Here is a 205,479-nt window from a genome sequence, read left to right as displayed (position 1 = left end):
AGCTAGAAAGGACATGTGGCTCCTTCAACTTGTAACCTTCACTGTCTTATGTAACACATCCGGTACATTAATTTAATCACATATGATTTACTGTCAATGTATAATGTATGCATGTAATATAACGCGCTCTGACAGCCTGCAATGGATTGCGTAGCACTAAAAATGATATAAAACAAAATAGTCACATTTAAATTGTTATTTGTGTAAATATTGGCACAGACCAACACATCTGAAATTTTTACAGAGCATGCATATCTCTTATATACAGGGACTAACAAAGTAAAAAGCATGCCTCTCTTAAGTACCTGTGATAGGACACGATGTGTGCCTTTGTTTCTCCTCCATTGCATTTAGGTGTGAGGGTCACCATAATTCCGAGCCAGAATACTCCAGCAAAAGGAGGCCTGATAGCCCCTTAACTTCGGCCTTTGTTATGGGTGCAGTTGGAATCTTATCAGCTCCTTCCCCGCCTGCAAGTTGCTGCTCGAAATGAAAGCAGACCGGGACAAGATTACCGTATTTCTGTGGGGCCATCCTCTTGGCAGGGTAGATGGAGTGAAAAGAGTGGATAGGCGCCGTCTACACACATGTAACCTCGACTTGTGCCCTGGTCATAAGCAGCCATCGGTGAGACACCATAAAAAATCCCCTGATGACTGACAGACTCAAGACATCACAAAAAATAAACATACGAGTAAACAGCACAACGAGACATAGCTATAGCAGCGAATGTCTCAGAGGGGTACTTCTCTTGGTATTTTTCTTTCTCTGTCGCAGCATATGTTGCTCTACCACCAGATTCATACGTGCTTTTTTACTCCAGTCTGGGAGTTTAGGGGCATAGCTTCTATTGGTGCAGCAGGTGCAGTGGGGGCAGGGCACTGAGGGTCTCACTGAACACTGATTTTTACTGTATTTCACAGTTCAAAAAGCAGCAAAGAGGGCCATTTCCATTTTTAAACCAGTGTTGGAGCAAAACTTTACCCCAAAAATTTGGACACCCCAAAATGTACCTAATCCGGTTCTCCCACAATTTACTGGATCGGAGACAGTGTTAAATCTCAATGTCATGAGGTAACAAATCTCCGTGTCAAGTCATCTCCCCAAACATCAATTAGCAGGATAAACAGTTTGTTAAGTAATGGAGTGCACTCAATATTTGAGTGCTAGATCAGTGAAAAGTGAAAGAGTTTTATTACAAAAATTAAAAATAAGTGGTACATTGCCAATACCATGAAGGATATCAGATGCAAATTTATACAGTGTATGTAAAAATCATAAAATATTCTAAGTCCCAAATGAGCCACAAACTCAGAAAGAAATTGGGGAAGCATCCCTAGTAGAATAGGAAAGCCTTTTGGCTCACCCCAAAAATCCAGGACTCTTTTACACACTTCTTGCATTGTAAATTGGAAAAACTGCAAAATCCTTGTGTTGTGAACAAAAATGTTAGTTCTTTAACAAATCAGAACACAAGAATAATATACATCATTACCATAACACATAAGCACCATCCTGAAGCTAAGAAACTAATTCAACATCCCCTATGCCAATGAAATCCGGAGATATTTGAACAAATATGATACATTTAGACAATAATACTTTCTCCCGGTGAATGAACCCAGTGGAGCTGAGTGAGCTAGATACTTAGTGCAATCTTACATACGGACCATAGCAAGTTCCACACTAGCAAAGCAACTACTGCAGTGGAAATAAACCATTATGTCATCAGCTTAACTGTGTGCTCTGTGAAGATGTGTGTGTGGGGGGAGAAGAGGGTGGGGGAGCAGGTGTGAGTGATGGAGTTAGCATCCATCTTGTTAAAAATTGAGATTTATACAGACATGTGACCTAACTAAAACACATTAATAAGTTCACTTCTATACATCATAGGAAAATTGTTACAATTGCAATTATATTAATTAAGCCTATATATGTAGCATCATGAGTAAAAGTACATATTATTCATCGATATTAGTGCACAGAAATATAAACTTACAAAACAGTTCCACACTTGGACCCATGAAACACTGGCTACATCACTGTATGTCTGGTATGGATATGTGATGTTACAACGCGTGGTGTTACCACGTGGTAGGTAACAACGCGGTCGTTACATCGTCCGCGTTGTTACCACGCATGGCATTACATCACAAGTCGTTTTAATGACTTGTGCTAGATGGCGCGCTGGACTTAGGAATAGTACAAATTACTATTGCTCCGCCAGTTAGCGCAACAGCAGGGAAGGTGTTGGATTTAAAATCCAACACATTCCCTAGTGTTGCACGGCACCTAGTGCAAGTCGTTGAAACACCTTGCGATGTAATGCCATGCGTGGTAACAACGCGGACGGTGTAACGGCCGCATTGTTATCAACCCGCGTGGTATTACCAGCATTGTAAACGCAGTCTCCCGTCTGGTATCTGTTCGCCCACAATGACCCTCGGTCTGAAGAACTGAGGCAACAGGAAGTTAAGGGGTACTTCCAGGTATCCTACCCATTCAAAGGATTGACTGGTTCTAATTTTGGTCCCCTTCGTGTCGCCTGCTTACAAACTTCATATATATCCCTCCTGCTCTACAGCAGCAGGCATGAATCCAAGCCACCTTGTTTCTATGATAGGAGCAGGGAAATGACCACCTGCGGCTCAGAGAAGCCTCATCCCCTAACCTGTCCAGCTTTTTGGGTAACCAGTCTAGCTTCTTGGTACTGTCCCTAAGCTGGGGGCCTCTGGGTTGACGTTAAATCTCCTAGCTCCTTAAAGCGCTTACACGCATCGTCAGGAATAGTAAACGCTACATAAATACAAATAAAATACTGTCCCCAAATATTAACTTAACATCCAATGAGACAAACGTTAAACTCTCTGTCATTCAGCTAACCTGTCTTGGAAGGGATGACATTTACAGCAAGCCACATCAGGGTACACATTGCACCTGTCTTTCCTATGGATTAGCTAAGCATAGAACCACCCATTTTGAGTGCAGCCAGATCCATAGCCCTAAAGGCGCTCTCCTCCACCATTTGGCCTCAGATTCATATATTTATTTATTTTAGGCTTCATCTGTAAGCCTAATACATATAATACATATATTTCCCACACATTAAAATAAAAGTTAACACAAGTTAGAGTAATCTGTATGAAATGCATTGCTCTGGTGGGAAGGTTTAGTTGGTTAATGCGATCACTTTTGATGTCTGGGTCAAACTGGAGGTCACTGATCTGAATCCTGGGGCATAGTGACATGTTTATGTACAGTGCTTTGGAGTCCCTGCCAGTGACAGAAAGCAAAGCAAATATGAAAGTCAATAGTTTGAAAAAATAATTACACACAGTATAAAATAAGTTGCTGAAGTTTAAAAAAAAATGAATGACACAGTATAGCATAGGCTGTACATAGCATACAATAGGATGGCACAAAAAGATATGGGGACAGATTTTCTAAGATTTGACGCAACAGCAGTTTTGGTTGCCTTGCGCCACACACACCCATGTGCTATGGCGCAAGGGTGTTTGTGTGATCTGATGTCTAGTATAGGTCTTGTACTGGAAGGATATCCTTACTTGGTCATAGTTAAATGCTTTCTAACTTAGTATGTGGGCTGTACGTTACAGCGCACTGCACACCTAGAAACGTTTTGTGAAAAAAAAACTTTTCTCACACATTCAGCCTGCCTCAAGGAGGTGCAATTCTTTGGCGCAAATCTCTGTCTACCTTTTTAGTAGATATGGACTTGCTTCAGTAACCACTGCTAGTTCCAGGGAACACCTGTGTTCCACTCATGGCATGCCCCCTTGATGCAAAGTAGCACATAGCTCTACTTTGCATTACGCTAGGGCTACTTTCCATTGCAAAACAAGTTTTGTGCTGGAAAGTAAACACTTGGCACCGGTTTGAGTCACTTTTGTGACTCAAACCAAGTTGAAAGTGTTAGTGAATCTGTGCCTGACTGTTTAAGTGCTTACATTGCTTTCAAAAGCTATAATTTTAGGAATAGAAATCAGATTTTACATAGTGCAAATCTTTTCGTTTTTATACATTTCCATTTAAAGTGCACATTTCAGAACGGGTAACACCCTTACAATACTTCTCAAAAAGGATACCTATTTGTCACTATGGCACTTCAAATGCTCCATCAATAAAGGCCTATAGTGGCTTCTAAACAGCTTTTGGATTTGTTGATTAACCAACTGCACACATTTACATTTTTTCATGGAGCTGAGCAGTCTTAGAAGGCTTGTTTCTTCTTTATCTGTCTTCCCCTTCTCTTGCTTCACAGTACAGGAAAAGCCTCTTTTCCTTTCAGCCTGAAGCAACTCAATGTCGGCATTAACCCTTAATGAACAGTTGTTTTTTAATGATCTATAGGATACATTTTGTTAAAACTTGGAAAACCGCTACCTAAATACTTAATACCAGCTCCACTGTGTCCCCGGTCATGCATCATAGGACCTGGAAGGCATAGGTTCTCTCTGAAGCCCTTTCTACAGCCCCCCAAACATGCTTCAACCAACATTGGTGGTGTTCCTACCCAGTTTGAGGCCATTGCAAAAAGCAGATATTCACATTAGAACTCCCTCGTGGGCATTATGGGGCACTATAGTCGGGTGAGTATGAAATGAATGCCTCCCTCTGCTCTTTGTCTTATTTAGCGGCCTTGAGTTTGTGTTTTCCTTTCGTTTTCTTTATGTCCGGGGTGTCCTGGTCTCAACCAGGCCACTCACAAGAGTCAGGGTTCATTGGGAGCCAGCAGGGGGAGCCTCAAGGCCCCTGCGGCCTCACCTGCTCCCCACACAGTCTCTGCTCCAGTGAGCGGGAGCCGGCATCTTGTCTTCTGCCCCACCGCAGCCGGAGTAACTACCTCTTGTGCTTCTGTAGCAGGAACAGCTCAGTCTACTGGTGCTGCGGTGGGGGAGGGGCAGTTAGGTGCTGGGCACGCCCGTCCTACTAGACACAGGCATGGGGGGTTGCAACATGCCCAGCAAATTGGTCTCTGGCTCTGGTGATGGGGTCCCAGGGAATGAATGAATATTTGTGCTGGCCCTCAAGGAGATGAGGACCTTCAGGGTCCTTATAAATAATACATTGTGTATATTCAGCATCAGTAAAAGTAGAAAACATAATCCAAAGTACTGAATTCAATCGGCAGCAGACCCACACATCAGTTAGAAGCACATGCAGTCCACATTAAAGTACGCGAGCAATGGCCGGGCAGAGTTATTTTCCCAAAACTTTCCAGCGCGGGTTCACCTTCCTGCAAACATAAAGAGAAACAGGACTCCTAAAACGTTCCAAGCTTGATTAATTGTATCCACATCGTATAAGTTAAAAATGAGCTCCAGGCAAAATGTCCTTACATAGCACATTTCTTTGCATAAAGCATTACGTGCGTCAGTTTCCGCGTGACATTGCCAACAAATACAAGCCAGGTTGGGCCAGACGATTTTCAGGCCTCATCCATCACAGGAGGCTGAGCTAGGAGGATATTCAAATGTATTTGCTAGTGACGCAACCTACTTATTGCCTCTTCTACTACGCTTAATAACATGGACAGCGATTTTGTCTTAGAGTAAATATGCATCGAACCTTTCCGACAACACCCTAGAAGGCTTTGAGGAAGTGAGTTGCACCTCCCCACGTTGTGTTCTATTGTGCTGCATCCAGGGCCAAACTGGGAACAACAACCAGCCTTGGCAGGATGCTGCTCGACTGGCCCGGGAGCGAAGGGGGGGATGCTATTAAGAAGCACGATCCCACTTTTGTTACAGGGGGGCGATATTGCAGCACTGCTGCAAAACTGCCCCCAAAGTGACATAACCGCCCCCCACGATCACAAAATCAGCCCTCGCCTCTTCAACCCACTAGGGAAATGCCAGATGCCCGCAATGGCCAGTCCGGCCTTGACTGCATCATTTCCACAGAGCTTTGCTACCTTTTATTGATGGTCCCAAAGTTTCTGCATTCTGTGGGTCAGTGGCTAGGATTCTGAGGTGCATAGGTGAGGGAATGGTGTTGTTAGTGGTGTCAACTGCTACTGTTGAGTATTGTGTTGTGTGTGATGCCCAGAGAGTGTGCTGCAAACTTGACACAGTGACATGTGGGCCCTGTTTACAAGTGTGGTGGAAAGCAAAGAAGTGTGAGAATAGGTTCGCAAGCAGCATATGGAAACAGTTGGATTGTGGCCTCAGAGGCACCTACGTCTTCGCTTTCAGAACGGCAATGCAATGCAAAGCAGAGGGCACATCCTAGATAGATTGTAGCTGTGGTTTTGAGCTGTTTTAACAACATATAGTACTTGCAGGTAAAAGACCTCTCTGGATCAAAAATCACTCCCAAGATGCCTGGACGGGGTGAAGAGAGGACCGCTTTTGCGGAGGCTATTCCAAGGCGAGTACCATAGATGATGTGAGGCCAAACTCTATGACTTCCATCCAAGAGGATGCGTGACTCCAGTCCTGCAATCACTCCACTGGCTACCTGTAGCTAGACGAGCATTGTTTATGGTACACTACATGGCCCACAAAGCCCCCCAAGGGAAAGGACCAATATACCTACAAGTTGAATTCAAGCAGTAGAAAGAAAATAGGAAACTGCGCTCCTCGCTTGCACCATGGATCATCATACCACTTTCCAAAAAGACGTCCACAGGAGGCACTGCTTTCTCAGCACAAGCCTCCAAGCTCTGAAATTCACTGCAACCCTAGATTCATAGCATTCAGTTGTATCAGACTGCTTGGCCCTTTTATACTCACTTAAGACAAGTAATTTCCATCATCCAATAATGTACTAGTCCACAGCAATAAAACACCCATCACCAACTGAACAGACATAGAATAACTGAAGAAATCTGCCACATACCTCTGGCCAAAATAGGCCTCTAATTTAGTCTATCACTGGCATCTCACAATGTGATAAAAGAATTCAAGTATATTCCAGCAGATACTCTCTCTCTCCAACCTATGCCTGCTCAACACCATAAACTTTAAACGAAAAATCTCTGAATGGAGCACCTAGTGTGGTAATCAACTTAGCGTGGACAATGATCATAAGAATACTATAAAGGAGCCTGCAGAGCTGTTCCAAAGCTGCCATTTCCATAAACTGGGTACCTCTCTCTCTCACTTCTTCAACCATCACTCTGCTAAGCTCTGCGCCTCAAAACACTATAACTGCAGCTCTGTGCATTTCATCCAAAACGGAAACACTTACCAAATACGATCAAAACAAAGACAACACTTTTTAAACCACACAACCTACAAAATGTGGTATGTACATGGTACCACGTAAGGGTAGTAAGTACTATATAAATGTTACAACACAATACATAATTAAGGCAAAGATAATTTTTTGGCATCTTGTTTTTAACTTCTGTCAGGATCGGACAATCATCAGCATACATCAGGGAGTGCAGATCACGGGCACCCAAACTGCCTTCCAAAGGAACAATGTAAATGTTAAATAGGAGATTGTTTAAAGTGTATTGACTTTCGTGCACTTTGTGTTGGTTGTCTGTTTCCAAATATTTTATTCACTAGAAAGATCTGCCTCTCAGCCACAGAGCATACTTCAGGCAGGTAAGAAGGAGACCACGGCCCACATGTCAAATGAAGCCGAGAGGTCTATGGGGATCGAAGCGACCGATTGACCTTTCTCCCACAGATTCAGCAGTTGTTTTGGGTACACAATGCACCCTCCAACATTCCCCTTTGGGATCTGATGCGTGACTGGTAATCCAAGAAAAAAACATTAGTTTCTAGGTCTGTGTAAAATTCTAACTGATTCAATTATTTGGAAATAAATGGCACGTTGATATTGGCCGATAGTTGTGAGGCAGCTGAGAGTCCAGGTCCACCTTTTAGCTCTCGCCTAAGGAGACCTTTTAGCTGGTTGTTGTTGAAAACTTTTCGTTGGTAATATCAATATTTATGGCGGTCTTTGGTTTAACCCATTGCTTACCATTGGTTGGCTTTCTTGTCAGCCTTAATTGCTTGCTTATTCTTTGATTGCTTTCCTTCCTCTTCTTGTATTTGGCCTTCCCTTGAGCATAGCTTCGTAACCATCCTTTTGGATGGATGGAGAGCATCCTTCCACCACTTACACTCACGGAACTACTTTTTTTTTTTTTATTCCAGCACTCCATGGGAATAGATGCGTTTTTGCTCTCTCCTTCGTGTGCTGCTTCCCCAATTAAATCCCTAAATCCACCCCTGCACTGCATTCTGGGTTGCTCCCTCTCGCTCCCCCAACTTGTTCATATGCATTCCCAATATTCCCCATCATGATTTTTTAAATTTCTTTTTCAGCACCCCGCCAGCTCCTTCATTACTCCCCCACTCCCATCCCACTGACAATTGCTGTACACTCTGGAGTTGACTGGTCCATCCTTCCCACTCCTCTGCTGTGTCCCTATCCCTCGTATTCTTTAAAAACAAAAAATATATATTGCCACATATGTGCTCCTTTTTCTGTAGTGTGCTTTTGCTCTTATTTTTTAAATATATCGCTCCACGATTGGTATCTGCTATCTTTGAAAGATAAATGTATTTTTTTTTAATTGCTGTTGCATACATGCCCATGCGTGGTGATGCATGCACACACGTCATCACACTGGGGCGGCTAGTTTTCGTTTTTGGCTGTTTTTTAAAAAAAAATAGTCTTGGCTGGCAGGATATCTTCCCTATATATCCAACCATGAGCAATACAATGGCCGCTTCTGTTGTTGATTATAAATAGGTCTCCCTGTTTTCCGTTTTTACTGATTTTTACAGATAAATGCAGACAGAAAACATTTATTTTTGTGTCTGTATGTATTTTTAAATGTGGATAAAAATGGAAATTGTTTTTTTTTTAGTAATTCTATATTCGGTCCGCCATGACTGCCAAGCCAATATCTGCGTGGGTTGATAGGAAAGGGAGCTAAAAAAGTACTGGATTTTAGTAAAGAGGCTTTAACAGCAGTAGATATACACAAGTTGATACTGAAATTTGCATGTTTTCATATAAGTGCATTTATTTAACTTCAGCGGGTGTTCACAGCACTGAAGCCTGGCAGGCATTCAAGCATATTTATCGGTTAAATAAATGTGGAAATATACTAATTTCAGCTTCAGTTTTTTCACAACAAAGACCAAAATAAATATGGATAATTACAGATAAAATTAGCGAAAAATAAATATGGATAAATACTGACGGAAATGTAAAAAAAAAAAATACCATAAAACTGGAAGCCCTAATTATAAAGTGCTACTTGCAACCAAGTTGCTGCCTCCTGAGTTAAAACCTTTAAAATTGTGTGAAAACCCCATGGATTGTACTGTTATAGAATTAACGCACTGGGACATCAATTTGCATTGCTACGCCAATCTTTGTTGCAGCTACTGCTCTGAGTGACTGCTTCCCATGCTGGCCAGAGAAACTGTCAAGTATGCAACATTACATTTCAAACAATACATTGAATCTCATCCTGGTGAGATTCCAGCGCAATAGCATCACGCAACCTGCAGATCAACACAACACGACTTCAAATGCAAATGACAGTATTAACAATAATAATAAACAACAGCATTGAAAGGTGAATGGGGTAAAAACTCATGAGAATAAGATACTGACAACAAGGAAGAAATAGGAACAATAAAAGAAACATAGTTTCAATTAAAATAAGAGTTTACCCCAAACATATGTCAGTCTAAGACATACTTAAAAAGTCAAATAAAATAGTAAATGATTAAGATAAAATCTAACATTAATACACATAATCCGTAAGACATTCTGGTGGTCTGCCTTCTCTCACACTCCTTTGCTCTCTGGTGGCAGCAATATTAGCAGGTCTAGCACTGAAAAGTGACTAGTACTAACCTCTGAACAGCCCTCAATACGAGACCGAGAACTAGGTGTGATTCTTAGTCCCCCAAAATCCACATCTCCCATTATCATTCAACTGCAACACCCTTCATTCTCTCTCCAGGGGCATTCCCCTCCTGTTTGATACACCGCCAGACTGCGACGGTTCCAATGCTGCCCATTCTCCAACAACACATGAAATATATATACACGCTTGACTTTGTAAGGTCCAAGGAATTTTGACAACCCTTTCGTGAACCTCCCCGCTTTGATCTTCACCCAGTCACCCGGTTTCAATGTCCCATTTGAACCTTCAGTACTTTTCCCCCATTTCTCCACTTTTCTGTCCACCTTGAACTACCCACTCTTTCATCCAAGCAGGAACCAATTTTGTACTCTGCACTCGGCCCCTCATATCTTCAAAAGGGGATTTTGAAGTTGATTCTTGGACAGTGGACATCTCCAAAACCAACCTTTCCACATCCTTTTCACTCTCAAGCGCAATCTGAATTACTCCCTTCACCAAATGATATGCTCTTTCTGCCATGACATTTCCCTGGGGGTTATAAAGAGAAGTGCGGTAGTGATTGATCCCACAATCAGTTAGGAATCTCCTCATCTCATTAGAAACAAGTTGGGTACTATTATCGGTAATGATAACATATGGAAAACCTTCCTCAAAAAATATTCTGCTGAGGTTGCAAATGGCAGCTCCTGCTGTGATCGCCCTCAGAATCTTTACACATAATCACTTGGAGAACAAATCTACAAGCACTCATTTTGCAACTCATTCATGGGACCAATGAAATCCACATAAACGCTGTGCCAAGGCCTTTAGATTGCACTCCCAACTTCAGATTTGTTTCTCCTTATTTGCCTACAGAGCACTTCCAATCCATGAAGTAACCTGGTCATCAAGACCCGGCCACCAAAATTGAGCTTTAAGTCTGCGTTGCATCAACTTTTGACCTAATTGCCCCTCATGGACTAACACTACAAGTTTAGACCTTAAGCCAAAAAGCAGTACAACTCTATCACCTCTCATGAGCAAGCCATCTCCACCCATGGTTCACTCTTCTATAACCTTGATAAAAGGTTGCACTGGCACAGGCGTACAACTCTTTCTTCTACTACCCCTAATCAACATAGGAATTACCTCCTTTAACACATCAACCACCTCCGTCTCCTGATGCAATTCATCCACAAAAAATTCACCCCACCACTCTCAAAGGCATCCAGGATTGAGGCAACAGCACCCTCACTATCACAGGATTAGGCACTATGATCATCATCAGTGCCACCCTCCAAAGACATTCTAGAAAAACAATCCGCTTGTATAGTTCTCCAAGCAGGGATATTCTCAATTTGGTATGTATACTCTTGAAGTCTGGTTGCTAATCTCGCCCACCTTGCTGACCCTTTATTAGCTCCACTAGGAAGGAGTATTTTAACCAGGGGCCTGTGGTCTGACTTTAGGATACATTGTGTCCCCCACACACATGTACGATAGTACTCAACACCCCAAGCAGCTGCCAGCGCTTCTCTTTCAATCACAAAGTAATTTCTCTCTGAAGTTGAGAGTCCTAGAAGCAAATGCCACAGTCTTCTCGATATTACCTTGCCTTTGAGACAGGATGGCTCCTAAGCATGTGGCACTAGCATCAACAGTTACAATGAACTCAAGGTTAATGTCAAAGGGTGTCAGCACTCCAGCTTCACAAATTTCCTTCTTGATCTTTACAAAACACTCTTCCTGCACACACTCCCAACTAAAATTCCAACCTTTTCTAAGTAAGGAGCTTAAACTTTCACTCTTACCTGCAAACCCTTTCAAAAACTTAGAAAAGTACTGTATAAGACCCATAAAGGACTGAGGTTTTGCCTTGTCGACAGGCGAAAGAGCTAGCTTGATAGCTTTTAACAGATTCTCTTTGGGTGTGACACCTTTTGCCAAGATGGTATTGCCGAGATACTCAACCTGTTGCTCAAGAAATTAGCATTTCTCCCTCTTAAGTGTTAGGCCCACTTCTGCAATACTCTACAAGGCCATCTTGAGAACAACATTGTGCTGCTTAATGGTTTCTCCACAAATCGGGATATCATCTTGAAAATACAAGAGGTTCTTTAGCCCTTCAAGCACCTTACTAATCAAGCACTGATATACACTCACACCCAATGACAACCCAAAAGTCATGCAACTAAACTGGAAAGTCCCCTCCATTGTAATGAATGCAGTGAGTGGTTTGGAATCTTCATAGAGTTTGATCTGGTGGTACGCACTCTTTAAGGCGAGCTTAGAGAAATACCTCCCACCTTTCAGCATTAGTACCATTTTACTGATGTTGGGGAGAGGAAATGCGTCTGCTATGATGCTCTAATTAAGAGACCTAAGGCCGACATAGAACCTTAGGCGTCCATCGGCTTTCCTCGTGATCACAACTGGTGATATCCACCTAGACGCCTCCACAGACTCTATGACTCCCTCCTCCAACATCTCTTGAATCTGCTTTTGTAGCTTCTCACATACCATAGTTGGTACCCTCCTAACCTTTTGTTGAATGGGTAACGCTCCTTTCTTCGACAAGATATTATGAACGTATCCCTTGAGCTGTCCTAGTTTGTTTCCAAAAATGTGCTTCATACTATCCAAAATGTCTAACAGGGATTCATCCTCCAGCACCATGACATGGGAAGGTGCCTTTGGATCGATAATAACGTGCAGAATGTATTAGTGAAACCACCCCATGGTTGGTGGTTCAAGATCCGCCTCATAAACTTTACCACAAATATTTCTACTCTCAAACCCTATGCTTGCCTCGATATAAACCAAAATATCAAAGGATTCCCCGTGACACCCCCTGAGGAAATGTATTTAGGCTGCAGTACCACTCCACTTCATTAATGCTCAAAAATGCTCCTGGGAATTATTGTATACATAGACCCTGTATCAACCATGAGCTGTATACGATGATCATTTACCTCTTCAAACATTGCCTTAGGTCGATTATTCCTTTTGTCCTCCAAGCTAATGTCTCCTTCACTCTCCACACATAAAATTCTGTCAAGCTTTTGATTTCCCACGAGAAGCGTCTGAGATTACAGCAACTTTGATACGACTAGTAGACTTGCACATTCTGGCAAAATGGCTTACTCGGCCACATTTTCTACATTCTTTGTTGTTGCCAAAACAGAATGTTGAGTCTACCATGTGATTCATGCTCCCACACAAGCTGTTGCACTTGGTGGGTTGCCATGGGGAAACAGCGTTTACAACGCTGCCATTACATCGCGGTACTATTACAACACGGTTGTTACAATGACCGCGCTGTTAGTACTCAATGCATTTACACCGCAAGTCATTACAACGACTTGCACTAGGGGGCGCTGAGGTATTGGAAATTAATTCCAACATCTTCCCTGCTGTTGCACAAACTGGAGTAGGAATAGTAAATAATACTATTCCTAAGTCCGGCGCACCCCCTAGTGCAAGTCGTTGTAATGACTTTGAATGTAAATTCATCGTGTACTAACAATGCATCGTGTTGTAATGTACCATAACCGTTGCCTAGACTGCACTCTTCCCTTCAAATAATTCTTCTGGGATTTGACAGCAGTGACGACCATCACGACTGTATTCGCGACTGCTCCTACTTCCGAAATTTCATGACCTACAGTATTATTTGTTTTCCATCTCCTTCATACAATAATCAGATTGTTCACCAACCTTGGCAATAGCTACTGCATCCTTCAATGTGGGATGCTTACCGCCTACAATCTTTCCTGGGCCTTTTTACTTTTATATTGCGCAATTAACAGATCCCAAATGAGTTCATCGGTCATGGGACCAAACATACACTTGGTAGACAACTCCCTTAGTCTAGCCACAAATTCGTCGATGGACTTCTCCGTAGTTTGATGTTTCATTATAAAACTGAACCTTGCCATGAGCAAGTACACCTCTTTCGTAAATCCGACCTGGGGCATACATTTAGCTTCTTTGAACACATCTTGAATTGGTTGGCTGTTGCTTCTAGAGCCTGAGGTAAGTATCTATTAACACGCTGACCCTCTTTACCCTGGGTACTCAAAAGTAAAGCCTTCTTGCATGTAGGAGAAATCTCTAAGCCATTAAGTGCTACCAGGTAATTGTTGAACATAAGTATCCAATCTTTCGAAGGAATTGAAGGTGTGCCAGCCTGCAGTAAGAAGCTTGGTGGTGTAAAAATAGAAAGATGTGAAGACGCCAAAGTGGCACCTGAATACTGACAGATAAAACACCACCAATCTGCCTTGAAGCTATATGCAATAATTTAAGAGACAAATGAGTGACAGGCTAAGAGTAGAGAAACATAAAATAAAAGCAAGCTGAGTATCCCAAAATATAATTAAGGTGTGCACTTCACCGCTCTGAAATGCACTACCAATTATCACCTTAAGTTCGCTTGGTGTGAGCGCCACCACAAAGAAATGCACTCTCCACAAATCCTGAGCCGCACACTAAACAAGTGCTGAAGTGTTCCCCAGGTGTGCGCGTCACCACCCCAGAAGTGCACTAATTAATTCCTTAAGGAAACGTTATGCGCAGCATGACATTCACTGGTGTGTGCATCACCGCATGAGGATACCAAATCATAAATACGATGTGCATATTAGCAGGTGTGCACATCACCGCTTGTGCTCGTGGCAATATGGCCGTTGTGCGTAGTGCGTAAGTGTCAAAGGTTTGCGTGCTGACTGCTGTACAACTCTTAAGCTTCACCTAATACGTTCGCCGTGCGTAATACGTTGTACATCAAGTGTCACTTAATTGTGAGCTGGGTGCGCCGAAAGCCTGACCAAGCCTTCAAAGGTTGCGCGTGAACACTACGCAGACTCAATGTGAGGCCCCCACAATGCCGGCCAAACGATAAAACTTAAATAAATGTATGTCCATCACAAGCGGCTACTTGCCCACAGCACTCCGAGACTTCCAGCTGTCATGTAGGCTGACAACAGCTCCCCACACACCACAGGTTCGACCCGGTCACTCTTCAGTTGCAACTCGCATGTGGCATCATCTGATGAAGTTAGGGCCTCTTACTTCCAATGCACCTCTGTCCAGCTCGTCGCCAAATTGTTGTAGAATAAAGACACTGGCACATCAATGTGTCTTGTTACGCTAATCTGTATTGCAGCTACAGCTCTGAGTGACCGATCTCCCATGCTGGCCAGAGAAAATGTCAAGCGTGGAACATTACATTTCAAACAGTACATTGAAGCTCACTGTAGTGAGATTCCAGTGCAACAGCATCATGCGACCTGCAGATCAACATAACACGACTTGCACCAATATAACATGTACTCAAACTCTTTCCATTTTAAGGGAGCGAACATGCGTGTGAATGTCAGTGTTAGTGACTATACAAAGAACCTTAAAGATAAGCGTCAGTTTATATAGTGTACTCTAAACTAGAGACCTCGGGGGCATATTATCAAGGGCAGTATCGCCGCTTTAGCAGCACTTTTTGCTGCTAAATCGGCAATATTTTTATCACCCTATTAGCAAGCTGTCGCTAACAGCTGTTAGCGACAGTTTACTGGCAATAGCGCACGTTTTTTTGCCGCTTTGCATGTCAGCGATATTTATCGCTAATGACATGCAAAGTTGGCGTTCCCCACTTAAAGTAATAGGAAACAGTCGCAAAGACAAGTTCTCCCTATTATCAATGCCTGCGTTGCGATATAAAAAGTTGTGCTAACCGCGATTATCGCCGTAAGCTAACGTCTGCAAAAATCCAGACTTAGCTATACATATAATGGGAGGTGGATTCTATGGCTGAATCCACGTCTCCCTATCAACAAGGTTTTCCCTATCGCTGCAGGAATATTGCTGGATTTTCAGCGATATTCCTGCATTTCGCCTCTATTGCTGGAATATTTATCGCCTTGGAGAAACGCGTTGTTAATAACGCGCTATCCGGGCAATATATTCCAGCGATAAATGTATTAGCACTAAGCTCGCTTTGCGATGTTTATCGCTGTTTGTAGTTGATATGCCCCCGGAGGTCTACTTCTGCATTGTGCGCCCCTCTCCTAAGTGTAGCTCATAGGAAGGGTCTAACATTACTCCTGCATATTAAACTTGCCATCACGAAATCAGTGCTGGGCTGGCCATACTGTTCACCTGAGAAATCCCAGAGGCTAATTTTACTACTGAATTTTTTTCTTCCAGAGAGCAGAAATCTATCCGCACCCACCCCTCAAATCTTCCTAGAGCAGCTAATGTAGGGCTGGAATGAAACCTTTTTTCTAAGCCATTTAGCACAAAGTCCCCCCAAGGTGATCCTTCAATTTATCAATACCGGTGCTTTAAATGGGCAGGTACCGTCCGGTACTGAGTACCTGCACTTCTTTAATTTCAAAGGGAGAGTACCTGCTCTTCTCAGCATTATTTCAATACACTTAATAGGAGAGAACCATCACTTCTCAGGAGGGAACACCTGCTCTAAATAGTGAGTACCTGCACTTCTATATTTCCATTTAAAGCACTTGCTAGCACAGTGTACCTTTCCAAGACCAGGTCCAACACAGACCATACCGCCTCACCTCCAGTCATGAAACCACATGACCCCCTGCGGGTGGCTGGTGGAGGGGGAGGGGCGGGCGGGTCATCAAAATGAAGGCCACACAGCTGCTTCTTCCAAGCACTGCCGAGAGTTGCATTTATGAGAACATAAACTACAAGAAATCCTCATAAAACCCGCCCCCTGTGAAAGGAGGACAGTCACCGTCGTCCAAACAAGGGTACGATGCCCAGAAGAGGCCAAAAAAGGCGCCGGCCCGCGAGGACCAGTCAGGGCCCGTACAAGGCCTCGGCCCGGAGCTCTGGGAGGGTCTGTATCATTTCATGTCGCAGTTCCACCCCGAGAGGATGGAACAGAGGAACAATGCCGCGGCCTCGTGCGCGCGCGTCAGGGGGCAGGAAGCATCTGTGGGGATTGGTGTCAGCAGGGCATCCCCAGGATCAGGGCGGCCGCGAGAGAAAATGCATGCGAAGTGTGCGCGCGTGAGAGAGGTAGAGTCTAAGATCGCGGTTAGGGAGAGTGCGAACAGCAACTGTTGAGTGAGAAAAGAGCAATATATATGAGAAGTGCGCTGGTGAGAGACTGAGGGGCAAGGGCAGAGTGAGAAAGGAGTGTGTGTGACTTTGAGAGAGAGACCGAGGTGAAAGAGTGTATGAGGAGCGATGGTTGTGTGGGAGAAGAGTAGCGTCTGTGTGACAGCGGCGTTATGGGAGTGTGAGAGAAGAGCAGTGTGTGTATGTGTGTGCTCGAGAGAGAGGCGCTGGAGAGACTGCTGGGGGGCAGTGCCAGGGTGAGAAAATGGTGGCTTGGGGGCATGCAAGTTTGGACGCTGGCGCAATTCAGAGTCAGACGTTGGTGACATTTGTTTTAAAGGTAAGAAGATGCTGGGGTTAAAGGGCTTAAGAAGGGAATGGCAAGGTGATAGGGTCATTTTCTTGGGTAAATGACATCACATCAGCTACTGAGGCGAGCAGGGCTAGTTTTTGTCTATTCTGGTAGTTTATAGGTCAGGCCTACTACACAGTGCAACTGCTGTCTGTTGGGAGGGATATGGCTTGGAGCCTTCCTATTGCTTACCATTGGTTGGCATTCCTTGTCAATCTCATTGGTCTTCTTCTTATTGGTATCCCTGCGTGTTTAACCGTCCCTTGCATAGAGGATTGCCTCTTTACAATCTCTTTGATTGCCAAGCATCTCTGCTGCCACTATTTTCTTTTCAAGCAATACTTTTCAGGTGGCACCTATAGAGGGTGCATGTGTCGGCTGTTGCGAGGCATATTTTGGCCTACTAAAAATATGAAGTTAGCCTGGAGCCCGGACATTGCTTACAATTGGTTGGCTTTCCTCCTCACTCTCGTTTGCCTGCTTTTTATTTGTGTCTCAGCTTGTCAATTTTGTGTTTGTTCTTCGGATGATCCATTACCTCTTTACAAATCCCTTTGATTTGCTGGCATCGCTGCTTCAACTGATTGCTTTTCAAGCACTATTTTATTCTTTTGTGTGAATCACTCCATTAAAATGCATGTGTTTTTGAGGCATCTTCCTCATTTACGCCTCTCCTCCTGCACTCCGTGCTACTTCCTGTTGCCGGACTGCTTTTCCATGCACACTTCCCACTTGCACTCACCTATGTGCTTTTCACAATTGCTTCACCCGCCCAAGGCCTTCGTGTGGCTTTACCCCAACCCTGCGTTGCTTTCGCTCCCGCCCTGCCTTCCTGTTGCTTTTGTGTCTGCTACAACTCTCCCCTGTTTATTTTGCATCCCCTCCTACACATCACTCCCCATACTTTTTTGACGTGCGACCCCGAACCTCCCTAATGTTAGAACCTAGACTCTCCTGAGGCGAAAAGCCGGGAGATAGACACCTTGTTTTAATTGTATGCACGTGGGATATTGTGAGTCACTTTGAGCATTTCTGTGATTTTAAATACCTTCCCTACCTGGCTGCACAGGACTCGATCCTGCTCAATCCACCGCTCAGCTGCCCAGCGCTGAAAGCGGCTCTCGAACAACAAACTCCGCGCCATTGCCGGCGTGCGGCTAAGCCACGCCCCCTTGGAAGCCACGCCCCTCGTCTGATAAAAGTATGTGTCATTTCCGTACGCGCAGCGGACGGGCGCAGCGGGCGCGCCGGCAGCGCGGCAAAGGCGCGCCAAAGGCAAGCCCGTCTGGGCCCGTCCGGGCCCAGCCGGCCCCGGGCCCTACCACCATGCCCATTTTTGCCAAGAACAACCTGACATACCCACGGAACAAGCTTTTAGCCTTAAGACCCCAGAAACACCCTGCTTGCACGCGCACTCTGACGGCCGACAACCCATTCCTCAGATGCAACCTCTGCAACCCTGCCGGCGCGGATCCGGCTCCCAGTGTACTTCGACTAGGCCTACTCAATTGTAGGTCGCTCGTGAAGCACGTGCTCGAAATTAACCTCCTTATCGCAACCCACGCCACAGACATACTATTTCTGACTGAAACCTGGCTCACGTCCAGTAACGGCCCTGACACGGTCCTCGCACTCCCTCCCGGGTACCTCATGTACTCCCTGAACAGACCAGAGGGGAGAGGAGGTGGACTAGCCATAATTTACAAGGACGTCTTTACATGCAGATCCTTAGACGGCAACATCAAGGGATGCGAAAGCTGTCATTTCACCATACAAATTTCCCCAGTTACCTCGCTAACAGGAACGCTGGTCTACCGCCCCCCGGGCCACCTGGCGGAATTTCCAAGCAAAATTATCGATCAGATCTCCATCGGGAGTACGACCTCCTCAAACTATCTACTTCTGGGGGACCTCAATGTTCACTTCCTGGACCCGGTCGACAAGCAGGCGTTAGAACTGCTACAGGACATCACCTCCACCGGCCTTGACCTAAAAAATCCGCAGGCCACCCACGAAAGAGGGCAACTGCTCGACCCCATATTTACAAACATCCCAGATCTGAAAGCGCAAGATCACGTCCCCCTCCCTTGGACCGACCACTTCCTGGTCCCCTTTGTATGGCCTATCAATATTCCGCCCCCTCAACCCCCCAAAATCAGAACCCTGACTAGACGATGGAATAAATTGAACCCAGAAGATTGGGACGCCAAACTAAGGGAAAACGTCTCCCCCCCTCTCAAGACCCCATAGCCGCGGACAACGAATTTAACGCCTGGGTCACTCAATCTCTTGACGCCATCCTGCCAAAAACGAGCTCTCTGAAACGCACCAAGAGAGTCAACCCATCCCCTTGGTACACCCCCGAACTTAACCTTCTACGGAAGGCCTGCAAGCGGAACGAACGCCTCTGGAGGAAGGATAAAACAGAAGAGAACAAAGTCACCTTCCGTACCTCCGTAAATGCTTACAAAAAGGAGCTACGTAACACCAAAATCGCATTTTACGAGAGCAGAATCAAAAGTGCTGCAAGTTCGGCACACGAAACCTTTGCTGTTCTTAAAAAACTCCTTCATCCCCCTGATCCCCCCCCCTCAAACCACTCGACCCCAAAGAAGCGGAAAGCAAATGCACTAATCTTGCTACCTTCTTTGACGAGAAAATACAAAAAATTCTCGTGGCCATCCCCCCCTCCGAACCGGGTCAACCGGGTCACATGGACGGGGATCCTACTAGCCCCTCACCTTCCCTGGACTCCTTCGGCCCAGTGACCACGGAAGAGGTTGCGGCAACATTGGCCTCAATTAAAAGTGGGTCCCCCCTCGACCCTGCACCCCTCAGCTTCCTGAAAAAAGTGATCAGCACCATCATTCCCCCCCTCACGGCGCTGATCAACTCTTCCCTCTCGCAGGGTATAGTCCCCTCCAGATGGAAAGCTGCAGCGGTCAAAGGCCTACTAAAAAAACCCTCCTTGGACCCACAGGACCTCTCCAATTACAGACCCATCTCTCTTCTCCCAGGAAATAGTAAGATCACGGAAAAATTAGTGAACAAACAACTGTCGCTATTCCTGGAGAGCAACAACCTTCTTGGGGTCTCTCAGACAGGGTTCCGACCAGGTCAGGGCACTGACATCGCCCTCCTGGCAGCCGTGGAGAAGGCCAGAAGCATCCTGGACACGGGAGGATCAGTGGCAGTGATCCTCCTGGACCTCAGTGCGGCCTTCGACACTGTGGACCATCCTACCTTAATCCAACGTTTGGGAGAAATTGGAGTAAGGGGTACGGCCCGGAAATGGCTAAAATCCTTTCTAGCAGACCGTTCCTTCCAAGTCTGGGAGAACGACAGCCACTCACCCGTTATCCCCCTCCGCTGTGGAGTACCGCAGGGCTCATCCCTAAGCCCTACGTTATTCAACATATACTTGGCCCCACTGGAGAAACTGGTCAGTCCGTTCGGCGTGTCAATCATAAACTACGCCGACGACACCCAGCTGGTGGTTACCCTCTCACACCCCCACCACTCCCCTCCGACCTTCACAGTTGCCTCACCGAAGTCCATCGCTGGATGAACCTCTCATCACTAAAACTAAACGGGTCAAAGACCGAGATATTAATGCTTGGCCACAAAGGGCCCTCCCTGCCGACTCACCTCTGGCCCAACTGCCTGGGTGACCCCCCCGTTCCTAAGGAATAAGTAAAAAGCCTAGGCGTCTGGATTGAAACAGACCTGAGCTTCAGAACTCAGGCAAAAAAGACGGCAGGAACATGCTTTGGACTCCTCAGAGCCTGTAGAAAGGTCTTCCCCCTGCTCCCTGCGAACGCCAAGAAACTCCTAATTCAGGGCCTCATACTGGCGAGATTGGACTACTGCAACGCAATCTACCTGGGAGCTCCCGAAGCCACCCTCAACACCTTGCAGAAAGTCCAAAATGCCGCAGCCCGCCTGCTCACTGGCACACCTGCAAGATCCTCGGCTAAGCCAGCCCTCAAGTTACTTCACTGGCTCCCAGTGAGAGAAAGGGTTGCCTTCAAGGCTCTCTGTCTTGCCCATAAAACCCTTAACAACAACGGCCCCCCTCTCCTCAAGGAATTCATTATCCCTTACAAAGCGAATAGGGCCCTCCGATCCAGTGATGAAAATCTCATCACAGTCCCCAGAGTTAAAAAAGCCAGGGCCGGTGGCCGCCGCTTCTCGGTCCACACGGCCAAACACTGGAACAACCTCCCACGAAGACTGAGGATAGAACCCAATCTCTTCCAGTTCAGGAAAACTCTAAAGACCCTCCTTTTTCCTCAATCATAACCCCCTCCCCGGCTGAAACCAATGGAGTCTCGGGTTTAGCGCTGGGATGCTCTAGGGTTACTATGCGCTCTACAAAACCTTTAAATAAATAAATAAATAAATAATGTTGCTTTGCCATTCCATGCACCCTCCATGTATTGCTTCAAATCCCTCTGCCCACCTGCTATAAAAACAAACTACAAAAAATGCTTTTGCATGTTATATTTTCTTCCTAATTACTGATCCAACGTGGATTGGTAACTAAATAGAAAAAAAAATGCCTGCGTCATTTTGTAGGTATGCACATGTGTGGTGTGTATGCCTATAAAATGATGCAGATAGTAGCATCGATGTCTTTTTTTGTGCAGCGTGGCTGAAAACAATTGGCAAAGGCAAGAACTGCTGGCTTTGCCAATGCTTGTTTGAGGAGTTGTTGGTGGGCTCAGGGGAAGGTTAAGAAGTGAAATGACTAGTGAATGGGTTAGTGCGGTTGTAGAGGCATTAGCCAACATATGAGGCTCCGAGTCTTCTGTTTCATTCCTGCGCCCAGGTCACTATTTGCAGCTGCAGTTGACTTCAAGCGTATAGACCACCCTTGATTACACGGATGAGGGCAAATTACAAACCCTCTCAAGGCACAAAGTGGCCAAATACTAGTCTAATGGTGACTCAGGTAATTCTCCGGCTTAGAAGAGGGCTTGAATCTCCGCTAAAATCAGATTCAAATGAATCAAGACCACGCACAGTACATGCCGCATACCTCTTCTATTAGTAACTCCACAGGCCGAACGACTGCTCCACCAAAGGCAGAAAATACACAGCCTGCGGAAAGTACAATCTCTTTGCCAAAGTCTGCAGGTCATCAAAACTTAAACCCTTGAAGGAAAACATTTAAGCTGTCACCAAAAATTGAGTGGGCCAGACAACATGGATGATGAAGTTGCTGAGTACAGGCTCTGTGTAGTGGGGCCTGCTCACTCCACATGCTGCCCGCTCCCACAGTGCCAGATACAAGGAGGGCACCACACCATCACTGCGACGATCGCCACAGGAGCTTCAATAGATCTCATGTCCACAGACACCTAACAAGTGCTCATGAAACCCCCAACACTTGAAAAAGCCAGGGTGAGAGTTTTGCATTTGGCCAATCCCAGCCACTGTTCATGCTGGGGAGTTTCAATTCATCTGTGTCCCACGCAGAAGCGAGTGTGAATACCACCATCTACGTGGCAGATGGAGGTCATGGCATGGTGGTCAGTGGTCACATCGCGGAAAGCTTGGACCCGATCTCTTTTGCATTTGGTGTGCAAGCAGAGGAGCTGTCTAACATTCTGGTGGAATTTGAAGAAGTGTTCCAAGAGATTGGCTGTTTGAAAAGCAAAGTTGTGCCTCAAGATATACAGACGACTCAGTTTTGGGATATCGAGCGCCGCTGAGGTATTCCAAAACACCATCCAGGAAATGTTCACCGCTATGCCAGGCGCAGTCAATGTCAGCAATGACATCCTGATCTTTGCCAGATCCATGAGGGGGCACTACAAATGCCTGTGAGGGGTCCTCCAGAGAATCTGTGATTCAGAATTCACCCTCCACCCGGAGAAGCACGAGTTCCTAAAATAACAGATTGACCTCTTTGTCTACTCTTTCTTGGCAGGAGGAGTGGTGCCAGATCCAGAGCAGGTGCGTGACGTGCAAGAGGCTCCTGCCCCACCAGCATGTCTGAAGGGAGACACTGTCTGGGTATGGTGAACTACTGCTGACAGTTCATACCAGACCTCACAGGTCTCACCCAGCCCCTCCGCAAACCCACAAAGACCACAACTCCGTGAACGTGGGTGAGGCACAAGAAGAAGTCTTCCAACTAGGGTGACCAACCGTCCGTAAATTTCACGGACGGTCCGTTATTTCGATGTCTAGTCCGTTGTTCGCTATAAACATTTTTACGTATGCCTTTTGTCCGTAATTCTGGGGTTTGCAGGAATCTGCGCTGATGCCTTTGAGAAGCTTGGCTGTGATGCCCCCTTTGAGAAGCCTCAGGGGTTTCACAGCAGTCACTGTTGGGGGCCAGCTCACATTTGCTTCAAGTGACAGGCTTCCACAGCTCCTCCTGGACTTGTCAATTAGCCCCATTGTCATTTTGTCTGAGCCGATTCTATCATACAGAATGACAATGGGCCATGCTGCAGTTACAGCATGTGGTGTCTGTGCTTGCATTGCAGAGTCTGTTGCCATAAATGCTGGGGATGTTCCTGACTGCCAAACAACAAACAATATTTTGCTTTCACTCTGAAGGACAGTGATGGCTGCACAGCCTCTAGTTTGAGAGTTGTTTTTTGTGGAGTGTCTGTCAAGCGCATTCCAGGAACCCAACTGTGCCCATCAATTCTTAACATCCCTGCGGGATGGCTACTTTTGTCACCTGCTCTCCCCACCTCTTTTTGGGGACACCACCACCCACCTAATTGCCAGGATGTTTGAATTTGTGTATGTCACCCTGCCATGTATAGGTTCCTGATGGTTAGTTGAGCTGACATTTTATTTTTCTTCTTCTTTGTTTTTTTTTTTTTTTTTTTTTTTGCAAATCTGTTTTTATTAGTTTGTAGTTTTGGTAAAAGAATACATGTTACGGCAGCATACTTTACACACAGAGATTCTTAAGCATATACAAATTGGTAAGCCGTGCCTGCAGTCAAGAGAATATAACCTGCTGTTGGGTTATGCGCCAACCACCACCCGCTTAGGAGCCGGCTACATTGTCCTTCTCAGTTCTGGTGTCGTCACTTGAGAAGGGGCCATCGCCACCGCATACCAGCCACTGAGCCGTACATGGAAACTTATATCGCCCACACAACTTAGGCGTCAAAAAAACAGAAAAGTTAGGTATAATGCAAAAGAAGAACCCATAACAGAGGCAGCGTGAACAGTGATACACATAGTTTGCTCCTTCCCCCTTCCTACCCCGACTCCCCCCCCTTTTTTCTTCTTCTTTGTTGTTGTTGACTCCTATAACCTTCATTTCGGTAGACTGGCTTAATCTATGCTTAGGGCACCAGGCAGGAATGGCTAAGCTTTAGGAAACACACAGACCGTGAACTTTAAAAACAAGTGAATACAATATAACTAGCCCGTATATCAAATTAATAAAAAAAATGATTTTAAAAAGTACACTTTTAACCTACTTTGTAGTTTAAGAGAAAGGAACTATTTAAGCAACTATGAACAGTGGCTGTGACTTTGTGCCATTGCTCACACTGAAGGGTGCAATGATAAAGTGGGTTGACCTATAGGCCCTTGTTGTAAGCTGTGGTGGGCTGAAGTAAAGTGTAAATTGAACAATTTATAATATAACAGGCCAATGGATGATGCTGGCTCACCAAATGCCCCTTTATACTACTGTGCAACTTCCTCTGATGTGTCTGTAAAATGTACATTTTTTCCCCCACAATGTTTTGTCCTGAAATTTTGTCCTGAATTTTGGCCCTTTGTTCAGAATTTTTACACTCACTGTTCTGAATTTTTACACTCACTGTCCTGAGTTTGCATCCATACCAGTTGGTCACCCTACTTCCAACAAACAAAAAAGGCCCTCAGCAGACACCATGCTGTCATACTTCAGTTCACTGAACCTAACGACCATTGCAGTCCACTCGAGCCCAAGAGGATTAGGGGCTGACCTCACCCAACAGCAACACCAAGGGGCCTGTACCCCCGTGGCCTATGCCAGCAGGTCACTCACTGTGACAGAACACGATACTCGCAGACTGAAAGGAAGGCCATCGCCATACACTGGGCCTGCAGGCACTTTTACTTATACATCTAAGGAGACCCCTATGTGGGCACCACTGACCACAGACCCTCATACCTTTGTTCCAAGCCTCAGCATGCATACCGCCACCTCGAATTGAAAAGTGGATGCTTCAATCACAAGAGTACGATTGCCACGTGGAGTATCGACCAGGTGCCAACAATCCAGCTGATTACCCCTCCCGGCACTCCGCACTGTTACTCCGAAAGAAGCAGAAGACGATGAAGAAACAGAAGAGTATGTCAGCCATTAAATTGAGAAATGAAGGCCACTTCCGCTTTCCATCTATGCTCTATGGCTTGCTCCACAAGCTGACGAGTGCCTGCAGCTGGCCACTGTAGCACTCCACTCAGGGAAGTGGCATGTGCTGAAGGAACACCTATCTCAGAGAACATCAGAAGCAAAAAAAGGTTTTGGAATCTGTTCAACTTATGGCTGACGCCAGTGGGTGTTTGCTAAGGGGACCCGCCTGATAATACCTTCCAGCCTAACGGACCGAGCAGTGAAGCTTGCCCACCACAGCCACCATTGCATAGTGAAGACAAAGAACAGATTTAGGATGAAAGTCTGGTTTCTGGGCATGGATGAGACAGGAGAAGCAGCTGTGAGGTCCTGTCAGTGCGGCCAAGTGTCTGCCCCTCGTAGCACCAGCTTCTCTACTCACTGAGCCTGGCCCCCAGCAGCCCTGGGAGTGCGCCAGCCTGTATTTTGGTTGTCTCCCTGATGGGCGATACACTCTGGTCTTAAAAGACTACACCAAGTACCCGGAAATAGAGCTTGTAAGGTTTCAAGCAGCGACAGAAGTCACCCCAAAGATGGAAAAGATGATAGCCACCCACGGTTGTATGAAAGAGCTTAAAAGAGATCACCCCTCTGTCTTAGCGCCAGATTCACAACACTACAATCCCTCTGCCACTACCTCAACCTTTGCCATAAAGTTTTGAAGCAGGCCTGACTTCAAAACATTTTACTTAGGGGGGGCTCAGTGAAAAAAAGTTTGAAGGTCCCCCCTCTAGGAGGTGGGTCCCTGAATGAGACCACGAGGAACAATGAACCCCAGAGCAAGTGGCCTTCAGCCATTTCTAAACATGTAGCTAGCCACCTAATTATTCTACTCACACAGCAATTTTGGAAAGTTAACGTCTCCGTTAAATACAAACCAGACTCCCTCTGAGGTGAGGGTTTCTTTAGTAAATGCGGCTAGGCTTTAGTATAATAGTTTAACAAGAGCCATGAGTGTGAGACATGGAGAATACATTTGATTCGTACCTGCCAAGCAGACATTCGACGTGGACGTAAGATAGAATGATTTAAGCAATAAAAGCTTTCATGCCACTGTTGATTCGAGAATTAAAAGAGAAAATAATGTCTCTGAGCTGTGTGATACCAGCCATGATATAGTACCCTAGGAATGCTTTTGTCTGACGGATGATTGGAAAATGGTGAGCGCGTGCCAAAGTCGAATAGATTTGCCGGCCCTCCCTGCTGAGTAGGACGTTTTTTCAGTGGTTTGGAAGTTTAAAAAAACATGTGACCAGTAGGGCAGCTCTTTAGTCTTCTTTCAGTGTACAGAAAAAAACACAGTGTTGACTACGGTTAAACTACCTGACTCTGACCTTAATTTTAAATTGAGCCTTGAATTAGGAGTTTGGTTATTTCATATTTATTTATTTATTTATTTATTAGATTTTTTAGCGTTTTCTAACAAAAAACAGATGTGGCTTATCAAAGAGGTGTTTAATGAAAGCGACCGAATTCAATATCTGCTCTTTACTGAGTCTTTCACGCTGTTCCTGCGGATCCTCCAACAGTGGCATTGGTAGCCGTAGATGAAGCAACAGCGACACCTGCTGGAACATAGGCTAAACTGGCGAGGACATTATCGAAAATGTCAGTTCTATTCCGGGCCACTGGAATTCTGCGGCAATGAGGACCAAATTATTCCGCAATGTTGTATGAATTATGTGGCTAGAAAGGGAAAACTATATGGCATAATGCGCCTCATTTTGTGATAGCATCACATCATTATTTTGTCATTTTTACTCATATTAACGCTGTCTGGGCAAAGGCTTCACCCCAATACCAGTTCAACAGTCAAATACACAATAAGTAACTGTAGGTCACCACCACCAGGGTCACTGTGGGGCGCATTTATGATCTGCACGTGGTGCAAGAGCGACGCAAACTTAAAGGCAGATTTATGAAGCCACGCATGGCCGCTGTGAGTGGCCCTGAGTGGCTCCATAAATCTGGAGTAAGGCAATGCAGCCAGGGGCGTAGCTTCAGGGGAGGTGTTAGGGGTGTTACACCCCCCCCAATAAATGTATGTTCTGATAGATAGTTAGGTACAGGTTCTTTCAGTGGGGTATGGAGAGCTGTCTGTCGGATTTCACCAGGAAGTTATAAATTCACACAGACAAAAACACACAATACGCTCTCTCCCTGCTTTGAAAGACCTCGAGAATGTTGGTTATTTTACAAAATATTGTGCTTTCTCTCACTTAGTACTCCTACCAATCCACATTCCTCTCCACTGTCCCTTAGGCCCCTCTCATGCACCCTAATAGTCCTGTAATTATTATAACATTACATGCCAGTTTGATTGTTGGGAACATCTGAAGCTCACACCTCCCCCAAACTTATTGGCCAAGCTACGCCCCTGAACGCAGCGCATGTCACTGCGCTGCCTTACACTACCCTGGGAAGCCGTTCCGAGGGTGTAGCCTGGGTGTTCCCACACAACTTCCATGGTGTTTGACGCATTCCCAGATTTGCCAGAGCTAGTACATCTGGGATCATGCCAAAAAGAAATGCCTTCCCAGGAGAGGCGTAATGAGGAGAAATAGCTTTATTTCTCCTTGTTACTTCCTCTTTCTAAAAATGCCTCTCTGGGTTGTTTTTGTTCAGGAAAGGTGTTCCTTCCTGCACAAAAACAATCCAGCATGCAAAGCAGGCACCCATTGCAGAGGAATATGCTGTATTGCCTTAAGAACGGTGCATTTCTGCCCTTTCCCTGTCACGCAGTGTAGCGCAGCGAGGTGACTTGCTGCACTGTGCTGTGTGACTTTTTCATAAATAGGCTCCAGTGTTTTTAGTAACTTTTCAATCATTTGAGTTAAGAACACAATTTTTTGTTAGAATCTGAAAATTATGCAGCTGATGATAGATTTTATATTAAATGTGGCAAATACATAATTATGCAGAAAATGCCTCTGTGCAGAATCACAGATTTCCAGTGGCCCTCTCTCTATCTTTATAGTCAGAGGATTAGTAAATAAACGACATAAGTGACAGGTATGGTAATTAACTGGGGCGCCTTGCTAATACATTCAGGAGACAGAGCTGAGGCTACCAGTAAATACCAGAGAACAAGGACATAAACAACAAAACAAATCTGAGGCTTGTGATTTTTGGTTGCACTGGTTTAGATATTTTCTTCTGCTTTCTTCACCTTCTGACACCCCTGTGTATGATATTCACGATTGTCACTACAACAAAATTAATAAAGTGATCAAAAAAGACAATACCTTTATTTGTCAGTTCACTAATGATCTTATTGAGACATTCAGAATCAGTCTCACTTCTTACGGTTTGAAGAATCTACAATTTGTTACTAGTGAAGGAGCAGATAAGTACATAATAACCGTGTTTTCACAAATAAGAAACGGCGGTAAATGTAGCGATAACGCCACATATCACACAAAAAAAAACAGAAGGGAGAGAAGGATAGGAATAAAATAACTGTTTCACCATTATGAAAAAAGTTCATAAAGTGCTAAATAAATAGGGCACCAAATGTACTATTATTTGGACCTTTTGTTTTTCTGTCTTTTATTTCATGTGTCGGGTACATTCTACGGGCCCATCTCAGTTTGGGATGAGTCTGGCCTGCCTCATGCAACCCTGTAACAAAAGAAGCTACACACTGCTCTGGATTTACCTGCAACAGCGAAGAACAAGAAAGGAACATTACGTGATTTTTTGTATGTGATTCACTTCAGGGCCTATACGTACAGAACTATAGCAGATATATTTTAATGTATGGGCCTATTTATTCTGTGTGAATGAAGCCATGGGATATTATTTTGCAAACCTCTTGCAGTAAGGATCACACATTGTTTGTTTCTGCTGGTTTAAGAATGTATTTTATGAATTTGATGAATTTGTTGAATTTGATGTGTGCTTTTACTTTTATTGCAGCAGCACTTTAGTTCTCTACTACTGGTTGTTACTTCGGCAAGAGCTTAGGAAGCTGGCTGACATTTTTCGCCCCTTGGTATATGGGAGGTCGCCATCTTGGGTTTTAGCTCTCTAGTCATTCTGCAGTCATAGGGATGCATTTGATTGCTCCCATCAAAAGAGACAGAGGTGCGGATGCGCCAGAAGCAAGCATGCCTGTGCCTATCTATGCCTGTGTCGCAGCCAGCACCAGCCATAGTGCCCAGTCTAACACAGGCAGTTCACAGTGGTAAACATGAGGCGGCCCACACACTTGATTTAGTGGCAACACACAATTCATCATTCGGAATCCATCAGCCTCTCCAGTTGGTATGGACCTACCACTTTCCAATATTTTCTCGGTGGACGGACTATAGGCCCCTCTGGGCAAAGGGTAAAGGGCAGCCTTCTTCCTGCTTGATTTGTTGCCTGATTTCAACATGGCATCTCATCTCTTACTTCTTCAGCGGCTGTCTAACATAGTAATTTGTCTTTTGGTCTTTTGTCTTCTCTGTTGGTGGGACAGCAATCGGTTAGTTTAGTCATTTTCTCATCAGACAATAATCAACTCAACTGCGGTGTCCCTCAGGGTTCGACACTAAGTCCGACCCTGTCCAATGTGTACATGTTTCCTCTTGCGGCACTGATTGAATCTCTTGATGTTTAGGGACTTTCATGCGCTGATGACACAAAGCTGATTTTCTTGATGGACCGCTCTTCTGACACCTCCGACGCTTTTTTTAAAGCGTGTTTAACAAAACTTGTTAAATGGATACATAACAGCCTGCTTAAAATGCAACTCAGACAAAACAGAAATCCTACTCTTTGGTCGAAGAGAAAATGTCTTTAACTTGTCTGTCTTTGACTGATGGCCTGAAAACCTGCCTGTTCCACCTGCTCCATCACCCACTGCCAGTAACTTGGGCTTTAAGTTTGACAGTGAGTTGTCTTTTTTGCCCCCAGTTGCTGGCAGTCACTAGCTCATGTTTTTCTATTCTGAAAGCTAAAAAAAAAATGTCGGAACATTCTCCCTTTGCAGGCACGTAAATCAGTGGGTCACATTGTAATCACCTCCAGGCCAACAGCTTGTTTTTAGGTCTCCCTAAGGTTTTGTTAAATCAACTCCAGATGTCTCAAAATGCAGCAGCGCGACTGGTTCTTGGATTACCAAGGCGCTGCCTGAAATTGCATCGTCTCAGACAGCTGCACTGGCTGCCTATAGCTAAAAGGATTCAGTTCAAGGATCTTGTGCTGGCTCAAGGAGCCTACTATGACACTGGTCCCACTGAACTTCAGTAAAGGCTTTCCCTGTATTCTCCTAGCAGACTGTTGAGCACCAATAGCTTGTTACTACTCAAAATCCAAAGGTTCAAATGGCAAAGAAGGGGAAGAAGGTCCTTTTCCAACTTAGTGGCCAAAGCTTGGAATAAGCTCCCTCTTGCCATTTGCTCCATCAAGATGGAGAATTGTTTTAGGAAACTCCTGAAAACTTAGCTGTTCACGGCATATAGTTGTCCGCTCTTGCAGTGCCGAGTTACTTGGCTAGTGCCAGGACGCCCATGTTGGCAGCTGTTTCTGCTTTATAAATCAGTAATTTTTTTCATACCAGGGGGAGTCTGAACGCTTACGAAATAAAAAAACAAGCATCGGCATAGCCAATAGGTCTGGGCAAAGCAAGAGCTGTTGTTTTTGTTTATGCTTTTTAGACGTCTGCGAAAGTAAGATGGGTGGCATCGCCTGCAGCAGATAGGGAAGTGGTGGCATAGCAGAGGAAGACGGAACTGGGAGCATGAATCACAGATGTCGAGGTGGGAGGTGAAATGACGTGGGTGTGGACAGCGAGCATATAAATCAAGATTAAGTAACAAACTGAGCCTATATATATATATGAAGCACACATTAAGAGTGTAACTGACAGAAGTTCTCTCAAACTAACTTGTATGGCATGTCCTGTAATGTGGCAAGTCCATCTTAGTGCAAGTGTAACGCAAGACGCCAAATACGGCCTGTGCATACATTCGGGGACAGATAAACAATAGACTGCTGTCAATAAGAGCTTCGACAGTTTAAGTGCTCATAAAAGCAAAAAGTGAGCAGCTGCAAAAAGCACGAGCTCTGTCTACAGAGCTGTTAAACCAGAAAAAAAAATAGTCCTGAAAACATTCCCTAAAGTGGCTGCTGCATATGAATAGTAGTACTTGGCCCCTGCTCTCGTGCAGGGCTAAGGGCGGGAACAGGCATGACGCATGCATGCCATGGACAAATGGGAAGAAGGAATAATGGGGCAATGAGGGAGCCAGCAAACGGCAAGCCTTTGGGCTGGATGAAGCCCACAAAGTTCAAGCTTTGGGCTGGCTGAAGCCCACAAAGTTCAAGCTTTTGCCTGGATGAAGCCCACAAAGTTCAAGCTTTGGGCTGGCTGAAGCCCACAAAGTTCAAGCTTTGGGCTGGATGAAGCCCACAAAGTTCAAGCTTTGGGCTGGCTGAAGCCCACAAAGTTCAAGCATTGGGCTGGCTGAAGCCCACAAAGTTCAAGCTTTGGGCTGGGTGAAGCCCACAAAGTTCAAGCTTTGGGCTGGATGAAGCCCACAAAGTTCAAGCTTTGGGCTGGCTGAAGCCCACAAAGTTCAAGCATTGGGCTGGCTGAAGCCCACAAAGTTCAAGCTTTGGGCTGGCTGAAGCCCACAAAGTTCAAGCTTTGGGCTGGCTGAAGCTCACAAGGTTCACACAACAGGTCTCTTTTCAAGACAGCACATGCATGCCGTCTACAGCCAAGACCTAAAAAGTGCAGGGCCCTACTTTTTTCTTAGGGATACTGAATGCCAGGGTTGCCGAATACCAAAGCTGCCTAGTTTTTATGCTTCTTTCTTTCGATAACAAACACTTCCAGTCTCAATTTCTCCTTCTTGCAGGTGCTTTATTTCTCTCTCTTGCAGGTTCTTTTCATCCCTTCTTTCTCCCTTTTTCCTTGTTTTCCATCCTTCTCTTCTTCCTTCATCTCCCCTTTCTTTCTTTCTCTCTCTTTTGCTCTGAGTAAAAGTCTGATGATGATAAATAGGTCGTGGTCCCCAATCAAGGAGTGCTGGTTGCAACCACCTTCACAAATTAAGCACTGGTGCCTCAATCTTATGAGACCTCAGGAGGGCCTCGAGAGCAGGGCATCTGTATCACAAAATACTTAGCCATCTGAGGCTCAAGAGTGAAAGCTTGCCATAGAAGACAGTGGACGGGTCAGGACAGAAGTAGATAGCCCACTGAGGCACATGGGGTAGAGCCCCACAGATCTAGGCATCCAAAAACGCATTACAGTATGCCTTCTTAATTACTACCCCATACATATATAATTCACTTGCGTAAATGGACGACACACTGTTCAACCATCTACATACACCGTGTGGTTGTAAAGTGCTGGGAAAAAACTGGCATAGAACTTGTATAGATATTAAGGAAGCCCATTCTCCCAAAATAGTGTTGAAAAAAAGTCTTGGTTTTGATGGAATCTAAAAGAGTATTTTTTTAAAAGAGTCCGTGAGTCACAGAATAAAGGAGGTATTAGATCACCGACAGCTGTGGTGGACTCAAGCTCCCCGAGGCATATCGGCATATGCATATGTGCCCTACTACGGAAGCTTCTAGAATCGGTCATTTGCCTACAAAGTTTCACTTCTATAAAAGCAGGTGCAGGGTCGAGCTTATGAAAGTGGCTACAAAGGATCTTTAAAAAGTATCAATATTAGTTCACAGATTTCGGTGGACAAGCAAAAACTTAAAATACTAGCCTCGGGCGCCATTGTTGCTTCATGTCTTGACACAAAGACAGGCTCTTCATGTTAGCAAAGTTAATATGAACAAGAAACCATGGCTGGAACAAGTTAGGATTGTTGAATATGTAAATATTCATTAGCTAGAGTAACAGTAACTTGCTCCAGCCATATTTTCTTGCTCACGCTAACTTTGCTCACAGGAAATGCCCGGTTCTGATGCCGAACCGTTCCCGCCACTTGGCTCCTGAGGTGAGAAAATGCCGCCTTGCTCGCTCAGCTGAAATGCTTGCATGTTATTGCTGCTATCTGAAAGCCATTTCATTTGTTCTCATGCGATCAGACTGGACGCCTGCTTGAATGTTTTAAAGAAATAATCCCATGACCTTACAAAACCTGTGAGCGTCAGTGCATGTATTTGTACTTTGTCATTGCTCAAGGAGCTTGCTCCATTCACCTATGCTTGGAGAAACTCGAGCTGGTTGACTCTGTGACTCACAGACCATTAATGTTATATGTTAAAAAAACTGTTTCAGACTTTGGCATGTGAGAAGATTTTCATTTACACAACAATCAAGAAGATCAATAGACTAATTTGTTCAATTTGACAACTGTCAGAGCGATTGTGAGGCGCCCGCTTCCGACCCCCTTGTCTGAGCCTGACTGACAGACTGTCTGTGAGAGGGGGGAGGAGACACCGCGTCTGCACAGAACTGATGGTATCATTAGCCTCCCTGGTTACTGCTACCATCCTTCTGCAGTCCCAACCGAAGCCAGGGCTGGCTTTAGGGCGGTCCAAGTAATGCAGCCGCACCTGGCGCTCATCGTGGGGGAGCTGTGTTTAAAAATAACGTATGGTTTTAAAAGCACGGGCTGCAGAGTTCCTTGTGTGTCCAGCACTTTTCAGCAACAATAAATTGTCAAGATTACTCTGGTGATGAATGTTACTGTTGTGGGGCTTTGTCTAGTGGCAGTTTTGACTCAATATAACATAGTGCAGAGGGTTAATGGGCCTGCTGCAAAGAACATGTACCATGCAGAACACAGAACTGAGTGCAAGTGTCTCGCCTTTGGGACCTTATGCTTTTAGCCAGAGCTTTTGGCTATGTTGTAGAGCATTGTGGCTGCTGTGCATCATGCTGAAAAGTTATAATAAAAAGTGTTAAGCATTTTTGTTACCTTTATACAAACCAAGACGACATTATATACAACTGGACAACCTGATTAAAAAAAGATTTTAACATAAAAAATGTCTTCTAGTTTTTTTGTACTTGCACTGCTGGCAACTTCTTCCTGCCTGTTCTCATGCTAGTTTGGTATACATTTTTTTGTTACGGGCGAGTGGAGGTTGAAAAACAGTAATTTAATTAGAACACGAGCAGCGTACGGACACTAGGGGAGAATCAACAGATGCCAGATTCCGAGGGCAGACTAACGTGATGCTTAGGTGATGCGCTGATGCAAAATGGTGGTGGTGAATGATGTTTGATGTTCAGGTGGTGCCACTATATGGTGTGGATTAGAGGTATGTTGTGGATTGTGGAGTTGAAATATGTTGTTTGGTGTGTAATTATGTGATGTGTATTGGAAATGTGTGGAGTTAAATTGTGTGGCCTGGAGCTGTGGTGTTGAGTGAAATTATGCTTAGTGAAATTGTGTTATGGTGTGGAGTGCATTTATGTTGATTGGTGGTACGTGGCATAGAGTGCATTTATGTGGAGTGTATTTATGTTGCATTGAGTAGAGTCCAATTATGTGGCGTGTAATTATGTGGCACTGAGTGGTATTATGTGGAGTGTATTTATGTTGCATTGAGTAGAGTGTAATTATGTGGTGTTTAATTATGTGGTAGTGAGTGGTATTATTTGGAGTGTTTTTGTGTTGCATTGAGTACAGAGTAATTATGTGATGTGTAATTATGTGGTACTGAGTGGTATTATGTTGAGTGTATTTATGTTGCACTGAGTATTGGCATAGCCAATAGATCTCGCCTTTGGGACCTTATAAGTCACTTTGTTTAATAAGTGTTACACGTAAGCAGTGAACGGTGTTACACATGACCACTGAGGCCACGGGCGGGTGATCAGTTAATATTCCTAACTCTGCTGGTGCTCGAGGTTGGAGCCTCGCCACACGAGTTGTGTCCAGAAACCCTCACGTGCTGTGGTTTTCACGATTATTACTTTACCACATAAATCATACATACTGTAAGCTGTGCAGGTTCATGGCTGCCAATCAATGTGTATTCCGGCGTTCGGTTTGGTTGTAAAGTGAAAAGGTGCACAAGAGGTTTCTCTGCAGTAACTTAGAACAGAAACTTAAAATTAACTGACTTGGAAACCACGAAATTCTCCTACTGATCAATTCAACAAACGAAAAGGTGAAGCAAATGTTGAGTTTACACAGCTGAGTAAGGCACATAAGCGGCTACTGAGCACTCTCAGATTGAGCAGATACCGGCCGTAAATAAACAGGGTCACACGGGTTGGCAGCAGGTGAGCCGGGAAGTGGCCCCAGTTTCAACACTGAGAACACAGCAGCGCAGCACGAATTAAAAACTGCACAGCCCTATTTACAAAAGTCACCGGAGTCACCACATAAAAGACCTGTGCACCCCGGAGTGGGCTGACCATATACTGATGCTGCAAGTGACAACTTACAAATATATGTATTTTAAAAATATATGTATTTTAAAAATATATGTATTTACACACACAGCCCGTTGTTGCCTCCACGTCCTGCAGCCACTTAGACCCCATCCCAATTTTCTTTTTCTTTTTTTGTTGTTTTAAACAAAACATACCTGAACCCTGCTTGGCCATTAATTTGAATATATTTGTGATTATGGAAACAGAATTAAACATCCTCATTTATAAGCGGGGAACAAATGTGTAGAGCCCCGATATCCGCAGCGTGGAACAGGCAGAGCCCTGTCCACGCCGAGAGAAAGCTGAAACAAATGCATGTTTTCTATTATCCGAAGTGCAACATTTAACATGTGCTAAAACCTTAATGGGCGGCTGAGCGCTGCCTCCCCAGCCACCGACAGGGCAATAAAGGGTCTTAAATAACAGCTATCAGCAACCTCTGGAACTTCTCCCCCAAAAAGCAAAAACAATAAAAATGTAAGAAAAAGGAAACCAAGCGCGGCTGGGAGAAGAAACAGCCCGCAGCAAGAGCTTACTCAAAACAAGCGCGACTGCGCTAATTTGTAACATGATACATAACAGATGGCTCCATGTAAGGAATGCAGCTGCGACAATGCTCACTCCCGAGACCCATAGGCCATGGGAGGGAACATTTCAACAAAAGGTGGGACAAACACACGCCTGCGGTAATTTGCGTGCTTTCTGTGTTTTTGAAAGACACACGCTATGGCCAATGAAATCTGTGGGAGTTAACTAAATCCCATGAAGTTTGAAGTGCTTGCAAGAAGCCTCCCCGTAGCACAGCGCATGCGCTGCGCTAGGCTCGACCTAAAAATGGAGGGTTACTGCGTATGAACAATTGAAATGATGTGAGTTTCATAATATAGCCTTATAGCCCGCCGTAGCGGGCTATACCGGCTATTAAAGGCCCGCTGCAGCGTTAAAGGCCCGAGCCGAAGGCGAGGGACTTTAACAAAAGCAGCGGGACTTTAATAGCGGTATAGCCCTGCTACGAAGGGCTATAAGGCTATTAGAACATTCTGCCACTAGAGGGCAGAATGTTCTAATAAATTAAACAAAGGCTTCTCGAAGCTCGAGGGGATTTAAATCCCCTCGAACTTCGAGAGGCTTTTGTAAAACATTGGAATGTTGCTCTGCGGGCCTTTACCGGCCCGTAGAAGCATGGAGCACTCCATTGTCTACAATGGAGTGCTCCACATTCTAATGTGCTAATGCTTGTTAATAAAATATGGCTTGGGGCATGGTGGACATACGTGCCTGGGTTTTGGGGAGAAGGCCTCAGCAATGCCAAGTCATGTAACCACGTACACAAATGCATGGAAATCTGCATTGCCAGTGCCACAATCAACATGCTTTAGAAACTCAAAAGAAATTTACGTCTCTGATTAAAAATGGAGGGACAAAAATAGCACAATCAAAATATAGAAGAAAAAAATAAACCTCGGTGGATTAATACATGCCCAGAGACTTCTATGCTGTGCTATTTGGGGTTTATAGGTACGCCTCTCAGTTTTCTGTTTTTACTGATTGTCACAGATAAATATAGACACGATTCACAGAACTAACTTAAGACAAAATCCTAAACTTCCTACCATTTTGGTATTCACAGAAGGCACTTACTCATTTTGGTATTCACAGAAGACACTTACTCATTGATGAGTAAGTGCCTTCTGTGAATACCAAAATGAGTAAGTGCACTTACTCATTTTGGTATTCACAGAAGGCATTTACTCATCAAAATCAAAAATGAGTAAATGGTAGTAAGTTTAGGATTTTGTCTTAAGTTAGTTCTGTGACTCAGGCCCAACATTTATATCTGTCTGTATTTTTTAAATATGATAAAAAACGGAAAATAGGTCAGCTTTTCAGTGACTTTCCATGCTGTCATTTCTGACTGACAGACAAATGGCAGGGAAGTATTAAAAAAGGGTCACATTTTACTAATGAAACCTTAAACATTTTCACACTTTTTTTTACTAAGATGTGAATGTTTTCATATAAGTGTACTGCGTGAGTGTTGCATTGAGTAGTGCTTCTAATATAATCCAGGCATCCTAACCTTTAGTGGTTAAAAAAATGTGGAAACATTACTGTTTGCATCTTCATTTTTTCCCACAAAACACAAAATATATATGGATGGGTACAGATAAAATGAACCAATGAAAATAAATATAGAGAGTAATTTTGTTTTTTAAATATACCATAAAACCTGGAGGTCCATCTATAAATCCCAATGCAAGCAATGCGCCAATTCAGAATTTGATTAGTCAGAGGACGAAAACACAAGTTATATAAAAAGGCGTAACAAACAAACACTGTTAACACCATGGAGCTGCAAAAAGCTGTCGTTAAGCAAACATTTGATTTTTAACATTTTACAAAACTGATACCTTCTGTACTACAATAACACTTGCTCTCACAAAAAAGAAATGTATGCCAGACAGGGAATATGGAGAGATGAGGGGCACTGCTGGAGGGTGGTAGTGAGGGTATCCGTGACGGAGGTCCTTGGGGGGAAAAGATGTCAAGCAGCTGGGCTCCTCACAAAGTGGCAATGCCCTTCACCAACAAGGCCCTCCTTCTAGGGGTGGACACTTGGGTGCAGGGGATAAGACTGACGATGAAAGGCAGAGAACAGAGAGGGACGTCATGGGGACCAGTGTCTTGAATGTATTTTTTTCTTTTGTCCTCTCTCAGGCGGTGGTCCAGCACACTGCAGCAAGCGCACAAACACAGCGTAAATAAACATTTAAAAAAAAAATCTTCACTAGAGATAGTCGTGCTGTCACTTTGTCTTACTATCAGGTTAAACAGCTCTACCCTGGCAGAATGTGAAAAGCCGGGAGGTACTGCCAATTTGCAATGGAAAGCGGCACTCATTGCCCTGTGTGAGATGAAGCCGCCATCCTAAGCCCAGTTGGATCTAACTAGTCCTTCTCCTTTCCACCAGGGTCTGTTAATCTTGACAGCCTGGCAACAAGTCTTTCACTAGTCAAAAATGTCTTACACTTATAACACAATCACACACAAGCCGAACTCTGAGATCCAAGTCTCGCACTGATAAACAAGTCTCACATTCATAGCAGTCTCTCGCGCCTGTAACATATTCTCCTGAATTGAGTCTTGCACCGAAAACAGATTCTCTCGCTGGTGACTAAGGGCCTGATTATAAGTTTGGTGGTCCAAACTCGCGGTGGCGTGCCAGGACTGTGCAGCATTACGAATGTGGTGGTCTAACCTCCACAGGACCGCCACAACCACCGGGGATCCATGATCCCTCAGCTGTGGCGCGACTGTCTGGCCCAGCAATATGCTGGTGGTGCCGCTGCAGCACACCAAGTATTTTATGAGTTTACTAACAGTCACAGTTTTCATGACGGTGAGGCTGCCATGAAAACTGTGGTAAATGACTGATTCTGAATTACAATTCGTATGCGATCTCTGTTCCCAGGGTGTGTGTAACCCTCGATCTAAGTTTTTCGTGTGTTCAGTAAACTCACACACCACGCATGATCCACAGGGAAAGTGGCCCATGACCGGGGGATTGTTCCACAGTGTCATTTGGGTCTCACCCTTTGGTTTGTATGTGTCTGTGTGTACTAACGTGTCCTTTAAGCTTTTGTTTTTTCTGAATGAGAACATGGGTTTGTCATATGTTAATTTATTGGATGTAAGGATGGACCATTTCTTGTTAATGATTTTTTTCACTTCATTGGAGGATGAATTGAATGTAGTGACACAAATCATCTGTTCTGTTTGTGTTCGTTTCTGAGTCTCAAGAAGGGCCTCTCGTGGGGTGTTACGTGCTCTCTTCTTGGCTTTTTTGATAATTTTTGAAGGGTAATCCTTTTGTTTCAGTTTCTCTGTTAAGATGTGTGCTTGTTTCTTGTAATCTTGGAGATCTGAACAGTTCCTCCGGATTCGTAAGAACTGTCCCACTGGAAGGTTTTCTCTGAGGGTGTGTGGATGAGCACTGTCGAATCTTAACAGGCTGTTCCTGTCGGTGGGTTTGGTGTATAGAGAACTTCTTAGTGTTCCGTCCCTGGCAATTATGTTGATGTCTAAAAAGTTGATTACTTTTCTGTTCATGTTGAAACGTAGATGTGGGTTTAACCCATTAATCCAGTCTGTAAATTTTCGTAGGGTCTGGTCATCGCCCTTCCAAATTAGCAGGATATCGTCGATGTATTGATACCATTTACAGATGTTATTGGTATATGGATTCACCGTCCATATGTGTTGGTCCTCAAAGTGGCTCATATACAGGCATGCGATGCTAGGAGCGAAGGTGCTCCCCATAGAAGTACCATGGATTTGTAAGTACATTTGGTTCTCAAACTTAAAGAAGTCCTCTGCAAGTGCCAGGTGTGTTAAGGTGATTATCCATTCGACCGGAGCAGTCCAAAGCCAGTTCTCATTTCTGAGAAGGGCTTCTATGACTTCAATGCTCTCTGTCTGGGGTATGCTAGTATACAATGCCTCCACATCGAGGCATACTAAGATGTTTTCCTGTGGGTCGTATTCAATGTTGGTCAATAGGTTGAGGAGGTGTTTGGTATCTTGTACGTAAGATGTTATACGTGTGATCAATGGGCGTAAGAACCAGTTTGTATACTTAGACAGTGGTTCTAGAACGGATCCTATTCCTGAGACGATAGGTCTACCCGGAGGAGGTATTTTTCCTTTATGAATTTTAGGAATTGTGTAGAACAAGGGTGTTCGTGGATTCTTCTGATTAAGGAAATCATGTTCTTTCTTGGAGATCCATCCTTTTTCCAGCGCATCTATAGTTAGTGTCGAGATGGTCTTCCTGAGTCTTTGTGTGGGGTCTCGGTTGATCATTCTGTAGAATTTCTTGTCAGCAAGGAGGGTGAGACATGCAGTTCTATAGGCATTTGTGCTTTGGATTACTGAAGCTCCACTTTTGTCAGCCGGCTTTATGGTTATCTCTGATCTGTTTTTCAATTTTTCAAGAGCGGTTCGTTCTTTGTTGCTCAGGTTGTTAAATACGTTCTTCTTAGGTTGCAGTTCTTCTACTTCTTTAACTACTGCCTCTTCATTGAACTTCCCCTGAGGTGTCTAGACGACATAATTTTTGAGAGGTATTTACTTATTTAAGCTGCGACGCGCACTCTTGCGTATAACCTTTTGTTCTTCAGTCAGAAGGGGTAACCTCTCTAGGGGTAACTTGGAGGAGTCTATACACTCGCAAGGGAGCTGGGACAGTGCGTTTACCTCGTTTGTGGAACTCCTGTGTTTCCTGCGTGTCAGCATTTCGGTGACACGCACACCTCTGATTACCTACACAACTCTTAAGCAGTCGCTCCTCAGAACTATGTTACGTAGACTTTTCATCTTTGAGGGGAACTTTGGAATTCGGCAAATTTTACTTCTTGCGGCATGCCAGTGATCGGTGGCACGCACACCTCTAGCTGTGATACTCTACCTTATCTATAGCCATCTGTTAAGTGTAGCTCACAGTTTTGGTGTTTCCGTTATATAGTGAGACTACAGCAAGCTTCATAAATTCAGCCATTTTTATGCTAAGTGTTACCTTTCTTGCTCTATTGGGATTATATTGTGTGCCATTTTGCCTAACATACATATGCCGTTCCTGCTTAGTAATTTGTTGGGGTGGCTTTTAGGCATTTGTCATTAAGTGTCTTTAGATTTCCATATATTTCTAGTCTTGTTCTGCCGTGTCCACTTAAACAAGGTACTGTATATCCTGCCTTACTACATCATTCAGGTGCACACCTTAATCTTGACACAGTGTCTTGTTTCTCTCACGATGGCAGCCGCAAGCATGCTACAACTGACACCATTTTTGAATGAGATGGGGGAACCAACTATTCCATGGGAAGATTGGCAGAAAGTGTTTGAATCCTACCTAGTGGCAATAGGAGGGGAAAAATTCAGCGCTTTCAGGAAACAGCATATTTTACTACATAATTTGGGTTCAAATGGTAGGAAATTTTTTGAATCACTACCGGAGCCTGAGGGAGAGGAAGAAGATGACGATGCCTATGACACAACGTTATCTAAATTGCGGAATCATTTTGGGGACAAAATAAATGTCGTCTTGGAGAGACACAAATTCTTCAGTCGTACACAGGGCAAGCAGGAAAATGTTTCCACGTACGTTGCGGTTCTCAGAGGTTTGAGCAGATTGTGTGCTTTCAATGATCTCAATGATTCGCTGATCAGAGATCAATTGGTACGCTGTACTAACAGCAAAGAAATACAAAGGAAGCTGTTGGAGAAGCAACCGGATCTCATAGTAGCTATTAAAATTGCTAAGTCGATCGAGCATACAGCAATCTGTATGAAAGAAAGAAATTCGACGGAGTCCAGTGAGCAGATTTCAGAGATAATTAATACGGAGGAAGAAGCTGATGTGTACAAAATCAGTCATGATTCGGCAAAGAAGAATGAAAGTTGGCGTGGCCAGACGGCAAGCTCTGAGAATGGAAAATTCAAATGCTACCGTTGTGGAAGCAACAACCATTTGGCAAATGATCTCAACTGCCAGGCCAGGCATGCTTGGTGTAGGAAGTGCAACAAGAAAGGGCATCTTGCGAGAGTGTGTGGGTCCTTCCCGAAGACATCGGGGGGAAGCCAAGTCACCACGACACTGACACAAGTAAAGAAAATAATACTACAAGTGAATGAGAATGCGGTTCAAGAGCACCAGAGCTACCCGGTATGCGAGGTGTGTCTCGATGGGAAAAGCGTGAAGATGTTCGCTGATTCATGCTCGCCTTTCACACTAGTGAACTTTGCAGATTTTGAAGCTATCCTACAGAAAGGACAGGGTAAGCTGGATAAAGCCGATATAGCTCCTAGCGGCTATAATAGAGATCCCATACCCATGAAGGGGATGTTTAAGTCGCTCATTTCCTTCAAAGGCAGACGAACGGTAGGAAAGGTTTACGTTGTAAAGAACGGGTCGAACCTACTGGGGTGGCAGCATCAAAGAGAGCTAGGGATCAAATTGGACCCGAATAACCCAGAACAGGAAATGGTAATAGATCTCTCAGGTCAGAGCGGGAACATTGCTAGTGAGTTTCCAAAGGTGTTTTCTGAGGACTTAGGATTGCTTAGAAACTTCCAGCACAAAATTCAGCTGAAAAAGAATGCCAAACCAGTGATCCACAAAACAAGGCCCATTCCACATCTTATGTGGGAACCGTTGAGGAAAGAACTAGATAGGTTGGAAAAACTTAACATCATTCAGCCGGTGGATTGCTCTGAATGGGTTGCCCCGATTGTGATCGCGAAAAAGGGTCGTAGTCAGGACATTCGGTGTGCATTGATCTTCGAGATCTAAACAATAGCATATTAGTGGAAAAACATCCTTTACCCCGCATCCACGAGATGTTAAGCACCATGGGGAAGGCAAGTTACTTCAGTGTCCTGGATCTCTCCATGGCATACCACCAAGTGGAGCTACATCCAGACTCCAAAAAGCTCACTGCATTCACCACACCCATGGGCACCTTCATGTTCTGTCGCATGCCGTTTGGATTGGCCTCCGCGGCAGGGGTCTTTCAAAGAATTATGCAGCATATTTTGAAAGGGGTACCGAAAACGCTTTGTTTCCAAGATGATGTCCTGATATATGGTGCGAGTGTGGAAGAACATGACAATGTGTTAAGACAAGTTCTGTCTGGATTCAGAAATGCAGGGCTTACACTAAAAAGAGAAAAATGTCAGTTTGGGGTGGAATCGGTGGAGTACTTAGGACATTGCATTTCAAAGGAAGGTTTCAAACCCAAACACTGCCTAGTGGAAGCTGTAAGAGACGCACCTGCACCTACAAACAAAGACGAGCTAAGGTCATTCTTAGGGTTGGCCGAGTATATGGCAAAGTATATAGACCACTTCTCGGATCTAACGGCCAACCTGAGGGACCTCACAAAAAATAACACGCAATTTAGGTGGGCAGAGGAACATGAAACATCATTTTCAAGAGTGAAAGAAGGCATTCGGTCTGCTCCATTTTTGTGTAACTTTGAGCACAACTGCAAGACTTTCCTCACAACGGATGCTAGTGGGAAAGGGTTAGGTACAACGCTTTCACAAATTATTGAGGGCAAGGAGAGAATTGTCGCGTTTGCGTCAAGGTCACTTACCAAAGCGGAAAAGAACTATTCTGTGGTGGAGAGAGAAGCGTTGGCTTGTTTTTGGGGTGTGAAACATTTCAGATTCTTTTTGTGGGGCATCCAATTTTGCTTGCGTACTGATCATAAACCCTTGATTTTCATGTTTAATCCTAAGAATAATTCATGTAACACCCCCGCATAGCAAAGTGGTTGCTAGGCTTGGAAGGTTTCTGCTTCACACTCAAATATGTACCGGGGGTTCAAAATGTGGCAGCTGACTTCTTGTCTAGAAGTCCCATTGACAAAGAGGAACAATTTGAAACTCCTGAATACCCAGTTTTCCAGCTCAATTTAGACACCATCACCACGCAAGAGTGGCTAGAATGCATGAACTCTGATACCAACATGACACAGATCATTAATTACACAATACAGGGTTGGCCCGAGTCTTCAGATCAGATTAGTGCAGAGTTAAAAGCATTCTGGGAGATACGGTTGGAGCTTAGTGTGGATCAAGGCATACTGTTCAGAAATGACAAGATAGTTCCACCAGAACCCATGGGGCGTAAGATAATCGATCTTGTACATGAGGGCCACTTGGACAGAAGCTTGACGAAGGCAAGGTTACGAGAGAGGTATTGGTTCCCCAGGATGGACTCCTTAGTAGAGGCAAAGGTGAGGAGTTGTATCACATGCTCCAACAGTGACAAATCTAGGGTAACCAGGAAGCCACCTTTGTCACCCATAGCTGTACCGGATAAACCGTGGGAGAAAGTCACGTTAGACATCATTGGTCCTCTCAACTCCAAGGGGGGCGGGAAACAGTTTGCGCTGGTTCTAATTGACTTTCACTCCCACTGGACTGTGGTCAGAATGGTCCACCAGATAACGACAGCGTCAGTAATTCAATTTTTAAAAGACACATTTGCACAAGAGGGCATACCATCCTCCATGGTGACTGATAATGGGGTTCAGTTTACGTCCCATGCCATGACGGAGTTCTTAAGTAATCTTAACATAGCGCACTTGAGAACAGCACTTTACTGTCCTAGGGCGAATGGATTAGTGGAGAGGATGAACCGCGTGGTTAAGGGGTGCATTCAGTTGGCGGTGGTGAATAGAATGCCAGTTGAGCAAGCAATACAGGAAATGTTGTGGGCGTATCATACCACTCCTAATTCGGTCACGGGGGTTTCACCTTTTTCAGCTCTCAGAGGCAGGAAACCGGGTACCAAATTCTTCCCATATTGGTTAGGAGGGGGATCCCACATCACAGTAGACAAACATGCTTTCAGGGACAAAGTTGATGCACATCAAAGCAAGTACAAAGCTCAGTATGACACAAAACATGGAACCAAATTTCCGCAATGGAGAGTGGGGGACTGGGTATGCATAAGGGTACCAGAGAGGCGCGAAGGTGAAGCCAAGTTTTCAAGACCTATGCGCATCAAAGTGGTGAGGAACAACACAGCCATATTAGACAATGACCAAGTGTGGAGCATGGACAGGTTAGTGAAACTACAAGGCTCACACAGCCGGTCCGACGATCAAGTTGCAATGCCACAAAACCCGGACACCATTGGGTTACCTGTCACTCGCAGAACACGCAGAGCTCCTGGGTGGCATGAAGACTTTATTAAGTACAAGTAGAGATTGTAACTAGTCATGTTATTTTACTTTGTTGATTTTCCTTTAGGGGGAAGATGTGTTACGATGTGTTTTACATAAGTCGTGCCATGTATTGACCTATATGTTGCGAATGGTATGTCCCTAAACCACCCCTACTATAATTGGTTTGTCCCAGGTCCCTGGAGGCGACATTAGAATGTTGGTGAGGGATACTCACTGGTGGAGAGAGGAGTCAGGAATAAAGGACAGCACTTTTACCTTCTTGGAGTTGTCATCTTCATTATATCACATTCCTTCTTAAATTGAGGATCATCTAGGAATATTCTGGGTGCATTTGTGACCAACAAACGTCTATAAACACTTACTTAGATTCAAGACACGGCTAAACGCCTTTCTGATGCCATATTAATTAAAATAAAAACCAGTGAAGACCACCTGCTAACAGAGATCAAGTTGACTCTTTACAAGAAAAAACTCAAAAAGGTTAATAAAGAAATAACTGAACACAAGGATTTCCTCATGCAAAATAAAATCACTAAACTACAAAAAGATCTGAAAAAATTTAGCCATGAGAAGGTATACCCTTACATAAAAGATGACTACAAGGGCCAAGATTATTCAGACACTGGATCACCGCGGAGTGGACAGACAGGGTAATCGGACTCAGAACAAGAAGATTGGTCCAGCGATGGATCAAATAGGAGCTGGCAAAACAAACCAAGAAGACCACCTAGAGGGGGCTATAATCAGAGATATGGACACCCACAGATGTATACCTGGCCAGGTCCATTTGGCCCAGTCCGATACCATGGCCCACCACAGTATCCCACGGGACCCTATTTCCAACCTGATTTCAACCAGCATTTTTTAGGACAGGGCGGAAGGAGAGGCAAACGAGGACGACGTGGCAACAGACGAATACAGTGGGAGGAAGACAGACCCGGAATGAATAAAAGAAGCAACAACAACAGCCACAGCCGGGGACAAGCACGATGAGGGACTAGTTGTGAACCTCACTGATATTGCCTTAACCACAGACGAGATCGCTGTCTTGGAGAAAGGTCTTGGATTTGTTCCAACCACCTACTTGGATAAGTTCCAATTGAGATGTGAATTGGGAGAATTATTTAGTAGAATCAGGCTGAAGACCTTTTTTCTCAACAAAGAAGAACCCCAGAATTATAACAACTACACTAACCTCAGACTCAAATCAACCTTCTTTCCTCCATCGGCGATGATGCCACCGGAGGTACTTGCTTTTGAAGAGGCAGTAGTTAAAGAAGTAGAAGAACTGCAACCTAAGAAGAACGTATTTAACAACCTGAGCAACAAAGAACGAACCGCTCTTGAAAAATTGAAAAACAGATCGGAGATAATCATAAAGCCGGCTGACAAAAGTGGAGCTACAGTAATCCAAAGCACAAATGCCTATAGAACTGCATGTCTCACCCTCCTTGCTGACAAGAAATTCTACAGAATGATAAACCGAGACCCCACACAAAGACTCAGGAAGACCATCTCGACACTAACTATAGATGCACTGGAAAAAGGATTGGATCTCCAAGAAAGAACATGATTTCCTTAATCAGGAGAATCCACGAACACCCCTGTTCTACACGATTCCTAAAATTCATAAAGGAAAAATACCTCCTCCGGGTAGACCTATCGTCTCAGGAATAGGATCCGTTCTAGAACCACTGTCTAAGTATACAGACTGGTTCTTACGCCCATTGCTCACACGTATAACATCTTACGTACAAGATACCAAACACCTCCTCAACCTATTGGCCAACATTGAATATGACCCACAGGAAAACATCTTAGTGTGCCTCGATGTGGAGGCATTGTATACTAGCATACCCCAGACAGAGAGCATTGAAGTCATAGAAGACCTTCTCAGAAATGAGAACTGGCTTAGGACTGCTCCGGTCAAATGGATAATCACCTTAACACACCTGGCACTTGCAGAGAACTTCTTTAAGTTTGAGAACCAAATGTACTTACAGATCCATGGTACTTCTATGGGGAGCACCTTTGCTCCTAGGATGGCATGCCTGTCTATGAGCCACTTTGAGGACCAACACATATGGACGGTGAATCCATATACCAATAACATCTGTAAATGGCATCGATACATCAATGTTATCCTGCTAATTTGGAAGAGCGATGACCAGACCCTACGAAAATTTACAGACTGGATTAATGGGTTAAACCCACATCTATGTTTCACCATGAACATGAACAGAAAAGTAATCAACTTTTTAGACATCAACATAATTGCCAGGGACGGAACACTAACAAGTTCTCTATACACCAAACCCACCGACAGGAACAGCCTATTAAGATTCGACAGTGCTCATCCACGCACCTTCCAGTGGGACAGTTCTTACGAATCCGGAGGAACTGTTCAGATCTCCAAGATTACAAGAAAGAAGCACACATCTTAACAGAGAAACTGAAACAAAAGGATTACCCTGCGAAAATTTTCGAAAAAGCCAAGAAGAGAGCACATAACACACCATGAGAGGCCCTTCTTGAGACTCAGAAACAAACACAAACAAAACAGATGATTTGTGCCACTACATTCAATTCATCCTCCAATGAAGTGAAAAAAATCATTAACAAGAAGTGGTCCATCCTTGCATCCAATAAATTAACATATGTCAAACCCATGTTCTCATTCAGAAAAAACAAAAGCTTAAAGGACACGTTAGTACACACAGACACATACAAACCAAAGGGTGAGACCCAAATGACACTGTGGAAGAATCCCCCGGTCATGGGCCACTTTCCCTGTGGATCATGCGTGGTGTGTGAGTTTACTGAACACATGAAAAACTTAGATCTAGGGTTACACACACCCTGGGAACAGAGATCGATACGAATTGTAATTCAGAATCAGTCATTTACCTTATTAAATGTCCATGTATTCTGATTTATGTGGGTATCAATAGTCGCAAGGAGAAGGTCCGTATTAGCGAACACAGGAGCACAATCAAACGTGGTATTACAGCAACAAGACTCACAGCACACTTTAAGGAGCGTCAACATAAAGACACTGACATATGGTGGACAGTGATTGAAAAGGTTATGGGTAGCGGCAACCTACAAAAGAAACTCCTGGATAGAGAACAACGCTGGGTGTACCGCTAAAAAACCCATGAGAGCGGCCTTAACGACTGCATTCCTTGGAGCCAGATTAATAAATAAGTGACAGTATATTTATTAGGGAATGGTTTTCTCCACAGAAATTTACTTTGGAAATCTGATCTGAGCCTACATGTATATTGACTAACCACCCAGAATGTCAAAACCTCTCAGGAATCTGTGGCATCGTCCCTAGTATCAACGATAATGTGTTCAACATGTAGAACGTAAAGAACTGTGAAGAGATCTTCAATCTCCGTTCTAACTAAGTTATGCCTGTAATACAGTGAACAATACTTTCTATTTCACCTTGATCAATAGCAGTCTGCTATGACAACGGTTCCTCCAGGCGACTGTCAACGCCACGTATACATCTCTGGATCATACCGTTAATAGAGACAAAAACAGGTATATATAAAAAAAACTTTTATATATTCCAATTACTAGAAATAGGTTCTGCAGAATGAGGAATTTAATTAATTTTCTCATACATCGCTCAGCGTGCTATACCCAGTTGCACACTGGTTGCATTACCACAATTACCCATATAATTCACGCTCCGACTCATACCAGAACTGCAAAGGCATTTTATCGAGTGCGTTACACACACCTACTTTTTTGAATTTCTCGAAGTGCTTTATTGAGACGTACTTTTTGCACAGTATCTTAACGCTGATTCCTACTTCACTCGAACTTGAAAGCGTTACTTGAACTACAACTCCCTATTTTTCGGAGTCCACGTATCGGCACGTAACGTCAATTTGACGTCATTTCCGATCACCTTAGCCGGGGCGGATCTTTAATTCCCCACGTCCCGCGCTTCATACAAGTATAAAATACCCGTTTTCCAAGTACTCCTCTGCACAAGCCGAGGACCGGTACCCAAGTATGTGTAAGGAGCGGGGCGAGATCTTGAATCTAAGTAAGTGTTTATAGACGCTGATATTATGCAGAGTAACGCACTCGTGTGATACAGAACCGCTTCTTTATAAGCGTCGCTTCTCTCAGTCTCTTCCTTACTATCTCTCATCTCACCCGTCCTACTGACAACCATTTCAGGACCGCCCACGTTTTCCTACCGGTCCTGTGTGATACTCGTACCCTCCAACAGCAGGGTAAGACTTAGAATGAATGTGGGTGGTTGTATAGATTAGCTGAATATATGAAGTATGCATGCATGCACGTTACAGCTCCGATTAATTTCGAGTAAACAAGCACTATTCTGAGAAAAATACGCTGAGTTACTTTTAATAAGAGACTGGCACATGGTGCACACGTTGATATATACAAAGACTAACACGCAGTTAGTGTTAGCATGCGATTAAAATCGCCACTTCACAAATACCGGTCACATAGAATCAGTGTGTTACAGATTCAAAGATGAGTGGCACAAGAGGGGTTGAGACTGTTGACACTAGCATGCACATGATTACGGCATGCCCATTTGTCCGGTCTCCACTATGCACCAAATTGGTACTAAGCACAACAATATCCTTATATTTAATGTGACTTGTATTGTTATATATTGTCTGTCGTATCTTTTTGCTTTCATTTTCACAGATGGATGTTAACAGCTAACGGATGCATTCACTGTTACACATACACGAGGAGTAGCTACTCTGCCCTCGCATTACAGATAGGATAGGAACCCCCCATCCTATCCAATCATTCAGAGGGGCCAACCCTTTGACCTGAAGAAAGTCCAGGACCTATATGGCCACCCAGGACTGAAACATGTTGGCACTAGGGTCCTAGGACCATAACTCTCCTACAGACCTGTTTTTTTAAACAATTTTAATTACCCAGACAGACCCAAGAATAAAGGGACACCATGGGTCTGCCTGAGGTTTCTTAATCTTTAAGCCCCCCTGACCTTCATTTATCAAAAGAACACCCAATACTGTGGTCGAGCCCACCCCGACGTGTGACCCGATGATGAAGCATGACACCACTCGGGTGTGTGAGGGTAACTAAAATAAATGTTAAGATTCCCCTCCCCACACTTATGGTTGAGTTAGGTACAACCTTTCACTAGAGAGGCACTTGTTATTCTCTTCCTTCCCCTATTTTTGCCTGATTCTTGATTTTTTCCCATGTGTAGTTAGTCAACTTAACACCACTGACCACTAGTTGGTCCAATGGAGTACCTTTTGTGACAAAAATTCTACCCAGGGAGGACGTACTCCTTTTGAAATGACCTCTCTAACCCTCCTGGCACGGGGAGATTCCCCAAAGCCTTTGTGCAGACACTGCTGTGGGACCGCCAAAGCACCGCCCGCCAGACCACAAATTAACTCGTAATCTGGCTGATGGTGTACGGACAAGTTTGGCAGTGTGGGAGCGGGGCGGGGCAGTGTGGTGGCGAGCCGCTCCCACACCACCAAAGTTATAATCAGGGCCTAAGTCTCAACCCAAGTCTCACCAGGTGGTACCATGTTTGTGCAGTGTTTCATTCTATGTTAAAGCCTCAGGCTCGTGTCTTTAGTTTGCATCCACATCTTAGGAAACATGCAACAACGTGAGCTGCCTGCTATAGCCAACCACATTACATGGCCTTCCTTGTACTCGAATCCAGGTCATCCGTTCTGCAAGCACTGCCTTGTCTTATACCATGGAGTCTAAAATGGCAGCTGACATCTCATAAGACCTCAAAGCTCAACCTTGCTCTCAAGCACAATGGAGCGAGACAGAAGAAAACAGATTCGAGCAACCTGAAAGAAAAAACAGGTTAGGTGATTTAACCGAGAAGGTGTACCCCACAGTAATGGGGGATAGTCACCTTACCGCCCCACAAATGAGAACAAAGCCCTCTCCAGGGACCAAGTAAAATCTGCATTTAGAGTATACATCAGCACTTGACACCAACTAACTTATGTTGTAGTTTAACTCCGTGCAATGCAATTGGCTGTCTTATACGTTCACCTGGGCACGTGACAAATAAGGTGGAGATGATGGGAACATAATAGCAGTAACTCAGAAAATGTATTGCCTTAGAGTTTAGATGCAAAATGGGGGCATTCACTAGAAAATAACAAAATAGCATTCAAGGAGAGCATTCCTGTGCTTTTCAGTAAACGAAAAGATTATATTTGAGAAGAACTGATACAACTGTTATTTGGTCTAGTTTTTGGTGTCCTCATGGATTGTAAGAAAACAAACAGCTAATGTTGGTAAACAAATACATTTATTTATCACAATAAAGCTGACATTCGGGGACGGAGGGTGTATTCTCAGAAAACGAAAGCTGATATTTGAGAACAAGTGAGTTTACTTAGTAAACATAGACAGCTGTTTTTTTGGCGTCAACATATATGTATTTTAAGAAAATGACAAGCTGATGTTTGTGCACAAATACATATATTTGCCGAAACGAAAGCTGACATTCTGGCACGATGAGTGTGTTCTGAGAAAATGACAAGCTGATGTTTGGCTGGGGTCAAAAGGAGTTTTTACTGAGTGGTAAAAATGACAGCAGTAAACTAGGGGGGTTAGGATGCAGGAGGGTGAGTTATAGTCCCTGTCTTAAGCTCTTCCATCATGGACCCTGATTTGCAATGAGTTCACTGAAAGGCGAGTCTAAATAGTTCTGTTTTCAAAAGGTTCCCGAACTACATGGAGTTAGGTCTGGAACTCTGCCCAGGCTGAGGTCTGTGTCCCTGAGTGGCCAATGATCTTCCTTCGTGTTCCGTCCGCCTGAGTAAGTGTTGGTTGGTCCAAGTGGGCATACCCTGAATGGGCACTATGGTTCAGGTGCACTGATGTGCCAGATTCGGCAGGTAAATAAGGATGTTGCCCAATCATGACTGGTGGGCAGAGTACAAGACCTGGCACCTGATCTTGGCATCAACTGGGAGCCAGTGGAGTGCTTTAAGGGTGGTCTGATGTGGTCTCACAGGCAAAGTTTAAGGCACAGTGTGATTGTCTCCTTCCGAAGTCGTTGGAGGCTGAGTATTAGGGTTTTTGGGAAGGACGGAGAAGATGGTATTGTGGTAGCCAAGTTCCACCTACACAATGGCTTGCATTCATCAAACTCTGTGTATATAAAGACATTTTGGGGGATTCTACACACAGGCACCACCAATCCCAAGTCAGCGCGGGGCAGGGGGCAACCCAAGACCCGTTTGAAGTAGGTGAGGGTCCCAGTCACGCAGGAGGGTGAAGCTCTAGTGCTCTGAAGTTTCCAGCCTCCATAGCAGAGTAGCTCATCCCCTGCAGGCTTGACTTTGAGTTCTGCGACTTGTAATCCTGCTCTAAAATAATGGGATAAAGAGACTACAATCCTACATTTAAAGAAAATCCTAGGCTGGATGTCCAGGGAATGTAAGGTTTCTGTAAGCTCCCGCCAATAAGGGCCCTTTGTGGGCTGGATACTCGTTTAATCTTCCAGCTCACACAAACAGATCCTGGCCTGGATTAAAACACAGACCACCCACTTGCCCAACAAACACTACTCCTGTGGGGAGGCATCTGCTCTTTGTTTTACTTTCTCAGATATTCAAGCGCTTGCAAGGTCCGAAAAATATATGAGACTCTTGGAAAATCTGCTCTCTTCCTCTCCCGCCTCTGCCCAACCGGTCCCTCCTTCACAAAGACTCATCACAGACCATTTCTGCACTTTGCCCTAGTGTCTCTGCACCAAATCATTTTATCCTTGATTTTGAAGCCTGTAATGTGATCACAACAGTAATTACATGATTGCCTCGTTAGAACTATGTGTACGAATTTGATGGTTTGCTTCGCTTTGCTTTTTATGTGGTAAAAATGCTACAGTGACATTTTATTGCAATGGTTTTAATTAACTGTGCTGATTTAATAAAAGCTAAAAAAATAAATAAATAAAAACGACTTCTGTGCATTCAGCTCTTGCTCCAAACTGGCCTTGGCTTGCAAGAAAGTGGGGAGGTGTACATGTACAATAACGAGCATATGCTGGCCTTGTCTCACGACTATTATGCAACAGTGTTTGACTACAGGGCTACCCTAATGTAACGTGAGGTCCCACGTGGAGTATAACCTCTCCCACACCGGAGTAAGGAATGAAAGTTAATTATTCTGGATGTATGAGTTTTACAGTGAATTATAGCAGTGGTTACGACAATGAATGAGTGACACGGATGTCTCACAAGTGATTTACACGCACAAGTATGTGGATATTGACAGGATGCGACAAATTGTCGCCACTTCACTGCTTTGACCACATAGTGGAGTGTGTTTAAGCTAGAGAAATTTGTGTCATACGCACCGCATAGGCATGTTTGATGTTGTAGTTATCACCTTCTGACCACTGTGACACAGGGGGCAGCAGCACAAATCACAATGTGTAACTCCAAATTGCTAAAAGAATGCTACACTATGTTTGGCTTCGCTGTTTTTGTCTTTCCACAGATGGAGTGATCAGTAATAAAAATTTCTGATATTAGAAAAAGGAGCAGCTACCTGCCCTTATCACAAATAGTGTAGGGAAATTCCCGTACTTCATTGTTTCGAGGGGGTACTACGCCATCGCCCTGAAGAAAGTCCAGCACCCTTATGGGCATAAGCGGACTGAAACAGGTTGGCATTAGGGTCTTAAGACCATAATATCCCATGCGACTCTATATTCTTTCTTTTTAATATCCCTGACAGATCCAAGAATAAAGGGAAACTGGGATCTGTTTGCGGATTTTTAATCTTTATCCCCTCTGGCCAAATACCTCTATAAGAGCTCCCTGAAATATGGTTGAGCCCATCCTGACTTCTAAGCGTCAGGGTGTCCCGATGATGAAGCATGACACCACTAGGGTGTGTGAGGGAATATAAAACAAAAGGACGTGCCTCCTTTCCCACTTCCTAGTGGCGCTTTATCCTTAGCTTCACATAGGGACTTCCCACCTCTATTTGACCAGGATCCATCTATAGCATTAATTGTGTAATACGGTTAAGACATCAGGGGAGTACTTTTTGTGATTTAGAGGTGGACAATCTACAGGCTGTGATCCCCCAGAATTGTGTTGGGGTTCCACAAAACCTACGGCAAAGCTTTTTAACGCTAGCCTAACCTGTGGTCAATATGACCGCAACCCCGGCAGACATTTCTGCATCAGTCTGAAGAACATCAATAAAATACCTTCATCATACCGGACAGAGGGTCAAGTATGTCAGTCTTTTTACCACACTAATTAAAATAACCCAACGCGATCATGTTAGCAGTAACAGGATGAAAGTCTGAGTCGACTCCACTGGTAGTCAAATCTGTAATCTACATGTTACGCAAATCACATCATTAACATTCTATTATGTCCTTGTTTTGAATTATAAAGAATTTGGTGCAGGGATAACCGGGGAGGGAGCTAGAATCTACAATCCTGCCTACTATCCCCTCCCCAATTTATCTGCGGATTCTCAAAGTTTTGCCCCTGGAATGGGAAATAATAACCTGGACCCAGAAGTACTGAATCCTCTGGGACCAATTTCCAAACTGGCCCTTTAAGCCAGTCATCAAATTCCTAAGGTATCACTGCATTACCAATTAAATTTACAGATAATGGTAACTTCAGTTTTAAAGGAACGCGGATACATTACATATTTAACTGACTGAATTTGAGTCATATTATCAGAACTGACCCCTGTAAGTTCAAATACTGAGTCGACTTAAAAATTCAAATAACTTCCATGTCTTCTGCGGTCTTCTTCAAGTTCAGGCATCGCACCACAAAATCATCCCTTCATTTTGCTTAGGGTGTGACAGGGTAGCCCAGACACATTTTATGTTCTTCCAGGCATTTCCTCTAGGTGTGATGTACCTTGACAATAGAGAGCAGTCACAACATAAACACAGTTAAAGCCATATAAACTGATAAATGGGACACGCTTGATAGCCACAAAAAGTTGAGCAGACAAATTCAAGAGAACAAAGGTTTCGTTTATGGATTATTTGAACGAATAATGTTTGTATGGCTATATTGTCTTGGGCTATTATAATGTGATTTGGGGCAGCTTTACAGTAATATATGAATATGAACTTCATTCCTATTACAGTGTATCCGGGAGCCATCACTTAACTAAAATCCTTCCATTTAACATTACTTTTTGCGCACTTGTCACTCACTTAAGCACTGCGCCGCGTCACCCTGCGCGTATGTACACTTTTTGTGTACATTATTTACCTTTAGTGACCATGTTACGTCTTTTTTTATATTCTTTCTGAAATTGAATACAAATTTAATATTGGCACCATGCCCTTTTACATTGTGTCCAGAATGCTTGCTTCTTCATTTTCAAATCACATTGTGTAATTAATGTACAAGATGAGAAATTGGGAACTGGTTAAATTGCTTCCCTCATATATCCATAAACACAGATGAGCGTGTGAAAATTAGCATGAAAGCTGTTTTGGTGCAAAACGCCTACACTTGTTGGCATCACTGGAACAGCAGTACAAGCTATACTGGATTGATTCTCAGAGAATGGTATGTCAGTTGAATCTTGCACTGTTGTGCTACACATGAAAAGAATTCCAACCTTAGCCTGTGGTAAACGCTCATTTTGAGTGAAAACATATAATTTCAAAATGGCTGAACAAAATAGCAACAAAAAAAAAAAGATGGACATCCAAACTGATCCTATTGCCCTAACTAATTTCTTGACACAGGTTGTGCTAACTGCTGATATCTTGTATTTTGGGATTTTATCCGACCCCATAGCTCTGAGCTGTGTAGAAACCAAAGCAACATATTCCGTCTCCTTGGCGACTAGCGCCCAGAATCACCTACTCTCCAATAAGTACAAAACCCCTGTGTGCAAGAAGCATTCAAATTAATGTTCACTGCAGTAAGTCACGTATCTGAGGTGCTTTGAATCTGCTAACAGGTCCACCCCATCAATGTCTTTGCAGGCTTTCGACTGCTGCAAAAGATGTTGAAGGCCTCAAATGAGGAAGATATGCAAGCTATGGCTGGATCAGATGTGCGCCTGCGTGAACATGTGAACACGTGACTGCCCTTGACGATGCACATATATGCTCAAGAGTTTGCAAGGCATACAGTGGCCATAATCTGATTAACATGCAATATTAGGACCAATTTACAATTGGTGTCCAGGCGTTTCTCTCTCTTAGTTACAGAAATCTCCTCTTGGGACCCTTATTATCTGTTAAAAACGTGACCCCGCTTGTTGTGGCGTCTTTGGGAAAACATTCTCGTGTCAGCAGGGTGGTCAGCCTGTTTTTAAAAGAGTTGTTAACAATGTTCTTGAGGCGCCTCGCCGTAGTTTCTTCACCACCATCCACTTTCCTATTCTGCACTTCATCTTGCCCCACATCGTCCTCTGTTGGTGCGGCAAGCGCGGACTCTCTCTCAGCGGTGCTGGTTCCTATTATGGAGGGTGGGAAACCTTGATGGTCCATTGTGTGGCTGTTCCAATTGGTAGGTTTGACCCAATTCTGATACTTGGTGTGTTGTGTGGGATTTGGCTGTTCCCGTGGGGCCTGTGACACTTCTAAGGTGTCAGGGTTGTCATAGAAATGGTCTGAGACCGGTGGAATCCATTCCTGGTCAGGAGAACCTGGTTGTAGGGCCTCTGGTTTTGGCACTGGAAAAGCTGATGACCGGGTAAGCCAGAGGATGCTCTGGTTCTCATAAAGTGGATCTGAAGCCTGTGGTTTCCCCTCAGGGTTGGAAGAATCTGGCTCCTGGGTCATCTCTTGGCCTGAAACTGAGCTCTTGACCTTACTGACCACAGCATAAAGAGGGTCCTCATGTCCCACATCAGGTTTGGCTGCAGGGCCAGGTGCAAAAGTGTCTGTTAGGAGACCAGAGGCCCCAGAAATGTCCAGCACATGGTAGGCCTCTTCCATTTCTCCAGAGAAGCTCAGATCCACAAGCTTCTCCTCTAGGGCCTGCCTTCTCAGCCCAGTGTCTCCCTGAGGCATCCCCCAGGAGCCCGAGCAGTAGTAGTCAATGGGAGCGATGGTCTCGACGATGGGACTTGGAGGGAAGGTGGCATCCTGAGTGATGTCTTGCTGGCACTTGATCTTAGAGGTAACAAGGTTATGGATCTCGCAACCCTGACTGCTTCGAAACATGAAGAGACCCTCTCCGGATGGGCAGCGGCGGCCAGACTCAAAGTAGAAGGCAGCCTATGACAGAAGAGACAGTGAGTGGTTAGAGACAGCAACGTCTATGACTGTGAGACTCCACCAGCGAAGCACTCATTAACATTACAAACAAAACTGACCTGTTTGCTGGAGGATTTTGGTGTCATAGCAGCTTTACAAATTAATTGCTACAAGCCAACCCCAGACCTTTGGGGTCCTTGGTTTATTCAGATGAATTCTGGCATTTAACCACAGGTGCGTCAAAAGAACTTAAATTAAGTACTGTGTAGAATAGTGTTCTGCCAGAAAGAGCATTACCCACATCGAGAAATCTGCTTGCGTAAAGGATCTTACTGTCATAGTTGTTAAGCCAGGTGCAGTGTGTAGTGCAGTGCACCGCCCTGCCCCCTCCAATCACTATCTTTTTTCTCATAGAGGACAGTGCCTATCCCATTAGACACTCTGTTGTTTACTAGGATAGGGAATAAGGCATCAATTTCCTCCATTGGCTTGTGGCATCCTTATGCGTGGTCTCGGATTTGTTGAGGCCTACAGGGAAGCTGACCTCTGGGAGTGTGTTAGAGCCAGACATGTGTGACATCCCATGCTTGATGTCTGTCTGTAGATCAACAACCATTAGTACATTTTGTAGCCCACAAAAAGCGCCTTGCAGGTACCTCATCTCCTCCAATTCTGCGCAGAAGGTGATATGGCCAGGCATAGAGCACTTCCCTTGACTTGTCCTCCTTGAGTTGGAGGGCAGTCGGGGTGAGCTCCAGCCAGTACCGTCCATGGAGCTGACATCTTTCAGAGGCTTCAGTACTCTGGACCTTCACCTGGAATTCACATACTGTGAAGGAAACAAGAAAACAACAGGTTACAGGTGTGCAGCAACCAACCAAGCCCCTATCAGTCCAGCAGTGGATGTGGATCTTAGTCCGGAGGTTGTTCTTAGAATTGTAGCCCATACCACGACCTCGCTCAGCTCTAACTGTCCCCTGCTCATTGAAGCACTGAGGAACATATGGTCTGCGGTCCTGGATACATTTGAGTATCACTCCCTAGGACAGTGGGAGGACTCCAGCGAGATACAGTAACATATTTGATAACATTACTATCTGTGATTAAAGTGATATGATAAGGTGGGGGAGGTCTATAAGTGATGTGACAGGAAACATATCTAAGAAACCTTCACATCTTGTGTGGCCTGTGTAAGTAAAGGTCCTGCATATCTTCATATTTATATATTTTCCTTCCACTGCTTAGAATAAAAAGATAACAGTTAACTAATCTCCCCAAACTTCATCAAATCACCACTCTCTGACTCATCCTATTGCTTATCCAAAATATCCCCTACCTCCTCTCTCTGACTCATCCCAAACCGCTTTTACTACTATGAACTCTCAAACAGCTCTTTCCAAACTCTTCCCAGAGGGCGTAGCCATCCACAGCAAGCTAGCGGATGAAATTTAGAATGGCTCTGTCTGGGAGACCCACGATCCGGCATCATCCAATGCCATCCCCGCTGACTCTGTATCGACTGCAGAGTATCATGAAGTGTGGGACATGTGACATGCATTGAGCCATCTTTGGTGGCTGAAACCAGGCCAGAAATTGGCAAAACACCCTGCGCTCTTGTTAGATTTGTATACTGCCTTCTCTTATGTCATATGTCTGTGAGATAGTATGATTCTTTACTAGAATGTAGGAATGCTAGGAATCATTCCTTTCCAGGCGGTTGGTCCTGTCGGAGGGTACTGTGCTGCAAGGAATAAAGTTATAGTTCAAGACTCATCAATTCGTCTTATTATTGAATTAAACAAGTGGCGACGAGTTGGAGCATCATCTGCTACCCTATTACATATGCAGCACAGGAGCGGTGTTGTCTTCTGACGAACCTGGAATATTGCACACCAGGAATTACCTAATCGGCTGTTTTACAAGGCTTCAATAATCTATGTTGCATCGCGCAGTTTCTAGAGTACTGAACATGTCTGGTATTGTACTTGAAATGTATTTATCCAAGAGAGCGCTGTCTCTAGCACCTTGTTTTCTTCTCGTTCGATACAAGCCTGTGCACACATCTATATGAAGTTGTCGAGTGTTACTCTATGTCATACGTTCACACACAAGAGAATTCAATATACAAAACATGTATTGAAAATCACAATAAACATTGAGAGGTTATTCTTTTTTTATGTTTCTTCTTTAATCCTGAACGGTTGCCCAGCCAACACATCCGGTCCCAGACGCTGCGACTGCGCTTGACACTCCAGCGCACCCGCTGTTCTTAGTGAAGCCCCCACTCCTGGCTCCACCCGCCGGTATCACCCTGCTGGACCATTCTTGGGTCCACATACTTTCCTCTTCTCTGGAACCGGGACGGAAGTATAACTGGTTAAGAGTGAAGCCTCTATATTTGTTGTCCTTATTCCGGACCAGTCCAATATGCCAAGAAACACTCACCTCCAATAGCCAGCCGGGATGGAAGTACAACCGGCAGAGAGATCCACTATCTCATTTTCATTGTCAAAAGCCCTGAAGAAGTATTGGGGTACTTCCCGAGACAAAACACGTGTTGGCTGGGCAACAGTTCAGGATTAAAGAAGAAACATAAAAGAAGAATAACCTCTCAATGTTTATTGTGATTTTCAATACATGTTTTGTACATTGAATTCTCTTGTGTGTGAACGTATGACACAGAGTAACACTTGACAACTTCATATAGACGTGTGCACAGGCCTGTAGCAATTTGTAAGACCTCTGGTCTTGAAACCAGGGGGTTCAAGGTTAACCCCTCCTGTTGGCACCGCCTCACGACAACAAGAACCCAACTCACGTACACCTGTAGCAGGCGCCATTTTCTACCACACATTTCCAAAACCCTGCCTCTTTGTCTTCTTCTCGTTTGACTTGCTTGGCTTTATTTGGACAAGGAAATGTATCTGGTAATACATTGTTGCCACCAAAACGTAGTACGTATAAGCCTTTTCATGGATGACATACCTGGGTGTCCTTCATGAGCGTAGATTTCTGTGGGTGAATGGGACTATATATAGTGGATAGTGCCTACCTGTGCTGTAAATGAGTTTCAGTCACTGGGTCCAGATGTGTCTCCTGCGCAGTGGAGCTCTCTGGAGCAACAAGCTGCTGTCCTTGTCTCGTCAGTTTCCAAAAAAGTGCAGTTTTCTTTCGGTGTTGTTTCTTTTAGTTGCCTTCCCGTACTCTCGGCTGGAATGGTCAGGCGCCTCGGGTGCTGCATCCACTGGCTGCATGCTCTTCGCAGCAGCCGGGATCCTGTCAGTGTTTCCAGCCACTCTGCTTATTCTTATACCTCGATGGCTGGTTTCCTGGAGCTGTTTTTGTAACCCTCTGTTGCATGATGCTTTGGATTCCGTTCAGCTACATCCTGGAGGTGCCTTACTGCTCTCTGTGGCTATGGATATGAGTTTTAATTTCTTCCGTCGCTCAGCTCTCGGTTTCCACAATTGCAGGGTTACCTGTTTGGAGCGGTTTCTGCTGGCGCTACCAAGAGAAGAACAATCAACCTCATATGGGTTGTCTGATCAACAGTGCGTAAAAACAAGCTGCAGGGAGCCAGCAAGCGAGCGAGCAGGATGTGTGATCACGCCGTGCGTCGCACACGTTCAAATGTATTTTAAAAAGTATCCCAGGACGCGTGCACATCTCCTGTCCTCCGAGTTCTGCTGACAACGCCATACGCGTGCACAACTGCTGTCCTTTCTACGCGTGCACATATCCTGTCCCCCTTCAGCAACGAAGTCGACAACAATAGATCTCGCCAAGGCGAGCAGCTCATGCGGTGCGTCGCTAGGCGAGACCTAAAAATATCATCCTGCATTCCTTTAGGAGGAATACATTTACCGCTCTTGAAAACAAGATCATTGTCCATAACCAATTCCTCAGCTATTCTATAATATGGAACAAGTTCTTCCTGCACCTTTCTGGCCATCCCACTTCCATGTATCTTTTAATTTGACAGAAAACGTTATCCTCCATATCTCTCATCCATTTGTCCTTCTGTATACCCTTGAACTCATCAGAAACATAATCAGATACTGCAAGCACAATGTCTTCTTCTATACTGTCAAATTAATTTGTTGTTTCAGTCATGGGAAGACGTGACAGACAGTCAGCCATTATATTACTGAGACCTCGTACATATTCTACCCCAAAACAATACTCTTGAAGTTTAGCCTAGCCTAGCAATCTGAGCACCACCAGGAGAAAGAATCACTACAAGAGGTTTATGATCCGTTTTGAGAATAAACCGCGTGCCCCAGATGAAATTGCGAAAATGTTCAATGGCCCAAACACATGCCAAAAGCTCTTTCTCGAGGACTGCATACCTTCTTTCAGCATCAGACAATGTGCGCGACGCAGAAGTGATATTCTACTGTTCTTTTGGACACCTTTGTGACAATACTCCACCAATGCCATACATACTGGCGTCCACAATCACAATGCATTGTGCACCCATTCTAAAGGGTTTTAAAGTAGGTGCATGGGCAATTTCATTATTAATTTTCTCAAAAGCAGATTTTTGTCTGTCAGTCCATAAATATTTCACAATCTTTCTTGTGAGTTCCCTGAGTGGTTCCATTTTAGTAGCTACATTTTTAATGACCTTACTATAATATTCCTGCAAAAGATTAAAACAAAATCCCTATTATCAGGAGCAGAAGCTTTAAGAATGGTATCTACCAGAGAGATTTTTAGGGATGACATCATCTTTGGAGACAGTCGACCGAGATACTCAACAGATTTGCAAAACAAATTACATTTCTTCCCTTTTAATGTTATACCACTCTTCTTCAAAACATCACACACTTCTCTAAGATGTTTCTCATGTTCCACTTCATCTTTAGAAAATATCAAGATATCATCTTGAAAACATTTAACACATTTTTCCATGTCCTTAAACAAATGGAACATAGTCATCTGGAAACAGACGCCGTAGAGGCTAATCCAAAAGGCATTCGTCTAAATTGAAATAGCCCCTGTGGTTTAATAAACGCTGTTAAATGACAAGAATCCTCAGCCAACTCAATTTGATGGTAGGCTGACCTCAAATCCAAAGTTGAAAACACTATGGCCCCTTCAGGCATGCAAAACACCTCACTGATGTTGGGCATAGGATGACAGTTCACAATAATGTTGCCATTCACAGCTCTCAGGTCCACACAGAGTCTCAGAGAATTATCTGCTTTGCGTGCCAAATCTATCGGAGATATCCAGTCTGAAGACTTTATCTTCAATCACTCCCTCATTCACCATTTCCAGTAACATTTATTTTAATTCAGCTCTTACATTGACAGGCACATTGCGTACATTTTGTATAACTGGTTTGGCATTTAATTTAAGTTTGATTTTGTGGGAATATCCTTCTAGTTTTCCCAACTTTTCTGTGAACACTTCAGGAAACGTTTCCACAATTCCACTATCCATCTCCTTTTCTTCTATTACCAAAACTGGTTTGTGATTCCTGGGATTGAGAATGATACCTAATTGCCATTGATCTTTCCATCCAAGAACATTTACTTCCTAAGGTGTCACATTAACGTTTATAAATGCTTCTCTCCCTTTAAACAGAATATCAGTATCAACTTATGCTACAATATCAATGACACTTCCATTAAAACTCTCAGCAATGATATCTGAAGGATTTAGATTTTCTATACTCCATACATGTCCAAACTTAAGAAGGAAATACTCTGTAGTAACAATTGTCCATGGCGATCCAGAATCTGCCATAATCTGTAAATCAATTCCATTGATACAAAACACTTAGGAGAACTTTTAACCTCTTCTTCCACATTCTCCTCTATCCCTTCCGAGACACACACAACCACTCCTCTGACTCTCTCAGAATCTTTTACTGAGCCACAAACGCTTCCTTCATCACACACAGTTCCACTAACAAGATATGATACCCTAAGCTTGTTGCCCACAATACCACTCCTCCTCAAATCACGACATACCCTTGGGAAATGCCCCATTCTGCCACACTTCACATATGTTTTCCCAATAGCAGGACAACGAGGTGAAGACGCAATGTGAGATGCACTACCACAGCGATAACATACATATTTGTCCTCCTTGACATATCTCTCTGCTTCAAATTTGTTGCCTCTGTCAGCTGCACTCTTATTAAATTCTTCATACCTTTTTTAACAACTCCCCGAGTTTTAGAAACACCATCTCAACCAATCGCACCAACAACATCAACATCATCCTTGTTGATTTTCTTTGACGCATGTTCAGATTTCATCCATTTTTCAGATTGTTCCAACACTTTACCTGTGGAGATCACATCTTGCAACTTTTGATCCCCATGACCCACAATTATTCTTGCACTTTCCTACTTTTCACATGTAATACAATTTGATCCCTGATCATCTCCTCAGTTATTGCTCCAAAATTGCAATGTAACGATAATCCCCTCAAAGCAGTTAGGAACTCATCAAAACTTTCCTCACTTCTAGATTGTCACAGTGATTCAATAGAGTCCTTAAGGAGTGTATTAATTGGGTACGTGGTTTTGGTGGTTTGTGGAAGGATAAATCGAGAGAGAAACTCTGGTGGTATCACATTACTCCTTAGACTCCCACTGAAGTCAGTCCCTTTAGATTGCTGAGAGGTAGGTCACCCATATCCAAATTGTGTCCCTGGTGGTTTAGGAGGGAACAAACTAAGTTTAAGACTGAAGTAAATGTTCAAGATATCAAGAACAGAGTCCAGAGGAAGCAAGATAAAGTCAAGAAGTTGTATGATGAGAAATGGAAAACCAGAGTTCATTCTTTTACTGTGGGTGATTGGGTGAGAGTGAAGAAACCCGGTATGTTCACGAAGAGTATGCAGAAATTTGGTAGGGCAATGAGGATCATCAAGGTTTATGGCAAGTGTGGTGATTCAAGATGGGAACGTCTGGAATATGAGACGTTTGGCTAAAAGTAACCCAGATTTCTATGGAAAATTTAGTGATGGGATTTTTCCTAAGAATGAATTTGGGGGAATACATCAACTCTGTGCTCTAGTGTAAAATTTAAACTGGTTCAAAGCTACACTAACTGACGGTTTGAATCTGTTCTCCAATCTTAATAACGCTTCATGAAAAACATAAAAATTAATCGGCGTCACCCCCTCGTCCCAAAAGAGTCTGTGGCAAAGTACGAAAAGTCAACTGCCCTTTATATCCTAAACAAAGTAGAAGAATATTTTTCTTGCGTTCATTTGACATTCCACCATCATCAATAGCTTTCAAATATGTCAGAAATTCTTCCTTCCAGTGCATCCATGGAATAGGTGGATCCCCTTTATTTTGTAGAAATTTATTGGGAGGTTCAAATTGCATTGTTAAAGATAAATAATAGCAAACAAGTAGTGTAGAAATCTGCAACAATAAAGTGTGCAAATCACTGTAACAATCTGTATAGATGTGACTAGACAAGTGTGCAAATCACTGTAACCATCTGCACTCAGCAAGTGTGCAAATCAGTGTGACATTTTGTATTGATCTGCACCGGACACGTGTGCAAATCACTGTGACAATCTGCCTTGATTTGCATTGGATGAGTGTGCAAATCACTGTGATAATACGGTTTGATCTGCACCAGATAAGTGTACAAATCACTGTAGCAATTTGTATTGATGTGACTGTGAGAGTGTGCAAATCACTGTAACAATTTGCTTTGATTCGCACTGGACAGGTGTGCAAATCACAGTGATGGTATGCACATCAAATTGTGCCACAATGGAAATACTAATGCCATACAAAAATCTGCACAGGATTGGTGTGAAAATCCCCAAAAAGATATGCACATCCAATTGTGCTACAATAGTAATGCCATTCAAAGATCTGCAATGGATTGGTGTGCAAATCACTGTGAAAATAGGCACACCCAATTGTGCCACAATACTGATGCTCTGCGAGGTTCTCCCCTTTCAAAAAAAAAATATCACAGCTGTATCATAAATGTATGCCGCACACTCTCCATTTTAAATCGGAGTGTGAATGCGATCGGGAAACAGCACGTGCTCTAGCATTAGCACATAGCGTAGCCAGAGCGTCTGTTTTATACGAACCACGAGGAAATGGACAGGTTGAAAGATTCAATAGAGTCCTTAAGGAGTGTATTAATTGGGCACGTGGTTTTGGTGGTTTGTGGAAGGATAAATCGAGAGTGAAACTCTGGTGGTATCACATTACTCCTCAGACTCCCACTGAGGTCAGTCCCTTTAGATTGTTGAGAGGTAGGTCACCCATATCCAAATTGTGTCCCTGGTGGTTTAGGAGGGAACAAACTAAGTTTAAGACTGAAGTAAATGTTCAAGATATTAAGAACAGAGTCCAGATGAAGCAAGATAAAGTCAAGAAGTTGTATGATGAGAAATGGTAAACCAGAGTTCATTCTTTTACTGTGGGTGATTGGGTGAGAGTGAAGAAACCCGGTATGTTCACGAAGAGTATGCAGAAATTTGGTAGGGCAATGAGGATCATCAAGGTTTATGGCAAGTGTGGTGATTCAAGATGGGAGCGTCTGGAATGTGAGATGTTTGGCTAAAAGTAACCCAGATTTCTATGGAAAATTTAGTGATGGATTTTTCCTTAGAATGAATTTGGGGGAATACATCAACTCTGATTTGCAAGGGGGTGTTCAAGCTCAGAATGACTGCTCTTTGGACCTGGACGTGTCTGAAGAGGGAAGCTCCAGTGAATGTCTTGCTGAAGAATCCGTGGCGTCTAGAGTTTAGATGGGAACACGTGTAAAGCGTTTTCCAACCAAACTAGCTGATTTTGTGTAACCCATTACTTTTCTTTTATTTTTTATTATCATTTTTACGTATTAAGATTCTCTTTGTATATAGTTCTATTGTCTTGTTTTTATTACATTTTTGTAGGGGAAAGGTGTGTTAGATTTACATACTGCCTTCGCTTATGTCACATGTCTATGTGAGGCATTATGATTCTTTAATAGAATGTAGGAATGCTAGGAATCATTCCTTTCCAGGCGGTTGGTCCTGTCGGAGGGTACTGTGCTGCAAGGAATAAAGTTATTGTTCAAGACTCATCAATTCATCTTATTCTTGAATTTAACTGTCGCCTGAAGCCACGAGGCGGCGGTCCCGCTAGTGGGTGGAAAGAGCAGACCCTGGAGGGCCGCGACGCTTGTAGCGGTGGTCCACTCTGACATTCTACTGCGACTCCTTTTCCTGAGGACACTTATTCATGGGGGCCTCCCCCTTCCCCGCCACCCCCCAGGAGGTGATCTGATTTGCGGCCTACTCTGGCCCTCTGCAATGGCTGAGAGGCGGAAGGAACCACCGGGGACAGTTGGAGGTGGCACGTGGAGGATATGGTGAGACTGCAGGGGGAGAATACCATATCTGCTGGTGTGCTTCGCAGCATGGAAGATGGCAGATGAAGGACTTCTGATGTGCACACTTCCCCAAGGTACTGTGCCTCTCGCTAGCAGTGGGGCATGGTGAGGACATTCTTCTGGGTGGTGAAGAAGCCCAAGGAGAGCGGCCTTGGGCAAAGGACATCAGAATCTGATAGTGGGTCTGCCGGATATGCGAGGGAGCGGCCAGATGGGCCGCCCTGGCCTGTGCCCTCTCTACCTTTGCCCACCTATGGCAAGACCTTGTTAATGGGGGCCCTTAGTGTGAGGGAGCCTACCCTTTTTCACTAAGGGTTGCTTCCTTGAGGAAGAGATGCTACCGGACTGTTCATGTCCCCCTCATGGACGCCTAAGCCACGCAGAGGGGAGAGGCAGGTCTCTGAGGAATGGGCATAATGGGGTACTAGAGCCGGCCCGGAGCTGATTGAGGATCATAGAAGGTGAAGGTTACACGTCCCGCCTGTACTACATTGCCCCTTGTGAAGACGTCAGTGTGCATTGGATGCCAAACTGACGGATGCAGTTGGCTGCTCCATACCGGACCCAAGATTATGGATGCAAAGATACTGCTGGTGTCCCCTCATGGTACATGTGTAGTCATCTTCGCGGGACCAGGGGTGAGAATGGTATAACCCCAGAATAGCCACGACCGATCTACTTGACAGGGATTTTCTAGTCTGCACAGGTCCCATTGGGGGACCACAGGCAGAAGGGCTTCCATTAGCCTGGACTGCATGGGCTGCCCTGGTGACCAACCCCAGAGTTTAGTCCAGAGGACAGGCAGGTCTATAGAAGGCAGAGACCAGTGGCACCATTGTGATTCGCCCCTTTGTCTGCCTGTCTTACACCCTTACAGATCAAGGGGAGCTAATGAACTGAGGACAATGCATACGGGTTCCGCATGGGACAACGGAGGGTAGGTGGCTCTCACCCAGTGGGGTGCCCAGATTCTGGAGCCCACAATTCAGGCGGCAGGGCATCGTCACAAATTGGGCAAAATCCCAGTCGCCATTGCCGAGATCAGACAAGATTTGAGGGGCAGAGTTGACGCTGTGGCGGTGGAACTATGCCTGCTACGAGACAACAAGAGGAAGCTCACTGCTCGAGTAACGCAGACCAAAAGCTTACTAGATACTCTCTGACCCACAGTGCCAGATCGAGAGGCTCGTGGCTAAAGTCCACAAACTCAAAAGCAGGGCAGAAGATTCTGAGGGTTGGTCGTGCCGCAACAATATCCTTACCATTCGCTTTCCTGAGGGTGCTGAGAGCTCGGACTGGTGGTTTTCTTTGAAACATGGCTGGCACAAACAGTATCACCCATGGAGCTCTCATCTCATTACCTGGTGCAACGGCCACACCGAGTACTGACAAGGAGGGCACTGCCGGTGGCACCCCCCTAGACTGGTCGTGGCCAGATTGATGAACTGCTGAGATAAAGAAACGATACTACGAGCAGCATGCGCCACAGGCCCTATGCAGATCTCTATTCCCGGATTACACCCTGGCCGCACAATGCCGCAATGCCTCGTTCGTGGGAGTGAGGAAAATACTACAGTCAGATGGCCTGACTTACTCATTGCTATTGTCAGCCAAGTTGAAGGTAATGGTGAACAGATTCAGCTATTTCTTCACTGAGACTGCAGATGCATGGGATTCGGTGAAACAATGGTGGTACAAATCTTCAGTGCCAAATACGCCGAAAGACACGGCTGTAGCCAAACATGACACAATGGGGTCAGAGACACAGGAATCATGGAGGTGGGGACACAGTAGTCATGGGGGCCCCCACCCCAGACCTGAGAAGGACAGATGCAGGCCCTATCAACTGTTTCCAACTTATGGGCAGAGAGACGCTCCCTTTCAGACCAGACTCTCAATGAAACGCTCTCAGAGGTAGACGCCAGCACCTCAATGGGGAGTGCTGCTTTGTTGAGCCTGCAGAAAGTCATGCCACAGACTGAGGATAATATGGGTTGAACTCCCTGGATGTGGGGAGATCACCTACCAAGCCCACTGGAACATGAATATACGCGCCTGTCTGCCCCCAGAAGATGGAAAACATACCTGACAGCCCGTCCCTCCATGCCCGACTGTCACCTGGGTATGATGTGACTGAACAATAGGCCCGGTGGAACTATTCTAGGTAACTCTTAGTCCCGATTCCATGATTAATAAGGAATGGGTCAATCCCCCCCCCCCTTAACCTTAGTTAGTGCCTGATGTTTTCTGACTATATACAAGTTAGCAATAGCAGATCGGCCAACCCCGGTTACTCTCATCAAGGGCAGTTGTGTACACTGATACATGACACGGAGATCCCCAACAATGGGAAAGTGTGTTGCTTGTTTGGGCAGTTAGATGTTGCTCGGCTACACTGGGTTTGGGAGTAGGGAGTTCTGCTTTCTTTGTTTACACAGCCATGCGGCAGGATCTCAGCCAGTCCTGATTGTTGCCTGCCGTTGCACCATCAAACCTGGGTAGTGCGCCTTTGAACCCCCCCCTCCGACGAGCAGACACTATGGTTAGATTGCGCTTCATAACATGAAGTGTTTGGGGCATTGGGACAGCACGCAAAAGACATGCAGGACAGCAATACCTTAAGAGAAGAGATGCCCAAAAAGCGTTTATCCAGGAAACCCACATATCTAAAGGGGGGTATGCACGCCTACAAAAGTGCTGGTTCGGTCAATGAAATAGCACCACATACTCGGGCCCTCATATGGGTAAGGCTCTCAGTGCCCTTTTGATGCATGGCGACGGAGATAGAGCCCAAAGGACATTATGTGCTGGTGGCGGAGCAGCTAGATAGTAGACCCTCTTATTGGGGTGCATATATGCACCAAACGCAGCACACCAGTCTTTCCTAGTATGCGTCTCCACTATCCTGACAAGATGGGCACATAAATCTTGGATCATTTAATTGCGTATTGCTCCCACAATTAGACTACTCACATCCTCCCTTGCTGACCTCCTCTGTGAAGATGATCTTAAACCCAGAGGCCAGGAAGTATTCTTATTACTCGCCGCCATACGATCTGCACAGGCACCTTGACCACACTCTTTGTCATCATGCCACCTGGTTGTAGGTCATGAGCCCTGAATATCTGGGGAAGACCCTGTTGGATTATAACCACTCCAACTTCATCTGACAGGGGGGGCACCGCATCCTCCGGTCCCCTCATGGTGATTACAACCTGCTGTGTTGGAGGACCCGGTATTCCCGATCACCTGAGCACCAATCTATCCAATTAGCTGACAGAGAACTGGGGTTCTATTACCTCAAGACTGATGGAATGGGAGGCCATGACGGTGGTACTGTGGGGCCATTGCATACACAAGGTGGTAGGCGCGCGGACAGACCTACACCGGAACCTGGCCAGGTGGAAGCTTCCCTAGGGGATCTACTGGTGAGCCACCACAAGTGGCAGCAGCAGAGCACCATGCTTCCGTTACTGAAACAATCAGATGCCTGCATTATAGAGCATACCAAGCAAAGATGCATGCTAAAGGTGACAAATCCAGCCGGCTGTTGGCATGGCTGCTGAGAAGTGCTGTACCAACCACCCCATCACTATGATAAGAGTATCCCTAACATGGATAGTTACCAATCAATCGGATATACACGCAGTATTCACTGCCCATTATCATGCACTTTATGACCCCTCGCGAGGACTGTTTAATCGAAAATCCGTGAGTTCTTCAGCAAGGTCACATTACCTGTTATTGAGCCACCAGACAGGGAGGAACTCAGCACCCCCATTACAGAGCATGAGATTTGGGGAGCTATGCGGGGTGCAGCCACAAGTAAGACCCTGAGTTTGGATTGGTTACCTGTTGAATTTTATGAAGCGCATGAAGGTCTACTGACCCCCAAGTTGTTTGAGTTATACACAGGTGCTCTTGAAGGAGGGTCTCACATCCAAAACCAGGTAGGAACCCCATGGAGATGGCATCATACCAACCCCTGTCCATGCTCGGAACAGACTACAAAATACTAAGCAAGATGATTGCAGTGAGGCTGCCCGAGCATCTCCCTTGCCTGGTGCATCCGGACCAGAACAGTTTTATACCGGGCAGGACCACCACACTTAACATACGAAGGCCCCACTGAGTGCTAGAGATGGTGCCCACTCAATGACCTTATGTGGCATGCATAGTGTTGGATCTAGAGGAAGCGTTTGACACTGTCAACTAGGGATATATGTTCTTAACCTTAACTGCTATTGGCATAGATGGCAGGCTGCAGAGAGTCATAAGGCTCTTCTATTCGGAGCCCATGGCACAGGTGAAGATAGGGCAGTGGGTTTCAGCTCCATTTCCATTGAGCAGGGTTACGCGCCAAGGATATCCCCTCTTCCCACTCCTATTTATTCTAGCGATGGAGCCGCTAGTGCATAGGCACAGACAGCAGGGCCAGGTGTGGGGCATACCAGTAGAGGGGGTATCGCAAGGCGCCTCCTTATATGCAGACGATTTTCTAATATACGTACAGGACATACAAGACAATATTACTCAGATAACGGAAATATTGTCAGAGTTCCAGGTTGCCTCAGGGCTGAACTGGTCAAAGTCTGGCCTCTTCCCGATACACCTGGAGTGCCCGCCACAACAACTTGTAGTGGGCGTACATCCCCTTCGCTGGGAGCCACACACTTTCTGATACATAGGCGTCAATATTTACCATACCTCCTGTGACCTTATCGATGGCAACCTTGTGAAAGCCATTGCCTCCCTCCATCCCAAATTGGCATTCTGGAGCACGCTCCCACTCTCAGTGCAAGGTACAGTGTCACTGTCAAAAATGGTGATACTACTTCCATAATCTCCTAGTGAGCATACCTCGGAGTCCCTTTCGCACTTAGCATGCCATGTTGGGGGTAAACCTTTGGAATAGGGGCAGTGGAAAGGGGAGGCCCTGGGCCCCAAATTTCTAACATTATCTAGTGGCACAGTTGCAGTGGCCCACTCGTTGGCTGGTGGGGCGGGATGTGGATGAACTTGGTATGCCTCCTGGGGTCAGTGCAAAGCAGGTAGTGCAGGAGGCCTTTTTACCATGGGGGCAATCCCTCAGGGGGCTTACGGCTTACTGCGGGTGGCCTATGGCAGCTTCCTTAGGAGTCTGCACCTTATGCTGAAGATGCCCCAATATGCGCCTGAGATTTGACTTGGATCAATCCGACAGTTTAGGGAATTGATAGGGAGAGAAGGGATGATGACATGGGAGACAGATGGCATGGGGAATTTGGGTGATTTGTTCCAGGATGGTGTACTAATCCCCTTTGAGCAATTGAGGGACAACAAGGATCTCCCAGCTGTACATTTTGTAGCTCACAGCCAGTTGTTGGCCAAACTGGGCTGGCTGTGTCAAATCGTTGGAACAGAACATGATCAGCACCCACTCGTACACACCTTGCACACCATAGGCGAGGGCCTCCACCAAGTAACGTGGCTAACACAAGCCCTCTTGCACACTTTACAGGACCCCTTATTAGCAGTCCACATCAATTGGAAGAGGGACATAGACTGGGAATTGACACAGAAGGAATGGGATAGGGTGCTCCTACACCCACGCAAAGTTTCTTGTAACGCTAAATTTCAATATATATAACACAACATTCTACACAGGACTTATCTCTCCCCAATGAAACTCCACAGAATATTTGGAAATGCTTTGACTTGTCCATGGTGTACAGAGCCTGACGCTGACATGGCACTGTCTGATGGTCAAGGACCTGTGGCCTAAAGTCACAAACACACTAGGTGACATAAAAGCCCAAAATGACCTCAACAACATGGCGAGTGGCATACTGGGGCTATTTAGACACTGGAAAGCAGGGAGCGCTACAAACCATTTTATAGACCTGATGATGCTGATGGTCTGTAGGTTGAATGCTGTGCACTGGAAGGCTAACACATTGACGCGCTGTAACACTTAAGTGGCACGGTGGCAAGAAGAGGCGCAAGGACTGGGCAAGACACCCATAGCAGCAGACTAAGAAAGCCTGGGGGTGGATCTGCAGGGTGGATGTGCTATGGGCTTAGAGGGACTATTTCATCACCTTGAGTTCCTCTAGAATAATACTGCTGCTTACATGGCTTATTTTTTTTGTATGGTCCAGTTTTATAACTCGATGGACCAGTAGCTCCTGATAGAGCCAGTGTACAGTGATTATAGTGGGATCATAATACCTTGACATGTGTAACCGGCCAGTGTGACTGATTTGTAAACTGTATTCGAAATGCAATAAAACCTAATAAAGAAGGTTAAAAAACTATTTCCAAACTCTTCCCTCCTCAATCCATCCTTTATCCTATTCATCCAACTAACAGGCTTTCTGACTCTTCCGAAACCTCTTATACCACTACAAACCCCAAATAATCCTTCTTAAACTCGTCCCCCCTCAACCCATTCTTTAGCCCATTCATCCAACTAACAGACTCACAGATCTTCCGCTCCCACCACTCTCAATAACAATTTATATTTCCCCTCTACTAATCCAAAATTTGATTCTATAGTAGGTTGTCACTCGCCACAAAGCGCTACAATGCTTAATCAGGGGTAGTAAGCACTATATAATTAAATTTAGAATTACAAAATGACATTTCAAATAAAATCCTATGCTAGACAAATGAATGCACATAATAGTACTAATAAAAAATAACTGGAATCAGCAGGCAATGGGATATTTAAGAGTTTATGAAGTACCATTTTCCTGCGCCATAAACAATGAAACACTTGAAAAGGTAAATTTAAGAGGTGAGAACTTGATTAATCAATTTTAATCGAATAGTATATTTTGGCCTGGCGCACCATTGGTAAACAACAGTATCCACCATGTTGTTTTAACCCTGAATCACAAAGGGTACTTCTGGTGACGTTGCATTGAAGCTCGGCATTGGACAGGCCGGCAGTTAGATTTATTTTTTCTTCCTCTGAGAAGGACATAAATAAAGGCCCCTTGATGCCCTATTTCGATGTCCATATTTGCAGACTCGCTATAACAGCATCTAATCAATAGTATGATATATATGCTTAGGCCCAATTATAAGTGCCTCTGAAAATTTCATTATGTGAAGTTACTGCACATATCAGATTTACAAGTTTCATGATAAACACTGCACCACCGCATTTTTCCCCAGGTACATTTTGACAATTATCGGGGTAAAATGCCCAGTTTACCGTAGAGCAGGCAGATTTTGGTCCCAAAACAACAGAATCTGTATGCTATGTCCCATTTTTTAGAGCAACTCTCACAAGTGATTCTATTTATTGCACCTGATAAACTCAGAACTCTGCAGTGTCTTATTTTATCAGATGCAATTAATATTGCACCCACCACTAGAAGCATTAGAGTGGGTATTTAGTCTACTCCTTTCCCATGATTAGGTAGGTTGCTTGCTTGTCGAAATCAGTTCCCTGCTCCTGATTTGATGGCTCTCCACCCTATTCCTCTATTTGCCTCATGATTGGCTGAGTTACAACCTTCCACTGCTGATGTCAGGGAATGATTTTTGCTTCAGCTTCTTTCTATGGCATTTTACTTTTCCACTCAATAGGACTGCAGGGCGATTCCTGTTTTCCCTGCAGCCTAAATTTAGTATTCATGTGTCTAGCTTTCCATCACACATTCTCTCTCCAGCTCTTTGCTACCCCTCCTTCCTTCTGCTTTATGAGTGCCCACTGTTGCCCTCATGCCCCTCCCTCTTTTGCCCATATACAAGCCCCTATGTAAAGCGTGGACATACAAACATGACTGCAAGCTGCCAGAACTGGCTTAATAAAGCCAATTGCTGTTTATAATTGGGTGCTCCACTTGGAATTCTATTTGTGCATTGTTTAATATAGTTACACTGTTCTAGGTTGGCCACCACGTGGGGCCACTTTGCATGTAGGTGCACCATGGCCATCTGGCAACAGTAAATCTATAATAAAGGAAAAAATAAAATTGCAAGATGGCTGCCATGTGAAGTGTAGACTCAAAATGACCGCCATTTAGTAATCCTACTTTTTCTTCTGTTCTTTATGACAGGATTTCAAGATGGCAGCCTGATAGTATCAGCGTTCCCAGTGTTTGTACAGCACAAGCATTGACAAAGACAAAACTGATGTTTCCCAAGTGAGACCGATTGGAAGTGCCAGTGGTTGGGTTGCTTTGCCAAGCATCAATCCTGCAGGGCCTAGGCTGCTTAGAGAACCAATAACTAGCTGAGCTCATGGAATTCGCTCCTAGGAGGGTAAAGAAAGACATAGTGAAGGACCTCTACCCCCTCACGCGGGAGCATGGGTGGTATCAACAGCACTGGGTGTCTCAGTCTTCCTGCATGTGGTGTTGCAGTCTAATGCTCTACACCCACGTGACCTGCGGTGTGCCTCACAGGATCGTGAGAGGCGGTGCAGAACGTGGGGCAGAGCATAATGTAGGGACGCTTGCTCCCCCTCAGAGAATAAAGAGACGTATAGATAATCTTGTGTGCGGTGTCATCTCTCCTCCGGGACACCTGGTATCTTCACCACAGACTGGCGAGGAGCTGCTGAGGACTCCGCCGACACGGTTGAGCCCTGCGCTGCACCCTTCACAGCCCACGGCAGCGCTACCGTGGCATTAAGGTACGCACACGGCGCGAGTGAGGCCCCGCGCTACCAGTAGCCTGCCGCCATCCACAGACCCGCTCTGCCACAGCGATGTAATTCTTGGAGTGACAAACCTGCACTCACCAGGCCCGCGCACAGCACATGTGCTCCAGCAACGCTTTACCGCCACAGCGTGCATCAGGCCTTTCACTGCTGCAGTGCCTCTGATCAAAGGCACCTCTACTGCCTTCCAGCCACCTGCCCTCACTATGTGCAAAGCAAACTGCTCCACAGTGCCACACCCTCTGCAATCAGGCCAAGCAGCTTCCTCTCGCCCATCTTGCATTCAGTGTGCACATCAACCGGCTCCACAGTGCCACGCTCACCACCAGTGGGCCAAGCAGCTTACTCTCACTCATTTGCTTATTGAAGAGGACGCAGCCCAGGCGCCCCCAACGCTGCCAGCGCGCCCGTGACTTTCACAGAGCCACCCAGGAATGCCCGTGTGAGTCCCACCAGGTGCACCTGCAGGTCCCCCCACCTCAGCCACCACCATCAGCCGTGCACCCCACCGACAACCCTCCCAAGCGGATGCACTTCAGTCCAGCAAGATGTGCCCCCAGACCTTCTCATTGACCAACCCCGTGCCGTTCCTCCCTAAGCGTCACGATCGTCAAAAAGGCTGAACTCTCCAAAAGATGCGTGGCGACTTCAAAAAGCAGAGGACACGAAACCGACGGTGTGCAAGATAAGCGACAAAGACACATCCAGGGACAAACCAGGCCATCCTCAGGACACAAGGTTGGCCGATGCCCCACGAAGACCTCAGCCCTCCCCCAAAACAAAAAGCTCCTGGTACAGGTGCGGCAGCCAGACGCACACGGCCAAGACAAACGATGCCCTGCCTTCCACGTCAAGTGCTCCTTTTGCGGCGTGACAGGACACTTCGGCAAAGTCTGCATGCGGAGACCCCGCAGAAACGCAGTTAAGTGTGTCATGTACGACTCGGAACCCGACGCGAAAAAAGGAGAAGAAGACAAAGATTGCATCTTGTGCATAGAGGACCAGGTGTTAGGCGTCAACTGCACCTCCAAGAGGAAACCTTCCTGTCTCATGTCCATAGGAGGGATCCAGATATCCATGGTGGCAGACTTAGGGTCCCCATTCACAATCATAAAAAGGGACATATAGGACAAAGATTTTGTCAGTACACTAGGGCGTCACCTACACCCTACGGATGTACATCCGGTCACCTTCACAGGTGAAAAGATTCCCATGGTAGGATTCCGATGGCTACACTTCGAGTTCAAGGGTCGGGAGACCACAGGCAAGCTGTACGTAGCAGAAACAGGACCTTCGGTCCTAGGGTGGATCCACCAAGGAGCGCTGGGCATCCAGCTCAACCCCGGAGGAAAAACGCAAGTACTGATGACAAGCGAAAGCCCCAGCTCCAACGTGGACAAACTTCGCAAAGAGTTCCCCAACGTCTTCGGCGGGACCATTGAACAATTGTCTAAGTTCACTCATAAAATCCAGCTTAAAGTCGGGCGGTCCTCGTCAGTCACAAGGTGTGGAACATCCCCTTCAACTGCAGGGAAGCCGTGTAACTTGAATTACAATGTCTGGAGGACAACGGAGTCATTGAACCCATCGAAAGCGCCGAGTGGCTGGCGCCCTTGGTAGTGGCACGCAAACCAAATGGAAAAGTGCATCTGTGCATTGACCTTCGAGAACTCAACAAAAACATACTAGTCGACAAGTTCCCGCTGCCATGCATCAACGACATGCTAGCTCAAACGAGCGGAATCAAGTGGTTTTCGACCATAGATCTTACCGCCGCATACCACCAGCTTTTACTCCACCCATCGTCTAGAAAGCTGACCTCATTCATCACCCCATTCGGCTGCTACCGATTCTGGCTCCTGCCCTACGGACTGGCGTCCGCAGCATCAGTATTCCAAAAACTAATGTATAAGCTGCTCAAAGACTGCCACGATGTCCTATACTTCCAGGATGACATCCTAGTGATGGGGAGAACCAAGCCCGAACACGATGAGACACTTAGAACAGTTCTACACACCCTTTCCACCAATGGCCTCACCACTGAACTGGAAAAGTGCAGATTCGGCCTGCGCAAGGTCACATACCTGGGGCAAGAAATCGGCGAAAATGGTATATCAGGAGACCAACATAGGGGCGCAAGATTGGAAGACGGCCTACGAATGGGACCTGGATCTCTCCAAAGTGAAGACCTTCGTCACTCAGGGCAGGTCTGAGAAAAAACACTTGAAGGGCGATCTCAGGAAGTACTGGGAGGTGCGCGAGGAGTTATCCCTCAGCGACGATGCTGCGTTCCTCCTCAGAGGTGACAAAGTCATTCCCCCGAAGGATGTGCTGGACCGCCTCCTCACCATACTGCATGGAGGCCATCTAGGCATCATCAAATCCAAACTAAGAGTGAAACAGTCGTACTGGTGGCGGCAGTGGACAACTCTGCGGAAAGATTTGTGCGAGCCTGCCAACACTGCGTTAACGCAGACAAAGCACACACAATGGTGAGACCCCCGATGGTAGAATTCAACACGCTCACAAACCCATGGAAAGAATTATCAGTGGACATCCTGGGCCCCATTCTGGACTCGTGGGGAGTACCCAAATACGTGATCGTCCTCATCGACACATACTCCAAGTAGGCGGAAGTGGAGATCCACGAAAAAGTGGACACCGATGCGGTCATCACCTTCTTGACAAACACATTCTTGAGGGAAGGTATACCAAGAGTCCTCACCAGCGATAATGGCCCCCAGTTCACTTTGGAAAAGTGGACAGCATTCCTCCAGAGAATTGGCATCCGGAACAAACACACGCCAGTGTATCATCCTGCTGGGAATGGCCAAGCAGAATGGTTCAACCGAGTCCTCATGGGCTCAGTCCAGGCAGCCATCGGCGCCGGCAAGAATTGAGAGACGGAAATCAGAAACACCGTGTGGGCCTATCGCATCACTCCTACCCTCACTGGGTACAGCCCATTCTGGATCCTGCGTGGCAGGGAGCCGTTCACAAGGGACAACCTGGCGCGGATGGACTTGAAACTTCAAAGCCGCTGGTCACCTGCAGTGGTGAGAAGCAACATACAGAAAGCCCAAAAGATATATAAGGACAATTACGACAAGACTCACGGAGTACAAGCGGTCTCCTTAGCCCGAGGGGACTGGGTAAGAGTGAAACTGGGCCACTTTGGCAAGAAAGGTGACAGCAAATTCAGCCCGCCCCTTCAAGTCCAAGAACTGTACTGCCACTCAGCACTACTAAGCGACGGCAAAGTATGGTCACACAGCAGAATGGCAAAGTGCAACAAGGTCCTACAGTGCCAAGCCAATGACACGCCCTCAAGGGATGACGATGGATCTGGACGACGACGTTGCTACCAACTGTCCTGAGTCTGGCGGCCTGGAAGGGGGGACAGGGGGCAGCACGGAATCCGCTGGAGAAAGAAACAACGCCGCCCCAGCAAAACACACACCTCCCCAAACGCCCGATCACGCGGACACACCAGAGATAATCAAGGGGCATCCACCTCACACGACAACTGCCAGGAAAGAGAATCACAAGAGGAGCAGGCCTCCTACACACACACCCGCACAGGTAGAAGAGTGGTGCGACCAAGAAGATACAATGACTACCACATAGAGCTCCAAGGGGCCTATACCATCTTCACCCTGAGCCGACAACGCAGATACCCAGGACTCCTCCGGTGAGGGGTCACCACGCAGAGACTGTACGCAAAAAGTGCTCACGCACAACCCACTGTCAAGCCATTCATGTAGTTGGGACAACTGTTCTTATGCCTGTTGCATTGTTATTAAAGGGGGGAGATACGTGGTTTTGCAGTCTAGTGCTCTACACCTACGTGACTTGCACTGTGCCTCAAGGGATCGTTAGAGGCGGTGCAGAATGTGGGGCAGAGCATAAAGTAGGGACGCCTGCTCTCCCTCAGAGAATAAAGAGACGTATAGATAATCTTGTGTGCAGTGTCATCTCTCCTCCGGGACACCTGGTATCTTCACCACACTGCACTGTGCAATAAGAGTCATGGACAATAAATTAATCTTGTTTTTTTAGAATAAAGTCTAGGAGGAAGGCAATGTACGGAGGAACCTCAGTTCCCACAGCTGTCCACAGGAGAACAAAGCCTGATTTTACACTCTTCAGTATGTAGGTCTGATCACTTGCTCTATTGATTGACTGTTCAAATGCCTGTGCACTAGTCTTCCCACTGGGAGAGAGAAGGCAGGGGGTAGCTGATAACTGGGTGTTATGATGTGGGGGTGGTCTATGCACCTTGATAGGCAATGTCCAAGCTGTGAAAAAAGAGGGTTGTAATTTGAATCAACAAATTGATACTACTGCCTCACTACTACATCCAGTATCAGGGTCTGCCCTGGCCAAGCACACTTAAATTCCCCCACACCAGCAAATTAACACATAAAGGCTAGTGGCACCCAAGCTGCTCAAAGACAAGCTTCTCTCAATTGTCATGGCATCACCTTTGCAGAAGCAAGACTTATGAACAATTTAGTTACATGTTTGTTTAGCAAGGTCAAACCACAAATGAAGAGGTTTATGTGAAGTCTTATAAACAAAACCAAATCGGGAGAAAGGCACAGTAGCAGGTGTTGTGCTCTGGCAGATAATGGACACCAGGACATATCTTTTATCACGTGACTTTGACTCAGAGCAAGATAAGGAAGGGTACAAAATGAGAGAAAGCAGGAGGAATAGGAATATATTAAAATAGTGACAAAAGTTGAAAGAAAGGAAGATAACCTACAACAATATAAAAGTACAAAATGAAATCTGAATTACTATGGTTACCTTTTACCACTTTTCTATCATCACACTCATCATTCTCCTACTACTCATTACTATCTTCATGTATCCTATCTTCTCTTTCTCTTTCCTTTCTTAACCTTCATTCCCTCTCTCTTCTATTTCCCCTTTTATATAAAATTAACGTAATATATATATTTATTATCGATGTATTTTATTGTTTTGTTTTTTCTCTTCTTAGTACTAGAGTTGTATGGTACTTTGTCTTATTTTTTAAGAGATTTCTTGTTTAAATGAATTTGTTAACTTTGTAATCTGCTTAACTTCTTACATCTCTTTTAGCCATTGTATTGTTTATTATCTCTACATCCTCAATAAAAAATATAACAAAAAAGCTATAACAATGAGATAAAAAGACAGGAAGTGTCAGCATTCAGCAGTGCCAGTAGCAAGCTCCTACGGAAAACTTTGTTTATTATTATTTTTTGTTACAAATTAAGCACTGCTCAATAACATCAGTAAATGACGTACGCAAGTTGCCAATTGTGGTCCAGAGATTCACACCTTTCTGAAGTTTCTACATGAGAATATTTTATCATTCCTCTTCATTTAATAGCTCCCAAATCACAAATTCAACACATACCCTCATTCCAGGACGAGTAGATGGAATTGTCCTTGATGATGACCTCTTCCCTACTGATGTCAGCCATAGTTCCATTATTGTCCACCTTCACACTTTCTTGGGAATGTTTTGATTCTCTTGGATTCTGGAAATTTAAACAAAAGCAGAAAAGTCAACCCAAGAAGGAGCAGCCAACATGTCCTTTGAATGGTGTCTTTGTGCAGATGTGATCGACTTCTTCCATCTTCTAGACATCCCAAAATGTACGCAAGCTTTGCACGCTGTGACCTCTTCTACTAATGGACATTGGCTGACTTGTCACGTCTTTAAAGGCTTTCCCCACCGGTAATAACACATCCAGCACCATGCGGGCAAGACTCCTGAGATGCTGACATTTGCTCACCTTTAAGTATTTACGAGTATAGCTTTTTAAAATTAGATAGCATGAATTGGCTCAAATCTTGCAGTGCTTTTCGCACTTGAAAATCAGGAGGCAACTTGGATCAGCTTCAAGCTATGGTCACTTTCTTCCTACTCATTTGTGACTGAATCCTCTATTTGCCATCTCCCAGCTTTTTTCTCTGTTTATATTTTCTTTTCTGTTGTAAGTACCAACAGTATGGAACTCAAAATAGGAATGTCGGGGATTGGACAGTACTTCATTGCCCTATTTTCAAGTTTACTATATAGCGTACCTTTAGCTTTTTACCTCTTTTTCACTGTTCCGATTTTGCTGCAGATTTTAAAGCCCTGTGGACTTAATTACATAGTGAAGAACTTTCCCTCTGATGATGACTTTATCAATCGAGCAGAGAAAGGAAGGCAAAACAGATGTATGTGCATCTGGGTACTATGGGGCCCATTAGGATGTTGGGCGGACTTCAGTCCGCCGCCCATCCTCACGGTGCTGGGACCGGCCCGCCAGACGTGCGCGGTCTCGCACCGCTGATTAGGATGCGACTGCCACCCTGGCAGTCGCATTCCGCATATTTGACATGTTGTGCATTCCCATGCACAACGTGGCAAGCACCGTGCGGTGCCTGCCACCTTGTGCAGGGGAATGCAGGGGGGTACCATGGGTACCCCCCAAGTGCACCCCCCACTCCCCCTGGGAGCCCGCAACGGTCCCCCAAAGCACATCCCCGCCAGCATTTCCATGGCGGCATCGCCGCCATGGAAAGGCCTTTGTAACCAGGCATCATATTATGGATGGCGGTGCCTTCTTAGGCACCGCCACCATATTGTGCCCCAGCTCCGCCCGGCCGCGATACTCCCCATCATATTATTATGACGGGGGTAAATCAAGTTGGGATGGCGGGCAGATCGCCACCACCAAGCCGGCGGTCCACCCGCTATGGTAATGTCCCCCTATCTGTACATGTTCAGAGAGAGACTGTTCTTCCTAAGGAGAGCAGTTCTGTGACACTGGCTGTACATGTGTCCCTTTGTATTCAAGGAAGCCACCAATCCTTACTTCGAGATTGGAGGTGAAATGAATGCACATCCTAAGATATCAGCACATTTCGAAAACATTTAATGTCTTAAATTAGGTTTTCTCGCTAAACTTTATATCACCTTTAAGTTTGTGCAAGGTATGGCTTTTAAATTCCAGAAGGAGGCCCCCAGAATGTATCATCCTACAAGGGCTCCCTGAACAAGTAAGAACATGCTAATCATGCCAATGCCATCCAAACTTTGGATACTGAGAGGGTGGCACTTGGGAGTTCTTGCATGCCAAATTATACAACCTATTGACCTCTTTGGCATTACCAGCTGGAATAGCACCAAGCAAAAACTCAAAAGTCATCTCTTCCAGTCTGTCTTTCTATCTAACCATACATAATTCAGTAGGTTGGGATGCAGTTTAGAAACTACAATATTGTAATCTTCTAATGATATATTATGAAGAAATCTTATTTAGTGTTCCAAATCCCCTAACCAGCATTGCACAGTATCATCCTTTACCATTACTTTTGTCCTCTCCTCCCTTCTTTCTTTTTGATAGGTGACCCCTTTTCATCAATCCAAGGGACTACGCCTCCCATACCGCCCTGCTGACTAGCGCTCCAGGAGGCGCCGTCACTCCCTCGTGCCCGGAGGCGCTTAAAGGCCAGTGCAGCTCCCGCTTCGCGGGAACCGCTTTTCATCGATCCAAGGGACTACGCCTCCCACACCGCCCTGCTGACTAGCGCGCCAGGGGGCGCCGTCACTCCCTCGCACCCGGAGGCGCCTAAAGGCTGGTGCGGCTCCCGCTTCGTGGGAACCGCTTTTCATCGATCCAAGGGACTACGTCTCCAATACCGCCCTGCTGACTAGCATGCCAAGAGGCGCCGTCACTCCCTCATGCCCGGAGGCGCTTAAAGGCCGGTGCGGCTCCCGCTTCACGGGATGCGTGCGGGCGCGTGCCGGGCGAAGCCCGTGCCAAGGGCGGGCCCGTCTTAGCCCGTCAGAGGTTGAAGGAGGCTGGGCTTGGCCACGTAATTTGGCCCTGGCGGTAGCTAACAACGCTGTTTTGTCCTTTCTTCTTGGGATATCTAGAGTAAAGGTACTGTGAAGCAGCTCACTGCCTATTGCCTTTTGCTATTGTTTGGTGGGCCCACGATTGTGTAATTGGGTTACTACATTACTATATGAGAGAAAATGAGTAAACTAAAAGGTGTAGCCGGGACCCTGGACGCATTTATTGTAAGGGCTGAATCGCTTCTAACACATGAAATCCATCTGACTGAGAGACGGTTGTCTTTGGACCCTGCCACGCTACAATCTCGTTTGTCGCTGGGTGGTTCTGCTAATACTAATACAACTTGTCCGAATATACCAAACATATCACCAGCGAGGCCTGACTTTGGTTAACCTAATCCACTTTCTCTATTTGTGGACTCCCCTAATGTGTCTGTCTTAGACGTGCCCTGTATTAACACCAGGGGTAATGCTGCCAAGGCACAAAGGAATATCAAATCAAGTGCCCAATCTACTAAAAAAAAAAAGTATGTTGCCATTACCAAACCTAATTCTAAAAATGCCAAAGGCTGTCAACCTGTTGGCAGCTCAAAAATTGACGTGGCTGCCATTACAATCTCAGTAGCGACCCAGACAGACACTACCTTTGAATTTACGTGTAATGAGGCCAACACAGGTGTTGTGGGGGGAGCCACACAAACAGGGTCTGCAACGGAAGCACTTGAGACTATGTTGGCTATCCTCAAGGATGTGAGTGATAACATTTTCTGTTGTAGGGGAAATTTAAGCAGCTGGATCGTACTGTGGACAACTTAAGCGGTGGGAGGTTGAACAAAGTTTCTGATGAAGTGGGACGAGGGAATCCTATAACATCTGTGGTCAACAAACATGGGCCTGTTATGCAATCGATGGGTGCTGCTCTCCCTCCCCAGGTTACACCCTTCGTCAATTCTAGTGTATCCCGTTGTAACCAAAACTATTTGTCTGTGTCAAATTCTATTCTTGCGCAGAGGGAAAGTTTGGGCATACCCGAAATATGCAATTCAAATGGACCCAACGTGGCACTAGGTAGCGTGAACTGTAATCTGCCTCAGCAGGGAACTATTGTGGTTGACCCAAACAATGTTGCTGCAGACCACCTTAGGGATACACACTTAAGTCCTAACACAGATGTCTTGAGCCTACCACCAGCCTCTAGTCCTTATGTGTTAGTATTGGCTGGTGTTCCCAACCTTGGCGAGGGACAGAGGGAGTCTTGGCTAGACCTCCGCAATAAATCTGCAGATTGGTTACGTAAACATAAATGTTTCCACCCCTCTTCAATGAATGAAATTATTATGGCCAGGAGAGTAGGGTGGGATGGCCAATCGGATAAGGACATTAACGGTGATTGTATTGTTCTTAATTTTCGCAGACCATACACGGTTCGCCATCTACTTAGCATTCAAGAGCAATCCTTTTTACAACGTACCGATATCTGTGCACTCCCTTTAAGTTATTTTTATAAACCACCAGTTATATTGTTTAGGGATGCCCACGTAATACCACTGGCAGCTAATAGGCTCCATGCACTTTCCAATTTGGACGCTCAGGATTGACAACCACTGCTGTTGATTAATTCACAGGCTCATGTGGAGGATCATTTAGATATCGTACTCCCACCCTCTAATGATAACCCAGCCCCACTTATGGTAAATATGGGAGCCAATCTGAGCGTTCTAAGCTGGAACGTGGCGGGACTCCAATCCAGGCTGGGTGAACAAGATTGGTTGCGTATAGTAAAGGAACAAGACATAGTCATGTTCCAGGAGACCTGGGCCACCGACGATCTACACATCGAAGGGTTCCACTGTTTCAGTGTAGTAGCCCCAAGCCCTAAATTGGGTAGACCATCAAGGGGGTTATTCATTGGGATTAACGTGGCTGCTGGAGGCAGTTTTAAGGTTCTTTCAACTAATAGTAGAAACTATCAAGTTGTCTTTTTTAAAAGGAGGGTTTGTTTATAATTGGTAAATTTTTATAATAATGAATTTCATTCCGTCCCTAATAGGAACTTCATTGGGCTTTTTGATTTTATTTCTAACTTAGATAGTCAGCGAAATATGGCGGGACCTACCAGGATCCTCTTGGGGGGAGATTTTAACGCTACAATCAACGGCTTGGTGCAGGATGAAGGAACAAGCGATCTTGGGCCCTCGTCCCGTAGGGGGGCAGAGTTAACATTGTTTTTAAAATCATATAATCTGACTAATGTTATGGATTTGGTGAGCAGCCCTAATACCACCAATAAAAAATTACCAACATTTAGGGGAAGGGGTTGCTCGTCAACCATTGATTTTATTTGTATTTCCCCCTGCCTTGAAGATCAACTAATGGCCGCTGAAGTAATTGCAACGGATTATGGGGATCATAACCCCATCAAAATAGTACTAAGCTCTGCATCTCGGCCTGTGTTTTCCTCCGAATGCGGGGCAAAAATTCTCACACCCTCAACTGATAATTTGAGACTAATTTGGAAGGGCATTGATAGTGGCCAACTTTTTAAAACATTAGTTAGAGGCAATATGCACCTTATTAATTCTTGTTTGTCATCACAGATTGCACAAACTGAGGTAGTTCGGGATTTTTCCAAATTGTGCCTAGCCATTAAAACTCTCCTGTCGAAACCTGCCCCTTTGGCAGGAAACAATCCTAGATGGTTCGACCTTGAGTGCACATTGGCTAAAAGGAATCTTCGCATGGCACTGTTATCCAACCCGAGGTGTGCCATAGACGTACAATCGGCAAGGTGGGAATATAACATAGTAATTCTGAAAAGGAAGGGAGCCCTTCTAAACGAACGCTGGGAAACTTTATCCCAGGCGGCAAGTACAAAAAAGGGTAACATTTTTTGGTCCGCAGTAAGGGAGCTTCGATCGATGGGTCAACTACTAACTCCCACCCGCTGCAATATTTCAAGCGAGTTCTGGGAAAATCATTTCTCAAAAAGTTACGCTACCCCCCAACCAGAGCTTGACCAATATGATTATGGCCCATTCACCACCGTTGAGCTAACCATTTTTGAGGTAGAAGAGGCCATCCAACAGAGTATTGGGAATAAAGCACCTGGCCCAGATGGGTTACCAATTGATTTAATAAAATGGAAACCAGACTTCTGGGCCGCGTTACTTTTGAATGTTTTTAATAGTTTAACCCACGCCACGCTACCAGACACATGGGCTAAGCGTATCATAGTCCCAATTTTCAAAAAAGGAGATCGGTCCCAGCCTAATAATTATAGGCCGATCTCACTAATTGATAATACCTTAAAAATATTGGGGAGAGTCTTGTATAATAACATTTTAACCTGGACGGAGGAAAATAGTATCTTAGAGAACTGTCAGCTAGGCTTCCGTAGAAAGGTGGTTACCAACGAGCAATGTCTCAATCTTAATTTGGTTATCGGGAAATACACCATTGCACGGAAGTCTCCGGTCTATTTGGCCTTTATGGATTTGTCCTCAGCGTTCGACCTTGTTAATAGGTCGAAGCTCTGGACAATTATTTTGGCATATGGCTTGGACGAGCCTCTGGTACATTTCCGAGCGCACCTCCATAAAGACCTTCAGGTGCAGGTGCGGATCGGCATGGGCGGCGAGGTTTCGGGAGTCATTAAGGTAGGAAGGGGGATCAGACTGGGATGTGTCTTGGCCCCCCTCCTTTTTATCATTTATATTAATGGGCTGAACAATCTGCTTAAAACCTCGACCCATGACGTTCCTATGATTAATGGTAAAACTCTCCCCGTGCTATTATACGCAGATGATGCGGTCCTTATAGGCCGCACTCCGAACTCTCTGCGTAATTTAGTACAGACTTTTGTTGGGTACATGGATAGCTTGGACCTATGTGTCAATTTTAACAAGTCATTTTTAATGTCAGTCAGTCAGTCAGTCATAAGCTTTTATTCGATATGCAAGATATCTTGTAAGCACATAGAAAATACAGTAGACACATAAAAATCACAGTTACAAGAAGCCAGTATCAAAGTCATAAGAATATAAAAAGGGCATAAATTTCCCATAATAAATTATCTAAAAAAAGAATTAAACAGCTACTGACAATCTCTTGCAGCGAATAAGCCAGGACCACTTTAAAAATTTCGCAATTCCACACACTAAAAGGGGGGAAGTGTCCGTAGTTAAAATACGCAGGGCTTCAAGGTGACTACGTGTGCCCATATTGCGACAGAGGGGTTTCAACCAGACACTCCTGGGCCTTGCATAGTCCGGGCAAACAAATAAGACATGTACAATAGACTCGGCCTTGCTAGGGCAACACGCACAGTTGGGAGAAATGCGGGGCACAGGTGACCAACTCGATACCAATGCACCTAGGGGGAGACATCCAACTCTAAATTTGAAATAAAGGGCTCGGTCATAAGGGAGAGTTATCAGGTCCAGGTAGGGTTCAAAAGCCACAGTGTCTTTAATTTGCAAAAAGGCGACAGTCGACTTGCAGTGGTTAGAGGTTGTGTTTAACCGCTCCGCACACCAGTTCCAATAATGCGCCTTGACAACTTCTTTTGTAGGGGCTGAACGTGATGACCAGCAGCCTCCTAGACCGACATTCTCCAAAAGCTTTTTAGTATCTCTGAGCCACTTTATTTTAGCCCAGCCCCCCAAACTCATAATTTCTCCCAAGGCATCAGCATAAGATTTCAATACTTCACCCCTCCAGATTCTTGTCCATAACAAAAGCGGGCGAAGCTGGGCCTGGTCTTTAATATTTTTGCAGCCCATGTCCAACCTGACAGGTACGGATGGAGTACTCAGGGGGACGGAGATAAGGGATTTCAGTAACTTACTCTCCGCTGTTTCTAGGTCTTTCAAACAACAGTGGCCCCACAATTCTGCACCATACAAGGCTGATGACACTACTTTAGCCTTGTAAATATCAACTACTGGGGTGAGTGATCTTCTTGGAGAGGCCCTGAACTCCCTCATAAGGGCACCTCCCACTCTCCTGTGACTGAGGACCATTTTATCAATATGACTAACCCAGGACATCCTATCCGTAATCCGGATGCCAAGGTAGTCGAATTCGGCTACTTTCTCTAGGGGGGTCGAATTTAGAGTCGGTGGGCGGCCCAGTTTCTTAGGAGGATTTAGGACTAGATATTTTGTTTTATCCACATTTATTGTTAATCCTCTTACATCACAAAACTCCTGAAATCGTGTTAATAATTTCTGGAGACCTTGAGGGGTCTTCGAAATCAGGAGCGTGTCGTCCGCAAATAGCAGGGTGGGGATCCGGACTCCTCCGAGACAGGGGGCGTCGGCTGGTTCTTGCTGGAGATGTTTTACCACCCCATTCACATAAAGTGAAAATAGGGTTGGTGCCAGGACACAGCCCTGCCTTACGCCCCTAGAGACTGGAATCTTCTCAGTAAGTTCACCGTTTTTACCCCAACGGACCTGGGCAAAGGTATGGGCGTGAAGGCTGATAAGAAGTGACAAGATGTAAGGGGGTAAGCCCAGCTCGAGAAGTACCCTCCAGAGATCTTCTCGGGGGACTAGGTCAAAGGCAGTCTTCAGGTCTATAAAGGCCAGATAAAGTCTGCCCTTGCCCAGTTCCACCACCTTCCACCACAATAATACCAGCCTAAACACCTGCTCAATTGTCCCCATTCCAACCCGAAAACCTGCCTGAAAGTCTGAAAGAATTTTATTCTCCTCCACCCAATGGAGAATCCTTCCAAGGATAGCTTTACCTGCTATCTTTTGGGTGGAGTCGATCAGACTTATGGGTCGGTAATTACCTGGAGCTTCCCTGCACCCTTTTTTATAAATTGGGACCACCACCGCCCCTTTCCAGGATTCAGGTACTGCCCCACCCATCATGATATCATTAAGTAGCGCTGCTATGACCCGTGCCCATTCCACTGGGTATGCCCTCATAAGGTCTCCCGGGAGGCCATCGGGACCCGCAGCCTTGCGTGGGGCTACCCACCCTATAACCCCCTCAAGTTCTAGCGGAGTAAAGAGATCGTAGGCATGAGGTTCGATTATATGCGTAAGAACCATCCCCGCATTACCATCCTCATCTGGAGGGAGGTATAAAGACCCAAAGTGCTTTACCCAGCTTTGTGGCGAGATGTTACAGGGTCTCATAAGTGCATCGGGGCTTTTCCGTGCACTTATAAGTTTCCAAAATGCCCTTGGGTCTCTACTTTTGCTGGCCTGGAGCAGGTCATCCCAATGTTTATCTTCCCACTCCCTCCTGGCTAGTTTAAGAGAGTTATTGTAGGCCTTCCTTGCTTCCTGTATCTCAAGACGGGACTTAGCTTTGATCGCCTCAACTAACTTAGCCTTAAGAACCCTACATGGTTGGGAATACCAACCATCGAGGGGTTTTTTGGAGAGTTTATTACCCAATTTATTGTGGTGAAGAGTAAAGACATTAGTCAAGGCATCTATCAGGGAGACGAAGAGCCCACTCGCTCTGCCCACACCTTCCGAGGATGTTCCAAGGTTTAATACCGTATGGTTTAGGAGAGATTTTATTTCTTCTACCTTCCCCTCTGATAAAACCAGTTTGGCCCATTTAATTCGCCTACCACAAGGGGAGACTTCAGATACCTCAGGTGGTGCTGCTACCTGGTTTATAGAAACCTTACTTGCGTGACGCCACCACTGAGCCATACTTAGAGAAAGCAGGTTGTGGTCGCTTTCAACCGAGGGGACCACCTGCATATCCTTTACATAGGGCCATAGACACACGTCTACTAAAAGATAATCTAACCTAGATGTATGTCCGGGCCTATTATACGTGTGTGCGCCCAGCCTATCCGAGGGTGTCCTCCCATTAGCAGCCCTTAGATTGAATTCAAGGCTCAGGGAGTATAACTGAAGCGCCACTTCTGACCACCTCTTGATCGGTGGGATTTCCAGAGCCGGAATCCCCCACCTAGTGTCCTCCTCCTCTTGGTCGAGGGAAACGTCCGAACCCAAAGGCTCGAACGTACAGTTCATATCACCTGCAACCAATGTACGAGACTTATATGGGGTGTTGTTTAACAAAGTCTCGAGTAAGGATATTACAGGAGACTTTCTCCCGCCCACGGTTCCCCGGGCATAAACATTATAAACGTTTAAAACAACTCTCCCCCTTTGGTCTATTATGGTTATGTTTTGAATGTCAGGAGAACCTGTGGGGAAATCCATAATTCTGCAATCAAGAGATGCCGCAACCCAGATAAGGAGGCCACCGGCTGGGCGCCCCCTCCCTAAAGATGAGACATGCGCAGGGGAGAAGTAGGAGGAAAAACCCACCCTGTGGACCGGCACACAACTCCATGTCTCTTGAAAGAGGCACAGAGAGTGCTCGTCAACCTGCCTAATAAAGTCAGGGAGGGGCAACTTTCCTGCAATCCCCGCGACATTCCAGCTGAAAACCTTAAGGGCAAGGTCCGTCACAGCCGGAGTGCTGCAGGGCGCCGGAATGTCCCCGCCTGTAGAGCTCCTCGGGAAAACGTGAGGACAGCAAGGGTCATGCAAGGTGGGTATAAGATCACCTATCCCACTTGTAGGATTACTTTTGCTAAGTGATAAAATTTCCACTGAATCTACTCTCTGCCCAACTTCCAGTCAGATGGGTCCCGCTGGCCACAAATTTTTCTCCCTGGTGTCCCCTGAAACCCCATTCCTATTCTGGACAAGAACAGGGGGACTTAAGCTTCCACCGCTAAAATCAATGATTTGCCTGGGATAAAAGAAGGAAAGGTCTACCACTTTGACCCCCGGGACCCCCATATTAGGAACAGGGGTACAAATCGATGGTACCACTCTTGGGTCTTGGAAATTTACAATTATACAGTCCCCCTCCTGTGTTTTTTCCCCGTGTCCAACCCAGTCCACTCGACGGACACTCAGTATAATGCCATCCACACCTAGCGGGATTGGCTTATTTGCCTTTAGCCAGTGGATACACTTATTCTTAAGTGATTGATGGTTTTCCAACTGGCCGTCCTTTAAAGGAGGCACATTAACCATGACTGCCGCAAAGGGTTGACAGTCTGGTGGAAGGTTTACTGGGGGAATTTGTCGTACTTGTTTACTAGAGGCAAGTGAAAGGGTTGATCTAGTGGTAGGATGGGGGACGGACCTAGGGGATTTCTCTAAGGCTAACCTGCTCGAGTTGGTACATGCCCCTTGTTTTTTAGGAATTTCCATTATGCCACTCACTACCTGTGGCTGCTTCTGTCGGGGAGACTTAGGCTTATTTTTATCGGGCTCTAACTGGGTTTGAGAACCCTTTTGCTGAAGTCCTGCTTTGGGACTAGGAATAGATGTGGAAGCTAGGGTAGATGGACTATTAGAAGCTCCCTTCTCACAACATAGTGGATGCTTAGAGGCTCGCTGAGATGAAGGCGCGTTTCCGCTTGCAACCAGGTTCTTAGCTTCGGTCACTCTACTTGTTTGTTTAACTGCTACTTTAAGTGAGTGAAAGCCGTCAAGGGTTGATTGCTCGAGTTTGTCAATCCTATCCCCAAGGCCTTTAACTTGAGTTAGCAACGGATTCAAGAGTCTATAGACCTTCTTAAGAATATTTTCTACCGTTGCTAAGTCCGTAAACTTTAAAAGTTTCGCACTATTTGGGCCAGAGTGTGACTCCTCAGGAGAGTTTACAACATCCCCAGGTATGGCCAGTTTATTCACTGTAGCTTTGACCCTTGTAGTTCTCATACCCACTCCAAAAGGCTTTCTTGAATTTTGATAAAGCGCGGCCTGTCTAACTGGGCAGCCCCTTTTACGTTTACGAACCTTTTTGCTTAAGGGCCTATTCTCCTGTCTAATGATGGTTGTTTGGGAATTATTGGGGGACCTAACTATCTCCCCTTCTGGTAATCCCAAGTGCGAGGTGGACGATAATAAAGGTTCCACAACACTAATGGCTTCACTTGGGGTGTTGATGGACGATGATGCAATCAGTTTACCAAGACCATCAGGCTCCATGGTGACTATTGGAAAAAGAGCAGCCAAACTTTCTAGCCTGCCTATATTTTGTTCAATGTCATCCAACTGGGGTGGGTTTGAGGAAGTACCAAAAACACTAGGCGAAGTATCGCCCTGGAACTGGGTACTGGCAGTTATAAGTGATGATTGAGCATCGCCCCCCAGGGATGAACGTCTCGAAGGGAGGTAGACCTCAGATAAACGCCGCTCAGACATTGCAATCTCCTTATCAATCACCGCCGCCACCCTGGTAATGAAGCGGTCCATAGATCCAATAATGGGGCTTGCTGCTTTTGGCCCCCTTACACCTTCATTTCTTAACAGTTTACCCGAACGGGTAGACATAGTTTAGTGGGTACGAAACCTGAATATGTACTCACAGGTCTAGCAGAAACAAAGGACGTGGCCCAGCCCAGCCTCCTTCTGCCTCTGACGGCCTCAGACGGTCCGCCCTTTGTCCGGGCTTCGTCCGGCGCGTCCCGCTCGCGTCCCGCGTAGCGGATAGCGCCTCCTCCTTTATGAGGGATGGTAGGGCTGGGGCGGGTGGGCGTGGAGCGAGCACAGGTGGCAGAGAGCACGGAATCCTGGGACACAGAGTCCCGCGTCGTGCTACAGCCCTCCTCGACTCCCCGCAGGCAAGACGGCAACAAGCAGCCCCCTCCTCGATGACAACAAGGCAGAGCACCCCTCAGTGTCTGACAGCACTCCAGGCGAAGCGGGACCCGCGCCAGCGGGTTCCGCGAGGATTTAAGAACTGTCCGGGGCGGGTGGGCGTGGAGCGAGCACAGGTGGCAGAGAGCACGGAATCCTGGGACACAGAGTCCCGCGTCGTGCTACAGCCCTCCTCGACTCCCCGCAGGCAAGACGGCAACAAGCAGCCCCCTCCTCGATGACAACAAGGCAGAGCACCCCTCAGCGTCTGACAGCACTCCTGTGGTCCTGGGAAGCGACAGTTAAGCTCTATTGTAGTGGGTAGCCAGAAATTGACAAGCACCCGTACAGTTCCCTATCTTGGGTTGGTCTTTGCTGCGAACGGCTCCTGGACTGAGCATCTTGCTCACTCCAGGAGCAAGTTCTCAAAGGCCACCAATTCAATCCTTAGCCTTCCACGTCCAAAGACCACTGGTGCCATATCAGTCATTTTGAAAATATTTAAATTACAGTGTGTCCCTGTGGCCACTTATGGGGCTGAGATTTGGGGTATCGCAAATTGTTCCTGTATCCAGCAGGAAGAAAATAGGTTTTGCAGGAAACTTTTGGGTATCCCAATCTCTACCCCACAATATATTTTCCACAGAGAACTCAACCTTAATTTTATATTGGATTTTATACGCGCCCGTCCTGCCCTTTTTTGGCTATCGGTATGGAAGAACCAGGCTGCCTCCCTCACTAGAGAGATTATTAATGACTGCCTTATGTGTGAGAAAGGGATGGAAATTCCTTGGTTGAGTGGAGTACACCAAAGCCTGTGCAGTGTCCATAAAGAAAGTATTTTCTTAAACCCAAATATAGCTGACACCGTGCCAAAAAAGGAGCTTAGAGATGTTCTCTACTCTTTATATAATACAGCAAGGATTGGTCTGGAATCCAAGAAATCTTCTGTTCTTAGTTATATGTCTATTGAACAGCATCACCATCCACTACCTATATACCTCACCCTACGCATGAGCCATTGGGAAAGGAGCCTATTATTCCATCTTAGAGCAGGAACTGTCAGATTTGCACTGTGCTTTCCTCTTGGCTACCACCATTATCTTGATCACGTACCATGCCCTTGTGATGGGGTGAGTGGCCAATCAATTTTACATTTTTTATTTTTTTGTAAGTATTATATAAAATATACACAGTGGCTTTTAAATCCATTTTTTAAAAAGAGAAGACCCATTAGTCTGAACAACGCTTACTCATGCTTAGTCTCCCTGGCCGATGAAGAGCTGATTCTCCGCATAAGCACCTTTTTGAGAATTGCCACAAGAGCACGTAAAACTATGCCCAATCCCTGAGTTCTTATTTTTGATTGACTCTCTCTGTGTAATTGTTAGTTGACATAATGTTTTATTAATAGTAAATCATTTATTTATTACCAATGAAGTTCTTTTTTAACTTGTCACTAAATTTATCAAATGCTATAGTTATATCACTACAAATGTCTTATCACCATGTACTGTCAACCCTCCATCTGTTATTTACTTTTTTATGATGTTGTGCTTTTATGGGTACCAAGTTACCCGAATAAAGTTTATGAACTGAACTGAACTGATAGGTGATCGTCCTTTCAAAAATATTTTTTTTCTACATGACTTCTGAAGATGTTTTCTTTCAGGTCCTTAAACCCCTTTCTGCTGTGACCTAGTACTTAAGGTAATCATAACCTTTTGCCAATTGATGATTGGAATTACTAAAGAACAAAGTTCTGGTAATATCTTTGTTGGTTTGTCTTCTTTTTAAGTTTGGAGTAACCCCAGTTTCACCCACAATGAAGTGCAGCAGAGATTAATAAGCAGAAGTGAAACATCTAATGTTGTTCTGACTACTCTAGGTCTATACATTTAACAGTTTCCATTACCAGCTGTAAAGTACATCTGACTTTAGCGCTCCAGCATATTCTTCCACAAGCATTTTTCACACTACTCCAGGTAGTGAGGGAAGACAGACTGAACCAAACTCATACATTTGGTTATAATGATCACTATGTAATATATTGCCTAGACAAAAAGCTGCAATATATGATCATAAAAGGCCGCAAACAAATATTGGGGCATATGCATCAACATTAGCATTTGCGATTCCTTATTAGCGAAAAATAAGGATTCGCTAATAAGGAATAGCAAAAGGCTATGCATGTAGGAATCGCTATTCAAATAGCGATTCCTTAACTTTCCTTAATTGCTACTAGCAAATAGCGAGTAGCAATTAAGGAATGCCGTCCCAATCATTCCTATGGGCCTCCAGGCCCATAGGAATGATTCGGAGATTGCATGAGCAAATAGCGAGTACCAGTAGGTTCTCGCTAATTGCTCATGCAATTTCAAGGGTGCAAGGGTGTCAAAATGACACCCTATAGCACCCCTGAAAATGATATGTGCACATATGTTGCACACACACATGCTCTAAGGGCATGTGTGTGCGCAACATGAAACTTTGAAAAATGCACAAAAGTGCATTTTTCAAAGTTTTTGCAAATTACCATGCAGTTCATCTTCATGGTAATTTGCTCCCCCTATTAGCGAAATCGCTAATTTTTTAACTTTGATGCATTGCATTTAAGGAATCTCACTTTGGGATTCCTTAAATGCAATCGCTATTTAAGGAATCGGTATTTAAGGAATCCCTATTTAAGGAATCGGTATTTAAGGAATCCCTATTTAAAGAATCGCTATTTAAGGATTCCTTAAATAGCGATTTCTGCTTTTGGGTTGATGCATTGGGATTGGGTATTTTTAACTTAATACCGGGAGCTATTAGCGAATCGGTATTTTACCGACTGGATTTTGGGTTGATGCATGAGGCTGTACGTCAATTAATGAGGGAGACTCTGAGCTGGCCTATCACATTCAAGGTGAAAATAATCAGTAAAATTGGTTGCCACAAGCACATTAATAATAATTAGCATCCCTCTTATCTTACAGTGTAGTCTCTAAGTTGTCCCGGTCAATTCACCTTGATGACTTCATTTTAGTAATATGCACCACATCATATTTGAAATGCATTTTGACATATAAAGACCAGACATGAACATAGTATTGCCAGAAACACCCTCGGCTGTTCTGGATACCACTCTCTTAACCTGATTTTTCTTATGCATCATATTACCCTGTGGGTGCAGATAAAGGTTACCCCAAAAAATCTTGTCACCCAAATGACCTGCAAAGTAGTAATAAACAGCCTGAAGGATCTGTGAATAAAAAGCAAATGGTTTATCTAACAAATACTTCTCATAAATATAGCTAGACAACCCTGTGTGCGACCACTCCTTGCTGTGCATCCTACGAGGTAAAATTCACAAGTACATAAAAATAAATTGCCTTGCAGGCCAACGTTTCTTGGAGAAAATTCACATTGTACCTATTCAAATACAACAAGAATTTGATTTGCAATTCCTTATATTTAGACTTCCAGCCTGCAATATTCCAGGACAGGATTTTAAAGCTGTGTGTTCACCACATGTTCCTCCGCCTCCTCTCTTACTTTCAGTGTGTAGTCAACTCAACTAAATTCTAAGTTAAGCCTTGGAGGAAATCTTGCCTTAGAGCCCGATCATTTATTTGATTCACTAAAGATTTAAACCAAACATGATTCAGGCAAATGTTTTTTTTTTTTTAATTATCAGATCATATTCAAGTTTACTATCAGGTTTCCTAAGAACACATATACCATATTAATTTCCAATTCCCTTTCCATGCTTTGTCATAAAATCATGAAGTTACATTGTTGCAGGAACATCTTAATCTAAGAGAAACTGCAAAAATAGCCCACTCTTTAGCAGTCCAGCAAAAAATAAATAACTCTTTTTGGGCAAAAATTCATTAATGTTTTTAATTAGATTTTTTTCAAAAATGGAATGCAATTATCTAAGTACTAACACAATAAAGAATTTATTTCCAAAACATTGTTATAATTGAACACATTACAAACTTTGGGCATTATTTAGATCTCGGCGGATGGATTATTCCGTCACAACAGTGGCAGATATCCTGTCCTTCGAAATATAAATACCATTATATCCTATGGGATTTATATTTCGACAGGCGGGTTATCCGGCACTGTTGTGTCAGAGTAACCCATCCGTCGAGATCTAAATCCGGTCCTTTGTCTGAAGAATTAAGAAAATAAGTATGCAAAGACACTAACAGTCATATCCAAGGGCTGTCCAACGCCTTAAACAGGAAGAGTGCTCTTCTCTCCAGTAAATTACAATTCGATCAAGTTCAGTGAGCACCCACTGCTGATGTTATGTACTCTGGGTGCTCTTTGCAAATCTCCTAAATAGGTTTGATGACAACTCGGCTCTGTTAAGAACCTGGTCTGCCATTCTCAGTCTTCGGCTGATGGATAACATTGGCTGCGCATGTGTAGTTTGCTGTCAACTAATACCCAGACGTTCTTCTCCGAATCTCAATCACTGTCTTTTATGTCTATTTCAGATTGCTGTTCTAAGGCGCTTGCCTTGACTGAACAGAGATAGATATAGTTTATACCCCAGCATCTTCGTCTCTAAGTAACCCTTTGTTGAAGTTATTTTATGGCATCTGTAGGGTTTACGTCTCTAAAATATGTCATCAGAGCATTATACACAAATTGTTAGATTTGGGCTTTGGATCATTTAAATATTGTAAAAATTATTCTAAGTCATGATCCGTGGGAAACTTCCTGTACTCTGTATGAGGTACCCCCACCTGTAACCTCTTAGTCCGAAGTGGATCTGTTGGTGAAACCATCAGTAGGGTAGCAAAGATGTCATGGGCCCCTGTGCAAGCAAATAAAATGGCTTCTTTGACTGCTGTTGGGGAAGTAAAATACAGCAATTAATAGGGCTCCCTTGGTGCTTGGTCCCTGTTACCACTGCACCTGCTACACCAATAGTAGCCACACCCCTGCTAACAATGTGAGGGTGGTACAGGCTGCCTGTGTATGGTGTGATCGTTCGAAACTCTTTAAAGGTTTCTTTCTAAATTAATGACAATGCCAATAGGTCCTACAGCATCTTGAGCATCCTCACCTGGAATGCCAGCTGGCAGATTTGGGCTACCCACTCCTCGTGGTCCTCTGCCGCCAGCACGTGAGTCTTATCAGTGGTGGTGAAGTAAAAGGGGTGAGTGCCCTTGGGGCAGTTGTCGCCCCCTGCATCCACGATGCTCACACAGTCCGCTAGCCTCAGCACCCTGCGCTCAGACTTCTTAATGCTGGTTCTCTCCTTGGCACTCCCATCCTTCACCTCGTAGGTCTCGATCCGGGCCACGCCCGATGGGCTGGCCCTGAAGAGTTGCGCCCGCGTCTTCTTCCAGCACTTCTGAGGACACAAGATGGTGAAACAATATGAAAGAGCCTAGGTGTTTATGTAGAAATTAGGAGTGAAAGTAGTGAGAGCACCAAAGTGTGAAGAGAAGAAAGGGCCACCCTAGGGGGCGACAGCAAAAAAGAACTGGTTGGAAATGCTTGAATTAATCTGAACCACTGGTAATTAGCTTACTCGTACCTCTACTCTTTAAGGTTTCAGTGCCATTACAAAATGGGGCCACCTACATGCAAATCTTCATTGGTCATGCTCCAATCAGAACAATACAGCCAGATCTGCCCGTTCACGCCCCCTCTGAATGGAAGTAAGAGAGAATCTGAGGTTAATAGGACAGTGAGGAAAAGAAGAAGAGATAATGTAGCAGGATGGGGAGGAGATGATGGTGAAGAAGAGGATAATGGGGAAGAAATGGTGGAGGAGGAAATGTCGCCGACTCTGGCAATGGGGAATCAGGTTCAAGTCCTTGCGTTGACTCGACCTCCTGTGATTCTGGCAGATCACTAAATATCTTTGTGCTTAAAAAAAACTGGCCTTGAGTAATGTAATCTGGTGCTCATGTTATGCACTCCAATGCCCTTTGGCCAAAATTACGCTATATAAAAATTGCAAAAAATAAAAATATTAAGTCAATTATAAATTGAGGAGAAGGTGATGATGATAGAAAGGAGGAGTGCAGGAGAAAAGAGAGGTGGAAGAAGATAGGGGAGCAAAGGAAGAGATATGAGGATGTGGTAGAATGAAAGAAGGAAAAGGAGGAGAACTATGGAGAATAAATGAGTGAGCGGGATATAGAGGGTGCTAAGACTAAGCTGTTGAGTAAAATGAAAGGGATCTGCAAATACAGGAAAGTGTGGGCAGTGAAAGACAGTGATGGAAATAAAGAAATATTTGGAACAATAGGAAAAGGCAAAGGAGTAAGAGGTGAAACCCAAAAAAGAAAGGATGTGGGGATTAGGAGGGCCAAGTAGACAATGAATGAGTGACTAAGAGGTTTGTTAAGGCTAATTAGATATAGAAAGAGAGCTATGAGAAAGGAAGATTAGAGAGAAAAGGAGGTTGGAATTTCAAAAGGAAATGGGTAAAAAAAATAGAAGAAGAGAACAAAGGAGAGTGATTAGATAAGAGAGAAAATTAAAGGGGAGTTAGAGAGTCTGAGGATTAAGCATTGGAACTTGATAAAAGTAATAAGGGAGCAGAGGAGTAAAGAGTGAAGTAATGGCAGAAACAACCTAGTGAGTGACACATCCTTCCACGGAGACATATAGAAGCAGATTGAGAGTTTGTTTATTTTTGCGATTTCTTTATAGCTTAAGTAAGACCCGAAGATAAGGGGAAAGGAGCTAAACACATCATAGTAGAGAGGTTGGAAAACCAAACTGCTTGCAAACAAAGCGAAAAGTGAAAACATTTATAGTAAACGAAATGAAAATGATAAGTGTGATGACGCTTCATAATCAAGGCACAAAGAGTGAATATTCGATGCATAAAATGAGATCTGAGAAAGCATTGATAATGTGAAAGCAGCAGAGAGGAGTAAAGTATCTCACAACAGGGTTATTGAGTGGACAGCCAAGGGCAACTTCACCGGAAGTGAAAACTGAACACATCCTCTGTCTGACTGGGCAAGCTTCCATTCTCATACAGTGCAGTTGTGGGGATGAAGAAGCCACTCAGAACTTGTGGATTTATTTGTTTGGAGGGATCCAACTAGATTAAAGTGTATCTGACCTAAAGTTCACTTTTGTCTGTTTAATAACGAACATACGATACTCGTCTGAGAGGTTGTAATTTCACGCTGATGCCAAGCTCCCGATAACACCATCAAGGTTTGTGGATTTCACTTAGACGACACTTCAGTCAATGAGATCCTCGATTGCTTGACTTTGGTCCTCCTTCTGCTCTAGAGCAGTCACCCTATAGTTGTGTTCAGGTGTAAGGAGTGGCCATGTTGTTGGCAACAGTCTTTGTCAAACAGAAGGTTCTTTTTAGGCCAGAGGTGGACCTGACTGAAGTGGGCCGATACAGCGAGGTGGGCACCATGGATCCTTCCCTGTTCCACTGAACATTTGTTGGTCTAAACCAGACACAGAGCAGCCTGGCTCGTGTAGCCTGTTCAGTGAGGGTGAAGGGGACTGAACAGCACAGGGGATGGGTGTACCTGCAGGGGAGACAGCTATCTTCAAGCCTAATCAGTTTAACATAGAAAGTCACCTTCTTGAAGCTATTCGTCCACTGGCGAACCCCTTACCTGGGGGTACTTCACCCCTCATGCACACCAAAACATGCTTCAAGCATACATCTCAGAGTCTTGAAGAGGTGAGAAGTTCTACTCATCACAGACTACATAGATTCACTGGGGGGATAATAGGTAACCTTCTCAGCTTGGTGTGTGTCGTGTTCCCCTGCGGCCCCCCACAATAATCACGGACACCGTACTCTCTTGTGGGCAACTCTTTATTCTGACCTCTTCCTTCGGTATCCCTACACTGACTGCCTTTCCTTTCCTGGCGCCTCCTCTTCCCGTTCCTCCTCCCTTGCTCCGCCCTGCCCGCTGCTAGACCGCACAACAGTACATCTCCCCCTTTGTTAACAGAACAAAACTCACAGAATATTTACATCTCCTCAATTAGCCGTCGGGGCTGGCGAATTGTTCGTCGTGGTCTGAGAGGCCGACCTTCTGCTACCACAGTGGGGTTGCCTCCACTTTCCCCCTCCGGGTCAGTGGCAGGTTCACGTCGCTGCACAGTCTGTTCAGTTCTTGGTGACTCTAGCCGCGACTCCAGCGCTTCCTGCAGAGCCGAGCTACATTTTTGGAAGTGAGACACATTTCGAGTAATGCGCCTACTGTCTGATTCTGCCGTCAACATTGTTCCCTTCTGTCGAGTGACTGTCAGGGGCTCTGCTCGAAACCTACTATCCGTTTTCTTACATTGTTCCTGCTTAACCACTACACAGTCTCCTTCTCGGAAAGAGAGCGACCGAGCTCGCCTCCGGCCGTCAGCATACGTTTTCATGCCTTCTTTGCGGGCCCTATCGGTAGCCACTATTTCTCGATGGATGCGATCTGGAGACACTGGTTGTAAGGCTCCTTCCCAGGTGGGTATCCGTGTCCGAACGGGGCGCCCCAGCATGAGTGTCGCTGGACATTTGCCTGTGGTGGCATGAGGCGTCGTTCGGTATGAGCGGAGCACGTCATTGAGGGCTGTTTGCATGTCTCGTCTGTCAAGCACTGCCTGCTGGAAAGTTTTCTTGAGAGTGGCCATGAATCTCTCAACAGTACCGTTGGCCTGTGGCCATAATGGTGTTATCCGCCGGTGTCGGACATCCATCAGTTTCATGAATTCACTGAACTCCTGCCCGTTGAACGGAGGACCATTGTCCGTTTTCAGCACTTTCGGTACTCCCCAGGCTGCGAACACTTCATCCAGGACAGCGAGTGTGGTAGCTGCTCCAGTGGAAGGGACAAATCTGGCAATGGGGAATCTCGAATATTCATCAACTATCACCAGCACGTACTTGCCCGATTGCATGGGGCCGTAAAAATCCATGGCTAGATCCTGCCACACTCCCGATGGTAGTGGTGTCATTTGAAGCGGGGCTGGGGGGTCACTGTGCCCTACTAATTGGCACTGCGGACAGTCCTTATGGGTAAGTTCCACCATTTTGTCTAGAAACGGGAACCAGACACGCTCGCGAAGGGCTCTCTTGGTCGCAACCACACCGCGGTGGCTCTCATGCGCCAGATTGATGACTCCCTGGCGCAGTTGTTGTGGGATGACAATCCGGTGGTCTCTCAGGAGCAGGCCCTCCGCCGTGATGGATAGTTCCTCGCTCACGTGTCTGAACGCCTGCAGCTCTTGACGCTTCAGCGGGTCACTCTCTTCAGGTGTGTCGTCCTGTCGCCACCGATGTGCTTGTACCCTCTGGATCACTCTTTGTAGCAGTTCATCCTGCGAGGTGGCTTGTTGGATGACTTCTAAAGGAACAGCCGGCGGCCGTGCCTGATCCACTACGAAGTGGATGTACTCCTCGGCTACAGATGGAGCAGGACGTTGGGAGGCTTCGGGGTGTCTTGACATGTAATCAGCTGGGTTGGCTGACTTCCCCGGTTTGTGGACAATGGTGAATGTGTATTCTTGCAGACGTAGTCCCCAGCGTTCGATGCGAGGTGGCATTTTGGAACGCGGGTTCCCAAAGATGGTGACGAGTGCTTGATGGTCCGTCACCATGGTGAAGTGTTTCCCATATATGAACACGTGAAAGTGCTCACAGGCCCACACTACCGCGAGACTCTCCTTTTCGGGTTGCGAGTAGGCCTTCTCTGTATCGGAAAGGCTTCGGCTGGCATGGGCCACTATGTGACGCTGGTCAGTGTCCTTATCGTATTGTGCCAGGATGGCACCTAGACCAACGGGGCTTGCGTCCACTGTGATTTCGGTCTTGCGCTCAGGGCTAAAATATGCCAAACTGTCAGCTTTTCCTACGGCCTGTTTGATGTCCTGAAAGGCTCGCTCGCACTCTGGAGTCCACTCAAATGTCTGGCCTTGTTTGGTCAGCCTCCGGAGGGGGTGACTGAGGGTGGCGTAATCTTCAATGTACCGTGAGCAATAGCTCGCCATTCCCAGGAAGGACCGCACGTCGCTGACATCCCGTGGGCTCTTGGTGTCGTTCAACGAGCTCACTTTGTCCGGGTCAGGCTTCATCCCCGCCCCGGAGAAAATATGCCCAAAGAATTTCAGATTTGCTTGATGGAATTTGCATTTCTCTTTGTTGAGTGTTAGATTTGCCTCCAAAAGGGCGTGGCAGACTCGGTCTAAGGCTGTGTCATGAGCCTGAATGTTTGCCCCATACACCAGGATGTCGTCACTGTAGTTCAGTGTGTTGGGGATATGATGGATAGTTTGCCGGATGGCTTCTTGGAATATCTCGGCGGCTGATGATAGGCCAAAGTTTAACCTTTTATATCTGAATAACCCCAGGTGCGTTGCAAACGTTGTAATGTATCGAGAGTCTTCGTGGAGTTCCAGTTGATGATACCCTTTGTTAAGGTCCAATTTAGAAAACACTCGCGCGCCATTTAGGGCGGCTATCATGTCACTCAAGTGGGGTCCTGGGTGGCGCTCTCTCTCGATAGCTGTGTTGGGCATGCGCATGTCCACACATAGCCGGACTTTCCCCGGGGTTCCTTTCTTTGGGACAATCACCACTGGTGACACCCACGGCGTGGGGCCCTCTGTACGCTCGATGATGTCAGCTGTCAGGAGGTCCTGTAGTTCGTCTTCCACGGCCTGCTGAAGGTGGAAGGGAACCTTCCGAGGATGTTGGGCCACGGGTCAGGCCTGGTCATCGATATGAAGGCGGATCTGGCCTCTGTTCATTTTCCCAAGTCCTGTGAACAATTTCGGGAATTTGTGGACGATGTCGCTGTCATTGGTGACGCGGTAAAGGATTTCTACCAGTCTTAGTCGTTCGGCAGTTGGCAGGCTGAGGAGACAGTCCGCCTCCGGCCCCTCTATGGCATGTATCACCGCTGGGACTGATGTCGTTTGGTGCCTCAGTATGGTTGGAAATTTCCCCAGGCACGGAAGTGGCTTCCTGGACATCCAGGTGTAGACACGGACGTGTGCAGGGCTCAGTCGGGGGCGAGGGTTCATCTTCCTGTATTCGGTCACTGGGATGTAATTCAGAGATGCTCCACTGTCCATTACAAACTTCGTGTTATGGTCACCTACACTGATGTCCAGTCGGGGATATTTTTTAAGTTGGTCCGGGTCAGCAATCATGTTCGCGTACTCCACCGAGTATTCTCGTTCGTCTGAGGCTGACCCAGAGTCTCGAGATGGAGATCTCCTTGACCACCTTGATGACCGCGACTCCCTGCTGGAATGGGAGGACCTTGATGATGACTTGTGGCGATCATGCACGGCTCGCACATGGTGCCGGCGGGTGCCACTTCGTGAAGACTCAGGTGCATTCTTATCTTTCTCACGGCGATACTCCCCGCACATGGCTTCAAAATGATGGCTTCGGCCACACTTGCGGCACTGTTGGCCCATGGCAGGACACGCTCCGCTGTGTGGAAAGTCATACCCACATCTGTAACATCGTCGCGCAGGCGCCTTCTTCACGTGATCATTCCGCCTGCTCCTCCTCCCGGAGTCCGGCCGCCGATGTCCTGGGTGGCGGCGGTGCGACGATGGCCGGGTGGGCCGGTCGCGCTCTTTCGACCCTCGGCGGGGACGACTGGTGCGTACTTGGCATACAAGTTCCTTGCGTTCCGTACACCCTGATTCCATGGACTTGGCCTGTTCCTCGGCCTGGTCATGCACCCTCGTTAGTTCTTCGATTTCGTCCAGGGTGTGGCTCTTCTTTAATAGTTTCCTTCGGAGGGTCTCCGACTGACAGCCGTCGATAACGCGCAAGCGTATGGCGTCGTCCGTCGAGAACGATTCAAAGTTGCAGTGACGCGCCAACCGCCGTAGTTGTGTTATATAGGCGCCCATTATTTCATCTTTCTCCTGACGCGCTCGCTGGAACACATACCTCTCATAGTCCACATTCTTCTTGTGTATGAATTTCTTATCCAGAGCTTCTCGTACCTTGGCGTACGTTCTTGCATCTGCAGCGGGGATTTCTTTGATCATTTTGCTGACATCTTTTCCCACGAGATTGCGGAGCGCAATTAGCTGATCCTCATCCCCGAGCACCTTGGAGCCTTTGATATAGTCCTCGAAATCCTCGATCCATTCTTCCCATCGAGGGCCCATGCTGCTACCGACTACAAGCGTCAGGGGCTCAGGAGGGCGCAGGTGTGATAGTCCCATGACGATGGGTTTTGCCTCCTGTCGTGTCGGTGATCCTTGATTCAACATTGTGGATCCCGTGCGCTCGGGTCAGTTCACTTCTGTCAGCTTGCGTGCTCGCACCTGAGTTTGTTACACACTTGTCTCGGGTTTGCTCGTGCTTGTTTGTTTCTTTGTCTTGACTTTGCTCGTGCTTGTTTGTTCCTTTATCGTGGCTTTGCTCGTGCTTGTTTGTTGTACACTTGCCTTTGCCTGTGCTTGTTGAGAACTTGTCCTGGGTATGCTTATGCTTGTTTGTTCTCCCTCGGTGACTCCTAGGCGCCTGACTTCAAGATGGCCGCCAACTCACTTTAATGGGGGGGGTGTCCCAGGAGGATTGCCTGAGTTCAAGATGGCCGCCGGAGTAACGCTCGCTCAGGGCTTCACACGAGGCTCAAGCTGCTGCTTTCTGTTTACTGCAGCGCTACTAACAGAGCTTCACTCACCAGCTCCGGGGGTCACAGCAGGTACCGGGCAGGTAGGCTTCACCGCTGCTGTTGCCGCTTAGACTCGCACGCGCGCCTTCCTCGTTGTGCGCGGGGGGGTGGGGCTCTCACGTGGGAGGTCACTCTCTTGTGGGGCACTCGTCTTGCGGGGAGAGAAGAACTCGAGCAGAGTTTAGGCTTCTCCCCCGTCCTCACGTTCTCCTGACTTCTGCCCCACAGGCTCCGGTTCAGGTTCTGGGTGCACCGCGCGCGTATCAGCGCTCCGGTCGTCTTCTTTCGCCGCCTACACTCGGGTGAGCTCGATTACTCGTTGGGGTTCGGGAGAGCCTGCCGCTCATCCCACCCTCGTCGCCAGCTGTCGTGTTCCCCTGCGGCCCCCCACAATAATCACGGACACCGTACTCTCTTGTGGGCAACTCTTTATTCTGACCTCTTCCTTCGGTATCCCTACACTGACTGCCTTTCCTTTCCTGGCGCCTCCTCTTCCCGTTCCTCCTCCCTTGCTCCGCCCTGCCCGCTGCTAGACCGCACAACAGTACAGTGTGCAGGTAAATAGGCGTGTACCACATAACTATTAATCAGTTGCCACCAACAGTTAAACATATCACGGCCCAGACATGAGGATGGTACTCAACTAAGTTCAAGGGAGCTCCACTTGAGGGTTTATTCAATCTCTAGCAAAGTTGAGAGACTTTTAAGGAAATAATGTAGAGCGCCCATCAGGAGCTTAAGGATGTGAGTGTCCTTTTCAGAAACCTAGTGGGTCCATCGCAAATATCGGAATCAGGTGCAGGAAAGACACTGTGACTACACCAGTGACTTTCAACCATACAGACTTGAATCAAGATTTCTAAAAAAAACAAATTACATTGTTTCATTGTGGGGCTCACCAGAGTAATTTTGCACAGAGACGTAATCCCTGCTTGTGCATGGTTCATAAAGGGGGTGCTTTGTGTCTGGTTGACAGGCAAAAAGTTCTAATTTAGGACAATTTGATTTTTGGAAAATCATCTCTACCGTAAGGTGTGGGGACCACTCTTGAAACAGACCATTTAGTCTTCTAGAACCTTCGCCTTATGGTTTTTTTTATAGCCTAATAGGTGAATTTAAAAAAGGAAGACATCTTGCCCCAGTGCAAAGATTTACTTTACTTTCTAAGTAATGTATGTACAAGAAAGGGCAAATAATAAGACAAAGAAAAAAAAGTAGAGGAGGTGACACACTTGTGTGGGCGCGGGCAGTTTTCAAACATGTTGACTTTGCCATATATAACTCTTTAAGCAATCTTTTCCACTTCTGCTTCTTTTTGTGTGATGAGGTAATATGTCACACATTAAGAATACATTCCTACAAGGATGCTGTAATCTAGAACTACACCAAACCATCCCCCGCAGCTTGTTCATTAGTGGTACTTTGGTTTCTGCTACACTCCATTAATGTCTCTTGTCCCCTATTTATTGGTGAGGGCCAAAGGTTTCCATTTGTACACATAAAAACAGACATAAAATTGTTTGCTTGACTGTATTTATTTAAAAACAGTAAAAGTAAGAATGTAGATTGTCCTTTCTGTGTCTTTCCATACTGTCAATCACAGATGCAAATCCATTATCTGTGCAGTATGACTGGATCGGAGGCTAAACAGCGTTGAGATTTACTTACATTACTGCAAATGTGCATGTGTGTTTGCAGTACGACGATAATATTATCATATGAACCCCTCACTGTCTTTTGTCTCCCTGCTAAAAGTGCTGAAGACAAAAGGGATCCAAGCACACAATGTAAATATAGAAGTAAACACATTGTAGCTTCATTTCTTCAAGGAATACAGAATAAACAGTGCTAAATACTAATAAGATGAGCTAAAATAATTTTAGAGAAAGGCAGAAATGATTTTTTTTAAATACCATTAAGCGAGGAGTCCTTTTTATTGGGCACTTAAGCCCATCCCTTATGTGTTATGGATTCAACCTAAACTATTATAAAAGTTTAATTATTCCAATATTAAGGCTTTACCCCCATATCATTTTAAATCACTATTTCCCCCATTAGTCTGGAATAACTATTTTTTGTAATAATTGTTTCATTGCAGGAACAGCTGCCATTCCTCCACTTTAGGAGGGACACAATAGTGTCACTGACACAGAGCTACTTCTGAATAGTTTTTCTTCATGTGACCAGAGGTTGTAAACCTGTGGGGTACCTGTCATGGCTTATAAGGTAATTTAAGAACCGTTATTAGGAGCACCATCTAACTTTTACAGTAGGCTTCAGGTCTTGAGTACCATGGCTGGATTTCTTGTTAAACTCAATTGCTTGCTTCTTACTCAGTGGATTTTCATCCTCTTTTCGTGTCTAACCTCCACTGCAGCACAGTGTCTTTACCTTTATTTTCATAGACGACTGTTGGAAATGTGCCCTTTCTCTGGGGTCCCCCCAGATAAGGTGTCTTCTTTGTACTATAGAACTCAGTGCACTTATCCCTGCTAACCAGTGGTAAAGTGGTCTGCTCCTCCTTTCAACATGGCCAAATTGACATACACTGATTGGTATATTTAACTTACCTATAAGATCCTATTATATGGTTTTAAAGTGTATCCGGGACCTGTAAGTTAAATGTTACCAGTGGGCTGCAGCACTCAATGTTCCACCCGCTGCGGTTACAATGCAAACATGGCTGTGCAGGTTTCAACTGGAAATTTGCCCTGTCAGAATAACCCCTTTTTGACAGGGCTAAAAAACCTTCTTATAAATATTTGTTTATACTATATTTATACATTTATAATAAATGATGCCTTACTGTCCATTAAGCCAGTGTGCATCAAGAGTTTAAAGGTCGGACATATAAAGGTTAATATTAACCCCAGCATGCCCAAAAGTGGGTCCCTGGCTCACTGTGCCATTGGAACCAAGCTACACCCTACTGAAGAGCCCCAGTCAGGGTGAAACCGGTCCTGGGTTGCTTGTGTTCTTGCTCAGAGAGAGCCTGGCTTTGCAGTTCAGTGTGGACTGTTCCCATTGGAGCACGGCCAAGACTGATTTGTACATGGATGGGTTTAATCTGAGGTGGCCTGATCGGCAAAAAGAAGGATGGCTTAGAATGCTACCCCGAGTGATCACCAGTGGGTAGACTTCTTGCAAGCATCTGACCATCACCTTTTGTGTACTTGATATAACACCCTAGGTATAACACTGTAGGTGGCCAAGGGTATCCCCAGACATGGATCCCTTGCTGACTATGCCACTGGAACCAAGCTACACCAAACAAAAGAGACTCCATCAGGGCAAAACAGCTCTTGAGTTGCTTGCGTTACAGATCAGAAAGGAACTGGCTTGCCGATTTGGCCTGGACTGTTCCCTTTGGAGTAGGACCTAAACAGATATGCATATGGCTGGGTCTAATCTGAGGTGCATGGTGGGAAAAGAACTATGAGTTTGAATGCTACCCAACAGAATTACCACTGGTTAGGCTTGTTGCAAGCATTCTCCCATCACCTTTTGTGAGTTTAATATTAAGTATGCCCTTACAGTAAGGAGCACCTCAATAGAAATGTGTACAGTAGCAGGGTTAACTGCTCCATTGGAAAGCATTGGAATGCAATATTACGTTTAATAAATGTTATTTCCACATAGGAAACACCTAAAAGTATTTTGGGGGACTTTTTGAAATAGTTATTACACACCCAATTCACTGGTGAAGTCGCACTTGTAATAAATATTTTGGAAACATGACTTAAAAAGTCACCTTTGCCCTGCTTGGTGTCCATAATGTCCCTGGAATCTAAATCTGAATTTCGCTTGCTCCCTTCAGCCAGTAATTAGCATTTCAATGGGTGTGCATGAGGTGTGACCTTGATCCCAGGACAGATTCCAAAGACCTTAGGTTTGGGGAGGTGTTCTTGTACCCTGACAGGATGGTCTGTGGGCTGGGACCACGGACTTGATTAACTTCAAAGAGGACTACCCTGTCACAAGCAGATATAGCTAATATATATGTATGCACCCTTGTATTGACTCCCAGAGTCCAATCCTGTTGAAGTGCCAAGACCCGCTTGACAGGTCTGCAGGGGTATTTCATATGACATTTGGGGCACACTTCAAAAGAGGAAAACAGAATATCAAAACAATGTGTGTATGCACTGTCTGACAACTGAAAGCTAATTTTTGTCCTACTTCTCTCTAAGGTTGTTGTCGGTACAGGGACTGCCTAAAACTTGATTTTGGTGTTAGATATGGGAGGGCATGGGATTACCATAGTACACGCTCCACACACACCCCCAGCCTTCAGAGCCCACATTTAGAGTGGCCAAAGACTTTAGCCATCTTGGAAATGCCCAAAGTGGGTAGCATTAGTTCAGAGAACCTTGCCTCTTTAGCTATGGTGTCCCCAGGTGTCATTTCCACCTGCAAGCTTGTGCCAGTCATAAATGTGGCATATACAGACACCTACTTCAGATCACCCCTTATCTGTGAAAGATCAGAAGAGGACTGGATCTGCTGTCTGAGACCTGAGAAGAGCCTAGAAGATTAGACCTGCTCTCTCTCTTGTACACAGGACAAAGAAATGGACTGCAGCAGTCATAAGGATGGCCTCCTGTTCAAGTTACAGAGATACAAATAAGCAACAAGAGGCCTTTCCTGCAACTGCCCAGCTGATCAGTGGCAACTGGACCTGGACTGGACTCTGCCTGCCACCCTGTGAATCTCCAAGTACGATTGAGCTCCTGGGGGTATTAGAAGTGTACTCCTATGGTGGATTGGGACTTAATGGACTAAAGTCAGAAGCTAAAACCTTTCACCAAGACGAACTTGGTTAGTGCATCTAACCAACGCTCCATCACGGTCAGCATCAAATTGCCCCTAGGTCCTGATCTACAGTGACTGACTATCATTGGCACTTTGCGCTTCTTTGCGATATCTCAACTTGAAATTGAAAAAATAATTTATCTGGTTCCCCTTATTGGATTTTTGTCATTTTTGTGTCGTTTTATTTATTAAATGATACTCTATTTTTAATTTTGGGGGGGATTTTTATTATTTTGCATTTTGACTTTAGAATTGTTTTAGTACTGCATAAATACTTTACATATTACCTATAAGTTTAGCCTGCCTGCTCTGTGTCATAGATAGCAGGTGGTTGAGCTCACGTTTATTTAGTGAATTAGTGCATTACCCTTGCAAGGACTGTGATTAGTTCTTGTGGTGGGTACTCACCCTGCAACTAATAACCCTGCGTCTTATAATGACTTGCATCCCTGCACTGCTTACAATCACGGAATTACCCTTTTCCCTTTATTTCAGCACCCAATTGGAGTGCATGTGTCTTCTTGCTCTCGCCTCTGTGCATCACTTCCACCCCCGATGTCCCTGCCCCCACAGTTTCTATGTTGTCCTATTCCCCCACCCAAATCATCCGTTGCGCCTCCCACACCTCCAGCTCTTTTTATTGATTTTTAAGCCCTCCCACGCTCACCTGTTTCTCCCACTGATGCATTGCGTTCCCCTCCGACCCACTCCTCCAGTGCTCCCCCACAACGCAAAATGGTAATCCTTTAGAAAAAAAAGTTTTTTTTTTTTTTTTGGAAAGCCCAACAGCTCCAAATTGCTAACCATATGGTCACTTTCTTAATGTATTGTGTTTTCATGCATATATTTAATTTACTGTTCCAAGATTGGTGTCCTCTATCTTGGAACAGTAAATTTAAAAGACAAAAAAGCAAGAACGTTTACAGCATTATGAGGCAAATGTGCACATGTTTGGCAACACATGCGCACATATATATGTAATAACAGTGCAGTAGTTTTCCTTGTCTTTACAATGTAGTTCCAAATTGGCAAACAACCATTTTTTTTGCTCATGCGGAACATCACTGACGCAAAACAGTGTAAAAGAAAATAAAAGTCTGGGTAACATCTTAGAAAGGCAAGACCTATTGTCCTTGCCAGAATTTGTTTAATCAAATTCTGGAGTGTAAATCTGTTTAGTATGATGGTCCCTTGGCTAGTCCAAGAAGAGAGACAAATGAAGCCGAGTTCTCTCTTCTCGAGAGCCAATACTGGCAGGGCCCAATGGAGTACTGAAGGATATAGAAAGAAAGCAGATCCCAAAATGTTAGCAATGGAAGGATACAAGTCATTCTAATCACATTGATAGTAAAGATGGAAACAACAAACAAGAGAAGAGGGATGAAAGCCATTGAATGAAAAGTAAGTTAACTATAGTGACAAGAAAGCCAACCAATTGTAAGCAATGGACTTGCACAAAGCCGATTGAAGGTTTTCGGTATGGTTCACAAGAGGCCTTTTGACAGCAAGTAGCTGAAAGCTGTCTGTAGGCAAGACCTAAACAGAAGGTTTCGTGAAAGAGAGATCTAATTCTTTCTCCAGAGCTTGATATCAAATCCATTCCTATTAGATGTAAGGTTTACTTGATCTTAAGGGAAATTCAGACATTGACTATGAGCTCTTGCTGTCAGGCAAACAAAACTAAATACGAGTGCAATGAACCACAAAGGTGAAAGTGCGGCTGCAAATGGAAAGAAGAAGGAAGAGAAATTGAGAAGTGATACCAGGGGAACAGCAGGTGTGAGCTCTATGGCGCTCAAGTTACTGAAAGACGTTTAGTACAGAGGCTCCTCTTATAGGATGTGAACACTTTTTTCCTACTTGAGTGGCACTCACCTATGTGGTGGTCTAAGTTAGTTGTACCCGTACAGGAGTTGGCACACCTAAGAAAATGACATGGTACAGTCTAAATTCATGTGCCCCTCTTCTGTTGTACGGGCACAGAAAACCTTCAATTATCCCCCCCACAATGAAACATACAACATGTCTGTATGTCATACTCAAACGTTTTAACATCACTGCCTATGATGCTGTGGGGCAAAACTTAAGGAAACACAACTGGACTTTCTATAAAGCCAGGTATATGCATTCCTATGCGATTCATACTCTCTGAATTTTTTGTGATAAAATGGTGGTAGTTAAGAGTTGGATGGAGTCACTAGAGAAGATGTAAGCAAACTGGCAACTGAGGTTGAATTGGATAAACCTAAACTCAAGACGAGCAGAGCAATTCTCCCCTCCCAAACACTGGTAAACCAATAGACGTTTGAGTCCATGCAGGAGTGCATAACAAGACCACCTACCAGCTAGGAAACAAATGTCTTTGGGCCATATGCATGAACACATTTTCCCATAGACACAGAATGGTCAAAGCCCTTTGATACGTCTGGCCCTTTATTAATCCATTTACCCATAGACTCACAATGGGTAAAACCCTTTCGATACATCATGCCCAGAGTCTTTAATTTGCTGCAGAAGACAGCATTAGAGGTATGCAAACTGGAGGGCATTAGAAGGACAAGAGAGCTAATTAGAAATGTATTAACAAAATTGGACTTGTATCGGTGTAAAAATGGATTTCTCTAATGGATGGTGGCCATACAGTCAGCGTGGAAAAACAAGCACAGTCCATTCCAAACGCGAGGACAGATGTGTGCACTATTCAAGTTTGTACGCAGCAACACAAACAAGTAGTCATTACACTTTTTAATAATACAGCATGCAAGAACAATAGTTCGGCGGCAGCATTTTTCCACATGAATATTTTCTGCACTTGCCACATTGTTTGTGTGGCACTCTTTACTGACATTTTCCATGTCCTTGAAAGAATCACAACGATAAGTAATACAGTGTGAACTCAACTCATGCATCTTACAAAGCAGCTGAATCACCCACAGTGAAATAAGACAAAAAGCTGTCTATCTGTTTGCAATCTAGGAGGTAACATGCAATGAAAAGGCTATGAGGACCATATGGGCGACATAAATAAGTGCCACGGGTGACTACCAACAATCCAAGGCACGAGTCTCCAACCGATTTACTAATGAGAGCTACTTATGTTAGATGAAAATCATCCCGAGCTACTAACATTAATATTGGTGTAATAGTGACCAAGTTATTCAAGATTACATTTCTGGCCACCACCTACAGGATTAACAGCTGTGATCCTCTCTGTGCAACAGACAAGGTTACCAGCAGTACTGTAGACAAGGCTTTGTCAATTTTGAGAGCCTCTACGTGAGTAAAACATAATAGCTATGGCCGCAACGCCCCCGCCACCAAGGTAATAAATTAGATATAAGCCACCCCAATGCCACAAGATTTATCACTGAAATATCAGTTTATAATATATTTTGGAAATTTACCCGTTTTTCTCCAAACATTGCATATGAATTCTGCAATTACACAAATTCTCATCTTGAATACACTCAATTTTTGTATACTTATATTAATTCAACCATGTAAAAGCCTCTAATTTAGTAGGGTGGACTGCACACAGGAGACCTACTTACAGGTAGCTGGAGAGCTACCAACAGCTCATGAGCTACTCGGAATTAACCGTCATCAGAACAGTTGTCTTTTGATAAAAAGTAGGAGGGCTGTTTTTCTCAAATTAAACAAGTATGGGGCACATCGTGCCCCTCAGATCCTACCCACTTCGACCACTGGGTAAACCCAAACCCTATAATATGACAAACTTGTCAAAGCTGCATGATCACAGGGATGAGACTAAAAGAGTGGTCATTGTTTGCATGGCACAGGGGTTGAGCATCACAGCACGACAAGTGACCAACTTCCAGGAGCAGACCTAAAGCAGCTACCACTCTAGGCCGCCACAAACTCAGATTTCTACTATGATTTTTCTGTCCTCCATTTTGGCGCTGTACTTACTCTTCCACCCTAAGCGACTGTCAAGTTTGCTTGTATGGAAAGACCAGCTCTGTTGGTTCAACCGAAGCGCTACTGCCCGTTTTTGGATAGTGGCCTAGCTAAGAAATCGTCCCATTTGCCTGCTGTGGGGTGGGCGACTGGTTCATATGGACCTGTATGTAACCCATAACGGCAGAGCCTTATGATGGGATTAGAAATTGGGTTTTATGCTTCTGGGAATCAGAGGGCACACAACTGGCCGTCTCAAAGCATAGGAGCATCTGCTAGGGAGTACCTACCAATGATAATCACTCAAAAGATGTTTTGCATGCCTTTTAAATTAAGGGCTTGTGTATATATATCCTTTACTGTATCTTGCAAAGCAGGAAGGTACTTCGAAGGGGTTCCAGTTGCAAAGAAACACGAATACTACATCGCAGTGTGGAAGCAAGACTAAGACTGTCATAGAAAAAAGACAACGATATCAACAACGACGGGAGGGGATGCAAACAACAAGGACTGGAAGGGAGGGGGAGGAGAGCAAACAACAACAATAGGATACGGCTGGTGCGATGAACAATGGTCAAGCAATGACGACAAGGAAGCAAGTACAATGGAGGAAGCAAGAAATAAAAAGTACCTGAATCAGAGCGCAAGTGGTGAAAGGACACTAATCATGCAATGAGTACTTGGTCCATACTCTAATGACCAGACAAACATAGAAAATAACAAAGTGAAACTGACACGCGCTGACCAATGACAAGGAAGGAAATGAGAGTAACAATGAAGCAAACCAATGATATGTAATGGGGGGTTCTAATCCCATTTTAACTTTTTCTCAAGAAACAAAAGATCTCGCAGGTCGGCAGCACATGCGCTCTCTAAGATGAGATCTAATGAGGCAGAGAGATGGGGGAGCAGAGAGGTACAAAGAGAAGTGTCAGAAAGGTAGATAGTGGTGAGGTTGTCATATTGAGAAAGATTGATCAAAAAAGTAGGCAAACATAGAGATGAGATTTAGAGAGAGAGAGGTGAAATATATGGAAGAGAGAAAGAGAGAGCTGAATTGAAAACAGAGGATCAGAGATAGGGAAGGGTAGAGAGCAGAGTAAGAGACATAGAGAGGTAGGCACAGAGAGTGGTATCGAGAACGGTGAGATTATGAGAGAGAGAGTTAGAATAATTTGGATAGTAAGAGGTGCATTTGAGAGAGAGGCGAAAAAGACACCAGTGAGGTATAGAGGATGAAATATACGTGAGGTAAATGAGGAGTGAGGAAGTAAGGAGAAACACATGGGACAGAAAGATAGTTGAGGCAGCGAAAGAGAGGGGGTGGTATAGAGAAGTGAAATAAAGGTAGCCAGAGAGGGGTAGATAGACAAATGAGGCAGCAGGGTCATGGATTTACTGATTGGCGAAGTAGATAGTGGTGTTAAAATAAGATAGGGAGGCAGAGAGATGAAGTAGAGAAACGTGAGGTAAAAAAAATAAGTGAGACGGAAAGGCAAGGTAGATAGGGGAAGCTGAGGTGAAGAATAAGAGGGAGGCAGAGTAATGAGGTAATGGCATTCTCCCTGTGATAGGTGAGGAGAAAGAAGGATATATAGAGAGGTAGAGAGTTTTGAGTCAGGAATTGGTAGAGCAATTGTGTCAGAGATCAAGATATATAGAGGTTGGAGAGACACTGAGGTAAAGAGATAGAGGTGAAAAGGGAGCGAAAAATCATTTTGCCAACTACTTAAAAGTTGAGACCCTTGGATATTGCAGACTTTGAAAAGGAGGTAAGAAGAAGTAAGTCGAGAGAGAAGAGGAGGCATAGTTTGGATAAAACAGGAGAAGGGGAAGAGGAGGAGGGTATTAATGGATAAGTAGAGAAAACTTGCAGCATCGTTACATGTTCCAGTGTAGATTGTCCCATTGTCCACGTGCAAAGAACTGATAATAGAGCTGGCTCAGCCACCCCTCATTTGTCAGGTCCTCTGGTGGGAAACCTCAGTGGATTAAGCAACAGTGCATCACTGCATGCTACTGCTGACTATGAGGAACATGTTCCGTGAGGGCGGGAAGTGTGTGTTGCTGCTGCGACGCTGCTCCATTTCTGTGAGGGAAAGAAACTTTTATAGCTGCTGTCATGCTACACCGGATCTGGAGGGAGTGGGGCTTGCATTGTTGCCACGCCTGTTCTGGATCTGAGGGAAGCTAGCACTTTTTGCTGCTTCAGTGGGGTGTAAACTGTTATTTTATTGGATTATAAACACACACACACAGTTGCTGTTATTTTGTGGAGGATTAAGCTTGCACCGCTGCTGCTATTTTGTGAGGGGAGAAATCAGCACAGCCGCTGTAATTTTGTGGCAAGCTAAGCACAAACTGCTGCTATTATATTGTGGGAGGATAAGCGCGCACTTCTGCTGTTATTTTGTGAAAGGATGCATTAGCACTGCTGCTGTAATTTTGTGGCAAGCTAAGCACACACTGCTGCTATTATTTTATAGGAGGATACATTAGCACTGCTGCTGTAATTTTGTGGCAAGCTAAGCACACACTGCTGCTATTATTTTATAGGAGGATACATTAGCACTGCTGCTGTAATTTTGTGGCAAGCTAAGCACACACTGCTGCTATTATTTTGTGGGTGGATAAGTGCGCACTTCTGCTGTTATTTTGTGAGAGGATAAATTAGCACTGGTGCTGTAATTTTATGGCAAGCTAAGCACACACTGCTGCTATTATTTTGTGGGAGGATAAGCGAGCACTTCTGCTATTATTTTGTGGGAGGATACATTAGCACTGTGTAGTATCTTCATGTTGTGTTATAATGTTGTCTGTTATCTTGTTCCTAACTGCTCAGCCAGTGTGAGTGTTCTGTGTGGAATGTTGGTGCGTGGGCTATTAGTGGAATGCTTGGGTGACTTGTGTGAGTGGTGACAGTTGGTGGATGGGCAGAGTAGCTAGCAGGCTGCTCCTGGTGGGGCTGCTGCACTGGATCACATCTACATTATGATCTACTTCAATAAACCTACTCATCAACATCTTAACAACGTGGACTACGTTACTACATTATTTTTGGCGATGAGTTGGAGACTTCCTCACGCACAAAAGTTGGTCTGAAGGAAGCTTAAGATGACAACTATAAAATGTCAACATGTTGAGAAGAAGTTTCAAGAGCAACAAGTGCTGACAACACACAAGAAGATTCGCAACAAGTTTGAGTCACAAGAGATCTTGAAACCTAAGAAGCCACAATGGAAACTAAGAAAACAAGAACAGCACGCCTTGCAGCCCCACCAGTGTCCATTACATCGGACAGCCCAAGCCAAAGCGTGCTGTATTTTGTTCACGTGACACATATCTACAAGAACTGCGCCTTCAAGGGAAGTAAGCATCATTATTTTTGACATTCTACATGCCATCGCTAATATGAATGCTGCGCACAATGAGATCATCTAGGACATTTGAGTGTTATGCTGCACAAATTTGTGGTACATTCACAGCAAGCATGTCTATATCACAGCAAAACTGACAACCTACTTTGTCATCTGGATGTGTGCGTTAGATGGGAGATACCTGCACAATGTATTTTCAAGCTCCTGGCCATGTTGGTTAGCTGGCCTTCGCTCTGGAGGAACAAGAGTGCTACCGTTATGGCCAGTAGACTTGTATGGAGTATACAGGTGCAGTTACTTTTTTGTTTAGTTTTTTTTTGTCCTCATTCTGCCAACATTCTTGCTAGGGTGTACTCTAATCCCTCTAGGTCTTACAAGGGGGGGACCAGACCGTTGACCCAAGAGCGAAAGAAAGAGTAACGACCCACAAGTAAACTGCTGCTTCCACTTCCATCTCCGTTACATACTGAGACCACCGGAAAAGAAAGGGGAGATACCATGGCCGGATTGGCTTAATCATAGGACTCACATTGTCTTCTCTCTCCACCTTACCAACGGAGCCCAGATTTCTTCCTTGCTACTTGGATCACATGCCATGTCCGACTCACTGGTATATATGATATTTCTAAGGCACTCAGTAAAACAGGGAGGACTTTCCGATTTCCGTAGTCTACAGATCTCACGCCTTGCTAACAAGATTACATAGAACAGAAGCTTTGAGCTAACCACTGAGAGCTGTACTTCTTCCTCCGAATTTAGCCCAAAGAAAACTAGGCGAGGGCTTACTTTATTCTGTGTCCCGATGATTTCTCCTACAAAGTCACAGACTAAGTTCCAATATGATGATATTTTTGGACATAGCATAAATAAATGCACATCATCTGCTGCTACCAGCATACATCTTGGGCAGTTATATATACTATTAGAAACCTTGGACAGCTTGGCAAAAGACCAATAAACTCTATAGGTGGTAAATAGATGGTTACGTTTAAGTGATGCTGGTTTTACTACTTTTCGTAAGATACCATATGAATCACACCACATTTGCATCAGATCTCTCTCACCAAACTCTTTACCCCACAATTTTTAGATTTCAGCTTCAATCTCCATATCTGTTTCCAGGAAAGCCCAATACCAAAAAGAAATTTCCTTTTTCCACTGGTCAGTTCTCTTCACCTGATTGAATTTTGACTCCTCTTCCTTAGCCCAGTCTTGTGTCACCCACCAAGAGCTCAACTGGTAGGATTTAAACCTTGTTAGCTGCCCCTTTGTCAGATTATTCAAAGATTCCTAGCTCATTATGTTGGAGCCTTCCTTAAGGTCTGTCCAATAACAGATACCCCCGGATTTCAAGGGCTGACTAAGTTGATCCCTCAGACATTCCGGGGGTCCAGGGAAATCCCAAATCGGTGCCCAAGATGAAAAAAAGGAACACTCAGTGTTTTCCTCAAATACGTCCACGTGTTTAATGCGGACTTCAAGATCTTTAGCTGCACTTTTTAAAACTTAGGGTCTCCATATTTAAAAAGGAAATGCAGTCGACTTTACGGAATATCCACTAACATAGCTTCAAAAAGTAAGCCAATCGATGACTTATCTATCTTATTGGCAAGCATGCACACACTTTTAAAATGGAAGGCATAGCAATAGGCAAGTAAATCTGGAAGTGCCAATCCCCAAACCTCTAGCCTTCTCCTCAATTTCTTCCAGGCTATCCTGGGACCTTTAGACGCCCAAATAAAACTTCCTATTTTCCCCTGGGGTCTAGCTATATCTTCCTTCTGAAAAACTTGTGGAATAGTGTTCAAGAGAAAAGTGGTTTTTGGAAGGATAATCATTTTTACTAGGTTTACCTGACCATAGATATTTAAAGGTAAGTTCGCCCATTTTAACAACCACCCCGCTACTTCCTGGCTAACTTTCTTCCAGTTCGTTTTTGTAATATCCTCCATCTTCTGTGTAATTAAAACCACAAGATACCGTATTTGTGCTTTTACCCCATGACTCGGCAGATCCTGGTTCCATTTCATTATCTCAGTTTTTCCTATATTCACTTTATACCCAGAGACCTGACCAAATGACTCCGCCTTCCTCATCAGATTGGGGATAGCGTCTTGCAGGTTACTTGTAAACAGCATCAAATCATCTGTATATAATGCTAATTTGACTTCAAAATCATATGATTTAAAAGGAAGGATGGTGGAGTCTGCTCTTATCAAGTTGGCTAATGGCTCTATATCAAATTAAAAAGAAGTGGGGACAGGGAACAATCTTGTTTTGTCCCCCTAAAAATATTGAACCAATCTGACAACTCCCCCTTAGCGCCATAATACAAATTTTGCACCGCCCTAACCATATTCTGCGGAAAGCCAAGGCTAAGTAAGGACCTCCAGAGATAAGCCCAATGCACCTGGTCAAAAGCTTTGGCTGCATCCACAGCTACTATGGTTAGGGGTAAATTCCGAGGCTCCGCCGTGTCTACCACCCCCATCCACTGAAATGTTAATTCGTTAAGCTGCCTCCCAGGTATAAAAACCTCTTTGATTGGGGTGAATAACCTCTTTTATGACCTTGGCTACTCAGGATGCTATAACTCCGGAAAAGATCTTGTAATCCGTATTCAATAGGGATATGGGTCTGTACGAATCCACTCTCTGCGGATCCTTATTTGGTTTTAAAATCAAAGTTACTGTGGCCTCATCCATGTATATCAGATTAAATAGATCTTTTAGAACTGGAATTATTATATCTATAATACAAAGAAAAACCTCAGCAGGGAGACCATCTGGCCCGGCTGCCTTTCCCTTTACCATTTTCTTACACTGGGGTCTTACCTCTCCATCCGTGATCTCTCCCTCTAGGACTTTCTGTTGTTCATTAGTTAACTGTGGGCGTGTCGTCAATCCTAGCTACTCTTTTATACCCTCGCGGCCCAATTGGATATCTTCGCTATATAAGTCACTCATAAAACTACAGGCCTCTCCGCATATATCTGCATTAGCATGCAGTACTTTCCCTGATCTCCTACTGATTAGCTTCCGAATTGTATTCCTGGCTCTATCTGCCTTGGTCTTCCAGGCTAATAGGGAACTACATTTTTCTCCGTAAGCAAAATGTAAAACTTATAAGCTTTCCATTTATCAAGTATTTTCTTATCTATCTGTGCCTGGAATGCTACTTGTAACCTCTCTAACTCTTTACTCAAAACTTGCACACTATCTGCATCCTCCATTGAAACCTTCTGTAGTTCTCCTTCTTTTTCCTTAATCTCTTTAATTCTGTACTCATCTTCTTGCTTCACCACCCTTCTTTTCCCCACCATTATAGATCTTAAAACCCCTCTTAAATATGCATTATAGGCATCCCAGACTATTTTGATTTTCTGCCAATCCTTTTTTTAGCGTGAAAGTAAATCTCAAGTTTTTCCCTTAAATTACGAACCACATCCTCATCTAATAGTCCATCTTCTCTGCCCCTCTTTTTGATGTATCCTTAAAGCCATAGCTACTGCGGAGTGATCTGACAATATTGCAGGAGTATGAGCTACCTCAACTACCTCTCCACATAGTTCATGATCTAATAAAAAGTAATCTATACTGGAGTGATGCCTATACTTTTTACTATAAAAGGTGAACTCTCTAATCTCCCCCATCTTGGTACGCCAAATGACAATTAGATTAAATTCCTTCATCATAATTTTTAATTTGGAGATCATTCTTGGTGGGTTAGTATACTTAACTTTTCAGGTCCTATCTAATCCTTTATTCAGAACTAGATTAAAATCTCCTCCTAATACAATAGTGGCTGTTGGCTCTAATAAACAGGATTCCATCTTAATCAGGGCTTCTGGATTATCATTATTCGGCCCATAATATACAGCACAGACCAATGGCCTACCTTGAATTAGAAGAGTTGCCACTGATCACCTGCCTGAACAGTCAGATTCATATTTAACTAATCTTATTCCGTTATTGCTTTTAATAATGATGGCCACTCCCCTAGTGCTCCATTTCTGGTCTGAGCATTCTACCTCTTGGACCCATCTAAGTTTATCAAAACAGTGCCTGAAATCATTTCTTTCTAGATGAGTCTCTTGTAGTAATATGATTTGGGCCACACTGTTCTTTAAAATTTCTATAACCCATGACACCTTCCTTCTAGATCTCAATCCATTTACATTCCATGTTAGAAAATTGGCTACTTTTGATTTGTCAACTCTAATTTTATAACACCAATTCTTACACAATAGATCTTGATTCCAACTCATAATCTTTTTAGACCTAGAATTTTTCTCTAACCTTTCAAGAGATAGTCTAATGAGGACAAATCTTTTTTTTTATTTTTCTCTCACTGCTCCCCACACCCAGTGCCCCCAGTCCCCCCTCCCCCCTGCCCATACCTTGGGCAATACAATCCGCCCTTTGCGATCCTCCTGTCCCGCACCGAGAAGAGAACATAGAGTAAATTGAAAAAGAAAATAAATCAACCTATCTGTAACATCTATCTATGAACATGCTACCATCTGTTATAGATATCTTCAGAGAACTTATACCCTATAAACATAAACTAACAACTCATCACTCCATCTGTGATATAAGAGTATCCACTTCCTCTGGACTACTAATATTATACATTTTGTTTCGCTACATTATCTTTAGCATTGCTGGGAATTTCAACTGGACCTGAGCTCTCGTACTTTGTAACTCATTCATTCTGGTGCCCAGTTCCCACTGCCTCTGTGCCATCCTCTTACCAAGGTCTGATCTTATTTGACAAGTATACCCCTCATGGCTTAAGGAACCCTCCTTCAGAGCCCGTCCCAGCACTAACTCTTTCACGGCGAATGTCAAAAAGTTTCTCAAAATCTTTCTAGGAGTCTTCCTATCTGAGTTCAACTTAAAGGGGTCTCTATGTGCTCTCTGTATCTCCTTCTCCCAATCAATTTCTGGTCTATCCTTCAGAACTTCCTCTCTCAGGAGGCCACATATAAAGGTCTTAACATCTCCTTTCTTGCCCCCTCCAGAATTTTGAGGAATCTTAAATTGCTACGTCGGGATTGTGTTTCCAACCTTTCTAAGTCAACTTGCAACAATCTATTCTGTCTTTTTAATGACTCAATATCCTTAGAATTTCCCGAAACTGCAACTGATAATGATTTGACCTCCCCTTCCAAAATTCTGGTACGCTGCGCAAGGTCATTTAGTTTCTCCTCTAGTACCTCACATTTGTCTCGAATCGCTTTTTGACTTGTCTCGGATATCTCGAATTTCGTGAAGATATCCCACCTCAGGTTCAAAAACATCATTTCCATTGAATTTTCAGCTTCATTGCCACATGAACTGCGGTCACTCTGCTTGGAGTTCTCCACCTCCCCCACTTTACTACTACCTTGAGATGGTTCCATATTGAGGCTTGGGGCATGGCTAGAACGAAGACTAGGACTAGAGCTGGGGTTTATTTCCGAACTTGAATTTTCGACCCTTTCCTCGTCCCCCTGTTCCTCTTCCCCCTGTATTGTTCCTGCCAGTGGAGTGAATCGGTTCTCCAAGGGAAGTGGAGCTACTTGTGACTGTCTTGTTGCCTTATTCCCCTTTGCTTGTGAGATTTCGACCTTTTCCTTAATTTTGAAATATGATCTTAGTGATGGTGAAGGCTTAACAGGCACACGCACTTCCTTTGGGCCACAGCGTCTTAATCTCCCTCCCGACTTCGAAACCTTCTTTTTAGAGGAAATCGCTACAGCCTCTTTAACAGCCTGCTCCCTAATACCTCCTCCCTTACCTCCTTTACCCTCCGGGAGCGACCACAGCTGGTAACAGCTCCTCACTCGTATTTCATTGTTTGTAGGTACAATTTTGACAGTACTTTCTCCTTGCTCCATAGAGACTAACTTGGTTATGGAGTTAATTAGGGGAAGATTTACCCCTAGACCCAGACTCTCAATGACCCTATCACCACTCCCCTCTCCTGTTTCTGAAACTGAGTGTAGCACCTTCGATGGAGGCTCCTTTTCCATCAGTCTCAGTACCTCCCGTGTGCGCCCCTGTACATGTAATCCACCGGTCTTCTCATTTCTCCTACCTCCAGACGTATCCCACACTTGCTCCTGTACTTTTGTGTTTCGGCGCATGGACTGCACCACTTAGCCCTCACAGCTCTCCACGCTCTCCACTCTGATCCCAAAAACTCTTGCTTCCAGTAACCAGCGTTCAGTGCTTCCTCTGCCTCTATCGACCCGGAAGCCCGCTGCCGCTAATGCCGCGCGAGTCTTTCGCAGGAGACGCGCTGCGTGCTGCCAAATCAAGCTCTGTGACTCCGGGTCCAAACCCATAAGCGCCGTCCACTCGGGTAAGTCCGTTTTAAATGACACTTTCCTCTATTTTTAAAGCATGTAAATATCTTCTTGCCTCACCTAATCAAACCGCATGCATATAACTGTTAGCTCAGGTTGTTTTGTCAGTAAAGCTCCATTTCTCTCCTCTCTCGGACCGGGAGCTCGCGTGGCCGGCGTCAGCCCACCACCATGTTCCCCTCTTCCAGGGCGCAGTTACTTTTGGAGACACTTTCTGGTTGTTATTTTGCAGCGCACTTGTGTTTGCCACTACGGGACTTTGAATCAATGGAAATGAGTAGCTGCACAGAGCTGTAACGTTTGTCTGGTTCGTTCCCAGAGGCAAGCGGTGCTACTGAGCATGTTTTGTATCTCTTTAACGTGCTCCTTGATATTTTCATTGTTGAGGAGACGCATGGAGGTTTCAAGCAAGTAAGATGCGCACTTTCTTGGTGAGTCACATTTGGTCAGTTGTTCATTTTAAACTGTGAGCGGTTGGGAGCATGGGCCTTTTCAAGCATGTGAAGTATTTTCAAAAGGGGCCAAGAGACAATCCAACCAAGCGCGTCTCACCTTCTGTCTTGTGTCGCGTGGAGCCTCTTCTCCTCTGTTATGGTTGCCATGCAGCTCCCAGCTGCTGAGAGACGCTTTCATGCAGTAACATTTCTGTTCTCTATTGTGATTCCTGTTCGATTGCAGCTTAACGCATTTTTAAACATCATTGGCCAGTCGCTATGACCAAAATTCTTCTGCAAGTGTTGGGGAGCATATTGAGGAACTGTTGACGCGTGATTTTTCAGCCTGTCAACATTCCTGCTTGCTGGTTCCTGTTTCTTCATTAAGTTTTGTCTCCACAGTCTTTGGGCTTGTCTACCAGTCAATTCTCCAGAGAATATCTAGACTGGAGGTTGTAAGTACTGTGGTTCGGTATGTTTCTCTTAAGGTCATGGTGGGCCACCTTCACATTGACTGGCAACATCGTGGCACAGTGCTATTCAGTTAGTGACATTCTATTTTACTTATGTGGTTGTCAAACAATTGTGGCGTGCACTGCACCAGTGTGTGCCCACAGTAACACATCTCTGTTGAGAGGTCACTCACCTGCGTGTGTAATAGGTTTTAGGTGATGGCTGTGTTTATGTTATTATAACATTCTAAAATTGGTTCTGGCCATTTGTTGTTTGTTGGCATGTTTCTGTCCTACTTGGGATTTATGATGGAAATTGTTTGTCAATTTTTTACAGTTTGTGTTCGTACTCTTTCAAGTGGGTGGTCGTGGGTTGTAGTCCCATGTCCTCGTTGTAAGCCACTGTACCCTTACATGAGTGTTGGCCGAAGGGGTTTGTTCCCCTTCACGCTAGGTATGGGTTTTAGTCCCATGTCCACACTGTAAGCCACTGTACCCTTACATGAGGGTTGGCTTAAGGGGTTTGTTCCCTTTCACGCTAGGTATGGCTTTTTGCCCATGTCCACACTGTAAGCCACTGCACCCTTACATGAGGGTTGGCTTAAGGGGTTTGTTCCCTTTCACGCTAGGTATGGCTTTTTGCCCATGTCCACACTGTAAGCCGTGGTACCCTTACATGGGGTTCGCTTAAGGGTTTTGTTTCCCTTTTCACACAAAGAATGGATTTTTAGTTCCACTTGTTGCAAGGTTAAGGATAAGTGTCCACTTCTGCTGTTATTTTGTGAGAGAATACTTTAGCACTGCTGTTGTAATTTTGTGGCAAGCTAAGCACACACTGCAGCTATTATTTTATAGGAGGATACATTAGCACTGCTGCTGCAATTTTGTGGCAAGCTAAGCACACACTGCTGCTAATATTTTGCGGTAGGATAAGCGTCCAAGTCTGCTGTTATTTTGTGAGAAGATACATTAGCACTGCTGCTGTAATTTTGTGGCAAGCTAAGCACACACTGCTGCTATTATTTTGTGGGAGGATAAGCGTCCACATCTGCTGTTATTTTGTGAGAGGATACATCAGCACTGCTGCTGTAATTTTGTGGCAGGCTAAGCACACACTGCTGCTATTATTGTGTGGGAGGATAAGCGCGCACTTCTGCTGTTATTTTGTGAGAGGATAAATGTGCACTGCTGCTGTAATTTTGTGGCAGGCTAAGTGCACACTGCTGCTATTATTTTGTGGGAGGATAGACGTGCACTACTGCTGTTCTTTTGTGAGATGATAAGGTTGCGCTGCTGCTGTTATTTTGTGAGCAGATAAGACCCCACTGCTGCTGTCAGTTTGCAAGAAGATACGCTTACACTGCTGCTTGTATTTTGTGAGAGGATAAGCTCACACTGCTGCTATTTTGTGAGGGGATAAGCTTGCAGTGCTGCTGGTATTTTATGAGGGGATAAGCGCGCATTGCTGCTGTTTTGTGAGGGGATACATTTGAACTGCTGCTGTTATTTTACGAGATGATAAGCTCCCACTGCTGTTGCTATTTTGCAAGAGTATTAGCTCACACTGCTTCTTTTTTTGTGAGGGCTTTAAGCTTGCACAGCTCATGTGTGTTGTACCATTTCTGTGAGGGAGGAACGTTTATGCTGTTACTGCACTCACTGCGTCTGCTCTTTGTGAGAGTGCAACGTGCACTGCAGCTGCCAATGTCACTGCTGTTCTGTGTATGTGAGGGAATCCACCACTGAGGCAGCAAATACTAATCTATTCTGCGGGTCTGAGGAAACATGCACTGTTGTTACCTGTGCTGTAACTGTTTTGTGCACATGAGGGGCGCGTGTACTGCTGCCAACCGGGGCTGGGTTAGCCATTTAGTCTATCGAGCATTTCCCCGCAGCGCTTGAACCCTTGGAGACCAGTTTTTAAATGTCCATCACCTCCTCACACAGGCGTAACGAAAGTTGAGGGGACCCTTCTTAAGGTACATAAAGGGGCCCCCACTCTGTATTTCCTATGGAGCTCTCAGGACTGAGTACGGTGCGGAGGGGGCACCCTGTGGCTCGGGACCCTCCGCACTGCGTGGGCTGCGGGGGCCTATGTTACGCCCCTGCCTCCTCATAACTTTTTCACCCTAATTAATTACCGAGGACTTGATTTAGATCTCAGCAGACGGGTTACTCCATCACAACGGTGACGGATATGCTGTTCGCTGAATTATAAATCCGATAGAATGTAATGGGATTTATATTTTGGCGGACGGGATATCCGTAAAAGTAGAGCAGCTCCTCCCCCCCCTTGAGACCTCCTGTTTTAGTTGAGACAAGCCCCCACCTAATACAGTTGGCCGGCCTGGTCATAACAGGGCGGGTGGAGGGGTTAGTTAATTTAGGTGAAAAACGTACTTGGAGTGATGCAATTTCCAGTAAGTAATCATAACCTCTGCCTTCAGCTCCCCAGGCTTTGTGGCTGTAGTCATAGTAGGCAAAAAAAGAGACAGGAAGAGAAAGAAAAGTACACAGAGTGGAAAGAAAGAAACAAGAAGGAAATGGGGGCTGGGTTAAACTTTTCAGCTGGGCTGCTCTTGGTTCCCAGTCGGGCCCTGCTGTGAAGACCTGCCTTGTAACGTTTCTCTTTGTGAGGGAAACTTCTGCACATACTGTAGCCACGCTGTGTGCCAGTGAAGCTTGGTAAAACCTTCTTCACCGCACAAAAGCCATAACATCACTTAAAAAATATATACATAAACGTGACCTTCTGTTCTCAATTATTTTCCCATCACCAATCTGTCAGTCTTGGATGAGGTGTTAGAGTAGATTGTGGTCACATATCTCCAGGAATATTTTGATAAACATAACTGTCTGCTAAATTACAGTCAGGGACGCAGCTTCAGATGGGGTGATTGGTGTGTTACAACCAGGCCCGGTTCTAGAGAGTGGGCCGGGTGGGCCAGGCCCACCCAAACATGAGCCTGGCCCACCCAAACATGAGCCTTGGCCCTCGCAGTGAGGATATGAATGCCAATAGAAAATGGGCACTTTAATTTAAAACGTTCCTCCAAACGTTGTTTTTCTTCATATTCTGGGAGTACAATAGGGGCATGGCGAAGGGAACAGATTCTTTATTTGACACTGAGTAACTTTTGCCTACATAACGTTTGCCTACCATCCTGTGCTGCTGCGTGAATATTTCCATTTCTGTTCAGCATTTGAGAAAAGAAGTTTGTTTATTCTGATTCACCTTTCCTGACTCCTGCAGCTGCATATCAAATCAGGCTGTGACACAAGGAGTAGGTAAGAGAATGTATTACTGTTTGTTTTTATTTTAAAAATCTGCACAGGCCCTGCAAGGCACATCATTATCATGGCCATGGATGCAAGGCAACAATAAAACATGTCCAGAGAACTGGTGATTAATGATCCTGCTGGAGAGCAGTCCTTTGCCTGTTGGTAGTTTTGAAATGCAGATAAGCTGTATTTTATTTGGGTAGCTCAGTGGGTTACTGCCTTTGTCACAGAGATGTTTGTGTTACTTGCAGATCAGAAGTTACAATCCTAAAATAGGACTATGAACTGTCAACAAAGAGCTGCATACAAACATGAATGGTATAGTTAGAACTCCACTTTTTTTGTGTTACTATAAAGTTAGAAATTCCCCAGTCTTTCATTATTTTAATGTTGCTAAAAAGAGTTTGGGTCGATATACATTTTTATTAGTAAAGCCAAACCCCAACCACTGGTGTATGCTTTAAATCCTGAGTTTGTGCTTCCCCAGCCCAAACCCTCTTAAAATATACTGCCCACCAGTATGGATGACATGTAATTCCTACACCTTGTAATCCTCATTGGCTCATGTGACATTCCCAATAGTCGAAATTACATACTTGTATGATTTTTTGTCTCTGTATAATGTGTGTGTGATGTAAAGTACTGTGACACCCTACACTGATATGAGTAGAGCTATACAACAAATGAAATTTATATGAGAGGAGGCAACAGAGACATGAAGGGTACTGTTGGAGGGTGGTAGTAATGGTATCTGCGGAGAAAAAGTTCATTGTTAAGGCGCCAAAAAAGGCTTTCGCACTAGCGATAAAACCGTCCATGTCATTGCCTTTCTGTTTTTATTTAATTAGCAATCAGGTCATTAGGGCAACTGTGGAACATATTTTAAAGTGTGTGCTAATTATATTTACTGCTATATTCAATGTTTTAAGTTTAAAGGTGATTTTTCTAATGTTTTTCACGGGAATAATGAAAGTAGAGCTGGATGGTGGCTGATATGGGGCTGGGGCACGAAGGTCAGCTGTGAGATAAGGCACACAGGAAAGGGATGGTCGAAAAGTGGATAATCGGGCCTGGAAGTACTTGTATTGAAACCTGGCCTGTTGGAATTTGAGGGTTTGCACTTACGTCCAGACATCACTCTTACTTTCAAATAACTCTCCACATGCTCTGTATACACACAGAATTGATCCGTTGCATACTGGTGACTGTTTGCAAGTAAATATAATGTAATCTAGGGCTTGTAGGCTACCACAAGAAGCGACAAATTGGGCCCGCAGTGGCCCATCCAAATGCACCCATGGCCCACCCAACAAAAAATTCCTGGAGCCGGGCCTGGTTACAACCCCCTAAAAAATGTATTCTGTAGTAAATAGTTGGGTACAAGTGCTTTCAGTTAGGTGGTGTGACGTGTCTGTGAGATTTCACCTGGGACTTTTACACTCTCACACTGACAAAAACGCGCCCACACTCTCTCTCTTCTATGTTTGGAGTATATTGTGTACCCCTAACAATCCGTACTCCTTTCTTTTTCCACTGCCCCTTAAGCCCAGCTCAAGTCCTCCTTCTCATATATGTTTTAACAGAGAAGTCCCCACCCGATTGTTGGGAAATCTGAAGTTCAAACCCCCCCCCCCCCCCCCCAGTCATCGTGACCAAGCAACGCCCCTGCTTGCGGTCAGAGATTCGGTCCCGCTCCGTCTCCAGGAGTCCCCATTCCTCTTTTCCTTAGCACCACCTCAGTGTACCAACCTTCTCTCCTCCCGCCCACCGCCGCATCCACTAGCAGGCCTTTAAGTGGGCCAAATCCTACTGGTCTCAGACGCAGCAGTAAGTACATATAAACTTTGAAACGTATCCGTATCAGGCCCTATATCCATGACCTTAACTTTACAGGCAAAAAAAGACCAATTTCTTAACATTCACTGTAACAACACTTAAGGGAATTCATATCAGTGATGCAGTCTCAGTATCATCTCACGTTTTACTTCATCTTGCATCTCCTGACAGTATTTGTTTTTTCCATATGGTGTGTTTCTGTAGTTTTTCATTTAACATAGTACGGTTATATAGTGCATTCAGTGAAAAGAGTCGTCTGCTGTGTCTGGGATAGTTCAGGTTGTGGGTGGGTGCTCCTGGGGGCAGAAGAGAGACCTCTGGTGCTCAGGCTGAAGGCAGTGGAAGTTTCTCACAATGTCAATCAGTGGGTCGTAAATGTTTAGCCTTCATGCACATCCATTCCTTGGCCTCTCTGCAGAGATATGTCACAAATGTGTTTTTATAGTAGAGTGTGCTTTGCGTGCACAAGAAAGTGGAGTGAGGAGAACAAGAGTTACAAGACACTCCAAAGAGCACTTAGTCTCCAACAGCCCTTAGCAATGTCTGATTCACAGTCTCATATGGTCAGTATTGAAACAATTTTAATTCTAATTATAAGCAACAAAACCATTGTTATCATTTAATTGATACTGCTAACAGGTGCTGGCAGGGCCAATAGGTCTGGCATGTTTAAGAGATAAACTCTTTGTTGTGTTACATGTGTTGGCATAGACATTTTAGAGCATGGGCAAAGTGGGCTCTGGCCCAGGGCCCCAGCCTTTCAAAGGGTGTGTGGGGGTGGGGGGGGGGGGGGTTATAAAGCCACCTTTGTTCTGAAGAGTCTTGCCCCGATGACCTTGAATAATTTTTAAACAGATTGTTTTAACCCCTTCGCTGCTGCGGACATTCCGCTGCAGCGCTGGGGGGGGTAGGGGGCAGCGCGGTGGGCCTGTGCTCATGACGGAGCCGCGCCGTCATGAGCCACAGTTGAGCTGTGCTCATGACGGAACGGTTCCGTCATGACTCCGCCCATTTGCGTTGTCCCCCCGCACAGGCGGGGAAACAGCGCCGCGTAGGCGGAGCGGCCGCCAACGGGCGTGTCATGACGGAACCGTTCCGTCATGAGCACACGGCAACCGTGGCTCATGACGGAACGGTTCCGTCATGAGCGGGGAAGGGGTTAAACACCGTTTTCCTTTAATTTATTTTTAAGGTGGCTGAAGTGTGAGAGTCTATTACAGGCATTTTGCAAAGGAATGTTTCGTGCAACAACCATTAAAAATGTTTTTTTTAAAGATCAAAACAGGACATGCAATATAAGAAATGGGAAGATGTTACAGACATTTATTTGCAGTACTATTAGTGAGCTGATGTTGTGTTACATTTTTTAAAACACACGTCAATATCCCTCTATATTAGATGTAAACATATTTAGAATTTGGGCGAATGTGCCTCGGCACGAAAGAGATGGAATGGGATCATAATTTCAAAGCTATTCCAAAAAAGGTCCCCCAAAATCCTGAAGATGTTCCAGTGTGTGGGTGCAGTTACAGAAAAATCACACAGGTACACAATTAAACTGGTCAGAGAAGTCACAGGAATTTAAGAGATGCCTTTTGGGAAAGGAGTCCTAGTTACGCTTTTTGGCCACGCCCCTCTAAAAGACGCCTCATCTGTTTTAATCTCACTTAATTTAACGCATTGTCCCAACCCTGAATCCCTTCACAAAACTCACCTTTCCCAGGATGTGGTGTTGCTGATACACAACCCCCTCTTTCACCAGACTGTCCATGGTGCTCCACGGCAGGTTGTTAGCACGCGCCTCGTCCCGTGCAGCGGGCGCGAGAGAGGCTCTCCGTCCCCCTAAGCAAGTTAGGGTGTAGCTCCCCCCAGCAGGAGCTGCGGCGATGCTGCCCTTTGAAATCCCCCTCAGCAGGAAGTTCCAGCGCTCGTGCTCACCAACAGGGCAATGTTGTTCTGCGGCACACAGGATGCTAGATACTCAGTACATATGCTTCTTTTTAAACTTCCCCTTCTCGCTAACTTCCCCGTTTTGGATGCCTGCCTTGAGGTGTTGGTTTAAATATAGTATAGAAAGCCCTGTGGTGGCAGGTCGCAGTTCCGCTTGAAGGATGTGACCGCTGGGCCGAAGCCAGGGTTGTCTTGCTGAATGTCTCTAAGCCACTGAAAGATCTACTGCATCCCATCTCCCCTCCTTGCTCTCATTGGTACCCTCCCATCAGACAGCACCAACACAGCAGCATCAGTGAGGCCGCAGTCCGTACCAACGCACAGGAGGTGATGTGTAGCCTTAATTCAAATTATTAGAGGGTTTCATGTCACCAACAGGCCCGGCTCCAATATTTTTTATTTTGGTAGTCCAAGGGTGCTTTCGGGGGGCCACTGCAGCAGTCACGGCCGGCATGATGGGGGAGGGGTGGTGGGCTGTAGGGGTGTCGTGCTGGGGTTTAATTTAATAAGATTAATTTTAATTAATCAGCATGGAGAAGGACAGAGTGTGCATGACTGGTTTGAGCGGCCCCAGAGCGCCGACCAAATAGTCTATACGCACTCAGGAGTAGGCACACCACTCCTCCCCTGCCCTGCTCACAGAGCAGCCCCGCCCACCCGCAACCAAAAATGGTAATAACTGAAAGTTATTACCATTTTATGTTTCTACTTCTTGCACTGCGAGAAAGCAGAGCCACCCCTGCACTGCGGGCCCAATTTTTTGCTTCTGGAGGAAGTCTACAAGCCCTAGATTACATCATATCTACTTGCAAACAGTCACCATGATACCATGGATTGATTCTGTGTGTATACAGAGCATGTGGAGAGTTATTTGAGAGTAAGAGCAATGTCTGGACCTAACTGCAAACCCTTGAATTCCAGCAGGCCAGGCTTCAATACAAGTACTTGAATACCAAGCATATTATAACAGTTCAAGATTAAGGAAGTCCCTATTACCACACGAAAGCCTTGACATCATTGAATTAGAAAGGCTGGCTATTTACTTGTTGCAATTTGTCCAACACTTATTTCTCTGCACAAATTTAATTTGATACATTTTCTTTCTTGTCATTCTTTTGCGATGTACTTTCAAAGATACAAATTCTTGAAAAAGAGTAACGCATTTGAAAAAAGAGAAATTTGTATTTTATGAAAACTGCCAGCATTTTTCACACCTACCATTTCAAAACTTGCAGTCCAGTCATAGAGGTAACCTTTTAATATTCTTTGAAAACTCCCTTATAAACTCATCCATACATAGGTTTTCGTGAGCTTCTTTCCCATGTGCTAAAATGGTCAAATTATGAAAGATAAAGCATTAATCTGTAATGCAAATCAGGAGAATGAGAAACCCATTTAGTTGCTGAATTACAATGTGAAACTAGAAATCCTAGGATGAATCCTAGCTTCCATGCCTGGCCAAATTGTGTGATCCTAGCCAAACCTTTATTTCCCTGAGCCTCCTTTATTCATCATCACATAAGAGGGCACCTTCAAATACATGTGTTCTAGATGTGCACTGTACAAAACACATTTTCTGTGAGAACAAGCCCGAGCATTTGATGTATGAGTTCTTGGGCTTGTTGTCACTTGTAAGGTAGATCCCTAGGGGTCACATATCGTGGGTGTGGGTGATTTCCCCCTCCCTTGAGCACCACAGCAACTATTTATGAATTAGGATAATACCGCTAAGAGTGAGCACCAACACCACACGGGGCCCTATCACCCAACACGGAGTTTATTTAAAAACACATTTTCTGTTTGAGTTAGTCTACTACAATAGTGCTTCACCTGCACTAAGAATCTAAGCCACAAGTAAGGCACACATAACAACAGACTTGCCTTTTAGTTTACTAAGGGCCAGATGTACAAGCTTTTTTGCAGTTTTTGCAGTGGCCTGTTTTGCGACTGCAAAAAAGGGTGTTGGTATGCACAAACGCTATTGTGCAAGACTGTATTAGGAAGGGGCATTCCAAGGGCGTCCCTTCCTAATAACTAGGCGCATTTGTATGTATCATTGTTTTGCAACCGCAATTGAAAAACACTCGCAGTTTACCACCTACTAAGCCACTCGGAAAGAGGAAGGAGTCACCAGTGGATCCCTTCCTCTTTGTGAATGGATGCAAAAATATTTTTTAAGAGCAGGCAGTGGTCCCACAGACCACTGCCTGCTCTTAGAAAATGAAACAAACGTTTCATTTTACTTTTTTAATGTATCCCATGTAAGGTCCCTTTGATGGGAAGAGGAGGTTTCTGAGGTGGGAGTATAAGGTAAATAACACTACTCAGCCTTCCTCATTGCCAGTCTTCAGAGAGAATTTCTCTTCATTACTACCTGCAGAGACCCCGGATTCTGCAGCACACTCCCTTCCCGGCCTGATTATCCATTTTCTACCCTCCATCTTCCCTGCACCTTAGTTCACAGCTGACCTTGGGCCCCAGCCCCATATCAGCCACCATCCGACTCCATTTTCATTATTCTCGGTAAAAACATTAGGAAAATTACCCTCAAACTTAAATCATTGAATATAACAGTAAAGAAAAATGAGCACACACTTTAAAATATATTCCACAGAGGCCCTAATGACCAGACTGCTAATTAAATAAACAAAAACAGAAAGGCCATGACAGGGCCAGCTTTAGTGCTAGTGCAAAAGTCTTTATTGGTGCCCCACCACTGACCTCTTTCTCCATAGATACTTTTAATACCACCCTCCAACAGTGCCCTTCATCTCTCCATAGCTACTCCCCCTCATGCCTTCCTCCTCGGATGTCCTCACTGCCACCCTCCAAAAGTGCCCCACATCTCTACGTAGCCTCTCCCCCTCATGACCTCCTCCTCAGACTCCCACGCTACCACCCTCCACCAGTGCCCCTCATCTCTCTGAAGCCCCCCTATACCCCATGACCACCTCCTCGGATTCCATCACTGCCACCCTCCACTATTGCCCCATATAGCTCCATAGCCCATCCCCCATTACACCCTCCTCGGATTCCCTCACTACCACCCTCCAACAGTGCACCTCATCTCTCTGTAGCCTCTCCCCCTTATGACCTCCTCCTCAGAATCCCTCACTACCACCCTCCACCAGTGCCCCTCATCTCTCTGTAGCCCCCCTACACCCCATGACCACCTCCTTGGATTCAGTCCTTGCCACCCTCGACCAGTGCTCCTTATCGCTCCATAGCCCATCCCACTATGACCTTTTCCTCGGATGCCCTCACTGCCACGCTCCACCAGTGCCCCTCATCTCTCCATAGCCCCTCCAACTCATGACCTACTCCTCAGACTCCCTCACTACCACTCTCCACAAGTGTCTCTCATCTCACCGTAGTCTCTCCCCCTCATGACCTTCTCCTCAGACTCCCTCACTATCACCCTCCACCAGTGTCTCTCATCTCTCTGTATCCACCCTACACCCCATGACCCCCTCCTCGGATGCCCTCACTGCTACGCTCCACCAGTGCCCCTCATCTCTCCATAGCCCCTCCCAACTCATGACCTACTCCTCAGACTCCCTCACTACCACCCTCCACCAGTGCCCCTTATATCTCCGTAGCCCCTCTCTCATATGCACTTCATTAGTTGTATAGCGCTACTCATAGTGTAGGGTGTCACAGTACTTTACATTGTGCCCACATTATGCAGAGACAATCAATCATACAAGTATGTAAATCAGCCTATAGGAAATGTCACATAAGCCAATTAGGATTACCAGGAGTAGGAATCACATGTCATCCATACTGGTGGGCAGTTTGGTCTGGAAAAGCACAAACATAGGATTTAAAGCATACGCCAGTGGTGGTGTGGGGGCGGGGGGTCTTTACTGATTAAAATGTATGTCTGCCCTAACAAACTCTTTATAGCAACATTAGAATTAGAAAGACTGGAGAAATATTAACTACATAAAAAAAGAAGTTTTAATTATACCTTTCAGGTTTGTATGCGGCTCTTTGATGTCAGTTCATAGGTCACTGTCCTGTTAGGATTGTAACTTCTGAACTGCAAGTAACAAAATAACCTCTGTAACCAAGGCAGTAACCTACTGAGCTATCCACATAAACTACAGTTTATCTGCATTTCAAAACTACCAACAGACAAAGGGTTGCTCTCCAGCAGGATCATTAATCGCCAGAGTTATCTGGACATTTTTACTGTTGTCTTGCATTTGTGTAAAAAGAAAGGACTTGTCCCCTTCGCCATGCCCCTATTCTACCTGCACGAGTGGTCAGGGGCACAGCCCACCTTTCTAAAAGGAGATGCGTGACTGGGGGGGCAGTTAGAAAGAGCCCAGGCCCAATCACGCAACTCCTAGAAAAAGAAAAAGATCGTTCAGAGGAATGTTTTAAATTTCAGTGCCCATTTTCTCTTGGCCTTCTTAATGTTGCTGCCAGTGGCAGCTAGTGACATTTGAAAGTGGTGAGGCGTAAAGTTAGGGATGACTTAAGTAGCAAGCGAGCACTGCATTTTCTTTTACTCTACTTTAGCCTTATTATTTTGAAGACTGTGTAGCCTCATCAAAAGGGTCCCATCACACCAATTTCAACAGAATCACAATTACAACAGGAGTATGTGACCACTTTGTCTTCTCTGCTGAGAGGCCAAGAATGGATGGCCACGTATTCTGAACACGTTTTTGACTGACTGCAGGCACTATGATTAACGTGCAGTGCCCTCAGTCTCCGCTTCAGAGCTCTCAATTGTGCCATAAACACGTAGCGCTGCTGGTGCGACTCGATCCAAAGGACCGGTGCCTGGAATCTTGAGTGATCTGATTTATAAGGCGCTGTCTGCCACATTTTACGTTTAATGTTGCCATATTATTGGAGTGTTTTGCCTGAGCACCAGTTACTTTACACAAGGAGAACACATTCAGTTTTGGTTTCCACACACAGATCACAGACTATTCCACTTTTCACCGAGTGATTGGCTGTATTTAAATAAACACAATGCAACAATAACTTCCTAGGCAATTAGTCAAAAATAATGATGCTATGGGAGTGTCAAATTAGTGTAGCCACAACAAATTAAAAAATTACACAGTAATATTTATTATTGATATTTTGAAATATCACAAAAGTAAAAAAAATTCACAGTTGTAAAGTACAAATCTACAATATATAATCATTCAATACAATAATTCTGTTAAAATTACAACAATTATACGCAAATGGGGGCACTTCTGTGGCCATATAATAGTCTTCTACGCGTGTTTCGGCGAAAAGTTAGCCATCGTCAGGAAAAGCCAAAACTCCTGTAATTAAAAAACATAAACTCAATACTGTCTTGCATGGGTATTTTTTCAATTACTTATTCAACATATTATGACTACACAATCTAATTGACACAATTATACATTTCTTTTTATCTCTGTGTATATCTACATTGCACATTCTTTATTTGTAAGCTTTCTATTAAAGTGTGGGCGAGGATTATTTCCGAAAAGGGAGGTAGATGAAACAAACTAGATAAACAATTATTTGAGAGTAAAGTAAAAAGCGCAGAGGTATATAGATAGCAGCAATTATTACATAGAGACATGTTTTGATCATATTTAGAAAAATGATGCTTACTGAGAGTGTAATCTTTACAGGCAGACCAAAGGTTTGATAATTTTTGGACGTTTCCAAAAAGGCCTGTAATAGTAATGAGTAATATTTAGGTGTATATAAAGATAAGAACGAAATCCAGGTAACTTTATTTGATAGAACAGTTCAATACCTGTTTTTTTGATATAGGTCCACTAGGGGTTTAAAGTCCTCACGAATGGATCAAAAATTAAGTTTTTTACGGACGATTAAAAAGAACCTGTAATTATAATAAATATTACTTCGGTGTATATTCTTCTACAAAGAGAAAATAGGGTTGATGAATTGATTTGATACTACAATTTAATACCTGTTATCTGGTATAAGTCCACCTAAATTGTGAAGGTTGAATATTCTATGCCTTCTAAAGTCCACAAATGTTGATGTAGTGGGGGCATTTACTGTTCAACGTATAGTTCTGAAATAGGAAAGCCAAATGTATATATTATTTATTGCTGCCTGCCTAATACTAATAGTATTGACAAATGTCTGACAATGGTCTATAATTACCTGATATTTTAGTTTATACGAAGATTATCCAAGGTTGAAATCGCAATGCAATGCCGTATGGAAGACGAGCATTTGTTATGTGGGGCAAATTTTCTGTGAAAAAAAAGGGGACAGAAGCCCAAGATGAGAGGTGTGCCATGCAAAAATGGCAGTTGTTATAGTGTCAAGCATGGCTAGTCTAAATAGTGCCGCGCATTCAGGAATTTAAAAGAGGTATGTGGGAGACATGGATTTAATGGCTCGCGTATAGATTCATGCATAATGGTTTCAAAAACCGGTAAAAGTATATTACCGCAAGCGGAAAGTAATTCATTATAAAAAAGTAAGATCTTTTTCTGTCTAGTCGAGACTGAGTTGGTGTACGATGTTCTAAAGGTGCGTTTCCTATTTGGCTCTCTTACCTGATAAATGGTGATCGGATACACGAAATGCCTCAAATTTGCCTATGAGCAGGTCGATGGTCAGAAAGGATAAACGTTTCTATGTGGTCTTGGCTGCATTTAAGTATCGAACTTGCTAAGGGGTAACTCAATGCAGGTGTGGTTGCGTGTTACATCATGGCGTAGGGTGAAAACGCTACTCAAGTGACCTATTTGGTTGTAGAGACAGCCAGGAGAGGTGTGTTGAATATTTGTAGGTGATTAGCGTCTACAGCGTGTCTATACATGAATACACGTGACTGGGTCTCCGAAGGGAGAACTGAATTTGACTAGACCGCTAACTTGATAGTTTTGGCGTACAGAGTATAAAAACTAGTACGCCAGATTCCTTTTTACCGGTTCGATACAGGTTTCAACCATATCGGAAACAATGAATAGTGGGATTGAAGGGTGTATAATATTTATGTTAAGATCTACAATGTGACAAAAGATATATTCTTTTGAATGTCTGTATGGGATCTAGATTGATCCAGACAGAACTTATTGGTGCATATAAATTGATTGAGCCGCTAACTCCATATTGTTTACATGCAGGACATGAAGACTGATATTTAAAATTCTGTATCATGGGTGCAATACCCAGGTCAGCTATATAGAAAAATAGTAATATAATATAATTTAAACATAATGGGTTTAAATGCTGCACAGAGCAATTACCACTGGTTTCACTAGTTGCAAGTATTAATCCCATCACCCTCTGGATGTCTGATTACCATTAGTATACCTGGAAACTTAAAGCTGGCCCAGCTTTCCAAACTTACTAATGCCAATATTTGTGAATTCAAAAAAGTTGGAAATTTGCACCCTTTCAAGGAGTATTTCTATTGGTGCAGAATTACTACTTTTTAGGTCTCAGCTAGACAGCGCATGCTCTGTCTCTTGGAGACATGTTGTTTACAATCAGTGGGCTTACAGCCAGCCCATAGCTTACCATTTGTTAGCTTCATCATCGCTCTCATATACTTTGTTCCCGTTTGTCATGGCATGCATGCGTCATGCCTCTAGTGTTTGGCACTCCCCTGAAGCATGGAACAAGTACTTGACTCTCTCCACTGCTCACGTTTTTGGAGCTACTTTTTTATTTGTGTTTAAACACTCCGTATGGGTGCTTGTGTTTTCAGTCAGGAAGCCCGTTTACCTGCTAGCCAGCCACTGCCCTGCCCTACCGGGACCACAAGGACCAGGTCCCTGCGCGGCACAGAGCCGCCGACGTCACCAGCACTGCCCGGAGGCGCCATAAAATCATAGTGGGCTCCCGCAATGCGGGAAGCCCGTTTACCTGCTAGCCAGCCACTGCTCAGCCCTACTAAAAGACGCCTCATCTGTTTTAATCTCACTTAATTTAACGCATTGTCCCAACCCTGAATCCCTTCACAAAACTCACCTTTCCCAGGATGTGGTGTTGCTGATACACAACCCCCTCTTTCACCAGACTGTCCATGGTGCTCCACGGCAGGTTGTTAGCACGCGCCTCGTCCCGTGCAGCGGGCGCGAGAGAGGCTCTCCGTCCCCCTAAGCAAGTTAGGGTGTAGCTCCCCCCAGCAGGAGCTGCGGCGATGCTGCCCTTTGAAATCCCCCTCAGCAGGAAGTTCCAGCGCTCGTGCTCACCAACAGGGCAATGTTGTTCTGCGGCACACAGGATGCTGGATACTCAGTACATATGCTTCTTTTTAAACTTCCCCTTCTCGCTAACTTCCCCGTTTTGGATGCCTGCCTTGAGGTGTTGGTTTAAATATAGTATAGAAAGCCCTGTGGTGGCAGGTCGCAGTTCCGCTTGAAGGATGTGACCGCTGGGCCGAAGCCAGGGTTGTCTTGCTGAATGTCTCTAAGCCACTGAAAGATCTACTGCATCCCATCTCCCCTCCTTGCTCTCATTGGTACCCTCCCATCAGACAGCACCAACACAGCAGCATCAGTGAGGCCGCAGTCCGTACCAATGCACAGGAGGTGATGTGTAGCCTTAATTCAAATTATTAGAGGGTTTCATGTCACCAACAGGCCCGGCTCCCATAATTTTTATTTGGGTAGGCCAAGGGTGCTTTCGGGGTGCCACTGCAGCAGTCACGGCCGGCATGGTGGGGGAGGGGTAGTGGGCTGTAGGGGTGTCGTGCTGGGCTTTAATTTAATAATATTAATTTTAATTAATCAGCATGGAGAAGGACAGAGTGTGCATGACTGGTCTTTTCATAAGCAAATAGAGACCCTTACCAAGGTTGAGCAGTCCTTTTTAAGAACACTTGTAGGGCTCCCCTCTAGCACGCCTCTGACACCATTGAAATTTGATCTTGGCCTAGTCTCAATAGATGAGATTGCAAGTGCTAGACCAATTTTGTATTGGAAAAGGTTGTGGTCGACTCCCGAACTGGCCCCATACAGAGCTGAATTCACTGCGATCTGGCCTCTCCTTAAATCTAAAAAGATTCCCTGGCTCCAACATATCAAAGTAGCTAGCGCCGGTTTAGGACTCCCGGAACTCTGGGCTTCCCCAGAAACTTTTTGCACCGGGCTAACTAAGAAAGAATTATCTTCACTGATATGTATACGGAATCTTCAAATACTTTTGAGCTCTATAACGGTGGGTAGATTGACTTCTGTGTTCCTCACAGTTAAATCTGACTCAAAATTTGAGGAATTCATGGATCTAATCGGACCCCCGCTTGCTCGAAAATTATACATTCAGTTAAGACACGGCACTCTACCAGTCAGGTCCTTTTCAGTTAAGTGGCAGACGCAGAACCAGGATAGTTGTCCCGCATGTAATTACAAATTGGAGACCGTATCACATGTGTTGTTCTTCTGCCCTGTATACTCTGTAATTAGAAAATGTTGGTTAATTCCCATTTGTAGGAATTTGGGATTTCGTCACTTTAAGCAGGCCCTTAGGTCCCTAACTTATGACACCGACCCCCCTATTGTATTTGCAGTATCTCACTATTTATATGGCATGTGGCGCAGGAGACGAACTTTTTTAAATTAATTTTCGTATTCACTTGTCTTATGATAACGTGTTGTTTAATTCTTTTTAAATTGTACAGTTATTTATTGTTTTATTGTATTTGCTAATGTACTTATGTGCACTTTTATGGTCTTATGGCCGAAATAAAGTTATCACTGACACTGGTCTTTACGCACTCAGGAGTAGGCACACCACTCCTCCCCTGCCCTGCTCACAGAGCAGCCCCGCCCACCCGCAACCAAACGTAAAATGGTAATAACTGAAAGTTATTACCATTTTATGTTTCTGCTTCTTGCACTGCGAGAAAGCAGTGGGACGACGCTCCTCCGCCATAGCGGAGGAGCCGCCCCTGCACTGCGGGCCCAATTTGTTGCTTCTGGAGGAAGTCTACAAGCCCTAGATTACATCATATCTACTTGCAAACAGTCACCATGATACCACGGATTGATTCTGTGTGTATACAGAGCATGTGGAGAGTTATTTGAGAGTAAGAGCAATGTCTGGACCTAACTGCAAACCCTCGAATTCCAGCAGGCGAGGCTTCAATACAAGTGCTTGAATACCAAGCATATTATAACAATTCAAGATTAAGGAAGTCCCTATTACCACACGAAAGCCTTGACATCATTGAATTAGAAAGGCTGGCTATTTACTTGTTGCAATTTGTCCAACACTTATTTCTCTGCACAAATTTAACTTGATACATTTTACTTTCTTGTCATTCTTTTGTGATGTACTTTCAAAGATACAAATTCTTGAAAAAGAGTAACGCATTTGAAAAAAGAGAAATTTGTATTTTATGAAAACTGCCAGCATTTTTCACACCTACCATTTCAAAACTAGCAGTCCAATCATAGAGGTAACCTTTTATTATTCTTTGAAAACTCCCTTATAAACTCATCCATACATAGGTTTTCGTGAGCTTCTTTCCCATGTGCTAAAATAGTCAAATTATGAAAGATAAAGCATTAATCTGTAATGCAAAACAGGAGAATGAGACACCCATTTAGTTGCTGAATTACAATGTGAAACTAGAAATCCTAGGATGAATCCTAGCTTCCATGCCTGGCCAAATTGTGTGATCCTAGCCAAACCTTTATTTCCCTGAGCCTCCTTTATTCATCATCACATAAGAGGGCACCTTCAAATACATGTGTTCTAGATGTGCACTGTACAAAACACATTTTCTGTGAGAACAAGCCCGAGCATTTGATGTATGAGTTCTTGGGCTTGTTGTCACTTGTAAGGTAGATCCCTAGGGGTCACATATCGTGGGTGTGGGTGATTTCCCCCTCCCTTGAGCACCACAGCAACTATTTATGAATTAGGATAATACCGCTAAGAGTGAGCACCAACACCACACGGGGCCCTATCACCCAACACGGAGTTTATTTAAAAACACATTTTCTGTTTGAGTTAGTCTACTACAATAGTGCTTCACCTGCACTAAGAATCTAAGCCACAAGTAAGGCACACATAACAACAGACTTGCCTTTTAGTTTACTAAGGGCCAGATGTACAAGCTTTTTTGCAGTTTTTGCAGTGGCCTGTTTTGCGACTGCAAAAAAGGGTGTTGGTATGCACAAACGCTATTGTGCAAGACTGTATTAGGAAGGGGCATTCCAAGGGCGTCCCTTCCTAATAACTAGGCGCATTTGTATGTATCATTGTTTTGCAACCGCAATTGAAAAACACTCGCAGTTTACCACCTACTAAGCCACTCGGAAAGAGGAAGGAGTCACCAGTGGATCCCTTCCTCTTTGTGAATGGATGCAAAAATATTTTTTAAGAGCAGGCAGTGGTCCCACAGACCACTGCCTGCTCTTAGAAAATGAAACAAACGTTTCATTTTACTTTTTTAATGTATCCCATGTAAGGTCCCTTTGATGGGAAGAGGAGGTTTCTGAGGTGGGAGTATAAGGTAAATAACACTACTCAGCCTTCCTCATTGCCAGTCTTCAGAGAGAATTTCTCTTCATTACTACCTGCAGAGACCCCAGATTCTGCAGCACACTCCCTTCCCGGCCTGATTATCCATTTTCTACCCTCCATCTTCCCTGCACCTTAGTTCACAGCTGACCTTGGGCCCCAGCCCCATATCAGCCACCATCCGACTCCATTTTCATTATTCTCGGTAAAAACATTAGGAAAATTACCCTCAAACTTAAATCATTGAATATAACAGTAAAGAAAAATGAGCACACACTTTAAAATATATTCCACAGAGGCCCTAATGACCAGACTGCTAATTAAATAAACAAAAACAGAAAGGCCATGACAGGGCCAGCTTTAGTGCTAGTGCAAAAGTCTTTATTGGTGCCCCACCACTGACCTCTTTCTCCATAGATACTTTTAATACCACCCTCCAACAGTGCCCTTCATCTCTCCATAGCTACTCCCCCTCATGCCTTCCTCCTCGGATGTCCTCACTGCCACCCTCCAAAAGTGCCCCACATCTCTACGTAGCCTCTCCCCCTCATGACCTCCTCCTCAGACTCCCACGCTACCACCCTCCACCAGTGCCCCTCATCTCTCTGAAGCCCCCCTATACCCCATGACCACCTCCTCGGATTCCATCACTGCCACCCTCCACTATTGCCCCATATAGCTCCATAGCCCATCCCCCATTACACCCTCCTCGGATTCCCTCACTACCACCCTCCAACAGTGCACCTCATCTCTCTGTAGCCTCTCCCCCTCATGACCTCCTCCTCAGAATCCCTCACTACCACCCTCCACCAGTGCCCCTCATCTCTCTGTAGCCCCCCTACACCCCATGACCACCTCCTTGGATTCAGTCCTTGCCACCCTCGACCAGTGCTCCTTATCGCTCCATAGCCCATCCCACTATGACCTTTTCCTCGGATGCCCTCACTGCCACGCTCCACCAGTGCCCCTCATCTCTCCATAGCCCCTCCAACTCATGACCTACTCCTCAGGCTCCCTCACTACCACTCTCCACAAGTGTCTCTCATCTCACCGTAGTCTCTCCCCCTCATGACCTTCTCCTCAGACTCCCTCACTATCACCCTCCACTAGTGTCTCTCATCTCTCTGTATCCACCCTACACCCCATGACCCCCTCCTCGGATGCCCTCACTGCTACGCTCCACCAGTGCCCCTCATCTCTCCATAGCCCCTCCCAACTCATGACCTACTCCTCAGACTCCCTCACTACCACCCTCCAACAGTGCCCCTTATATCTCCGTAGCCCCTCTCTCATATGCACTTCATTAGTTGTATAGCGCTACTCATAGTGTAGGGTGTCACAGTACTTTACATTGTGCCCACATTATGCAGAGACAATCAATCATACAAGTATGTAAATCAGCCTATAGGAAATGTCACATAAGCCAATGAGGATTACCAGGAGTAGGAATCACATGTCATCCATACTGGTGGGCAGTTTGGTCTGGAAAAGCACAAACATAGGATTTAAAGCATACGCCAGTGGTGGTGTGGGGGCGGGGGGTCTTTACTGATTAAAATGTATGTCTGCCCTAACAAACTCTTTATAGCAACATTAGAATTAGAAAGACTGGAGAAATATTAACTACATAAAAAAAGAAGTTTTAATTATACCTTTCAGGTTTGTATGCGGCTCTTTGATGTCAGTTCATAGGTCACTGTCCTGTTAGGATTGTAACTTCTGAACTGCAAGTAACAAAATAACCTCTGTAACCAAGGCAGTAACCTACTGAGCTATCCACATAAACTACAGTTTATCTGCATTTCAAAACTACCAACAGACAAAGGGTTGCTCTCCAGCAGGATCATTAATCGCCAGAGTTATCTGGATATTTTTACTGTTGTCTTGCATTTGTGTAAAAAGAAAGGACTTGTCCCCTTCGCCATGCCCCTATTCTACCTGCACGAGTGGTCAGGGGCACAGCCCACCTTTCTAAAAGGAGATGCGTGACTGGGGGGGCAGTTAGAAAGAGCCCAGGCCCAATCACGCAACTCCTAGAAAAAGAAAAAGATCGTTCAGAGGAATGTTTTAAATTTCAGTGCCCATTTTCTCTTGGCCTTCTTAATGTTGCTGCCAGTGGCAGCTAGTGACATTTGAAAGTGGTGAGGCGTAAAGTTAGGGATGACTTAAGTAGCAAGCGAGCACTGCATTTTCTTTTACTCTACTTTAGCCTTATTATTTTGAAGACTGTGTAGCCTCATCAAAAGGGTCCCATCACACCAATTTCAACAGAATCACAATTACAACAGGAGTATGTGACCACTTTGTCTTCTCTGCTGAGAGGCCAAGAATGGATGGCCACGTATTCTGAACACGTTTTTGACTGACTGCAGGCACTATGATTAACGTGCAGTGCCCTCAGTCTCCGCTTCAGAGCTCTCAATTGTGCCATAAACACGTAGCGCTGCTGGTGCGACTCGATCCAAAGGACCGGTGCCTGGAATCTTGAGTGATCTGATTTATAAGGCGCTGTCTGCCACATTTTACGTTTAATGTTGCCATATTATTGGAGTGTTTTGCCTGAGCACCAGTTACTTTACACAAGGAGAACACATTCAGTTTTGGTTTCCACACACAGATCACAGACTATTCCACTTTTCACGGAGTGATTGGCTGTATTTAAATAAACACAATGCAACAATAACTTCCTAGGCAATTAGTCAAAAATAATGATGCTATGGGAGTGTCAAATTAGTGTAGCCACAACAAATTAAAAAATTACACAGTAATATTTATTATTGATATTTTGAAATATCACAAAAGTAAAAAAAATTCACAGTTGTAAAGTACAAATCTACAATATATAATCATTCAATACAATAATTCTGTTAAAATTACAACAATTATACGCAAATGGGGGCACTTCTGTGGCCATATAATAGTCTTCTACGCGTGTTTCGGCGAAAAGTTAGCCTTCGTCAGGAAAAGCCAAAACTCCTGTAATTAAAAAACATAAACTCAATACTGTCTTGCATGGGTATTTTTTCAATTACTTATTCAACATATTATGACTACACAATCTAATTGACACAATTATACATTTCTTTTTATCTCTGTGTATATCTACATTGCACATTCTTTATTTGTAAGCTTTCTATTAAAGTGTGGGCGAGGATTATTTCCGAAAAGGGAGGTAGATGAAACAAACTAGATAAACAATTATTTGAGAGTAAAGTAAAAAGCGCAGAGGTATATAGATAGCAGCAATTATTAAATAGAGACATGTTTTGATCATATTTAGAAAAATGATGCTTACTGAGAGTGTAATCTTTACAGGCAGACCAAAGGTTTGATAATTTTTGGACGTTTCCAAAAAGGCCTGTAATAGTAATGAGTAATATTTAGGTGTATATAAAGATAAGAACGAAATCCAGGTAACTTTATTTGATAGAACAGTTCAATACCTGTTTTTTTGATATAGGTCCACTAGGGGTTTAAAGTCCTCACGAATGGATCAAAAATTAAGTTTTTTACGGACGATTAAAAAGAACCTGTAATTATAATAAATATTACTTCGGTGTATATTCTTCTACAAAGAGAAAATAGGGTTGATGAATTGATTTGATACTACAATTTAATACCTGTTATCTGGTATAAGTCCACCTAAATTGTGAAGGTTGAATATTCTATGCCTTCTAAAGTCCACAAATGTTGATGTAGTGGGGGCATTTACTGTTCAACGTATAGTTCTGAAATAGGAAAGCCAAATGTATATATTATTTATTGCTGCCTGCCTAATACTAATAGTATTGACAAATGTCTGACAATGGTCTATAATTACCTGATATTTTAGTTTATACGAAGATTATCCAAGGTTGAAATCGCAATGCAATGCCGTATGGAAGACGAGCATTTGTTATGTGGGGCAAATTTTCTGTGAAAAAAAAGGGGACAGAAGCCCAAGATGAGAGGTGTGCCATGCAAAAATGGCAGTTGTTATAGTGTCAAGCATGGCTAGTCTAAATAGTGCCGCGCATTCAGGAATTTAAAAGAGGTATGTGGGAGACATGGATTTAATGGCTCGCGTATAGATTCATGCATAATGGTTTCAAAAACCGGTAAAAGTATATTACCGCAAGCGGAAAGTAATTCATTATAAAAAAGTAAGATCTTTTTCTGTCTAGTCGAGACTGAGTTGGTGTACGATGTTCTAAAGGTGCGTTTCCTATTTGGCTCTCTTACCTGATAAATGGTGATCGGATACACGAAATGCCTCAAATTTGCCTATGAGCAGGTCGATGGTCAGAAAGGATAAACGTTTCTATGTGGTCTTGGCTGCATTTAAGTATCGAACTTGCTAAGGGGTAACTCAATGCAGGTGTGGTTGCGTGTTACATCATGGCGTAGGGTGAAAACGCTACTCAAGTGACCTATTTGGTTGTAGAGACAGCCAGGAGAGGTGTGTTGAATATTTGTAGGTGATTAGCGTCTACAGCGTGTCTATACATGAATACACGTGACTGGGTCTCCGAAGGGAGAACTGAATTTGACTAGACCGCTAACTTGATAGTTTTGGCGTACAGAGTATAAAAACTAGTACGCCAGATTCCTTTTTACCGGTTCGATACAGGTTTCAACCATATCGGAAACAATGAATAGTGGGATTGAAGGGTGTATAATATTTATGTTAAGATCTACAATGTGACAAAAGATATATTCTTTTGAATGTCTGTATGGGATCTAGATTGATCCAGACAGAACTTATTGGTGCATATAAATTGATTGAGCCGCTAACTCCATATTGTTTACATGCAGGACATGAAGACTGATATTTAAAATTCTGTATCATGGGTGCAATACCCAGGTCAGCTATATAGAAAAATAGTAATATAATATAATTTAAACATAATGGGTTTAAATGCTGCACAGAGCAATTACCACTGGTTTCACTAGTTGCAAGTATTAATCCCATCACCCTCTGGATGTCTGATTACCATTAGTATACCTGGAAACTTAAAGCTGGCCCAGCTTTCCAAACTTACTAATGCCAATATTTGTGAATTCAAAAAAGTTGGAAATTTGCACCCTTTCAAGGAGTATTTCTATTGGTGCAGAATTACTACTTTTTAGGTCTCAGCTAGACAGCGCATGCTCTGTCTCTTGGAGACATGTTGTTTACAATCAGTGGGCTTACAGCCAGCCCATAGCTTACCATTTGTTAGCTTCATCATCGCTCTCATATACTTTGTTCCCGTTTGTCATGGCATGCATGCGTCATGCCTCTAGTGTTTGGCACTCCCCTGAAGCATGGAACAAGTACTTGACTCTCTCCACTGCTCACGTTTTTGGAGCTACTTTTTTATTTGTGTTTAAACACTCCGTATGGGTGCTTGTGTTTTCAGTCAGGAAGCCCGTTTACCTGCTAGCCAGCCACTGCCCTGCCCTACCGGGACCACAAGGACCAGGTCCCTGCGCGGCACAGAGCCGCCGACGTCACCAGCACTGCCCGGAGGCGCCATAAAATCATAGTGGGCTCCCGCAATGCGGGAAGCCCGTTTACCTGCTAGCCAGCCACTGCTCAGCCCTACCAGGACCACAAGGACCAAGTCCCTACGCGGCACGGAGCCGTCGCCATCACCTGCAGCGCCAGGAGGTGCCATGAAACCATCAAGGACTCCCGCAAAGTGGGAAGCCCGTTTACCTGCTAGCCAGCCACTGCCCCGCCCAACCAGGACCACAAGGACCAGGTCCCTATGCGGAACAGAGTCGGCACCATCACCAGCAGCGCCAAGAAGTGCCATAAAATCATCGTGGGCTCCCGTGACGCGGGAAGCCCATTTACCTGCTAGCCAGCCACTGCCCTGCCCTACCGGGGCCACAAGGACCAGGTCCCTATGTGGCACGGAGCCGCCGTCGTCACCAGCAATGCCAGGAGGCGCCGTAAAATCATCGCGGGCTCCCATGATTCGGGAAGCTTGTTTACCTGCTAGCCAGCCACTGCCCTGCCCTACCGTGACCACAAGGACCAGGTCCCTATGTGGCACGGAGCCATCACCAGCAGCACCAGGAGGCGCCATAAAATCATCGCGGGCTCACGTCTGCGCCCGTCAGAGCCCGGAAGAGGCTGCGCTGGGCCTACCCTCTTCGTTCCCAATGAAAGTCAGTGGGAAGAGGGTGTAATATATATATGTAATATGTAATATGTAATATGTATAAATGTACTTAGGCTGTAATAATTAATCTGTTCCATTTCATCAGGTACTGTTTCGTTATTGGTTTTTGTCTTTTGTATCTGCTCAAGGATTGGCTGGGACAATTTTGTGCAGGCCTTTTTTATTCATTTACTAATTTGATGCGCTTTACGATATGGGTAAGCGCAAGGCGGTGGACGGGGCTCCAAGGGTTCCGAAGGGGGAAAAAAGCACCAACCAGAAGGGCAAATGACGACGTTCTTACCCGAATTGACTCACTTTTGACTGAATGCACTGATTTTATTTCTAAACCTGTGTTACCCAACCCAAATTTAAGGGCTCACTCTAGGTCCCCGCCTAAGCGAATCCATAAAATGTTCGAAAAGCCTCTCCTGAAACCTCATTTGCCAGCACCTGATGGGGATGATGGGTTGACAAATTATACCAGTTGTGCTAACTCACCTACAACTAACGAGTCTATAATGGTAGATTGTAGCAACAGGTACTCTGTACTCGCCAACATTAAACCAGAGCTGGAGAACTTTGCTACACTAGGGAGTGTCTGTATTGATACCAAGACCCTGACCATGCTGCGTGTATGATGGAAATCATCATTGAGTTGAAACAACAAGTTAAAATCCTCCTTGATACTGTAGGAAACAGTGCTGGGGGGTATAGGAATAATCACATGTGCCATGGCAGGGGAGAGGGGGTCGGTGTGAAAAGTGCCAAGGATAATACTCTTTCTGACTACCTATGTCAGCATTGTCCCCCTCTTGACACGAGATGTGCAGTCCTACTCCGTCCCACCCACGAGATTACATGGTAGGGAAAAGGTTGTTGAACAGATGCCTTTGGGGAGTGTGCATGAAGAAAGACCCCCCGGGGAGTACGGGACTGCTAGCAAGGAGCAGTGGGGGGGTAGTGGTCCCGTACACCCCCCTCGGCTATTCATTGGCCCCAAACCAATGGGGGGCATGAATGGGGAGGTGAAAGGACAGTCGTTTATTTAACAAAACAAAGAGTCCCTGTTAAACAAAGTTATCTATTGGTTTTGTGAAACTAGACAATATTACTCAATAATTAGGAGCAATATTGTCAATGTGGAAAGGTTCACAACTTTAGAAGGAGCACAAGATCTAATCAGGGTCTCATTTTTTAACTAAGATATAGTAGAGGGGCTTTTGGTTGTTGAAGCTCTCACAATTTCAAATGCACACACTGTCATCCAGCTCAAAGTTTGAACTCCTATTAATTCTCTGAGAACTCAGCACATGCAGACTAATAGGGGAACAAGCATAGGGACTGGAGCAGACAGTAGAAATCGCCAGTGACTGGAGCATAGGATCTCTTGTACTGTGGATGTTTGCGGAAGTATGGGGGTTGAGAATTTATTGTCGCTTCCCGTACAAGAAGGGGATCCCCCTAGGACCAGGGAGACTGTTTTGGGCAGTCTAGCATCTGCCTGTATAAGCAAGAAGGGTCAAAGATGTTAGAAACTAACAATATGTTAATTGCTAGTACCCCCAAAGCTACTCCTATTCCATATGAGGTAGCACTAGCTCTGGAGTCCATGGTGAGGATAGCCTCATGGAATGTAGCGGGATTGGCCAAACATTTGACTGATGTGCTATGGGGAGAATTTATAGACACCTACGAGATATGCCTATTCCAGGAAACCTGGTGTCATGTACCATTTCATAGAAATGGGTATACATCTTTTTGTGTTGAAGTGATTAAGAGCTCAAAGGGAAGACCCTCAGGGGGATTGGATATTTGGGTTAAGACTTCGCTATGATGCACTATTAGCACTTTGCCTTGCAGCTCAAAGGATATTCTCGCTCTTAGACTCTTGTTTCCCTCTGGCTTGTCTATAAAACTAATAAATGTTTATAACAGGGTAGAGGGTAGGATCAAGGAAACATCCACTATCCACCAACTAGAGCAACAGCTCTTTTCCCCGAGGACAAGAGACTTAATACTGGTGGCGGGAGATTTCAATACAACTTTTGAGCCAATAGCAGCAGCCCCCCATGACTTAACCACTGACTTGGATAACCAATGGGGTGTACCCCATTTAGACTTGCCCAAAGTAAGATGGAAATCCAAAGCAGGCCAGCTTCTGGCACTAATCCTCGAGTATGATCTTAGAACCACTAATGGTAGGTGCACCTTAGACCGTCAGGGCAAAACTACTTTCAATAGACCAGGCTATTGTAGTAGCATTGATTACTTCCTAGCCCAAGTCGAGTTATGGCCTGCAGTCATAGACATGGAGGTGATTGATCGCTCTGATAGTGATCATAATGTCCTCAGTTTATCACTAAGTATCCAGAAAACACCTCACCGTGGGAACAGGGGCCTTAGTGATATTGGTGAACTTCAGTCTACTAATAACCTGAGAACTATTAAATGGGACTGGGTAGCTAAAAATCCTGCGACATTAACCATTATTAAGGGAATTGTTAAGGCTCAATTTGATCAGTTGTCCACACTCCCTATCACGTTGAGAAACAACAAAATGTTATATATACATGAGGAATTTGGGGAGACCATAAGAGATGTCCTTGGTAAACAAAGAAGCAAGAACACATTGCCCTAAAATTGAGTCCTGATACAATGATGCCTGTAGAGTGGCAAAAGGTGAGCTTCTGGAAGCCATAAAATCTAATTCACAGGTCCAGATCATGAAATCCAGGGCACATCATAGAGCGGTAATTATTAACACAAAAGGGAGTGGGAAGAATCGTTATGGTCAGATCTGCACGATGCCTTGGTAAATAGGGATACTAGGGATTTTTGGAAAAGTGCAGCTATCATGTCTAGGGGTAAGAAATCTGTATTTGACTTCTGTATTCAACCTGAGGAGTGGGTTGCACATTTTAGCCACTTATACACAGACAATCTTAGGTTGCCCAAGGAAAGAGATACCATAGTTGCGAGTGGGGCCCTTTTTGAGCCTAACGATTTGCAATTTTCACTCAGAGAGACAGAAGTGGCAATTAGCTTCTGTGTTTCTGGTCGTGCCCCTGGACCCGATAGGATACCTAATGATCTATATAAAGAAGATCTAAAAATATGGGGACCATATATCAACTTACTCTCTAATAGTATTCTTTCAGGAATTAAAATACCCCCCTCATGGAAGCTGGCTGAGATTGTGACTATTTTTAAGAAGGGGGCCGTGTTCTTCCGGTGAACTATAGGCCCATCAGCCTCATTGACTCATTACAAAAAAATCTTTGTAAACAGGTCCTTGCCCACATCCAGGAGTGGATTAGAGAGGGGAACATTATTTCAGAGTGGCAGGCCGGTTTTAGGGAACAAGTAAGTACCCTAGACCACATTTTCAGTTTTATGTGTATTTTTTGGAGGGAAGTCACTATTCGCAAAAGCAAATTATATGTTGCCTTTGTGGATTTACATGCCACTTTTGATATGGTACCGAGAGCAAAATTGTGGGAAGTCCTAGAAAAGATGGGAATGCCAGCCCCTCTTCTCAATATTTTAATAAGACTTCATGCTAATACTCTGGCACAAGTGAGGTGGGGTGAAAATGGGGCCCTAACTGAAGTGATTAACATTGATAAAGGAAATAGGCAGGGGTGTGTATTAGCACCCACCCTGTTTACCCTTTTCATCAACAATGTCATTAGTTTTTTGACCAGGGATGGCTGTGATGCTCCGAGAATGGGAGGCAAATGGGCCCCTGCTCTCTTATTTGCGGATGACACTCTGCTCATATCTAAGTCACCGCAAGGGCTCCAGCAGCTGCTAGATGATTTTCAGGAATTTTGTTCGGGAAGGGGGCTGGAGTTAAATAGTTCCAAAATAAAATGTATGCTGTTTTCATCTAACTCAAAGATCGAATGTAAGAAACAACTGTATGTGGGCGGTGAATCACTAGAATTAGTGACAGATTATGATCATCTGGGTATTAAACTCACCCAGAATATGAGCTGGGCCCCACATTTGGATAAAGCACAGCTAAATTTGATCCATCAAACGGCAAGTATACTGAAAATTCATAGGAGAACTAGATCTAGAAAGCTGGCTCCAGAGTTAGAAATCTACAACTCTAAAGCCCTAGGTGCGACCTTATATGGCGCAGAGCTCTGGGGTTGCTCTAACTGTAACAACTTCCCAGTTACTGAACAAAAATTCTTAAGATCAATAGTGAATCTTCCGGTGTCTACTCCGTTGATTCCTCTCTATTTAGATCTTAACCAGAAGAGGATTTTACATAAAATCGGCCTGCGGATACTTGGCATCGATTATGGACCACTACAGCACTCACCTCCTATAGGGTGGGTCTCCGTGAGCTAATGATAGCATCTTGTGTGTACAAGATTCCCTGGATGCTTACAGTCAAGAATCTGCTAGTTAAGCTAGGACTGGTTGCCTATTGGAGAAATCCGGAAACCCTTAGCCAGATTAATAAATTTAGTCTTAAAGTTGTATATTGGGGTTTTATCGAAACTGACCTGATAATGAATTGCAAGAGATCACTATCGAATGATTTTATGAATTTAAAAAAAGACTCTGTTATTTGAGCCTACATTGGATGAAATTGAACCCCCGCTAGCGAGGAAACGATACCTACAGTTTAGGTATGGTTGCCTACCTCTAAATTACTTTAAAAGAAATTGGTGTAAAGCAGGAGAGAGTGCTGAAGAATATTGTCCCTGTTGCCACAGGATTCCTGAGTCACCTGATCATGTTTTATTTATTTTCCCTTCTACTCCCGATCGCGACTTAAATGGATTGCTCCCCTTTGCAGAAATCTTGGAGAAAGGAGATACAAGGAGGCATACAGAATATTGAAGACAAACACAACACGTATGATTGTATTTTGTATAGCTACATTTTTAATGGCTGTGTGGATCAGGTGCACTAAGTACTCTCCTGACAGTCTCTAGGGTGTAGGTCTTATGGCGCACCACTCTCTACGGTGCCGTAATGCTTCTATCGTGGGTTATGTCCTATTTTATAAGCATATAGCATCTTAACATTCTTTTAATTCCTCTTTTAACATTTCTAAAGATGAGGATTTTAAGTATTAATAAGGATGTATCCACACAAACACTGATGCGCTTTGATCGACCAATATGTCTGTATTGTGAATAAGCTGTGAATTTCTACTCACAATGTTATGACCGATTTTTTTTTAAAGAGCATAATTTTAATCATATTCTATTTGCCTTCCAAGTACACCGTGATGAAGCTTGAAACTGTAAACAATTATGCAATTTTCTTATAATCATGCTGCTACTATAGTGAATTCTCTGTTTTTGCACAAACACTGATGCACTTTGACTGACTCACTTTGCTGTGACTGTAAATAGACTGTGAATGTTTATTTATAATGAAATGTTTTTTTGTATTGTGTGTTTGTAATTGTCTAGTTTTATGGTGTACTTTTATGATCCCCAGTGATCGAAATAAAGTCTTTTGATTGATTGGTTTTCAGTTGCTCCTTTTCCCTCCCACCCATCTCCCATTCGTGTTGCTTAATTTCCCCTTGCAAACGCCCGCCCCAACCCTGTTGCTTATTTTCCCTTTTACCCCCTGCCCCTTCAGCTTCTTCTCTCCCTCTCCCATTCCCCCCCCCCCCCACCCCAGCCTGTGTTCAGCTTCCCACTACCTGTCCTATCCAGGACCACACAGAGATCATTTGGAGCGGCTTTAAGAACTGCACATCCACTGTTCAGGAATAAGCTTGATTGAGCACAACTTTAGTGTAATCCATGGTACCCTTTACTCAATATTGACATCTAAGGTGGTTCAGCAGGATAGCTCAGTGAGTTAAGCTCTCAATGTTATTTTTACTTGACATTTGTGTAGCTCGCTGCTGCTGCCGCTTGTCTAGCCATGCAGTGGTGGACCTTGCTCATCAATTTGATTTTTCAAACTTTTAAAATGGACAATGTTAAAAGTTGGCATTTATCACAGTGCGCACAAATGACAAAATGTTGGTAATAAAAGCCATACATAAACACTGTGGAGTTTTCTCTCATTTATTTTTTCAGGTGTTTTGGGGACTATTGACAACTATGCATGCCATTATGCAGCCTTCATTTCTCTATGAGAATTAGTTCTACTGGTTACACTGAGCCCGGAACTTCCAGCTGCCCCAAACCCCAGCCCCCTACCATGGGGATGGGCTGATGCTTACAAAAGGTGACTTTTTTTCTCTTCACTGGTGTGAAGGGATTTCTTTGCATTCTAAGAACTCCTATGCCTTGGCCAAATGACACTTGTTGCAAATCCTGAGCTCCAGGTCTGGACGGAAGGGACGATCTGAAGCTCTGTAGTATAAAGTGCTGCCCTCCCTGTACACTCACCAGTTGCCCCTTCCCCCTTGCACATACTCCTGCCCTTCCCCCTCCCTCTTTGTATTTCTCCCCACACCCCGGATACTCTCAATCCCTCAGTCTGCACAGGGCTCCATCTGCTACTATTAGAATGTGAACAGCAGGGATTCAGAACCCAGGCGCCCCTCCCGCCTCTCCCCTTCTTCTGAGAGCAGCACTGATACCGCTTTTTCCCACAGTTTTCTATTGTGCAAACTCAACCTGAAGGTATTGGAGCACTTTACTTGAGCAACAGTTAGTTTAAACAAGGACACATTCATTTTAGGTCTCAACTAGACAGTGCATGGGCTGTCTCTTCGCCCCCCGTATTAAAGCGCTATGACGTACCAGCGCGAGCTGCGTCTTAGCACTTTTTTTCTCTGACTTTCCGCCATGCTGACCAGCAGACGTGTTGCTACACAACATAGCTAAAAGACATTCACATTGACAACGCCAACAGCAGTCGCATTGCCGTGATCTTTTGGCTTTGTCACTGCTTGTTCAGTAAACTAGTCACTATATTTGTTTTCGGTCCTGATTAAAAACATGAGCAAGTTAAAACCTCTTAGTGAAATGAAAATGATGAGATACACAGACTTAGCAGATAATTCGAGAAATACCCCAGTTGAAGCTACGCCGCTGCCTTTCCCACCTGGGCCTGGTAGTTCTCTCAGGGAGCTCATGACTATGGCCACGAAAAACACAATGGCCTGGAGTCCATGCCCTGGGAACACTTATTTGAAATATATGTTCACTGCATTTACTCTTCATCTTTGCTACAAGAAGCTTTATGGTAGAGTTCTCAAATCGGTGCATGTGGGCAGGGCCACATATTTCTAGTCCTCGCCTTTTACAAATCATTTTATCAAGTGACTGATGGCCCCATGTACTAAGCCTGCGTTGCAAATAGAGGAGGGTATGCAGGAAAATTAATATGGTGAGCACAGCCAGTTTTTAGAAAGATTAATATTTCGCCCTCCAACAACAATACCGTTACCGAATATGTGGAAATCAGTAGTCATTTAAACCCTAAACATGGCCTAGATTCTTACTATAGAGGGAACTACATTATAGTCTACTAAATCAAACACAGGAAGGTCTTGTACAGTGCATATCTTGAACACAAGTATTTAAACGTGTGCTTATATGTAATAATAAAGAAAAAAGAGACTGTAAAATAAAATACTTGCCCAGAATCACACAAGTTCGACAAGCAGGGAAGCCAATATGTGAAACCTTAAAATCTGAATCTCTCATTTTCTAATTTAGCTGTGCTTCATTCATGCCCACCTTTGACCTGTTTTCAGCCTGACTCTACACTTGCATAAACATTAGGTCATGAATCTAAGTTGAGACATTGTAGGCTGCGTAAACATGCAAAGTCAGCACAAAAGAACAGCTGATGTCTACACTGTGGGTTTTGTGTGTATTTTAAACAATGGTAAAGCCTTAGACAAAGTTTGTTCAGATAAGCCTATCTTGTTATGCAGCTTCAAGACGCGACAGTTACACAAGGCACCAAGGTTGTTGATTCTTACCGATGGTCTCATTTGTGTGTTCTTCCCAAAGCTCTATTTACCTCTGGGCGTTCCTAGTCTGTGATTTTCCCTATATAAACACATGTAACCATTGTTCAGGCTGTTCTATCCTTGGGTATCTTGATGGTACTTGTTGGATGGAAACCCATTCATGAATGATTAAATAAACTATTCATGGTTTGACTTTGCTCTCCTGTAGATTCCTCCTTACTTGATAAGAACCCGTGGCGAAGTGATGATCCCTGCACCCGCAGGTTATTAATTAATCTGCTCGACAGATTGGCGCCCAAACGTGGGTCTCCATCAAGCGCTCGCAGTCGGACCAGGGCAGGAGATCAGGTCGGTAAAATGAACTTCGCTGAGGAAGCACCCCACCTGATGAGCTTAGTGTTGCTTGTGGTCCAAGGTGATTTTTCAGCTCTCCAATTGATCTTCCTGGCGGCTGCTAGCCTTGACTGGAGCCTTCGGTTGGTGATTTTCTCTGAATCAGGGAGGATCGACAGGTGGGAGGCGAAGACTACGCATGAGGTAAATCTGTATTGAACCGGTTCATTTGTTCATTTGGTTTGGATCTGTTTGATCTTTGCTTGACTTGGTATTTGTCTTGACTTGGTATTTGATTGGTAATCTGTTTGGAATTTGGTAATCTGTTCGGACTCTGTTTAGAATTTTGAAACCTAGGTTCTGTTCGGTATTTAGAGATCTAAGATTTGTTTTGAGACTTGCTATTTGTTTTGACCAACATTTTTTCTTACAGTTAATGTGAGAATATTTTTTATTTCTCTCTGTTTATACGTTTTTTTTTCTTATATAACATGCCTTTGTTTAGTACCCTTTGGAAGTTTTGTTGTTGCTGCTGTGATAAGCATAGCATTTTGGAAGCAAGTCAGCCGGCGCCACCAGAAGGTACGCCAAATTTTGAGATGTACATCAAATATGGTATTTGTCCCATCATGTATAATACATTGTGGAACAAATACACAAAAGGGGATCCCCAGCTGAGATGGCCATTAGAGGGAACTATGGACCCTCACAAACTCGAGTATTTAGAGAATCAATTGTTTTTGAAGAAAGTTAGGCCGGCTATGTTTGACAGTTTGCGTATGTGGAGAAAAGAAGTGAGGGAGCGGCAGCTCAAAGCAGAGAAGGTACAAAGGAAACAGGAAAGGAAGACAGAGTATCAGAAGTATAAGGAATTGAAGGGTAAGGAAGTTCAGGAGAAAAAGGAATGTTTAGATAGGGAGCATAGATTATTAATATCTAAAGAATATATAGTTAGACCAACAGTAACAGTAGAGGTCCACCTAGAAGATGTGGACTCAGATATTAGCATAGAGGTGATATTAGTATCATACTTGGAGGTCAAATGGTAGCCTGTGTGGTCTGCTCATTCTAGTTAAGTTTAATCTGGTATTTGTATTTAAGTGTATCGCTACTGTGTTGGGTAACTAGTATAGAATGACTAAAGTTAGAAAGACCACCGTGACGACCAGATCAACTACTAGAAATAAGCCAGAACTAACTACACCTCTACCATCCATCACGGCTATAGACCTAATGTTACAAAAAACTATTGGTGTAGTTGCTGATGCAATCCAAGACACGGAGAGACGTCTCTCACTGACCCCAAACATGTGCTTCCCAAACCTCTCAATGCATACTACTGTGCAGAGTAATACTGTGGAGTCTATAATTAATGCAGAGGATTCTCTTTTGCTGCAATCTTTCGCGGGGTTGCCTAGTGGTAAAAGTTGTAGAAATAATATATCTTTAGCCTCACTTATTCCACCAAATAGCACTGAAGGAAGTCCTCTATTTGTTTTGAACGGTGGGGTTAATTCATGTTTATTACATTCAGGAAACATGTTATTGAACTCCCCAGGGGAAGTACTAGCAGAAAGTTCCCCCTTATTTAATACAATAGAAGTAGATAAATCTCCTTCCTTAAAAATGAATAAACGGCGTTATGGAAAGAAAAAAAAACTAAATCTATTGTGAGGAAGACATACAAACCCCTAGGCAACCATAAGCCTTCTGCAAAAGACGTTTGGCTAAATTTCAGACTGGCTAAACCGACAATTAGTACATCTAATATGATCACAACATCTTCAGAACAAGCTGTACCATTGTCCAACGAAAATCAGTCAAAGAATAATAATACTTTTATAAATGAGACAACACAAACTGAAAAGGTGTGCTTAATAGATGAATTATATCTGACAGAACTGGAACAGTTGATCAGATCCCTTTTTCAGCCTATAAGTGAGAAAATTATCAGCATAGAGCAAACCCTTATAAAACTTGAGAAACTTCAAAATAAGGACTCTATTAGTATGCTCAAATCCTCTAATGCTTTTACCCAGACAGATAATATAGAAATTGTCGGTCATAACTCGACATCCTTTTTTCCCTTGGGAGATAAAGATCAAACTGACCCAAAACACCATACAAGCGTATATAAAAAATCATTAGTTTCCTTGACTATGCCTACACCTTTGGCGGGCCCCTCAGTTGGTAGTGACGAGAGCGAATGGACCACGGAAGATATATCTCCTGTCCCATTTGACGCCCAGGCTGAGTCTGATAGGCCTACATCAATAGTACCACCAGCCACCAATACACGATCAGCGCAAAAATACATGCAGCCCCAACAAAGCAAGAAACCCATCCACATCAATCTCCCTCCTGAATCCCAACTATACACCATAGTGATGATAGGTGTACCGCAACTAGAAATGGGTAAGGTGGAGAGATATGGGGATCTGAAAAATAAAGTAAGTCATTGGCTAACCGCCCATAGGCCGATCCCCCGCCACATAAATGGCAAAATTACAAATGTTAGGAGGGTCGATTGGGTGGGCCATAGATTTAAATCAACTGAGGGCGACTGCATTGTTGTTACTTTTAATGATAATCGTGCAGTAAGGCACATCATTAGCTGGAAGGATGATAGGATCCACAGTCTAATTCGTACTAAGGATCTAAGCTATTTTTACCCCTCAAGAAATTATAGCTCTAATAAAATGTCCTCATATTTTAATACTGAGGATGAGGCAAATCATGCCATCCGTAATTTAAACAATAATGGAGTAACATCAAGGAACTTTGATCTGTATACCACAAGAGATCAAAGATACCATAGAAGTGATACATTAGGTGAGTTTAGAAAAACTAACCACCCAGCAACATATCATGAGAGATGGGAGGGGTCAAACGGATTATACAGTTATCGTAACCCACCTCAATCAATACATTCCAACACTTACTATAATGTACCTACCTCAAATAGGTTTGATGTTTTTTATGAGCAAAATGGCCTGGAGGGGGTTGATTGACTGTGTGATATATCAGCCATACCTATGTTTAATGATTTTAAGTTAAGCAACCCTGCCCATGTTGACAACATTCCCTTCCCACTTATTGACCCAGACAGTAATAATCTCATAGAGCCAGTTACTGACCTCTTCACAGTTAGTCCCTAATCAGTTGAACATGAGCATAATAGTTAACTGCACTATCAGCCTGAAGTTTTTAACTTTCAACCAACTCATGTAGACTCAAAACCTCCTACAGGAGAAACTGGAGGAGTTACAAATGCTGTACAACTTAATCGGGTTTTAGAACCTACTATTACTGAGGCTGCAATTGACACAGAGAATGGTGATGTCTGTAACGTGAGTCTAGTCTCTTGGAACATAGCAGGCCTGGCTGATAAAATATGTGACTCTGCCTGGCTTGCATTTGTTAAAAAATATGCAATTATATGCCTCCAAGAGACATGGATGGTAGAAAATAATGCCTTCATTGAAGGATATCAAAGCTTTCTTAGGCCAGCAGCCCCATCAGCTAGTGGCAGAGCAAAGGGGGGTCTTGCTATTTTTATTAATCTGGCTCTTTCCTGTGATATAATTAATCAACAATGTGCAAATTGTAATATTCAAATACTCGTACTGAAGAGAGGCAAACATGCTCTGAATCTAGTTAATTTCTATAACGCTGTATCCAGCCAAGGGGAGTGTAATATATTGTTACTGAAAGAATTGTTGAAAGAAGGTTCAGGCACTTTGCCATGTAATGTATTGATTGTAGGAGATTTTAATGTACATCCTTGCGGTAACCCTCAAGATACCCCTATGGGATCCCTGGGGTGTAACAGCATGGATGGTTTCCACTTTGATCATACTAGACGTGGTTCTCACCTAAATGATTTGCTAAATGAAAACAACTTGTTTGTAGCTATGTCATTAGTTCCTGATACCAAAGTTTATGATATTCCGACATTTAAAGGCTCAGGCAATGGATCCTTTATAGACCACATATTATTATCCGCCGACCTTGTCAATCAGGCTTCCAGTTTTACCATCCAAACAAACATCTACAGTGATCATAACCAATGTTCCCTCTAATTTTTCTTTCTTATGTGCGGCAATAGAATGTTGGTGTGCACTCTTTTATTGCTTGTGTGCGCAACTGAGTGATAAGATGTGCAACAAGGCAAGTCGATCCGCTGCCACTTATAGGTAAATGACAAGCATTGGCACTGCCAATAAGCCTTGCTTTTAATTAAAAGTGACTTCTTGGTCACTGATTGGTTTAAGCACTGAATACGTCATCACACATGCACCCTGTCAATCATCCTTGCACTTGTGCATCTATAAATCACTTATTCATTCTTGCATTCACCAACATACACAACCACAATACAGCACATACACAAGTTGAGTCACATTTGCAAGATAAATTGAAAGAATAAAAGTAGAAAAATACAACATGCTATCGGCTAAAAATGGCAGATGTGTGCAATAATAAAGTTAAACAAAGCAGCTCGTTTCTTGCCCTCTGTGTGTGCCTTCTCCGCTCATTTCTTGCACTCTGTTTGTGCCTTCTCTGCTCGTTTCTTGCCCTCTTTTTGCCTTTTCTGCACATTTCTTGCCCTCTGTTTCTAACTTCACTGCTCGTATCTTGCCCTCTTTTTGCCTTTTCTGCTTGTTTCTTGCCCCTGGTTTGTGCCTCCTTCGCTGCTCATTTCTTGCCCTCTTTTTGCCTTTTCTGCTCAATTCTTGACCTCTGTTTATGCCTTCTCTGCTTGTTTCTTGCCCTCTTTTTGTCTTTCCTGCTTGTTTCTTGCCCTATTGTTGCCTCTTCTGTTCACTTCTTGCCCTCTATTTCTGCCTTATCTGCTCATTTCTCACCCTCTGTTTGCCTTTTCTGCTTACTTCTTGCTCTCTGTTTTGCTTTTTCTGCTCGTCTCGTGCCCTCTTCCTGACGTTTTCCTCCGCCTGTTGCCCAGCGCCTCTACTTCCCCCCAGGACACCTTCCCATGCAGAGTTCAGAAACAAACTCTAAACTTGGCTTTTTGACGGAGGCCTTGCATCCCAGCACCCAGATATCCTTGGGGTGACAGCGCTGCACACTAAAAATGCTGAGTGATTGATTGATTCAAATAAAGATACTTTCAAAAAGGTTATGATTGTTTGAAAAATGTTGATTTGCGACGTTTCTAATGGAGGTGAGTGGGAGAACTTGGTGAACTGGTTTGTAGGCAAAGGCCTATTGTTTGGGAAGTCCACTGCCAGTCCTTGCTTTCTGGTTCACATTCCAAAGTACTTGACGTTTGTTTTTATAATCAGATAAGTAATATTACTAAGTCATTCCCCAAATGCCCCATAATGCCTGATGACCTTTTAAGTACTTAGTGTCTGGGCAAGTATTTTCAGTGGCCACTTAGAGTGTATTCTCTGCTAAGCCTAAAATATTTGCCCTATTTGTTTATCTTTTGCTTTGTCATGTGTATACAGTTGGCAATAACCTGTTTCACTAATAAAAGATATGAAAAGGGCACTCACTTGTTCCTAATCTGTCTGGGGTCCAAAAACCCTAGAACTAGCCCTGCTGCTGATTGTGTAATCGCTGCATAAGTGTCAACGGCACATACTGCAGAACTCCTGGCAGTTTCGAGAAGTGGGATGAAAAACTAACATATTGAGCAGTTTGAGGCGGGAGACACAAATGTGAATGGCAGCATGCAGTAGGGAGCATTTTAGGAGTCACTGCATAGGTAACTGACTAACAATAACAGCTGAAGGTGCTGTATTGGATGGAAGCATCTTACAAACAGTAAAAGCACATGTGAAGCCAGTGACGCTACGCAGTGAAAAAAAAAGAAGAACTGGAGAAATCAGGAGGTGGCCTGGTCGGAGGCAGTGAAGTAAGGTGCAGCACGCCGGTGAAGAGTGTTTAACAAGTTACTGCAGAGGTGAATGGGCAGCAAAAATAGCAGAGGCTGCTGAACTGAGACCAACCAGCATACCGACTGATAAGGCCTCAGACAAGCATGCGTGATGCCACAGCCAGACACAGAAGGAGAAAGCAAAAGGTGGAGGCAGCTCTTCCAAGTACCATGCATCAGGCGTTAGACTAACGCATTTCAGTGTGGTGATCTGCATCACCGCACTGAAATGCAAAGTCATGCATTTATATTGATATATCCTCATGGCCTGTGTTCCGTTGCGCCTTGGGTGTCTCTCTGTGGAGCCTTGGGAGAGCGGGTATCTGAAGCGGGTTGTGGCCTGTTTTATTTCTTGGTCAAGGAGTCCCACACCCGTTTCTTGACAGCGCCAGGTCTATCTTCCTCACATGCAGAGGCAAAAAAGTCAGAAGCCGCACATGAAGGTGGATTCTTCACTTAGTTAATCCAGAAACCCTCAGTCTGCCCGGCCGGCCAGATCAGCTATCACAGCACAGCAAACCATCTCCCATAGGGAACGAATATTTATTAGAGCGTTTTGTAAAATAGCGTAGGCTGTATCCGGTTTAATCTTGGTGCCCAATTAAATGGCACAGTTTACTTTCGATTTATTAGGGCATCTTCTTAAAATACAAAGAATTTCAAGCAATTATTCTAATGGCAACAGACAGTGCAAACATAGGTGGACTGCTCACCCAGTTGTACATGTAAAGTGTGGATCATGTCAATCACAGTGCCTTCCCATAAAGTACAGCTGCCTGCTTAGTTGTGACCTAAATGCGTGTCTCCCACTCTCAGCTTTAGAATGCAGCTGTGCTTACTGCTCATGTCGCTGTATGTGAGTCTGCGAGTCACGCAGCTTTCAGTGTGCCTTATCTTTTGTCTGCAATTTTGGCTAGAGTCTGATAAAGCAAAGTTGTTTATATTTCTTACGTTTTGCAGCAGTTAACTTAGTTTCTCGTTGCTCCAATTGGCGATCTTTCTGATATTTATGTGTTCCCCTTGTCTTGCTTGATTTTGCTCGCGATAAACTGGATGCCATTAGTTTAGGAAACAATAACACCTGTTATATAGAGAAGTGAGAAGCCCCAAAAGTGCATTAAAAAATGCTTTACAAAAATCAACATATTATTATGGGTTCTCTAGTAAAGCACATTTTACTAGTTTCCTTTTCAGTGTTGTAGGATGCTATATTTTTTATTGGACCTAAAAAATAAGTATGGTGCCACATCTTAAATACATGGGCTTTCACGCCACTCTACTTCTTATGCCAGACTAGTAAAATGAATCACATACGAAAACGAACATGCAGGCACCATTTTCAGATCAGTTGGGCGACAAAAAAAACGTATCTGACACAGCATGTAATGCTATCACTATCTGTTACATGAGAGAGATTTAGCAATACTAATGTTTTAGATCGATATATTTATTGGTATAGCGGATAAATATCTGTTGTTTTAGTTTCTGAATGTAATCGATTTCGGTTAAGGGCCCCGCTCCCCTGATTAACAGCAGTCTAATTATATTTTACACCTCCTTTTACTTCACTTTAAAAGCTTGAAAGATTTCTCATATACTTTCAGCAAAAATTATTCTCAATTTTATTTATAATGAAATTCTCAGTGTCACTCACAGTCATTGAAATGCACTCATAATTACTCTAAAATTACGAAGATGTCACATATGGCAATCTGAAACCTTGGCAGCTATGTGAGGAGCTAGAGGTCCGTGGACTTTGCAAATGTGATTGTCTACTAAATACAACCAACCAGTTCAATGAATTTCCGTGGAAAGTTCAAGTACGAGAACGAGCATCTTGGTGTTAAGAAACCCTCACTACAAATGAGAGGTTTGTGACCGCTCCGAGGCAGACAGGTAGGAGCTTCAATCACGACTTTGGGGAAGTGACAAGACAGCTCAGCTACACACTCCTCAGCGGGGGCACATCTGGGCATACTGCAAGCACAGAACTCGAGGCAAATCACGCAGTTCGCCCCCGGGAATGTATTTTGCATTGTAATTTTTTTTTTTATCGAATTCGGCACTTTCACGATGCTTGGTAAACTAGACCGCTGCCTGGTTCATCTGTATATATGAACCCACCGCCGAGCGGGTTCCCTAACACAAACTTAATTTATTCATTTACCGTGCACTTGTGCCCCATTTCGGCAGCAACAACTGCGTGCTCGTTGACATTCGGTGATGAAACAACGGGACTCTGGCTGTAGAGAAAGCTCTCGGAATTCTCTCCTGCTGTTTAATGACAGCGTTGCAGGCATTTAAACGTCCCCCATTAGGATTTCTAAAGACGAAAAACATGTCTTTAGAAATGCATTTGGAAGCGCAGCAGCATCGCCATGAACCGCACTTCAAGGGCTCCAGTGAAGTATTTACTGGAATCCTTTGTAGTGCGCGCTCATTGTAGGTGTCTGCGCGGAGGGAAACCTAGGAGTGCGCGCCCGCTCAGGCGCGCAGGCTACAGGGAACCATGATCATAACCCCCTTATTATTAAATTGAACGGGGGTGTTTTTGAACAGCGAAAACACTGTGAAGATGGGGGTATCATAAAATGTACAAGCGGTAAACGTCGACTGAAATGGCATTTGGTAAACCAAGAAAATCTTTATATTGAAATTAACAAGATATGTGGCGGGGATTTAGTGGACTGTGTATCAATATTTATGCCCCCAGAGCAAATTTTAGCTATTTTTGAAGGTGTAGTATTAACAGTAGGTTCTTTGCTATCAGTTGCAGTGAAGGGGCAAGTTAAAAATGATCCTAAGTGGTTTGATCACACATGCTCCTTGGCAAACAGAAATTTAAGAAAGGCGTTAAAAATCAAACCTAGAGATTCAGGCCAAATTAAAAATCTCCGTTTAATTTATAAAAAAACACTGGATAAACGGAAAAAGGAAATTAAAGCCTGTACCTGGGAGTCTTTGCTTGACCCTTCAGTCCTGGGTAACAGCAGTAAATTTTGGGAAATCGTCAACAAACCTTTGTTTGACAACCCAAGTGATAATGCAATAGGCACCAATATCGCAGAGGCAGATTGGGTCAGTCATTTTAGTGCAATCTTCAAAAGCCATGAACAACAGACAGTTTATGACTTTTTAACACCAAAGGAGAATTTTTTATGTTTCTCAGTCAATGAAGTAGAAAAGGCTATCCAAGGGTTAACTGGTAATAAGGCACCAGGTCCGGATGGCTTGCCTCCGGATCTTTTTAAATCCTGTATCTCATTATGGGCCCCTGTTCTCACAAAGGTGATAAACGCAGCTGCAATTTTCGGGAGTCCAAAGTCTTGGGGGCAATCGACTATTGTACCTGTGTTTAAAAAGGGCGATCGAGGAGGAGGAGCCTAGCGCGCATCCAAGATGGTCGCGTGAGCACAGGGCTCCGCGGACCCTCGCAGCTCCTCGGAATTTATCCTGACTCTATCCTGACTTGGTTGATGGAATCTGGAAGACGAATGCTGGCTGAACACTAAACTCCTTTCGGAAATCAAATCGGACCTGGCAATCCGGAGTTATGGTGGTTTGAACTTTTGAGGCCCACCCGACGGCTGTGCCCGATGCGAGGGTGATCTGTGGAGCCGGGGCGTAGTTGAACAACAACGGCAGCGGGGCTGTGCCAGTGGCCGTCACATCACTTTCGGTTTCACTTTTGGTCTTTGAGGGGCTGGACTGTGGACTTGCTTGGTGCGACTGGGCTTTCACTTTGCCTTCGCTTGATGCCGGTGGCTTCGTCTGCTGCCAGTGTCCTCATCTACGGTGGTCCCTTCGCTCCGCCATATTGCGGCCTGAGGTGCGACCTGCGTCTGCCTGGCCTGTGCCACCTCGACGCTTCCTCGGTGGTCCCCTTCGGCGATCGAGGTTCTCATGGGAGGCAAGGGAGACCCCGAGAGGCGTAAGACCAAAACATCCCTACGTGGGGGACCGGTCCAGACGAACAACATGGACCGCTACACTCAGGGTAAAGGATCCCCCGGGACGGCCAATGTCCCCCCGGAGGACACCAGTGGTGGCCCGTCCGTTTCTCCGGATCTGTCCCTGCAGGACATCATGGGCGCCATTAAGGGCATCAGAGAGACCATCGCTACGCAGTACGAGGCCTTGGCCCGTAAAATCGACACGGTGGCCATTGACATTACGCTAATCCGGGCGGATCTCTCTAAGACCAACGAGAGGGTTCAATCGCTGGATGTGCGGACGTCCTCCCTTGGTACGGACGTTTCGGACCTGCAGGCCACTCTCGGCGATCTCAAGTCTGCCAATGATCTGATGGCCCGGCGGCTGGAGGACTTCGAGGGACGGGCCCGCCGCAATAACATCCGCGTCATAGGCGTTCCGGAGACCTCCGATAACCGCCCGGTTGATCTCCTGGTCGAGGAGCTCATCCTCGAACATCTTGCTCCCGCTGGCCTGAGTAAGTTTTTCGCGGTGGAGCGGGCCCATCGAGTCCCAGGTGGCCGGCCGCGACCGGGGGCCCCCCCGAGGCCTATCGTTGCGAGACTTTTCCATTACAGAGACCGAGACGCGATTCTGCAGGCCTCACGGGTCCATGGCCCGGTCCGACATGAGAACTCGTCCATTAACTTTTTCCCGGACTTCACCCAACTTGTCCAGAAACAGCAGATGGGCTTCCAGGGGGTGAAGCGGCGTCTACGGGACCTCGGTCTCAAGTACTCTATGCTTTATCCTGCAAGGCTCCGAGTGGAATATGAAGATCGGACTACCTTTTTTGACTCTCCTGCGACTGTGAGTGACTGGCTGGATTCGCTGCCGGACCGGGGTGACCGGACTGGGCCCTCTGCCGGTACCGAGGGTGGCGGGTCTCCTTTGGAGTGACTTATGGTCCCGGACTCTGCCATGTTGTACTGTTCGGCTGGGTTCTACTTCTTTTGTGCATTTTGTTTCACTATGTTGTGTGTGGGGGGCGGGTGGGGACGGGTCCCTTCCCTCCTCCGGGGTCTTTTCGTAGAATGGGGTTTGTAGGGCGACAGGCACACTGCAAGTTGGGGTGGTTTTTTGGACCGCAGGGGTGCAGGGTGGGGGGTGTTGGAGTTGGGGGGGGGGTTGGTGGGTGGGTGGGGTTGTTTGGATTTGTGTTTTTTGTTTTCAAGGCGAAGTGTTGGCTATGGTTCATCCTTGGGTGTTGCGCTCTTTGCTAGGGGGCCCTTGATCTACTGGAGGGGATGGGGGGGACGGGTTGAGATTGATGTCTTGGAACGTCAATGGATTGGGGGACCGTATCAAGCGGGGTGTTGTGCTGCAATATCTGCGTCGTCTGACTCCTGACGTGGTGTTCTTACAGGAGACGCATCTGGTTGGCAATGTTTGTCGGGCTATGAACAGGGGAGGATATCGACTTGTGGCCCACTCTGGTTTCACCACTGGTTCGAGAGGGGTGGGTATTCTCTTGCGAGCTTCACTTCCGTTGGAGATCACCAGGGTGGTCCCAGACGATAGAGGGCGCTATGTGGCACTGACTGGGAGGTGGGAGGGGCAGTCCCTTTCCTTGATCTCGGTCTATGTTCCCCCGGGCCTCCAGAACTCCACCTTCTCAGACTTGGGTCGTATGTTGCTTGGGCTTCCTGACAGTCTTTTGCTTATGGGTGGGGACTTTAATTCGGTTGTCTCGGGTGACCTGGACCGTCATCCGCCCAGGGCCCTCCCTGCTGCCCAGGCGTGGCTGGGCGGGCTCCTGGAGACCTTCGGTCTGGTGGACTGTTGGAGGTTAATGCATCCGACACAGTGTCAGTACACCTTTCACTCTGGGGCCCATGGGAGTCTCTCCAGATTGGATTATTTCCTTACGCCCGCGGCCCAGGCCACTCGGATTCGAGAGGTCAAACACCTGGCCAGGGGTATTTCTGATCACTCCCCACTGTGGTTGCTTTTTGACACCGGGTCGCGGTCCGCTGGGCGGATCGCTCCTATTAACCCTTGGTACCTGCGAGACCCCAAGATCCGTGATAGCCTGATTAAGTCGATTGATCAATATTTTTCTGAGAATGAGGGGTCGGTGTTGTCCTCGGTGTCCCTGTGGGAAGCTTTCAAAGCAGTGCTCCGCGGGCATGCCCTGTCCCAGATAGTGGAGGCCAAGAGGGTTAAGAGAGAGGCGGTTGTGACGCTGGAGACTGAAATATCGGGGCTGGAGGCAGCCTTGGAGGCGGGTGTCACCCCGGATGGGCTGCATGCCCTCAGCCTGAAGCAGTTTGAATATAAGTCTCTCGTCACTGATGCTGCCAAGACTATGTATAGGGAGCAGCAGGGTAGGTTGTATGACGCCGGAGACAAGGCGGGTAAGCTGATTGCCTGGTTGGACAAGAAGGAGAGAGTGAATCGTGTGGTCCCGGAGCTTCGGGTGTCGGATGGAGTGTGTGTGACCGAGCCTGGGGAGATTGTTGAGTGTTTTGCTGATCACCTCCGTGCAGTGTACTCCCCGGTGTCTGATAGAGATGAGGACGACTCTCGTCTTCTGCTTCGGGATATTGCCCTGCCCGGCTTATCCGTCGAGGACCGCGAGCTGATGGATGCCCCTTTGTCTGTTGACGAGATAGCTACTGCGATTCGCTCCCTTCGCTCGGGCAAGGCTATGGGCCCCAACGGTCTGCCGATTGAACTATATAAGTTGCGCCCGGATAAAATCGCGCCTTTCCTCCGTCATATGTTTCAGGAATCGCTCGAGAGGGGTTCCCTTCCTGACGACCAGCGTCTGGCTACTATAGTGGTGATTCCCAAGGAGGGTAAGCCACGTGACCGCTGTGCCTCATATAGGCCTATTTCCCTGCTGAATGCCGAACCCAAAATCCTTGCTAAGGTCCTCGCCAATCGCCTGCTTAGCGTTATATGTGATTTGATACATCCGGATCAATGTGGCTTCATCCCACATCGTAATACCGCTCTCAACTTACGGCGTCTGCACGGCGTCCTCGCTAGGGCTGAGTACTTCGCTGAACCGGCCATATTGGTTTCCCTAGACGCCACGATGGCCTTTGATACCATTGAATGGCCATTTCTTTGGGCCGTCTTGGCGAAGTTTGGTTTTGGGGAGGGGTTCCTTAGCTGGGTGAAGCTCCTTTATGCTGGATTAATGGCTCAGGTGGTTGTCAATGGGCGGGTTTCTCGGCCTTTCGCTCTCGGGAGGGGAACTAGGCAGGGGTGCCCGTTGTCCCCGCTGCTCTTTGCTCTCGCCCTGGAACCGCTCGCTGCCTGGCTCCGTTGGGAGCCCTCGATTAGAGGGCTCCGGTGGGCCCCGGGCTTCGAGGATCGGGTTTCATTGTACGCGGATGATATTCTCTTGTATCTCACCTCACCGCGGAAGTCGCTCAATGTTCTCTTTGATGTCCTTACCTCCTTCGGGAAAAACTCGGGTCTGATAATCAACTGGTCCAAATCTTGTGTGTATCCTATCTCTGGTGGTCTTCCTCTCTTGCCGCCTCGGCTTCCGCTCCAAATATCTCAGTCCGGCTTTAAATACCTGGGGGTGTACGTTTCGTTGGATCCGGCGGTCCGCTATGAGCAGAATCTCCTGTCTCCACTCCGGCGTTTGAGGGCAGATACGGCTCGGTGGTGTAAGCTGCCCTTGTCTCCGCTTGGTCGCGCGGCGCTGTTTAAAATGATGTCCCTTCCCAGATTCCTTTATGCACTCCAGAACTCCTTCGATGTCATTCCTGCGGCCTACTTTAGGGAGGTGGAGAGTTTGCAGAGGAGACTGGTTTGGGACGGGCGATCGCGTATCGCTTTGGCCAAGCTGACTCTTTCCTGGTATGACGGGGGCATCGCGCTTCCTGATATTAGACGGTACTATTGGGCCTCCCAGCTGTCTTCCATTAATCATGCTACGTACGCTCCTGGTTTGAACCCGGCATATGAGATGGATAAATTCCTGCTTCCCGGCGGTAACTATAACAGAGCGCTTTACTCGCGGTCTGCTGGTAGGGCCCTTACGGGCCCTACCAGGATTGCGGTCCGTGTACGGAGGGCGGCTAACGTAGCGATGGGCTGGAGTGAGCGTTTAACGTGCGCCACTGCCCTGTTCGACTCAGACCGCTTGGGAAGCCTCTGGACAACGAAAGGCTTCGAGCGCTGGGATACGATCGGCATCAGCAGAGTGGGGGACCTGTGGGTTAAAGGTGCGGTTAAATCCTTCGCGGCGCTTCAGCGCAAGTATGAGCTCAGTGACAGAGAGTTCTTCCGTTATGCACAGGTTCGGCACGCCCTGCTCTCGGTCTTTGGGGAGGGGACCACGGTCCCTTCTTCTTCGCCTCTCGAGGACCGCATACTCGATGGTCACGTCCCCGACAGTACTATCTCCCTGATTTACAAAAAACTGATAAACAATCGGGCTGACCTCTTGGTGCGTCTTCGGGAGGCATGGACGGGAGATGGGGTGGAGCTGGACGACGAGGACTGGCAGACTGCACTGTCGTCCCCTAAGGAGGTAGCCGTCCCGGCCCGTCTCCGCCTGGTCCAGCTTAAGATTCTCCATCGTGTATATGTGACGGGCCCCCGCTTGGTCTCGATGGGGTTTTCAGACGACGGACTCTGTAAGCGTGGCTGCGGGCTCAGTGCTACCTTTCTCCATATCCTATGGGAATGCCGCGAGGTGGCGGAATACTGGCGCCGGGTGCATGATATTATGAGACGAGTCACCGGGGTCGCTCTGCTGCCGGAGGTGCGTCGTTGTGTGCTGAATGTATGGGAGCCCAATGACTGCAATGCGGCTCAGGCTCGGTGGGCGGCCTTGGGGAACATGATTGCAAAGAGAGATATTGCACAGCTTTGGGGTTCCCAGCGGCCTCCCACCGTGTCCGTCTGGAAGGAGAACATGGACTGGTGCATGTTCAGGGAGAAAACGGTGTATGTGGCTCGTGGTGAACCGGGGGTTTGGGGTAGAATTTGGGGGCAGTGGAACGCGTATCGTGGGTCTATCTGTGCTCCCCCTTTGGTGGATACGTCCGGGGTTGCCCCGTCCCCCTGATCCTTGAGGGTTCCTTGTGTATCTCGTACTTTGGAGTACAGATTTGGTTCTCTCGTGGCCCCCCCTCCCTCTCAGGTCTTCTTTTATTGACCGCCCTCGGGTGGTTGGGTGTTGACTCCCCCGGCTGGTGTTCGCCGCCCATCATAAGTCGTTTCGCCTTGTTTTTTGTATTTTTGTATTTTTCCTTTTTGTTGTTATTTATACTAAAAGTGTGTATTCTGATTTCCATTATGTGCAGTCTGATCTACTGTGATAGTGCGGAGCCCCTGTGGGCCAGTCCGTGTTTTCTGATATGTTGGAACACTTCAACTATAGCGGCCGGCCCTGGTGGTTGTAGGCCCGTGTTTGTAACCCTTTCTATGCAAAAAAAAAAAAAAGGGCGATCGAAGCAACCCGCTTTGCTACAGGCCAATATCTTTAATTAATTCTGTAGCAAAAGTGGTTGGAGGAGTAATCTTGAACAGGCTAACAACATGGGCAAATGAGAACAATGTAATATCGCCAATACAATATGGTTTCAGACCTGGTCATTCAACAATAACTCAATGCCTGAATCTATATTTGATTGTAGGCAAATACACCTTGGCCCGGCAGGGAACCATTCATATGGCTTTTATGGACCTATCGTCCGCTTTTGACTGCGTGGATAGAGGTAAACTGTGGGATATTATGCTTCGGATGGGCGTTGAACAGAATTTAATTCACGTATTGGCTGACTTGCACTCAGATACCAGAGCTAATGTCCGATACACTCAAGACCTGAAAGTAACAGGTGACATTAGAATTAATCGGGGTGTCCGCCAAGGATGTATTCTAGCACCGTTCCTGTTCAATCTGTATATCAATGAGTTGGAGGATTACTTGATTAGAACAGGTGCGGATTACCCCTACGTTGGCCGAAAAGGCGTCCCAGTTCTGCTCTACGCGGATGATGCTGTCCTTATTTCAAGGACAGCAATTGGCCTCCAGATACTCCTAAACTCATTTTATGATTTTATGAAGTCTCGAGGCTTAAGCATTAATAACTCAAAGTCCTACGTTATGAAAATTGGCCAAGGGTTGCGAAAGTCAAATTCTTTTATCATAAATGGGGAAAAAATTCCAAACTCTAAAACCTTCTCATACCTTGGGGTCCTCCTTGATGACCAACTAACTTGGGGCCCAGCTGTTGTTAAAAAGCAGGGCGAGGTAACACGCGTCAATGCAGCCATACTTGGCTTTGCAAGAAAAATGGGCAATAGCCCGGTGGCTGCCTTGCTCAAACTGTATCAAGCAAAGAGCGTTGCCACTGCCTGTTATGGCAGTGAGCTTTGGGGCTACAGTCAGACGCGAGACCTGGAGGTCGTAGAAAACAATTTTTTAAAGAAGGTTTTGAGGCTGCCAAGGGGATCCGGAAACTTCTCGGTACACGAGGAGTTAGGGGTACCTTTTCTTAGTGACAGATTAGCAGCAAATCCCCTATTATGCTGGTTGAACTCTTGGCTAAACAAGACATATTAAAAGAAGCTTTAACCTGGGATGGTAGGTTCAAGGTCCCGTGGTTGAGGTATATTAATGACCGTCTCACTGAAATGGGACGGCCAGACCTGTTCCTAACCCCAAATTCCATAACCAAAGCTGATGTTACTTTTGTGAAAAAAACATTTATGTCAACTAGGTATCTTGTCCGGGAGGAGGGTGAACTGTTGAAAGACAGTGTTAGGAAACATGCTTTACTCAAAACATGTCTGCAAATGGAACCATATCTATCATGGCCTATGTCTGGCTATGATCGCTATTTATTGACACGGTTCCGTTTCGACTTATTTCACCTCCTGTTGGCGATCCCGGGAGGGGCCCATCGAGGTCAAGTGTTACCTGCTTGCGGCTGCGACGGGAAGTCTCCGCAAGATTTGGCGCACTTTTTATTTATCTGTCCTTACTATACAGTACCGCGGAAACTTTATTTAAAGCCTTGCTTAAAAGATTTAAATCTTACACAGATTAAACCAGCTCTATATTATCTTCAACTCCTGAACTCTGACTGCACTTTATTCGTATGCAGTTTCCTGAAACTATCTATTATTTTTAGGAAAAGTATGGAGGGTTAACTATGCTGCTACTATCATTGTACTTTTTTAATCCTTTTAATTTTGGATAATTATTTATATTCTTAAACTGTCATTCTGCCTGTTGCTCTGGTTCTACAATAATTCTGTAACTTATTTTGTCTCACAAATTAATTGGATGGTTTGCTTTTATCTGCATATCTATGAAATGTGTTTATGACTGCATGCTTTTGAAATGTACTTTTATGATTGTCAAGTATACAATCGAATAAAGATATTTGATTTGATTTATTGATGGATTGTTGAAAGAACGACCCCCGCCCCCATATGTACCCTTAACACCTCTTCCCCCTGGACCCCCAAATATTGCTCCCCTTGTACCCCCAGCTCCCCCTCCTTTGCCCGCGGTTGTCCAGCTCCCTATTTTCCAACCAGTATCGGTACATTCTTTACCCCCTCCAACCCAGGCCACTACACCCCCACCCCAAGCCTCTGCGCCTCCACCTCAGGCCACTGCATTTGAAATGACTAATGATTCTGTGGTTCCTGCATCTGTCCTGACCCTTGAGTTCTTCGCTCTACTGTACCTCAGTTTCGTCAGGATGCAATAAGGTTGATTTTATTAAATTGGTTAAGTGATCTAGAAATGGAAGTAGAAGAAATGATAGATCAGATACAGGATTTCTCTGAGGGTAAGCTTCTTTGTCTTATAAGTAAGCTTTCTCATCAACTTATGGTTCAATGGGAGATGACTACAGGGCGAAATGGCCCAGAGGATGTTAGAGCAATCAATAGACAGAGTCAGATAGGGGCTTTTCCTGTAAAAGGAATTAACATTGCCATAGCAACGATAATTGGATACCGTAATGAGCTCTCTTCCTCTCCCCGAATAAGACCTATGAGGGAAGCTGCGCCACAGTTCATTCCTGGAAGATGGAATGCAGACGATGATGACCCAAATAGTGCTAATGCTAGAGCCCATTTTTTGTACAATTGGATATATACGCCCTGGAAAAGGACGGATGTACTAACTTTAAAAGCCTCTTTACCTGATATATGGAAAAATCTTGTAAACAAAAACAGGGAGAGGCCGTTCCTGATTTCTTTACTCGCTTTGAGGAAGTGTTCCATGATTTTAGTGGACAAGATACAGCTACACCTACAGGTGCACATTTATTTGTAGATAGATTTGTGGGAAATTTGCTTCCTGAGATATCAGTTCGCTTAAAGAACTCTGAAAGCACATGGGCTTCAGTGACTCCAAAAGCTATATTAGATATGGCTCAGTATTATCAGAATCAGGTTACCACTGAGCAAGAACGAAAAGAAGGAAAATGAAAAGAATTGAAAACTAAGGTGATGATGGTTCAGGCCTATGGACCCCAAGGTCGAGGCTGTGGCCAAAATTGTGGTCCGATTTATAGATAAATGTCTCCAGTAGGGCCACCGCGTAGACAAACTCCACTGGGACTGGATCAATGTGCTTATTGCAAAAAGAAGGGACATTGGCGTTCTGAATGCCCTGTTTTAGCTGCTGGTGGGAGAGGAAGGGGACAAGTGACTAGTAATTGAGGTACTTCAGCTCCCCAACAACAGTCACAGCAGGTTCAAGCTCCAGAGAGGAATAGGTCAGGAAATTATTTTGATCAGCGAAATAATCAATATTCTATGGAGGATTGGGAATCAGAGGAAACTGTGAGAACACATTTTGCCCAGGACAGCGTAGGACAAGGAGGACCAGTTGAGATACCTGTAGATCAGTCAGGGCCCTATATAACAGCCACCATACTTGGGCAGGATCAGAAATTTTTAGTGGATACAGGGGCAACACGTAGTGCGATATCTCAGAAACTGGTCCATGGGACACCCTTGTCTGGCCAAGTGATCACATCGATAGGGTTTGATGGAACACCAACTCCTAGCCCTGTGTCCCAAAAACTTCCTTTGCAGGTTGAGAATTGTATCACTACAGCCCCCTGTTTACTTCCCCCACATGCTCCAGATAATCTGATGGGACTTGATCTTTTGAAATATTTCCATGCTACTATACATTGTTCCCCATCTGGAGTACGTGTCATTTTTGGGGAAAAGGTATTACCTAAACAATATAATTTTTATCTATGTCCGGACCTTGATTCTGTCCCTTCATGTGTTTGGGCTACTACTGATACAGATGAGGGAAGAATGGATATTTCCCCAGTACATATACAGGTTCGGCAGGATGCTTCCTTACCAAGGGTCCCGCAATATAAAATATCAAAAGAAGGTGAAGATGCATTGATGTCTATCATTGATGATATGATACATACAGGAGTTGTTGAGGAAGTTTCCTCTAATGTATGCAATAGCCCCATTCTCCCCATTCTAAAATGGGGCGATGGAACAGGGGATAAGATTTTCAGATTTGTGATTGACTTGAGAGAAGTCAATAAAATAGTTAGCCCTCAATATCCTGTTGTCTCAGATATTACAACTTTGTTCACATTAATTCCATCTACAGCTACTGTATTCTCTGTCATTGACCTTAAGAATGCCTTCTTCTCTATTCCAATACATCAAGAGAGCCGATATCTTTTTGGATTTTCATTAAGGGGCCGCTCATTCAGATTTCCTAGGGCTCCACAAGGCTATACAGAAAGCCCTAGCATTTACAGTCAAGCACTTAAACGACAGTTGGATGAACTTCTTTTGCCACCAGGAGTAACACTGGTGCAATATGTGGATGACATTTTGCTACCCGCAGATACAGTTGAGCATTGTAAAGAAGCCACGCTCTCTCTATTGCATCATCTTGCTGTCAAGGGACATAAGGTCTCTAAGAATAAGTTACAATATTGTCAATCTGGGGTCACTTATTTAGGTCACCTCTTGTCTAAGGAAGGTCGCACGCTGACTAAAGACCGGATTCAAACTATCCTAAAAATTCCTATTCCAAGTACCCAAAAAGAAGTCAGGGCACTAATTGGTATTACTTCCTACTGTAAACAGTGGATTCCAAATGTCTCCCTTATTATCAATCCTCTTTTGTCCCTTGTTACCAAAGACACTCCCTCTCCTCTACCATGGACATCTGAATGTCAGGAAGCATATCAGCAGCTCCGTGCATCCCTTTGTTCTGCTCCAGTGTTAGGCACTCCAGATTATGCAAAACCGTTCATACTATATGTACACGAGAGAGAAGGATGTGCATTGCCAGTTTTGGCACAACCATATGGTAATAAGCATCGTCCCTGTGCTTATTTTTCAGCTGTATTAGACCCAGTGGCCAGAGGACTCCCAGGTTGTCTCAGAGCGGTTGCTGCCACAGCGATTTCTATATGCCAATCTGAGGGGATAGTGTTGAGCAACAAGCTTATGGTTATGGTACCCCATTCGGTAGATGCACTCCTGAATCAGACTAAAACCCAGCATTTGACTAGCGCTAGACTTACAGGCTACGAACATACACTTTTGGCACCTCACATCACACTTAAGAGATGTTTAACATTGAACCCAGCTACATTGCTACCTTTGCCACCTGAACAGACACATGATTTGCATGATTGCATTTTCCTAACAGAAGAATAGACTAAGGGAAGAATAGATCTAAAGGATACACCTTTGTTGGAACCTGAGGGAGAACTATGGGTGGATGGCTCTTGTTTAAGATTACCTGATGGCACCACCTCTGCATCCTGTCCCGTTACCACTTTACAGACTGTTATAGAGACAGCCCGTATCCCACAAAATCTGCCCAAGCAGCTGAACTCATTGCACTTTTGAGGGCTAGTGAACTTAGTGAAGGATTAAGAGTGAATATTTATACAGACAGTCAGTATGCATTTGGTGTGGCACACAATTTTGGCAAGCTCTGGAAGGAACGGGGATTCCTAACCTCCCATGGCTCTGAAATACAACATGGTGAATTGGTAAACAGTCTTCTTACTGCTTTGACATTGCCAAAGAGTATAGCCATTATCAAATGTAGTGCCCACAAGAAAGTTACAGACAGAGTGGGACAAGGAAATGCTTTTGTTGACGAAGTTGCATGAGAAACCGCAAATGCACTTGCAAGTAAGATGTATGTACTACGATCCCAAGCTGAAAGATGGGAACACATGTATACAGAGATTAAGGATATACAGCAGTCAGCCACTGAACAGGAAAGGGCAGAATGGCAAAAGGAAGGAGAATTAGATGATATGGGATGTTGGAGGTCAAAAGACATGTGAAAATGGAAATTACCCTATGCCTATGTATTGCCTTTTGTGACTATGGCTCACGACCTGCTCACGTTAGTGCCAAAAACATCATTTCCCAATTGAATCCAGTCTGGGATAGTCCACTCATCCGGAAAACGGCTGAGCGTTTGATTAAACATTGCATAATCTGCTTACAGCACAATCCTGGGAAGGGAGTATCAACCCCTACTGGTGGATTTTCTCCACCTCAGGTTCCCTTTGAAGCACTCCAAATGGATTATATTCAACTCGAATGCTGCAACAATTTAAAATACGTACTAGTTGTAGTTTGTTCCTTCAGTAAGTGGGTGGAAACCTATACCACCAAAGATAACACAGCCTTGACAACAGCTAAAGTTCTATTAAAAGAGTTCTTCCCCCGTTTTGGGGTTTGTAGAGTTTTATGGAGTGACAATGGCCCCCACTTCACTAGCCAGATAATCAAATACCTAATGAAGGGTTTGGGGGTAAGTTTCATGCTGCTAATTATCCCCAGGCAGCGGGTTTAGTAGAAAGATACAATGCCACCCTCAAACTAAAAGTGGCAAAAATTCAAGCAAAACGGGCCTTAAATGGCCAGATGCTTTGTCATTCGCTTTGCTATCTGTTCGTTCCATCCCACACAGTAAGATTGGACTTTCGCCCTACGAGATAGTCTTTGGTAGACCTATGAATGTATGGGGACCCCCAAGACCAAATATGATTAAAGAAATACAGTACCCTGTTTTGAGTGACTATCTTAGAAACTTGACTGAAAAATTGTTTCTGATTCATCAGCAGGTGCTTGAAGCTATTCCAGACAAATCAGAGGGTTCGGCTCATGGTCTCCAACCCGGTGATTTTGTGCTCCTCAAGAACTTCCAGTGTTCTAAGAATCTGGAACCTCGTTGGAAGAACATCGAGCAAGTGCTGCTGGCAACCCGAACTGCTGTCCGTGTCACCAACAGACGTCACTGGATACATGGATCCCACTGCAAACAAATTGCAGCAACTGTTATCCAGCCAGAAAGCAGAAGTGATCTAAAGGACATCTTGTAGACTCGGAAAGGTTTTGCTCCTCTGAACGAAGACACCCTGTTCCCAGATCAAACTGTGCCATCGGCATCAAGGTACGATTTATGACCAAGGAAGGGAAGGAGCAGATAGAGATACCGGAGGGCCGATTTCAATTAGTGGAACGGTTCGGCTGTGACACAGTGGGATCACAGAATCGGCTGAACTAGGTTCAGAGGGGGTTGTGATACATGTTCAGTGTTTCCTGGATCTCGCTCCGACCTGTGGTGTATCGATACCGAGAAGGAGACATGCAGAGACTGGGATCCAAGTTGCAGTTGCAAAACAAAGACAAGTCTCTGTGTGTGTTGACTTTGATCATACTCTTGATAATCTTGGCAGCAGTCTTTTGCACAATGGAGAAAGTGATTCCAGCCCGAACCCTATTGCCCGCTACTACTCCTGTCCCCACAGAACACGTGTACTATACCCTTCCCTATCACGAACAAAAGCACCGCATGTCCTACCTCAACAACACTTTCATACAGATGTTGCATCATACTCACAACGCTACGAACACCACCAACTGTTGGGTGTGCGGAATGATGCCAGCTCACCAGAAAAAGGGAGGAACGCCTTTCATTCCCTTGACATTTTTACATAATGGCTCCTGCAGAGCCTAGTTCGTACTGTTGTGGGCCTCTGATATTGCTAACATTACTGACTATGATGTAGGTGGACTCAATGCAAAACTGAACAGAGTGTGTTACTCCGAGGAAGAAGGAGATCCCCAAGCCAAAGGAACTGTATGGGAAATGGGGGAATATCGCAGAGGGAATTCCTCCACCAGATATTTTTTCCCCAACACCCGAACAGCCAAGGGTAATGGACCTCCTATTATCGCTGTAACCAGAGCCCGAGCAGAACTTTGTGTGAGCAGTATTGGCCGTATTCCTGTGGGAAAAAGTGACTGTACAACAGTACTAAACATTACTGGAGAAAATAACAGTAGTTTTTTGTCCTCATATAATACCTACTTTATCTGTGGAAACAAGGGATACTATCATTTGCCAATTGGTTGGTCTGGCATCTGTTTCGTGTCTTTCTTACTTACCCCTGTGTTTTTAGCACCTGTCTCTTATTATAAAGACATGAAAATATTTAATGACATCTCTTTAAATAGGTTCAAACGGACCATAAATAGTGATGAAGTAGATCAGACCGATACAGCCTTGCAGCAATATGTAGATTTTAATTTGGGACTCTTTTTCTTCGTTGGTGCATCCCTAAACAGTAGAAAAATAAGACGCCTAACCCGAGTAGTAGAAGCAGTAACTAATCAGACAGCAATGGCTCTAGGAAACATTACTGAAGAACTCCAGATTACAAGAATTGTAACTCTTCAAAATAGAATGGTGCTCGATGTAGTGCTCGCTGATCGTGGCGGAGCATGCCGCATCATAGGGAGTAGCTGTTGCATGTTCATTCCTGACCACGCCCCTTCTGTCTATAACGCCATTTCTAAATTACACAAAATAGTTGCAGAAATACATCAAGACCAAGGAACATGGTCCTGGTCTGACTGGTTAGAGGGACTTATCTCCACTTGGGGTTGGAAATTGTTAATGGGAATAGCAATCATAGGGGCCATCTTTTTCACTTGTTGTTGCTACATTCAATGTACCCCCACAATATGTACAGCCTGTATAGCCATCTGTAATAGTATTAAACCTTCCCCAGTCAATGTTCATGAATTAAATAGAGAAATGATTATGCACACCGAAATTCATGAACTAATGAATATTAATGTACACGATTAATATATGTACTTTCTAGAATGTATTCAGCACAGCTAAAAAGGAAGGACTGTGAAACCTTAAAATATGAATCTCTCGTTTTCTAATTTAGCTGTGCTTCATTCATGCCCACCTTTAACCTGTTTTCAGCCTGACTCTATCCTTGACACCACACTTGCATAAACATTAGGTCACGAATCTAAGTTGAGACATTGTAGGCTGCGTAAACATGCAAAGTCAGCACAAAAGAACAGCTGATGTCTACACTGTGGGTTTTGTGTGTTTTTAAAACAATGATAAAGCCTTAGACAAAGTTTGTTCAGATAAGCCTATCTTGTTATGCAGCTTCAAGACGCGATAGTTACACAAGGCACCAAGGTTGTTGATTCTTACCGATTGTCTCATTTGTGTGTTCTTCCCAAAGCTCTATTTACCTCTGGGCGTTCCTAGTCTGTGATTTTCCCTATATAAACCCATGTAACCATTGTTCAGGGTGTTCTATCCTTGGGTATCTTGATGGTACTTGTTGGATGGAAACCCATTCATGAATGATTAAATAAACTATTCATGGTTTGACTTTGCTCTCCTGTCGATTCCTCCTTACTTGATAAGAACCCGTGGCGAAGAGGTGATCCCTGCACAAGCAGGTTATTAATTAATCTGCTCCACAAATATTGATTCCATGTTATTTGGTTTCACATTTTGAAACACCAGATGGGCATCTCTGTCTCTCTAGTTTACATCAGAGGTCACTATTGTGTCTTTCATTCTTGGCTGGGAACGGGAAAAACCGACAGAGATACCAGCCCTGACTCAGGGCCCCCAAAACCTACTACCAATCCAAGAATGTATTTATTTATGAGTTGTCCATCTGAGACTCCCCCCTGAAACTACGCAGCTGCACTGGACTCACTGCTAACCATGGATTCTGGAGTAGTGTGCTGCCCAGGGTAAAGAGCATCCACACCTCATCGGTGGTAATGAGCGCTATATAAATGCTATTAAATTACAATTAGTTCAATTGGGTCAACTGAAGTGAACCAGGACTACAAATACCAGCATCCAAATGCTTGTGACACATTAATACTGGACTAGTACAGTGGCTTTAGTGATATGGAGTCACCTATGGGCCCTGCCCCCCATGGGATAGGAGCGTTATAGTACTCAGCAACATTTAATACCCATCATTTGGGATTCACCAGTTGCAACAAATACCTCAAATTACAACTTTTGAACTTCAAATGGGACACACAACTTGCACTTTTTGGTGCATTCTGCACACAAATCTGAATGTCCAGGCATTATCTCTAGTATATATAAGGTCAGTTTTATATAATGGAAGGTTTGATCTGTCAATTTGTACCTGTATAAGGGGGGTGGTCACTAGCTCCACCATTTGCTCACTTCCACAATATCCCAATTCAGCACAATTAGGCTTCATTTGGGGTTGCTTTGTTAAAGCTGATGCTGGCACGCTTATATAACCTGAATAAAAGTCAAGAGTGAAGTCATCTCATGTTATGATGGTTAACAGTCTTGCACTTATGCTAGCCTTTGTGGAAAGGGATGCTTTAGCAGGAAATGTTATGATACCAAAGATTTGCAAAATGCCACTTTCCCACTGTGTTAAAAGCCTAAAGCTGTAAATTGTTAACCTGGGCACCTACACAGTGTGCCGCACAATGTCAAGCAGCGTTAAAACACCATTTTTTATTCTTGCTACAATGCTTTTTTTCTCTGTGCGTTTTGCAAAAGTGTTTTTAAGCATTGTGGACGGTGTGAGTTATGGCATTTGTTGTATGTATTCCATAACCATAATTTGCAAATTTCAGTGTTTGTCCCAGAACCGTAACTTAGTTTCCAACTGTGTTTTTTTCAAGAAATTTCAGGGTTTAAAAAAAATAATAATAATTCCCTACCCATGGCCTGCCTGCGGCAGATTCTGCACTCATTCTGCTGTAAGCGGCCATCACCTACTAAGCATGGCCAGGCTCTTTGTTTTTATTTGGGTGCTTCTTTGAAGGGGAGAGTTGTGTTTAATTTTTTGTTTTTGCTTACATAGCAAATGTCTACTTTACAACATTTGTTTTCAGTGATGGGAATGCTCTTCCATCTTCTCCCCCTTTAAGTTTTAGTTTGAAACTACTTGACAGCTCAGCTAAATGACCTATTGTCACTTTACCAAGAACTTGCAGTGGGATAAAGCCCGCCCACAGCTTACCTTTGTTAGGCTTTATAATCACTCTCATTTGCTTGCTTCTTGTTCAATTACTTGCCTTGTGAATCTTGTGTTCTCCCTCCCTTAGAGCATAGGCTCTTAACTTGTGTCCTTCTTCTGCTCACTTTGAGGGAACTACTTATTTTTGCTTAAGCACTCCATTAGAACACATCTGTTTTCCAGCTGTCTCGCTTGTGTGCTTCTTCCCCTGTACTCCGTGTTGCTCTGTCTCCCCCGTGTACTGTACAGCATGAACAAAAGGCACTGGCAGAATCAGCTTGCCTCAAAGGCGAGACCTATTGGTTTTGCCAATGCTTGTTTGTTTTGTTCACCACACCAGATGTGGGCTTTGCACTCCATGCAGTAAAGTTAAAAAAAAACATGTGTGAGTTCACCTCTTCTTCCTGTTGGAGGATCATGTCTTAAGGCACTTGGCCTTGTGGCTGGGAATATCAAATCCCAAATAACGACGGGACACAATATCATTACAATAATATTGAGCGATAAAATATTGATTGGTAAGTTACTATACTTTTCTGTACCTATCTCCACAACATATCTTGGTGATATGTATATCTTCAAGGTACGTTGATGTAGAGTTAAGAATAGCATACATCCCAACATTTTAGAAAAGGAAAGTGAGAGATTATGAAACAAAAAAACGGGCGAATGTATTTTCCCCATTGACTTATATTGAAGCAGAGGCCATTTTGGGCAGGAGACAGCTAAAAGAAAGTCATTTTTGGCTTAAAAAATTGTAAGTCACCAGCCTAAATCAGGTCCGTTGACATGTATGGAATAGTAAATCCTTACCTCTCTCTGTGCACTTACTTTTCAATATTCTGTCCTTCAAAATTGTTGTAATGATATTCTGTCCCGTCAATATTCAGGATGCGACATTCCCAGCCACAATCCTGCTGCAGCTATTGTGGGTCCTGCCACGTCTGGCTGGTGCTATTCTGCTATCTTTGTTTTAAACTGATCGAGCAGTCGGCCCCTCTCACAAGTGCTCAGGCCTCTTGCTCTAGTCAGAATGATGGATCTGCCTTCTATTGCCAGGAAAATGCAGCTGATCTGGGCTTTCAGCCACTCAGAAGCTCACATTAGTCAATACCAGTATACTGTTCCGAAGATATTCAGCCCCAGAGAAATTAACTCTAGCTAAATGCAGGTACCCTGAGAAGCATGTGCTTTTGAGAACAGTTGCCCTCATTCACTCGAAGGTGACATGCTTCATCATAGGGCCGTGCTCCTCGCCTGGCCAGCGCTGCAGTGCCTGGTGGCCCCCGCAAGAGGCCTCTTTGTCAGAGATCTTTTAATAAATACGCCAATTGAGCACTGTAGGACAAGGATTGGTGTTTCCTACAATGTGAGAAGATTGGTGAATGGTGTAGAGATAAAATCAGCTGTCAACCAGATGCCACCAAAATATTTAATGTAGTATCACCGGTTGATGTTGAGTTTAAAAAGAAGACACAGAAACATCCCAGTCCCTGCGAGTGAAAGTGTAAATCGGTCACCTATAGACCGGCTAGTAAGCTCTGGTCTAAGTTATAGGTCATGTTAGTCTGCTATGTGTGCTAGGCACACAGTATTTAAGCAAAGAATGAAGACTTGGTGAGTGTAAAAAAAAAAATAAGTTACGTTCAATTTCCAAGACCCTCTTAAAATCCTAAATGATGCCAGGGCACGCCTACAGTAACTTTTATGTAGCAAAACATAAGTGGTTTCATTTTAAACAACTACCAAATATGCTGGGAGTAGACAGTCTCTATTTCAAGCCCACAGACATGACAACGGACACACAAAATGGCGCTGAGAGTCCACGGCAGCAACAACTACACCACAGAATAGACTCACCTAAGATGACGATGACAGTCTGCGATCTAGCTTTCAAAGTCACAGACTAAAGACACTATTTCGGTGTGTTAAGTCCACTGCCTACTTGTGGAGGCCATGGAGTTCTGGCGCAATTTTGGGCACATATTTTCCATGTCCATAGGAATTTCTTTGAGGACTACCACACTTTAGCTTAAAAATATATATTTATATTGACCATTTTCACAGTTACAAACGTTTGTAAACCAGAATCAATAAGGCAAAGGCAACCACAACAGCGCAGTGTTCACTTATCTGAAAGTCCAATATTCCGTACCACCACCCTCCCCAACGACTGTAACATAGTCTGCATTCATTTCCAGTAATCGTGGATATACCAGGGACCCCTTCAAGGCTATGCACACCGCATATCTTCCCCTCACACTGCTACCTCCCATCCGGGGCCTACACAGCTGTCCCATTCACCTCCCCCCCCCTCCTCGTGTGCAGGCAGAGGGTGCCTTCAGGAGAGTCCTTTGCTTGTGTACTAAGGGGTCGCCCATCCTCCTCTGTATCCTTCAATGCCATCAGCAGCGATGCCCAGATCTCATGGTCCTCCTGCAGTTTATCATCTTGTCTGCTATCCTTCATGTATACTTCCTCTGCTAGTGCCCACTCTGCTATGTCCCTGCACCACAACAGGACAGAGGGAGTTCTGTTGCCCAACCACCCTATTGCTACTCGCCTTTTAGCAAGGACCAGTGGCAATTGCAAAAATGTCCAATGCATTTTCTTCCCCCTAGTTTGCTTAATGATTCCCATTAGGCACTGAATCTGATCGTCTTCCAGTGCAATACCAGTCACCGCCCTCAATAATGGTACCACCGCCGTCCAGAAAGCACACACTTCAGGTTATAGTCACGCCAAGTGCAGATAAGAAGCCCCATCCGCCCATACCTCGGGCAAACTGCAGTCCTGCCATCGTACATCCTACTCAGTTTAATGGGAGTCAAGTATGTACGGTGAACATAGTTAAAAGGCGTCAGCTTGAACCTTGGATTACATGAAACCCTTTCCACCAGTGTACAGGCCATCTGCCACTCTGCATCCGTCACCGGGACCTCTAACTCACCAACCCAAGCCTGGCAGGCCTTGGATCTAATCTCAACTCTCTCTCTCATTCAAGGGCCTTGTAAAACAGACTTACTAGGTGGTGGGGCACTCCTGCAGTCTTAACCACCTGCACCATCTGCTGGAGCCTTTTCGGGAACTCCGTCCAAATCTCCTGCGCTATAGTCGCCATCTTAGCATACTGCAAGAACTGGCCACTCCATGCAGAAAAGGCCTCACAAGCCCGGGTAAAGGTAAGAAAACACTCCCTGGAATACAAGTCTACCAGTGTTTCACAGCCCCCCTCCCTCCTCCGTGTAATGGACATATCCACACTGATATGCCTGAACGGTAGCACCGTCCACACAACCAGATCTCAGGCAAAGAGGGGCTTCTTCAGCACCCTACTGATCACCAACTCTCAGATCTCAGCGGTCTGTCGAACTATATATGGGAGGTTCGAGGCACTCGCGAACCCCTCATAAGCAACCCCATCAGCGGGGCATCTCCATAGGTGCCCTTCATGAAATGCTTGTCACAATGATTGTCTTTCATTGCCCAGTGCACCACATGCTGTGGCTTAATGGCGTAGTAATACAGTTCGAGGTCAGACAGGCTCATGCCGCACTCCACTAAGTCCAATTTAAGTACCGTCAGCGCAACTCTGCTTCTTTTCCCTGCCCAGACCAATGATATCAAGAGGCTGTCTAGCACCCTGAATATGTCTTGTGACAGTGTGTGCAACAAGTTCTGAAATGTATATAGGCATCTGGGCAAGAAGACCATCTACGCAACTGCTATCCGCACCACTAACGACAGCGGCAGTGTGTTCCAAAGCTGGGTCGATTGCACCAGTTCTCCCAGCAATGGCTCAATGTCGTAACTGCACTGGCCATCCAAGAAGTGCGCAACTATGAGACCCAGTTGCCAAAAGGATTCTGTCTCCCATCGCAGGCAATTCACTCTCAGGGGTGTCACGCAGTTTCCCCAGTGGGAACAGCAACAATTTATGCTGGTTGATCCGAAGATCAGCCACTGCGCTGAAATCATCCAGCGGAGACAACAATTGTGGCACCACATCCCTCAGTCGCCTTAGGCAAAAAAGAACATCGTCGGTGTACAGATATATTAGGTGCACCAAGTCCCCGATTGCAATGCCGAAGACATTCATATCATTCCTAAGTTTCCCCACCAACAGCTCAAGCAAGAGAGTGAACAACAACAGAGACAGAGGATACCCCTGTTTTGTACCAAGCTTCATCACCCAGTCCCCAGAAACCATACCTCAACTCCAGACTCTAGCCCTAAGGGCGCTATACAGGAGTCTCACCCAGCCACAGAAATTCGGCCCGAAACCCATCCGGCTCAGAACCTGCATCAAGTATAACCAGTTGAGTGTATCGAACACTTTTGTAATGTCCACCGATGCTAACACTAGCTCATCTCCTCCCGACGGTGTTCCACCGAATGCAGAACATGTGCAAGCCTCCTCAGGTTCATAGCGGTGCTACGACCAGGCATAAAGGCACATTGGTCCTCATGGACGAGGGTCCCCACCACTCCACACAGTCGTTGTGCCAAGATTTTACACAGTTCTTTTGCATCCACCTTAAACATAGTTCGGGATTCTGTATGAGGAAGAGTCCATCAAGTAGCCCCACCTACCCCACCCCCTAGTTTGGGCCCCAAGCTTCCCTGATCACCTCTAGAAGCGGTTCTACTAGTTGTGGTGCAAAGGCCTAATAAAACTCCAAGGGAAAGCCATCACCTCCCCGTGCCTTGCCATCTTCCCCAGCGCGTCATTCAGCTTCTGAAGCATAAACCCCACCTCAAGCTCTTCTATGAGCACAGGCGATATCATGGGGAGTTCCACCAGCTCCAGGTACGCATCTATGGATTCCAAGTCCACCTGAGGGCCCCCCTCCATAGAGCCCCCCCAGATATTTCTTAAGGGCAGCGTTAATGGTCACCTGGGCTGTTATGGTAGTCCCCTCCGGACGCCTCAATGACATAATAGGGGACCTGTCGGTTTCCTACTTAAGTAACCAGGCTAAGCACTTGCTGGGCTTGTTGCCATCCCAGTGCAATCGGTCTGTATTCCCACCACGTGAGTCGCTCCAATCTATCCCAAGTATCCCCAAAATGTTATCTGAGATCCACCAGCGCCACATGCACCTCAAAATCCTCAGCTTTCTGCCTCTGTGTGTCTGCAATTCTACCCTCGGGTACTCCCAGATCAACCTACATCTGCTTCCGGAGGCCATAGACCTTACTCAAACACTTCCCCCTCATGACAGCTTTCATTGCTTCCCACTCCATACCTCTACTAGCCGTGGAGCCCCAGTCACTCTCCAGGTATTTAGTCAACGCCTCCCCAAGCATTGTCTTACATGCAGCGCCAAGAAGGGCATCAGTCGGCTTTCGACCAACTAGGGGGCACACAACTTGGGCCAGTGCCACTTAGGTCAAACATCAGAATAGAGTGGTCAGACAAATATCTCCCCAGATATGTGGCCGACTGCACCCTGGCACTCATAGCCACCGTCACCAATGTGCGGTCCAATCTACTATACATACCATTTGTGATAGAGTGGCAAGAATATTCCTTTTTGGTCGAGTGCATCGCCCGCCATATGTCAGTGCAGCCCAGATGGTGTATCGCGTGACACAATGCCTCAGTCATACTCGGTTTGGTGGAGGGTTTGGGAGGCATTCGATCCATGTCTTCATCCAATACACAGTTGAAGTCCCCAACCCACAGTAGCCTCTCAGTCATGCAGTAGGCAAGAGGGTCTGCATTTGCATATAAAAGTCTCGATCATCGACATTAGGGGCATAAACATTCAGGATGCAGATCTCCATGCCATCTAACGTCCCCTGTACTGGCACATACCACCCACTAGGGTCTGCCTTGGAATAGACGAGTTAAAAAGGAATCCCTGGTGCCCCCCAAATGAACACCTCTCAGGCGTTTGTGGAGAAAAATAACTGTCCCTCCATTTATTTTTCAATGTATGTACTTCCTCATCTACCATGTGCATTTCCTGCAAACAATCAACACGAATCCCATGTCTGCGTAAATAGGACAACACTCTATGTCTCTTCACATACCCACCAAGGTCCCTGATATGCCACGTGATCATCTTGTAGGTATGCGACGGTGTGACATGTAAAATACCACTTGTGGCGATCCCAACCACCCTTGTCCCAGGAGAATGACCCCACTCATCCCCGGCTTGTGCATAATATGCACCTTTGACAGCAGTGAACAAACTGAGGGCCCCACTAGGCCCTTCAAATTCATAATGAATGAACAAACAAAACATGCATTCCAAGTGCAGCCCCCACCCCAGGTAAACACCGAACATTAACAACACAACAGCGTGCTTGCCCATCACTGAGCATTAGAACCGACGTCCCAACCTACCCTATTCCCATTGTAATGATAATGGCACCCTAAATGGAGACAGCCAATAACCAGTCAAAATACTAAACTTACTCCCACTGTACGCAGATGTGAGGTAATACCGTGCAGACTCCAGCCCCGCTGGTCAGAGTGCTACACCAGACTTCCCTCCGGCTGTCCTAATGAGCCCTACTGCATGAGCTTGCCGAGACCCTACCCTACACGGGTACCTAGGCCTCGCTGTAAACTGAAACAGTGTCTTCCAGCACCCATCATGCATGCCTCTTCCTTTCCCCACCCCTACAAACAAATACATACAGTGTACTCTCCAGGAAACCACATCCCAACGTTCATGTCACTCAGATTGTTGCTCAGCGTCCCCCAGCATAGGGAGTCGGTCCTGTGTGGGCTTCCAATCTACAGACTGACCAGCCTCTTCACGGTCTATTGGCTCATCAGCCAGGGTGCCATCGTCTTGCACCACAACTCTGGACATGAGCCTGCTTTGAGAGTCCATCGACTCCTGCGACAGCCCACCACCGGCACTCCCAACCCGGATGCACCTCCCTGTGCAAACGAGGGGTGTGGTACCCTAATTTCATGCCTAGGAAAATGATTTCCACATCTCCGGCCAGGCCCAAACATTCTCTGGCTTCTCGAAGAAATGTATTTTCCATTGGTCAGCACATGGAGCCCAGCAAGAAACATCAACATGTAGAGCAGATTCAATGCTTTGAGTTTTTGTTTTATGCTCAGAAAGGATTTCATCTGAGTTTGCAATTTGTGCGTGTAACCCAGGAATATGGCAATCATGTGGTTTTCATTGCGTAGCTCTCCGGCCTCATGGGGGGCATGCAGGATCCAGTACCTCACCATCAGGCCCCTGGGGGCCCTCTCAACAGTGAACTTGTGCTACAGCCAATGTTCCCTCTAATTTATTTCCTTTGTGTGCGGCAGTGCAAGATCTTTGTGTGCTGCAGCCAAGGCTTTGTGCACCAAGCATGCAAGCACAGCACTTGAGTATAAAAATCTCTGTCAATTACCATTCAAAACCTTTGTTTACAATGAGAGCTAAAACAGGTGTATTTCACAAATATAGCTCCATTTAATTTTCTTGAGACAGTTTTGCAATCTAGATACAGATAATCATGACATGATTTGTTAACTCTAGTGGCGCCTACACCCCATGTTTAGAAAAGAACAGGACTCAGAAGGTAGCACCTAGTAAGATTTCACGGAATATTCTCAATTGGAGCACTGCTCATTTGGTGGGGGAATGTTGGGAGACTATATAAGAGTATACACATTTAGCAAGTTGACAATTACGCCACACATTAACATGTTGATGTACCACCTAACAATTTGTGTTCTGCTAAGAGGCAATCTGTAAAATGTGCACATCCAGGCCAAACAAAGACTGTGGGAAAGGGTGGTACAGACACATCAAGTGCTGTCAAAAGATGTGTGACATATCTGCTTCTCTCACCAGTCCTTGCCCTTCTTCCACTGCTGATAACCTCTATCAAGGTCAACTTTGCCACTCAAAAGGTAGGCTTTTGTCCTCATCAGCATGTCCAAGTGATTCTCCTTGTGTCTTTTTCTCAATTTAGCCTTCATAGTGTTCATGAGGCTGAATCCACATTCACAGTCTGCACCCAATTCTTTAAATGTTGCCCAGGCATCTACAAGTTGACTTGTCACATTATAATGAGTAGTATTACATCAAGTGAAATTCTCTATGTCTTGAAAGGTCGTAAATAACCCAAATTCTGCCACAACATAATTATATTTTCTGTACAGTAACATTGGCAGTGTTTCGCAATCACCTAGGACCAAGATATTCCTACACATTTGCACAAGTCTCTGTACATTCTCAGTCCCAAAGTCAAATTGTGTTTATGTTGCTGTTGCCTGGAATTCAAAGCTAGCCATCTCATTCAGTTCTTCCATAGGGAACAATTTTGCATATACTCAGAGAGAAGAGAAATAAAAGACAAAATATGCCCACTGTCGAACCAACTCCCAGTCGTAAAACATAGTTTTATTTTTAAGTGTCTTTCCCAGAGGTCCATTCCATACCTGAATTGGTGGGGTGGGCAGGAACAGGGGGAGGGAGAAAGGGAATATAGCCTGTATTGTGGGGACCAGAGACTCGTCTAGCATAAGAATTGTTTTTACAGCACGCATAGTGCTTTAAATGGAGAAAAATAAATGCAGGTACTCAACCCACTGAACTGTGGAATAGAGGTGGAGCCAGAAGCAGGTCTAAGGGCGTGGTGAGGAGACAATCATTTAATTAATCTTCTTTCACAGTCTTTCTCTTCTAATCATTTTATAATCAGACATTATTTTTGTCCACAATCATTATGCCATTCCCCTTCGCTACTCCTTTATCCGCCAGGTTTACATTTTTCCTTTCTCTTTTTTGTATTTTACCCCTTTTCATATTTCTCTCCACTCTGTTCCTCCACACCTTTTTTCCTCGTCTCTCTTACCACTTTCTACTTTCCCTTTATCCATGTCTCTCTCCACTCTTTGCTTCTCTTTCTTCTAATTTCTCCAGTGCTTTGTCCTTGGATCTTTTCTTTTCCCTTGTCTCTATACCCCCATCATTCTTAACACTAGTTTCTTTATCCCTACTTACATTTTTCTATTCCTCTTCTACCCTCTTCTATCCCTTTCTTTTACCCTGTGCATGTGTGTAATGGGTGATACAGTGGTCCTGTTGCCCTGACAAAATGATCTGGCAACGAAACATGTTGGTTGCTCATAAGTAACACACTAGTCAGAGGATGTAACCCTGGTTTTAATCCCTTGACTTGGGTCTTTATAAATAAAGAATGATAATAGTCCCTTTGACACATTTCTAGTTTGGTGGTGGTCATGAGACCTAGGGAATGGACAGCAACACTGAGGACTAGACATAATAAGACCTAATAAGCTGTAGGGATAAATATAGAAGCACGCATTAGGTTTCCCTGTCGCATGGCTCCTGATACAGTGAAAAGCATCCCTGCGCGCATAGTATGCTGATGAGGAGAAACCCTGCCACTTGGAATAGCTAGCCAGCTGGCAAACAGTGGTTGCCTACATTCAGTGTCTCCTACTTTTTTGATTTCACTCACTGCTGCATGGTCTTATAATATTGGCACCACAGATGAATCCGATGTAAATTGGTCATCTTTCTCCCCAGGTAAAATAATTGAAGGGATTAACTGATAGCCAATCATGCGAGATGTAGGGGTAAGGGGTTTATTCTTCTTTTTGACAGATACGTAAATAGCCAAATACAATATGGATGTTTCCCTTCTTTAAAGCTCAGGCTCTTTCCCTAGCTTCGTGTTTCCTTGCTCCTTCTCAATTTTTCACTACCCTTCTTTGTAATAACTCCAAAGCTTCTAAACCCTCTTGTTCTTCCTTCTTTTTTGTTCTATCCCTTCACACCTCATGCGCTCATCTTTTTTCCTATTGTCAAGGCCTCGTAGCACGGGAGCAGAATGTCGCAAGTTCCCAGTACCTCCCCTAGCCTTCCGGGTGTTCCGCGTTATAATCTGAGCGAACACACCCAGGAATTCTGAGGGGGGAAAGGGGATGGGACAGAGAAGAGACAGCCACTATCGTCCTCCTGGTTCTTCACTCTTCAGACCCTTCTATCTTCTTTGGACGGGACAGGTGAATCGTGACTAAAAGAGAAACAACATTATTAATTAACTTGTCCTTCCTACCTAGCTGTATGTGGTGTGTCATGAAATCCTCCTCTATCACCTACCCTGTCAATAGTGACCAATGCTTCTCTTCTTTTCGGTCTTGGTTCTTATTTTTCTGTTCTTTCTTTGTGGTGCTGTAACTAAATCGAACAATATTAGTTTCCTGTGCTCCTTACTTATTTTTTGTGTATTTATCTTGCTCTGGTATCTTCTCAGTGGCCCTTACCCAAGGACTCGAGACGAGCGCCTCAACGGGATTCTGTTCTGGTGAGTATACTTTTAATACTAAATTATTTCTGACTTCTGGGTGCGTCTGGAACTCCTACTTCCTCCAATCTCTCGCCGCTCTCTCTACTCTCGCTAATATGCTGTACACTGATCTCTCCACACGCAGAGGTTCTGGAAACTGTGTCTGAAGTAAATCTCTATTTACATGGTAAGGAGCGTACTCATGGATATTATTATACAATTTCCTTTACTGGTTTGACTTCCCAAGCTGCTTTAACTGTAATAATATCAATTGTTACATGTTCGACAATTTATCACTCTACTTCGAACTGCGGCTTTAATATCAGGAACAGTCTTACTTGTTTAATCTCCGCTACAAACTAACAATGCTCAAGAACTGGTTTTGCGCGACGAAGTATCAATTTTCCCTGACTGACTTCGCGACGCTTGGCAACAACCTTCTCTCCTCAGATTCTTGGTGAAGTGCGAAGCGGCAACCGCTCAGCACCTGCATCTTCATTAGCCTTGTGAAAAGCTAGAGCGCTAACCTGCAGCTCCTTCGGTCCAGTGTTGGCAGCCATTTTAGATTTAGATCGATCTTTTAATAAGCTTAAGAAGCCGCTCCTCTTCTTGTGCATGATCGTTTTCAGAACCCTAGACCTTACCAAAGGCTTCAATCTTATCTTTGGTCTGACAGTCCTGACAGTACCCCCTCTCAAAGAGCTTCCTCCCGGCTTGGGCTTATTTGGAAATCTCCTATGAAACTCTCTAATCAATCTGGGGGCATGTACATTAGAGGATGGTTCCCAAGATCTTTCCTCTGGCCCATAGTTTTTCCAATTCAACAAATAATACAATTGTCCCTTTTGCCTCTTGGCATCTAATACTTGGTGTACCTCAAATTCTTCTCCTTTCGCAGTTTGAATTGGCTTTGGGGGTCTCTTGATTCGTAAATCTCTTGAAACCTTCTTTAATAAAGAGACATGAAACACGGGATGAACCTGTAAGCCTTTGGGCAATTGTAACTGGTAGTTGACTGCACTTAATTTCTTCTTAACCAGGTAGGGGCCTACAATCTTGGCTGAAACTTTCTTACCCCTTTAAGTCTAAGATTCTTCGTGTTTAACCATACCTTGTCCCATGCCTGTAATTCGGGTTCTTTTCTCCTCTTCTTGTCTGCATAAAATTTGTAACTTTCCTTGGCCTTAGTTAAATTTTCAGTGGCTGCCTTATGTATTTATGCCAGATGTTCTACTAAATCAGTAACTGCTGGTACATCAACTTCCTGGAAATTTAGTGATAGATTGGGATGCCTTCCAGTGTTCAGATAAAAAGGTGAGTAACCTGTGGACATTTTTTTTGCATTGTTGTGTGCAAACTCTGCGGCCCATAGATAATCCGGCCAATCCCCCTCCTGCTCTAATAAACACAATCTGAGGTATTGCTCTAACTCCTGATTGGTTCGCTCGGTTTGACCGTCAGTTTCTGGGTGGTAACTGGTTGTGTACCTGGTGTCTATACTCAATTTCTTTGTAAAGGCCTTCCAAAAATGAGATAAGAATTGGGAACCCCTATCTGATATTAACACCTTTGGTATTCCATGGGCTCGAACTATGTTCTGACTAAAGGCATGTGCCAGAGTTGCTGCCGTGGGAACCCCTTTTAAAGGAACAAAGTGGGCCATCTTGGTAAAAGCATCTACGCATACCAATATAGTATCAAACCCTCTACTGGATGGTAAATCTACAATCAAGTCTAAGGTCATTGTGTGCCATGGATAAGGTGGATGGGCAGTTGTTGCAATAACCACTTAGGAGCTTGTCGTTCCGACTTTCCCCTAGCGCAGACCTCACAAGTGGTTACGTAATGCCGTACATCCTTAATTACACCTGGCCACCAAAATCGTCTCCTCACTAGATCTTCAGTCTTCGTGATACCCTTGTGCCCGGGCCAGTATGTCATCATGACCTTCCTTCAAAGCCTTTTGCTGCATTTCTGGTGTTGGTAGGTAAAGAGCTCCATGGTGATACGGTAAACCTCCCCGAATCTCTCTCCCAGGATCTTCTTTCACCCAATCTTCCATTTCTGCCTTGGACATCGACATCTGGTTTTGTTCTTCCTGCGACTCTTGCAACACTGCTCCAATTACCTTATCAGCAGGTAAAATTGTTTGAATCGGAATGTCTTCTAAGGTTCCTTCTGTTCCCCTCCTGGACAAGGCATCTGCCTTACCATTTTGAGAACCAGGACGATAAGTAATTACAAAGTCATAATCTGCGAAGTATAGAGACCAACGTAATTGCCTTGGAGTCAGAGTTCGGGCTGATTTTAAGAATTTTAGATTCCTATGATCAGTATAGACAGTTACTTTATGCCTCGCCCCCATCAAGTAATGTCTTCACTCCTTGAACGCATCCTTGATGGCCAACAACTCCTTCTCAGTAATGGTGTAATTGGTTTCTGCAGCAGTTAGTTTTCTTGAACGATAAGCCACCGGGTGCAATTGTCCTGTTACCTTATGTCTTTGAGATAGCACTCCTCCTAGGGCCCAATTGGAGGCATCAGTTTCTACAAAGAATGGCTCTGAAGGATCGGGATGGAGTAATATTGGGGCCGTGGTGAAATCCTTCTTTAGTAGGTTGAAAGATTCTTCTGCTTCCTTAGTCCATTCAAACTGGACTCCTTTCTTGAGTAATCTTGTCATGGGAATCATTTTCTGAGAAAACTTTGGAATGAACCTCCTGTAGAAATTGGCGAATCCAATGAAACTCTGGATTTCCTTTACTGATTTAGGAGACTCCCATTCCAACACTGCCTTGATCTTGTTTTCATCCATGGTCACTCCACTCGGGGCTAACACAAAACCCCAAAATTCCACAGAGGCAACGCTAAATGCACACTTCTCCAACTTGACAAATAGATTGTTCTCTCGCAGTTTCTGCAGGACCTTCTTAACGTGTTCTTGATTTTCTTCCACTGTGTTCGAGTAAATGAGAATGTCATCTATGTATACAATGGCATTCCTATCAATGAATTCTTTCAGCACATCATTTATGAAGTGCTGAAAAGCGGCTGGGGCATTACATAAGCCATATGGCATTACTTGGTATTCAAAGAGCCCATGCTTGGTCCTGAAAGCCGTCTTCCACTCATCTCCTTCTCGAATTCGGACTAGATGGTACGCCCTTCGCAAATCCAACTTGGTGTAAATTTTAGCTTCCTTCACCTGATCCAATAGCACAGAGATTAAAGGCAAGGGATATCGATTTTTTACTGTTATCCGATTGATGGCCCTGTAGTCTATGCACGTCCTCAATTCTCCACTTTTCTTCAGAATAAAAAAAAGTGGAGAAGAGACTGGGGATTGGGATGGCCTTATAAATCCATTCTCCAAATACCTTCGTAGATACTCCTTCAGGTGTTCATCTTCTCGCTCCGTTAAGGCATAAATTCTGCTACAGGGAAGATTGCTTCCTGGCTCCAATTCAATTTTGCAATCAAAATTTCTATGCGGGGGAAGCTTCTCCGCTTCGGCTTCACTGAATACCTCCTGAAATTTGGCATACTCTGCAGGCAATTCGATGGTACTTATCACACAGATTGTGGATTCTCTTTCACTTAAATGAAAAGCCGGCGTCCCTTCTTGATCTCGTAAACATTTGTGATAACAATTCTCCTTACAATATGTCGAGTTCAATGTTACCGTTCGGGCCTCCCAATTGATGGTGGGGTTGTGTTCAGTAAGCCATGGCAGTCCCAATATCAATTGGAATTGTGGGGCATCTATTAAATTGAATTGTAAGCTTTCTCGATGTCATTCTTCAGATTCCAACTCCACTGGTTCCGTATGGCTTACTATGGGCCCAGATGAAAGGTTTGTTCCGTCTACTGCTCGGACTGCCTCACTCTTTTCTTTCATGATTGCCTGTAATCCGATCTTATCCGCAAACTTTATATCACAAAAGTTGCCCGTTGCTCCTGAATCAATCATGACAGTTACTTGTTTCAAAACTCTTTCTCTATACCGTAGTGTCATCATCACTACCATGTGCGGAGCCGCCGACTGTAAGGTATTCACCATGGTATGTCTTGTTGGAGCTGTCTCAGAAGTAGCAACTACCAGTCCAACTCCGCCTACTGGTGGTGCAAGGCGTTTTCCGACGTTTTCTGTTTTGGCTTCTTAGGACAATCCCGGACGAAATGTCCAATGCTTCCACAGTAAAGGCTTTGCTTGTTCACCCTCCATCTTTCCTTCTCTTCTTTTGAAAGCGGTCCTCGGATTGCTCCTATTTGCATGGGTTCACCCCCACGGGACAAGTCGTTTTCCTTATTGCCTTCTGACGTTACTCGATCGAACCTTGCCACAATTGGACGATAATCTCGTTTCCTCTCTCCTCTTCTCTCACTCTGACAAAAATCGATTTCTAGTACTAGATCAATTAATGCCAAAATCTCTGTGGGCCTATTAGGCACTTGTGCTAGTGCATCTTTTAATTCATCCTTTAAGCCTCAATAGAACATGGCTGCTCTTTTATTCTCCGGCCATTCTGTCTCCACAACCAACTTATTAAACTGGGCCAGGTAGGCCACTAAATCTCGACTGCCCTGTTTTATCTCCAATAGTTCATTGTCAGTTGCCTGCGAATCTCTTCTTCTGTCAAAGATTCGAAGAAATTCTTTTTTAAATTCATCCAAATCATATAAAAGTGGAGCATTACTGGTGACCAAAGGCATAGACCAAGACGCGGCATCCCCACTTAGGTACGACAGGATAAATGCCACACGAGACTGCGCATCGGGGAAAAGTGCTGGACGACACATAAAGTGTAATGTGCATTGTGTCAGGAATGCTTGAGCCTTTTGAGGATCTCCACTGAAACGCTCTGGGGGCGCTAAAGGAATTACTGGGGACAGGGAGTGAAGTACTTGTGTAGTAACCTTGGGTTGGGAATCCCGTGAATCACTAATACTCCCTCCAGGAAATGCAGAATATCTTAAGCTGGGGCCAGACTCAAGGCTACTCATCTTAACGGTCAAATCTGTAGTCTCTCTCCTCAGCTCCCTACTCTCCTCTCTAACTGAAATCAACTCCCTTTGGATTCCCTCCAGAATTTCTCCTAACTTTTTAAAATCTAAACCTTCCGCCATTCTGCTCAGGTGCAATTAAAAACGTGGGCACTTCACTCTGTCAAGGCCTCGTAGCACGGGAGCAGAATGTCGCAAGTTCCCAGTACCTCCCCTAGCCTTCCGGGTGTTCCGCGTTATAATCTGAGCGAACACACCCAGGAATTCTGAGGGGGGGAAAGGGGATGGGACAGAGAAGAGACAGCCACTATCGTCCTCCTGGTTCTTCACTCTTCAGACCCTTCTATCTTCTTTGGACGGGACAGGTGAATCGTGACTAAAAGAGAAACAACATTATTCATTAACTTGTCCTTCCTACCTAGCTGTATGTGGTGTGTCATGAAATCCTCCTCTATCACCTACCCTGTCTATAGTGACCAATGCTTCTCTTCTTTTCGGTCTTGGTTCTTATTTTTCTGTTCTTTCTTTGTGGTGCTGTAACTAAATCGAACAATATTAGTTTCCTGTGCTCCTTACTTATTTTTTGTGTATTTATCTTGCTCTGGTATCTTCTCAGTGGCCCTTATCCAAGGACTCGAGACGAGCGCCTCGACGGGATTCTGTTCTGGTGACTATACTTTTAATACTAAATTATTTCTGACTTCTGAGTGCGTCTGGAACTCCTACTTCCTCCAATCTCTCGCCGCTCTCTCTACTCTCGCTAATATGCTGTACACTGATCTCTCCACACGCAGAGGTTCTGGGAACTGTGTCTGAAGTAAATCTCTATTTACATGGTAAGGAGCGTACTCATGGATATTATTATACAATTTCCTTTACTGGTTTGACTCCCCAAGCTGCTTTAACTGTAATAATATCAATTGTTACATGTTCGACAATTTATCACTCTACTTCGAACTTCGGCTTTAATATCAGGAACCGTCTTACTTGTTTAATCTCCGCTACAAACTAACAATGCTCAAGAACTGGTTTTGCGCGACGAAGTATCAATTTTCCCTGACTGACTTCGCGACGCTTGGCAACAACCTTCTCTCCTCAGATTCTTGGTAAAGTGCAAAGCGGCAACCGCTCAGCACCTGCATCTTCATTAGCCTTGTGAAAAGCTAGAGCGCTAACCTGCAGCTCCTTCGGTCCAGTGTTGGCGGCCATTTTAGATTTAGATCGATCTTTTAATAAGCTTAAGAAGCCGCTCCTCTTATTGTGCATGATCGTTTTCAGAACCCTAGACCTTACCAAAGGCTTCAATCTTATCTTTGGTCTGACAGTCCTGACACCTATCTTAACTTGTCCTATCTTGTCTCTCATGAGAGGACTGGCCTCCACGTGTGTCACAGGATAGGGACCGTTAGGATGGGAAAGGGTCAGACTGGTGTTGTTCCTAGCCCAGCAGACGTTTCTGGTTGTGTACCTGGATGCTGCACTTCGGATTAACCATGGCAGCCTTTCTGGACCCCCCCACCCCGACACGAATAGCGCAAACGGAATGTTTAACTGCCGCCTGCTCCGGGCTCTGTTATGACATTCCACAGGCCAATGGCAGTGAAGGACAACCATTCTCAAAGTCTTGTTGCAGCTAACCTTCGCCACGCCTTATAAACGTAACAGAATTTCTCCCTGCACTTCAGCACCAAGAAAAGACCATTCTTTTCACAGCACCCATATTTTAAAGGCCGCAGGGCAGCAAACGGTCTCTTAATTTTACATGAAGCAGTGATGTGCGCACCGTGCAAGATTGTGTGCGCTGGGTAAAGACAGTGTACGCGCACGTGCAGGCGCGCATGCTATAGAGAACCATGGCCACAGCCCCTTCAGTTGCAGGGTACAAGCGATCCAGTCTTCCAAGAAAAGTTCAGCCAACTCACCCTCTGCTCTTTCCTATAAATGCAGGAGGCGCATGTTGTTCTTGAGAGACCCGCTTTCAACATTCACTGCCCTATTCTCCAAGGTTTTGGTGGCTTCCATGAGGTGGGTCACCTAATCCCCAAGCGTTCTCACTTCTTTACACAGATCAATGAGAGAGTATTCTGCAGTAGTCGCCCTGTTCACAACCTTGCGCAGGTACGTGCGCAGGAGAACAACCTGTATGGTAACTGCATTGATCTTCCCCTCCAGAGCAGGGCATGAGCCGTGTATGGCCTCCAGAATGCTCGCTCTGGACAGCTCCTCTTCCTGGTCAACCAGCATAGACCCACCTGTCTCATATGCTGAGAGGTGCGTCCTATAGTGTTGCATACTGAATAACAGTATTACTCTGCTGACCCCTGGCAGGACTGTCCTTCACCATATTGTACCATTCCTTTGCTCAACAGGGGCCACCAGTCACACACCAGAAATTGTCGAGGGGATAGTAGTCCTAGCACCAGCCACTGTCCACTGTTCACAAGCCCCTCAGTCTCACAACGCTATAGGGCACTCTCGGCCAGCCAGTTTCCTTCACAAAGTCCCCGCCACACTCTCTCTCGACAAAAGGGGCAATGTTGTAGGCAATAATAAGGCGCCCCTCACTCAGAACCAAAAAAACATGTGTCACCAGTATTGTCCACAAGGATTGGTGTGTCCCTCTGAAGCTCTTCACTCTGGGGCTTTAACTACTAAACTACCTGGGAGGACCCCTTTTATTGCATTGCTATATGCGGCCTCACCGCTGGTGCATCACCACCATTTCAGCCTATCCCCACAAACCCCGCAGCAGGACCAACAATCTAGGCACTGTGCAGCTGCCGCCCCAGGTCTTCGGGGGGGGGGGAGATGCCCTGCGGCCAGCTCACAGCATCCGTAGCCTGCTTGCTCCTCAGGTCAACTCCGTTGTAAGCCAAATCTGTTCCAGAGGCTGCCATGCCAGCCCACAGCAGGGGCCCATGGCAGGAACAACTGTACAGGCACTATGCCGCACCAGGTCTTGAAGGGAGAGGAGATAAAATGCTCCCATGGCTGGCTCACCTCATTAGTAGCCTCCTTACTCTTCAGGCCAGCTCCATCCCCAACTCTGCCTGGAGGCTACTGCGTCGGAAGATGGGGCAGCACCAACTCTGCAGCTTGACAGCTGCCCCCACGCAGCTTCAGGACACAAGGGGGCCTTTGCATTCAGAAAACAAAATATGACAAAAGCGGAGAGGCAAAATCCGGAGGGAAGGAATTTATTTCAGGCTGAAGATAAATACAAGCAAACCCATGAAGAGCAGCCAGGAACCGCTGGAGACACTGCTGTCCAGTAGGGAAGAATGTCCAACTGGACAACAGTAGACACCAGGGAAACTGAACGAGAACATTCAGCATTTCAAGAAATTACACACATATTATTACAGGGATACAACATCTCCCTGTTTTATACAAAATACAAAATAAAATATACATTAAAAACAAACTAATATATAAATAGTAATCCTTAAACCTGACAGGCATAACGATTTCCCTTTTTGAAGAATGTGACAATGAGCTAGGAATGGAAGAGTTGTCACCAATGTTAGTACAAACTAATATTTCATCATTTGAACATTCCTCAGACGTGTCACCCCTAGAAATAGCATTTTCTTCCAATGCATTCTCTTCAACAACATTATCAGAATTAATTTGTGGAAATTTGGTATCAAACTCCCAAGTAGTACAGTCACAAACATCATAACATTTATTTTTTCTTTTATCAATTATCTCTATCTGATATGGTTTAATACCAACAATGGCATGCTTATTCCACCATCCACAATTTTTCAGTAAAACAGCAGTTCATGTAACTCTCACAATTTGTGCAGGACTTGTAAATTTGGAGTCACCTTCATTTGTTTTGTTTTTGGCTTTTTAACCAGAACCCAGTTTCAAATTGCAAAATCTTTTTTTGTTAGAATTGCTTTATCCACTTAAATGTTATACCTGCGTTCAAAGTGCTCTCTAACACACTCATCCATGTCCCTATGACTTCGCAAACCTTTGTCCACCAAATACAGATTCATAGACGTATCAAAATATGGCTCCAGATCTGTTTTAGCATCTCTACCTTTTCAACAAAAAGAAAGGAGAAAAACCAGTGATGGAATGAGGAGTATAAAGGTATCCACACACTTTTTCCCTCAAATGCCTACGCACATCCAATTGGGATGCCAACGCTGTCTTTATTCCTTCTTTAAAAAACGTATTGGAGCTTTCTACTAAGCCACTGGTGGCAGAAAAATACAATGGTGTTTTCTCATGCACAATGCCATGCTTATTTAAAAATTCCACCATTTTCTTTTAAGTAAAATGTGTTCTATTATCAGACACAAGTATCAGAGGTATACCTTCTTTACAAAAAACTCTGTCTAAAAATTCAATAACTGAATTAGTGGTTGGCATAGCACCAAACTCATAAGATACCCACTTAGAATAGTAATCCATGAGCACAATTAGAAATCTCATATCCTGTTGTAAAACCTTATATGGTCCAGAGAAATCTATAGCTAACTTAACCCAGGCGAAAAATTGACTCAAGTTTTTATTTTGTTAACTTTCCAATGCTTATCGGATAATAGCCATTCTGGAAAACTGTTGATGTATTGCTCAACATAAAAATCCATGCCCGGCCACCAATAATGTTTATGAAGTAATTTCTTTGTACCAGACATGCCAGGATGACCATTATGTGCTATTTTAACAAGTTTCTCAACTAATGTAGTTGGTGGCACAAAAATTCCATGTCTAGTGACCAAATCATTCTCAATAGATAATTCCGATGAAACTTGTTGATAAGGTACAAAACACTTTTGCAAATTTTCAACAGAAGGCCAACTTTTAGTAATGTAACCTTTCACCTGTTTGAGAACCTCATCACTTTCATATGCTTGCATCCATTCTCTTTCAGTGATGCATCCAACATGGTACTCTGACGCATCTATCTCAGAAACAACACACTCATCATCGTGATGTACCTTGTTTTTCAAATTATCTTTAAGTGGCATCCGGGACAACCAATCGGCCCTGAAATTGGCTCCTCCAGATATAAATTCAATTGAAAAATTATATTCTTGTAGTTTTGGCACAAGTCTCACCAGCCTAGATGAAGCCAAACCTGTCCCTTTGCCATTCATAAAAGTATAATAACGGTTTGTGATCTGTTAATAAATCAAAACAGTTTCCCCATAGAGAAGTCAATTTTTCTACAGCCCATGTACAAGCAAGTGCCTCGCTTTCGATTGTGCTATAATGGGCTTCTACTGTACTAAGAGTGCCTGATATAAAAGCTATAGTGCATTCCTTTCCACTGTGTGATTGAGTAAGCACAGCTCCAAGTCCAATAGAACTGGCATTCACGGCTACTGCACATTTATCACTGCTACAAAAAGGTTGTATGGCAGGAGCATTTTTAATCATCTCCTTAATCCTTTGAAGTGCCTCATCTTGACCCTTTGACCGAATGAATTTCTCTTTCTTACGTGTCAAACTACGCAGAGGTTCAACACATATGGCATAGCCCTTAACAAAACGTGCATAATATTCACTGAGACCGAAGACGGACTTCAGTATATCCT

At 44.8% G+C, this 205,479-nt stretch overlaps 1 protein-coding gene and 2 long non-coding RNA genes across 3 annotated transcripts; all 3 read right to left on the bottom strand.

The window, feature by feature from the left end:
* Positions 1–55,786: 55,786 nt before the first annotated feature.
* Positions 55,787–132,677, bottom strand: DOK3 (docking protein 3). The gene is made up of 5 exons (XM_085618328.1): positions 132,354–132,677; positions 98,601–98,891; positions 81,447–81,570; positions 58,657–58,829; positions 55,787–58,021 (listed from the first exon to the last, which is right to left on the bottom strand). The coding sequence occupies exons 1-5, from the start codon at positions 132,408–132,410 to the stop codon at positions 57,002–57,004; spliced, it is 1,665 nt and encodes a 554-aa protein (XP_085474454.1). The 5' UTR covers positions 132,411–132,677; the 3' UTR covers positions 55,787–57,001.
* A 4,979-nt stretch (positions 132,678–137,656) lies between these two features.
* Positions 137,657–140,836, bottom strand: LOC146811265 (uncharacterized). The gene is made up of 6 exons (XR_014965805.1): positions 140,552–140,836; positions 138,728–138,820; positions 138,528–138,635; positions 138,351–138,437; positions 138,203–138,265; positions 137,657–137,883 (listed from the first exon to the last, which is right to left on the bottom strand). It is a non-coding gene; the product is annotated as an uncharacterized LOC146811265 (long non-coding RNA).
* A 6,531-nt stretch (positions 140,837–147,367) lies between these two features.
* LOC146811264 (uncharacterized) lies at positions 147,368–147,966 on the bottom strand. The gene is made up of 4 exons (XR_014965804.1): positions 147,873–147,966; positions 147,673–147,780; positions 147,496–147,582; positions 147,368–147,410 (listed from the first exon to the last, which is right to left on the bottom strand). It is a non-coding gene; the product is annotated as an uncharacterized LOC146811264 (long non-coding RNA).
* Positions 147,967–205,479: the final 57,513 nt, after the last annotated feature.

This window comes from Triturus cristatus, chromosome 7, assembly GCF_964204655.1.
Source record: "Triturus cristatus chromosome 7, aTriCri1.1, whole genome shotgun sequence".
Lineage (NCBI taxonomy): Eukaryota > Metazoa > Chordata > Amphibia > Caudata > Salamandridae > Triturus > Triturus cristatus.
Note: the sequence above shows the minus strand (reverse complement) of the source record. Positions and strands in the feature narration are given on the sequence as shown.

Excerpts from the sequence above, each read along its gene's own strand:
- DOK3 (XM_085618328.1), bottom strand. The coding sequence starts at position 132,410 with ATGGACAGTCTGGTGAAAGAGGGGGTTGTGTATCAGCAACACCACATC. Across the intron at positions 98,892-132,353 it reads AACACCACATCCTGGGAAAG|AAGTGCTGGAAGAAGACGCG; the intron begins GTGAGTTTTGTG and ends TTGTGTCCTCAG. Across the intron at positions 81,571-98,600 it reads TCTGCCAGCTGGCATTCCAG|AATCCAAGAGAATCAAAACA; the intron begins GTGAGGATGCTC and ends TTAAATTTCCAG.